This window comes from Hirundo rustica, chromosome 3 (assembly GCF_015227805.2).
Source record: "Hirundo rustica isolate bHirRus1 chromosome 3, bHirRus1.pri.v3, whole genome shotgun sequence".
NCBI classification, from domain to species: Eukaryota; Metazoa; Chordata; class Aves; order Passeriformes; family Hirundinidae; genus Hirundo; species Hirundo rustica.
This window is the reverse complement of record NC_053452.1, coordinates 22,959,950-23,245,288: the sequence shown is the minus strand read 5'-3', so window position 1 is coordinate 23,245,288 and position 285,339 is coordinate 22,959,950. Positions and strand designations below refer to the sequence as shown.

At 43.3% G+C, this 285,339-nt stretch overlaps 7 protein-coding genes across 14 annotated transcripts; 4 read left to right on the top strand and 3 right to left on the bottom strand.

Annotated features, from left to right (window-relative positions):
• Nucleotides 1-20,246: 20,246 nt before the first annotated feature.
• BATF3 (basic leucine zipper ATF-like transcription factor 3) lies at nt 20,247-24,704 on the bottom strand. Its single transcript, XM_040059646.2, has 3 exons — nt 24,591-24,704; nt 23,307-23,411; nt 20,247-20,889 (listed from the first exon to the last, which is right to left on the bottom strand). The coding sequence occupies exons 1-3, from the start codon at nt 24,702-24,704 to the stop codon at nt 20,704-20,706; spliced, it is 405 nt and encodes a 134-aa protein (XP_039915580.1). The 3' UTR covers nt 20,247-20,703.
• Nucleotides 24,705-28,114: 3,410 nt separating this feature from the next.
• Nucleotides 28,115-37,813, bottom strand: NSL1 (NSL1 component of MIS12 kinetochore complex). The gene is made up of 7 exons (XM_040057439.1): nt 37,760-37,813; nt 37,508-37,672; nt 37,221-37,305; nt 35,433-35,563; nt 32,943-32,997; nt 30,208-30,275; nt 28,115-29,617 (listed from the first exon to the last, which is right to left on the bottom strand). The coding sequence occupies exons 1-7, from the start codon at nt 37,811-37,813 to the stop codon at nt 29,339-29,341; spliced, it is 837 nt and encodes a 278-aa protein (XP_039913373.1). The 3' UTR covers nt 28,115-29,338.
• TATDN3 (TatD DNase domain containing 3) lies at nt 37,795-42,486 on the top strand. Of its 2 annotated transcripts, none has more exons than XM_040058707.1 (10): nt 37,795-37,865; nt 37,942-37,974; nt 38,064-38,137; nt 38,312-38,396; nt 39,064-39,126; nt 40,169-40,278; nt 40,682-40,737; nt 40,951-41,063; nt 41,770-41,850; nt 42,124-42,486. In XM_040058707.1, exons 1-10 carry the CDS (start codon nt 37,812-37,814, stop codon nt 42,265-42,267), a joined length of 813 nt encoding a protein of 270 aa, XP_039914641.1. In that variant the 5' UTR covers nt 37,795-37,811; the 3' UTR covers nt 42,268-42,486. The 2 variants fall into 2 exon arrangements, with proteins under 2 accessions (XP_039914641.1, XP_039914642.1); XM_040058708.2 differs by having other exon boundaries at nt 37,799-37,865; nt 41,773-41,850.
• A 16,390-nt stretch (nt 42,487-58,876) lies between these two features.
• On the top strand, nt 58,877-74,960 carry FLVCR1 (FLVCR choline and heme transporter 1). Its single transcript, XM_040060449.2, has 10 exons — nt 58,877-59,527; nt 62,545-62,689; nt 63,199-63,339; nt 63,626-63,693; nt 63,937-64,040; nt 65,194-65,304; nt 66,337-66,442; nt 66,685-66,796; nt 67,295-67,362; nt 68,734-74,960. The coding sequence occupies exons 1-10, from the start codon at nt 58,877-58,879 to the stop codon at nt 68,794-68,796; spliced, it is 1,569 nt and encodes a 522-aa protein (XP_039916383.1). The 3' UTR covers nt 68,797-74,960.
• Nucleotides 74,961-84,299: 9,339 nt separating this feature from the next.
• On the top strand, nt 84,300-118,291 carry VASH2 (vasohibin 2). Its single transcript, XM_040058287.1, has 7 exons — nt 84,300-84,602; nt 89,798-89,886; nt 92,164-92,220; nt 100,477-100,551; nt 108,889-109,270; nt 111,243-111,358; nt 115,876-118,291. The coding sequence occupies exons 1-7, from the start codon at nt 84,300-84,302 to the stop codon at nt 115,943-115,945; spliced, it is 1,092 nt and encodes a 363-aa protein (XP_039914221.1). The 3' UTR covers nt 115,946-118,291.
• Nucleotides 118,292-119,382: 1,091 nt separating this feature from the next.
• On the bottom strand, nt 119,383-137,806 carry ANGEL2 (angel homolog 2). Of its 4 annotated transcripts, none has more exons than XM_040058282.2 (9): nt 137,565-137,806; nt 132,673-133,109; nt 130,297-130,550; nt 129,001-129,070; nt 126,877-127,298; nt 125,772-125,898; nt 125,040-125,100; nt 122,994-123,157; nt 119,383-119,898 (listed from the first exon to the last, which is right to left on the bottom strand). In XM_040058282.2, the coding sequence occupies exons 1-9, from the start codon at nt 137,576-137,578 to the stop codon at nt 119,744-119,746; spliced, it is 1,704 nt and encodes a 567-aa protein (XP_039914216.1). In that variant the 5' UTR covers nt 137,579-137,806; the 3' UTR covers nt 119,383-119,743. The 4 variants fall into 4 exon arrangements, with proteins under 4 accessions (XP_039914216.1, XP_039914219.1, XP_039914218.1 ...); XM_040058285.2 differs by lacking the exon at nt 137,565-137,806 and adding an exon at nt 135,590-136,034; XM_040058284.2 differs by lacking the exon at nt 137,565-137,806 and adding an exon at nt 134,835-134,939.
• Nucleotides 137,807-138,015: 209 nt separating this feature from the next.
• RPS6KC1 (ribosomal protein S6 kinase C1) lies at nt 138,016-224,338 on the top strand. 4 transcript variants are annotated; one of them, XM_040059399.1, is made up of 17 exons: nt 138,067-138,125; nt 142,657-142,692; nt 143,566-143,679; nt 147,060-147,180; nt 154,996-155,111; nt 157,134-157,227; nt 160,863-160,922; nt 161,772-162,134; nt 176,108-176,226; nt 183,674-183,766; nt 194,674-194,721; nt 196,294-196,426; nt 204,416-205,987; nt 206,259-206,348; nt 217,680-217,762; nt 218,481-218,576; nt 221,704-224,338. In XM_040059399.1, the coding sequence occupies exons 3-17, from the start codon at nt 143,641-143,643 to the stop codon at nt 221,812-221,814; spliced, it is 3,138 nt and encodes a 1,045-aa protein (XP_039915333.1). In that variant the 5' UTR covers nt 138,067-138,125; nt 142,657-142,692; nt 143,566-143,640; the 3' UTR covers nt 221,815-224,338. The 4 variants fall into 4 exon arrangements, with proteins under 4 accessions (XP_039915330.1, XP_039915333.1, XP_039915335.1 ...); XM_040059396.2 differs by lacking the exon at nt 143,566-143,679 and having other exon boundaries at nt 138,016-138,125; XM_040059401.1 differs by lacking the exons at nt 138,067-138,125; nt 142,657-142,692; nt 143,566-143,679 and adding an exon at nt 143,986-144,004.
• The last annotated feature ends 61,001 nt before the right edge of the window (nt 224,339-285,339 follow it).

Here is a 285,339-nt window from a genome sequence, read left to right as displayed (position 1 = left end):
AAGATATAGGTCATCTTCCCTCACTTCTTCCTCTTACGCATCTCCAGTACACTTGTTTGCATGCTTGCTGAGGGCTGAATTAGCTGGAGTTATTGCATTTTATCACATGTTCCTCTTTTAGGAATAATTAACACGCAAAGAGAAACTTACACAATGGTATAAGTCATTGTTGAGCTTGTCTCAGTCTTCATTGTAATAACACTGCTTAGAAACCACACATAAATTTGTTGCTTTCTTATGTCACCAAACAGCAGACAAGTACGAAGTAATGGGTCATTCTTTGAAGTGCTAAAATCCTGTCCAGAAAAAAAAAACCAGACATGGCACAAAGATGTTACCCTGGTTTTTCTGAATTTCTTTATTAGCCTTTTGATTTTCATAAATGGAGTCAGATCTTTTAGTTACTGTAGAATATCAGAGCAGTTTTCTACCTTTCCCACAGAAGTAATATAAACAAATCCTTTGTTTTTCATTCTCTGTCTTTTGTTTGCATATTTCTAACCTGAAAACAATTGTAACTGACAATTGGTCTGGCCACTGAGACTGAGGGGTAGAAACCCCAAAAAGCCAATCTTCTGCTAGACCCACAAATGTATAAAAAGTAAGAAATAAACAAAGGGGCTCGCTTCTCTCCGCTCTCTCAGCTGGGAGCTGAGATCGGAAGAACCTCTGCGAAAATCTCTTGTCTGCCTGTGATTGCTTTGTGTGTCTCGGTGACACAAAGAGTTGCTTCAATTCCCAATTTATGAGTGACAAACAAGGATTCGATCACAAGGTAGTTTTCCCATTTAAATGGACAGGAAGCCCAGCCCATGAGGCTTGTTGGGAGATCTATAGTATTCCACACATTCTCATTCAGTAGAACGTTTCATAACTGAGAGTGAAAACTGTGTTGTTTTTAAATAGGAAAAAAAGTCTCATAAAAAAGTAATTAGCAAAGGAGTCTGTTTCAAATTTCTGGCACTAAAACTCTATTGCTATTGTTTTACAATACCAGTTTTAGTTTTCAGTTAACTCTAGCTGCCACATCACTGTTCCCACTGGACCTGGGTGAACAAACCCTTGTAATGCAAGGCCTCCCATTGAGCTCAAGCTCTGCTTCTTCAGCCTTGGAAAAGACAGAAAACTTCCTATTACCTCATCTCTCATCAACCTGTTAAGAAACAAACCAAAGCAAAGTTTGTCCTTCAGCCTTTCAAAAAAGTTCTGATCGATCTGGGCTTTAATTGGAGCATCTGTGGTTCAGTTCATCTCGCAGAAGAAGGTGGCATTTTCTTTCTAGTGTGTATCTGAATCTTTCTCTTGACTGTAAGTTTTTAGGTGGTTACACAGAGCTAGAGAGCCCAAATCATAGATTTTGATCAGTAAACAGTTGGTTCATAGAACCAAGGAACGGTTTGGATTGGAAGGGACCTTAAAGATCTAGTTCCAATCCCCATGCCTTGGGCAGGGACACTTCCCACTACACCAGGTTGCTCAGAGCCCCACCCAGCCTGACCTTGGACACTTCCAGGGATGGGAAGTGTTCCACCCACAGCTTCTCTGGGCAGCCTCACATTATCTCCAGCATCTCACCACCCTCACTGTAAAGAACATCTTCCTAATAGCTGATCTGATGCTATCTTCTTTCACGGAATCATAGAGTCCTCAAGGTTGGACGAGAGCTTCCGGATCATCCGGTCCGCCCAGCACCACCACCGTAACCTCAAAACCACATCAGCCAGTGCCAGATCCACACACCTCACGAACACCTCCAGGGATGGTCACTCCATCACCTCCCTGGGCAACATATTCCAATGCCTGACCACCCTAACAGCAAAGGTTTTTTCTAATATTTAACCTGAATCTCCCTGTTTTTAAGACCATTCCCCCTTGCTCTCTCAGTGTAGGCACAGCAGCAGAGACCCAGCCCCACCTCGCTACAGCCTCCTTTACTGAACAGAGCACTCGAGTTTAAAGCCATTCCAGCTGGTCCTATCACTGCCTGCTCCAGTACAATGCCCCTCTCCAGCTGCCTTGTAGCCCCCCTTTAGGTGCTAGAGTGTGAGAGCCAGAGCCTTCTCCTCTCCAGGCAGAACAAACCCAGCCCTTTCAGCCTGTCTGCATAGCAGAGGATCCCAGACTTTCAGGCACAATTTGCCCTTAGTGCAGCCATGTTGCAGATCATCTTCTTCTTCATGTGCTTTAGCACAGCTTCCAGGAGGATCTGCTCCATGATCTAGTCGTGCACAGAGGTTGGGCAGACTGGCCTGTAGCTCCCTGGATCTTCCTTTTTTTAAACTGGGGTTATGTTTCCCCTTTTCCAGCCAGTGGGAACTTGATTGGACTGCTACAACTTCTCGAGCATGATGGATAGTGCTTAACCACTTCCTTCAGGGTGTGCAGATGCATCTCACCAGCTCCCTTGGACTTGTGCACCTTCAGGTTCCTTAGATGGTCTTGAACCAGAATTTCTCCTAGAGCAGGCGGTTCCTCATCCTCCCAGTCCCTGAAAATCTGGATTTTTTTTCCCTAAAAAGCTCAGAGGTAGACATTTCTTCATAAAGAGAAGCAAGAGGATTCTCTTTGACTCTACTGTTGTGAATTTCCATTTACCTAATACAGCAAAACAGAGGACATTATTTTACCAGAATAAAGAAAACCAAGACAAATGATGGCAAACATCCCCTGCAGAGACATGCCAGAAATACTTATTAGATTGAATGATTCAAGAAACTGAAATTTGGCTCTGGAGTTTATATCCTACAATCCTGAGCTGGTAAAGATGGGAAATTGTGCCAAAAAGCTCTAAGACTATTTAAGGCAGAGGAAAATATATTAATCTGTTTTTTAAATAGGAACAGACATAAACAGCAACATAATCTACAGACAGAAATATAAGAGAAAAGTATTAAAGGAGAAAAATTACTTCAGGCCTCCCTCAGAAATTAACATTCCCAGAATATGACTGTGAGATACTTCCCTGAAATACCCTCACTTCTGATAAATCATGGATCAAAATACGCAGTCTGTGGAAGATAGGTTCTTGCATCTTGTGGGCCTGACATTTCTAAGTCTGAAGATATTTTAGCCTGCTAGCAGTGCTAACTGTTTCCCAAGGGAAAAGTTTTCGAGAAAGCCTCTTCTCAAAACAATCTTGGCAAAACAACTATCCTTTCCCAAAACAATCTTTCTCCAGGTGGTGTTTTGCTGTTTCTCTAGTTTCACCCATGGGATTAGAGAGGTGTCGTTCCTATTCACCAATCATGTTGGGTCTGTATGGGAACACCTTATAAAAGGTGATAAGAATTAGACAATAAAGCCTTCTATACTCTTTGCCTTTTGAAACATTTGGAGTCTTTCATCTTTCTTTTGTGTCCGACAGCGACACATCTCCTTTGACTTTTTTAAGGAAAGCAGTCAGCATCCGCAGGAATTAAGAGAGGGAAAGGAAGTATTAGGGACTGTGGACAATTAGAGGGAGAGAACATAATGTGGGATCACCTCTTTTCACAGGCAACATGAGTGATGAAAGTTCTGCCCCTAGTAAGACGGATTTCATAAAGGACACCGATGCCTGATTCCAAGAGCTACAACGAAAGGCAAAAATCAGTTGTTGCAATCTAGTCTTCTACTGATCCTCCAACAGGTGCCTTGGTTCTTGTACGTAATTTGGTCACCCAAACCCAGAAACGCCTAGTTCATGCAAAGACCTTTTAACTCACATGCATGCCTAGCACTTCAAGCTGGGAACGTGCAATGAGCAGCACAACACTGAGTCACAAAGCTGTGGGCTGTTTCATTTCTAGTAAAGATAATGAGAAATAAGATAGACCCCAAACGTAGGGTTTCTGTCACAGTCTCCTTCTATGAAATGTGGTATTTCCAGCATGTGTTTCTCAATCAAATCCTTGGCAGATCATCTCGTGTGAACAGCTCAAGGACGGTAACCAGATACTTGCTGGTTGCTTAGTAGGCAACCCCAAGCAGAAGCGAAACAAGCTTTCAAATGCACTTTACCCGCAGCAGCCCCATTCCTCCTCCCCCACTGACTAAAGGCAGGGCACATTAACACTTAATATCCAAACATAAGTAGCCTTTCCATTTCCTCTCCCATCCTCCAAACAACAAGCACAATTCTTCGAAATTTTACGTGTTTTTCTTCTCAGATGAACTCAGCACTGTGTCAGCAAATGATAAGTACAAGCCCTGGTGCCAAAATGATGCAGCTATTATGCATGACTTGGGCAGGACCTTTACATATTTCTGGCACTAAAATATGAGTCTGTTTTGCATCATCTGGATGTGATTCTAGTGTTTTGGCTAATTTGAAACAGCATCGCATGCAGTACGCTCTGAGGAGTTTGGCTCTTTAATGGTAAGCCAACATTAAGCAGATACTCAGTCTACCCACACCAAGGCTGCTGGAATTTCTATTGGAATGAGGATTATTCTCTTGTAACAGTGCTGGGTTTGGCTGTTTGCAGCAGGCGGGGCAGAATTATCAGAAGCAGATCATTAAAGCTCAACACATTCCCAAAAGTCAGACTGAATTGGCTGGGCTGGAAAGTGGTTTATACATCTTCTATTTTTAGTCAATAATAAAAACTTGGTTACTTTGGCCCAAATCCCACAGCAGGTTTCCTCACAGCAGCTCAGGGATGTGCACACCTCCCTACTTGGCAGGGAGACACGCTGCCCATATGCTGGGGTGGGCCAGGGCTTGGCCCAACCTTTCCCTCGCTAGGAAGAAGTATTTGGATCATAGAATCATGGAGTAGCTTGGTCTGGAGGGGACCTTAAGGACCACCTCATTCCAAGCTCCTGCCACGGACAGGGACATCTCCCACTAGACCAGGTTGCTCTGAGCCCCATCCAACCTGACCTTGAACACTTTCAGGGTTGGGTCATCCACAACTTCTCTGGGCAACCTGTTCCAGTGTCTCAGCACCCTCACAACGAAGAACTTCCTCGTAACAGCTAATCTAAGCATATTTTCTTTTCATTTGAAGCCATTCCCCCTTGTTTCAGTTTGAACCCATTCCCCCTTGTCCTGCCACAGCCTGCTCTTGTAAAAAGTCCCTCTCCATCGTTCTTGTAGTTTCCCTTCAGGTACCAGAAAGCTGCAATTAGGTTACTCAAAGCTTTTTTTTTTTTTTTCCGGGCTGAACAATTCTATCAGCTTTTCCTCGTAAGAGAGGTGCCCCAACTCTCTAATCCACGTGGTGACCTCCGCTGGACTCGCCCCAGCAGGTCCGTGTCCTCGCAGAGCTGGACAGCGCTGCAGGAGGGGTGCAGCTGGGGCACGCTGAGGGGCAGAATCCCTTCCCTCGCCCGGCTGCCCGCGCTGCTTTGGGTGCTGCCGGGATCGGCGTCGAGTTCTTCACACCGCGGCGCCGAACGAAACTCCCTCCGTGCACCGAAAGCTTTTCGCTTTCTGCTGCCGCGGGGCCGCGCGGGCGCGCCGCCGCCAGGGGACACTGAGAGCACGGCTGGGGACACTGAGAGCACGGCTGGGGACACTGAGAGCACGGCTGGGGACACTGAGATCACGGCTGGGGACACTGAGAGCACGGCTGGGGACAGTGCGGGCACGGCTGGGGACACTGAGAGCACGGCTGGGGACACTGAGAGCACGGCTGGGGACACTGAGGGCACGGCTGGGGACACTGCGGGCACTGATGGGGACACTGCGGGCACGGCTGGGGACACTGAGAGCACGGCTGGGGACACTGAGAGCACGGCTGGGGACACTGCGGGCACTGCTGGGACACTGAGAGCACGGCTGGGGGCACTGAGGGCACGGCTGGGGACACTGAGAGCACGGCTGGGGACACTGCGGGCACGGCTGGGGACACTGAGAGCACGGCTGGGGACACTGAGGGCACGGCTGGGGACACTGAGAGCACGGCTGGGGACACTGAGAGCACGGCTGGGGACACTGCGGGCACGGCTGGGGACACTGAGAGCACGGCTGGGGACACTGAGAGCACGGCTGGGGGCACTGAGAGCACGGCTGGGGGCACTGCGGGCACTGCTGGGGACACTGAGGGCACGGCTGGGACACTGAGATCACGGCTGGGGACACTGACGGCACGGCTGGGGACACTGAGAGCACGGCTGGGGGCACTGAGGGCACGGCTGGGGGCACTGCGGGCACGGCTGGGGACACTGCGGGCACTGCTGGGACACTGAGGGCACGGCTGGGGACACTGCGGGCACTGCTGGGACACTGAGGGCACGGCTGGGGACACTGAGGGCACGGCTGGGACACTGACGGCACGGCTGGGGACACTGAGAGCACGGCTGGGGACACTGACGGCACGGCTGGGGACACTGCGGGCACTGCTGGGGACATTGCGGGCGCTGCCACCATCACCGCGGCGGAGCACGGGGCCCCGAGCGGCCCGGCCCGGCCCCGCAGGGCCCCGCAGCCCGGGGGAAGCGGCCGCAGCCCCTCCATCGGCCCGAGCGGGCAGCGGGCGGAGGAGGCGCTGCTGCCGGCCCGCTCGCCCCCTGCCCCGGGACACCGCAGCCCGGCGGCTCGGCCGTGCCCGCCAGCGGCTCCGGCCGGGTGTCGGCAGGCTGCTGTGCGGACCGTGCCCGCGGAACACCCGCAGGAGCGCACGGACACGGGCGGCACGTCCCGGAGTGGGACTTCCAGGCGTGTCATACCTGCGCCGCGCTTTGGCACGCACGGGGACTTCCCCTGGTCTCAGCGAGCCCGGATCCAGTAAATGAAAATTCTGAGCCCGCTGGTTATCTGGATGGGGAGTCCCTGGCGGCAATTTATAGGCTGTGCGTTGTGACTAACGATCACCGGGTCACTGGGATTTTCTGAAGGCTTCCAGGTATTGCCCGGCAAGCTGCCTAACGAGAGTGGAACATGAGGATGACAGCGGTGACAGGCAGCAAAAAACTCTATGTCCATGGAGCCTATTCCACTGCATGGATAAGACACCAAAACGACTTGTGAGATAGCGAGCATCTCCAATGATAGCTGCGCAGCCAGTGCTGCGGGCACACACTGAACAGGAGCTGTGGACCAGAATCACAGAACAACTGCTCATCCTGAGCCAACACCTTTCACCTGTGTTCTCAGAGCACACACAGAAGCACCAGCTCAAATCCCCCGAGTGGGATGGCTTCAGAGCAAACACCGACTTTAGCAGCACAAAGGATTGCTACACATCGATCTTGCCACAGCCACAAAACTGAAAACGCTGCACAGTCGTGCAGTTTCTGCTCCAGCACTGTTCCAATGCAGCCCCGAATAAGAAAAAAAGCTTTATTATTAGCTCTGGTGCTCAGCAAGGCTAAGTATCCCATCCTGTCAATTCATCTGCATTGCTTTCCAGACACGAGTTTTTCATTTATTGCACACTGCACTGTGCCGCACACGCTAGAACTTGGGTTTATAGGTGCACTTGGAGAGCAAGCATGCACAGTGATTCTATAAGCAGCTCAAAAGAGAGTGTGTGTAACAAATCACATCATCTCTTCCTAGTCACTTTTGTACAAAGATTGAGAGGCAGCTCAAGGAATAGTTTGATCACTATTAAACAATAATCTGGTCTGCTGATTCCACTATAGAGCTGGAAACTTCTGGCAAGAAGGAAGCAACAAACATCTCCAAGGTCATTCTGACAGGAGTGGCCTCCCGTGACTTAAGCCACATTGTCTTTGAAATTATGACAAAAGGAATATGTAACTGCTTTTTAAAAGCAAGCATGTAGACTCACTAACACAATGGTTAAACAGAAAAACATTATCCCAGATCATTCGCTCTCATTTGGAAGCAGAATATAGTTCATATCAAGTGCAATTTCTCTTTTTAACAGCTTTATCCTAATGCTTTTAGTATTTTACTTGTACAGCTACTTGCACAATCTGTTCCCAGCATTTCATTCACTGCTTCTCAGTCAATGCTTGGAGTTCCCTTAGAGAGACACATAAATCCTGGTCTGCACTGATCACACCTACTCAACAAGAATAACACACACTCAGCTGCTAAAGCACTGTCCCTCAAGGCAGTGAGCTTGGTGTAAACTCTGGAAGGATTCCGTAGGCATTGCTTTCCATGTGATTGTTTCAGATCCTTACACAACATTATAAAGGACAAGTCCTAAAGGAATTTATACTAGGCAAGTGGTTTTATTTTGTACGTGAGTATCCCTGAAAAAAAAAAAAATTCAGAGAGAACTCAAATATGGGATATGTAGGGGAAAAACCACATGATTCTGTAAAAACACTTAGCATTCAGAGTGCCTTTTTGGGGAGCTATACGTCACCTGAGAAAATTGTTAATGTTTTGCAGCTCCAAAGGGAATAGTGTGGAACATATTCCTGCACGACGTAGCCTCATGTCTCACCTGGGAGCCCTGACTCATTGCTTGGGTACACTGCTCTGTACATCAGATGCTGTGTAAGACATGATTTTTCCACTGTGCATTATGCAACTTCTTCTGTAATAAAAACTGTGTGAGGAAACTACAAGGAGCTCTCAGTTCCAAATGAGCTTATTCCATTTTATTGGTGCTGGCAAACCTTCCTGCAGAGTGGCATATGGATGGACTGCCTATCCTGCCTGATTCATGGGATTCAAATGCACTGTGCACACTGTGATCACACTACTGCAAAGGCTCTGTAGGGTTTTGAAATGCCACGAACAATTATGAAGGGTAATGTCTTACTGAGTGTTGCAATTGTACTGCTATAGCAAGTGTTAATATAGAGGTGAAAAGGGTTTATCACTTAATGCCTTCTCTTGAAGGCACAATTTTCTTTGAAAACAAAGCTCTGTGTGGCATCCAGAGGTTCACAAAATATCCAAGAAGACAGACCATAAAAAAAATATCTCCATATATGAAATAAAGAAGTCATCATTCTAATCTGTAATGGAAAGGGAAATGGAAATGAAATGGAAATGAAGCAGGAAAACTTCCAAGCCTCCACTTGCTTATTCCCAAAGAAAAGTGGAGAAGGAAAGGGATTTTTTCAGGTCATTACATCTGAATCAAAAAAGCTCCAGAGGGACATAGACCATGAAGGGCACAGCTCTGAGAAACTAGCTAGTTCAGCCTGGAGGAGACTGAGGGGAGAGCTCATTGTAGTCTTCAACATCCTCATGAGAAGAAGTGAAGGGGCAGGCACCAATCTCTTCACTCCCCGGACCAGTAACAGGACTCAGGAAAACATGTCAAGGGAGGTTTTAGGTTGGCTATCAGGACAAGGTTCTTCATCCAGAGGGTGGCTGGGGGCTGGAACAGGCTCCTCAGGAAAGCAAGTTACAGCACCAGCCTGATAGAGTTCAAGAAACTTTTGCACAATGCTCTCAGGCACATGGTGTGATTTTTGGTGTGTCCTGTGCAGGGCCAGGAGCTGGACTCGATGATCCTGATGGTTCCCTTCCAGCTCAGGGTATTCTGTGATCTGTGTCAAAGTGGTCAGTTCAGGAGATCAGTGACAGCACCACGACCGTCCGTCAGCATCCAAGAGTTCAGCTATTACTAAAGCACGTTAACAAGCCAGCTGAGATATTTATGCAGCTCTCAAATGACAGATGATCTGTCCAGTTTGTGTATACAAATGCTGGATGCCAAATGAGGGTGAAGGGGTTCATAACACAATGTGTTCAGGAGCAAGCACGACCTCCAAATTCAAGGCATTCCCCAGCCTTTACTTCTGTCCCTCTGCCATAGCAATCTCCCCTCTTTCAGCTGTGCCATGCCTGTTGTCTGCCAAGTCATTCCAAACAGGATCAGGCAACTGTTGCTCGAAAAAGGCTCTTTTTTCACACGAGATTTCTTTTCAGCCATCTACAGTTCAATGACCAAATTTATTACACGGCCTATAAACATTGTGCTGCCAACAGAGGGAGAGCAGCAATATGGAAGAAGGGTGGGAGAGAGAGGTTAAAACCCGCTTTAGCTGGTGTTGCCACCTAGAAAACCGCACGTGCACCTACCCTCTCATGCAAAGGATTGAAATTCTAGCCTAGGTAGTTTTCAGAGACAACCAAAGTTCATTATTTCCTCTGGATGGCTGAAGTCTCTTCCCCTTCTCTTTCTCTCTCCCCACTCTGAGTAGGAGCAGAGCATCTTGATTGAAACCCTGGCAGAAGGGCATTCCCTGATGACAAATACCACTGACCTGAGGGGTGGAGAGGAGCAGGTTTCACCCTGGTGTTTCTCACAAGATTAAAACCAAAACTTCTGACTCTTTGACTGCAGCAGTAATAAACCACAAGTGAGCGTACTGTGATGTTTTACCTTAAAGCCTCAGTGGCCTTTCAAGGGAACCAAGACATTTGAGTGAGAACTGAAGTGGGTTAAGCAGAGGTTTGTCCCTTTGTGTCAGTTCTGGTAATCAATGGGCAGAGGAGCATCAGGAGTGACATCCATGCAGTCAGAACTGTGGCTGCTGCGTTTACCAGAAGCTATTTCTCAGTGCTCTTACTCAGCTGGAATGTACCCACATAAACAGCCCTGCTGAAATCAGTTTGTAAAAGAGCTGTCGTCCACAACCATTTTAAAACTCCCTTGTGCTGCCAAGATGGCATAAAGGTGGGGTGTAGGGAAGAAAAAGCGGGAGTGATGTTTCATTTTATTAGTTAAGTTGGTAGGATCACAGTTTTGAGAACAGCAAGGCAAATCATCCAAGCACTTAACAACAAACGCAGCTGTTTGCAATTTCCCCAAAGATTTTGAGAAAATCTAAACTGCAATGTGCAGCTTCCTAGCCTGAATATGGATCTGTGCATGCAAAACTCTTCAGCCCTCACTGGGAGTATCAGCACACAATTAAATTAAAATATTTAAATTTGCTAACTGCAGTGCTGTAACAGTAATGCAAATCTTCTTTTGCAATCTAAGAAAGTCCACTCTCGTGCCAAATATACATGAATTAAACTTGCCTCATACAATTCCCTGAGTGGACTGAAGGTCAAAAAGAACTCTGCTCCGTTAAACTCCAGAGAATAACCTCAGAGAACTAACCCTGGGTTGCTAATTGAATGACATCAGAAAGCAGCCATCAGCCAGGTTCTGCCAATTTCCTAGACGCTGGAGAGCTTTGTCAAGAGTTGCATTAAATGATCTGTCATCAACTGAATATGAATCTCTCAGTATTTTATTACTCAGACCTAAACAGGGCCTTCTGGAGGGCATGAATTATTGGCAATGGGAGGCAGTAATTACAAAGTGAGGTACAGAGTAGAAAACATGACGAGCCGGTTTAATCGGTGTCTGGGGACCGTTTAATATTGTGCTGGCAAACATTGCATGCAATAAAACCATTTGAGAGAGAAGAGATATAATGCAGGAATCCAGTCTCTAAACAACAAAAAGGAACCCCAAAGCAGAAAATTACTTTTTTTGTTGTTGTTTTGTTTCTCACATTAAGGCATAACCTTCCAGGCTCTGCTCCTATAACAGAGCAGTAGGTTCTGCCAATACCTTATGGATGTGCTGAGTTTCTTGAATGTGCTGCAGGACTGGACACATTTCTTAGCACGTGCTAATTTCTATAAATGAGATGCCACATTCCATGGCCTGCCTTTTGGGCACCACGTGGCTGATGAGAGTCCTGCTGAACCCAGGGGTGAAGGGGACCCGAGCAAAAGCAGAGGAAATTTGCACTATCTGTGCGTAACGTGAGCGTGATTCTGTCGTAGCTAAGCAAATATTTCAGTACAGAGAAAACAAAACCCCAATGCATTGTTACAATTGAAATATCACAACCTGAGCCAAGCATGAACAGACACTGTGTATCCTTAAGGGATGGCAAGGAAAAGTAAATCCAAGCACACTCATACAGGGGATCGGCTGTCACAGGCAGGACATATGGCTGATAAAGAGATAAGAGGCTTTGGAAAGCATCACCGAATTATTAGGAAGCCTCAGTCCGTGAAACACAGACCCAACCTGTCCAGGTTACGCAATACAGCCTGATGTTCCCACAGCCCTCATTATTGCGCGAGAAAGCATGAGTAAAAGCAGAGGAGTTTTGTCCAGGTGTATCAGGGCATGGAAAGACCAGGAAAGTACTGGAGCATTTCCCTGAATTGCTGCTCAGTGCAACAACTCCCCTGCCTTGAAGAACTTGCATTACTAGGTAAAGATGGTGCTGGGAAGAGATATATCTAACCTGATAAATGACAAACAGAAATGCACCGTGCAAAGCACGATGGACCTCAATGAAGAACAATTGTTTATTACACAGGAGTCGAAAATGCATAGCATAAAAGAAAAAGAAAAAAAAAAAAAAAAAAAAAAGCCAGTACTGTTAGGGAAATTGTAATGTTCCTGAGCACAAATTGACTTGGGATAGAATCTTGCTTTCTCGCTCACTGCTATTTTTAATTTGCACTCAGTAACTGGATCACTGCTCTTGAAATGTTACTGTTTTATATAAAACACCATTTAGGTATAAAACAAGCAGCAGATGTGCAATGAGATTTTTATTAAGAAATACTGTTTATTAATAATTAACAAATATTAATTAATGCAACAGTTTCATATCCTTGTGTTATCATTTGTGATAGTATATTCCTCCAATTTTTGAGAGCAAACCAGGAAAAAGACAGCTAAGGGTCTCTGCATCTGATGTCAGACATTGAGATAAAAGTGACATTGAAAACACATCATCTGGTTTTTCTTTTGAATGTATACACCTGGTACTTAAAAAGCAAAATGATTTTATTTTCCTAAACATTATAAAATGCATAACTTGGTGTTAAAGTAATTATCTACAAATGTACGTTGTTTTGTGAATTTGTAGTTTTGTGAATTTTTCTGTTGTACGGAAAAAGAGCCCCAAACAAAATAATGATGGAAAACGAGTTAGTGAAAACTGTGGGAATAGTTTTTCGTGTGAATTAAGTAGAATATTTGGAGCTTTGCAAAATATCAATCAAAATTATATAAAAAACTGCTAATCTAATAATTTAGGGTGAAAACGTTTTGATTACACAGCCTCTTAACACGACGGTAAAAATACAGGTTCGTTCGCACGCGAGTGTCGTTCAGCATTTCTCACAAAAAGCCTGACTGCTTATGTAACTTTATACTGCAGCCCTCAGTCACCCATATTCCCATTTATGCCCCTCTACTTGAATTGTGTCCGCAGGAAGATCCTGTCCTTGCTGCAAGCTGCAGTGCGTGGGCTGACTTCACTGGCTCTTTGATCTGAAACTCCAGGCGGAAGGAGGGTGGAAGCACCAGCAGGACAAAGGTTCACACACAGGAAGGCTCCCTCAACATTTTATTCCCCTGGAAAACAGGACAATGCCTAAGTTGTGGTCAGTAATTTCCTCACCTGTATGATTAAAGACACTTGTTCAAATTTGATTGCTCTTGGCGATTAATCAAGTCCTTAAGCAGAGCTGATGAGAACCTTAGCCCTGGAACGGCATGAGTAAGGGTGTTTAACCTCAGTGCACTGACAGAATAGGTCCTGAGTCCATACTGGAACTTAGCAAACAAATGGGATGACCAGAATTTACAAGGGAAATTTCTAGCTTATGTACTATTGTCATTTACTGTAAGAAATGAAAGAAAAAAAAAAAAATTCATCTCTAGAGATTATTTACCTTGCAACCCAATAGTGACTTGGAAATTACTGTACCTTAAAACAGCTCTGATAAGCAAAAAAGAAACTCAAATAGCTAAAAGGGAACTAAAAGAGCTCTTGCTTAGTATCAAATCCTGTTTTAAAACTTTCTGCTCTTAAAGACATCCTGTTTATCTATTTAATCAATGAACTGGATGTAAGACAAACAAAAATGGCCTGCAATCTTCTGTGAAATGTGTATTTGCAAAGTTGGAGTAACTCAGCTTTTAAAGTAAACAGCTAAACAGCTTGGGAAATTCCCCAAATTCCTGGTAGGTTTTGTTTCTGTTTCTCTGTGAACACTGATTTAATTTTTCTTTGTTTTCTGGGAACATATGATGGTTCAATGGTAGGCATTTAAAAAAGAAAACTCCCTTTCTTTTCTGCTCTTCCCTTACATGGATCTAATCAAAGAATTCAATTTGGTAAGAGACTCTGCTTCTGACAAAACCTTATATCTGACCTCCTGTCAAAATGAGTTTCGGGATAATTAAATATTGGGGAATTGCTTTGTTTGTTTTAAGATCTGCTTTCTTTTAAAGTTCAATTGCAATCCTTCTCCAAAGAGAATAAGGACATTGGGACATGGGGAAATATTTTGGATCACCAGCACACTCAATTTGTCCCACATGAAGTACTTGACCTCCATCCCAAAATGAAGAAGGTTGCACGCACACCCCAACCCACAAAATTGCTCATAGGCACAATTTCTGCTGGAAGGCTTTCTGATGTCTGTTTTCTGACAGGTAGAAACTTCTTCACCTATATAGCTCACAAACAAGCACGAGTTATACCTCTTTATTCTCCCACTAACACTACTACATCTCTATTTCAGCTCTTTCCCTTATGTGGTCTTTACCCTGATGTTATTACACAGACAATGATCCTACCGCTTTCCAGACTTTGCCTCTGAAGTCCCCCCCCCAAATTTTTTTAATAAATTTCTTTATTCCCCTAACCTTCCCAGTAACCCTTCTATGTACCTATACTAGTTTTGGTTCACCTTTCTTTATCATGGTTGAGCAGAAATGTGTGCAGTATTTCAGATGAGGTTTGGCCAGACTCTCACGTAATTGTGTTGACATTTCTCTCTTTAAGAACACCAATAAAGAAATAACCCCATCACTACGCATCTGAGTGCCTGTTTTTCTTTCTTTTTGCTCCATGGCATGGGTGCCTCAGCATCAGTTGCTAATATGCTTTTGCTTGTTCGTTCCACTGGTGTTTCCAGCTCAGGAGTCTCCGCCTTGTGACAGAAATCCTTGTGAGTTTTTCAAGTTTGTGACTGTACACTTTGCATGGTGGCAGGATGCTAGTTAATCTCTTCTAGGTTCCCTTGTTCCCAAAAGGTGGGAGCAGATGATTTTTCAGGATTCCTTCCAACATGGGCTGTCCCGTGACTCTATGAGTCTATGAATAATGGCATTTTTATTCCCTTCTGCAAGGTCATGCAGTCTCTTTTGCAGGATATTTCAGTCTCCCTCTGTAGTAATGGTCCCTTTGTATCCAAAGTCTTTACCAAAGATACTAAAAAAGAGAAGTCTTTGATCAGTCCTTGAGAACCTCCACTTATAAACAATTTCTTAGCCTAATAGCTCACTTTTCAAAAATAACTTTTGTCATTTTCCTTCAGCTAATTCTACTTTTTCAATAGCTAGTCCTATTTTTCAATTCTTGCACAACTTCTCCAGCTGAAGCAACATTGCATCAAATATTTAAGCACAGTCTTATTGCTTATTCTTTATTGTCAATTATTTACCTAAGACAGATAATAAATTAGTACTCTCAAGATTTAGTTTGTAATGAGAAGGCAAATTTTAATAATCTGTTTATCCCAAGAGAGACTACTTACAACCCTAGCTTGGAATTTCAGGAGCTTTGATATTTTAATAATTTAGAGTAATGAAAAGATGACAACAAGCTCATTATGTGACAATTAAAGGAGAAGGTTCTTCCACCTGTACCGTGTTCCGAGGGGAATGGGCTGGGCAGACTTAATTGGACTGCAGCCAGATGGGCATAGCAAGCTCTACCAGCAGTCTGTAGAACTTTCTAAACACATACAATAAAAGCTCTCCTACTGCAAATTTAAAGCAAACACACCTTTTACAGATGTCATTTCCTCTTTGGCTCCATGATGAAGCTGCTTCAGGATGAGATGAGCTGTGACACTGAACAATGGTAGGCATTTGGTACTGACTCCACAAACGAATGTTTTCGTTCTGCACCAAGACCTTTGTGGTTTAGCTTTTCCACTTCTAAAGAGAACAGGAATGATTCCTTTACAGCAGACCAAGCTCCTAATTAGCAGGAAACAGGTTATTTGCAAAGGCTATGCCAGCTATTTTCACAATACATTTCATGTCATGATTTCAAAATTCTGCAGTGAGAAAAGATTTCTACTCTGCCATTACAGTTTTTTTCCATAGGAGCTGTGTAGGAAAAAACCACCTGAATGAATGCCAGACAATGGAGCAGGCAACCCCAGGGATGATTGTTACTGCGGTTTCTTTATTAAGAATTACCCACTTCCAGTGAGCTTGGAGCTATTCTTGAGTTAAATATTACCCAAGTGAATAAGCAAAGTACTGCGTGTCCTCTGAGGCAGCTGTCGGACTGTTACTGCTTCCAGTGAAATCAATGTAAATCCCACATTTCTGCAAAGAATGAATCCAAATTCTTTCACTCCCTTATGGATGTGTGCCCACACCACATGCTGGATGTACATGTAAGATGTTTCTCCAGTGACCACTTGACGGTAACCCAGGGTTTACAAACAGAAAATTCCTATCCTACTATAAAGAGAATAACATTTAGTCTTTGTGACAGTAAATAAACTCCCCACTTCTCCTGCTAATCAGACATGCTTCCTTCCTGTAACAGGAGTTATATCACTGCACTGATGGGAAGAAAAGGGATTTTTTTAATGGTTGCTTTATCTCTCACTTTCATTGAGACAGAAATTCTAGACTGATTCACAGATGGAAACCCCAAAAGCCATGCAGCAAAGCATTCATCTATGGACAGGAAAAAGTATGGGTTTGATAGGCTACAGAAAAGGTTATGCCACCTTTAAGTACTTTTTAAAAGACTGCACAGACGCTTTCCTTAGTACTCAAGTGACAAAACAAGGCACACATTAAAGCCTTTAATCATATACAGGGTATACCAGTGAAGTGCAATTTCTATATGGCCCTGCAGATGAGCCTTGACCCTCTAATACTGATTCCATTAAGTGATGTTGTCATCAAGCTATGTAGAAACAAAAGGAAACAGGAAGAAGAAGGGGAAAAAAAAAAAAAAAAAAAAAAAAAAAAGTGGCATTTGAAATAATGAGAATACAAAGGCTGGTGCAAGCACCAAATGCAGATGAGATAAAAAGGCATTGCAGAAGGAGCACGAAATTACAGTAACTGGTACCAGGGCAAAGAAGGGAAAGTCTATAGAACAGGTTGGTTTAATTTTGTTTTTTTAAAAGATGTACTTTCAGTGAGACTGGATGAGTACATGAAGGCACTTATAAATGTTCACAGGCATGAATGTAAAATACCAGTGGGAAGGAGCAAAACCTTCTAATAAGCTCTCTTGAGGTAAAATTAAATGAGCTGTTCTGGGAAGCTTGACTTTGCCTTTCTGTTGAATTTTTTTTAGCTTTGGAGGCTAAAATTAACTTTTTAAAATGCAATCATTTTCAATCTGGCCCAACTAAACCCCAAAGAAATTAACAGATAAACAGCTGAATTGGACCCAGTCTGTTCCCAGAATAAGTACTTTTGTCTGTAAGTTTGCAGTAAGCACTTTGCTTCTTCATTAGACTCATAGAAAATGCAAAAAAAGAAATCCACCGTAACTGAATCTAGACAAACTGTAACCTTCACTGTGAACCTAAGGGACAAAATCCAGCTTTGTTAGCAACCCTCATCTACATGACACATCCGCAAAAAAAAACTGCCATTCACAGTGCGCCTCACATGAACCATGATCTGAATAGAGAGAAGATCTTCCCTATTTACCTGCATCTGAAAATCATGTGGATGTAATACAGACCACACTTTTGTGGGGAACGAGTCAAACCAACTGGAAGCTTTTTGAACCTACAGTACATCAAGTGGGATTTTAGCCATATATAGATGTGAAACCTTTTTTTTTTTGATGGTGTAACACTGATGCAAAAGGAGAGGTTTGGATCTGAAAAAGATTTTTTTCTGTTGCTTCCTTAACAAATGGGCTTTTTCCTTTCTGTTCTTCTTTCTGGTTCCCTATTCATGTAAAAATTATCCCAGGCTCCAGAACATACTTTCTGTTTTGAAGGTTCCTGTAAATCAATATCCTTACGAACAGCTCCTGCAAAAAGCGCAATCGCTGCAAGTGTAGGGACACATAAGCCTGTGCTTTAGCAGCTCATGGTCCTTGTTGGCTCATGATTCAGCTATGATATTAATTCTATTAATATATCAAAATGTTGGACTTAAGTGACTTGGGATACTAATTTGCTCTCTTCTTTTACTTGAGGCTCCCAGCTGCCTTTGTCACACAATATACTCATTGGTGAGGTGTCTTAGTAATCTATCACATAGAGGCATGATGCAAAAGGCCCTTTGGAAATATTCCTGGGAAAAAAAAGTGATGCAAGAGATGGAGGAAGAAGCAACCCATGCCCTACTCTTACTAATAGATATGATGCACAGGAAGAGCTGGAGCTATACCCTGAGGTGGTGGGGAAAAAAGTGGGGACAGTGAGGGCTCCCACAGGGCTCCCAGCCCTTCCAAGGAACAGCAACATGTTCTTGGACTTAGGTTGTTTTCTCCACCACACAACACTGCTGAGAATTCTGCAGTCTTCCCCTGTACATTCTGCATAGACATGATATGATTAATAAAGCAACGAACTCCAGTGCAGAAACCATGGATTAAAACTTTTACTGCAGACCAAGAACAGTGCTTACGGATGGGGAACGTACCACAGAACCCGCATAGGACACCAAGTGATAAGCTGGAGTCAGTTTCTAGACAGATGTTTAGAAGAATAAATATGTGAGGAGGAGGATTTTACAGAGAACTAGATTTCTACTTCTAGCAGAGAGCATCTGTGGAACAAAAAAAATGTCTAGAAGGATTCTGCTGGGTTGGACTGTCTTGGACTAGTTGATCTTTCCTTCCATATTTGAGAGTCCACAGGGCTTCATATGTGAGACCATCTCGGTACAGTCCTGACCCCAATTAGATACTTTCCAGTCAGCTGCACATCCCTAGTTAAGGGATACGAAACCTTTCCTCTGTCCCTTCACCCTAAATTATGATGGACTTTCCCCGAGCGAATGTTGTTCATTTCCACCATGTTACTCCTTCTCCATTACATCTCTACTCTGCCCAAACTACACAGTGGCCTCTGGTGCCTGAGGGAATGTGGGTGTGGGGAGGAATATTCGCAAGATAGCTTCCTTTCTTAAGGGTGACACACAGCATTGTTCAAGGACATTACCCAAAATGTGTATCTTGAACTGTACCGAGACTTCTGTTTTCCTAGGCAGGGACTGCAGCAGAGTCTCCTTGCTGGATGACTCAGTTCTTACGGGACCGTAAGGAACTTTGAAGACAGCATTTAGGCTGCAGATGCACATCCTGGAAATTCTCTTGGGAACAACCTAACAAGTAATTTGAAGAAGCCGACAGCTCATCCAGAGTTTCTAGCCTAAGAGAATGGTACAAGAGGGCCCTTTAGAAGGTAGAGTTGACTACATGGTTTCCCAAGTTCTGCCTTGGCAGTGACCAGCAATGCACTACTAAAGAAACTAAAAAGAAAAAAAGGTTAAAAAAAAAATTAAAAACTCAGACATTTCAGATCACATTCTGCTGATAAATATTATGATCCTGGTGAGGGGAGAAACGAATCCCATGAGTTTAACTAAAAAAAAATTCAAATGCTGAAGTGAGAGAGTTGGCAATGGGGAAGAGATTTTTACTATCCAAAGGTGCTCTTTCACTGGGAAATACTGTGAGAAAAAGACTCTTTGCTGGATCCCAAGCTACAGCAACCACATTTCTAGAGGCTGACACTACTAGGAATCTTTAGAGAAAGTAAACACAATTTTCTGTGTATTTCTCAGTAACATTGCAATCATACTTCCTTTCTGTAACTAAAAAGAAAAAGTTAACAGAAGGTTTTTCTTTCAAACAATTATGAAACGCCTTCAGTGTGGACATAGAACAAAATGTTTAGCAAAACTCAATCCACAGACATAATCTTCCAGAGGCAATAAGCAAGATGAAAAAGGATGAAGTTACTTGTTCATTTCCAGTGGGTGCATTAGAAGAGTAAATTTTAAAATCTGCTTTTTAAAACAATGTTTAAAACCATCTAACTCTGTTTGCTTTTCTGCCACACAGAGCAGACAATCATCATCAGAAACTGGCCAAGCTGTATTTTAGGATATAAAACACTCCAAGGACTAATGCCAGCGGGGCTGATGATTTGGAATATTAAAGACTAAGAAAACTCTTTTGTTACACACACTTCAGAAGAGGGACCAATGATGAGGTGCTAAGTAAATAATAGAACAACTAACAGGAGGATTAGCATTGGACTTTGGCACTGACCAGCAAATGAAAAGCAGAGATGCTATAAAGACATCGATTATTGAAGAAGGTAGAGAACATTGTAAAGATGAGACATTGCTTTTATTAACCAAACCTGTTCAGAGACATAAAACCCAGCAGCCACATCATGACATACACAGGCGACAAGTGACAAAGGGTTACTGGCACTGGACGTGTGGGAGAAAGGCATCCCAGTCTGAGGTCGGTACTTTTCCCTGTCTACATTCCATCGCTCCATAGTGGGCTGCACGGCACTTCGACATTTCTAAAGGCAAAACCATGGCTTGAAGAGTCTACCAAGTTAGAAGCTGCTTTTCAAATTGTCTTTTTTTTTTTTTTCCCATATTGGTGTTTTCCTGAGATTCAGTTGGCTGTAACATTTCGACGTGGAGGAGAGCTGCATGGTCGTGTCCAGCCCTCTTCGATGTAAGAACTGCACACGAAGTAGGCAGTTCTTCAAACCTCCTGTTAGTGGCACTTTCACACATCACATTTAGAGGTGATTGAGGAGAGCACTCATCTTGGTAGGCAGCTGGCAAGTGCATCAGGCCTTGGTATGGTCACAAAGTTCATGGTGCAGTGCAAGAGAGGACAGATCTTTTCATGATCCTTCAACACTTCACTCAAGTGTTTCATTTCATCTGTTAGCTTTCCAATTTCTCTTTTCAGGGAGGTATTTTCCTGCTCAAGAGACTCATATTCCTGGAAGGAGGGGAAAGTAAAAAAAAAAAAAATCAAAACCAACAAACTCACAGTCAAAACATTCCTTTCAGTGCTTCCACCTTGAGTACATTCACACTACTGTAGAAAAATAGTGTGGTTCCTTACTACAACTTACAAAGTGCTGAGGAAAGATAGAAACAGCCTGGGAGCTGGAACAGGGCAAGTGCTTTACGACCTGTGCCCCGACCACGCTGCGATTCCTTTCATGGCCCTGAAGACCAGGAGGTGCCACTGGCCCTCAGGAGTCCCCCAGGAGCCCAGGGCTGCAGGCATGGATGGCTGTGTCCCCATGGTGGCCTCTTCCAGCCTGGGCTGCCTCTGCTGGGAAGGGCCAAAACAGAATCTGCACTGCGAGATCGGAGAAAATGAAAGCACTGACTGCCGAGGGGTGCTGGGAAAACACAGAGCCTGGCACTGCTGGTGAGAGAAGGGCAGCCCCTGCCCCAGAGCAGTGCAAGGAAAAGCCATTTATCCAGGCTAGCACAATGTGTCCAGTGCTCTCCTCCAGGCCTCCCAGAGCTTGTAGCCTCCTGGGCAGAGGCCCAGGAACTCAGGAGGAGGGAAGCATCATGCCAGCTTGATGCCAGACTCATTTTTTCACCAGGAGAACAGACCACTGCCTTGGTTATCCTTGACCCAGCTGTTTTTGAGCTAAGGCTTCTCTGGCAATAAATAAGTTACTGTTAACTGCAGGGGAGTTTTGAGTTGCTCTGCAGCATACATGTGATGGATGCAAGACTCTTGCATCACATTTTTGGATAACTGTGTGTCTCAAGTGTCCCTGCTTCTAAGCCTTCTCATCCCAAAGAGAAGAGAGCTAGAAGGTTCAGAGCCAGCCCACCGAAAACCTCGCAGCTGGCCCAAGGCTCAACATCCACCTACTCAATCTCACCTCCCTGGGAAAGCTTCAGAGCAAACTTCAAAGCCTACACGTGCCTTAAAAGGCAGCAGGGAGAGCCTCTCATGCAATGTTCTTCTGGGCAGCCTGGCACTGCCTCTGCTGCCCTTTGCTGCAGAACTTTGGGCTCCTTGCCCACCCTCACACCCTTCCACCACCTCTCACAGAGTAAAACAGGCACAGTCCTCCTAACACAGTATTGGAGCCAAATTCCAGCCAAGTTGTTCGATCCCAACTGTCATTCTTCTCATCTCTTGTTGCCCCAAACCCCATGGTCCTGGGCTTTGGAATAAGTGTTGCAGTCCCATTGCTCTGTCCCATTTTCAGGGGTGACACTGTCACATTGTTCTTACTAAGAACAAAATGTCTATTCAACCAGATCTGCCTACACCTGGCAAAACCTGTGTGCCTCAGAATGAAGATTCCCAGCACCAGGAAGATCCTCAAGTTCAGGAAGAACATCAGATAGGTTGCAGGATGGCACAGAGCCCAAAAAGGATTCCAAAGCCAGGGGTTACCCCTTTTCAGAAGTACCCTGCACCTGGCTTTCTCAGGCGCTGACTCAGAGGAGACCTGGGAAAAACCAAGCCCAAAACTCCCCACATTGTCCCACTTAGTCTCTGCTAACTGCCGGCAGATCCTTCCACAGCGAGAAAGAAAAAAGCCTGTGATGAACCTTCAGAGCTGAACAACTGACTCAGCCACAATGGCAGTGTGCTGCAAAACTGACAATTACCCCAAAAGCTGACTCCTGGCTACAAGAGCGCTGTTGTGTGAGGTAACATCCAAAAACAGAGAAAAGGGATCCCTGTCCTCCAGTGTTTGCACGGGGGACACAAGAAAACCACACCACATTATGATATTAAGAGCTTCTGGAAGAATAATTTGTTTTAAACACCCACTGTTACTCTTCAAAGCATACAAGTATAACAGCTAGCCAAGCCAAGCTCTCACGCTTGCAGGTTCCCAAGTTCCTAAGAAGCTTTTTCAACTGGGTATGTCTGGGGACCCCGTCACTGACACCACAGTTTAGAACTGATTTAAGCCAGCATTGCTACTGCATGGTCCCCTCCTCCTCCATCACCTCCTACCTCAGAGAAGACAGCAAGAACTCATCCACTGCCCTAGCAAATGTGGCAAGCTTTACACTAATACAGAAGAAAATGGTTCTGGTTTAGCCCAAAGGAGCCCTGTGATCCCATTCTTTGGGTGGTCACAGGAAGAGCAAAAGAGGGAGGATGATGCAAGCGCTGGACCATGTCTCTCTCTTCCTAGCAGTGGCACTGAAGGCAGAGCTGCACTGTCCAACAGCAGCATCAGCGTCTGTGAGTTCCCAACCAAGCATCCCACAGCACACCTTTCTGTGCCTCACACCCACAGCTCTCTGAGCAGGAATAGTGTGAGGACAGGCCCACACCTGCTTAAGGATTCCTCTTTATTGTAGAGTCCCGCGCTTGATACCCAAGCCATGCCTGCAAAGCACCAAGTACCCATTCACCTCATGAAGTTTATCTGCTTTCTGAGTTTGCTTCTTCCGGCTCCTCTGTGCAGCAACTCGATTTTTTTCTCTCCTCCTTACTTTTCTGTCGTCTTCTTCGTGACTCTGGAAGACATCAGCCAGAAACACTTTGTTAGTTCGCAAGGCGCACGCAGAAGATGCCCGAAGTCGGGTGCGTAACTTTCTGAGAACGAACGCTTCCAATTTCACGGCGCTGATCCTCGGTCTCGCAGAAACCGCATGGTCCCTGCAAAGCGCAGCGCATCCCTCTGCCCCACGCACAGGCGGTCCCGACGCGCAGGGCTGGAAGCCGGCCGGCTGCCCGGGGGATGCCGCAGATGGGGGAAGCTGGCCACCCGGGCGGGGACCGGCGCTCCCGCTCTGCCCGCCGGGCAGCACTTTACACCTGCCTCCCTCCAGCGCGGCCGTGGGGCGGAGGTACCGGCAGGAAATCCCTGCTCCCTTCCCGGCCGCCCGCGGCTGGGGAAAAGCCGCTGCCCTCGCCGTGCCCCGGCAGCTCTCCGCACACCGCCGGCGGTTCGCCCGCTCTCCCACCTGGGAAGAGCCGGCACGGCGGCCGCTCCCCGGGAAAAGAAGGGCCGATGCCCGGGGCAGGGGCACCCCCGAGGCGGCGCTGCCCGGCGTGACTCGGCCCCATGCGCCCGCCCGCCCGCCCGGTCCCTACCTGCTGGCCGCCCTCGGCCGCCGCGCCCCGGGGCAGCGCGCTGGCCCCCGCCGCCGGGACTGCGCACGACATCCCGGAGCCGCCGAGCCGCCCGCAGGGCTGCCCCGGCCCGCGGGGGCTGCCGCTGCAAGGGAGCCGAGGGAAGGGCAGTGCGAGGGCAGGGCGGGCCGGGGCGGGCCGGGCAGGGGACGCGCCGCCCCGAGCCGGGCCGAGCCCTGCCGGGCCGGGCCGGGGGTGCCGCCGCCAGGTGCCGGGGCGGCCCGGGGCGGAGCCGCCGCCCACATGGCCGTCACATGGCGCCCGCCGGCCGCGGGAGCCCGGGACCCCCCGGCCGCGTCCCGCACTGCCCGCCCCCCGGGACCGCCGGCTCTCGTCAGCCGCCGGGAGCCCGGGGAAAGTCCGGGTCACGGCGCTGCCGGGCAGGAGCTGCCCGAAAATCCCCCCGGAGAGCCCCGGCCCCGGGGGCCGGCCGGGTTCGACGCCCCGCCGGGAGGCCCGGCTCGCTGTTTCGCCTGCAGAAATAACCTCCCCGCGGTTTCTCTCCTCTCCAGGCTGCCCCCGGGAGCCGGCCGTGCCCCCGTGCGTCTCCCGCCGCTCACCTCCGGCAGCTCCCGCCAGCCGTGCTCCTGGGACATGGGCTCTCTGGAGCGGTGGCAGCTCCGCATGGGGGACAGGCAGCTCAGCCCGGGGTCATGGGTGTGAGGACACAGCATCCGTGCTGGGATGAAGTGATTTTCACTTTCGCTACTCGCCCTGTTCCTTTAAATAATAAGGAAATGCGACAGACTTCTTGTAAAGGCAAAGCCAGACAAAGACTGATGGAAGTACAGTTGCTGCAGACAAAAATCTTTCTGTTCCACTGTTCTGTTGAGAGTATTTTAACAGACTGAACACTCTTTCTATTACCTCTCGGAACCTTACCTTCCTTGCATTTTAATTGCACAGTTACCTTGGCCTTATGCTCTGCAATGGGGTGTTAGCACTGACGGCTGCTTCAACATCCTTGCTCTACTGCAAAAGGATTTGGAACTCTTGTACCTTCCCGGCTGGGCTCAACTCACAGAGGTGAACACATGACCTTGCAAAGAGGGTTCGTGCCCCCAAACTGCAGCGCAGTCAGTCATAAAGCCCCAGGTATCTCTATAAATCAGATACTTCCCTATTTTTCTGGTTTACCCAGCAACTTGAGTCATCCAGCTAAGATGAAATTTAAGAATTGGCAAACTGACTAAACATAGACTATCCTTCCAGGAAGATCTGGCTAATAGTTCATGCTAAAGGTGAGGGAACCATGTTCCCTGGGAGTCCAAGAGCCAAACAGAAGTCTGTGCTCTGCCACAGGTTTCCTGGAAGGCTTTGGGACTGACTAGAAGACTTGAACGTGACTCCCTTGGTGTTTTCCCAGCTGTTCCACCTCAAAGCAACTTGTCTCCACCCTCCAGGCTATCCATACATTTATTTGATTTTGCACTTTTCAAAGAGCTTCTCCAGCCCTGGAGGACAGAGTCCCTGTGAGTCTTCCCATCCTAACAGCCAACATGGGAAGGTAGCTGGTGACCGTAACTGGGAAGCATACTCTTGCCAATACACTCTCACATAACCTGCATCCCCACACTGTGCTGGGTCTCCCAAGCATCTCACAGGGCATTCCCTGGTTTCTTCAAAAGCAGTCTTGCTTCTTTCTCCCTTTGTCATCTCATGTGCCAAGAGCACGATGTTCACCAAGGGCTGCTCATGGAGGCAGCAGAAGGTGTGGGCTCAGTGCCACTCTCTAGCTGACGGGATCCAAACCAGCATCTCCTGGAAAACAGCCCTGGGCACCAGGCAGAGAGTTATTAGAAGGTGAATTGCTCTCAACTGCTCCTTTGAAACAGCCTAATCTTGCAATAACTACACCTCATGCAGTTAAAGGAAAACAGTACACAAGGGCACAAGCAAAGTCTTTTTTGGGACAGTTGCTTAAAAAGAGAGCACTGGGTTCTTGCTGCCTTTGTAGCTTGAGCTCAGTTGAAATAAACAGGACTAGAAGGCAGTATTTTCACAAGCCCAGGGAACAGGTATGTTCCCTTGCAACAGATGCTATGAACCACATGGATAAAACACTTCAACAGCCCTCTGGAGTGTTCTGTGGGAAAGAAAGTCCTCTTCCACAGAGGGACTTTGAACTCCATGCTCCAGGAGCAATGCTGCTGCAAATGGCACCTGCACAAGCTACATCAAATCATGAGCAGCCCACCAAGAATGTATTAGTCCTGAATAAATATCCACTTCACTGAGTCATTCCCATCAGCTGCAGAATAAGGTTTCCAGGATAACACAAGCATGGGACAAGCCGGGGGACAGTCCCCTTGAGCCTGAATAGTCTGTTCTTGTTCAGAACAAATGACAAAGGAAATGACAAGTCAAAATTTGCTTGTGGGAACAAGTTTCTACTTAGTATTAAAGCTATCTCTGGTACATCTGTAGAAATGCCTACACAGTAATTCCAGGTAGTGCAGCAATAAAGGCAGAGCGTTTCTGTGCAGGAGAGAAAAAACAGCCCAGAAAGCAGCCTAGTCAGCTGAGCTTACATTTTATAATGGCAGTTTATCAGTGATTTTTGTCTGCACTGAAGCAGCCTACACACATGCAGACTCTGATCACAGCTTAGCACAGCATGGCTCTTCTGGAGAATGGCATGTATCAGAACTGGCTCTCAAGGCGTCCAGGCTTCCAAACAGATATCAGGGTCCATGTGAAGATTTCTGGAAAAGGAGCTTCACCTTTACAGTTTGTAATCCCCTTTGCTCAGAAAGTACACACAACAAAAGCATGTGCGTATGCTGCTCCAATTCGCAAGTTTTTCTTGGCCGGGGATGGCCCAGCCTCACGAGCAAAAAGCACAAGGCAGACAGGACACACTAACAAACAGTGAGATGTTCTTACAAAATTCAAAGGCTATATAAAGAAAAACTACCAGACATTTCTTGATGCAATACCAATTCGCCCCAAGTTAAAAATAAGAAGCTTGGCTGTTGTGACATTTCAGTAGAAGCCTGATTAGACATGTCTTGCACAACACTGCCAATTCCTATGAAAAGTTAACCGAAGGACAAAAGGCCACTGGAAAGGGGGAAAACAAAGTGATTTATATATTTCTGCCAATGGGAAGAACAGCTGGTTGCAGGTATCACTGGCTGTAGAATTTTTAAATAACCGTTTGAAAAACTGAAAATGCTGAACATTCCAGCGTTGAGTTTAGCTCATCATAGAACTTGCATTTAAAAGGAGGTTCTCTTTCGAGTGCTGCTTGGCAGAAAGTAGTCACCAGATTTTTAAATTCCTAGTTTATATGCTGCACTTGGAGTCCTGATGGCTTTATCTTTTTCCTTACATGATCCATTTGGCCAGCATTTCCAGATGCATTTTTCTTCTTCCAGCCAGTTGCTGTTGCAACACAGGCTATGGACCAAAGACCGACTGCTCTATCTCAGGGCATCCATTCCCACTCACTTGAAATCCTGTGCAGGCCAACTATCCCTCAGTCTCTAAGTAGAAACATGCACTGTAGTGTGAGTCTATTAATTTATTTATTAAGTCTTAAACCACAGTGCTTTCCCTTTTTATTTCTTATGGCATTTGTCCTACCCCAGCCATTTCTGATGGAACTTCTTCAAAGAGATACCTGTCCCTAGCTATTTTCTGTACTTGCCTATCATATGCAGAGAAGAGCATAGAATCTTCCTATTAACACAGGAAATGGCCAAATACTGTAATAGTTGCCATGCAAAAATCTTGCAGGGATCACCTTAGCCTAGCAACACCCAGGATCTGTATGAAGAAAACCGTAGCGGGGATTTTCAACGCCGCGCAGAGCACGGGCACTCAAAATAGCAAGTGGCTGTGTGAGAAGGCGTCTGAGCCACGTTCCACAGCTCTGCAGCTCCAGTCCCTCTCACATCCTGTCCTCTCTTACACGAGCAGCTTTGTAGCCCCGAGATTAATAACACCTGTGAGTTCAAAGGCAGTAAATGGAACTACTTCAGTTACTCAAGCCAGAATTTAACACAGATGTCCTCTGAAGTATGCTCACTGCTCAGCCACCATCCATTCCAGGATTAGAACTGACAACATTATCTGACGCTTTGATCTTCCTTAATCGATTTAATTTACTTCATATAAAAACGCACATTTGTATATACAAGGACAGGAAAAATATTTACATATGATTACAAGTCATATACAAAGTCTCCATACAGATGCTCACTTTTACAAAATAAATGATGCTAAAACCAGTACTCTTGAGAATTCTCAGTCCCTAAGACATTAGGCTGGACCTGTCTTCTTAGCACCAAACTTGTAATTAATAAAGCTTCTACCCCCCCCCTTCCATTTACTGCATAATAAATATGTTACATAGTGGACAGGAGTACTTACTGCAGGCACATGCAACCATAAACTAGAAAAAGTTATAAATGGTTAAGGCACAATGCTCAATTTAGTACTAATTTGCAATCTTCTAGGCACTAATGAGTAAAGAAAACAAAAGTAAGCTTGCTTAAGTGAATACCATTTACTGGTAACCTGTACTGATCTTTAGTCAAACAACACAAATGCAAACACAACCCAAGTCAAGATCCTCCCATGGGTAGATATATTGTTCAGGAAAACCCCAGGCTGCATAACTGGATTATACGAAATGCAATATTGGACCCTAAGATGTTGACAGTTGAATTCCTGTTCAGAAGAGCACACTGCAAGTAAATACACAGAATTGTTGAAATTTTTTAATAAACATGACCATAAATAAGCCTAGATGACCTACACTCAGGAAAGGCAGACTAGCAGGGACTAATGTCACATGTGTGCATGGACTTCCATCAAATCAAATTGCATCAGATCTGGTGATTTCAATATGCTGCAGTGTCAGTTAATTCATTAAAATATAAGCCACCTGCCTCGCTAACTAATGAAGGTGCATTAGGAGAACTAGACATTCTCCAGCCTCTTCAGAGGCATGCTGAATGTAAATGAGCAGTTAGTGGTTTCCAAGAAGACTGTCCACATACATAAAGCATGCACATGAACTCCGAGAAGCACAAGGACCCAAGCTAAAAACTGCAATATAAGAGCAAAAAATTAGTTAAATGGCAAATACACTTGCTAGATATTGGATGCTACTGGTACGTGCAGGCTTTCGTATACCATCAGCACGTCAGCAAAAGTAGACATATTTAAAAGGTCAAAGACTAATTAAAGAAGCTCCCATGTAATAGCACTGAGAGGAGATGAGCTCTAAGAAAAAAAATGGAACACATGGAACAAAAGTACAACTGAGATTCCAATGTGAAAACACAAAAGGAGAAATTCACGCGCTGAGAGTGATCTTCCTCCGCCGCAGTGGGTAGCGCCTTCTCTCGGGGGAACCTGCAGCTTTTCTTCTTTTCAGCAAAACATAAGGATTTTTACTGGAGACAGTTCCTGTTGGTGTGACTTCTCCTGATGATACTAAATTTTGGACATTGCTTTCCTCCTTCGCTTTGCAGCCGGAAAAGACTTCTTGCCGCAGCTTGCAGAGTTCCAAGGTTGGTTGCAAAGATAATACTTGGGAAAAACCTTCTGCTTTTTCTATGAGTGCTGGAATAGACTGCAAAAACAAACCCAAGATTCTCAAGTTACATGGGAAAAGCAATGGTCATAAGGCATGCTATATGCTAATGAGATTCTGACAGCACAAAAGCTTCAGTGTCTGCAGAGATGATGCTCAGGATGGCAGGTGAGGGCTGCGAATGCAGAGCTACCACCCCAACAGTGAGGTGTCTGCACCCAGAAACCATGCAAAGGGTATGTCAAGTTCAAGTGTTCCCTCATGACATCTCTAAGCTCAGGAAGTATCACAGGAACAACACCACAGCTGATGCCTAAGCAGGAACTGAAGTAACAAATGTCATGCTCCAGATGAAGTCGTATAGGTCTTCAAAAGATGTTCTGTTTTTCAGACGCTGCAGGCTCCAAAACCTCAGTAAAAGTACTTCCCACAGCTACAGGGTAATCTCCCTTACTACCACGGGAGTGGGAATGCTCTACAAACACGAGGCTTTACTTGCTTCTTAAGTGCACACAGAGGCTTTTTTCTACCAAACTCTAAGGAAGATAAGTTAGAGCTCCTGTTTTGTGACATATAACCAGAACAAGAAGATAAAAACATATTTCTCTTGGAGCACACAGAGGTCTCACCTGCATTGCTTCGCTGATCTGTTTGGATGCCACTTCTGCTGCCTGCTTCAGATCCGCGATGTAAGCATCTACAGATAAACACAGCCCAAGTCAACTTCTGAAACATAACTCTTTCCCCCATTACTCACCATCAGAAAACGGACAGAAAACCAGTAAAATCCCTGCATAAAACCTAAACCTGCAGTACATCCCTTTCACTGTAACACTGAGGATGACACCTAGCATGGTTTATCTCACCAGTATTATTCTTTATCACTCAAATTGCACTAGCGGTCTCCTATAGAAAGCCCCAAAGTTCTTACCTGGAAAACATATAGACAGTATATGAAAAAAGACAACACTTGTAAAGAAATAATTACACAAAAAGATTTGTATTCAAATCTTTTAAGCTCATATTACATTTGATAAAGACCACAGAGAACACAGAGAATAAACACCACTGCGAAGAACATGATGTGAAGAAAACCCATTTTAAGGAGGGCAAATAAATCATCCTGTGCCTCCGACAAGTAGGCTTTTACAATAAAGGCTACTTTTTTTTTTTTTTTCCTGGCTTAACTTACCGGGCATTAACACCAAAAAGAACAAAAGCATAAATAACATGAACTGCATTAATTCTTCTCCGCTAATAAGGAAAGAAAAAACCTTCAGATTTCAGGAATACTGAAGCAGGCAGCAGGTGCAGAACACCATGGGCACTACAGCATATATTCGACTGTAGTAGCAATATGGTAAGATCATCAATACTTTAATCTTGTATTCAAGAGTTAAACTCTAGGCTATTAGGAAACTGTTTTGCATGTCCTCCATCCACAAAACTGAAAATGAACAGACTAGCATGCTTCTGGGAAGTAAGGAGCCTCACCTTCACTATTATTACTTTTCTGTAGGGTTTCACCAGTGCCTGCAGTAGGATACGGTGTCAGGTGGTGCACACCCCCCTAAACCCTGTCAGGGTTAAACACAACATTCTGTTTTCTGAAGTTTCTTAAGAAACTTCATTCTCTCATTTCTGAAGTCAATCTTATTAGTGCTGCTGAAGGTATTTTAAAGTCAGTCACTGCATTCTAGCTCAGGGTTACAGTGATTCCCTGCTGAAACATGGTAACCACCAAGAGATGGTGCTTGTTGAACTGTCCATGTGTCCAGCGTGCTGGTCAGAGCTGGTTCAGGAACACATGATCCCTACGTGAACACGGACACTAAAATGCACCATCATTCAGTTTGGAAGAATAAGTCCAGAAGCAACTTCTTTAAACCCATCACAGAGCCTTGTGGAAGGGCATTCTCTAAAAGCAGGATATGTCTGTAACAAAGCATTCTTACAAAAGAGTATTGGGATGAGGAGGCTGGTAAGGACAGAGTTAAATAAAAGTAAAAATAATTATTTTGATTATTACACAGAAAGACTGACACAGAGTTAAATGAAATTTGCCTGCAAGAGTTCGGCTTGACATAGATGGGATTATATTCCTCAGTGCTCAAGGCTTTCCAAAACATAGGGAAATGAAACAAGGAAATGAAAGGTATTGAGTAATCTAAACATTTTTGGTTTCTGGCCACTGTACTTGCTAAACTGGGATACATAAACTTCCTGAAGACTACATAGTACCAAAATTCTGCACAAACTCCTGGGTATCTTTGCTACAACTTTGCTGTTACCAAACCCAAACCCACAATATCATAGTGCAAGCTGCTACTAACTTGCAAGTAGTTGGCTGACATCAGAAACGCCTGGCTTTGGACACCAGAAACCAAAAGGAACTCAGATATCAAGTGACCTGTACTGCTCCTACTGGCTGCTCTGCTGCACAGCCTGGCACTGCTGGAAGCCATGTCTCCCATCTACAAAGAGGAAATGATGTTTAGAATGAAGTCAGATCAGCAGGGTGAGAACTGGAAGATTCAGCTCAGCTCCTTAAACTCTGAGCCACCACAGCTTGTTACACCAGCTTTACATCATGTGCAGTAATTCATAGTGAGGCTTCTCACTTCTCAAATTAGAGCTGCACTCCTGTGTTCTGTCATTTTTCAATACTTAACAACAGGCTACACAAAACTTCCCATTTATTAAGGCCAGCCTCAAGAGAGCACATCCCAATCACTCACTGCAAAATCCACCACTTGGTTCCAAGGAGTCTGTACAAGATATCTTTCCAAAGCATGCAGAAAACTTACAACATTGTTTGCAGCTCTGTTCCTTCATTAGCCCTCACAGATGAAATCTGTGTCCTACCTAGCAAGTTAGGAGAGTCAACGCTGCCACCAACGAGTCCTACACACCAGCTTTCCATTCCCTGAAGGAACTGACTGCTTAGGAAAAGAGGCTGAAGCATTTCTAGTGCTTGTGTATAAGGAACACAAGAACAGACGAAGCACAATGTCAGTGATCCATCCAGTTCTCCAGGTGGCCTCCAGCAGTGATGAAGGAAAGAAGCAAGGAAGCCTTCTGGGGATAGCTGTGTGACAGTCTCTCCCCAATACACAGAGAGGCCATGGCCAGCTCTTCAAGTACAGCGCCTAACTGCAGGCAGCACTCAGAACAAGAGAAATGGACACGATAAAACTCAGGGACCGATACATTCACTCGTGACAAACTTCTAGCTTGTTAGTTAATTTATAAACAGCTAATTTTAAACAAGCTTAATGAAAGAAAACTTCTTAAACATTTGCAGTTAGCCAGTAAGTGAGGTGGTGTTTCCTCAGTACAGCTGCCCTCCCCACAAAATCTTTACCTTGAGAAGGCTGAGGTTTTATCTCTGCTGGTTTTACCACAGGTTGGTAGAGCTTCTGCATATTAAAAAAAAAAAAAGAAAAAGAACAACAAAACTATGAATTACTCCCTTGGTTTAACAGATATCTAATACACACATAGCAGTCAGAACAATGGAGATGGTGGTGGAATTATTTAGATCAGGAATGCATCAGAGGTGCAGTTTATAGGTACTTAGTTACTGAAAGTAGTATTCTGGTTAACACAGTTACTGTAAACAGATCTCCAGAATCTGCTTTAGTTTGCAGAATTCTAATTAGTAAAGCATGAGAACTGACATCCAGTTGGGTGGCAATGCTTCTTCCAAAAGAAGCATTGCCACCTGCTGCACGACTGAGGAAAAAGAGCTGTTCCAGCTTCTCAGGAGCTTCACAGAACCAGCGTGCTTTGACAGAGCCACAAACTTCAACAAAGGGTACATTAAGACAAAAAGCTAAGAAAAAGAAAAGTACTTAAACAACTACACCCTAGCTCTGCAATTATTTATATAGAACTAAGAACACTGCTTCACACACAGTGAGTCCTGTGACCTCACACCAGTTAACTGAGACATGAAGTAAACTAATAAGTGAATACAACCCACAGTTAGTTATATTAAAGGTGGAATTAGAAGCAGCTAACAGGGAAGAATGAAACAAAGCAAGGCCAAAGGAACAGAAGTTAGACCATCTGCAAGTTAGTGTTCTCCACTTCAGGAGCTGTCCCTCAACCTTCTTCAAGCTAAAGGAACTAGGGGAAAGCTAACTATTCCTTGCTGTAGTTTTGCCAGAGAAATTTTTTTCACAGTTCACACAACTTCTTAGCAAGTTTGCAGTAACAGCTCCAAGCAGAAGAACAAACATGGTTTGCATTAGCCTCAAACTCCACAGAAGATATTGACTAAAAACCCACAGGATGATCTCTTGCTTTGGCAATTACAGGGAGGTCGCCACAATAAATTTATCTGGTTCTCTCCAGATAAATCACATCTTCATGAATGCTCTTTAAGCCTCAGAAAATGTCACATAATTAGCTATGGTCATGAAAGAACACAAGAAATCCTCAACCAAAACCAAAGAAACCACTGCTACCTTTGCAGAAATAGCTGAGAGATGAAAAAAAAGGGATAAACATTTACAGAGATAAACTAAGCTTTCCATATTTCTTACATGTATTTCTACATATTCTTACAGGGATAAACTAAACTTTTGCGGACAATTTTAATTAAAATAATCATCTAGTTGCAGGGGTGTAAACTTTGAAGAGATCAGCAAGAGAAAAAAAGTAGCATGAGAGGCATTCCAAATAACTAATCCACTGTGGGACTCAGGTAGCAGAAAGATTTAAAGGTCTTGCTAAGTCTTGGTGTTATGCAATAGTATATTTTACTTTAGCTGATTTTGTTTTACAGACTTGATATACTGACAAAACAGAGAGATCACAAAAGGCAATGCATGTTAGGAAATACCTCGTGTGTAAGACAAAAGTGTACCCATTCACTTTTCCTCACCATAAAACATCTCTGCCTGGCTAACCCAGAGAATTACCATTTGTCAATTTCAGTCCTCAGAAATGCTGTGCAGGCTCCTACACAGCTTTCTAAAAAAAAAAAAAATCCCTGTCTTCTTTAGTATAGAATAGCTGAAGTTGGAAAGGATCTCTAAACACCCTCCTGAAAGTTGGGCCAATTAGGGTGGGTTGCTCAGAGCCTGATCCAGTCAGCTTTTGAGTATCTCCATGAATCTCTCCAAGGATGAAGACTCCAGAGTTTCACTGGGCAACTTGTGCCAGTGTTTGTCTCTGCCTCAGCCTCTCGTTTTTTGCCAAAGGAATCCTGATTAATCAGGAGGGTAAGCAAAAGGGAGGCCTAACATAACTTCAGGGAAGAAATCCAGCAGCTGAGGACACAACTGGGCTGTTTAATGCCAGGAATTACTTCACACTGTGTGTCAAAAATCCCACAGAATTTACTGTGCTGATTCATTAATCCACACTGCCTTTTTTCCCATGCTTTACTGAAAGTCATTATTCGATGTGGCTCCTAGCTCCAAAAAAGTGCTTAGGAAGCCACTGACATTTTGTTAAATCCTACATTGCACGCGATACTATCTATCTATCTGTACGCAGTGTAACATTTAGTGCCCCAGGCAGACCTTGGGCAAGGGCTTCAGGAACTCCGAAGGAAAACAGGTGCCTACCAGTTTGTAAATCCTGAGTCACCAGGCTGAAGCAATCTGCTCCAGTTTGTGCCACAGACCCAATTCAGACACAGTCACAACACTTTGTAGCGACCCTTAATAGTCACTTAGTAAACTAAGTCCAACCCTTAGTTACTGCAGAAGCAGTTAATCAAAAAATGCAATTTCATTTTATGATCAAGAATCAAAAGCAACCACAGGAAGGAGCTTAAAGGTCAACACTGGATGATTGATTTCTTAATGCAAAAATTTTCTGAAAGTCTTAGGTCACTCACCAACATCTCTTGCTCTGCTTTCATGGTTTGGATCGCATGCACCAGGATCTTTTTAGGCCACTGTTTACGCCTAGTTGCTGTCTCTACTATTAATTCATCAAATTGATCCTCCAGAATTTTAATATTGGAATCTGAAAGTGACAAACACACATAGTTACTGTGGAATTCTCAGACCTTTTTTTTTTTGAGACAACCTTATCAAGAAAAGGAAGCTCTAGATTTCAAATTAGAAAAAATCATGCATGATTATCAACATGGAGATAAATTTATGTTTTGAATCTCCTTGCTAAGGCAGTATAGAGATCGGAGCATAATGTGATGTTGGCCAGTTATTTTGAAATAAATGATTGGGGGGGAGGGAGGCAGAGAACCATCTGGGAAAAAAAATAAAAAATGTATTTCCCTATCAACTCTGAATCTGTGAAGAAAGTCTTATGAAGGTCTTATTTTAAGGAGAAAAATGGTTTATCTGATTTACAAGCATTAAACAAACTCCAACTGTAAAAACAGTAATTGGAAGCCTAACTGATTTTATATCACACAGTGCACAGATAAGCAGCTTAACATTTAAATTCACTGTTCCCACTAATATGTGGAGTATAACTTGCAAGCCATGCAATGTTTTCAATCCAGTGGTAAAGAATGGAATTTGAGCACCCTCTCTGGGCAGAATCAAGTGATTGCAAAACTCAGAAAGGAAAAGTCAAGGTTTTAAGAGTTTGTGCGTTTGTTTTGGTTGTTTGTTTTACGATCACCATGAAACCATTTAAATATAGACAGGAAAAGACTTAAGCCACTGGTCAACATAAACATGGAAGGCACAAAATACCAGATATCTTGGTGACTCAAACTAGATTGGAGATAGGCACATGAATAAATCCATATCAAATAAAAAGCACAATATAGTCCTTACACCTGCTTCATGCCAGCTGTGGGCAGATGACAGTGTCTCAGTTTTGCATTTTGCATCGTGAGATCAATGCATTTTTGACCTTGTAGCCAAAGTAGCTGGAGTTTTATCGTTCTAGAGCTACAACTGCAGGCACTTCACAGAATCAGAGAACAGTCTGGGCTGGAAGGGGCCTTTAAAGGTGATCTAGCCCAAGCCCCTTGCAATGAGCAGGTACATCTTCAACTAGATCACATTGCTCACAGCCCACGCTTGCTTCAGAGCTTCCTGACAAAAAGCAATTCAATGTTTTCGGTTCAACAGAGCTCAATGTATCTGTATTTTCAGCTCTGTCTAACTGCAAAAAGCATCAAGCTGCACGCAAAGAGCACCTAATACCAACGCAGATGAGTGAATGAACTGCACTGAAATTCTCTTTGGACACCAGACTACCAAGAATCTCCACTACTGTTATTCAGAAGGCAGTAATTATGCAACAGAAACAACACATTTACATAGCAATAATTTTCAACACTTAATCTGTATATTAAACGGCAGCAACAGGCTGTCTCCTGGGGTTTTTTGATAGATCTTGGTCACGGCCCACAACACTTAGGCTGGAAGGGCCCTCCAGAGCCTCCTGCTCACAGCAGGGTCAACGCCCATTTCACAACAGGTTGCCCAGAACACTTGTCCAGATGGTTTTTGGAAACCTCCAGCGCTGGAGACAAGCTCTGGGCAGCCTTTTCCAACGCCCCGTTACCCTAAGAATGAGTTTTTACTTCCATACATCAAGTCGGAACCTACCCTTTCAACCGGCCCCCTTTTACCTCAGGACAAAACCAAACCAAACCAAACCAAACCCACCCAGCAGGAAGCGAATGGAAACCGCCGCCTACCGCCCTGCAGCCGGGAGTCATCCGAGGCCTCCTCCCAGGGCTGCCCGTTAATGGTGACGTTCTCCCGCACCGCTGTCTCGAAGTTCTGCAAGGCACGGGACAGGCTGAGCATCCATCCATGGATCCATCCCTCCCTCCCGCAGGAAGAGCCCGTCCCGCCTCACCGCCCTGCCCGGGGGCCACTGCCCGGGCAAGCCGCGCCCTCAGCCCGGGTGCCGAGCGCTGCCAGCCCAGCCGGCGCCCGCCGGGCCCCGTGCCGGCACAGGACGTTCCCGCTCCCCGCTCACCCAGAGCGCGTCTGCCTCGGCGGCGGCCCCGCCGGGCTGTCCCTGCGCCAGGGCCCGCACGAAGGGCGCGCACAGCTCCAGCACCGCGCTCAGCCCGCGCCGCGAGCAGCAGCGCACCCGCGGGTCCCGCGGCGCCGCGCTCGCCTCCCCCGGCCCCGTGCCCGGCTGCGGCTCCGGCTCCGGCTCCGGCTCCGGCCCCGGCCCCGGCCCCGGCGCCGCCGCCATTTCCCGCCTGGGACGCGGGGAAAATGCCGGCCCGGAAGCGGAACCCGCGGCAGCCCGGCGCCTTCCCGTCGGGCGCGGCATGGCGGGGCCGGTGGACTGTCACTGCCACCTGGCCGCGCCCTGCTTCCAGCAGGTGAGGCGCGGCGGGCAGCGGGGAGCCCCGGGTCCCGGCGCGGCCCCGGCGCTGAGGCGGTGCGTGTCTCTTGCAGGACGTGGCGGCCGTGGTGCGGGCGGCGGAGCAGGTGAGGCGGGGCCGGCCTGAGGGGACGCTCTCCCCGCCGCCCCGCGGCCCCGCCGGTCTCAGCGGGCCGCGGGTCTCTGTGTGCCGCAGGCGGCCGTGTCGGCGTTGGTGGTGGTGTCGGAGCGGGCGGGCGAGTTCCGGAACGTCGTGGAGCTGTCTGAGAGGTGCGAGGCCGGCGGGGATCCCGGCGCCCACCCGTGTCCCGGATTGACGGGGGGTGCGCTACCCTCCTCGGCCGGGCCGCCCCTTCTTGCCTTTACGGGCTCTCCGTGGGCGCTTGGCGTTAAACTTAGGTTCGCTGTGGTCTTTCACACTCTCGCTGTCTGTTCCGTGCCTAGATTCCCAGGGTTTGTCTTGCCGTGCCTGGGAGTTCACCCCGTTCAAGAGGTGTCTCCAGAGGAGCAGCGCAGTGTTACTTTGAAGGTAAAACACGGCCTCTAAAACACTGCCGGGACTTTTCAGGACAGACGACAGGATGCTCCGGTCTGCCTGATTGACCTTCGAGCCTGGCCAGTGGTTTTTCTGCGCTCTGTAATGCAGGAGACCCAGCGGACCAAATCCCGGGCTCTCTCAGCACATCCATTTGTCCCTGTTAGTCCTTAACGCAGAATTGTTCACTGGAGTCATCTGGCCGTATTACTGCAGTGAAATGGTTTCAAAATCCCCAGTGTGCTTTGCTTACAGCAAACACCGTGTGCAGATGTTCCTTTGTTAACACGGGAACTGAAAGGCAACAGTTTGTGACTTTATCCTAATAATCTCAGGGAGCTGTCTGCAGCTATTTAATGTTACCAAACTGTTTATGGGCTTTGTTTTAATTATCTCTGCTACTGTGAAGAGTTAGCTTAGGAGTATTTAGGATAAGGCTTATATATAGAGAGATATGGAATGTAATGTGTAATGAAATGGTTAAGTAAAGAAGATAAGTCATTCAGGCTTCTAAAATCTGACTTAACAGCTCACAGTAATGGCAAGTTCTAAAGCACTGAATTTGAGAACAGTGAAGGAAATGCCAGTTTAATCATAATGCTGGGTTCATAACCCTTTCCTCTTGTAAAGGTAGTGAGAGTTGTATCTTTTATTCTTGCAGGATCTGGATGCTGCGCTGCCTCTTATAGAACTTTACAAAGACAAATTGGTGGGGATTGGAGAAGTAAGTGGAATTCCATAATTTGTCTAAATCTCTCCAGCAGCAGCTGTTGCTGGAATTACAAAAACTGAGTCAATGCTTGTTTTTCTGTGTGTGATAAGAATTGCTATCAGCCTGAACAAGCACTAAGTCTGATTGGTAGTTCTCTTAATGTGCTTTTCTTTATAGATTTGCTTGATTCCTTCTTTTCCTTCGTTATCGCTAGAAAATAGATAGAATTTATGCTGCTGGAGTCATTGGAAGATTACATACTTAATGCTCCCTTGTGTTATACCCAAAGGCAGTTCCTTCCTGCCTTCTTCTCTGACAAAGTTAGGCTAAGCTGTGATTTCAATATACCACGCTGACTTGTACAGTTCTGGTTTTTAATCCTTCATCTGTCTGTATCCATCTGCTGTCTCCTGTCTTACATTTGTTTATAAATTAATTGAGGCTTTAGCATGGAGTCTGCCTCTCTTTGTGTGTTACTACCTGAGAGTTTTACATCTGGTTCTGCACTCGCTACAGAAAAAGCAGGTTTTGGCAGAGCTTTGTAGCTAAATTTGCCATGTTGTACTTTATATGAAGGACTTCTCTTTGTCTAACTGTGAATGGGACTGCTTTGGCAAACTTTAAGTTTTGCCTGAACATGTTTAGATAAAAAAAGGATAGAATTAATGGGTAATTTTTGCTAGCGATTGGACTAAAGCTATGGGTTCAGGTCAGAAATTTTATTTATACTGGAGATCTATATTTGAGACTTAATCTGACGTAATATTCAATAGAATATAAACCCCCAGAAAACCAGATACAGACTAAAATGTTAAATACCCTTGTTAGTAGCCGTCTGCCCACAAATGTTTTCATAGTTGAAAAGCTTATGGTTAAGAATGCATTCTTTTTTTTGAGTTAAGCTGCAGCTGAGCTCGTTTTAATTGCAGTGTCTGGTGTATGTATTTTAAAATGCTTTGCAGTTTTGAAGCGTGTTATTTCTTTGTATTTCTGATGATGGTTTTCTTAAGTGTTGGGTCTGTAAAACTTTTTCCTTTCTCTTCTTGTACTGTAGGTTGGACTAGATTTCACTCCCAGATTTGCCAGCACCGATGAACAGAAGGAAGGACAAAGACAGGTTTTGATCAAGCAGATTGAGCTGGCAAGAAGACTGGATTTGCCGCTGTAGGTTTTGTTTATACCAGAAGGAGAACTTGCCAGGTCTCAGTAAACATGTCTAAATTCTTGCCAGGATTTATGGTTATTAAGTGCCCACAGAACTTTTTTTAGCTGGATTAAACTGGCATAAGTGTCCTGTCAGTGTCCAGTTTGATATTTAATTATAGAAATTTGTTTATATTTGCACTTCTGTACAGACATCTTATGTGCCCTGTCCAAATCTATTGTTCCTATATCTTCACTGTGGCTGAAAGGATTTGACTATGCATCCTTGGGGGTTTTTCTTAATAAAAGCTGCAATACAGATTAATTTTTTTTTTCATCCCAAGATACTGTTAGTTTATTTGTGTTCACAAAATAAAGGTATTTGGCTAAATCTCCTAATGCTGGGCCTCTCCTTGCTGTGCAGAAATGTTCATTCCCGCTCAGCTGGAAGACCAACCATTAATCTCCTAAAGGAACAAGGTATGCTTTTACTGCATTTCCCCTGCCATGGCTTTTGCCAGCTGGTTTCTCCAGTTGTGCTATGTCCTCACATCAGTTTGTGTGTGTTTAACTCAGGAGCAATAGTGCAGAGTTTCTGTGCTAATTCTGTATGGGATCAAGGTCCCATTGGAAGCTGACATGGCAGCCCTGCTGTAACCCTGCTGATGATGTGATTTGCTTTGTTTCTCCAAGGTGCTGCCAAGGTGTTGCTCCACGCTTTTGATGGGAAGCCGTCTGTAGCCATGGAAGGGGTAAAAGCTGGATACTACTTCTCCATTCCTCCTTCCATTGTAAGGAGTGAACAGGTAAGGTTTTGTCCTGGTTCTGACTGGGGTCTGCTCCTTCTCCGTGCATTGCACATTTTAAGTTTGGCTGAATTTCTGCCTGGGGCTTTTGCCTTCGCTGGACTTCGGAGGGGGAGTTCTGGCTAAAACAGCTCAGCTATTCCTGAGAAACAAGGGGGATTTTTCTCTTTTTATTGTGGTTTCCGGTGATCTTTCTTCAGAAGATTCTGTTTTACAGTAGGGATGTGACACGTAGAGAAGGAGTAGTTTTTGTGATAGGACTGCTTTCTGTGAGAGAGGAAAAAGGTTTGATTTAAGTGGAGGCAGCATGAGGGGATGAAGTTAGGTATTTAGGAAGAAGGAAAGCAAACTGGGTTGAGAAGTAAAGCAGAGAGGAGGAAAATATGCACAGAAAACAGCAAATTAGAATTGCACTGGCAATTCTGTAACTGCAATATAACTGCATGATTTAATAAATAACAATGAATTCAGTGTTGACATAATAGTACTTCAGATATTTAGCAAACAGGAGAACTCTAATTTGAATGGACTTCTTGAGCAGCTCCCAGTATTCTTGCTTCCATTCAGAAATCATTGATAAAATGTAAACAGTGGCACCAAAGTCTTTTGATCTTGCCCTTAAATGTAGGGAATATCCTCCCTTCATGTTTTTTCACCGCAGGTTTAAGTGCATAAAGCATTTAATGGCTGTCTTATTTTCTTCAAGAAGCAGAAGCTTGTGAAACAGCTCCCTCTGGAAAATCTGTGCTTGGAAACTGATTCTCCTGCTCTGGGGCCTGAAAAGCAGGTAAATGGTGGGAGGGAGAGACTTCTGTGTAATTGTACCCAAACCCACGCCTTGTGGAGGTCAGCTACTGGCGCAGGATAGTGGAGTAGTCTCAAACACAGTTACGAGAGAGGAGAGGGGCTACCAGGGGAATGTAATCCAAGAGGAATGGATGCACGTCATTTTTCTGCCACACGTGCCACAATGTGACTGAAGTTGTGTCAGAAAGTACTGAATCTGAAACACCTGTGATCTCTAGGGGTCTGTAATTTGGTTGGTTTGTTTGTTTTTCAGGTGAGAAATGAACCCAAAAATATTTACATTGCTGCTGAATACATTGCCAAAATTAAAGGAATTCCAGTTGGAGACGTTATAGAAGTGACTACAAAGAATGCACTAAAAGTGTTCCCCAAACTTCAGCACTTTCTTCGGATATAGATTTAGAGACTGAAATACATGATGTTGCAGAAAGTATTACTTGTGTAATTAATAAAACCAACGTACATCTTGTGTTAAAGTGGAGTTTTAGGGTTGGAAGTTCAAGAAGCAAGGAGTGCTATATAGTTGGATAGGATGAAAATAGGGAATTTCTCAAAGGCCTTTGGTGTGCACTATAATAATCTCTTGAATGTGATAAAGACACATTGTTCCTTTGCATCTCTCATGTCCCTGAACAAATAATTTGTAAAGAGGAGCACCATAAATTTGTCAGTTTCATTTCTCAGACTGCTTGCCAGCTGCTCCTAGTCTGGGAGATGGCTACTGCACAGTGCTTGATGGGGGCCCGCTTCACTCCTTATTTCTGCTGACTGAGAGTCACCAGTTGTGGACCCAGTCATGATAAGAAAGCTTCTGTTACAACTGGCAGACTGCATTTCCCTTTCTGAGCCATTAAGAGAACCCAGCTGGATGGACATTCTCCGTATTCTGTGCTGACTGGACTCTGAATACTGCAGAAGCAACATTTCAAAATAGAGCTGGAAGGAAAGAATTACAGCTCTTCTACTCCTCTTCTTTTCCCATGTCTAAAATTGCTAAGATCTTGGCTACTTTGAGAAGGATTTTCTTGGATTTTTAAAATACTTTATTTTTTTAGTTGTGTTCAAAGAAAAAAGCCTGGGTTTGGTCTTAGTTCAAGGACTCACTCTTCTGACTGCTCAGGAGATAGAGGATGTGAAAGGGAGACAAGCTCAATTTTGTGATATCTTGGATATCTTGGAGGTGGTCTCTGTGGATTCAGCTATGTTGTCCGGTGTCCTAAAACTGAATCTGGTCCTCCCTCACAGCAGCACCTGTGTGGATGTGGGCCTGTGAAATACTGATCAAAACTTTGTTGATTATAAACCAGCAATTGAATGAGGTGGGTTTTACATGGCACCCAACTGCTCTGAGGACCACTAAGTGGAGGTTTTCTCTCACTATGGGGAGTTTTACCAGGTCAGTGAAGAAAATACACAAGTGTTAACTTAGTTCATGACCACCTCAGGAGGCAAGGGGCCAAGGCTTGCAATATAAGTGATGCCCCATCCTGAAATTTTGTTTTCCTCCACGTTGTCTTCCTCAGTGTCTTAAAACCACATTGTGAGGAGCGGTTTTTGCTGTCTTTATCAGAACAGTTCTGTTCTGCCTTTTGACTAGAGGTAGCTTATTAAGTTTAAACACGTGTTCCTAAACAGTTTTCAGCCTGCAGCAAACAACCAAACTGGCATAATTTGTCTATTACAACATGTATTTAGAGCAGCAAACCCCTGGATCTTTGCTAAGTGTTTGATCCAGAGGAGTTAGAGCCATTCCTTATCCTGGATCTACAGGCACCATTTGCACTAAATGGGGTGAAGGACGGAGTTTGCCTCCAGATGGTGCTGGGGAACAGGTGTACAATAGTCAGAATACCAGTGTGACTCACTGAATGAGCAGTTCTCCTGTCACTGGAGATGCTAAACGTGATAGATGCTAAGCACTTACGTGTGCTTCCTGCTGCTTGTGTGTTGGGAAATCTCCCAGTATTGCTTGGAAATGCAATTATGTGAGGACATGCTCCAGGTAAGAAGTCAGGCAACATCCAAATGTTTGCAAAGTTTTCACCTAATTATTTTTCCCCATGGAATCTCTAGCTGGATGAAAACACTGGTTTTGCAAAAAGGGGGAATATTAAGTAGTCTCAAAATCCCTGTCTCTGCAGGGAGCTGGCATTGCTCAGGTTCAGCCTTAGCCTTGCAGTCGGATGATTCCTGAGTGTTTGAATCCCTTTTGCTGTGGCAGGAGCCCTCGACACACTCCCATCCTGCAGCTCCTGCGTGGGCAGGGCGCTGCTGAGGGTGGGCAGCCCCCCGGGGGCCGTGGGGCTCTGGGACAGCCTGTGCCCCTGGGCCCCGCAGCAGCAGGCCTGCAGCTGCTTTTGGTGGTGCAGGAGTGTGCCTGAGGCTGGTGAAGGAGGCACGGAGCTGCTTCCCCCTGGGCCAGGGAGAGCTGGTGTTGAAGCAGCCATGGGCAGGGCGAGCCTGGCGGGGGGCCCGTGGCAAAACAAACCGGCTTTGTCCTCTCCTTAGACCTGCGGCGCCGCAGCTAAGTCATGGAGTGGGTGAGCTGGAGTTCCAGAAAAGGAAAATGCAGCGTCACTGCTGCGCTGCCTTGGCATCCCTGACACATGGCAGAGGGCAGAAGCAGCACCCTTTTCCCAGTGCTGCTGGCTTGGCTGTGCGAGTTGTGCCCCAGTCCCTGCAGTCAGTGCTGGGGGTGGGCAGCAGGCACTGGGAATAAAGTTGCTCTGCACAGGAAACTCTTTAAGGTGCTCACTCAGGACTGGTGGTGGAGGTAGTGCTGCGCAGTGAGGAGGAAGTGTGGTTTCTGAGCTGGAAAACATCGCTGATCCTCAGCAGTCATTCTGTAATTTTACCTCAAAAGGGAAATTCAACAGAAAGCTTGGGTTTCTGCCTGCATTCCCAGGGTTACACCTGGCCTGGAGAGGCTGGCTTTGGGGGAGCTGCGTGGCTGCACACTGTGAAGCTGCACACTGTGAAGCCCTCCATCTCCCCAAAGCCCTCCATCCCCACAAAGGTTGGCCTTAGCAACGTTGGTGTGTGAGCTGAGCCCTGTTGCAAGCCTCTCAGGGTGTCTGGGTAAACCATGCCTTCCCCTAGGTAACACAGGAGACTGAAGTGGCCAAGGATGTATCAGAGGAAGGACACTGCAAATTTACTTTTTGGGAAAGTTAGCGGCGACCCAAGTTTTCTTTTCAGCCATGCCATCAATTTTGGCGGTCACACACAGCCCAGGTGGCCTTCATCTCAGAGAGAGGAATGGCACAGGGTGTCTGCAGCAGTGTGGAAAGTGGTAGGTCTCAATCTCCATCATACCTTCAGCCATCAGCTTTCCTTGCTACAAACAATGCAGATGCTACAAACAGCAGATCTGGTTGCACTTTGCAGGACTCCCCATGCCATTTTACTTTGCAGGATGTACATGGAGTGATAAAAGAAAAAACAAAAAACCAAAAAACAAACAAAAAATCCACAAAAACCAAACCAACCAAACAAACAAAACAAACAAAAACACACAACAAACAAACAAACAAAACAAAACAAACCACCAAGAAAATGCTCTATCTGTGCTCACTGAATTAGTCTCTGGAGGGCTGCAGCTGAACCACCCTGCCAGGGCCTTTCTTCTGAGATTTGTTTTTAGCTATGGATTCTGAATCTCCTGAACTCTGGGGCAAAGTGCTCAGAGTTTTTCCAGAATTTGACATGGGGAAAAGTGAGGAGATGGTGATGAGGCCAAGTGGATGAAATGCTGCTTCTTCCTGCTGTTTATCATGATAAGAGTTTAGACAAATTGACTAAAGACTTTTGCTGGAGGTGCTTCCAACAGACTCCTATGCAATGCATAGATAGGCTTTTAAGAAGCAAAAGCAAATAAATCAATGCCTGGAAATGCAATTTTCATCACTTATGAAGTTCTGCTTTTGTTTGTTTTTTCATTAATGCAGGCTGGGGTTCGATCCTCTGTTCCCATTACAGAGCAGGAAAGTGGATTTGGGAGTCACTGGCTTTGCATAAAGCTTTATTGTTCTCCACTTTGCTTTCTATATGCAGTACAAAAACACTGCTGAGATCAAAGAAAGGATATGAATTGCCATAGTACCCAGTTGTCTCAACATTTTCCTCCTCAGCAGGTGGTTATCCATTTGTTCATTTTCCCTGCTGGGGCTGGCTTTTCTATCGGTATGAATCTCTTGGGGCATGGGCATATAAACCCCGAGTGCCCTGGGTGGTGGCCCCACCATGCCGTGAGTGCCAAGTGCCTCCTTCAGGAGCTGGTGGATTTTTATGCCCCTTTGAGCTACCATGAATGACAAAACAACGAGGAACCACAGTGAGGATCCTGGTCCTGATGAGGCCCGGGGCAGGAGCTGATACCCATCTCCCCAAAAGCTTGGTGCTGTGCTCAGAGAGATGCTGTTCGGTGCCAGCACAGGAGATCAGTGCCACTGCCCTGCTCAGGTCTGCTGATGAGAACGGGGGGGTGGTTCCCCCGAGGAGGCAGAAGTGATGAGGCACTGGAGTGCCTCTGAGGCATGGCACGGAGGACAAGGAGCCTGCAGGAGCATCTCTGATGTCCTACCAAAGTGGCAGAATCAAAAGATATGCGGATTTTTGTCTGCAGCGTCTGGGTGAGGTGATGCGCCTCGTACCCTGCCTCCAAGGGCAGGCGAGGCGGCTGTGCGGGGTCCGTGGGCAGGGACCCGGAGGAGCCCAGCCCGCCGCGGCCGAGCCCCGGCTGCGCCGAGGCTGAGCGAACCTTCAGGGCCAGTACAGCTACCAGCGCCAGCACCGCCGCCTGAATGACCACGAAGCAGCAGCAACACGTGGGGAAGCAGGGCCGCATGCCCGTTTTGGAGGTGCAGGGGGTGACACGGAAAGGTGACAGTGTGGGCAGTGTGACTGAGCCCTGCTGCCCGGGCAGCAGCAGGCAGACGGGCTGGGCGAGCGCACGGACTGTGCCCGGGCTGGCTGTCAAAGGGAGAGCTGGTCGTGCTCACACCCCGCTCAGCCCCTCCCGACAGAGGCGGTCGTGCTGAGGAGCAGCAGAGCCCTCCCCGAGGCCGCTGTCCCCTCCATCTGCTGCCAGGTCCCGGGGGCTGCCCGCGCTCCCTGCACCAGCCGCCCCGGCTGCCAGGGAATGGCGGCTGACGCGTCCCTGCCTCCTCGGCCCCCCGGATATCCTGACTCCATCGCTGTGGGGGGGTTCATCCCACCGGGAGCAGAGCAGAGCAGATGGGCAGCGCAGCGCCGCGGTCCAGGTGAGGCGCCCACATGTATTCGGTGTTTCTGCGACGGCGTGGACACTGGGTTTCACTTGTTCAGTGCTCCCACGTGGACTTTGCATCCGCTCTTTTGGCCGTGCCAGGGCTGTGTGCTTTGTCACCCGAGAGTGCAAACACGTGCTGGGTTCCTTGTTGGTGCCCAATCACACCCTAAAGTACATGATGCAACATTGACAGAAGTTGTCTCACAAGCAGCGCAGCCAATAACGCTTTTTTGCCCCAAGGATTTATAATCTCCTCACCACAGCAATCCCACTCTCCTACCCATGTCCTCTGACGCTCCCATTACAGCCCAGCAGTCCCAGTGCTGCATTTCCAGCTCCCAGGGTGTGTCCCTGATCTCTGTCACGGTACCACCAGCTCCTCCATGTAACTTCTGGGCTCTGCCTGTCGCAGTACCTTGGCTTTCTTCTGTGTCCCTGTGACCTCCCTGTAATTCCCCATCTCTCTTCCGTGGTGCCTCCCCAAGCCTGTTGGATTGTCCTTTAGGTGAGATTAGACTGGGTAATCATGTTTGGACAGCTGCTGGCATCGGACACAGCAGCTGGGTGTGTGACTCCTCTTGGTGGCCTTGAGAGGGAATGGAGACAGTGCCATCTACCTGTGCACAAACTCCCACAAACCTTCTAGGGGCTTTGTACCTCTGAGACATTTGTCTTTTTGCCAAATATTGCTGACCATTGTCAAAACCTCTGAGTTGTGGATGTAGACTAAGGATCAGCATGACCATGTTAAGTGAAATCCATAGAAATGTGTGTACGTGGGATGCTGCAACTCCTGGGTGGAATTAGACCTGTTGCTTAGAGCCTCTTAAGTGTGCTCAGCCTGTGAGCACGGGTGAGGCTGTGAAGTGGGCCTGGGGTTATCTGGCAGGAAGGTCTGTCTTTGTGAAGTGCACTGCCTGGAGTGGGCAGCTTTGAAGTGCTGATTGGCACTGGCTTTATTGCTATAAACATATAGAGAGAGCATTTTTGTGCTCAGATCATTTCTGGACACACAACAAAGGGAGAGGAAGCACTGTAGGAACAAGTTAAATGGAGCACTATATGGGGAGTTCCAATCACAACATCACCAGATAACTTCCCGTTTCTCTAGGGGTCATTATTCCTGCCTGGAAAAGTCAGGGTGGAAACTCAGCTCTGTACTACACAGAACCTCTGTGCTGAGTCGAAGCAATGGCATGTGCAGTGGGCTGATGTGGTGTATAATGTGCACAAGCAGATGTCAGCACTGTCCAAAATTATCCCTCCTGTGCTCCTGCTGAGTGCAGCACATCCACTGATAACCAACGTGTGTGACATTTATCCAAAGATGGCATTTCTCAGCCACCACAGGTAGGCTGCTGTTGCTGTTCCAAGAATTCTTTCACTTTCTTTCACCCGGTGTGCAAGAGGCCAATCCACACACAGAGTCGAGGTATTTGATTTATTTACAGTTATGTGCAGAAAGCAAATCCAAAACACAGCCCTGTACCAGCCACTTTGAGGAAAGTTAACGCAACCCCAGCCCAAACCAGCACAATAGCCCAAAGTGATGAAGGGCTTGGCTGAAAAGGCCAAGGCTGATTTGTGGGATTGGTCTGGAAGGGTGGCTCAACAAGACCTGTTCCCTGGCACTGGCAACTGCCTTTCCTCTGGAAAGGACACCACTCGGGACCAGGCTGCCAGAGACCTACTAAAAGGTTTCTCGGAGGTCTCTCAGCACTTAAAAGATGAGGCTCAGTTCAGCCAAATGATGAAGAATGAGGCCTTTCTTTGCTCACTAGCAGAGTTACCTGGACTAACATCCCTCCAACCCCCTTTGAATCTATCTTTTACTTTGGTTCTCAAAGGGCTGAGTAATTAGGTTATTTAGAAGCTGTCAGCAGCACAGGAGACTGGTAGCCTCTGTCCTGGAGTCATTTTCATGGTCTGCTTTTCAAGTTGTACAGTAATACAGTTTCATATTGTGGCTTTGTTTGCCATGGCTCAGCTGGTTTATTACAGGCCATGGAATCTGTCCTGCTCTTCAAGAAGCACAAAGGTAAAGCTGGTGGCCATTGGTGAGTTAATCTGCTCTGATTCCTGCAGAATCAGAGGGTGCTGGATTTGGCTATGTGGAAACTGTCTGAAGCTAACTCATCGTAACCTCTCACTGCTTACATTCCTCTACATGGAAAGATATCAGAGGAGATGAGATTAAACCCCAAAATTTCATTTTCTTGGCTAAACATCCGTGCAGGATTAAAATGAAAATTGCCAAATCCCACAAGGGGAGTATGCTGATAGATGTCTGAAATGCTGGCTTCCTGCAATGAAGGCATTGTAGGGAAGCTACTGAAGCTACTTTAATCCGTGCCAGGAGTATTTTTGCAGCTGTTATCACATATTCTTGATTTTTACTATTCATATGTGACTATATTTCAAGGTTTGTTGTCTTTTGAAGGGTGCTCTGTTTCTCCGTTGATAAAAGCTTCTGCCACTCTCCTGAGAAAATGAAGCTAGCAAAGACATTAGATCCCCCCATTTTGGAGTTCATCATATTTCATGAAGTTTTAGCTGAATTTTTTTGTGTGGATTGGGCTGGACTTCACTCTGTGGATTGTGTCCATGCCTCAGCAATGTGAGGAGCAGCAGAGAGTCCTCTGTGCAGAAGCTGGCACAGCAAAACAACTGGGCTCCCCTGTAGGAGTCTGAAACTTTGTCACAGAGTGTCTCCTTGGTACGTGGGACTTTAACTAGGCTCAACACCTGTTTCCTGCATCACAGCTCCACAGGCATCCCCTACAGAACTCCAGCGATTGTTTTGAAGTTTATCTAAGTGTTCAGTGGTTTAAGAGGAAAAGATAACCATACTTGAGAGCACTTACATCTAGGAGCATGGTGTCTTTGCCAAAAGCGAACTAGAAAACTGTTCCTTTCCAGCTGTGCCTCTGAGGAGGATGTGGGAGACTTCCTAAGCCTTTTCCTCAAGATTCTCCCAAAGGAGACCTCTTTTTATGGTTCTTAATCTCAGAGGCTCTGGGGTGCTAGTTAGTACAGATCTAGTAACATAAGGAATCCCAAAGTACACCTGAAAATTAGTGAAACAAAGACCAAGGAAAGCACTGTAACTTTGGGGGTGAAGGAGTGGTGAAGGTGGTGGAGCAGAACAGCCACTGCCACAACATTACCCAGTACAGTGGGATTTTCTTGAATTATGGAAGAAAGTATGATTTTGTGAGGTATTTTTTTCTCCCTGTGGACTATTTTAAGCAGATAGGTATATGCCAAATTTTACTCATCTAATGGGGAAGAATACATCCTTTCCACCCATTAAAAACCAGCATCTTAAAATAAAACATGAAAGAAGAAAATAGGACAGAAAAAAAGCGCCATGGACCTGGAAGAGAGGCAGCTGAGCAATTGCAGCAAAGACTTTTCCTGTATTTGCAAGTCCCATCGTGGACCAGGAAGGTGTTAACTGAAAAATGTGCCCATTGCCAGTTCTTTGGGGGCTGGTAAGTTAATTTTGTGGTCCTTGCCTACCTACCAGTGGGCTGAGGGAATCTCAGCAGCCATTTCACCATATGGAGGGCAGGATTAGCAAATCCAAGCTCTGCATTTTTCAGTGGCTGTAGTACTGCTTAAAATCTTGGAGGGCTCTCATCCTGCTCTAAGAAAATTTGATACTCAGGGTTTGGGTTGCTCAGTTCTGCAGCCTGATCCCAGCTCCCTGGCTTTCATATGTACACTGTGGTTGTTCAGGACATGCTGCTCCATAACTTTGCTGGGACCTAGTCTGTCATCCTAGAAAAGGTACATGCTGGTTATTATTTTTCTTTTCCTCTTGCCATTACAAGGCTTGATCAGGTTAGTCCTTGCAGAGCTCCTGGAAATCATTTCAGCAGGGTTATTACTGGATTGCACGAGCCTTGGCCTTTTGTTCTATCTTCCAACTATCATTTTCTAGTATCTGAATCAATGTAGAAGGAAAAGTAATACTAGCAGGGATGAGGAATTGCCTGTGACTGCCTCAAAACATATCAATGCCTATGTTTCCCTCTGGAGTGATAAAGAGACATTGGGATTTTTTTTTTTTTTTAATTTTTTAAAAATTATTATTATTTTTTAATTTTTTTTTTTACTTTGGGAAAAAAAAGAGGAAGAGAAGTCACCTAGCAGTTTGAAGCTAAGCCTCCTATAGGCCACTGTTTTGAAACAAAACTGCCCATTTTGAAACTAGAGGCACATTTATTTTTCAGTACTCCCCAGATAAAAACAAACATTTCCACATTTCTTAAAGGAAAGCTCAGTATGACATTCTCAGTGAAACGGTTTGGTGTTTGTAAATAAATGAAAATTTCCCAAACATCTAGGTATCTTCAGTTCCTCAAAAAAGGCACCCTCTCCCAAGCCAACCCCTTGTCAGGGAGCAGTGGGAGCTCCACCTTCTCCACTGTGCATCCCAGCATCACCCAGCTCTGCTCTTGCCCCAGGCTCTGGCTGCTCTATCACCTCCCTCTGGTCTGAGGAGGGGGAACAAGGCCTTTTGCTTCCAGCACTGACATTTATCCTGGCAGTAGCTGAGCTGACAGGAGAGTCACCAAGACTGCCAAATCTGCCTAGGTAAAGAGAGGCAATCTGAGCTCTCCCCATCCCTTCCCTTAGGCTGGGAGGAGGGATGCAGGGATGTTTCTGAGCACGGTACTCTGAAGCTGCCAGCCAGCTCACGGCTGTGATGGTCTTTCAGCAGCATGTGAAACTGCCCTGTGTCTTTCAGCAGCTCTGTGAGTCTGCCTGCTGGCATCCAGTATCACCTTTGTCGTGTGCATAGCTCCCGAGGTTGTTGTACAGCCAGCAGAGAGGAGAGAGCACTCAAAGCACGGTTATTCCCAGGACCCAAGTTATTTCCACTTCATTCCGCTCCTAAGGTTTCTAAAAGCGATGAACTCTTGGTACTGTCTGAGGTCATAAGGGACACAAATACCCTGTTCACCCTGTGTTTGCAGTTCATTGGAAATGTAGGATTATCTCCAAAGGCTTAAACAGTCTGAATGCCATTCTGGCAGAGCTGGGATGTATTTTGCACGTTGCTGTGTGGATTGCTGTAGTGAGACTTCATCTCATGGGCCATTCTCTCATGTTTCTTTTCCCTGGCTGCACTGGTGCAGATAAAAATAAATGGCCTCAAGTTGCACCAGGGGAGGTTTAGATTGGATATTAAGAGAAACTTCTTCACTGAAAGGATTTTTGAGTGTTGGAACAGGCAGCTCAGAGAAGTGCTGGAGTCACTGTTGCTGGAGGTGGGACATGGTTTAGTAATGGACTTGGCAGTGCTGGGTTAACAGCTGGACTTGATGATATTAAAGGTCATTTCCAAAATAAATTTTGTCATCCTACATTTAAGAGCCACAGGGTACTCACAAGATAGAGAAATTAGCTGTTGGGCTGATATCATATATCTGCTGCTCCAGTGAAATGCACTGATGAATGTATTCGTGGGCACCAAATACAGGTGTGTTACACCAATTCAGGCATGTCACGTGCTGGGTGACTGCTGGAGGTGCCGAGTGCCCTCCACTCCCTGCGGTGCCACCAGGAGCTGGGCGTGGTGCTGAGCTGGTCAGCGTGCAGGCTGGAGGTGGGAGCAGAAGGCCAGGCTCTCCCCTGCTCTCTAAACATCTGGATGAAGCAGATGTTGTCACTCACATGCAAAAAGATCTGCACCCTCCAGAGATGTCCTGGCGTAGGAGTTGTCCACTGTCCAGTGATTGATATGGGCACTGAGTTTTTCTTCCCTGACAATAAAAGAGATGGAATTTTCTGTGAAAGATTCTGAGTTTGCAGCTAATCTGAAATAGTTTATATCTAGTAGCTGCGAAGCAAAAGACTACTGTTCAAAATAGTTTTTGGAGAACACTTGGAGTGTTTTCCCAACACAGGAGCTCCAGTAAGGAGAGTCCCTGTTGTCTGTCTGACTTCCTGTTAAAATTATGAACATTCCTGGAATGTCAATGCATTTTCCATAATGTACTCTCACAGCCAGGGTCTTGGGCAGGAATCTTTTATTGTTACTCAGTCTAAACAAAAAGAAAAAAATCCTGCTGATTTTTAGTTAAGTTGAGGTCAGCCAGCATCTTCCCCATTGAATACATGTAGACCATTAAAGGTTCTCCTTCTTCCTGCTGATAACTTCTTCAGAGAAAAATTGGGAACTTCAAGCTGTTACTAAATATTTGGTTTTCCTCAATAGTAAAAGTAGCAACATTTCTCAAGCTTGGGTGAGCAATCTGTCTCTAAAACAAATTTTCATACCAGGCTCTTAGTGACTCCAAAAATCACACATCCCTTCTATTTAATTTTCAAAGGATCTGCGTGCACAGACCAGGCAGATAAAGTGTAATCAAGCAGTGAAAGAGAGTTACACTGTGGTGTTTTTTTCAAGGGGATAGTGTTTTTTGTTGTACCTCTGAGACGTCCTAGAAGTGAAGATTTTATTGTTGTTGCTCTCAAAGGTGGTTTTGCCAGCGGGTTGCTCACCATTCCTATGTAGATGGGCAGGGAGCAAGAGCTCTCCGTGGACATTCTGCATCTACAGAAGGCTGCCTCTGACTTAGCCACTTGTGGTCTAAGAGAAAACCCTTGCGGAACAATTCCTCTCACATTTCTGAATTATTACCAGCTGAATTGCTGAGTAGAGTGTGTTAGCGGAATCCTGCCATATCTCCCAGGTGTGCTGTCTGGGATGGGATGAACTGCAGCCCAGCAGTTCCTCGGGCTGTGGGGCAATGCACACAGATGCACCTGCCTGCATCTGCACAGCTTCTCCAGTCCCTCCTGTTCCACAGCCCTCTGATGGTCCAGGCTGATGTCACTAAATCTTTCCAACAAAAGAGCTTTTGGTTATCTTTTAGTAAGGAAATGAACCCAAGACATCAGGATTGCCTGACAGCAATTGCTGTGCTGGTGTATCAGTGGAGTTACATCATCTGTGATGTAACACTGACAATGCCTCCAAGCCTTTCCCCAAATTTAATAACCTTCCAGTGAGTGAGTGCTGATAAAAAATGAGAATGTTCATCTAAGAAAACCTTTCTACAGATCATGGTGGTTGAGGGTTTTGTTTGTTTGTTTGTTTTGGGGTTTTGTTTTGGTGGGCATGTGCACTTTTCTTACTGTGTATAAAGGATTCAGATGGAAGTTACATTTTTGGTAGTATATGAAGAGCCTGTTAATCTTGTAGAATAAGAACCCAATACATTTTGCCAACTATATTTGTTGACATGATTATTTTTTTGCGTTAAAATTTTATTTTGTGTCTGTAATTTTTCCTCTGCTTGCTTTGGTAGGAAACTCAGGGGTAGAATTCCATTACATATATGAATTTGATAGCTAGCTACAAAAAGAAAAGCAGATGGCAGGCAAGCAGAAGCACCAGATGTACATTTCTGCATCTTTTGTATGGATTGAGACACCCAGGAATACAAATTTCTATTGTTTACAGAAGTTATATTTTAAAATTCAGCATTTTTCTCTGATACTCAAGGGTGCGCTTATATAACCCTGTCAGTACATCAACACATTGAACGCAGGTCATTGGCAAACATGCCTACTGTGGGCAATCATATTCCCAGATTGGGCTGGCCAGGCAAGCTCCTGGAGCTACAAACAAATGTCAGGCAAGTACCTTGAGTTGCAAATGCTTTTTCTTCAGCTGAGGGTTCTGGCTTTATCTTGTGGGGAGACTGGGCAAATGTAGCTGGGATAAGGACTACACAGGAGGAAGAGGATGTTTACGTTTTCCCTTGCATTCTCTCTGAGCTTTCCACCAAGATATTTAGGCACGTGACTCTCCAACTACTTTATTTCAAGTCCAGCTTATTGAGGTTTGTTTAATATCCAGTTAAAATAGTTCATTTCTAGCTCAGTTGGAACTTCAGATCTTTTGTTCTGAAATCCCTTTCTTGAGCTGCTGTGGTTTTCTTTTTTAGACAACTCATCTGGAGACAAGAACCTGGTGCACTCCTGTCATGTAGGTTTTCTCTGCATGGAGAGGTCAGATTTTGCATTGAAAATCATAACCAAGAGATAAATGCATTATAAAATAAAGTGTGGGGTTTTGTTGTTGTTGTTTGTTTGTTTGCTTGTTTGTTTCCTTGCAGACTGAGATACATGGTCTGAAACATTAAAACCAGAAGATTTGGAAGTCTTAACAGTGTGTCTGATGTACATAAAATTTCTAGGGTTGTTTTAGAATTGCTGGAGTTTTGGCAAGATTCTATGCTCTCCATTTCAGACCCCTAACCTTGGCCTCATGTTTTCCAAAGATGGATTGACTTGTGGGGCTTTTATGGGGGCTTAGATATCATTTTGAGGTTTGGAAGGAGGACATGACTAGGAATTGATACGACTGAGATAACACGGCTAGGGGTGTCCAGAAGCTGGTAACACCCTGAAAACAACACTCTACAGCTGAGTTTCCTGTATTTTGTGAAATGTTCTGGACTGAAACAAGAAGGCTCCTTCTGAGCCATTTTTTGTACAAAGATGCAGTACCTGCAAGATGGATTTTTATTTTCAAAATCATTGTGAAGATACACTCTTCTTTCAATGGCACATATGCTAAAGAAGGAACAACACTACTGCAAGTAAGGGTTCAGAATTTCTAATTGCTTTCTAACTTTCTCCAGCCTGAAAATTTAAGTGTTAGGTCCCTGCCTGACTTCTGGAATTTGGATACAAGAAAATAATTCTTGTGGAGTAAATTAGTATCACTTAACTCCCCAGTGATTGACTGATACATAAGAGATATTTCGGCCTTTTTATAGCATTCAGGAAAATAACTTTGTTAATGCTTGGGTATACATGAGAATTTTCTGGCCCTATCACCAATGTGAGTATTCAGGAGAACCTAAATTTTCAGTTAGAGGGTAAATTTAAAACAGATAGCAGCAATTTTAAGCTAAACTGTGCTGTAAACCTTGACATCAGTGTTCTGGTTTTAGCTTTATAAATTGTCCATGAAATGTAGAAATCCAGGGTGTAAAATCACATTTTAAGTGAACTGCAACAGCGGATGTTTCTCTTGCTGGGCAACTTTGTCCTTGGCCCTGCTTTTCGAACAAATGGCTAAAAACCAGAAGTAATGCTTGTGAAGCCTATGAAATAAAGCAGGAGATAAAGCTTTGCCTTCATGTTGTCCCTTTGGTTTGCCTTTTCTTTTTTAGGAAGGTACTTCTGGAGATAAACGTCCCTGGGATGCAAATGCATTGGGTGTACCTCAACAAAATCAAACCGCTTTGATTTCACCGGGACCAGTGCAGTGTAGCAAAGATGGGTTTGCCTCTGTGTTGACCTGTTGTAAATAAAATTGCTTCTTTCTGGAAAAAGTCTCCTTCTGGGAGTTAGCCTGCATCCACGTCCCCTTTCCACTGCCGTCCTGTTGTCGGCAGTTCCCTGGTGTCTGGTTACCACTGGCGTGCAGGGAGCTCATGACAGGGAGAGTGCTGAGCCACTGGGTGGATAGGGAACACAAAGGATGCTCTGTGGGCACGGCAGCGGTGAAACACAAGATGTGCCAGCCGTTCTTAGCACAGGATGAGTTTGCTCCTCCTGCTGTAAGCAGGCAAGGGTGCAACAGTAGGGAAAGGAAGAATGGGAGAACAAAGCCTATTTTCCTCTGGTTTTAAGGAGAAAATGCTATCTTCGGATGGGCTTTTGAGATCATCCAAAATTCGAGGGGAAAAAACATCAAATGAAGTCAGCTGTAGATCAGTGTTTGCACCTTATTCCAAAAGAACAAGAATAATTTAGGATGCTAACACTACATCTATTCCATCCAGCCAAAGTGCCACAGCCCTTTCCCTGACCCCAAGGACAACCTATAGCCTGTGCCAAAGATCATGAAGGGCCACTGCTGCAAGTATTAACAGTCTCAGCTGTGTTTTCAGCATGCAATGTGTAACATGGATATTCCTAAATTGAAAGCCAGCTGTTCAGTTACTTTGATAATGTTTGTTTCAGTTCCCGCTATACTTCCGCTTGAGGTCCAGTTTCTTAAAAAAGCTCCATTCCTACAGTACTTAGAGCAAGTCAGGCAGGGGAACTGGGAGAAATTTACCAAGAACCTGATATTACAGAGGAAAAATAAAAATAAATGAGAGAGGCAAGAAGGGCCTGAACCCGACACAGGTAACTTTATTTTTAAAGATCAGATTTTTGGCACACACCTCTTACCTGCAAATTCAGGACTACTTGCAGTGGTCTCTAAAATTCCATGGTGCCTGCAATCATCACTACCTTTGCTCAGCTAAGTGCTCAGGGAAAGCAAACATAGCCAAATTAACAGGTGGAAGGACGTGTCCAGATTATTATCCATACTCTAAATGAGATCAGGAACTGTGGCTTACATAGGTCAACTGGTCTTGAGTAAAATACCAACTCCTAATTAGTGAGGGTACTTAAGACTGGTGGCTAAGCGTATCCACAGCCCAGACAGATCTGATTAGGCTCTGACATGCCCAAGAACAATGCACAGTGTGTTACTTGCTGAACACATTCCAACCAATTTCCCACAGAAACCAGTAAAATACTATTAACATCATTAACAAACTTAAATATTTGTGTGTTTTCTTATTAAGCTTTGGAGAACAGTCTGTCTCTTTATCAGGGGGCACTGCCTGCAGCAGCAGAATTACAAATTGTGACAGGGGCCGCCAGTCAGGAGCAGTCCCGTGCAGACACCGGGCAGGGTTTGGGGGAATATTGCTGACTGGAGGGATATCTACCTGCCTCTGCACACGAGCCAGACGGACAGTTTTCTGGAGTATGTGTCAAATCAAATTTCAGAGGTTGAGTGGAAACAAGGAATGTTTTGCCTGCGGCTCTGGAGGCAATGAAGGGCTGGGGTGGATGCACACATCCTGGTAATGCACTATACCGGCCACCCTCTGCTGTAAATCGGGCCTCTGTCTCTGCCCATCCGCCTCTTATCACTTCAGTACACTTCTCTGCATCACCACCGCAAAGAGACAAATCATATTATGGCAGGGGAAGGACCTGGATTTTCCCAGAATGTGCTGGAAGTGGTGTGGTCTATGTGTCCCTGGCATATACACTGCAGCAGCCGAGGTGCCCTGCCCTGTGCCCAGGAAGAAAAGTGAGGGAAGAGCCACAAAGCACCGGTCTGTGCCCACCCAGCCTTGCCACACCAGCTGCCAAAACGGTTACAGGAAGGAGGTGATGCCGCTCCTTCCTTGGAGATGTTGTGGGGATTATTTACAGGGTTACCAGCGCCCCGTCGTTCTCATGCAGCCACCAAAAGTCACACAGCCTTTGTAAGGTCAGTTTAAAAGACTTAAAGAAGTGTGAGTCTCTTATGTGTGCGTGTGCACGTGTACCACTCAGATGTCGGGACGCGGGGACTGAAGAGGAGCAGGACAGGAGCAGGAGTGCAGTGACTGTGCGGACAAGGAACCCCGAGAAAGACGGACAAAGAAAACGGGAGCAGAGCTGGGAACAAAACGACCATCTCTGTCCCTGCGTACACCCACACGCACACACTCCCGACACTTCCCAGCAGCCCGGGCTACAGTTCCGGCTTACCGGAGCCGCCTCCCGCTCCGCCCGCCGGGCGCGGCAGCCGGGCCCGGCCCCGGGGCGGGGCGGTGGCGAGCGGAGCCGCGGCCAGGTGACCTTGGCGGGCAGAGCCGCGCCGCTCCCGCCGCCGCCGCCGGGGGAGCTGGGTGGGGAGACGGCCGAGATGGTGGAGGACGGCGGCGAGGAGGAGGCGGAGGGGGAGAGCGGGGCGATGCCGGCGGCCGCGGCCCCGCCGCAGCGCTGCAATGGCTTCCTGCCCGGCAAGGAGGCGGCGGGCGGCGGCCGGGCGGCCCCGGAGGGCGGCGGGGAGCAGCCGGCCCCGGAGGCCGAGGCGATGCTGGCGGCGGGCGGCGGGCGGCCGGAGGCGCGGATGGAGACGCGGCTGTCGCGGCGGCGGCTGGCGGTGCTGGCCGTTTTCAGCTGCTACTCGCTGGTGAACGCCTTCCAGTGGATCCAGTACAGCATCCTCAGCAACGTCTTCGCCGGCTTCTACGGCGTCACCTTCCCGCAGATCGACTGGCTGTCCATGGTGTACATGGTGGCCTACGTGCCGCTGATCCTGCCGGCCACCTGGCTGCTGGATGCCCGCGGGCTGCGCCTCACGGCGCTGCTGGGCGCGGGGCTCAACGCGCTGGGCGCCTGGCTCAAGTGCGGCAGCCTGGCCCCACAGCGCTACCCGCTCACCCTGGCCGCTCAGGCCGTCTGCGCCGTGGCCCAGGTCTTCATCCTGGGGCTGCCCTCCCGCATCGCCTCCGTCTGGTTCGGCCCCACCGAGGTCTCCACCGCCTGCGCCGTGGCCGTGCTGGGCAACCAGGTAGGGCCGCAGGGGAGCGAGGGGGGGCTTCGGAGAAGTGGGCTTCCTTGGAGTTCGGCATCGAGTTAAAAACAGGGCGCTTCCGTGGGAAAAGGCTTTTCTCCAGGATGCGGTGTCGGGAGGGTGGAGGTGAGGAAGCGGGGCCGGGCGCAAGGCGATGCTGCGACCCGCGCTGCCCGGCTGTGCCGGAGCCGGGCCATGTGGCGGCTCACACGCTTCCGTCAGCTGCCGGCAGTACAGCAGTCGAGACCCTTTTCAGAGGAGGTCCTGCTCCGCTTCCTCTTTCTCTTGCATTTTGGCACTTGGGTTCGTTTGACTCAATCCCCCGCCGGCTGGAGGGGTGTTGAACTACGTGAACTTTCATGAGGAGCCCCGGCGACGACATACAGCGGTCTCTGCTTTTTAAACTATGGCCTCTAATCGCCAGGTGCCAGTAGTCAATACCCTGGTGACTCGTGAAGTTTTGTGTAACACTGTGATAGTTCCAACATCACTGTTGGGAGCTGATAACTGAGTCACAGATTTCCTCAAGCTCCCTGATCCTGGCCAGTTTCAGAGAGCTGGAACAGGTGCATCTGAAAGCACAGGTGCAGGTATGATACTTTTTCCTCCTATGGCCTTATTCTCACCTCCTGACACTGTCCCAGCTTGCTTTTTTTTTTTTTTTTTTTTTTTTTTTTTTTTTTTTTTTCCCCCTTCTGTGGCAAAAAATTGCTAAGATTCAAATCAGCATCACTGGTGCAGGCTGAGGTCATAGATAGAGTTTGGTTAAGATAATGGAGGATTTGTTTTTTATCATGTGAGTCTAATGATTTTATGTCTGTGCACTTTGGATTGTGACAACAATGACATTACATATTTACAGTTAGGGTGGTAACCTAGCTGACTCCTCATGAGCTGACACCTGGCTGTTCACAGTTTTTCCAAAACTTTTTTTTTTTTTAATCAAAGTTTTCCAGTGGACAGGACAACTGTGACTTTTGGACTGAAGATTTCAGAAATTGTTGGTTGTTTCAGCAGCGTTACTGTAACTGGTATCAGGTTAAAGGTTTCTTTGGCAGCTAAATTTCCCCTCTTCCTGGCATGCACCGGTCCCCCCAGTAGCAAGGAGTTACCGGGTTTTCGGTTCTGCAGTAGAGTGTCAAGAGTCCAGCTCGGAGCCTGAAACTGCTGCTTCACTGGGATGCTGAGATGTGGGGTTGAAGTGGTGCAGGACAGGAGTGGGAGAGCAGGGATTGTGTGGATGGGAACCACGAGAAAGATGGAGAAGGGGAACAGGATCAGGATGTGAGCAAAATAAGCCATGGTTATTTCTGGAGTGTATTCCCCTCCAGAAGCTAGGACTGATTTCAATGTGCCTACTCAAGTTCTTGCTGGTACTCTGTCAAGCGAACAACAGAATTTCTCTATTTTCAGGTTTTGCTTCCTTAAAAAAACCCTAAAAACTCTCAAAAGCCAGATTGAAAGAGTAGCGAGATGAGGAGTTAGGCCCTTGGAAGTTAGAAGTAATGCCGTCTGCGTATCCCATTGCAGTTCCCTCCTGCATACGCATCCCCGTTGGGTCTCACTGTACTGGATTATTGCACAAGGTGAACTATGTAACAGAACAGGTTGCTATAACCCACTCAGCTGTTGGTCATCCGGTTGCTTATCAGATACTGTGTGTAACTTCAGAGCTACAGCAAACACGGCCCTGACTGAAGGCAGGGGAGGAACAGAGCAGTTATCAGAAATTAGATCTCATCTCTTTGAGATGCTGGTCGTTTGCAACTGGAGCCCAAATCACTGGGCATGCAGCGATGGACCTGTCAAGGGTTGTTAGGAGTGCCACATCTCCACAAGTATTTAGCATCTTAGATGAGGCTCACCAAGCTCATTGGAACACTTTGTTCTGGCCTTAACCTCTCTAGATGTGAACGATGGATAATGGAAACTCGACTTTGTTGGAACACTGTGTGTATTGTACTGGCACCTATTGGGGAGGAAGAAATATATCAAAGTAAGGAAGTAACTGTGTGCTCAGTTCATGTTTGTAGAGTTCATATACTGGAGCATGAGGACAAAAGGAGACAAATTCTTCCTGTGATCACTGGATACTGTGTCAATCTGATGCCCTGAGGGAATAAAAGGTAGCAAAACCCTCATCAGGTTGTGCACAAAGGGTGCTTTGTAAGCACAGTGGCACACTTCTAATGTGCATGCTTTCTGAGTGTTGGACTTGCTACTCTAACAGTCTTTGATGCTCCTTTAAAATTTGATTTTTACCTAAAATAAATGTTCCAACACTTTAATATGCCACTTAGTTTTGAGGGAGCAGAAGGGAGAATTTGGAGAATACTCCAGGACTTGTTCCTTCATGTTTTAAAATGCTTTATATACACACCCAAAGTTTCAGTCCCTGTTTTATGTCTCTTTAATATGAAATTAGTTGTTATGTTGGAATTTACTCCACATACAAACCCACTGCTACTTAATTTTGTGATTTTTTATATTTATTTCCTTAGCAATAATTGTTGGGTTTGGTCTTAATAAGGATATTCCTTTTCTCTTGCTTTGCTCTGCGCTGTCTGTTCTGCAGTAAACCTTGCAGTCAGGCTTTGCTACTGTGATAGCAGGAGGGAGCGTGACATCAAATGAGGAACATTTCTACAAGAGTAGCTGGAATCTTGTGTCATCTCTAGCCCTTCAGTTGCAGGATGACTGATACAAATTTATGTTCATGCATGGTACTTTTGCATTTCTGTGAAAGATTCTTGTATAAGTACTGTGTGTAGTGTAAATATACACACTAAGTGTGGTATTTTAGTTCAATTGAGAAATGGAAAGGTTAAAACCTGAGTTATGAAGACCTGCTTGTAAAACAACATCAAGAGCAAGTGGCTCAGAATGTGATACTAAAGTTTCATTAATGCTTATTATGATAACAATTCTGAATTCTGCCTGGTAAGACTTTTCACTTCTGTTAATTTTTGTGTTCAGGGGGAAATGATTTTTGCTTTTGTTTTCTTGCTTTACAGCTTGGTACTGCGATTGGCTTTTTGTTGCCACCTGTTTTGGTCCCAAATACACCGAATGACATTGATCTTATGGCACATAACATTGGCATCATGTTCTACGGCACAGCGATAGTGTCCACGCTTTTGTTCTTCTTAACAGGCGTTGGTAAGTGTTTGAATTACTGGAATTTACATGCTGGCCATAGCGAGTGTTTACAACGTGCCACTTAAAGCAGCTGACTGCTCAAAGCGGTTGAGGTTACAATTTTCCCAGTTTGTGTTCACTTACCTGTTGCGCCAGCGTTAAGCAACAACCATTTTTCCCGATGTTGTGCTTCACGTGGGGTGATTTCTTTCAGAATATTTAGCTCTCTTAGTTTCTTTGCTGCAAGGACTTATGGTACAAAGTGAATTCACTCTGTTCATGTTACAATTTATAGACAAAGGTCTTGACATATTGCAGATGAAGTCTGTCTTTGGCCATATTTTGGTAGCAATCGGATGTGACTTACTTCTTCCTTGAGAAAATCTAGAAGGTTTTTTTCATGGAGTTGTTAAAACTACAAGTCAATCTTATGAAATTCATCAAGCTGAAACACTTAAAAAAAAAAATAAATAAAAGCACATTAATTTGGTAGAGATAATCAAAAATTGTTCCTTCTTCTTTTTCCTCAGTGTTTGAAGAAAAGCCCAAATACCCTCCCAGTCACTCTCAAGCAGTCCTGCAAACTAAACCTCCTGAGGATTACTCCTACAAGCAGTCCATTATTAACTTGTTCAAAAATATCCCATTTATACTTTTGCTAATCAGTTATGGTAAGTGGTGCTATCTGCTTGTAATCAGTCAGAAGGGTTCAAATGCGGGCCAGAAGCACACAGAATTTTAATTGGGGTTTTTTATTGGGGGAGGGAGTGCCAAACTTTTATTTATTCATGTGCCAGTGCTGGGAAATCTGTAAGGATGCAAAATACCGCTTGTAGATACAGTGAAGAGATTTTACCTGGTACATAGAAGGTTTTGTGTCAGAAGATGAATTCTTAAGGGTAACAAATCTTCGTGGCTGCACCCGGAATGACTGAAGCTTTTTTCTTGGTACTGCAGGTATTATGACTGGGGCATTTTATTCTGTCTCCACATTATTAAACCAGATGATAGTAACTCATTATGAGGTAAGTTTCTTGGATCTTATCTTTCTCTTTTTCACTGTACATTTGCAGAGGTGATATTTATTTTTTAGGTGCCATGTGTGCTCAGACCTTTGGTTTCTTTTATACCTCTGTACAGTTTCTTGTACCAAACAGCTGTGGGAGTCATAGGAATGTTTGTTTGCACTTATGACTGCCAAGAGGTCTGAACTTGACTCTGAGTGGAAGCAAGTTATTAATGAGCACCATATAAATATTTGTTGAAAGGGAGAAGAAGTGAACGCTGGGAGAATTGGCTTGACACTGGTGGTGGCAGGAATGGTGGGTTCGATTATTTGTGGTTTGTGGCTGGATTACACTAAAACATACAAGTAAGTGTGGGTAGGCATGTGTGGGGCTAGGGGTAGGAGAGTGGTGCAATTGCATTAGGAAAATACTCCAACCTGAGGGCTGAAATGAACTGCTGATGAAATGCAGTTTGTCCCTGATCTTTTAGTGGCCTTGATGGAGACGAGTTTCTGAGGCTACAGCAAAAGCTTGAGACTCTTACTTCCTATTGGCCAAAAGAAATTAAAATGAGGGAGAAGAATGCAAAGATAGAAGGGATTTGTCATCTACTCCTGTCTCTTCAGGAGTATAAGGCTTACAAGGAAAGCACTGTAGGTCCTGCATACAGTGGCCAGCTGGCCCAGTGGGCCTCTTCTCCTAGGAAAGCATAAAGTCTCAAAGCCTACCCTGCATCATTTTGTAATGTCCAGTCATGGATTCTCAATTTTTTTTATGCTACTCCTGATCCTATTAGTAAGGATCCTATTGTAACATTTGTTTTAATTCAGGAGATGACCATGGAGGGAAGCTCTGTTCTGGGGTAGGAGCTCCTGGGTCCATTGTCCATGGTGTGGTGCCCCCAGGTGCGAGCACTGCCCTGGAGCACTGTTTGTGATGGATTAGTTCTCCCCTGTGACTCAGTACATTATGTGCCTCTACAAGCCTCATGGACGTTAATGCTGTAGACTGGCTTTATTTCTGCATGTGTTTTGGCTTATAATTGGCCTTAAGAATTTGGAAGACACCCCTTCTTCCAGATTCAAAATAAATAGAACGCTATAATGAGATTTGTTTGATTTGCCTCTTGGTAGGCTGACTTCTATGGCAAAGAGTGTTGGACTCAGCTGCTCCTGTGCTGATGTATTGTGTGATGGGCAGCCCTGCAGAATGGCCAAGAGGTACAACACAGCAGAGGACTAAAATAGTCTTAAGGCAGTAATATGTGCTGTGACTGTCCATTCTTTGAGAATCTGAGTAAGTGTCCTTAGCCTTGAGTGAAGCAGCCAGATGACTAAGGCAATGAAGAGTTCAGGAGGGGATATGTGCTCACTGCATGCTAAGTTTGAAGCAGAAATACATGAAGCAAATTTTATAGCTTTAGACTGACTTATGTAATGTTCATGTTATCCTTCCATGCTTCAGCAATGTCCTATGGCCTTCTATTAACAATGTTAATTTGTTGTTGTTGGGTTGCAGGCAAACTACTTTGATTGTTTACATTCTCTCTTTCATTGGGATGCTGGTATTTACCTTCACCCTGGACCTCGGATACCTTATGGTGGTGTTTGTGACTGGAGGAGTGCTTGGGTGAGCAGTTAAAGAGCACTACAAGACTTACTGCAGTTCTGCTCTGAAACATATTTAAATGTTTTACCTAGATAATTCTACTGTGTATTCTGTCACCATGATCTCAGCCTATGCCTTTAGCTCACAGTACAGAGAGGGTTTCACCTTCTGTTATATCAGAATAAATCTAAAGTAACTCACCTTTCAGTAAATTTCATTTACCATTTTTATGGACCTAAGAGAGGTCTCTATGTGGTCAATTTGTTTGGTTCGAATTCAAAAAACTGTCTGCAGTGCAGTTGAAGCTTTCTCTTGACCAGTGTGTAGGTGATTAGAGTTTAACTGAGCAGATCTAGGAAGACTGGCTTCTCTGCATTTTCCTTAATCCATACTTTGATAGCCCAAGCACCATGCTGGTTGATTTGTTCGCTGTGCTCACAGATAGCTGATCTAAAAGCCTCAAGCGGTTCTCAGGGAATGTTGCTGTTTTCTGATGCAGAAGTCAAGATAAAACCAGAAATGTCTGGAGAGTTTCAGTTTAAAAACCAATCAACCAAGCTCAGCTGCATTAGGCCCCTTCTCTTCCCATCATTCATCGGTCCCCTCAGCTTCTTCCATAGCAGCTTCCAGCAGATGTTCACTGCCTGTTCATGGTCTCCTTGTGTCCTCCAGCATGGATATTTGGGCTGATCAAGTGATGATGTTCGTGTTTGCTTTCCATTTGAAAGTAATTGGCTTCAAGTATGGAGTGCCTTGTGGACTCGTTAGAAAAGGTTGTTTCGTATGTTTGGTGGTTATGCGGAACAGGACAAACATGCTTTAACAGCTTTGGCCTCAAGAGAAAGATGTGTGGCTAAAATTCTTGGATGATATTGAGGGAATGAAACAGTCAAGCTGTTATTTGGAATTACTGAGTTATGCTGAGTCATGAACACATGACTCAGTTCAGAACACCCCCTAGTTCATAATACCATGTGTGTACACATAGGTTTTCTTAGCTGTTGTAATAGACAAAGGCCACACCTGTCATGCTCTTACTCTCCCCTTCAACAGGTTCTTCATGACTGGCTATCTTCCACTTGGGTTTGAATTTGCTGTGGAAATTACATATCCAGAGTCTGAAGGCACTTCCTCAGGTCTCCTCAATGCATCAGCACAGGTTACAGCATTTTATTTCTTCAAGTGAAGTAATGTTCAGGAATGCCACTATGCTGGAGTCTAGGAAGGCTTTCTTAGACTTAGCTAAGTCTGTTCTGTTGTTATTGTCCTTTTTTTTTTTAATTTTATTTTTTTAAATTTTATTTTTTATTTGATTTCTGTAAGATGTGACTTGGAACTTTTAAAGGTAAAATGATGACTCTCTTCTGTGTGATCCTGATGAAGTTACTTGTTTGTTTATAGATATTTGGAATTGTCTTTACACTTGTTCAAGGAAAGCTCACAATGGACTACAGTCCTCGTGCGGGAAACATCTTTCTTTGTGCTTGGATTTTTGTGGGCATTATTTTAACAGGTAATTACAAGTGCAAGTAATGGTTTCCCTTTAGTGTAAAAACACAGATGCTTTTAGGATGATGTTGCTAATATATGGACAGCCATCTGACCCCCATTTCTTGAGACATGTCTTGAATTTGAGACAGATGTCCATCTCAAGAGTGGGGTGAGAAATGGAAACAAATGCACAAATGGAGGCAGTTTGTAGTTTTCCAAATGCAGGAAATCGCTGATGCACTCTGGAACAGTGCCAGTGTTTACAAATGTTGTCTCACAAATGTGCTGAAAGTGCTGAAACTATGAAGCTTTTCTTTAAGTTCTTGTGGTTTACAAGACTTTATTGTCATTTTCTGCTTTGTGTGCTTTGTGAGGAGCAAGTTCAAATTGCAAAGAGCGAATACGAGTATTTTAAAAACGTGCTGAAAGCAGCTTCTGCAAGCTTGCACCACGCAAACATTTCCCTTGGAGTGCATGTCACTGCAAAAGTGTGAACAAGTTTTCCTTTTTCCTTCTTCAGCCTTAATAAAATCAGATTTGCGAAGACACAATGTGAATTCAGGGATTATGAACTTGGACATTAAAGCTGTAAGTCGTGACTCTTTTACCATGATTGTATTACCTCCTTGAATGCTTGACTTCTACTGGCATAACAATATCAGCTGCAAAAGAGTAACTGACAAAATCTTACAACTGATTCCATGCTGCTTCTGAACAACAGAGCCACATGGGATGCTGCCCTCACATATCTGTTTTTCTCCTTAACTCCCATAAAAAAACCTGAAAAAACTGCTCTCAGATTTATTTTTAAATTTTTTAATTTTTTGATTATTTGAATTTTAAGTAGCTAATAATATTACTTTGTTGCTTGAATCTTACTTTTTCAATAATAGCAGGGTAGCACTGTAAATTGTGAAGTCTTTTTGCTCACTGGGTTATGAGGCCATCCTGTAGACTATGTATTTTATTTAAAATACTTGCAGTACCTTCCAATGAAGTCAGTGTCTGATAAGCAGAAGCCGTGCTGGAGTTTCTGTGCGGTGCTGCATAAAGAGCTGGGTTTGTTCTTCTGCTGACACTCTCAATTTAAATGAAGAGTGAGCATAGCATTTTCTGATGATCATAAGGTTCCATGTTCCAGCAGCTTTTCCAAACTACTACAGTTACTGGTAGAAATAAAGCTCTCAGTGGAAATTTTTTTCAGTGCTGTGGGTTTTTGATTGTTTGGATCAAAGTATGAGACAGCTTTTTGGAGTCAGACATTGCAAGATCCTCTGCCATGCTTCTTTTTGTGTAGGTGTCTTGCATGTTCAGCAGCGCTTCATCACCTGTGACCAACTGCACACTGTTAGTTCAGAAATTTCCGAGCTGGTGCTCTCTGAGCTAACTTGAACCTGAAACCTGTGCAGCTGTGTGTGTGCTCCGCGTGGCATCCTGTGGGTTTCCCAGGCGAGGCTGGGGCTCTCTCTGGGGGCATGTCTCATCTGCTTCCCATTATCACCTCGTTAATTAGCCTAGATCGACACACAGCTTCGTTCATATTAGCCAGGGTGTAAGAAAAGCTGCAGTCCTTTCCCCGATGTTGCCATGCGTGATTGAGACCTGCCTGTGTTAATAATGTTCAATATCCCTTTGATACTGAACCTTGATCAAGATTCTACTGTGGGTTAAATGTAACAGAGAAAAAAATGGGAAGTTAATCTTCATGTGACAAATATTTATATGCAGTAAATATGTACTTTGGAGTTGTACTAAGAAACTAAATTCTATGTTTGGTCTTTTTATTTCAAGAAGAAGGGAAAATAGGGTTTTTGTATAATTGCTTAATTGGGCTGATGAACGACATATACTGCTGGAGTCTAATCTAATAATTACCCAAGAATACTTAGTTTGAGAATAATTCTGTTGAATAACAGCTTAATTCCTGTTGTGTTTTTATTTTTTTATCTCCCTCTTCAGGTACCAGTTGACAGTCCTGTAGAACCTGAAAGCACTATGTTAAAGATTCAGTCAGCTTTATGAAGCCGAAGGAAGGTGACTTAGGAACGCACAAGTTTGGTTAGATACAGAACAATGTGAGCTAGTGTAATCACTGGATTTGTGTGTACGAGTAGTAAAATGTGTTTGTTGATAGTGGTGGTAGTTGTGTGTTGGAAGCTATGAAGATTCTCAGTGCATTTTGCCCAAGATGCAAACAATTCACCTTTGTATGGAGTATTTATTTCAACATTTTCAAGTTTTGCAGTTTCATTAGTAAAGAACGGTGTGAACACTCTCCACAGTAGGGAGACGTGCATTCAGGATGCATACTTGAAAAAAATCAGGAATCTTGAAGTACAGTTGTCATGAGCAGAAATTTCTAATCTTCTTTTCTTGTTCAGTCTTGCTGGTGCATTTGAAAAGTCAAAGAGGAGGGAGATGCACAGCAGGAGGATGTTCATGAGTTCATTTTTTATTTTAAATGTATCTGTGTTTGAATATAAGCCAATGATTCCTTCTGGGAAAGTGATAGCACAATACTGAAAACAAGAGATGACGTGTGTGTTTCATACTGGCATCTGACATTTATTTTGCCTTGAAACTTCTTTATAGGTATCAGAAGGCAGACAAGAGAGAACGCTGTTCTTGCTATAGCTTCATTGTAGCATTTCTGGGGAGATTTAAAAAGTTTCTCGCTAGATAAATTGGAGAAAAACAGTTCTCTTGTTAAATGGTGCAGTAAAAAGGAGGACAAAGGCCTTTGATATCTCTGTTGTGAAATATTTATAAGCAATGGAACACTAACACACAAGTTTCCTCCATGGAATATTTTGAGTGCTTTCTCATTTAAAGAGAAAGGAGTATGTGTTTACAAAGAGCCAGTGCCTTTACTTTGTAAAGAAGATCCCTGCCTCATCTTGAGTTTAATCAGTGCTGCTGAAGAAATTCCATTTTATGTGTTAAACCTCTGAATATTTGTGGAGTGTCAGAAAATGTGTTCTGTCTTTTTATGAATTGTATCACTTGTCACATATGAAATTCCTGTGCTTATGTAACTTAAATCATGTCTTTTGCAGTTTGTTAAAAGCTGTAAGGATGACTGAAAGGAAAATAGTGATATTTTCTCTTTCTTTGATCAAATACTTTCTTTTATACCATCTTAGCTGCAAAATGAGCAGACTTCATTCGCAGTAATTTTTTGTTACTTCATTTATCTGTATTTGGGATGGAGGTTTCTCACTGTAGTGCTTTTGAAAATTTTCTCCTTTACCTTATGCTCCATCTACACTCTCACAAATCTGACCGCACTACAGTAATACTATTGCTGGGAAGGTCAAACCTGGGTTAGTGGACTTTTTGGAAACATTTAATTTTTAGCTCAGCAAAGTGAGCGTGCAAGTTCAGTGCCATCAATGACGCTGTGTCTTTGAGTTCCCACAGATGCAATGCCATTCAGAAGGTGGAAACCTACTTGAAGTTTTCCCCAGATTGTTACAGCTGGGGAGGGGCATTATTGAACTCTGTGCTAGTTAATCTTCCTCACAGTGGCTGTCATGGGGCTGTGTTTTGGATTTGTGCTGAACATAGGGCTGATAATACAGAGATGTTTTCATCGTTGCTGAGCAGGGCTTACACAGAGCCAAGGCTTTCCTGCTTTCCTCATGTCAGAAAAGGTGAGGAAGTTGCGAATGCGTGGGAGATTGGGAGGAGACACAGCCAGGACAGGTGACCTTGACTGACCATAAGGGATATTCCAGACCATGTGGCATCATGCTCAGTGTATACAGGGGTGGGGGGAAGAAGGAAGGGAGGGATGTTTGGAGTGATGATGATTTCTTCCCAGGCAGCCATTGCATTTGATGGGGATGGCTGAGCACCTGCCCACCCATGGGAATCAGTGAATTAATTCCTTGTTTTTCTTTGCCTGTGTGTGTGGCTTCTGCTTTCCCTAATAGGTTGTCTTTATCTCAACCCATGAGTTTTCCAGCTTTTACCCTTGTGATTCTGTCCTCAATCACATTGATGGGGAAGGGAGCGTGTAAGTGGCTGCCTGGGGCTTGGTGGATGGCTTGGGTAAACAACAACAAACTCCAAGAGAGTCTCCAAGTACAATAAATATAATTAAAAGCTTTTTTTCCCCCTTATTTCACTGTAGACTCAGGAAAATCCTTTTGTATAAAAAGGGCCCTGAGAACTTATCTTTCTAAGCTTAAATCTGTCTTGGTTTGGAGAGACTGGTGTCTGCCAGGGAAAAGCCAGAGCCTTCCTTGGAATGGAGAATGTAAACCCCCTTCCTCCGAATTATTATAATTTTGAAATTAAGGGGCTTTCAGGCAAAGATATGGGGATAGGAATAACAGTTCTTTACTAGGAATATTAAAAATACAATTGTAGTAGTACAAAAAAACCAACCAAACAAGAAAACACTGACAGAGTCAGAATACAACCTGACATCCTGTTGGTCAGGGTGTTGGTAGCAGTCCAGTTAAGTTCTCCTGGAGTGACAGATATGGCTCTGTTTGAGAAGAGATGATCCTGTAGAAGGGTGTAATTTTCCTCTGAAGATCTAATGGTGGTAAGATGAGTTCAGTCTTCCTCTGAGAATCCAGTGGAAACAGGCTGTCCTGGTGTTCTCAGGTTTTATCTAGGTAGGAATGCTTGTCTTCTCTCACTGGGTGGAGCATCTCACTATGGAATGATCTAATTTTATCAGTCATGCAGTGAGCCTTAATGGCCCATTAACAGATGATATCCCCCGAGGGAGGATGGGCTCTGGAAGAGATAAGGAACATTGCTCCACCTGGTTTTAACAGCAGGCCCATTAACAGAAGTCACCTGCCCACTCCCCCCCGGAGTTATGAGGAATGGGTCATACAAGAGATAGAGAAAACATCTCCCCAACCAATTTCAACAGATGGAAATAGAATACACATTTTTGGTTACATATTGCATTGCAACCCAAGACAGCTTAGGCTCTAAAGGTGATGATCTTGATTTAAACACTTAGTATGATAAATGCTTTGGACAGGCGTGTCGCTAGAGGACATGAAAATAAACAATACTCACACTTGAGTTGTCAGGGCAAAAAGAAGGGAAGTTTATTTACATGACCTCGCTTAGATAGATTCTGGACAATGACCAGGGATTGGAGAACATGGTTGCCAGCTCTCCACTCCTCCTGGCCAGACTAGAAATCCATCAATTGTCCCTCATCAGAGAGGAATGCGAAAACAACCACTTAGTTTATGTTACAAGTGTGAGAAACTCCACTACAAAAATGTAAACAATCAGAAGGCTAAGACTCAAAACGACACAGAGGAAGACCTATCAGAATAAACTAAGCACACTTGGAACACTTGCCTTGCCAAAGAGGGTTCACGTCTCTTTGCCAGGTCCAGTGCTAGGGAGAAAATGGCCAGGAATATCCTGGCTGCTCCTGGAGAGGTGAGCTCTAGAAGAGTCCATGGCTGAAGTAGCTGGATATAGGAAAAGTAACTCTTGGCTATACAAATGGCAGGCAAGGATATAGGACTGAAAGTAGAGAGGCTTTTGTTATGTCAGTCATTTATATGGAAGCTGCCCCATCAAGGGATGTACATGTTTTCAATACTAGTGAAAAAAGTGAAAGTTTCTGCCTTGTGACATATGTGGGTGGTTTTCCCCTTTGGAAAAAAAATAATAAAATGTACCTATATATATATATATATATATATATATATATGTTTTTCAGCAGGATATCGATACAGAAAATATTTATGTTCATGGCCCGTGGTTGCTTTGACTTCTGGTGTTGCAAAATCTTAACAAGATAATATTTTTGTAGTTTGGGGAATTGTTTTCAATTGTCCAGCCGAAAGTCTTTGTCAGTGTCCAGGGTGTTTGCTGACCTGTTCAGCACACACTATTCAAAATCAAAGATTTAGTCTTTTTCTTTCTTTCTTAAAATTTACTTTTTCAATTCTTTTCTTCACTGCTAGTTTCCAGTTTCTTTAGTTAAGTTCAGCTGATTATTGAAAAAGTATTATAGTTCTGGCTCCTTGTGTTTTTTATCTTCTGCCAAATTTCTTGGCTACCTTCTGAAAAGGTTGAGACAAGATTTTGGCTTGTTGGAAACCCTGCTGGGTCCCTGAAAAGAAAATGTTCCTAATAATGAAGGCTTAATTACATCCTGGATTTAATATTCCCCTTCTAAAAGGAGCTTGAGATTTGGAAACATGTGAGCTATTTTCAGGCAATGATTTAAGCGAAAGGCTCAGCAGCAGAATAATGAGCAAATAAAGAGCTAATCAGTATTTTTTATGCAATAGCTTTATCATTTACCAAGAAACTTGGGTTCTAGCTCATGGCAGAAATAAATTTGGAGTAGTTGAGGCTTTGTGGTTTTTGCTTTTAACTTTTGGGTTTTAGCAGATTGCATCCATTCAGTCAAACATAGAATCATAGAATGTTAAGAGGTTGGAAGGGACCTTAAAAATCATCTGGTCCCAACCCACCTGCCATGGGCATGGGTATCTCCCACTAGACCAGGTTGCTCAAAGCTCTATCCAGCCTGGCCTTGAACATTTACGGAGATGGGGTGTCCACAGCCTGCCTGGGCAACGTGTTCCGTTGTGTTACCACCCTCACAGTGAAAAATTTATTCCTGATATCTAAATTAAATTTCCTCTCTTTCAGTTTGTGCCCATTCCCTCTTGTCCTATCACTATAATTCCTGACAAAGAGTCCCTTCCACTTCCCTGTAGTCCGTCTTCAGATATTGGAAGTTTGCTATGAGTCCTCCATGCAACCTTCTTAGCCTGGAAATCCCACATGCATCTGGAATTGGAAATAGGGTTTCTGACTCTTAGCCTTGAGATCTTGGCTCAGCCCCCCAGCAAGAGTAGAGTTGGGGGCTAAAAATCCTAACTGTTTAAAAAGATAATTGTATCATGAATGGAATTGCACATCAACCAGGAGAGGATGGTGTAAGAAACCAAGTGAGGAGAGGCATCCCAATCCCACGCATCAGCTTTTGCTTTTCAATTTGCCTTTTTTTATTATTTTTTCAAGTGTTTCAGGGGAGCTCTAGAGCATGCAAGATAACACACAGTGGGGAGCAACGGGACTGCCCCCAAGTTCCCAGGAGCCCAGCAGGTTGTACAATTGATAACTTTCAGCTACAAAATTCAGAGATTAGCCTTAACATTAGTTCTTATCTTTGTGTTTCTTCCCAGCCACATTAAACTTTTGGTAATTTCAGTGGAAGAGACTCAGAGAATATTGACACATTTTTATTCAGGATTCCTACCTCAGCCTTACACCCATCATTTCTATTGGCTGGGTGTGAGAATACCAGACCTGTAGGACATAGTCTGGAACTGCTGGTAGGTAAGTCCCTCAGAACAAGTATTTGTAGATGGGTGCTTGTCTTTAGTAACATCTCTTTCTGTTGCTAAAGGCCCATGTTTTACAAGGATGAAAGAACAAGGGAAGAACTAGCAAGAATATGTATGAATAATTTCAGATTAATTGGACTTTTCTAACTTCAGCCTCTTGATCATTTCTTTTATTCAAGGCAATCTGTTGTTTCAGAGACAATCAGTGGAATGAGTATTTAGAGCTGCCAGCCCCGGTTTCCTAATGAAAAAAATGTTTTTTTTGAGAACAATTTGAACTACCTTGTGCATCTGCAACCAAGTGAAATTGGGTTGAGCTGTAAACATTTATTGCTTTCCATTTTGTGAACTCACTAGTTTTCCTGTGTGAATGGGAGTGTGTGACCTTTACAGTTGTTGTCTTTCAGTACATGTATGTACCTCCTTCTCAAGTGTTACAGGCTGTTAATGTTTCATGGAGAACAAGCTGTCATTGTACACAATAATACCTGATTGCCCCAGCCCCACCATTTGGTCTGAAATCTGTGAAGACGGAAGAAGTGATGTTAATGCAGGAACTAGAATGAATTAAGCAAAAAAATTTCCTAAGAGAAATGTATTTCTATGTCAGACTTATGTTATTTACTGCTCATGTCTTTGTTCTACTCATGAAGATAACAAATATGTTTTGCTGTAATATTTTGTTTTTGTTAGTGTCCAATTCTTTATTTCAAGAGAAAATTAAAAGTTCTTAATAAATATTCCCTGATTGCAATGCTGTATGTATGTGTATATATGGATGGCATCATTCCTTACCATTATATGTTACTAATAAAGTGTATAATGCCTAAATTGATTGAAGCCAAGAGTAACAATTTTGACAGCTGCTAATACAGCTGCTAATCTAAAAGTGATTATTTTTTATTCCTTAGAACCTGTCTTTTAATGTAGGAAAATGTGTAAGTGTATGACTTACTGTGTCATTAATAAACATACATGTACATGCAGAGTGTATGTATGCAGGGTATAGAAATTTATTCTACACAAGAGTATTGGCAACCAGAGGAATTTTCCTGGGGCATGGAATTAAAGTACTAGCATTGGTAGTCGAGTTGTACTGCTCCAGCACAGAAATTTCTCCTTTGCTTTGGAAAAGGTCTGTGCAGAAAAGAAAGGGCAAGTTAACCCCTAAAGCAGAGCGATCCAAAGGCAGATTGATGGTGGTGCAGATATTATTTTAATAATGCACTTGGTTGCAGACAAATTATCTGGGGACACAGGGTAGGATAACTTCTGAGACAGGAAAAAAATAAGACATTACATTCAATTATGGCTAAAATCACAGCTGTCTTCAGTGGGAGCACAGCAGAATCCTTGTGAACACTGTGCAAGGTTTCTGTCACCTACCCTCAGGCATTTAGCCCAGGTGTGAGCCAGGCAAATTTGAGAAACCTGCTTCAAAGTACGTAGAGTTGTGGTAAGAACATGTTTTAGTTTTTTTAATCTCACTTCTCCACAAAGCTGGGATTCTCTCTCAGCTATTTTGGTATAGGAGCACGTGCTGCAGAGCACAGCAAACACAAGCCTTGTGTCTCAAAGCAACGCTAATATGCAGTTCAGCACTGGGTTGAGCTTTCAGGTGGGTTCTTCATTTTACAGCCAGGACCACAAGGTCATGTTCCTCTTGTGGTACCTCTATGAAAGCTGCAGGCAATATTCTCACTTAGCCCTGTAATTTAAACATTCCCACAGCTAGGAAGGAACAATCCCAGAAAATTATTATTGCCTTAAAGTTTCTTTGGCATAAGAGTTTTGGGGTTGATAGGTTTTTTTCTTTTTTTCTGGTTATATTCTCAGTCCATCAAAAAAAACCACTAGAAACCTCATCAGGTAAATGGGAGATGTGAAACCATCCCGACTATGATAAGTCAGGTATTTCTTTAGCTGGGAGGAGGCCCTGTGGTCCAAAACTAACAAGTATTGCTCCTTCCAGAAAGTGATGTGGTTTGTGTATGGATAAAATAGGCAGATGCCTAACAGTCCAGCTGCTTCCTGGGCTGGAAAGGTTTCTTGGAAGCCTGCTGGATTTCCTTCTGTCTGTGCGTCACAATGAACTAACCCTATCTGACCATGTTCTAAATCAATATTTACAGCTCTACTAAACAACAACTTTTCAGAAAACAAAACAATAATATCCTGAACTTTGTAGAAAGGACTTCAGCAGGTATGTCACAAAGGCTAAGTATTGGCCATGGTTAGGCATAATTACTGATATGTGAGTAACTATATATTTGTGAGTAATGAGCTAATATCTACTTAATATCAGGGATCAAAATTCAGCCTCTAGGATGCTAATTTCCAGTGCTTCCTCAGTAAAGTGGTTCTGCTTGTAACAGGGTTTAGACTATTAAAAATGCAGTAAATAATGTCTAAAGGGCATTGTCAGTATAGTGGCCCTGTGTTACAAATTTCCAGAAACAGACACAAGATTCTACAAAAGCTATAAACTCCATGAAGATGGAAAAATCCCAGGGAAGTACTGAAGGCTTCAGAAGTTTTTCTAGCCTGCATTAGGCTGAACCATGAGGGTTTCCACTTTCTTTTCTCAGAATGGGGCAGTCCTAAGGTTTTTCAGATGCTGATCACTAGTTTGGTTAAGGTAATAGAGGGACTGCAGAGTCAGTTATTTTAGAGATCAAATTGTCCAGCTTGCTGCCAAGAGAAAAAGAAGTAAAAATACGACAGCACAGTTTCCAAGGCTGTGCATGGCTTTTTCTCCATTAAATATTGGAAGGCAACTTGATTTTCTCAGAATAATTCATCAGCTGGTTCTGAACAACCCTGCAGGCATTAGACAGAATGTAGATCCTGTGTGGAATGAAGAGGCACTGTCCCACAGGGGTAAGAATGACTCACCCGGGGATCATTAACTGGCTCCAGGGGACTTGAATTTGTGTTATCTTCTGTTCCCAAAGAACAACTGAATTTTCTTTGGGTCCTAATGCTAAAAGCCTGAAATTCACTTAGAGGCTAATGCCTAAAGCCTAGAAATACCATAATTTCTCATCTTGTCACTGCCCCACTGAAGCTTCAAAAGGGTAGAGAAGCCCTCAAAGGCTCGGAAGCTTGATGAAGTTATCCAAACCAGACGGTCACCAGGGGAGATACAAAAGTCCCCCAGCTTTTGGGGAACAGAATGCCCAAGGTCAGTTTGATTGTTCTCTGACCTACTCCATCTGCTCAGACGATGAGAATCTCAGGAGGATTGAAATGTCTGTGTGCACCGAGAGCATTAGGGAGTCTCCTCGAAGTCTGCAGCTTGCATGATTACGCAGCATTCCTGGGTTTGATTCCAAAGCCAGATGGTGCTCTGTAGGCTACAGTTTGCTCTGAAAATTACTATCATTCATGTCATGGCAAATAATGAAGATGACTGAAAAAAAGTAATTTTGCTCCAGATTACTGTATTTTCTTTAAGAGCTTTATTTTTCAAATGACCATGGCATTTGAATTTTACTGTCACCTTCAGGTGCTTCTGCAGCATTTTGATTACTCTTCCATCATTCTCTGGAAAGGGTGACTCTTAATCTGCAGAGCACTGTCTCCTAGGGACGCTTGAAGTGATGCTTCAGATCAAAAATTGATGAAATCATCAGTATCATGATGACACCTTGTAGCGCCATGGCATTGAGAACAGTAAATCACACATTTCTCTTTGCAGGTTTCACACAGCATCTCAGTTCAAAGGTTTTTGGTGTTTGGGCTTGTGACACCTTCTGTTGCTAGGCTTAATAATTTTTCCAGTCCCCTTTTCTTTCTCCCTGGAAAGAAAATGCGCTTGAGGAATTTTAATACATAAGGACATTTGGTCAGTGTTTCCTAACCAGCATCATACTATTCCTAGAGGGCACAGGTTATCCCATAGCAGAACTAGACTACTTTATTTATTTCTTATCAGCAGCAACGACTGTGCTTCTAACCTCAATCTGGCGGGGGTTTATTGCAGTACATTCCTCTCTCCATGCAGGCAGGGATGACTCAGGTGCTCACTTGGCAGTGGAATTAAGTCCTGACTCTCACCTTTGGTGCCACCACTGGCAGCTCCCTTGTGACAAGGCCTGTGAGTGCTGACGGTTGCTGAAAAGAAATCTCATTTCTAGGCAGCAGATTTTTACAGCCACTGCCTTTCTGTACTGCCTGTATTTATTTTTATTATGCAGTTCCACTGGGCGGGTGGTGGTGGGGGGGAAGTGATTGTGCTGGGTAGTTTACCCTCTGACTAAAATTTAAAGAAATAATTATTATTAAAAAAAAATAATGCCAATATTTATGGAAGGTTGCATTAGCGTTTTCTTGTTTTTGTAAGCAGAGCTTGCTGCAGAGAACAAATCATGTGATACAGTGTCAAGTAAGACCTTCACAGCAAACTGTATGGATGTAATTACTTTCCTGAGCTACTGCAATGTTTGAGACTGAAACTTTGGAACAAGACAGGACTAAGGCAGGCTAATTGGGATGCTGATGTTGTACCAGTTAGGAACAACAGTTTCTCCTGTATCTGATGCCATCAGATTTAGACCAGAGTGAGGTGACTCTGCAAACCGGTTTTGGGGAAGGTCTGATTTATAGGCTTTTCATGACACCTTTTTTGTTTGTTTGTTTTGTTTGTTTGTTTGTTTGTTTTAAATGCTTTTAAAAACATTTTTTAATGCAAGGAAATCTTGCCTGTTGGACTAGTCTGAGAACAACTGGAGTCCATCTAGTCCCATCTGAAATAAACACCATAATGATTTGTTGCAGTAGAATTATTGCAGGAGTTCCAGGACTTGCTCAGGCGGAAATCAGAACATGCTGCTGAAGTTCTTCATTGGTGCAGCTGAAGCAGCTGATGGCTGTTTTTTTCTGCTAGACCATTGCAAAATAAACAGTGCATTAAGAGTTCTCAGAAAGGGCTACCTTGGGGGAGCTCCAAGGAAGCATACCCTCAAGCATTTATTTTGTAACTTACTTTTTTTAAAAAAAGTTTGTATTACATATTTATTTTCCCAGTGATCACAGGGAAGATTTATGAATACAGAAAGTTGTTTTTATTGGTTATGCAAACCGTTCCTGCAAAACGGCAATGTCCATATTGCCATGGTTACATCCTTATCACAGTTTGACCTTTAATTTCATTACTAAAAAATCCCATTCCAGCATAAAGTTCAATTTAGGAAAAAAGCCACAAACAAACAAACAAACAAACAAACAAATTTTATATTCCTTTCAAAGGATCAAATGAGGTCACTGTGATCTTTTCAGGACATGGGCCAATATTTGCATTGCAATAACGCAATTTACTTACAGCAAGCAAACTTTCTTGACCTGTGTTTTTCTGCCGCCCTCTGCAAAGCTGAAGCACCTCTGTAGAATTAACCATTTTGGACTGCCGCTGCTCTGCTAGCTCCCAAATGCAGGAAAAGCCATTAAGATCACTTGGCCTGACTTTAGCAGAGCAGTGCCCAAGTTGATGTCAGGAAAATCCACAAAGGCCGGAGGTTTACGGCCAAAAAGGGGAGACAGAGGAGTCCTGGAACTTTATATCCATAAAGGGAGAGAGTTCACTGAGTCACACACCCGTGAACTTTTTTCTCTCGAGGTTTTGGAGGGCGCAGCCTCCTTTTGTCCTAAACTCTCGGTCGCACCTTGCCCTCTTCCTTTCCCCATTGGCTGAGGTACTAGGAAGTAGCCTTCCCTAAATGCCTACCACATATTCCCCCCTTGAACCTACTGTTTTACCCCAAAGTTCAGAAATTCAGGCTTGTGCAGACCCACCCCCCCCTCTTGTTACAGGAGCCGAGCTGTCTGGGCTCTGTAAGGAACCTGCTGACCAGAGTTAGTAGAGGCATTAAACCCCATTTCAAATATGATAGCACCCACACCTTCACCCATCAAATTGTTTGTAAAGACATCAGCTTTCCTCTCACTGGGAATGTGCTCAGGCTTTTGCACGAAGTGCTGCCAGCTGGAGGTACTGGGCACATTTCCTGCTCCACCAGTAACTCATACTGGTACAGGGACCTCCAGTGAGTGCAGAGCACTTCGTGTCCACTTTTGCTGACCTGGGAAACAACCAAGGTCCAGATCTGTCCTGTTACCATCTGACGGAAAGAAAAAGTAGCTTTTGCTTCTCAGCACTGCCTTGGATGGCAGCAGATCTGAACACCCCCTTCTTGCACAAAAGAAAACTTCTTAGGGAGGTCAGAACAAAACGTGTCTCCTGCCCCTGCTGGCTGAGCTGATGGAGCAGCTCCTCTCTGCCTCCCTGCATCAAAACAAATGAATGCACCAGGGCCAGCTTTGTGGCATGGCTATGGCTCTGAGAAGGGTGCTTTGTGGGCTGGGACCCAGGGAATTGCCACATGGCCTGGCTTGGAGGCGTCCAAGGTTGCAGAGCCAGGTCTGGCCAGGGGCAAGGGCAGGGGCAAGGGCAGCCTGCTGACCAGCCCATCTTTTGCTGCAGTGCTGCTGCTGGTCTTGTTTTACTTCTGGGTTTGTTGCCCCCCTTGTGGCCCTGGTAGAACAGAGTGACATTCCGGTTCACAGTGAGAAGTATTTTCATATAACAAGGTTTGTTGATAGCAGAGTCTGGACATGGCCTTACAAAGGTCCTACAAAAGGCCAGAGCTGTGCTGGCAAAAGATTTGCAGATCAGAAAACCATCAAGCTTCAAAGCAGCAAAGCAGGAGCATGAGACCTCGCAGGCCATGAGACAGCAAATGCCATGAGCCGTCCGTTCCCCAGCCTGGCTGCAGCTCCCTCTCCTGAGGCCAGGTCAGGCTGGAGCTGCTGCCCAGGAGAGCCTTCTCCTGCTGGCTCCTTGCACAAGAAGGGCTGTTTGGAAACAATGGGTAATAGAGGAAGCGTTTTCCCAGACAAACCCAAACAAATACATGAATGAACTTCCTCTGCTCAATATAACAGGGCAGTGAGGGTTTGCTCTGCGGCAGGGCTGAATTCATTGCTGTCTGCAAGAGGATGCTTTCAGAGGAAGAGGACAGTGGGACTCCTTGTGGGGGCGTGGGGGTGGCACTTTGGAGAAGAAGTCTGCTTGGAAAAAGTGCCGATGCTGATATCACCTTGCTGCCATGGTGCAAATTAAGAGCTATTAATTTCCTGCACTTGGTTGTGTAATTGCACTGCAGGGCCTTTTGAATGCTGCATTTAAATGAGTCTGCAATTGGAAATAATGAAGGTTAAAACCCTCTTACATGATGATTGTATGATCAAATTAGTTCCTTTGACCCAGAAAGCAATGAGCTCTGCATTAGGAGTAAGACTGTAGATTTGAGATGTTGGTCAGAGCTGGCTTTAGAAAGGTACATCCATACAAAGTGACTGAATTTCAAAGTCAAACAGGTCTGGCACACTGGGACAGAGCCTGGGCAGGAAGGTGGCATGAGAGGAAGACCTGCAAACAGAGCAGGGAGCAAGACAGCTCTGATGAGAGTCATGGTATCAAAATTAGGTGACCCCACGAGATGAAAGCATTGGATACTGGGGGCATGATGCATATCTCATCCTGCTTTTACTCATCTTGAATGCCTGTTCATAACCAATACCAGGGAGGGCTTTGGCTAATCCCAAGCAGCATTTTTCTATTTTTACGCTTAATTTGCAGCTGGCGAGAGGGTTATTAAGACTTTCCCTTAGTTGTAGGGACTTAGGGGCTCTTATTTCCTTAGGCTGTTGTTTCAAAGCTGCCTTTAGCTCCAGGACCTCAGCTAACTTCTGCCCTGCCTGTCCAGCCCACAGCTGGCCTTGGACACACTGGCTGACCTCTGGGAGTTCAACTCTTCTGCCTGAGCTTCAGGGAGGAGCTGGTTAGAATCTTCCTTCTTTCAGTCCTGATTGGAAGTGGTCTGAATGCTGCAGATTGCTATGAACAGAGCTGTGGTGTCCAAACCTTGCCATGCCCCGTACCTGTCCGGCCAGGGAGAGTCCTTCCCTCTGGCATGGAGCATGCCCTGACACGGTGGATGCAGGAGGCTTTGAACTGCAAAGCAGATGTAGCATCACTGTAATTTTTGCCCTTCCAGGGTGGCTAAGAAGTGGGTGAGTGTAGGAAAACACAGTCTGAAGGTTCCTGGCTGCTCTGGGCAGTGAAGCCACACTGAGCAAGGCTGTGACAGCCTCAACAGGGTTGCCTGTTCCAATGGGGAAGAAAGCTCTGGGATATATGTTACAGCCTGTGTACCAGCATCCTTGAGGATGGCATTCTGCTGTGTAACCCTAGCACTCCCGGCTCTGTCACATGCAGTATGCCCCTCAGCTGCTCACACATGATGCCACAACCTGCACAGTCCCATTAGTTCTAAAATCCAGGTCTGAATGTTTTTCAGGCTTTCCCCTGGCTCTGCTCCAGTGAACTCAAAGACTTCCTTGGCCTTCCTTTCCTTTTATTGTCTTGTCTGAGCCTCCCTTGGCTCCTTGAAAGCCCTGTGCTCTGTGTCTACAGCCATCTGCAGCCTCTCTGTGTCTGTGTTTCACCATCTCCCATGGGGAACTCTTCTTGGTGCTCTCACAACTTGCTGATGTTCAGCATCATCTGCACTCCAGAAGGAGAGACTATGCTTCCCCTGGGATCCAGCTCCTGCTTCCAAGCCCAGCAGGGTGTGAGGATGTGTGTGTCTGTATCGTCTCTGTCCAGAATGGATGCACATTTCCCCTCCAGCTGCAGTGTTTGCTTTATGATTGGGGAAATGCAGGACATAGCAGAGAGGGTGAAGACTTCACGGCAATTCTAAGTCCACTCTGACCTTTACCCCTTTCCCCTGGATTGTGTTGTCATTTACACAGAGTCCCAACATTCAGCTCGGGGTGGGGGGTTTCCTACGCCGAAGTCTCTTGGGCTGAAAGCTGACGCTGGGCAAGCCGTGTAAGCTGAAGCCCTTGGTTTGCTTTAGCTGACGGAACAGCTTTCCGCTGTCCACCCTCCTATTAACCCCGGTGATGAGATTCTGGCATGCCATGTGGCCAGGGGACAGCAGGGAGGATTACCGGCAGGACTCACAGAGACATCGGCTCCTGCGGAGAGTGATTAGCAACTCAGCATACACTCCTGGCTCCTGAGAGCCTTCGGGAAGCTGATTAGGGCGCCGCAGACATTTATTCCTGTCTGGGAGCAGGGGAGAGAGATCAGAGTGGCAGCAGTATCTGAGCGCAAGGGCAGGGGACGGGAGCAACCTTTTTCAGACTATTTGTATCTGATGGGGGGTCACTCAGAGCTCTAGGAGATGCACTACACTGACACTGCTGTGCTTGATACGAGGAGCCGAAAATTCCCGTCCGAGCGTGGCCATAGCTATCAGGGCACAGTGGGCGCTGGAGAGGGCAGCACGGCCAGCAGTTCTCTGCCGGGGCCCGGGCGCTGCTCTGCCCTCCCCTCACAGCGCCTGGGGCCTCTCTCGCAGCGCTTTGCCTTCAGGCCGGGATCTCAGTGCCACCGCCGTAACGCTCAGTGCATTAACAGGGGATCTTCCAGCTCTGTTGGGAAGAACGGAACCGCCCGGCTCCCTCCGATGAGGAGTTTCATCCTCCGGCGTCCCTCACGCAGCAGCGGGGACCGGGACGCGCGGCTGGGCTCGGGCTGGGCTGGGTTTGGCTTGAGGGGATCGCCTGGGCTCGGAGGGGCCGGGCTGGGGCTCGGCTCGGCTCGGCTCGGCTCGGCTCGGCTCGGTTCCGTTCGGCTCGGCTCGGTTCGGCTCGGCTCGGCTCGGCTGCGGGCGAAAGCACTCGGACTGCGCGGCCCGGTGGTGGTGTCTGTAGCCGTCCGGCAGGGGGCGCCTCCCGGCGGCGTCCCGGCCGGTGGCGGCCCGCCCCGCCCCGCTGGCCCCGCCCCTCTTTGTTGCGGCGGCCAATGGGGGCGCGCCGCGGGCGGGCGGGCGGCCGGTCGCGCGGTAACGCGCGGCATGGCGCGCGGCGCGGGGCGCGCCCCCAGCGCGGCCGCGGCCGGTACCGGGGTCGGGACGGGGCGCTCGGAGCGAGCGTGCCGCCGCCGCCGCGGCTAGCGAGGGACCGCCCCCGCCAGCCTCCTCCGCACGCCCGCCGCAGGCACACACACGCGGATAGACATAAAGGGCGGCCGGGCGGCGGCGAGGCCGAGGGGCGCATCCCGGCGGCGGTCCCGGGCTCGGGCATGGCCGCGGGGCCATGACGGGCACGGCGGGCGGCGGCGGCGGCCGCGGGAGCAGCCGGCGGGCGGCGGCCGGCAAGGAGGGGGGCCGGTCGCGGAGCGCTCAGCCGCGGGCGGCGGGCGGCGGCGGGAGCGGCGGGGGCTCGGAGGAGGAGGAGCAGGAGCAGCAGCGGGACGGCGGCTCGCTCTTCCTGGTGAACAAGAGCGGCTTCCCCATGGACGGGCAGACCTGGGAGCGGATGTGGGGGCACGTGGAGCGGGTGCACCCCGACGGCGGTGCCGTGGCGGCGGCCATCCGGAGCGCCACCCGCCTGGCTCGGGTAAGGCGGGGCCCCCGTGTGTCCCCGGGGTGCGGTGGCAGCGGGTGACGCGGAGCCCGGGGTGCGGTGGCAGCGGGTGACGCGGAGCCCGGGGTGCGGTGGCAGCGGGTGACACGGAGCCTGGGGTCGGTCGGCTGCCGCGTTCGGTGCGCCTCGAGCGGCCGGGGAGGCTCCCGGGCCGGGTGGGAGGGTGTGACGCCGCGGTCCGGAGGATGCCCACGGGGCGGCGGGGAGAAGGATGGGGCATCTGCTGTCCCCGGGACGGGGGCTGCAGTCGGTGTCCTGGGGAACAAGCAGGAAGAAAATGACTCCTTTTAGCTTTGGGAGAAAAAAAGCAGAAAGCAAGCGTTAAAAGAAATCTTCAGGGACTGAGTGAAGCACTTTGTGCAATTTAAAGCTGTTTTTTCTTTTCCTTTTGGAATACAGGCATTTCCTTAAACACAACGTTGCTCCTCAAATGTAACAAGGGTTTTAAAACTCAGACATTTCATTTCCAGCATATGGAAAGATTCCAAATGCTTTTGTCTGGTACGTTCCTCAGTACAAGCCCCAAACAACTCTGCCTCACCCAAGTCTTTTTCCTCTGGCCGGCAAATAAAATGTTGGTGTCTGCTGTTGTTCCAAGGCTTCTCGACACTGTGCTGCATTACTGATCACAATGTCTTTAACACGCTCTGCTTTGGCAGACTCTGAGCTTGATTCACTCCTCGCATCAAGCAGCATTAATGTGAGCTGACCGCTGAAGTCTGGGTTGATTCACAGCCCTCTGAGTGCTGGGGTGAGATGGCTGGGCTGCGGTTGTCATGGTCCAAGCTGTCAGTGATACTGACATGAACCATGTGCCTGTTCTTTTCTTGGAGTAGAAAGGGAATTGAAAAGCTTATTGCGTAGGGTTGTATTGAGAAGGTGCTTGTCAAATAAGCTGTGGGCTGAAAAGGCCTCTCATCTCCCTTCTGCAATGTTTAGTCCGGTGCAGGTACAAAAGGGACGATCTCTCTCTGCTCTGCTCTCCTTGTGCTGGAACCAGCCTTTGGTTGGATGGGGGAGCATATCCAACTAAAGAATAAACAGATTATGATGAGTTTGTGGTTCCTTGGTGTGGTTCATTTTGTACTTGCACAAGCACTTGAGGTGGAAATGAAGGGGCAGGGAGAGGGCAGAACTTCTTGTTTCAGTGGCCTGACCAGCTTATGCCAGTCTGGATGGCCTGCAAGCCCATTTGGTGTTAAGAGATGGCAAAGCACACGCTAGACTTGACTTTCATCCTTTATTTCCCAGCTCCACAGCATGTAACTTTTACTGGTGACACTCGTGGTGACTGACAGAGCATCTGGTGAGAGACATGCCAGTGGCTCCAGTGTGCTGGCCTGCACACTGTATTCCTGTGGGAGTGTCCCAGAGGGCATTGCCAGGGGCTTCTTCCTCAGTGCCACAGCTCTGGGCTGACTTTCTGTAGCGTGTGCATAAGCTGGGCAGAATAAAAAATGTTTTGAAATCAAACCATTTGATGGTGATGATCAGTGCCCAGTGCTTTAGGAGTTGTACTCCTCCAGCACTGCCTGGAAGCAAAATCCCTGTTACAGTGATTAATTTCTTCAGGGGCAGGAGGACCTGCTGCCCTCTGTGACTTAGTAGCTCTTGCTGGCTTAGTGTGGGATCTCTGGGGTCAGAGAGTAGTTTGAGGACTACCTGGTCCTTATTAGTTAGGGCCAACACAGCTCAGGTGAGCAAATGAAGGTTAGGAGCAGCTTTTTTTTTTTTTTTTTTTTTTTTTTTTTTGGCCACAAAGTGGTAGTGGATTACCAAAGTTGTAATGGTAATTTCTGTGCTGGAGTAGTAATGTGAGTGGAGACTTGTTCCTTAAATGGTGGTACAAATTTTCTTAATTGGCTTGTGCTGGTGGGTATGTGTCACCCTGCAAAAGACCAGGTATTGCTGTTTGGGGGTGATGAGTGGAACTTGTGCCTGTGAGAAGATGATTTTTAATCTGCTTGCATTGATAGTTGGTTCAGGCTGAATGAATGGCGTGTGCAACTGCTCCATTTCTGCATCTGATCTGTCCTTAATCCCTAGTGATGGGAGAGAGTTTTCATCCCCTCTCCAAGAAGCTCCACTTGATTGCTCTAATCATCTCGGCATTAATCTCAGCAATCATACACGCAGGGTGGTAAGTAGCTTCTGGCTGTGTCGGTGAGGTTGTCCTTACTGGAACAACTGCAAACTGCAGAGGTGCAGGGCTGCGTCTCTCTCGGGAGGCAGAGTCCTTACAAAAAGCTGGCTTGTCTGCAAGGGCGGCTTTGGAACCTGTGGGGTCCTCACCTCTCACTGTTGGCTTGAGCTCTGGGAAGAGTGCAGGCTCACAGTTTGGAAGAGCTGTGCAGTCCTTTACCTGTACTGTGATCTTGGAGGTACTTGGAGATGGTAATAAATCAAACCTCTCAGCAGCTTTGAGGACTCTTGCCTGCCAGCCTCATCCGTGCTGAGTAACAGTGTGCTTGCAGGGGGAGCGAGTAGAAAGTGACTTTTTGGTCAGTAAGGGAGACAGTGGAATTGGGTAAGATGAGTTTCACACAGGATGTCTGTGGTGAGCTGAGACCACAGCATTTCCAGCCATGGGATGAGTCTCCAGCTCTGCCACGTGGTCATGCACTGCAGTGACTCCACTGTCTGGAACTGCTGTTCCTTGGAAAGACTGATATGAGGTCAAGGCTTTTCATCTGACTTGTCTCTGGATTTCACTTGCTTTACAAATTCATTGTCTGCAGTGCTGTGTCTGCATTTCCTCTTGCCATCCATTACCTCTTGCTACAAACCCTTGCCTGCTTCTTGCTGCTGTGGATGCTTACCTGGGTGCTGCGTCCTCAATCACAGCAAAGCTGTGCTTTCCTTCACTTGTATCATGCAGCCCTGGCTTCTGCTCCATGCTGGGTGGGTGCCCAGGATCAGTCCCCCTGCAGCTGGGGCAGGAATCGAGGAGGGAGGAATGTCTGGAAGGAGTGGGAGTGGTGTGTGGCTCCCCACTGCCTGGCCTGGCTGGCAGCATGGTGTGTGTACTCCCTGCCCTGCCCTGAGAGCAGTGCTGCCCTGTGTGGGCTCAGGCTTATGGACACTCCTCCCCTCTTGCCTGAGATCTGCAGGGGCTTGGGCCTCCTGGCTCAGCAGGCCTGCTGAGGTAACTGGAATATGTTCTAGCCAGTGGGAAAACCCTGGTTCTCCTTCCTAGGCGGTGCTCTGGTATCTGACACGATCATCCTCCTTGGATAATGTGATCACCTACCTTGGAGATGGGGAGCACCTCACTTGGAGGTCTGAACCTGTCCCCTCTGGTGAGGGTGTCCACTGTGGGTTTCAGGAAGGGCTGTGTCTGTTCACACTGGTGCTATCCCTATGGGCTGCTCTCCTGGGTCCCACAGCAGGGTGAGAGCTGGGAAAAGGATGAAATCCCCAGCTCTGCAGCAGCCAGGTCCCTCGCTGGCTGGGGCTCCCATTGCCTCAGTGTGTTGTGTAAGTGCAATGCACACACCCAGAGCTTCTGTATCTTTGAAGCAAAGGAATGAGTATATTGGAGCAGAAATGGCTACCTTGGGAAGGTGTGACAGCCCTGCCATAATTCCCTTTGCCAGCTCCTTGCTGCTTCTGGAACTTGAGCCTTATCTGGTGTGTTGAGTCCATGTCTGCCTTAGTGCTGCAAGGGACAGGTGAATAATTCATCCAGCCCAAAGGGGCTGCGTGAGAAAGGAACCTGTGGAACCAAAAAAATGCCTCTAATGAAGAGCTTAGGCATGAAAATCATGATTAAGAAGTGCTAATGAGCGTTGCTCATAACTCCCCCTGGAGAAAGAGGAGAAAGCCCATGTGTGCGGGCGTGCCGGCGCCCGCGTAGCGCTGGGATGGCGGGGGCGAGCTGGAAGCCTTGCCATCTGCTTGCCACTTACAGTATGTCTCTGTGTGCCAATAGTGTAGGAGTCTCTGGTTTGGTGTGTTTTCCCCCCTTCTCCAAGGTGTACTTACTGCTTGGCTGTAGTAACTCGCTGTGTGTAGTAAAGGCTGGGTTTTGTCGCCTTGGGAGTACCGGTGCTCATTTTCTGAAAGTAAACACACAATCTTAACGGAGGTGGGAACTGGAGAGGAAAGTCTGTGGAGCAGAGATGGCTCCATACCACCTGAACTTGCTGTTCTTATCAGTAATTGCTGACTTGAAGTCATTCAGGATAGTGATATGTCACTTTATGAGCTTTAAACTATGGTTATGACAATGTGGGCCCACAGATGCTTTTCTTTGCACCTTGTCACAGCTGCCCAAATTGCTGGTTCCTGATATTGAATCTGCATTAATAGTCAAATAAACCGCTTCATCCACTGTGAGAATTATGCTACTTTCTTTTTAGCCATACTGCCCACTTTAATATCTGTTGACCCCATATTTTGCAGTCTCACCCCTGAAATAAGTGGGGTGAGGGACAAGGCTGTGCCTCTTTCCTGCATGGTTGCAGGCTCAGGAGCCAAATAGCTGTGGGGATTAAACATGGATTGAGGGCCTGCCTTCTTAAAATGCTTAGGCACAAGCAGATGTCTTATGAGATTTTGGAAAAATCCCATTATGTCGCCAGTCTATATCTTTAAGTGTCTTAATGTCATTAAATATTTGGGTCCCAGGTGGTCTTCTAGGTACTGTGCTAGATACTTGGGAGGGAGACTCCCAAGCAAGCGTGCTGCAGCCACATGGCAGATGGGAAATTATGCAGCCCAGGATCCGTGTCTCCTTTTATCTTTCTCTTGTGGTAAAGGAGGCCAAAAATTAGACTTGAAATGGCTTCCTGGAGGAGGGAGAACAGCAGAGTCAGCCCTGGGACTCTGCTCATCCAAACTGCCCTGTGCTGGCGGGAGCTGGGAAGCACAGGCTTTCTGTGCTGGAGTGCCTGCCTGCGTAGGGTGGTGCTTGAGGGATGCTGGCGGCTCTGATGGTCAGCCTGCCATGGCCTCTCTGTGCAGGGACGGGGCTGGCTCTGCTGCTGGGCCAGTCCCTGTGGTCAGCAGGGTGCCTTTGCCTGATGCTTGAGTTCACGTGGGGTTTCAGCCATCTGTGCTGCCGCGGTGTGTTGCTCTAAGCACATGCCTCTGCTCGAGTAAATCACTGATCTGCTCTGCGGGGAGCCGTGGCTGTCTAATCTCTTTATCTTTTTTCTTGTGTCCAGCCCTCAGTGCCGCCAGTGCCAAACTACAAGCTCTCCATGTCAATCCCAGAATGGCTCCAGGCAATACAGACCTACATGAAGATGCTGCAGTATCCTTCTCGAGAGCGTGGTCTCCGGAAAGAAGGCTGACTTGTGCCTGATGTGAATTAACAGAGCTTTACCCAAGCTTTACCTGGTTGCAAGGGCTTGGGATCATTTGGGGGTAAAAGGATGCCTCCAGTGATTTGTGATAGCACCAGCACCACTGAGCTTGTCATAGCAATCCTCTGGGAGATGTAATTAACTTTAAATTATACTGAAAAATTTAACTGAAGTGTCATTGGTAGGAACAGAAGTGCTTATTTTGAAGCTGATTTATGAGGATATGATCGGACCATGATGCCTGGAGAAATAATACGGCATCTCATCATAAAGAGACTAAGGGAGCGCCAGTGTTGTGGCAAACCCTTCCTCCCTCTGCCTTGGCAGCCCCCGTGGGTTCCCTGAGCCTGCAGGGAGTGCTTGTCTCTGGGGTGGGGGGCACAAGCAGCTGTCCTGACCCCTGTGACACAGGAACTGACCAAAGGAATGTTCCTTCCAGCTGTCCCACCTTGCCTGGGGGATTCATCAGGGATCTACACGTCTGTCTGGCCTCTCTGCCGCTGCCCTACGCCCAATTCCTGACTTCCCATTGCCAGCAGATAATTTCAGAGAGCGCTGCTGGCCCAGATGGTGCTCTTCGGTTTCCCTTTTTCCCTAAACTCTGCCTTTTGTGTATGTGTGTGTGGGGAGGCTGTGGGGGTGAGGAATGAGTGTAAAGTCCTGGTAAGGATTAAGGAAGGATCTGGCTGGCAGCTGGAAGAACATCCAGAAATAGCAGGCGCGGTTAGCTTGGTGGGGAGTCGTGGTTGGGATCAAGGCGGCGGCTGGCCTGGAGCTGCCGCAGCTGCCGTGGGGAGGGAGGGAGGGAGGGAGGCTGGGGGCTGCCTGCTCTGCAGGGGCATGGTGTACTCTCTTCTTTGTGGCAGCCACTTGGCCAGGGGGACAGGCTTGTTGCTCGCTGGGATTGTGCCAGAGAGGATACCATGTCATACAGAGCTCCGAAAATTACATTGTCCCCCGCCTCACCCCGTAGTGGTTTTGAAATACTGCGTTCTGCTGCGTAGCAGGAGCTGGGCAGGGTTTGGATCTTTGTTCAGAAAAGCTTCAGAGTGGGCTGGGGAGCAGTGTCTGAGCTTCCTTTGAGGGCTGAAGAAGGATGTAGGCTTTGTGCAGAGCACCCTGAAAGGGCCTCAGGAGTTCGGTTTTGAAGGCAGGAGGGAAGTAAAGCCTTGTTTGTGGAGCACTCTGAACTCTAGTGGAAGCCGGTTCAGAGCATCCTGGTGAGAGCTGGAGTTTTAATTTAGGCTGTAGTTGTACATCTGGCAGCTGTGCTATTTATGCCTTGCAAGCAACTCTTTGCTTCCATGGGGTCACCTGCTTGTTCCCTGGTATCTGCCTTGGTATCACCAGTTTTACTGGCATGAACATTCTGATGGAAACAGAATTTGAGTGCTAGGTTAGGAAGGAGATTCAACTGGAAAACCACCCTTGCAAAAGTAAGGGCAGTGTGATTTTTTTTTAAATTTTTTTTTTACAAAACTTTATTGGGTTTTTTGTTTTGGTTTTGTTTTTACTGAACAGATTGTTCTCCTGGTCTGATTTATTGCATTGCTGCTTGAACAGTAATGCTCAAGGAGCAGGGAAGAGGCTGCCTTTGGCGATGCTTCCGCCTGTGCTTCTAGGCAAGTGGTGCTGAGACTTGGTTGACTGTCTGCTGGCATCATTTGTGATGAACTTTTCTACCATTAGTGTTAGCTAATGACCTTGACTTGCACCTAGCTGGTTGTTTTCATTTCAAGAGCACCGTATTTTTTTAGAGAATGGTTTATGTTTTCTAAGTGTGAATGGATGCACCTGCAGCGGTTTTGGTTGACAGGTCATAGGTGAGCCATGTGGCTGATGGAGTTAACAGACTTCTAAAGGAAATAAGGTTTTTTCAGACCATGGGTTACGTTGATTGGTTTTGGGTAGGCTATGAAGGCTTTCTCTTGCTCAAATGGGAGACTTTTTTCCAATCTTGGAGCCTAGTAGTGAATGGGCCCTAGTGTCATTTTAAATGGTCAACCTTAATACCTGACTCTGCACCTAGTGCTCTTAGTTGGTCATGTAAAAAGACAAGTGAAAAATACTGCTTTATTTCACATGCCAAGTGTTTCATATTTGAGAGTCTTGTACTGCTTGTTTTGTGTTTCAACAGGAACTCAGAACTGAAATTTCACCTTTTGAGCAGTGTTATTTTATTGCTTGACTGTTCAAGTTACTTTCCTTTAACAGACAAAATACAGATACAATCACACAGGAACACAGTTCTTCGAGATCAGAAAAACCAGACCTCTGAGTGGGTAAGTGTCACTGGAACTGGTCTAGTGCCCTTGTCCCTGATCCCTGGCATTTAAACACTGCAGCACCATGGCATGGGAGGGCTGTCTCCTCTGTGCCACAGCTCCTCTGGCAGGGCCACAGCTGCCTCTGTTGCTGCCTTTGCAAGGAGTGTCCCAGCTTGCTGCCGGGTGGCAAATGGACCGTCGAGACCAAGGAGTGGAAGGGCTGTTCTTGCTCAGAGCTGCGTGGGAGCTGCTTGGCTGCAGGCCAAAGCTGCATGCACAGGGGTGGGAAAACACTCTGCTTATTGGTGTTGTGCTGGGAGGGCTGGGCTGTTTTTCTGAAAACTAAATAAGTCCTGATATTCTGGTTGTGCTGAAATGCCCTTTGCGGGTGGTAGGAAAGGACTAGCTGCGCAAAATGCAGCAGGAGTTTTGACATCCTGGGTGCAGTAGCTTTCCCTGGAGGCTCACAATAGACTGTTTAAGATGTGTTTGTGCTTCTGCCTTGCTGCTCATCTTGCTGTTCCATCCATGTGGTGGACCTGGGCTGGTTGGTGATGAGTTGTGCAGTGCAAGTATGAACATGTGCCCAGGGAGCCTGACAGCAGAGAACCAGGGTATCTTGCAGGTTTGGCTCTTCAACAGAACCTAATAAATTAGCAGATTAGGGCAGGAAGGGTGTTGACAACATTTATGCTTTTATTTTAGGGTGAAATTTAGATAAGCAGAATATAATTACTCCCATAGACTGGTCTGTCTCTAGCTCTTCCCAGCTCTCTGTCATTAAGCTAATGGTCCCTCACTCTAAAATTCCAGTTCCCATCTCAGCTTTGAGCTTCAGGTTTTCATCTTGCTGACAGCAATCTTTCTCACCTCCTTTATCTAATGTTCACTGCTCTTGTGGAACTAGTTTAAAACAAATCTTGTGCCTTGAGTGATAGATGGGTGTACAGAAGCTTAAACCAATTTTCAAGCTGCTCGCTCATTTTTAAATTTGTCCCATTACTTTTTTCAAAAGATGAAAATGAATTTTGCTCAGCACTTACCACTTAAAAGGTCATTGTCTTCCTGGGCTGGATGAAAGCCTGGCTTATGAGGATGGTGCTCTTTCCTGGAAGGGAGCAGATCCAGTGCTCACAGCTGGAGATGTGCCTGTGGCTTTGAATCATCTCCCAAGTGGAGCCCTTTCCTCTGTTCATCTGCCTTAGTGTTTGCTTGGGGGCAAGTGTCTGACTCCTCTCCTTTTTGCTGCTTGAAACTTCTTGGAATGGGGTGGCAGAACTTCTGTGCAGTTAAGGATGGTGCCCCTGGAAATGGTCCAACCCCTCAGGGGCTGCCGGCTTTCCAGGCACAGTTGCCTGAACGTGGTGTGTGCTGGGCTTAAACGGTGTAAAGTCCTGAGACCTGTGCTGCTTTGCTCCTGGGTTGGGTGGATGGGAGTGCTGGGAGGAGTGGAGCTGTCAGGAGCACGTGTTCCTGCCCAGATCCTGTTGAACTGCTGTAGGGCTCTAACACTTGCTTGGTCTTGGTTTCTCCAGTTTTGAGAAGGAGAACGCGTACAAGGCTGTCTGACGTTCCTGTCGTTTTTATGAAACCAAAATTTCAGTTGTTTTTATGAAACTTACAGTTTCTGGTTTAGATTGCAGATCTTTTAAAATTTACCTGGCCAAGTCAGGAGGGTGGGACCAGACACTATTTTCAGTGGTGCCCAATGACAGGACGAGGAGCAATGGGCAGAAACTTGAAGCTCCATCTAAGTCTGAGGAAAAAAAAAAAATTCTTTAAGGCTGACAGAGCACTGGAACAGGCTGCCCATAGAGGTTATGGAGTCTCCTGCTGTGGAGATATTCAAAACCTACCTGTGCAACCTGCTCCAAAGGAACCTGCTTTAGCAGGAGGGCTGTGCAGATGGTCTCCAGAGGTCCCTTCCAACCCCAGCTCTGGTGATTCTGTGTGAACAATGTGTTGATTGCCCTGTAATGTTGAGGTGTGCACGAAAGCTTCCCTTTCCTTCATCTGGTGTGTAGGCCAGTTTTCATCAAAGCTGAAAAATCACCTACACCTCCAAGTTTTTCTTTTTCCTGGGAGGTGTGTTCTACTTAGCAAGAAATCTGGTCCCAGCATGGCAACAACAGGTGTATTGTGCCAAGGTGACAGGAGCTGTTCTGAGAAATTTCTGTGGTGTGAAAGGCCTCACTTGCTGCAGCACAGCATTTGCAAGTTGGTTGGGCAAGATGCTGAAAGCCTCCAATTGCCAGTGGCTCTTGAAAAATGAGGCTGTTTCCAGAGCTTTATTGACACTAAATATATTGCTGATTTTATAATGTGAGGGCTCAAAGCTAATGAAAGTATTGCACGATCTTTGGCAGCCTCTCTTCAAGACAGCAGTGGCTGGACACAAAGAGGCTGAGTACTAGATGCAATTTGAATATTCATAAATTCATGTGAAAGTGTCCTAAAGCAGCTGGGGCATATTAATGAGTTTTTCTATTATGGAGGGAGGGCTAGATGTTGTAGAGATTTACTGCCAGCATCAGTGTGATGTATGAGAAAATAAAAATGCGTGTCTCGGTGTAGGAAGAAGAGCATAAATTATCTATAGGAACTCGTATGGTCTTGCTGTAACTCAGTATTTACAATCTCTTTAAGAAAAAGTCACTCCTATTATCAACTTAACTTTTAGAGTGCCAGACACCACGTGGATTTGTCTAGACTACAGATAGCACTTTGGGAAACGCTAGCTTTCTGTTGGCGTAGCTGTGCGAGTCGGGGCGGCAGAGCTGCGAATACGTAAACTTTGTGTGCTGTTCTTGTTGTGCTGGCAAACCGTGTCTGAAAATGTGCCTGGGTCTCGCCTCTCCTGAGCGGGCTGTATATGCACAAAATCCAAATTTATGGGTGTAGCTGCATCCACTGCAGGAGTGCTTTGCTGATGCAGGCACCCTGGGACAGTGCCCTTCACGGGCTGCGTGATGTACCTTTTTGTACTAAATAGGTAAAGGGCACCCTGTGAGGCTCTGCTCTGCTGATCCATGTGTGTACGCGTGTGATATGAATGTTTCAGACACCAGTAGGACTGGTTTTCCTTTTCCCATGCAGGATTATGCTGGCTAAACCTATATTAGACTTTTGTTGGTACGACCAGTCTGATAAAAAAATGGTACTTTTGACTGACAGAGCCGTTCTTTTTAAAACTTCCAGGCTTAGATCATGTGAGGGCTTTAGGAAAAAAGCTTATGTCTGGATATCTAATAATATCTGTAACTATGAATTCAATGTCAACAAGCTGTCACTGCTGGGTTTACAAGGAGAGATAAGCCCTCTGGAACTTCTGTTCTAGGATGCAGACGTGAGGCACAATGAGAAACAAATCTCTTTGTCCTCCACAGAGGACCTGGGGAGGTGCAGTGTTGTCCTGTTCCCTCCAGTTAAGTGCCAGCTGAAAAGAGGGATCTACAACTGAAGCAGAAACTGATGTTTGGGTAGGTTCTGTGGTGTTTGGGAAATGAGAGCCCAGAAGCTGCTGTGTGAGGAGGGAGAGACATTCAGCGGCTGCAGATAAAATGCGTAATCGATTGCAGGAAAGGAGCGCGATAGGAGCTGTCACATGGCAACGATGCGACCAAATAACAGGGAAGGGCAGAGGGGGAATAATACTGTTTCCACACACCATGTTATTAAGGAACACTGATGGGGCTGTAAAGAAAAATGGGCTCATACCATTTCCAGACAATAGACTGCAGAAGGCATTTGAGCATCTGCTTCTCTCTCGCACAAAGGGGGAATGCTACGGATACGGTGTGGTGGAAGTGCTTTTGCTGCTGAAACGCTGCTTTTGAGAAGATTCACAAGATCCCTATCTGCTCTGCTGTTTTATCTCCTTTTGCTCCTGCTGGTGCCTTTCACTTCTCTCTTGGCTTCATTATCATGAATGAAACTGTCAGGAGCCGTAGAAAAACTTGAGAGAGGGAAATTTTATGGACCTCATGCAAAATTCATGGGTCTGTGCAAGGAAAATTTTGTGGAAAAAAGTGCTGGAGGATCTCAATAATAAATTGATTCAGTCTTGTAGGAGTCTTTCTGGTGAAACGGGGAGCCTCTCCTGAGCATGGTCACCCCTGAAGGGGCTCCAGCGTGGTCGGTGCCAGCTGGTGAGAGCCTCCTGAAAACACTGAAAGAAATTTCAATCAATTAACAAGGAAATATCACTATCTGCCAAGGACTAGGTCCTGAGGGAGGAACAAGCGGCCTGCTCCTGTTGGCTACGTTTGTTAGAGGCAGAAGTGTTCTCTGTGGTCTGGAACAGAGATCTGCTTGGCAGAAGTCAGACAGTGGTGTAAATGCACAAAGAGGGGAGCTGCAAGGTGCTTGTCTTTGACTGTAGCAGTCTGCCCTGAGTTCCTGGAAGAGATGGGCTCTCCCCAGTGCTCACTGGAGTGTGGGCAGAGGTGGACTGTGGGCTAATTCCCAGCTAAGACTATAAAGAATAGCTATATATGTGAACTCTTCTCAGGTAACTGTCAAGATTTAAAGAAAATCCCAGAAGCAAACCCTGCTAAGGTAGGGAACTGAAATGCTTGATGCTGTTTTTAAATTATTTTCCACCTTCCTTAAATCTCCTTTCACGAGTTTAACTGCAGGCTTTCTGGTCACTATTAATGCCTGATACAGTGTGATAAGAATTTAGGATGAGGGAAAAGTGGGAAAGGACAAATCAAAGAGCACCTGTAATGAGCTGTTTTCAAACGAGCTGAATGCTGTCATTTGCCATAGATCCCTTAGAGAACTGACAAGCAGCCTTCAGTATATTTGTGTTGGGGAGGGTGAGTGCTGGGGAAGGCAAAGATAACAGCCTTTAAAATGAATAAGGGAAAAGATAAGTCTAGGAACTTTATCTGCAGTTCAAGGGAAGGGAAAAGCAACATTAATATTGTTGGGCACGGTTTGTTTCTGAGAATTTCCTTCTGTGAGTGTGTTAAGAACTTTTGTCAACAAGGGAGAAGACGTGGGTGTAATAACTCCTCGTTTTAGTGCGGCTTTTGGTAAGGCCACATCTTATCTCTGCAGATAAGGCAGGAACCTTGAGTCTAAATAAAACTATCTAATGTAAGGACCCGACTTGGTGAAAAGCAGCACGTAGAAAGTGGCACTTTACCAACTTTGCCTAGCAGAGATTGTCAGCTGAGGTGTGCAGTGTCTGTCCCAGCTCAGTTTTTTCTTTAATGGTGGGGTAAGAGTAGTTGTTTGCTGATGGATGATTTGCAGTCCAGGCTGGACAAGGTGACAAGGCTTTGAAAAGTGAAACTGGGATATTCAGAGCGGTCTCTTGGGCTGGAACGAACAGGAGATAATTTAGTGAGGGCAAATGCATAGGAGGGTTTGGGAATAGCCAGCTGTGGAGACCAAAAGGCTAGTTTTGCAAAGAAGAAGCTGAGCTTAAGAAAATAAAAGAAACCAAACAAAATTCACCCAAAAAGCCCAACCAAAAAATTCCCCGCATCTAACAAACAAAACTTCCCGACCAACCCACAAAGAAACCCCACTGAAAACACCAACCAAAAACCCTACAAAAAGCCATCAGAACCCAATTCAGTGTAGGCCAGCAGGGAAAAGCCAACAGCACGCTGGCTTGGTTGCAAATATGCACTGAAAGATGGATTCAGAAGGAAATTGATCTGTTTGTACTGTTGTGGCCTTAGCCAAAGGATTGTAAGAAGTGAGTTGGTTGAAGGGATTGCAAAACTGAAAGAAACAAACATTGTCCTAAAATCATAACCTAAGGGGGAAGCTTTCAGGAGGAGTGAGGGAAGAATTAAATAAAAATTGGTGTCTGCTTGCTCATTTTTACAGAGGAGAGGGTCGATTACAGTCTTTTGCATATACAAATGTCTGTAGCAAGAGGAGAGATGGTGAATCTCCACTGTGGAGAGCAGAAATAGCTCCTGATTTAATTTGCAAAAAGGGAAGGATTTAGTTTAAACATTAGGGGACCTTCTTAGATGCAAGGTTAAGTACAGGATAGATTAGCTGGTGGGTTCCCAGGCTTTTGAGAAATCAGTTGAAAGCAGACTGAAAAATAATCTCTGAGGAACGGTTTAGATTTGGCTTGTGCTACCTTGGGCAGAGCAGCGGCTTGGGGATTCTCCAGAGGCTCTGCTTCCAACACAAACACCGGATTTAAGGCCATGCTTCGACTCAAGCTTGTTAAAAGTGGAAGAAAAACTCTCAGTGCCTCTTGAACTGGGTCACGCACATAAACCCTGCGGTCCTTCTGTAAATGCAGAGAAGGCCAGCTGTTGGCAGAGCGCTCCCCAGCACACATCCAGGGTGGATGTGTGTGAGGGCACAGCCTGTCCCAGGAGCGCAGGTGGGTGCTGGGTTGCTGCCAGCCGCTGCTGCCTCCTGAGCAGCGCTGCCCTCGCACAGATCCTCATCTCTGTCCTGCTCCCTTGGTACCTCGGAGCTGCCAGCTCCCGCTGCAGCTCCTGGCTCCAGGGGCAGGCTGCTGCGTGTGCCTGAGGAGGGGATGGGCCCTGCCCCTCAGACCGTGTTGGCCAGGCATAGGTCACACCAAATGGCTTGCAGAGAACTGGTTCTACAGCTCGACATTTTTCCTTGTGATGCACATTCACAACCAGCTGTCCTTTTTTTTTTTTTTTGGTAACTCCCGTGTAGCTAGAAGGTTGGAAATTCAGTGGATTATCTTGTTTATGGGTACCTCCCATGCCTCGTCTGCACATAACGCTTCTGAGACAGGGCTTTGCAGGGGCCGCTGCGGTGACCAGCGGGGAGCCTCTGTGGGCATGAAGGAGCCCCATTGTGTGCCCTCGCTGGGGCTGCTCTGTGCTTCCAGCAGCTCTCTGGCCTTCTGCGGCTGACTGCGGGCGTGGAGGAGGCAGGCGGACTCTAATTAGTCTTCTGTACTGCCGGCAGAGTGTGAGGGGTGGTTGTTTACAAATGAAAAGATAATTTCTGACTGGGATAAATGGGACACGAAATGGCTGTGACAGGCTGTAATAGCAGTGGAAGCTCTGTTGTCACTTGCATTCAGCACGAGGTTTAAAATGCATGGGGTGGGTGAATCTGAAAGTGGGGGAAACGGACTCTGACGGTTTCAGATGCGTATTTTCATAATCTTCTCTAATACAAATATTTTTGTCATTTAATGTTGTATTTCCTTAGAGTAGGGATCTGTTTACAAAGCTCTTCCCAGAGAAAGGATATAGATAGGGAAGACTGCAAAATAAGTTATCTTTTGGCTTAGTTTCCAGCTGCACTTTTTTTGGGGGGGGAGTGGGGGTGTTTTTTTGTATGGTATTGGATATGACTCTTCTGGCCCTTTTTATACTGCTTCTAGTATATATATATTTTTTTTTTTTTTTAACTGTCCAGGATTTCAGGATCTGTTTGTGGTAGGGGGTAGGTTACCTACTAGGTTAACAGTGCAGTGCCAGTCTGGCACAACAGCTTTCTCAGCTGACCTGAGGTTGCTTGTTGCTTGTCACAGTGTTGTCCCTGTCAAATAATTGTATTCCAGAGATAGTGTCTAGATTGTAACTAAACTCTGGGAACTTGCAAAATCCTGGGCACCTGTAGTGTCCTGCATTCCCGCAGGAAATTGTGTGGATTTTGCCACTTCTCCTGTCTACAGGAGGCGTGGAGCAGCAGCAAGAGAATAACTTAGTTTGTAGGGGTGTGAAGTGTCTGTGTCAGTAGAGCTTTCTGCAGAGCAGGCTTTGATAAAAAGGCAATAAATTCTGATCTACAGCCACAGCTATGGGATTATGGAGGCACTTGTGGCTTTTAGGGGGCCACGTAACCATCCTTTCTCTCCTGGCTTGTTTGTTTGTTTTTCCTCCAGAGGAGAGCCAGGGTTATTTTGAAAATAAACTGAACTCAGTCCTGCTCTGGGATTTCCATGATTGCCAGCTCGTGCAGTTCGGTGGGGTTTTGTGTTACAGTCTGAAGTGATGCTCAGGGAGCTGCTGTGAGAGGCAGAGAGGACTGCATTCCTCCCATCCCCTTTCACGGGCTGGAAGGCACTGGGATGCCAAATATATAGATATATTCTTTTTTCCCCTCTTCCCCCCTCCCTCCCATCATCCTCCAGAAGTTACCAGGACTCTGACAAAGTCACTGAAAGGGAGAATCAAGTTCACCAGCTCTTGCTGAGATAAGAACTGGAGGTGCCTGGCTCTTGGTGTATGAGAGGACCTTTTGATTCCTGTCAATTGCTCTAGATGGAAGGACTGAAAACTTTTGTTTCTGTTCCAGGTTAATGGAGACAGCAAAAGAAATGACCAGGGAGTCCTTGCCTATCAAATGCCTTGAAGCAGTTATCCTGGGGATGTATCCTTTCACATGCCTGTGGCTTTTTCCACTGCAGCTCTGTTTAGCACGTTGCCCCTCACGGATGGTGTTCGAGAGGGTCGCAGCCAAAGGTGAGTGCCAGCAGCTTGGAGAGCTGCCCTGGTATTCATCACCAAGTTGCTGAATTGCCTGGGCTTGTAGGTGGGAGTTGGGATGCTGTGTGCCAGCTCACAAGTGCTGTGGTCTGGCCATGCAGACTTTGCCTCCTGCCCTGGTAATCTGCATAATGGCAGGATCTGACCCAAAGCGCCCAGATAAGCACCTGTCTACACGATTTTCTTTGTCAGCATTTCTCTGTTGGTTGTTGTTGGAGCTTGGTAACACCCGAGGAGCGTGGGTTCTGTGTTTGTCTGATGTTTACGAGGCCAAGTCGTGTTAGCTTTTGTCTCTGAACCCGCAGCTGTGCTTTGTGCAGAATCGTGTGTATTACAGTTAAACATCTGAGCTTACCCTTAACATAATGCTTGCTTCCTACTCAGTCTTCAGTCATCTAGACACTGACTTGCTTCTCCACCCTCTGGTGCTGTCACTGATAACTCAACCTGCTCCATCCTAAAACACTGGAGGAGAGCGAGGCAGGGCTACAGGAACAGTTTGCCAGACACATCTTGTCAGAAATGATCAAGTTTCATTTAAAACAAATCCCAACTAAAAATAAGCCCCGAAGCCAACCATCTCCTGGGATGTCTGTGCAGCCTTTTGCTGGCTGCTGCTGCCCCCTCCCGTGGGAGAAGGAGCTGGCAGAGCTGGCAGGTAGTGCCTGTGAGAATCGATGGCTGCTGGGGGGTGGGAAGGGGATGGGCTGAGCCATGTGTGCCAGGGAGAGGCCTCGGATTGGAGTCTGAGAGGTGGCTCTGCCTGACAGGGTATGCCTGGGTATGCTGACAGGCTCTGCATGCAGCTGGAGGGATTGGGGTCCTGGGGGCTGATAGCAACGAGAGACTCAAATCCCCTTCAAAGCCCTTCCAGAAGGAGAAATTATAGAATATCCTGAGTTGGAAGGAACCCGCAAGAACCACTGACTTTCAGGCCCTGTGTTGCCCAGATGCTTCTTGAGCTCTGTCAGGCTGGTGCTGTGACCACTTCCCTGGGGAGCCTGTTCCAGTGCCCAGCCACCCTCTGGGTGAAGAACGCTTTCCTAATAACCAACCCGAACCTTCCTGACACAGCTTCAGGCCATTCCCTTGGGTCCTGTCACTGGGTACCACACAGGAGAGATCAGTGCCTGCCCCTCCTCTTCCCCTCATGAGGAAGTGGTAACTGCAATGTCTCCCCTCAGTCTCCTTCAAGCTGAACTAGCCAGGTGACCTCAGCCACTCCTTGTATGGCTTCCCCTCAAGGACCATCTTCATTGCCCTCTTTTGGATGCTCTCTAATAGATTTATTTCCTTTTTATATTGTGGATCCCAGAGCTGCCCCCAGCACTCGAGGTGAGGCTGCCCCAGTGCAGAGCAGAGGGGACAATCCCCTCCCTTGCCTGGCTGGCCATGCTGTGCCTGATGCTCCCCAGGACAGGGTTGGCCCTCCTGGCTGCCAGGGCACTGCTGATTCGTGTTCCCTCTCTGCGGTGGCGCTCTCTAATGTCTCATTCCCCAGTCTGTCCGCACAACCGGGTGTGCCCTGTCCCAGGTGCAGAATCTGCCACTTCCCTTGTTAAACTTCATAGGCTGGTGTTTGCCCAACTTTCCAATTTGTCAAGGTCTGTTTGCGGGGCCTCTCTGCCCTTGGGGGAGTCTGCAGCTCCTCCCAATTTTGTGTCATCAGCAAACTTACTAAGCATACCTTTGAGTCTTGCATCCAAGTATTTTATGAAGATGTTGCACCAGCCTTAAAAAGGATTCCTGTGGAACCCCACTGGTGAGTGGTTGCCAGCCCCATGTAGCCCCATTTGCTGTAACCCTTCGTGTCTGACCCTTGAGCCTGTTGCTCACCTGTTGTGTTATGTGTTTCTCTAGCTGCATGCTGGATATTTTGTCCAGGAGAGTACTGGGAGTAACAGTATTGAAAACTTTCCTGAAGCCCAAAGAGTTTACATTAACTGATTTCTCTTTAAGTGATGTCAGTAGATTTGTTTTGCTTACGCTTGTGTCAGAGTTGCATCCCAAACTATTTGAGGATGAAAGGAATAGGGAAAATAATCCCCAGGTGGAGTTGATGCTGCTTTGCACCATGGCTTGCAGTGCTGTATTTCTAGCAATGAGCTGATTATTCCGCGTACCACGGGAGCAAAGGGTGGTTAGTGGCCTACAGATAACCATGATAACCTAAAAGTGTTGTTGCTGGTTTTTCACTTGCCTCAAACCTGACTTGTGGGTTCAGTTTGGTGGTTTGGGTTTTTTTTTTTTTTTGAGAAGTGAAGGTAGCAAAATAGTCAAAAGCTGTATTTTATACTATTTGTTGTCATTGGAGGTTTCTTCAGAGTTAAGAGGCGCATGAATTTTTCTGTCTCTAGATGCTAATTAAAAAACCCCAAACTCAGGGCAAACTTTTTTTTTTTTTTTTTTTTAATTGGGAAGGTTTAGCCAGGGGGGAGAGTATGGAACAGGCTTGTCTTTCTAGGACTTCTGCTGCCTGTCTTGAAACTGTCTGAGAGCTGGTGGTCCAGTAACAGATGCATTTAAGTTTACAAGATTCATTCACTATAAACCCCAGGTATTTCGCTTGAGGTGTGGGTACACAAAGAGTGTAGCAGTGGTGAGTGGATGGCCCACCTGAACTTGTGTGTGTGGGAAGTGGCTGGTACGGAGCCTGTGTCCATATGGAACCTCGTAGGGCTGGGATGCATGTGCAGGAGGAGGATTTTGGGGAGGCACCTTGGCATGGCACGTGGGGAAGTTTGCTGTTTTTTATCAGCTGTGAGATTTTGATCTTCAGCATTGCCCTCTGGATGCAGACATGGTGAGGCCAGCAGCGTTCCAAGGTGAGGTGCTTTCCAGAGAAGATGTGCTTACCCTCTCCTGGGTTTCCAGCCAGTGCCTTCACACAGGCCTGAGCTGAGCAGCCCTGTGTGTGTTAACCTCTGTTTCCATCCCGTGTATCTGGAAATAAGGGACAGCTGTAATTTGTGTGCTGGCAGGCCTTGGGTGTTGCTTGGATACTGAAAAGCACAGCCCGCTGCAGCGGACCCTCGGCGTGAGCCTTCCTTCAAAGGCCAGCTGGCACAGAGCGGCTTAGCGAGATGTCACTTTAATTGAGCTGCTCGCTGGCTTGTGCAATGGCTTTTTACTGTGTGACTCCTTATAAAATGCTTCTATAATCCCTCTTGGTGCAGAATTAAGTTTTGCATAATTGCCTGTGCACTTGAAGCGTTTTTATAGGGCAGTGAGGTAAAGTACTGAGCTACCCTGTCTGCAGACACCAAGGAAGCAGCTGCTCTGAGACGATTGAAAGCTCAGACACATCTTCCAGTATTATTTTGCAGCAGTCTGCTCAGCTCTTTTTCTCTGTGTAGCTGTCTGAACTGGCTTCATATCTCTCTGCTTGCATGATCTGCTTGTCAGTGCCTAACCAGAAGCATTCCTCCTGCTGTCTTCCCCAGGGCGTTTCTCAGTTCAATTGTAAATCAGCTGAGTAATGGTGCATTCAGCCCACTCTTTCTGAGCAAAGATCCAATTGATTTGAGCTCATGAAAGGGAATAGTAAACCAAAAAGTGCCAAGGGAATTTTATCTGTGCTGCATTCACTTTATTAAAACGTGGAGAGCAAAATATCGGGGGGTGGGAAGGACGCTGCACACTGTTCCCTCCTTGGGGAGTCTTGCGGAGCGCGTCTGCATTGGCTGAGCATAAATCACTCCTGCCGTCTTCAGCATCCCTCTCCCAGTTCATGTGAGGTAACGCTTGGACCTGCACAGGGTATTAGAGCCCCTGGCCAGTAATATCGTTGAACAAGCAGGAGAAGAGCAAAAGTGTCTCAGGAGTGAGAAATTATTCAGTAGCTTCTGCGCTGTTCCTTCTGCGGATGCAATCAGCGGATGATGTTTATCACCCCTGGAGGTCTGGGTCCAGCCATCTCCTCCAGGCCAGCAGGTACATCCCTGGGCTGGGGGCGAGTATTTTCAGTGAGGGGGAGAGTTTCTTGCAGTCATTGCAGGACACTGATGTCCGTGTAGTGCTTTGCTTTGCCTCCTGCATGCTTGTCTACGGCTTTACCCACTTGCTAACTGAAATATGGGAAGGGAAGATCGTGCTGAATATCTACAGCCCCTGTGGTGGCTGTGAAGAGCTGGGAGAGAGCTTTTAATTACTTACATTGTCGTGGTCGAATCTTTAGCTAGTCACCTCTCACTGTAGCCAAGCACAAGATTTTGAGTAGATTTCTCGATCTAAGGGATGTCACCCTGGCAGTTCCTCTTTGGGAAGCTGAACCAGCTGCTTGAGCCTTTCCCACATGGACCCTGGAGCTGCCAGGGGGAACTCTGGGCCTTCTATGTAGACAAGATCCATATGTGGGCTCAGTAGCACTCTGCCTCACAGTAAGCAATCCCAAGCCCATGGGAAATGCTGTCTGACTCCAGCTGGGAACCTGAGTGTTTATTGCTGGTGGTTGGGGGCCCTCTGAGCAGTTGCTTGGAAAAACAACTCCTCTGGTTTTACTGAAGCCTTATTGATGGTTTTGAAGTGTGAGATTTATTTTCCTCCTGCTCCACATGCTGCTCTGTGCTAGCAGCTTCAGCAGTGCTGATGTAACTGAAGTTGCTTGCTTGCTCCCCAGCCTGCTGCCATCCCTCCAGCTTACTGCTGCCCAGTGGCACTTGCACATGGCCCCAGCCCGTGGGAGGGGCAGGAAAGGGGAGAGACAGACACCCTGTAGTTTTCTGTGCTCATCTTGGCCAGATTTCAGCAAAAACACCCTTGCTGGGCTCTTAAGGCGTGAAGCACTGCCCCTTCTCAGGTATAGATTCCAGCACTTGCTCTTGTTGAACTTTGTGTGGTTGGTGGTTGCCCATCTCTCTGATTTGTTGAGGTCTCTGCAGCGCCTCTCTGCCCTTGAAGGAGTCAACAGCTCTTCTCAATTTGATGCTGTCCTCAGACTTACTTATTCCTTGGAGTTCTATGTCCATGTTGTTAATGAAGATGTTGAAGAGACCTTGGCTGAGGATGGAGCCCTGCAGAACCCCTCCAGTGACTGGACTCTGGCTGATGTTACCAGTTTGCTAGGACTCTTCTGTGCCTGACCCGTGAGCTTCTTGTGCTTGAGTTTCTGCCTCTTGTCCTGTTGGTCGGCACCACTGAGAAGAGCCTGGCTCCATCATCTTGATTGTCATGAAGACCCAGGATTAGGAGGCCACTGAGCTTTGCTGCAGCTGCTTTTGCCCTCTCCTGCTCTGCACTGCTTCTCTCTCGTGACATCTAATTCACTCCCTGACTCTCCATCCTGCAGTTCCAGTCCCAGCTCAGAAGTGTGATTACAGCTGCAGCATTGCTGTGTGCTTGTCTTTTGTTTGCCACAATACAGCTCTCCTTGGGCAGAGCAGAAAGGAAAAGCTATAATAATGATGCATGGACAGAGGGGAAGGTCTGATGTGCCTTTCCAGCCCATTTGCTGTGCATTTCATCTCGGGTGGGGACTCTCATTAACAGTCCCTCAGCAGAAGCCACCTGTACCTAAAGGTTAATTTCCGCAGCGGTTGTTGCTGCGTTATTTGATGGCGGGTAATTTTTGCCCTCAAAAGATCCTTCTACTCCTACTAAGTATTTAATGAGATTAAATTGCAACTTCTCTGAGCCCTTGTGGCAGAAGTGTGTATGTGTGGCAGGTGGCCACCAAAGCTTTGTATGGACTTAACAGAAAGGCACTTGGGGAGCAGAGTGAAAACCCTTTCATAATGAGGGGGAAAAATAGTGGCGATGTTTGAAAGCTTCATAGGTGTTAATAAAAGATAGTGCTTTTTCAGTTACACAGAGTGATAAATACAATGGGCTTTTGCAAGAATCGGTCTATAGGACACAAATTATTGTAACATGGCTTTGATGTACACAGGATGCACCTTTTAAGGCCCGAAGCAAGGTGACCTTTGAAATGAGGTGAGTGTGTGCTGAGTTTTGCAGTTGACATAATGGCGCTGGGCCCCATTCTGCCCTTGCAGTGTATTTTTTATCTTTAATTATAAATCATCTACTGGTGGTGGGGTGAAGGCATTTTTCTCAGAGAAGCTAGTCCGAAGGCATCAGTGACCCAGTGAGACCACCTAAGGCAAACAGAGCTGCTTCTGTTCTGCCTAGGTGATGTTGGGGTGGGCTTTGCCAGTCCCTGCAGGGTGTCTGTGTTTGATGGCAGTGGGGCAGGAGGTGGGTGCACGTGGCCTTGGCTGGGTGACAGATGTGTGTGCTAGGGAGGTCTGTGCTCTGCTGGGCACAGTCTTCCAGACCCGTGGGCATACAGCCAGTGAAGTGCACCATGAGCTGAGCCCGCAGTGTTGTCTGTTCCTTTACCCTCTAACACATTTTCTCCAGGCTGCTAAAGCTGATGACATCTAGCACTGAATGCAGCTAAACATGTCTGACATGGAACTGAAAAGCTTCCCTGTGGCTGTTCTGAAAGTTTTGTGCCAGTGTTTTTCTTGCCTGTTTTTTCTTTTGTTTGTTTGTGAAACTCCTTGCTCTTGACCTCAGATTCTGCGCAGTTCATGAATCTCTTTATTAGTTGGTTCATGCATTTACCCAGAAGCCGAAAGTTTGAATTTGTGAAATTCAACAAACACTGGGTGAAATAGTCCCTTGAGAAAATGGTTTACAGAGAGATGAGAGCCGCTGGATGTGCTTTTCATGCCTTCCTAAAAAACAAAGAGGTGAAATGTGGGGTGCAGGCAGGGGTCAGTATCCCAGGGCATCACACTGGTGGTGAGGTGGTGGCATGTTAAGCTGGGCAGAACCAGAACTGAGCCCAAATTGTGTTTTACAGTTTTGGTACAAAGGCTTTTTTGTGCTCTCAGTTTCCCAGCAGCTGTCAGGCAGCCCTGCTATGCAGGCAGGGGAGGAGGGCTGGTCACAGTAACATCCCAGGATATCTCAGCTGTGCGGCGGCTCTTGTTTCACTGCTGTGAAATACCTCCTTTTTGGGCATGTGCTAGGGAGAGGAGGGGATGCTGGTGATTCCCAGCGCAGAATCCAGGACAGAGCAGGTTCCTGCAGCTTCAGTGGGAACTGAGCCCAGTTCTCCCTCCATCTGTCAGGATACCCCGGCACTATCCTGGCAGTGCTGCCTTTTGGGCTGGTGTATTTTGTAGTGGCAGCACCGTGACCAACTGACTCAAGGGATGGCTCCAAGGTTACAGCAGGTGCCTCTGGCTGGGGTAACCCCAGGCTGGAGCGTTTTGCTACAGCCTTTTCTGGTCATCCCTCCTCCATCCCCCAGGCGTGGGTGGGGGCCTCAGCTGCAGAGGGGAAGGGCACCTGCTGTCCCAGGGGCCAGGTGCCAGCACGTGGAGCCAGGGTGAGTTTCAGCTGTCCCGGGATTAGCAGCAGGGAGCTGCGTGCAACGTCGGTGCTGACGCAGAGCTGCTTGTGTGAGGGATTCTCTGCCCGTCCTTGCCCTGGCACGGGCCAGCAGCCTCCCGAGGAGGTGAGCTGCACGTAGCTCCCCTCTGAGATCACACACTACACTGCGTGGAGCTTGCTCCTGGCCTCTCCTGTGCCTTTGAAACGGCCACTCAGTGATTCCAGGGACAGGGTTTGCTTTTTAACAGCGTTGTTTCTGACCATGCCTCTGTGCTTATCTAATTAATTATTCATCTTGGACATTTCCTTTGGTCCCTCTTACCAATGTGTTACAATGGTAACATGCTAAAACATGAGGAGTGGCAATGTCAAGGGCCAGTTTACAGAAGAAAAGGCAGACTGTCACCTTGGAGAGGAATAAATCCAAATTTCTTGGTACTATTTGAAGACATGAGAAAATAAGGCTCAATAAACTAAGTTGTATCAAACCCTCAAGAAAAGGAGGTAAATGCTTTTCCCTTTGGAAGCGTGGGAGTTTGATGTTGATATCGAGTGGGGAGCTTCCACAGGTCTAGGGAGGGTGGTCTCTCTTTGGGTGTGCTGGCCTGGACAATGTTGTGGCTTTTACCTTTCCCGTAAGTGTGATTAAGAGTCACCCCCTTCCCCGTCTGAACCATTGCATCCTTATTTTCCAAGCAGTGAGATGGGTTCTGGCAGCACTGGCTGTACCTGGGCGCAGTGAGAACAGGTTTGTGTTTACAAGAAAGCCTTTTGCCCTGGCAGTTAAGAGCCCCAAACCTGCCGAAGATGTCTTGCAGGTGTAACTGTACCTGCCGCTTTCCCAGCACCGTTGTTGCCTTGATGCAGTGCACCCCAGCTACTTAACGAACGGGCAGCCCTCCGTGGAACGATTCCCCATCAGCTTTAAAACCCACTTCTCAGGGAACTATTTTCATCACGTGGTGCTTGGGATTTACTGCAACGGCCGCTACGGCTCGCTGGGCATGAGCAGGCGATCGGATCTGATGGACAAACCTCTCACGTACCGAACTCTGAGCGACCTCATCTTCGACTTCGAAGACTCCTATAAAAAGTACTTGCATTCAGTCAAAAAAGTCAAAATCGGATTGTACGTCCCGCACGAGCCGCACAGCTTCCAGCCCATCGAGTGGAAACAGCTGGTCCTCAATGTCTCCAAAATGGTGCGCACAGAAGTCAGAAAGGAGCTGGAGAAGTTTGCCAGGGATATGAGGATGAAGGTAGGTCCGTGCACGTGGGTGTTGGGCTCAGGAGGCAGCTGTGCCTTGTCCCATCCTACGGGGATGGGTCTTGCTCTGTGTCAGTGTGAGATCATGCAGGAATCAGGTGTGCTGGGGGCGGTGCTTGCATCTGTCTCGGTGCTGCTTCCCCAGGATTTGGTGTGCTTTCCACCCCTTACAGCTGTTTAGTTGAAGGATCTCCCCTTTAGCCTGGGAAACACTTGAACCCATACTTGTCCCTGGCTATCAGGGACCTCTTGCCCAGTTTGCTTTCCTCAGTGAGTCCAGAAGAAGGTGGTTGGGAAGAATCAGCGTGGCTGGGGCTGGAACTGCTGGGAAGTGTGGCCCGCTCGCAGGTAGGGGGGATCTGCTTTTTCCACCTGAGCTGCAGGAGGTGCCATGGGACATCTGTGTCAGTGGTTGCCTCTCCTTGCAGGACATACCAGGGGGCTGATGTCCACCACCCTCAGCTAAATCACAGAGCAGGTTATGTGGGAAGGGCGAGTAAAGCAACTCCCTGACAGACTGGTGCTTCCCTGCTGGCTGGTTGGACTGAAGAGCTCATTGGGAAACAACAGGGATTCAGGGCAGGCTGCCAGGGGCCTGGAGGGTTTGGCTGTCCTTGGGCATGAGGGGTGTCCCTGACCGTGCCTCTGAGCCTGGCATGGGCTGGAGCTGTTTGTGGTCGTGGTGGAAGCAGGTTTGGTGCCTGTCCAGCTGGCTGCCAGCAGCGAGAGCAGAGCAGGTGTGTTGCTAAGTATGGGTCTGGCTCTTGTGGAGAGGTATGTGGCATCGTGTCCAAGTTATTCTGGGTTCTCGTCCCCTTCCCTGCTAAAGAACGGCTCCTACGTAGCAGCCACGTGCCCTTTTGGCTGAGGCAGCTGCCCCCTTGCCCTGACCTTGGAGCGAGCCTTGCCAGGGGCATTGTAGCCCCTATGTTCTGCTGCTGTCTCTCCTGCCCTGCCAAGGAGTTTTGAGGGCCACCTTGTACCATTTTATCTATCGCCTTAAGCATATGGGCTTGATTACTCATGTAATTGAGTTTGGGTTTTTTCCTTCTTCTCTATTCATATGCTTTTAATACTATCCAGAGAGCAAACAGCTGAAGCAGGCGTGAGTTGAAGAATAAATCCAAATTTCTTGGTACTATTTGAAGACATGAGAAAATAAGGCTCAATAAACTAAGTTGTATCAAACCCTCAAGTAAAGGAGGTAAATGAGGAGCTGAAGAAGTCCACATGGGTGGGTGACTTACTGAGTTTTGTCCTTGCTTTTGATAGAGGGACCAGCTCTCTGTGTGTGTTGAGCTGTGACACTGGGTCTAGTCCTGGTGGGTGCCTCAGGGCCAGGACCACAGCCCTGAACCCTCGAAGGCTGAAGGCCCTGCATCTGATCTTTTCCTCTAGTTACGACAGAATTCAGAGGGCTTCCATTGTGAGTTGGCTGAGTTTGGAGGATCAGGTCTTTAAAGCAGTGCAGAAGTGTGAGTGTATTGCGGATGGCCCTCTGATGTTGGAGGGCCTGGAGGATAGGGGCAAGTTGGAGACCTACTGAAAAGCCTCACTGTCAGAGTTCAGCTGCCAGCCTGAGAGATGGTCACCTCTGTTTGCTGTGAGAAAAGCTGGAGAGGGTGATTTGGCTGCCCGAGTTTCTTTCAGCTGAGGCTCAAAGCCATTTTTCTTATCTCTTGCTGTTGCCAGCTCTGAAGAAAGCCGTGGATGAGACAGTATTCAGCTGGGAACTGAACTGGTGACACCAACTAATTTTTGCAGGGGGCCCCTGAACAGCTATCACATTATAACAGCTTTGAGTTCCTCTTAACCTGGGCAGGGTTTGAATAAGCCCCAAGGGACTGAAGGCTCTTTGTGTGCCATCCCTGCTACTGTATGAGGCCCTTTATTTTGAACTTTTATTTGCAGTGAATCATTGCCTTTACTGAAGGCCACTTCCTTCCCTCCCCCCTGTCTCACAGATTCTGAAGCCCTCAAGTGCCCATTCTCCGATGAAGGAGAGATCCCGGGGTAAGTCGCTGTCCCCTCGCCGGAGGCAAGGCAGCCCTCAGAGACGGGCCTGCAGGAGAGATAAATCGTGAGTATTCCTGCCACTGGCTCTGCTGGGGCACAAAGGGAGGGTGGTGATGTTACTTTGCTGTGCAAAACCTCCGTGCTCACTGGCTCATGCAGGAAAACGGCACCAGGTGCCTTAGTTACCGGAGAGGCTCCGGAAGCTGCGGGCACTGCCGATGTCCTGGCATTGCTGTGCTTCCTGCTGCCTGAGGACCCCTCCTTGCAGGGTCCTTGGTCCTTGTGCAGCTTACAGAGACAGTGGAAAAGTAAACTTGTCTTTCCAAAGTGACAACATCACTTGAATTGTATTCTTTGATTTTAATCAGGTTAAAAAAAACCCCAGGCCACTCTCCACGTGTGTCGTAGTTAAGAGTTGTTCTTTAGCTCTGTGGGGGAAGGATGGATGCAATACCTCTAAATGGATAAAACTGTGCTTCCAGATCCACAGGCCTTTTACATTCAGTCAAATGTGATGTGGCAGACCTGAGTTCTAGCTGTAGTGCTCCATGCCAGGAAGCTGACAACTGTGAAAGCCTATACGTAACCCAGATTAGTCAGATATTTATGATCATTGCTTTTAAATAGGCTCCCAGACTACTGTCTCAGCACTTATTTATTTTAAAGCAGCTAACAAAGACATTAGACTAACCTTCTAAAGATAACTTCAAGATACATTAGCAGATGATTTCACAGCAAGCTTTTGTTTTTACACGTTCATTCACACTCAGTCCACGATGCTGTACTTTGGGCTTCGTCACTGAGAGCTCCTTGTTTAGTGCATAGATAATTATAGTTGTAATGGGCTCAGCTGCTTCAGGCTTTTTCACCTCCTAGATTCTCTTTGAGGAACAGTTTCATTTTTGAGTTTCTGGTAGCGCTTCCGAAGTTGCTGGAGTGGATCAAGTATTTCTGGAGAGGAGTGAGTGTCACTGGGCTTGGAGACTCTCCAGTTGAGGTGGTTTTCTGAAAGAGCTAATGAGCTCTGCTCTGCAGGGACTGATCCCTCCTTGGCAGCTTTGCTTTTGCAGGACAGAAAGACAGGGAGCGTACAGGTGGCCGTGCAGTGGCTTCAGCACCTGTTACCTGCGCAGCGGTTCTGCTCTGTTGCTCTGTACCGAGAGCAAGTTATATGTAACTCTAAAATAAACCCTGGGTCACCATGATGGGAGATGCAGGACCCAGACACAGTGTGATGAGCTGTGAGCCCTGAAGGGGGAATGGCATCCCCTGCTCAGGGGTGAGCTGAATGGCACATCCCAGCGCACGCAGCGGTTGACATAAGGCGAGAAATACAACAGGAGGAATGGGGTATTCTCTTCTCCATATTGATGGATCTCTGAGAAGCTGATGGAGTGAGGGGCCTTTGTGTTACACACAGAATAGGAGTCAGGTTTGCTAGGCTTTAGGCTGGAATCCTAGCTAAAGAATGGCTGTGCTCATCAACACTGTGTTTTGTTTCTTTGTGGATCTCTTACTCATGTGCTGTAATTACAGCTTTCTTGAGCTTGCTGGGGAGAGAAGTATTTTGCTCCAGTGTGAGCTGGCAGGGGTTGAATAACACAATCATTTGAAAGGCTTCACCTGCTGATGGCAAGCTGTTATTACACCCTGGGTTTCGTCAACAGTAAAATTATATGGGCCTGCTGGGAGAAATCTCCCACTGAAGGATATGTGGAGTGGTGAACTACAGTGTCTTGGCTGGATTGTTTCTGAAGGACAAAGGCTGAAACTGTGCTGAAGGATGGAAGAGGATTTCACGGCCACAAACGTTTAAGTTCTCATCCTTGTTTATTGTTCAAGTTTATTAGGTAAATGTTAGTGGTGGCTGCCAGCAAGCCCATGACAGCCTTTTAGCCTGGAAATGCAGCTGCAAGGCAAGTGGGGCACATTGCAGGACAGGTGGCAATGCAATAGCCAGTACATGCCTGCCTGGGAGGCTGGTTTGTAGACAAACTGCAGCTTGTTAACTGAGCTATGCAGCAGTCCATGTGCTCTTAGCCCACAGCTGGTGTGATCCTACATGAATACAGAGGATATAGACAGGGTAGTCTGGTAAGTCTGAAGCTTTACTGTGTCCACTTGCCCATCCTCTGAAGTCCCAAAGCAGAAGGGTGCAGTAAATTGCAAACCTGTGCTGGAACAGGCAATGCAGTGTTTCATCCTCACCAGGAGTGCTTAGAGCTGGAGGGGTTTGGGAGAGTTGCTCTGATTTTGGAAGGGAGGGTCATGCAGTTGCCTGGAGAATCTCTGTTCCCAAATGTCAGCTCACCAGATCTATTTCTTTTCAATTTCATGTTGAGGCTTAACATGCAGGTTCTGTGAGTGGTGTGGCAACACTGGCTTTGTGTGCTTCCAGTCCAGTGTAGCTGCTGAAAGGGAAATTCTGCTATTCTGTTTTCTCAGGATGTGCAAGGGGGCAGGATAACATTAGGATGTAAAATCAGGCAGCTCCAGTGCAGACAGCTCGTGAAGACTGTGCCCAGCAACTGGACACAGCTTGCTCACCTGCTCATGGCCAGGGTGCTTTGGACAGGAGGGTGATCTGATGGGCCAGTAAAGCAGAGGCCCCTCGCCTCAGAGGGCACATTTGGTATATGGTCATTTACCAGCCAAAGAGAATGGGATCTGTGGTGCCTCTGGTTCAAGTCCTGGCTTTTCCTGAAACTTGTGGAGGACAGGCTGTTTGCAGCTAAAAGCTACAGACAGTTGTGGATGGGTGGAAATGGGCACATCACCATAGGTGTACAGTGACTCCTCGTCTCTCTTGGATAATCAGAGAAGGTACTACCATCCAGGCTTGCTTTAATTAAAACCATATTGTGACCTTAATTAAAGGGAGGGAGAAAAGGGTGTGAAGAGGATCCCTAAATTGGAGAGAGGGGGGGGGAAGGAAGGACACCGAAAATTTCATACAGTGCATCTCTTGCTGGTCTCTGACTCCTACGCAAGCTCTGAGGGATGCAGCTTGTAGCTTGTTTACTGGTTAGTCAAATCCCATCTGCTCTGAAGGAATAATGTGGAAAAATGCAAACTCTCTTACAGTGATTTCTTTGTGTGATCCCTTCCTGCAAGTGAGAGACCAGTGAAGACTCTTTCACTCCTGTGAAGTACTTAAACGGAGACAAACACGAGGCATGGTGTAGGGTAGTACTGCAGTGAGGATGGTGAGGTTACTATGAGACGTTCTTAGATAAGTGGCCAAGAACAGGTTTCAATGTGCTGCTAGGCAGAAGAGCATTAGCTGTCCATAGCAATGTCCCCAACTCTCAAATGCTGTGCAGTTTCTCAGCAGGGATCTGGTGTTAGCAGTTCTGCTCTTGAAAAAAATAAAAATTGCTTATTGAATCAAAGAATGAAAAAATATTTCAGAGGCTCTGTTGCACACGTGTATGTGTGAGCTAAACACCCCCAGATGTTGGGACTGCAGCAGTACAGCTCTTCCCTGGTGTGTGCCACAGGCAGGGCTGGGCTTCCCCTGGTTTCTAGCCTGCCTGTGGCACTGTTGCCTGCCCTGAGCTGCTCCGGTGGGAATGGGCTGGCAGCCTGCAGCAGGGAGGTAAGTGCCAGCCTGGCTGTGCAAACTCAGGGGTCACATCTGCTGCAGAGTGAGCAGAGTAAGCACACAGAGCTGGAAACCAGGGCTGAGGAGCTGAAAGCACCGGAGCCACGATCAGCCTCCCATTGTGCTACTGGGGCTTTAGCTGTGTTTCTGCAGGGAAGCAGACCTGCTATAGAGTACTGGAGAATTGTGTGCTTTAAACAATGTCTGTCTTTAGAAAAGCAAACAGACGGCTTAGTGTGAAAACAGCCAAGAGCCTGCAATAAGCTCTCAGATTAGATGCTTCCACAGACTTTAAATCAGCTGAATAGTTTTAGTTTGACAACTTTGTTGCAGGAGCTTTTCCATTGCTTGCTAAAAAGAGAGAGACTGATGGCTCAAGGTTTTCTTTGGTTCAGGCTGTTGGAATACTTAAATGGCCTAACAGCATCCATGTGTGTGTGAATGGTATCAGAATGTTGGATGGCAGGAGACTGAAGGGAATCCACCCTGTGTTTTCTGGTTGGTGGGCTGCAGCCCTTCACACAGACCCAGCCAGGAGGAAGGGGTAGGCTGGGAGAGCCAACATGCAGTGGGGCCATGTGGGGAGCTCTGCCTGTTTGCTCTCGGCTGTTTCAGCTTTATTCCAAAAGCTGGAGTCCTGCTCCAGGGCTGATGGCAGGTGTGTCTAGTCTTAGCTACTCATTTAGGCCCCCCCTCAAGTCAGGAGGAGGGGGTGCTTCAGGCTCACATCCTGGATCCCAGTGTGGTGGCACAGCTTGTCCTTCACTGGTGCGTGGCTTCAGAGGCCACACACAGACAGCTCGATCACAGTAGCTCCTGGAGCAGATTTCCCAGGACTGCGTTTGAGATGGCAGCATTAGTTCCATGGCATAGTTCCTCCGAGGCAAGCTTCTCCCCGTGTGACTGCCGTGCTCGCTCACCCGCACGGCCGTGCGGGATCGCTGGTCAGCAGCGCCCTCTTCCCTCCCTGTGCGCAGGCCGGCGGTGCGGGACAAGAAAGGAGACCTGGCTACTCTCAACGAGGTGGGCTACCAGCTCCGCATCTGACACAGCCGTGCGCGCACTCCAGAGGGCTTCCCGCTGCTGCCGCTGCACTTTACCTGCACTCCCTTGGAAGGAAAAAGGAATGGGACCGCTGAGTAACTTACATACTCTCACAATAAAGTCTGACCTAGAAAATAGGGGGTAGCTGTTTTTGGTGGCAGTATTTATTTCAATATATAGAAAAGCATCAGTGAAGAGAACCTAAAATTAGATTTGCCAGGAGATGGGATTTTATTTCTCTCCCATCATGTAGCAGGTGACTCCAGTGGTGTGAGTTTCTTCAAATATAATTTCCCTGTACAAGTGTTAATTGAACTTGGCCTTGTGCTAAGTGGTAGCGTTGGAATAACTAACTAATCGTATTCTTAGTATTAAGATGTGCTGGGGTGCAGTGCAATTAAAAGAAATCATATTCACTAATAATCTTTAATTCAGCAATAAAAGCAAGCAGTGCAGAAGTGGCATAAGTTTTTAAAGTATCAATATTACCTCACTAGACTTAATAGATATGCAAAACTGTCAGTATTATTGTTTTCTAACTAATTTGTACTGTTTCCCAGCATTACTGGGAGTATTAAAACAGCACTGGATGTTTTACTGCCACCTGTATTATTATTTTCTGCATGTTGCCGAAGATGTTAAGTAATAGTAATATGCAAGTGTATTCTTAACACTGACATCTTGTTAGGCAAGATACGAGGTTTGAGGTTTTTTTAAATGATAATAATTGATAAATAATGAATTTTTAAACTTTCATAATTTTTTTATACTTTTGTCACAAGCTTTTAGTCTTTCTGAACTACACTGCTGAAGCACAAAACATAAAGATTGCTGTTTTATAGAGACAAGTCATCTTTTTCTCATATATGTAGTACCTGGAATAATGGAAAAACTGTGGGAATTGCTGACCTGAGTCTATGTGCTTTTCTCTCCACATTTATGTGCAAATTTGAACCTTGTCTTTGAAAGGCTGAGCAGTCTCCGCTGGTGATGCCTTGACACCTTGTATCAAATCGGGCATGGCAGGCTGAAAACCTTCTGCCATGCTGTGCAAGGAGTTTTCCTACCTGTAGTAACAACTGCTTAGTCAGCCTTGAATAAGGAAGTATGGCTGAAACAGATTGAAAATCAAGCTTGTCTGCTTCTTCCCTGCTCAGCTGTTTTGTTGTAAGACTTGGCTAAGGACCTGTGATGGACAGCAGTGTTCTCAAGTGATGCGGTAAGACTCGCTGGGGTCCACCATCTGACTTAGAGAAGTTCTCTGGAAGCATTTGAGTGCTGCATTCCTAGAAATGTTTCATTAGGTGCCTGAATATAAACTGGATTATTGTACATGTCCAGCCTCTACCCTCTGTGCTGTGCTCATAGATGATGCTGCCATGGGCCTGGTGTACCTCCCCTCCTGGGCACTTACTGTTTTGGGATCTCGATGAAGATGGATGCTGTTACAGATTGACAGTAGTGCTTATTCAATCGGAATGATTTAAGCTCCTGGAACAGTTCTATCAGGCAGAAAATTAATGAATTCAGAAGGAAAGAATTGCTTGTACACAGACCTCATTGCTCAAAAAACTGAATTTCACCTGCCTAGGACAGGAAGAAAAAGCCAAGACCTTCTACAGCCAGTGAAAGGTTTTCTACTAATTAAGACTTCAGAAGCTCTAGAAAGAAAACTTTTCAGAAGTGTGACACTTCTTTATCCAAGTTTACCATATCAATAACAGGAAGGCCTTTCCCCATCCCTCTTTCTCTAAAACTTTTCCACTCCTGTGTTCACAGTAAGGGTTTTTTTTTGGTTAGGGTGTGAAGCTGAAGAGAAGGGGAAATACTCTTTTGGTAAAAGTTTTTATGTAATTTGACATCAGCTGCAGAGTTTTGGTTTCAAACTTTGTGCTGCCCAGTGTCTTGTGACCTAAACAATTTTTTAATGACTTTTCATGGGTAAAATGATGTGGAAAAATTTTTGATCAGCTGTATCCTATAGCACAATGTTATGTGATTTGCTGCAAGTTTTTTTCTATGAAACCATGATTTACTTCAGCTCAAATAATGCCTGTATATAGTTTCTACCCTTGTCCAGCACAATTTATTTTCTCTTAACTGATACTGAAGCTTTTTAATGCTGTAGGGGTGTGTTGACAAATTGCTTTTGCTTCTTGTTTGAGGTTCTGCTGAAATATTCTCTTGAAACTTGCTTATGATGGCATTTGTCTTAAGTGCGGTTCAAGTGACAGCAAAGTGGTCAAATAGTTTAGAAAAACATGCATGACTTTTTGGGCTTTTTCTCATCACTTGTATATGCACAGCATGAAACGTCAATAAAAGTATCATGGTGGTCTTTTTTTTTTATGACTTACTTGGGTTTTTTTGTCCTTTCAACAAGGGTTGTGACAACTGAACAGTATTTTTAGCTGTAACCTGGATGGACCCAGAAATCTGTTGCCTCTATCTAAGTATGCTGGCATCTATGAGATTATTCAGATGCTTGAAACCAGACAGCAGCCAGGATCAAACAGGTTGTCATCCTTAGCATCAACCTGAGCATTAACAGGTAGAAGAAAGATCTTTAGTTACAACTACCTATGACAAAAGTAGCCTCCTCCAAATTCTCAGCAATGTAAGCTGAATGTTGTGGCAGGTGGTCATATTTTGTAGTGGAACACTGAGGAACTTATTTGATTCAGTAGATTCTGTGGTTACTACCACTGTACTTCCTGCATTATTCTCCAAAAACAAAGTGATTGCAGTTGTCTGCTGTCAGGGAAAGGGAACACAGATGAAAATTCCACAACTGCTTCGGAGACAAATGTGGCTGAATGGGTGCAGGTTTTCCAGCACTACAGTGAAAGACAATTTTTTTACTTCTAAGTTTGTTCTACATCCAAGTCCATGTGTAGTTTGACCAAGTTACAAGGTTTGTTTCCAGCCCCAGGCAGTCTGGTGGTTTTTTAATTACTTTGTAAACCATATTTTACACAGGTTGTCTGTGAGTGCATAATGAGAGTAAATATAAAATCTTGCAGGATCTGGCATTTTTAATAACGAAATTCAATATGTATAAAACCTCAAGATGTCAAGGGCTAATATTTTCTTTCCTTTTATAATAGATCAATTAAGTTCCTGTGATGTGCTCATTAAGCTTAGTTTTATTTCAGATATTTTAAAAAAGATTTAGTAGTGAATGCTTCCTCGATTTAAGCCCTTAGAATTTTAAGCAGCAAATTCTTAAAGCATAAATATTTGCCTATATGCATTTCTTCCTTTGAAAGTTCCATCTTGCAGCCTCTGCCCTGAGAGCATTGAATAAATTTCTTTGCAGAAGTGTTAAGATTGAAGTGTCCACAGAGCACATATGTAGTAAAACATTATTTTCAACTCATTATAAGATGCTGCAGGCACACACAACCATTCCCCTTTGCTTGAACAAACACACAGGTCTCAGAATAGTCCTTTTTACTGTGATTTACAATTAAAATCATTTACAACATATCCATGAAAAATAATGCCATTTTGAGTCTGGCACAGATGTTTTCCATTATCAAAGAGGAAGCTAATGTAAAATCTTCTCTTTGTCTCCCTAAAAGACTTCATAAAGCAAATGAAACAGCTTTTTATTTTTTTTTTAAAAAAAGGAAAGTCCCTTTAGAAAGTCTACTTTACACAACACTAACAGATCAGCATGCAGGTAAGCTTATTTAAACCCGACCAGCAGTGCTTGAATGAACCTTTAAAAAATAATAATCATCCCATGAAGAGAGAAGGTAAAGGGAACTTTACCTACACCAAAAGTTCTTTGGAAAATTACCGTTCAATAAGCCTGAACTCTGCTAGCAATGGCAGGTGGTCAGAAGAGTTATTTTCATTGGGAAGACCATTAACAGTCCAAAGATCTTTCTCTGTTAGAAGTGCCAGCCTGCCAAGAAGTTTCAGACCTCCACAAAAAGAATCCTCTGCTCCTGTTAGAATAAACAAACCAAAAGGAAATGTTCATCAATGTGGGCTAAATATCACACGTTCATACAGACGTAGAAGGAGAGAAACAGTATGGCAGCAATAATCCAAAGTTGTTATTGTTCCATGCAAAAGCACCAATAAGACAGTTCAGATATTCTTTTACAACTCTCAGAGTAGAGTTTCATCAGTAGAGCTCAAAAGTACTCAGAAAACCTATTTTGCACAGGGGTAAATAGAAGTAAAAAGGAAAATGCATTGATTTGTTCATTGTAACTTTCCTGAAAAAGCCTCATATAATCCAGTCCATTACTTTAGACAACAGCCTTGCTAAAGAGAGCTGATACTTGTGAAGTTAAGTATCTTTTTAGAGCTACTGGTTCACATAACACTTTATTTCTGTATGCTCAAGCACACAGTTCCCCAGCAGGCAGGTCATACAGACACTTTTGCTTATAAAGATGAAGGTATTCTAGCTTTCTATTCCCTTTCTAACTGTTCATAAGAAAGGGCTCTCCATTATCTCCTGCTCTACTATTCCTGTAACTACCTAAGAAACCCACCACCACCTCCTTCCCCAGATGAAACACCACACTGCTCAAGCAAGAGTGGAACAACTCAAGCCTTCCAATTGCCACACAATTACATAGAATGGTTTGGGTTGGAAGGGATCTTAGGGACCATCTAGTTCCAACTCCCTTGCCATGAGCAAGGGATGCTTTCCACTAGACCAGGTTGCTCAGAGCTCCATCCAGTCTGACCTTGGACGCTTCCAGGGATGGGGCAGCGCTGGTCCCAATATTGATCGCTGAGGAATGCCACTTGTCTCCACCTGGACATTTAGCCACTGATGGATATCCTTTGTTTCCAGCCAATTCATGGAGGGGTACAGCCACCAAATCCATCTCTCCAGCTGTTGGGCAGGACCGTGTCAAATGCCTTGCACAAGTCCAGGTAGACGGCATCAGTTCTTCCCTTTTCCACAATTGCTGTAACCCTGCCACTAAAGGCCACTAGATTTGTCAGGCACGATTTGCCCATCATCAAAAAGCAACCAGCTTTTTCAGGTGGAGAAATTTCACTGAGTTCCTTCCAGGATGTGTAAAATTTAGATTTCCTGAGCTATGTATTCAAGTTAGATAACTACTTGGCAACCCCACCTATTGCTTTCAGAGCGCAGAGACGATGCTGGGTGACTTGAGTGCTTTCAGGACCAGCACAAACTGCAGCTGTAACTTTTGACAGAAATACTTTCTGTGTGAAAGTTCTTAGCAAACTCAGAACTTCCTGGCTGAACCTGGTACTGGCTTTCCAATAGATACTTTAAAGGACTCGTCCAGCAACTGCTGAACTTCACAGAGAGTTCAACAGCTTCACCCTTTGCCATCTGCCAGCTTTCCAGCCCTCTGGCAACCCAGCAGCTGTTTGCTGCTCTAAAGAAAAGCTTTTTTACGGCAAAGATCTCTTGGCAACTCTAGAGCACACGTCCACGGTCTTGAGACAAATTTATCATTTGGGACAGCACCTGCATATTTACAAAGGAGCAGTTTGTTGCCACAGCTTGGTCTGCATGCAGTGATTAGTGTGACTCTGAACACTCAGCAAAATTGTGCCCTGCAGGACTCAGGTAGGTACTGAACCCTGATTACAAGAAGTCCTGAATACCAAACCAAATATTTGGCTAAACATGACAGAATAAAGCATGAATATTTTAAAATAAAACCCTTCAAATAGAAAAAAAAATCAGTGAACCTAGACCACATTTTAAAATTCACTTGGAGAGACTTTGGCAACTTTAAATACAGAGACCCAAATCATTAGAAAACTGAAAGTCCAAACTACGACTTAATTTCTAAGAGCTCATGAATAAAAACCATACTAGTTTAAAGCAGTTGGAAAATTCAAGTTTGGTTCCATACTGTGCTCTGATGTGGGAACAATCTATTTGCAAAACAAGTGCAAAAAGAAAAAAGTGCTGTATCTCTGCTGGAGCAATGATGGTGCAAAAAATATATCAACAGGTGAATTAAATTTTGTGCAGGGACACACTCTGCAATCACACAGCACTCTATTAAATCACATGACATTCAGAAGTCATTTAAACACTTCCCATATCGTGTTTTTTCAGTCAAAGCTTTTGTATTTGCCATTTTACATTACGGTAGCATTTGTCAGCAACAGCATACTGTGCATGTTATTTTGTGAATTGACTCAATGAATGTTAACAAGCTAGTCTCAAGGTAAGAGAGATGAAAGTCGTGTTTTCATTCCACATACTGAAAGCAGTGTTAATTTATAAAAATCAGTTGCACTCTACAGTGAGAGCAGGAATGGAATCCAGGTTTCTTTGCTCCGAGTTCTGCATAGACATTTATGTGCTAACACTGCACTGATGTTTGTTGGTGGCATAAAACACAGAACTCCGGAGGGCATGGAAAGCAGACTGCTCAGAAGCACCCACGGAAAGAGTCCCAGAGCAGTAAAACATAGAGAAACATGATACCCATCACGAAATTCCCACAAAGGTATCGCGACTTTCTTGCACCATCTGGTGACTTTTAGCTGCAACTGCAAACCGGAGAGTGACAGCTGGGCCTGTGCCAGTGACCGTGCTCAGAGCAAAGGCCAAGAGTCTGTTACTTGGCAGAAATTACTGCAAGACAAGCTGAGAAGTAAATTGCCAGGAAACAGTTCTTTTATCAGTTTTAATGTACGTCGTTAAGTTTCTGTTCCCCATTGTGTTGATCAGATGATTGGGAGTACTGCCTTGCTGTAGGTCTGGCCTGTGTCACTGACAGCAGTATTTCTCAGGTGCTACTTCCACTGCACATTTCCTGTACCTCCAGCTTGTCTCCGTGGTGAGACAGGAGCTACAGAAATGTTCAGTCAGATGAAAAGGTTTGTCCTGTGTGGCACGACAAGTCCAGCTGTGGTGAGCTGACAAGGCCAGCCACGTTTCTCAGGTAACAGCTGACATTCAAAGCACTACCAGAACTTCTGAGGTACTTCACGTGGATGAAGTTATCACTACACTTCTCTTACAAAAGCCAACAACTATTCTTGTTTAGCATTTATGAAAACTAAAAGTTGCTTTCTTTACCTGGCTGGGCAGCAGGATCATCATTTGCTGCAGAATAGAAAATATAATCCACGGTGACAGCACTTCGGGAATGACAGGTTGTCACTTCTGGTATCCCAGTTTCAGGGAAGTAATGAGAATAGACTGAAGACAACTTAAAATGGTGCCTCAATTTCGAAGACAACCTAAAGAGACATCAAGGAAAAGAATTTTATTTTCTTGCATTACCAAGAAAGAATAAGCAATGAAGAAATATCAAATAGTTCCTGGTTACAAACAAAATGAATTATCTGGATATGCAAACTAGTGTTTCTCTCCTGCAAGCCATCCCATACCTTTTCTGTGAGAGGCCTGAAACTCTGAAGGCAAAATGCAGGCAGCATTCTCAAGTAAGAGCTGATCAGAACTGGCTTAGCTGACACTTTAATTACAGGTATCTTTCAACTCCATATTCACTCTGTAAGCATTCACATATCCTCACTCAGCAATCTCCCCCCGACACACAGACAGAAACGTCCATGAAAGCAGCTCATATGAAAGCAACAAAACACAAACTCATCTAACCAGGCCCTTAAGCATAAAGAGAAATTCAGATTTTTAGAGGCTTCTTCCTCCCCCAAGCTAGAGGTATCAAGCTTCCAAGCTAGGCTATATGCTTATGTCTTTCTTGCACTCAGGCTCCCATTTTCTGTCTCCCCATCATTTGTCTGCTCCTCTTCAGTTCAACCCATCTTGTCTCACCTGTCTTTTCAATCTTGAAAGCAAACTGCAAAACTGCACCTTTCAGCAAAAGAACTCCTGTCTCTCAGACATTTGCTTCCATCATCTCTGCAAATCATCCATCCCTCAGCTGTACCTGCCTCATCTTGCATTTTAAACCTGGGCTGCAATGAGTTCTAGTTAAAACCCAAGCAATTAAAACAATCAGCATGTTACATTGCATAATTCAGAGCAGCGACAAACATGCCAGTTGGTACAACACAGAAAAGTAGTAATTTCTAGTTTTGTTACATGACATCTTTTTTAAGATGAGGGGAAAAAACCCTGCAAGAAGCATTCAGCATGCTATGGATTTAAACCATAGCATAAAGCTTCCTGTTTGTTAATTACTTCTCTCAGAAATGCCATGACACCTTTTTCATCACCAAGAATCACCAAGAGTTCTAATATGACTATCTGCAGTGATACCAAGATCTCATTTCTTATAAGAAATGGCTGACTTGGAGCCTGACATCCCATACATACATTTAGGGCAATTTCCTTCTATGCCCTACTTTATATGCCTTTACCAGTTTGGTAAATGCAAATGTATTCTTGCTTTCAAAAAGCAGTTACATTTTCCTCCTCAGCATTCTAGCCATGGCTTCCTCCTTCTGAGTGAAAGTTGTATTACCAAATCCATAATACTCCCCATTTCTCATACTCAAAGAACTTAAATTCTCCCACAGAACTCATGACAAGGAAGATTTTATGACCTTTCCAGTTTCTTTCCCTCCTTCATCCCAGTTTCACACTGTACGATAGGATTTTACTACATCCATAAACCAGTGTACCAAAAACAATAAGAAGAGACAGAAATGCCAATACCTTAGCAGTTGGACAACACTGGTTTCTTTTTTTCCTCTCCCTCTATAAAAATATAGCTTCTGCAACTAGACTGAAGTTCACATATTTTTTGCCATGTTTCTAAAGAGGATGCTGTTCTATTTATGCCAAGAAGTGACCAAAAAAAAAAAAAAAAAAAAAAAGAGCCAGAAGCATTGTTTTGATAAGCAGACAGAAAGTACCCTCTAAACAGCACTGACACCTCAGCCCTGCATTCTGAAAAAATATCTGCAAGTTCCTTAAAGAACACACATTCCATTATTGACAGTTCTAGTCTTTTGCTATCTGATCAGCCTTTTCAGGATTAAATGAACAATGATGTTTTTGCCAGAAGGGCAAACCCAACTGGGCTGGGTGATCATCAGGTATCCACAGCTGGAATCAGATATAAATTTGGTCTAAAACCAAAACCAACCCCCAAGTAACCAGCCAAGGGCTTCCATATTTTTCCCCAACACATACTTTTCAGATGCTATTACAATCTCCTGAGTGTTGTCTGGTTTTGCTGCTTCCAATTTTTGTCCTGCAAAATAAAAAGAAATTCAATTTACATTTAAATTAGGATATAAGTGAGACCACTACTGAAGAGCTACAGAAAAGCTACAGGAAAAAAAAAAAAAGTATCTTTAAATACACTCATTTTTTTGCAGGCAAGATACAATTAACCAAGCTGGATTTGGATTAACTTCTTCTGTTCCATTAGTAACACACCCTCTAAAGACTCTCTTAATTATGTCCCATTCCCTTAAAATTGGTTTTTCTGTCAAAGAAAAAAATGGTGGATGAAAGATGTAGCCATACTCAGCAAGGAATCACTTGCTTTTCCCAACTGTTCCATGAAGTGCCAACACTATAATTCATAAACTCTGAATCTGCAGAATGCAGGTTCACACTATGTCAATGTGCTGCATTCCTTCACCTCCCTCTTCCCAGTCACAGCACAGCCGCCTTTCAGGATGCAAACACACGAGTTTAAATATTACACACCAACTCCTGAAGGAAAATTTCCACCTATAAAGATTCAAATTTGCAAAGTTTATGTGAATAAATCACTTTACACTCTAATGAGCCCAACAAGGAAGTTTTATAAGCTCAAGACTGGTTTTCCACCACTAAAACAGAACGTATGGTTTTCAGTACTAGCTAAATTATACTTTCAAAGGCTCACAAAAATTAATTAATCCAAAAACTGACCTGCATTTTCTTCCTGTTGTTGCTGTTTTATTTCATATACACAGTTTTGTGAAATACCTAATTTTTTTGGCCAAATCGGGATAGATAGGATTCTTTGTCCCCTCGGAAACTGTTCTTGTCCAGAAACCTGAGAAAGACAACACAAGCTTTTTTCAGACAGAGATCTGATTAAAAAAAAACAAAAAACAAAAAAACCCCCACCAAACAAACCTGAAATAAGTGAACATTTTTTGTAAAGTTTAAAGAAAAAGGCCCAGCCCCTTAGAATACTCTTTTCTAATGAGTCAAATCCCTGTAAAAATAACACCCTTCATGTACATCCACTCTGCTTATCCTTAGCAAGTTCTTTGCAGGTACCCAATTTTTCCAGATGGTTCTTGTGACACTGAGACACTTCCAAGGACACTTTTAGCAATGTAACAGCACTGGCTCAGCATACAGAGCTACCCAGCACAGCTTCAGGATGCTGATCTTTCTGGGAGCAAAGCAAGTCAAATGGGGCCTTGAATCAAGTCCCCACTAGCAAAGAACACCCAGCAGGGCTATTTTATTGTCATGCTTTCTCATTTTATGTAGTTCAGTCACTCCTATTACATGCCATGTGACACATCCAACAGCTGCATACAAGAGCTCACAACAAGACATCTTTTAACATGAAACAGTTGAGGATCAGCATCTAATTGCAGCTTTGCTTTTACCATTACTGTAGCCACCAAGTTTATCTACAGTAAGAGTCACCTTCCCACAGAGCACACAGTAGGTTTTTGATTAAGTGGTTATTTTATCCTGCTTAGACTGGGACACTTAAACACAGCGATAAAATCATCCAAACACAGTGATGCAATCATCCTGTGGATTCACTATATTTCAGGAATGATTGTTGGTGAGTTTTTCCTTTCAGAATGCTGGGAGAGGATTCCATATTCCCTAAGGCACAGCTAATATATATCCAAGCTTATTTAACGGCAGTAGCTTTTGCTTTGCAGCTGCAGAGGGGGCACTAAGAGAGGCACTGCAATGGAAACAATCACAGCTGCACTCAAATATTTCTCTTTAATCAGCATTAACCATTTTTTTTTGGTGAGAAGTGAGAAGCACAGCCTACCTTCCCTATAGCAAGTCCTTCATAATTTAACTTTCCTTCCTTTATAAATCTGTACAACGGAGAGCCAGGAACAGAGTTGAAGTCCCCACAGATGATAATCGGGCAGAAGGAGCCGTCCTTCTGCAGGGCAACACTGGCAATCTCTGCCAGGAGCATTGCAAGCTGGGTCAGTTTGATGTCCCCTCTCCTTGGGTTGTACAGCAGGTGTGTATTGGCAATACAGATGGCAGCATTGGCTTTACAGTGATATCTGGGCTGCAGCAGCAACACCAGCCCAACGTTGTCCCTGTCCAAGAGTGGGATATCACGGCGAAAAAATTCCACAGGGTTTGAGGAAATCAGGCTAAATTTGGAAGTTTTGAAGCAAATGGCACAGCCATCTGGTTTTCTGCCTGTCCTCATTTTATACTCGCAGTGATACCCTGCAAGAAAGGCAAATAAGAACATAAAATACTATTGTACAGAGATTTTAAAACAATAAAAATCAGAAAAACCTCATGCTGCTTTTCTCACATGGCAGTCAACCCCCAGTCTGAAGTACCAAAGTCTGTATGGACTTCACATAGACTCATGTGCACTTTTTTTTCTGCCCTAATCTGAGCTGAAGTGAGGCAGGACAGGAAGCCTGGTACAATGCCTTTTGCAACGTGTAAACATCTACATACTCTAAGATACCAGTCATGCTCTTACCTCCTCATCTGGAAAAAACCCAACAAAGAAAGCCCCCAAGGCACATAAAAGTGGCCTTGTACGCTGAAGTTTTTTCTGGATGTTACAAGAATAGGAGTAATACCAATGAAGCATTACCAATCAAAAGCCTTAATCACGCTAAGTCATTAGTCAATGTCTAAAATGATTCATGGAACAGAGGTCTCAAACATATTTACATAATTATGCAATTATCCAGTGAGCAGCAAGTGGCAAGCTTTCACCAAGGAAACAGAGACACTTATCAAATGACAGGACTGGAGTTCAAACAAGTCCATCTAGAAACAGTGATTTGCCAATTTCTTCATTTTATGTAGAGGTGATTTTTACAAGATTTAAACAAGACCATATATAAGTAAGGAAAAAAAAAAAAAATCTTGAAACAGTATCTAGTTTTTGCCGTTATGCTCTCTGCCCTGCCCAGACCATATGAATTTATGAAGTAAAGCCTTAGTAAAGTAGTGAGCTCACACCAGAGCTGGAACAGGGGATTCCCATTCCCCTCTCCCAGATTCAGGCCATGTTGCTCCTGCCACTTGTGACACTGCTAACTCAGTAAGCCAACAGAAAACTAACCCAGAAAAATAAAATTAGTCTGGATACTATTCTGCTGGACTGGTGGATTTCACTAGTGAGTACCAGAACTAGCCCAGGATAAGGGGCAGGACACACATCTGGGAGCTAGGGATGGAGAAAAGAAGAGCTAAAGCAAGCTCCAGATCTTTCTGTAGAGTAGCTACAAGCTCACTCGCCCCCACAAGCCTGGCCTCACAGTGTTGTTTCATATTTCAAGTGGATTTCAGTCAGTACTGCCATTACTCTCTTCTTTGCACTCAATTCTGGGAGCTAGACTATCTCAACTAATCAAAAAAAAATATCAGTCCAGTGCTGCTCCTTTACCATGTCCTCTTGGCATCAGACAAGAACCAGTGCTGGGATGGAAGCAGGGCTGTGGGACTGGAAGGTGGTGCAGGGCACAAAAGATCTGGATCAGTTTAAACCACCACGGAATCAGCCCTTAGCAATATATTCCTTCCACAAAATCACATGAGGGTTAGTGACAAGATTGTCTATTCAGACTGCCTGACAGCACTTGTATAAAAACCTAATGAATATACAATGACCATGGATAACATTTAGTGCTGATATTTGGAAGGTTTCAAGGCAGAAAAACCATGCCCTTGAAGAGCTACCCAACAGGAATACTGGTAAAAAAAGATTAAGGGAGTTGGAGAGAGCACTTGATGAATTTATAAAAGAGGATACACAACATGGTTGCATGTGATGGCAAAAGACTTGATTCTATAATCTGTGAGGGGTTTTTTGAGGAAACTAGTACTGCGTTCTCAAAGGGTAACAAGTTACCCTTGCAGGGGACAGACAAGGTATTTATTGGTCCTAAGAGTTTCATCATACCCAGGGATTCCAAACTTGACTTGATCTCTGTTCTATAGTGGTCTTCTTGGACTTCTTGTAAGCAGAGCACCTAAGGCAAAGGTTTACAATTAAAATATATCAGTAAGTACACCAAAATGTTACCACAGCATATCTCTGTTGTACAATGCCAGTCTGTACATTAAAAAACACAAACTCAGAAGCTCTTTGACTCCTTAATCCCACAAAAGAATTTACTCTTCCACAGAATATGCTCCATAAGATTATGAAGAAGGCCCCAATTCCTCCCACCCTTTTTGAGACAGACATTTTCAGAGGTGAGATTAAATTCAATCAAAGCAGTAACTGGCTACTACATTTTCAGCAGTTCAGGGGAAGGCTCAGGGAGAAGGGATGAAAAGGCAAATGGTGCACTACAGGGTGGAAAACAAGCTTCCATATTATAAGAACCTGAACCAAAGATCAAACTCAAAATACTCGTTTAAGAGAGTTCACAGAATCACAGAATATTTTGAGTTGGAATGGACCCACAAGAACCATTGAATCCAAATCTAGCTGTGAGCATCTCTGAGCACACTGCAGTAACACAGATTTACAACCACCACTGGGATAAAGGACTGAGTTCCCAAAGGGGAACAAGTTACCCCTGCTTGCTGGACTGCAGCAACACTTTCCACTTGCCCAGCTGACATTCACTCATTCAAGGTCTCAAGGGAGAGTCAAATCTCAAGCAACATTCTGAAATCTCGGCTTCACTTAAAGTTACAGTTCCAGCCAATGAAACAGTTAAAAATCTATGTCCTTTAGCAACAAATTTCTCCGTGGAAAGGGCACCTCCATCTACCAGGGTGTGACAGCAGCGGCTCCTGTCAGAAAGCTACCCCAGGTATTTCTTTGTAAATATATATGAATACAGGATGTAGAAATTTATTAGGAAGAAAGGAAGAGCTTAAAGGGAACTTTAATTTCCAGATTTCTGGCTACATACTAACATAACTGCATTTTTCAAATGGTACAAAGCTGTTTTTCTGTGGCTTCCCTAATACAACTATTTTTTTTCAGTACTGTTTTCTGACACAAACAGGATGGATTCTATCACTGAACTTTTGTTGGTCTGAAGAACGACTGAAGCAAAATTTTACTGACTTGACTTCCTGATTATGACTTAAAATAATTTATGTGTCCTCAAAAACAAACAATAAACTCTAGAGCCAACCAAAACCACATCAGTGTTTTTTCAGACCGCAGTACAGAGTAGCAGAATTTGCTAGTTCAGTTTATCATTAAGAAATATCCACATGCTCATTTTCTACTCACATCTGCATCCAGCTCTTTGATTTCTTGTAGGATGTTGGGAAATCTGTATGTCCAGAACAGCAATCGCTGCCTGCAGTGTTTGTACAGGTGAGAGTTGTCTTCCAACAAATTCTGTGAGAGAATATTGTAGGACATGACTGTAAAATCAAATGTTGCCTCACTTCCTGTACTGCTTTGGTCAGATCCTTTATTTTGAGCGATTTTCATTGTTTTACTCTGCTGACAGAAATATTCCCAATGTCTTTTGATGCTTCCTGTTAAAAGCACATGAAATAGAAAAAAGTTATGTTATAGACCATATGACTTCTTACTGCTCTTGGAAATCATTCTACTGACAACTATTTGTCTTTCAAATCTCTTAAATAATTCTAAAAGCTTATTCAATTAGCAGTGATTCAGATGCTCTATTTAAGATGGATTTTACATAAAAATCAGCAAGAAAAAAAGTCAAACAAACAAACCCCGACCTCAAAACAAACAGCACAAAACCATGATATGCCCTGGATTTCAGCTGTTTTGAAACTGGGGAACTGGCATGTTCTAAGGAGATTGTTGCAATCAGACTACACCCCCTGTTCCTGTAGAAGGGTTGCCAAACTGGCGAGCCAAATGTAGTCTGTTGAGAGTCTTACACTGCCCTGTGCTACTGCCTCCCCAGCAGAGATGGTGCATGCCAGGCTGGGATGCAATCCTTAGGGCAGCATATGGGCACCTTGTGGATCTCTCTATCCATGATGGATTCCTAACCCTTTGTCAATCACCTCTAGCCCAACTATGGTCTGTAAAACTCAGCCCTAAGCTGCAACAGGGTCCACTACAGGAGTCCCAACACAAATAATGAACCCAGTTTTCCTCAGTGAGTTGAGAAATTAAGAAATTAAGTATCAGAATTACCAAGAACGTCTGAAAAGGCATCCTTCACCTTTCTGCCATTTTAAATTTCATACTTACTATTAGTAGGAAAATTAATAATAACATATCTGCTCATCCTTAAGCATCCAATTACTTTTTAACAAATTTATTTCTCCACTTAAAAACTCAAAGAGATGCTTTTCACCCTTTTTATCTGACCTCATCTGAGAACAAGCCTGAGGTCCAGTGGTAACAACCAGTGGCAGACTGAAGCTACATCTGTCACCATCTGTCCTTTTTGGGTAGTAATTTTCATTGCTGTGCTTAGATTATCCAGGTCTTTGCAATGAATACAGCAAGGCTTTACCTTCTGTTTCTATGGTGGGAGGGAAGCCACGTTGCTCCTCAGCAGGTAGCTTTAATTAGCATCACCTTACAAGGGATGACAGGGAAGGGCCACAGTGCCAACCACGCTCTCAGATAAAGGTATGTCAAACGGGGTTAAGAGAGGACCCAGTAATTAAGGCACAAAGCAAAGTCCCTTTTTTGGTTCCTGAAGATAATGTTTCTAAGCCTTATGGGTATTTGTGTCCAAAAATCCCCTTGGGATGCTGACAGCATCCACTGACCTTTTTAGTCATAATAGAATTTCCAGTTTATTTTGCTATGGAAATGGTTTATGCAAGAGGGCAACAATTTTGACTGTGTCCCTCTATTTGTCTCACACTAGACAAAACTGTAAATATACACAAGACTCTGTAAAATATTTGGATACTATGTACAAGATTGTATCTGTATTAAGCTAACACAGACACTTTGAAGTTTCATGGAAGTTTGTTACTGAGCCCAGTAGACAACTCTGCACTTCTTCCCGTATTTATCTGGATAAGCACACCTGCTGCTTGCTCTGTCAGAGGTGATCTGACTCAAAACTTGCTAACGTGCCAGTGGCAGAATACAGCTGTAAGAACACAATCACACTGGAAGCAAGCACCATTAAAACCTCTGTCCATTAATTTTCAGTTTTCTAGGACACAGATGGTGACTCGACTGGTCTGGAAAGAAACCAGTTCATGTCCAGTAGGGTTTATGAGCTCAGGTAGAGCACAAGGAATGAAGCTATACAATTGCCAGCCCAGCTCAGCCCTACAGCAAGTCAGCCAAACCTTTCTGCTTTTTAGAGCTTCCAAGTTAACAGCCATGACCTGGTGACAGAGACCTGAGAGAGTGTTGTCTGAACCAAGCTCAGGACTCCCCAAGTTGAGCAATCCCTCACATAACCGACTGTGTTCTACTGCCAAGTGCACTGAACCTAGCTCTGGTAGACTGACAGCACAAAATAAAAGTTTGCAGACTAAACGGCATTATAGAACTGGACCATTTTTAAGACACGTTTTCCTGAGAGGGGTGCCAAGAAAAACAGTAACTCAAAAGGAGCAGGCCCTACTGCTCTTAACTCTCACTCATTTGGGTGTACTTAGCATTACAAATAAACATGGAAAATTAGCAAAGAGCGTCTTCTACCTTTCTTGCTGCCATGTTTTTCTTCATTCTGTGCTACAGAAAGACAAGATGCTTCCTTCTGATTAGATAAGTTTGTTTCTTGTTCAGGAGTTGAACTATCATCCTGGCCACTGAGTCTCCTCTTCTTTATCGATGGTTCTTCTCCTTCAGATTTCATACTGGGGTTGGGTAGGTGAAAGCAACAGCTTTGTGTGTAGTTATCAAGATGCCAATTAGAGTTCTGAAATTGCCTCCAAGGTCCAAAAAATGGAGGGAATCTCCAGTTTGCTGAACAATCAGCTGAAAGAGGGAGTGGAAACGAGGCCCAGGGAGGATAGTGTCCAGCCCATCTCATACAGTTGGAAACTGGGCTGCTGAAGGTGAGTATCTGGGAGCCATTCCAGTGGGTGATCCAGTCTCTGCCCAGCCTCTGCACATGGCGGGGCAGCATGGAGTATCTACCAAAAAAGCACAATTTCATTACTGGCACACAACTACATCTACCGGTAGACAGCTGTGGAGGCAAAGTCATCCTGGTCAGGACTTACAGAAGATACTCTTTCTCTACAAGTTAATGCATACAAGATGTTCAAACACTTATATACAAAGTATTTAAACATTTACCTAAATTATATACAAAATGGGACTTTACAAAGTGATCTTGCATCATCCCCCCCCCCCCCCGCCTCAGATCTACAAGAGCCATTTAGTGTCCAAACCCTATCCATCTCAGTAAGTATTTACAATTTATTTCCTGCCTTGTTCAAGTGTCAGATCTTTCAAGCGCTCAGAGGAATGACCTTTACAAAAGGTAATTTTTGCATGCTGCATTAACTTTTATGATAAGGCTATTTGTAAGGAATGAGAAGACCACTTTCCTTCAAGCAGTCAGAACTTTGTTTGGAAAGCCATTGATTTGGCTCAAATCCCAATGCCAACACAACAGGGAAATAAAGGTACTAAATCTCAAGGCATCACTAGCACCAGCTTAAGACTAAATCTGCATTCTTATTTCTTTTCTAGGAGAGCAAACCACAGCTCAGCAACTAAAGCCATGAAAAAAAAGGTGGGGCTTTTTTTCTTTCTTTTCCCTTAGAAGAAGAAAGAAATCTGTCTCTCAACAAAATCACAGGAAGGAAGGCTGTGTGACATTAATATCTCAGCTTCCTCACTGTTTAAGTAAGGTGTATTTTGAGCTTAGAAGCAAAGGATAAAGCTTGCAATGCCTGAAGTTGCACTGAAGTGAGAACCTCCCAGCTGCCATTCAGCCAAGCAAATAAGCCAAAATACAGTACACGCTGAGCTGGAAGGGACCTGCAAGGATCATTGAGTCCAACTCCTGGCCCTGCACAGGACAAGGTAAAAGTCACACCATGTTCCTGAAGGCATTGTCCAAAGGCTCCCTGAACTGTCAGGCTGCTCCTGTGACCACTGCCCCGGGGAGCCTGTTCCAGTGCCCAGCCACTCTCTGGGTGAAAAACCTTTTTCTAATATCCAGTCTAAACCTCCCCTGACAGAGCTTCGGGCCATTCCCTCGGGTCCTGCCACTGGGGACCCCAGAGAAGAGATCAGCCTGCCCCTCCTCTTCCCTTCCTGAGGAAGTTGTAGACTGCCACGAGGTCCCCCTCAGGTCTCCTCCAGGCTGAAAATGACCTCGGCTGCCCCTCACATAGGTTCACCTCAAGGCCCTTCAGCATGTTCACTGCCTTCCTTTGGATACCTTCTAATCGCTAATACACGTTTGAGCAAACCCCGCTTGTCCTGAAATAACCCTTTTCCGCCACAGCGCACCAGATGTCGTCCGGCAGACACAAAAACAAAACACTCCCCCGGACACCACAGCCCTACTACGGAGCAAAAAAGGGCATCGCTCCTTTACAAAACCCCCCCGAAACGCTTGTTTTGCAGAAAAGCACTGAGAAAGTGCTCCCTCCTAAAGCCCCGGCCCCGCAGCCCCCAGCCGCGGCAGCAGACGCCCCACGCCGCGCTGCGCTCTGTTTACCGCGGCCCCGCTCGGCCTAATGGCGGGCATTCAACAGCAGCGCCCCCAGCCCCGGTTACCTCCCGGCGGGCCCGGGCCCCGCTACCGGCCCCGGCCAGCCCCGGCGCCCCCCGAGGGGGTCAGCCCACGGCAGCGCCAGCTCCGGCCGCCGCGCTCCGGCCGTCCCGCCGCCGCCTCATACCCCGCACGGGCGGCGGCCGCGCCGCGCCCTCCCGCTCGCTCCTGGGACTTGTAGTCCAAGGGCCGGGCCCGCGGCCATGTTTAGTCCGGGCAGCCGACGCCGAGGCCCGGCCGCCATCTCGGCCCCGGGCGGGTGACGCCCCGCGCCCGCGCTCCCCCCCGCGGCCGCGCCCGCTCCGGAGCGCGGCGAAAGCGGCGCGTCGGTGGCCCGATTGCGGGCTTTTGACGCGTTTAAATGGAGGGAACGCTGTGTTCGTGCGGTAGTTTCTGCACCCGGTGGCTGGTGGGGCACTGGAAAAGGCTCCCCAGGAAAGCGGTCACAGCACCAAGCCTGGCAGAATTCAAGAGGCATTTGGACAACGCTCTCAGACCCATGGTGTGACGCTCGTGGATGTCCTGTGCTGGGCCAGGGGCTGGACTCTGATGATCCCTGTGGGTCCATTCCAACTCAGCATATTCTCTGATAGTTTCCATACGTCGTTTTCTTCCTGGGATCACCGTGTGTTCCTGCAGGGTCAAAGGGGCTGAGAAAGAACTGCCGTCTATTTCAAGGTGCCGTAGTATATTTCAAGGGCAACAGCGTCATGCTTTGTGTTTGCAGAAAAAAAACCAACAAACCCCACTCTCCCAAGCAAGTATTCCAACACTATCAGGTTTTAAAATGCAGCTGAAGGTGCTCTGCTGAGGAGAGCTGGCCTGAGAGTTGGGTGGGAGACCTGCCCTGCAGACCACGCTGACTGACCCACCGCTGCTTACCAGCTGTGGAAACAATGCTCTGCCTCTGCCGATGCTGCTCGAACAAGCACTTAGAATGCTTTCTTGAGGTCTTCTGAGGACAGGGAAAATGCTGGCCCTGTTTACTGTAAGGAAACGTAGCACAATGCATATGAAAAATTATAGTGCTGAATAGTGCAGATGCTGTGCAGGAACTGTAATCCAGTAAAACACAGTTTCTCTGCATTCCTTTTATATCTGTCATAAAAGTGACTTTAAATAACATCTGAAGTTTTCCCAGGAGTGGTAGGGAAGACTGGAATTGAAATAATGCAGTGATGAGCACGCCAGTTAGGCAACGTGTCAGATCCTCTTTGGGTTTTCCATTTCTTGGATACAAGTTACTGGTGAAAGGTAAAAACACCCATCCATTTTCTGTAAGTTTCTTCACCATATGACAATGAAACTACTAGCCCCATAACACATGTATAGTAAAGGATCTCCCAACTGCATTTTCAAGACCATCTTGTTTTGGTGGTTTGTTCTTTTCTGAATTTTTGTATCCATATCTTTTAGATGTATTTCTAGAACAGAAGACAGTAAGCCATAGCTATAGCAACAACAACTGCTGTTATTTCTAGGAGCAGAATCTACACATAACACGCAGTCATTTTCTGTACTTTGACCTGCACAGGGACACCCAAATTGATTGGTCACTTCAAAGGTTTTTATACAGTAGTAATCTCAGTAGTGATGCTGGAAAAAAAGAAATCACAGAAGCTTTGGGTTTTAATGAAAATGAAGGTGTGCTGAAAAGCATGGAAGTTGTGTAATAGACAAACAGGAGAAAAAGACTACACTATTAATATGATGCAAATTGTTTCACATCTCAGTGCTGCTAGATTTTCCTGCCTTGACCTAAAGAAGTCTTAATAAGCCAGTTAGCACTTAATTGTGGAATTTTTATTCCCATCTAGTTACTATTTTGTATTGGCTATACCATGTGAAAAGATATTCTGCAGAATAAGGTATCTCCAAATTCTGGTTTGTAAGTAGAAGCCAAATTATTTTATGAGTCATTTGAGCTTTTGAAACTCCCTAGTGAATGGAGGCTACTGACTCACTGAGGGATGCTTTGATTGATTACGCTGCACATAAGAACAGCCACGGTAGCTCAGATCAATGGTCCACTGAGCTCAGTTTCCAGCTTTCTAAACGTGGTTAGCAGCAGATGCCTAGAAATGTGCAGGGGCTGGGCAAATTTCAAATGAACACTCTCCCTGCCTCTTGCTGTTTTCAATTCCATGCATTTCCTAAGCCTGATGGGTTTGTCTCTTTAGTTACTCACTGACTCTTCCCCCAAGTACTTGAATTTGCAAACTTTTGATAACTTATAGAGCTTCCGTGAAGTTCTATGTACCAGCACAAGATGTAAAAGACATGCTCTTCCCCTCTCAGAAGATAAGCGAGAGTGATGAGCTGCTAACAACCTATGTCCTCTTTCTTCCATCTTCCTTAAGAAAATGTTCCTCAAAGGAGAGGTATTTGCTTACTATGAACTTCAGTACAAGAGACTCTCATCATTCACAAACACATGCGATAAGTATTGGTAAATACTTTGTCAAGAACCTGCCTGAGAACAGAGATATTAATAACCTGGTAAGGAAAAGATGGTGGTTGCTTTTTTTTTTGTTGTTTTTGTTTTTGTTTTTGTTTTTGTTTTTTTTTTTTTTAATCTGCAATTAAATGAATGAAAGCACAGTGATTAAAAAAAAAAAAAGAAAAGAAAAGAAACAGTTTATATAATCTGAAGTGTGAGATCTACTTTGATAGAGACGCGACTACAGACAAGAAATTGAAGGTAATCTTACAAAATCTAATCTGAAGGTAATCTAACACCGAAGTGCTCCGCAGAGCTGTGCGCGCACGAGAGCCCAACCGCAGGGACAAGTCCATGTGCAGCTTAAAGAACCTGGAGGAGACACAACACACAAAACTCGATAACCATCAAACTTGCCTTTCTGGCAGCATTCCTCTTTAAAATCCGTGAGTCGTTTCTGCGTTACAGGCCTGTGGATTTAGGGCAGCGTAGCTTAAAATAGCCCACGGCAGACGCTGGGAGCGGCGTTCCAGGGGCTCATTACGGATTTGTAGAGGCCACGGGCGCCCGTGTGAGCGAGGGGCTCGGCGGTCAGTCCCCGCCGAGCGTAAATCCCCCACGGCCGCGCCCTTGCAGAACACCTGGAACGGGGCTGCCAGGTCTGGGCCGTGACACCCCGGCCTCATCCCTGCGCCGCGGACTGTTCAGCCTCGGGGAAAGACCGCGAGCGGGGGATCCCCGCACCCGAGCATCCCGCGGCGGCCGGGCGGGGCTCCCCGGGCCGGGGCCCGGTACCGCCCGGGCGGGGCGGGGCGTTCCCGGGCGCCGCTTCCGCCTGTGCCGGGCGGGCGGCGCGGCGGGGGCAGCGGCGGGATGCTGAGCCCGCGGGAGCGCGGCGCCGACCTGGCCCGCTTCTACACCGTGACGGAGCCGCGCCGCCACCCCCGCGGCCACACCGTCTACAAGGTCACGGCGCGGGTGAGTCGGCGGCCGCCGCCCAGCCCCTCGCCCCCGCGGCTCCCCGCGCCCGGCCTGCCCCGCAGTCGGGCTGTAAAGCCGCCGCCGGGTGCCCGGCCGCGACGTGGAAGCCCCTGTCAGGGACACGGCTGGGAGGGAGGGAGGGAGGGAGGGTGGGTAGGTGGGACACGGCGGCCGCTCCCGAGCCGAGCCCCGGTCGCCTCCTGCAAACTTGTAGGCTCGCAACGTTGGCCTCAGACCATTTGCAATGCGCCTCAGACGCGCTTTGCAGTTAGCTCTCGATTTCCTTGCTGCGCGTTGCAGGGCATGCGAGAGCAGCGTAAAGACAAACGGCTCCTTCCCTTTCCCCCCCGTTCTTCCGGGCCGGATCTCGTGGATAGGTTGCAGTGGGATTGCCCGGCGTTGCTGGCGGCCCCGCAGCGAGCGGAGTGCGGGGCTGTGCCCGCCCACGCTGGCGGCGCCGAGCCGAGCTGCCCGAGCCGCGCAGGGAGGCTGAGCCCGGCCCGGGCCGGCAGAGCGCTCTGGGTCGGTCTGGCCTAGCACGAGAGAAGCAGGAAAGCTGCTGCAGATGTTGGGAGAGCTGCTGTGGTGCTGGCTTTGATGAAAGCTCCGTCTCTTCTCCTAGGGAAATTCCTTGCTTTCTTTTCTCTTCCACTTTCCCGTTAAACCAATAAAAGGGAGGCGAGTAGGTAAATATGTGGAGATAGGGTCAAGAGGAGAGGCAGTTTAGCTGACTAAGTGTGGTGGGGTATATTGAGAGCATCAGAAAGCGTCAGAGACAGAGTTTTTTTTTAAATGACCCGTAGTTACTGCACCTGTACGCATCCTACCTGTGAGAGCAAGGTCTGCTTATAAGCACCCTCCTCTTAATTCAAAGAATACAGCATTCTGTACATGTATAGAGATTGTGATGTCAGGTTGCTAGCCTACGATTAGTTTGTATGACTTGTAAAACCAAACACAATTATAGGACAAGTATGTTGAAACTGTTCTTTTTTAGTCCAATACAACTTAGTATTTGTGGAGAGGGAAAGAAGAGTTGCTTTTTCCTGCAGTGTTGCGATTTAAGAAGTGTTTCCTGAAATAGTTGCAGAGAAGAAAACTGCCATCACGTCTTTTCTGCAGTTGCCCTAGATGGCCCAAGTGTGTGTGTGTACTAAAGAGCTGTGTCAGTGAAATAAGGACTAACAGGGATGAGCCAAGACCTCTGCTGCTTGTTTGCTCTGGTGCTTTGTTCTTATTGGCTAAAGCCAGTCACTTTCTCTCTGATGTTTTGGTTTCTATAGAATTGGTCAAAATCAAGTTGTGGCTAACTAGTTGGGGATATCATTCTCTCTCCTTGACCTGTAAACTGTGGGTGCTCTGGTGCCTTTCCAAGCAAGGCAGTACAGAATCAGGTGTTACCCTTGATTTAGCACAGAGCAAGGAGCTGATCGGTCTGTGAGCTGTCCAAATTCAACTGACCTAACCAGCGATCATTAGTTCTTTACAGTGTTTTGATGGCTAAAATCCTCAAAGTGAAAAACTATATATATATATATATATTTTTTTTTTTTTTTAGCAAAGTATGCTTTGGACTCAAAAATGCAGAAATATAAATAACTTTTGTTTCAGCAGGGCTCTGACTGGTAATGTGTTGTGTATTACTCAAAGTGAGGATTTGCGAAATTGATTAAAATTATTTAAAGAGGATTCAGTGTACATATCAGGTATCCTTTCTGTTTCTTTCCTCCTATTCCTCCCTCCTGCTCCTGTGGTGTTCTGGCTCCATGGTTGATATCACAGCACTCCAGCTGTATTTGCTGAGCATCAGCTCAGCAACTTTGGTGGGCCGCCAGGAAAGAAGTGAGGTGGACCTACCCGTTGTGTTGAATATCATTCTGGCTGAGATCTAGGGTAGTCAGTACATGTTCGTGGAGATTTGTGGTTCCTTTGTGTGGTGTGTGAGTGAATCCTTTGTGAAATGAAGTTAAAGGAACTTTCTGTTTCAATGAAATGTAGATAAATAATCGTGGATAAGAAAGCACTTGTTTGGTGTGTCCTAAACATCTGGCCAGAGGCATAACTGCCCGTGGAGTCTCTTCTGAGTGCTAGGGGGGTCTATCATTACTGTAGATTTTTTTTCTTAAAGATTTTGTTTATATAGCAGAGAATATATATTTTATTTACTAGTAATCTGTAACATCATTGTAAATGCAGACAAGATAAAATTAATATTGGCTTTTTAATACCCATTTCCAAGTGCTAAGAAACAGATAGATATCAGCAAGTTGTGATATGAGGAATGTTCTTTAACAATACTTGAAAATATAGGCCACTAATAAAAGTTTAGCGAATTTGGAAAAATACGATTACTAGTGACAATTAAAATTCTAATGAGTTATGTTTGATACCTGCAGGTCAGATGAAGAATGGGATAATCTGAAATACTTTTCTTCATGTTGAGGATTCTTCTAGGACCTCTGTTTTCAGAGTCTAGTGCAGTAATTACACATTGCTTAGCTTATTGATGGGTATCCTAATGATACTTTTGAAAATAGCTTAAAGTTGCTTGATACAGATTTGCAGAAGGAACTAACTGCGTTGATCCTTGCGGAAGGATTAAAGTACGTGGAAAATTTAGGGGGTTGGGTGATCTTTGCTGAGTTTCTGGGTTGGCTATAGATTGGATGGAAGGGGCAGACCTCTTCTGAGATTGACCTTCAGAAAAGGATGTGAAGAACAAAGTAGGGCAACACATAAATTATTACATACTGACTTAAAGTTGGCATGGCTGGGAGATATAGAAGGCGGTGTAACATAAGAACAAGTGTGAAACAGGGCCTCTGGGTTTTATTCCAGATTCTTACTAACTGGCTGGGTAATTACTCATCTCTCTGGGTTTCCTTCTGCCCATCTGGTAACTTACCTAGCTGCCAAAACTGTTGCAAGGCTTTAACTAAAGGTGAACTGCAAAGCAGAGCAGTTGGTGTCTGCCCTTTGGTGTTCTCTGTGATGTGTAGCCATGCCTGTGATATTTTCTTCCCCCAGCTCTACAGACTCCTTGCATCAAGTACACCAGCTATTAGAAAAGGAGGCTAGAATTATTTCACCAATTGTACTTATAAACTGGTAGGGTATGAAAGAGGAACAGCCACCAAGGTTAACATTTGGTAAAGTTGCCAAGTGTTAGATTACTCGAGAGCGAGGAAAAGTTGAGAAAGGTTTTATCAATGTAGACTACGCTGGAAGAAGAGGACTTTGGTGTGCAAGGTGAGAGAAAGAATGTAGAGCCATGAAGGAAAATGTTTCAGGTCTTTTGCGAGATTGCTGAAGAAGAAAACACTTCTCTTTACCATCCTGTCTCCTCCAAAATGTGGGAGAGATGAGTGGCTGGGCTGTAGTAAATGGATGGTGCAAAATCTGGGAGGCTTTGGCAAGGATTCTTGCAAGATGGAAGGGAGGAAGAGAGCTAAGTTTGTGGGAAATATAAGAGGTATGCTGTTGTTACTTAGCAAGAGGAAGGTGTGGATTTGGTGGCTTCCATCTCGAAGCATCAGCTGCTCAGTGCTCGCGGTGCCGTGGGATGGTGTGTGTGTCTCTGGGGTGCAAAGTACTCCGGGCTCCCTGCGCTTCCTTGCACGCATCACCTCTTCAGGGCATCAATTATTCCGGGGTGTGTCGCTGAGGACAGTCCCAGTTGGATTAAGAATGCCCTATTTTGCTTTAGGTAACAATAGACTAATTATTTTGTTAAACAGCTTTGGCTTTTACCATGAAGGATATACTGACTTGCACAAGATAATTGCAGTTATGAATTAAAGATGTATCTATTTGTTTTGTGTGTTTGTGGGGATATGCTCTTACTGCTGTTTGTGAGACCAGTACAAAACTTGGATTGCAAAGGCTTTTGTGATCAATATTTATTTAAAGAAGAAAAAAAACCTTGACGAAATACAGGCTTCTTTATGGTGTGCAGCCAAGCCCAGTTTTCACTGCAATTTTCCGCCGGACAAAGTCATTTATAATTAATTAGGCCAAGAGTTCTTAAGGAGAAACAAATATGCAAGGATAGTCAGACGTGTCTGCACTCTGGTGATTGTAAGTAAAGTGGAAATACTGTCTTAGTAAATACAAATCCTCACATTCTCAGTGAGGTTGTGTGCAGCTTATATTAAGCCAAGTAGCCTTAGTGAGTTCCTCTTATTGGGAGTAATGTGGCCCTAATATGAATTAATAGGAAGAGACTGGAAAGATGATAGGAGATGTGCTCTACCTAGCTTTGTTTTGAGAGATGCCTCTTGTGCCATTCTGCCTAGATCTGTCTTTATGTGTGATCACAACTGACTGCTGCTGAAATCCCTCACTGTGTTGTCTTTGGGTATTAGACTTCTCTAAAACTAAACGAAAACTTTCTGAGTGCACAGGACCATGCAGCTATTTGCTTTTTCCAGTTTTTTCTCTTCAGCAATAAATCATTGTATGTTACTCTTTAATTTCCAAACTGAAAATCCGAGGACTTACCTGGTTTCATTTTTGTTTTGCTTTTCAGATTGTTTCAAGAAAAAATCCAGAGGATGTCCAGGAGGTAACTGCTTAAACTTGTGCAAATGTCCTTATGTATGACACATGCCTTTTGAAGCATCTTTGATGTAATTAGCAGTTTCTGTGTGCTTTGTCCTTGTCATTGAGCTAACAGTTTTCCTATGTTTCCATTTGTCTTTAGCTTTCATAGTTAAAAACAGTAGCTAGCTAACATGATGCATTTCATCCCTCAGTGATGAATGGTGACTTGAAACAAAGTCTTAGGGAGTAAAGTGTCTTTTGATGACAAAACTGCTTTGATAACTTTACAAGCTCTTTTCTCGGGACCGGAATTGGCAAATTGATGGTTACTTAACTCCTACTGGTAAAATTAGAGATCAGTCCACAATTCGAGTCTTAGGTCTCAGCTGTAGGTACTCTTCTCCTTTTTAACCAATACTTTACTGAAAAGCCTACACCATTACTGTCTGTTAGTGAAGAGGGAGAATGGAGGAGTCTCGGAGTCATTGAGGGAGATTAGACTGCAAGTCATATATATTAATGCCTATCTCTCTGAGGCTCCTTTAGTATTTTCCAATGATATACTTTGACAAAACTTTAAAATTGCTTATTCTTTACCTCCTCTGAGGAGTCTGTGAGTTAGGGTCTACTCTATTCTCGTGCCTCTTGAATACCTCCTGTCACAGGAGTCATTTATTGAGAGAGAAAAAATACACCATGTGTGCGTGCATTGTGGATTTTTTTTTTTTCTTTTTCATTAAGAAATCTTTTTTTCCCCACTCCTGATTTTTTTTCCTGGATTAATGACTTGACATGGTTACTATTATATGATGTGCCTGCAAAATCTTCCCTCAAAAGCACGACCTTATGGCTTTTCAGATGTGTAACACTTGCATATGTTCGGTTTCTGGCGCAGTCTTTTACTACAGTTGAGGAGAACCTGCATAGTTGATGAAAGAAGAGCTCACAACTGAATTCATTGCATCTCTGTATGGTCAAACATGAGCTACTGATTAGTGGCTTGGCAGAGGTGAGAATTGGCTGATACATCTAACACTCCTTTACTGCATCCTTCTCTGAAATCTTGAGAATCAGGCAAGCATGAGCATTTGTGCTTTTTGCAGTTTTTTTAAAAATCTCTAGGAGATTAAAATAACCTATCAGAATCAGAGATGATCATGGATCTAGTTTAGAACTGCATTACTGTAGTTTGTAGCTTGATGTTCACCTTTTCCAGGGAGACTCCTGAATGGAACCTATCCATAAGCACATTCTGCCATTACCTTAATCTTCATTTGTGAGGAAAAGCACTTTATAAGAGATGTTGATGTGTCCATTCATCAGAAAAATATATTGTAAGTGTCTTTCAGCTAGAGTATTGCATGAAGATGTCTTAAGTAGTTTTGACACAATAGCAAAACCATATCTTTTAGTTGTTGCTTTGATTTGTGGCTTTAGGTTACCCATGCAGAGTTTCACATGCTCTAGACAATAAAAGGACATAAATATGAGATGAACTTCTTGACAGTTGCCCTTTTCTACCCTGCATTTTATCATATTAATTATTCTGCATGAGATAGCATATTAGGTGTGGGATGATTCTGTTATAAGCATTATCTGAAAATAGTTGGTTATTACAAGGAATATCCTAGATGGTAGTTGCCGTAAGGGGGAATTGTAGTCAGAAACCCCCATATGTTGAGAGCTTTTCTGTTACATGGCTTCTTACAGTAAAAAAAGAACTGTGGGGAGCCTTTGAAAGAAAAAGAATATGCCCCTAACCTGCTCCCACTGAAAATAAATTTACCTCAGTTTTCCAGAATGCTCAGTGAGGAATTCAATGGGAAATGTTGTGCACACAACCACCCTGTTGCTTTAGGATCTGTCTCGTGCAACCTGCTTCCCACATCCATGTAGGACCACTTAGCTGTGCCTTCCTTCTCCTCCAGGTGTCTCTTAATGCCACTGCTGTGATGTTGATACATCTTTTACATTTGTACAGCTGCTCATAAGGCTGTGTGCTGTGACCTCAACTCCACTTGCCAGTTTTCTGTCACATCTTTTGGCTGCCCTTTGGGATACAAGTCTTTACTACAGCACGTCTCCCACTGCAGCCAGCTAGAACTCAATGTAATCCCAGCTGTTGTTGGGCAGGAAGGAAGAGAACCTTGTAAGGGCTTCCCTCTTGAAAGAATGAAAGAAGCCAATGTGAGGTTTTGTGTGGGGATAGTAGATACAGAAAGGCCAGTGGAGCTAACTTTAGATGTCCTTGCTTCTGGGGACTGATGGTGGCAATGTGGTGTGTAATGCAGTTGCATCTAGGGTAGTCCTGTGGGTTTTTTCCTTTTCATTTAGGAGAAAGGCTTATTCATTGTGGAGCAGATGAGGTGCATGAGTTAATAGAGATCTACTGGCTCTCGCCACGACAAGCACCTTATTGCATTACAAGTCTAACATATGTTTTATGATACACTTGCTGTGCTTCATTGGGCCTCAAAGTACAGTGTGTCCTTCCTCCAAATCTAATTTCTAATGAGGATGTTAGAGTGGGAACTTTGCTAACTTTGCTGGCCACATGCATGCAAAGGCATGTTTTCCATGAGCTTCTGAAAGGTTTTAGAATCACCTTGACTGCTTTTGCTATGCAAGTTACTTAGGGGTATTTATTTTTTTCCTCTTGACTATTGAGTGGTCACTTGTAGCAGTGAAAAACAATGCCTTTTTAGTGGAATGAAATTTCATGCTCTTATTTCCTGGCAGATTTTCATGTTGTCTCCAAGTACTGACAGTACAGGAAGTTAGTGTTCAAAGAATTCACCATCTTAAGCAATTTTGTGTTCTATATGCACACTGCTCAAGAAGTGCTAATCATCCACTCTCTGGCTATTGGATTAGATAAAAGCATAGCATTGAAAAATTATTACTTCTGATAGCAAAATGACTAGTTTGCCTTCTTGAGATTCCTCATTTGTGTGTTTCACTTCACTGAGTACCAGCTGTAATTGTCATGAAAATGTGTGCCAATAAGGGAGTCTGAATCAGGATTGCTGGTTCCAGTATAGCTAAATTTGTAGGTGAGTCGAGTGTTGCCACACTAAAGCTTTGAACATCCACTGTTAACAATCCTCTTACCTTATATCTTCATTGTCCTGTAGGTAGGACTTGCGTCTGCTGAAACTTAGAAGGCCTCTGATTGCAGTATTAAAGAAAAAAACAACCCACAAAGATGCTCTAAATCTAAACCTTTTGCCTAGCTCTAAATCTGGTTTGCTTGAAAAAAAATTCAACTTTTTCAATTATGATTGCTCATGAGAAGGCAGCCGGGTAAATCATTCAGAAATATGTGGAATATTTAAAGTTGTGGTTAGTTGTGTTAAGTTAATTGAGACATTTGGCTGGTGCAACTGTAGAATCAAATGCTGAATGCATGCACTCTCCTTGTCTTTTCCCTTCTGTTCTGCTTTAATCACTTTACATTAGTGTTGAGGTTTAGTGTGATGGCTTAGTGAGGCTGACCAAAAATGAGGTCAGGATATAAAAAAATCTTTGTTAATATCTTTTCATCCTGATAACAAATCCAGTAGCAGTCAAGTGTAAATTTTATTGTTTATTTCTTTCATTTGTTTGATTTTTCTACTGGGTTCTTCTCCTTTCTTGAATGGAAAGAATGGGATGGAAGAAGGATAAGGTAGGTACCTGACTGGGAGATGACTACTTTTCTGGAGAGGCTAGATCAGGAATAGCTGCTCTAATGAACCAATGACATCTTTGTATTCCTAAGATGGAGTTTTTGTCTAGATTACAAAAGGAACATAATTTTTTTTTTTTTTGGTCGTTATTACAAAAAAAAAAATTAATATTGGGGCTTGCATTTACGTCTGATCAACACTTTGCACACACAACTTAGGAGTTGGTTTTTTGTAGTCCTGGGTGCCTTATGTACCATCCCTAAAAATCCCGTGCTTGTATTGATTTCCCTTCCCTGTTTTTCTCTTTTTCTGTTGTGTCTCTTCCCCACACCTGCAGCTGCACCAGGCACAGTGTGCTGTTGGATGTTGGATACTGCAACACTCCTGTTCGGCATTTTTTCCTCTCTTGCTGTCTCCCTGTGTAGGTCTGGATCTCAGAGTGACTGAAGCTGTGCTGCCTTTGCCCTTCTTCCAGCTTTTACTTAATTTTTTTTCTATGCACTGTAGTGTTGCAGTTGCATAGAAATGCGGGTTGGGGACAGATAATGACCGCATTTTTATGCTTGTTACAGTTTGTAACTGTACTTACAACGGTAGTTCGTAGAAACAAAAAATTTTCCTGGAGTTAATGGTCTGGTGTGATTAAACCAGTGGCTTTGTGGTGTGATGTAATATGAACAATGAACTTCACTAATACTTCTCTCTGGTTTCTCTGCTTCAGATAGTCGTTTGGAAGAGATACAGTGACTTTAAGAAACTGCACAAAGATCTTTGGCAAATTCATAAAAACCTATGCAGACACACAGAGCTCTTTCCACCTTTTGCCAAAGCAATAGTGTTTGGTAAGCATAATTTCCTCCTGACCTGCTGAAATTCTTTGATAACTCAGTATCTATAAATACATCTTGTTTTGTAACTGGGTGGAAAATTTCCCTTCTGCTTTTACTACTCAACTTGTAGTTGTGCTGGTATCATAACTCGATATGTTTATTTTTGTAATATTTAAGAGTTATTTATGTCCTTGCCTCCATGTTAGACATAGTAGCTGAGATTTATTGATGTATATATTCTGTATCTCTACAACATACATTCCCTCTTTTCAGGAGCATAAAGTCTATATTAGCTTTGTGAACAGCGCTTGAACAGCAGACAAAATATTTTATATATGAACTCTGATTTTTAGTGATGAGCTGTATTAAAGTATTAAATGGTTGTTACAGAAAAAGATTTTATTGTGGAAATTTGATTGCAATTGTCAGTTTTATCTAGTTAGGCTTTTGAGATCAGTTTTACATATTTCACCAAACAATCTGCAAGAGGACTGTGACTCTATAGAAGAATGAAGTGACAAAAATGAATTAGCTCTTATAGGTCTTAACTTCATCCTGATGTGTATGTCCTCATGAATGAGCTGTAGGTGGACTTCAGTGAAGTGGTGTGACTGTGTAGAATTCCACCTACCACACTTTTTTTTTTAACCAGTGTTGTGTTTATAAAATCACCTTTTTTTAGTGTGTGTTCTTTGTGTTCAGCACAAACTGGTGCTGTTTTTGGTGTACCTATATATCACACAATATCCACTGCATTTTTAATAATTTTTCAGCAACTTTTTACTGTTTTCAGCATGTTTGGCATCTTTTTTGCATGCATCTCCTCAGAGTGTTTCTGAGACATTTCTAAAGTGTTGCTGACTGCTGCTTTTTGGTGTGCATTTACCACCTGCTTTTCAGACTTTTTCCCAGGAATTTTAAAGTTTTTTTTTTAAAGTGTCCAACAAGTGTTTGACATTTGTTTACTTGCATCTATCATGTGCATTTGGTCTGGTTTAGGATGGTTTCTAAAGTGCTTTTGGGGTTACTAAGGCATTTCCATGGCCCTTACTAATTGTTCTAGTGTATTTTGGTTTTTTAAGCACCCAGTCTGTGGTGGTTGTAGTGTTGGTTTTGTTTTGGGTTTTTTTGCATAGCTCTGAGGATCTAGCACGTTGGGTGTGTTTTTGGTAAATATCTACCGTGTACTCACTTCTTTGGTAAGGTTTTTGGTGTGAATTCTTTGCTCTTTTGGCCAGGTGTTTGGTTCCTATGGCGTTGCTGCAGCATTTTTAGGTGGGATTATTTTGCTGGATCCAGCATTTCTTAGGTGTAGCTTTTTCTTTTTCATGCATATACTGCAGGTTGTTAAGCAGTTTTTAGCATTTTTTTAGTGAGTCCAGCATGACTGATGTTTTTTTGCCAGAAACCTACTGTGTGCTTTGCGTGTGTTCCTGAGGCATTTCGAAATCTGTGGAATCGTTTTGGTGGTGCTTTTTAGTTTGTTGGGTTTGGGGACCTGTCTTTTGATAGGTTTTTTTTTAGTGCCCAACATGAGTTTGGGTTTTGTGTGTATCTACCAGAGAGAATTATTGGGAATTTTAACAGGTTTTAAGTATTCAATGTGTTTGGTGTTTTATTGGGATGAATCTGCCACCACGTAGTGTTTTTGATGTGGTTTTTGTCAGCTGTTTTGGCTTCTAAGGCATTTTTGTGGGACTTTTTAGTTTGTCAGGTGTTTTTGGGGTTACTAAGGCATTTCCATGGAGTTCAGAAGTTGGTTTGGGTTATTTTTTTCATAAGCATCCAGCCTGTGTTGTTTTTGTACAAACTTTGCATGCTGTTTAGTGACCAGCATGTTTGCTGGGTTTTGGCATGTGCTCTCTTTTTTGACAAGGTTTCCAATGTGGATTTGGACTCTTTTTAGGTATGGTTTTGGTCCCTAGGGCATGGCTGTGGTGTTATTTCTGTACAGGATGTCTTTAATGTTTGGGGTATTTTTTTTTTTTTTTAATACATACACAGTATGATTTTTCATTATGAGTTATCCAGTGGGATTTTATTGTGTATCCGGTATATTTGCTGGCCTTTTTTAGCATGAATTTACCACATGCAGTTTACAAGTGGACATTTAAATTGTTTTTAATCTTTGAACATGTTTGGGGATTTTTTTTGGCATGCGCCTGCAAGATCCTAATTTTTTTTTTTTTTTTTTCCCTGTGCTTTTTTGGCAAGGTTTTCAGTTTCTGAGGTGTTTTTGGGCAGGCTTGTCAGAGCCTAAGGCATTTTGAGGTTGTTAAAGCCTTTTAATGCTGTTTACAAATGGGTTTAGTTTGGTGGTTGGTTTGTTTTGTTTTTTCAATTTGCTTTCAGTTTGTGTTTATGGTTACTCTATGCACCTTGTACGGGGTTTAGTGTCCAGGATGTTTGGCATTTTTTTAAATGCATCTGCCATATGCTCTTGTTTCTGGTCTGGGTTTTCCATGTGTTTTTTGGTGTGGGTTTTGGTTCTTACGGTGTTGTCCCAATATATTTGGCATTACTGGAGTGGTGTTGGTGTCCAGTATGTTTTGACATCTTTTGGCATGAATTTCCAGTGTGCTTTTTCTTTTTTTTTTTTTTTCCCCCTAACCTTTTTGCATGTTTTTAAAGACACTTTTTGTTTCTTAGACATTGCTGCAGTGTTGCTTTCCATTGCCATGTGTTTCAAATATGTTTTGATGGCTTTTTAAACATACAGCACAGTTCAGCATGGATTTACCTTTTTTTTTTTTTTTCTCCTTTTGCATCCTGGTCCCACATCCCTTTTTTCCTTTTTTTCCCCCCATATTTTTAGCATTTTTAGTGCTGAGCTAGTTTGGCTTTTTTTTGGCCACACCTCTAGAGCATGCTTTAAGTGTATTTGCAGTTTCCACGTGTTGTGTCTGGTTTTTTTTTTTATTGCCATACATGTTTTTGCATGGTTTGAATGTGTTGTGCACATTTTAGCATCCAGACAGTATGTGGTGGTTTTTGGTGCATATCTGGTACTGATTTTTGCAGGTTTTCTTTGTGTGGCATTTTTTAGCAGTGTTGGCCAGTCCATCTAGAGGATATTTTCCCAGATTTTCTGTGTGTCTCAGAGTGATAGGTTTTAGCATCCGGTATGTTTCACATTTGTTGGCCTGCATCTATGAAGCTGAATCCTGATGCAGATTTTGTGGTTCTCTGCACAGAGCTGGTTGAAATTCCTGATTTAAATTGTATTTTGCATCAGCCAAATTGTACCCAAGTTTTATGTAATTTTATTTTTGCTTATTTATGAAGTTGGAAGGGGGTTAAATTTTGGTGCTGTGTCAGAGCATGGGCAATAATGGTTAAAATAAAGCTTGTAGTATTAGTTTCATTCTGAGATTATTTTAAATCTGATTTACAGAGTAGAGTTCTCACCGGACAAATTATTTACAAAGCTAATATTTGCAAAGCATAATTTAATTTCTGGTAGAAGATACGATAGGTATTCATAGGGGAGAAAAAAAAAGGAATAAAAGAAAATCAGGGCGGAAGAGAGTATAGGTGTCTAATATCTTAAATAATTTAAAATTGCTATAAATGCAAATTAACTGTTTTTTACACTAGCTGTGTGAGCAAGGGAAGAATTGAGTGAAATCCCTTCTGAAAAACATCCTTCTTCTATTGTATTTAGTGAACAAAAGTGACTGAAATGTCCATTGTGAGAGAAGAAAATCCACAGAAACATTTGATGCACTTATTTATTTAAAAGCTCTTTGAAATTAAAACTGAACGAAAACAAGCCTCACTACATTTAAATGAAACTGAGACACAGAAGAATACAAAAAAGTGGAGGTAATGTGAAAACAAGTTTTAAATGGTTGGTACATAGCTGAAAGGAACAGCCCTATCTGGCTCTCCGATTTACAAATATTTTTGTATTTATGACAGAAAATTTTACTGTGTATCCTTCCATCACAATTCTGCACGTAGTAACTGCCTTATGACTTACTTTAATTTAAAATAAAAATCCTATTTTCTTTTTTTGTACTACAGGAAAAATACAATCTTAGTAGATAACAAGGTTTTGATAAACTCGTTTTCAGTCTCATTCTGTTAGTGTTGACCTGCAAAGTCCATCTCTTTCAAGATCTTTTGTTTCCATGCTGCTTTGATGGACCATTTCTGCAGTGTTGCTTCCCTGTGGTGATGTTACAATTGTTGTAGCTTTTAGACTAGTGTCTAATTAAACTTGTGAGTAGAATTGCTGGCAACTGGTGTGTGTGGTGTTTTGGTTTTTTTTTTTTTTTCTCTTTTTTTGATACCTGTGCTTTAAGTAATGTATGGACCTATTGTTTGCAGAGGGTGTGGTTTGCAAAATGATCATTGGTGGTTCTGACAGTTGAACTTAGTTACAGTAGAACGGTTAAACCTGAGGAGCATCTCCAGTTCAGGAGATGATGTGGAGAACTGAGATGTATTTAAAAACAAATGTGTCATGCTGTGCTTCCATATTTCATGCAACTAAAGACTTGCCACAGAGTGTGTATTTTTAAGCTGTTGGAGTAGAGCTGCTTGTATCAAAGCAGAAAACTTGCTATTGATGGGAAAAAGAAACCATCTGACTTTCTCTGTACTTCGCTTCAACATTTTACACTTGTTTTATAGGAAAAACCTCAGTGAACTCGACCTTGGAAATCTAAAATGCCCTAACGTATCCAGCTGCTAGAATTATGGTACCTATATCTGGGACATGATTACTGTTCTATCCCAGCATGCATCAACATAATTTTCATCAGTACTTTCAAACTACTTCTTTTTTGTTGCTTTTGTTGGACACTTGTCAGTATTTCCCTATGTTGACCATCCATGGCATTTTACTGAAATATGGGTAAATCTGCATGTGTTGTATCTAGCAACTGCAGAAATGTACTCTAGTATAAAAAATACTACACCCCCCCAACCCACCAAAAAAGAAATAAACACCCCCCCCAGATATTGATAACTTGTTAGCAGTGAGTCAGAAAGAAGATTTTACATAATACAGCTCACATGAAGACACTGAATGAAGTAAAGTATTTATGAATTTTGTGTCATGTACAGTAGGAAGTCTTGTGAGAAACTAACTGAAACATGAACACACACTTTGCTGGGTGTTTAGTTGTTCTGGTCTGCTCCACAAAATTAATTGTGGATTCTTTTTACAGGAATTTAAATTTGTTTTTTATGTAAATAGGAAATTTTAAATGGATCATCGCTGGAGGAGTAACAGCTGTGTTATATGCTGAAGTTGTAGTTGACCCTTCTTAAAAATATCAGAAAGATGTGATCCCTATGATGAAGTTTGTGTAAGTTTGAGAATTGTAAAGACTAGCAGGAATAATGTTGACTTAGATGCAGAATGACATCGTGATAGAAATTTTGAAGAGTCAGCTGGCTGTGTAAGCATCTTGGAGCATTTCCTTGAGAAGAGTGATAATGAAAGTGTTGAGCAATACAACATTGCTTGAAAGTACGAAAAAGGGAAAAGGAGGAAGGAGTTAGTCAGGGTTGCCTGGGAATTAAACTGCCAGCAAGATGCCAGGAGGTCTGTGAGCTGAACCAGTACTGAATAATGTTCTTCCTTCCCCTAAAGCCCTCTAGTTTTAGAAGCAGTTTTCCTGATAGTGTATCATGATGCTAATGGGCTGGAAAATGTGACAGTGACTAATGTTTCAACAGCTCTGTTCAAACATGGATTTTTATTTTTTTTTAGCTCAGCTTCCTAAGAAACTAAGGCTTGTGTAATTGTGCTGTTAGAAAGTCGAACCCCTTACTGATGTGGCTAATATCAGCTAAATTTGAGAGTGAAGGTGGTTGCAAATGTAATTATACTTCAGCAAAGTCTGTGAAATGGCAGCTGAGTACGAGGAGAGCATGTGTTTTGGTGCTGCTGAGGGCCAGGCAGGCTCAGCTCATATCTCTGAGGTTTGCAGCTGTCTGGCAGTCAGTGAATGCACACTGGTCTGCCTGGCAGGGCTGGTCCTGTGTCCTATCTGGTGCCCAATGGAGGTACTGAAAAGATGTGGATAAGGAAAATGAATTTTAATTGAGAGTGGTGAATTGAAACTGGGAGAGGTTGTTGAGAGGTGAGGAAAAAATATCTTACAGATTTTTTTTCTTGCAAAAGTTTTCTGTTTCTGATATTAGGTGTTTGCCTCTTCACAATTGATTTTCTACTGCATTGTCACAGCGTTTGTGTGAATTTGTAGATTCATTCAGCTGGCCCGTGCTGCTGTGCTTTGCTGAGGGAAGTTGTTTTCTTTCCACGATGTCCAGTTCTGCATGGAATGAACTGAGAACCCTAATGCACCCCCAGTGCTGCTCTGAAGACTTAGGAAGTTTGGTGAGCAGTTTAATAGGGCCTGATTTCAATGTGACCACTCACCGTGGTAGCATTGCTTTTGCCTTCTTTCTGCTTGCTTGTTGCTCACTCTTTTGTACAGCTGCTCCTGTTTGTACAGCTGAAACGGCAGGGTGAGCAAAGCATGGAACCAGGCCAGCTGAAAATTAGCCCAATGATGTCTTTTCTTTTCTTTCATGGGAAAAATAAGCCTCAAAAGCTTTGTTTGTGATCTTATGAGTATGTGTGTGTCTTTTTAGTTTTATTTTCTTTTTTCTGATACCGCATGGGCAGGAGCTATTTACTTGAAGAATTTCTGGGAAGAATCCTGCTTTGATACTTTCTTCTGGGATTATTTTTTTGCTTGCTCCAAGTATAAATGAATTTTGCTTTTTTATTCAGTGTTTCTTTTGTCCTCTTCAAAGGCTAATGCCACAGAGCTGTCACAGGTGGTTCTTATTTTTCTGGTCATGCTGTTATAGCAGTACTGTTTCTTGAACTTGTCTTCCCAGTCCTTTTTTCCCCTCTGTATAGCTGTTGCAATATCTGTTCCATTCTCTTCCAATTATTACTGTTAACCTCTGACCCTTTTCTTTGTAAACTTGTAACTATTTCAACAACAAAGTGATGTTGATATAAAAAGCTAAAATAAGTTGCTTGCAATTGTGAAGGATGTGAATTTAAGGTAGCAATCCAAGGGTTTTCTCCTGAGAAGCAAATCTCTTCAGGTGAACTGTGGGATTGTTTTTTAGGTATGCTTTTTGTAATTGGAATGTTTTGGGTGCTGGGTAGAGAAAAAGGAAGGTTCATACGTTTTAGTAAATGAGCTGCTTCCCAGCTCTGTTTACCTCTTGAATCTGGAAGGAGATGAGACCCTGTCCGCATGGAGCTACTTCAGAAGAAAGCTTCAGTGCCTGGTAGCAGGGCTTCACCATCTCCCCTACATGTTGTCTCCTCCATAAATGGCACCTTGGAATTGAAGATCTGTTCGGGGGCTTTTAGCAATACTTTGTTTACTGCCCGCTCATATTGTGCATTGTTCTTGAGAATACGTGAAGATTGCTCAGCTCCTTACAGGATTTGGGCCATAATCAAGGCTGACACTGACTGGCATATTGTCAAATTGTGCATGTATCATTTATTGTCAGATAACACTGGACATCCGTTAGTGTCTCTTGGCTAATCAAGAGTGTTGCCTCACATATTCTTACGATGAGAGGGCGAAGGATTCTTGTCGTAGCTGCCAGCTTTCATCATCCGAGTGGATCGCAGAAGACGGGACTCTAGGGATAATTGAGAATAGGAAGTTTGAAGATTTGCTATGTTCTCCTGAAGCGTTGGAGTGACTTTCATAGACTCAGGGCACTGTCTCCAGAAGGTTGCTTTTGTCTCGTTTGTTTCCTTTCGTTGTAGTTATTGTTGCAAAATAAATGTGTAGTTATTTCTAAAACTGTCAATCTATGCGTCTGTTCCAGGGCGATTTGATGAAACTGTGATTGAAGAAAGAAGGCAATGTGCTGAAGATCTCTTGCAGTTTTCTGCCAATATCCCTGCTCTCTATAACAGCAAACAGCTGGAAGAATTTTTTAAGGTTGGTTAGTATTTGCAGAAGTATTTGCTTCTTACCGACATCACTGAAGTGTAGTGCTGATTCTGTTTTACTTTATAAACCACGGAATGACGGTGAGCTGGTCTGACATGCTTTGTGAAGGGACTGGGAGTTTTCCGTTCACTCTGGAAATGTGGTTTTAAAAAAAACCCCATGCCACACCGCTACAAGGTGGAAAGTTTTCCAGGAACTTCAGGTGAAGGGATTTGAATTTTTTTTTAAGTGAGTGATGAGCAAAACTTGTGACGATAAATTCCAGTGGGAAGTAATAAAAATATTATCACTGTTCTTATATTTTCACTGGGTGTTTATAGTTTCAAACCAAAGGAGTGAAGACTGTTTACACTGTTTCCTTATGGTCTTTTGTGGACTCAGGTCCACGGCAACCAATTTGGCATGTAATTACTGTAACATGCTGCTTGTACAGTGTTGTAAGAACCAGCTTCCATAACAAATTTTAGGACAGTACATTGATACGGACTTCTTCTTTATTACAGCTTTTTTTCAATAGTTTCTTCAAACTTCTTTATTTTCAGTAGCTAGTCTAAAATTCTGCAAACTCGTAAGCATAAATTTACATGTACCCATGATAGTAACTCTCTGAAGTTAAGGAAATGTTCATCTGGCTGAGATGGGACTTAAGCATATTAATGTGTTTAGTATATTTTAATTTTATATATATATATATATATATACACACACACATATATATATATATGCAAGAGCAAAACTTTATCAGTGCTTAAAATTCTTCACTTGTTTTCGTGATGAAGTTATTAAAGTGTTCTTTAAAATACTGAAAATATTTTTCCTTAAGCTTTGGTGTCAATAAATGAGTGGAGCGAGTTGGACTATTCTACTTTTTGGTTTATTTGCATTTGCATTTTTTCAGTTCTTTGGAAATACTTCTGTGGTTTTGGGTACTTTTTCAGACGTCTCTTTCCCTCCTTTGCTTAATAAATGTATTAGTTTTAGTCTCCCAGTGGACTTTTTCTAGCTTGGCGGGGATATGAATAAAACTAGAAAGCTGATTTTTTTTTTTTTTTTTTTTTTTTTAGGACAAGCTGTGTCTTCAAGGGGGGTTATGCAAATGCAATAATTTAGGCTCATTTGTTTGATGATGTGGTGTCACGCTTTCCTGTAAGAGAGCCTTAGGTTTGGTCTGTCACCAGCTCAGCCTGTGTGCTTTTAGCTCTGCCCGTGGGTGGTTTTGTTCCTTTTCAGATTTTTGTGCAAACAGCCGTGGAGAGAGAGAGACTTGGACAATGAATTCTTAGAAGCATCTGAAGGGAGTGTTCCCTGCATCTCTGTGTTGTAAACTCCTGAAGAATGAGCTGGCTTGTGTGAAAATGTGCTGGGCTGGCTCAAGACAGATTAGCAATGCCTGTTTGTTACACAGCCTCGAAAGAGGTGTGCTTTCTGTTAAAGTGGCATGGAAGGTGTGCACCTGACATGTGAAGCAGAAATTGAAAAAACACCAAAAATATTTAGGTGGTTTCTAGTGCTCTTGTAACTTCTCTTAGCTTTGATTCCTTTCAGGCCTGGGAAGGAATATCCTCCTTGTATCTTTTGAGTCTCAGGTGTGACTGAACTCAGGATAGTGGGTCATGGGTGGGACATTACATTAGTCTGATGGACAAACAGTTGTGTGCTTGGAAGCACTACTGAAGGGCACAGACTACACGTGACACAAGAGATCAGGGGCATTCTTGTTCTCTCCCTGTTAGACTTCGGTGTGCAGGTCAAAATTCTGAAGCTGCAGTAGGCTAAATATTTAGATACCTAGTCAGTCTGTGGCAACCTAACATGGCTTAACTGAGAGTCTTTGTTTAATTTTGAAGGCTTATATGGTTTAATTCAATTCATTGAGGTAAAGGAGCACTCACTGATTAGGAAATATCATTTTGGCTATCACTGCTATACAATGAGAATTTTCATAGTGCATAGAAATGTTTTTGTACCAAAATAAGCAGCTGAGTAATTCCTTTCCCTCTTTCTTTTCAGGGTGGAGAGGTGCATGATGGCTCTGAATTGATTGGTCCTGTTGAGCCTCTGTCTGACTCTCTGACAGACAACCTGTCTGACTGCAGCTCTGAAGGTCTGCTTTCTCTTCCCACATAACCTCATAGCATGATCTGTTTTAAAGCAGCTAGTAAATGACAAGTGACAGATTTCATCATGGAGCATTGGCCTCCAGTTTCTCTTTGCTTGTTATGGCAAAAATGCTGAGTTGGGATTGGTAAGGGAGAAATTTGGCTCAGCAGAGTTGTCTGCACTTCTGGAAGTTTTCTTCTGAAGGTATACATGCTGATTGGATACCATGTGTAGTGTAATTTTAGTGGCACTTTTAGTGGCCCTTCACTTGCACTAAATAATAGTATAGCTATAAGGAAGGGTCAGTCAGCCCAAATAAATACTGTCCTAGAGCTTCTTGCCTGCCTCTAGGCTGAGTCAGCTTAAGCATTTCTGTGTACCATGCAATCTTTTAGATATTTTTGTATTTCTGAGTTATGCTTGGTCCTTGTGATTTCTGGGAAATTCTGCCCCAGCTTTTAAGTTTTCCTTTGGAATTGCTTAGCACTCATTTATAAGTCCACATTATTATACAGACACTTATTAAGCTTATTTAGGAAGGGATCTGATCTTTTTGGCTTAGAATTTGCTTTGATAGAACAATCCCTGCATAACAAAAAATGGGTTTTCTCTTCTAACAGATTAATAGTTTTTTCTTGAGGTTGTACAACTTGTCACTGGGATCTTTCTATGTCAATGGATAAGTTTGTGCTTAGTTGTACAATATATTCTACATAGGAAGTGAGCTTTACTTTTTATTTTGTACTACCTTCTATGATGTTAATGAACTAATATCCCCACAATATTTTGTTCTCTGAAGGGAAAGGTATAGAGTTGTTGCTGTTTATAGCTATAAACATATATATTTATATATAGTTGTTTCGTTGAAGAGGACAGTTATGCTAAACAGCAATAACTAGTTTTAAAGGGTTTTAGTGATTCCTGTGAAATTTAATATTTCAGATTCTGACAATGCACTCACTTTACACTGTGCCCTATAAAATAAAGAGTGCTTCTAAAAGTGCTTAATGTGAACGTTTCTATTCATTATTCACAAGGGCCTCTTTTTTAGCAGGAGAAAACCACTTCCTTTATGTCAGATAAAATACTGAAAAGAAAAAAGTGCTGTAAAGTAGAAAAATTCTTTGATACCCTTCTGAATCAGCTGGAGGGCTTTTACCAGATACTTGGAACCTATGAGCATGGGATTTGGAGATGCTGAATGTGAATTTTGTAGAGTTATTTTTTTTATAAAATCCTATGTGTCTTCCAGCTCATATCTTCTTATGATTGAAAGCAGATTTTGGTGGAGGGGAAGCTATGGGCAGAAGGAAACATCTGTCTTTAAAACCTCTAGATGGCAGTGGCAATACTCGGCCTTGAGTCCTCTCCCTGGCTCTCCTCACAGCCTTCTGCCTGCATCTGATTTTTCCCAGTCTGATTATGGCAGTTAACTGTGGCTGGTTCACTGTGTTGCTTTCTGTGGGCACCCAAGGGCCTCCACGTGGGCACTGCTCCTTCAGGCTGTTGTACTGAGAAGCAGCAAATCCATCCCTCAGCAGGTGCTGCTGTTTGCTTTTAAGGGTGGGTTGTGTTTTCTCTCTTTTATCTGTCCTTCCCAGACAAAGTTCATTTTGCAGAAGGTGTGCACATTAATGGTGGAGGGTACAAACTGACAGTAGTAGAAATGTTTCTGTACCGAAGTAAGCAACAAATATCTTGCTTGTAAAAGGAGTTTGGCAGTTTGTGCTTTCGTAGGAATCTGCTTTTCTAGAGGCCAGGTTATCCAGGCTTTCCACCAATTTTTGGAAACTGTGTTTACTTTTCAGATACTTGGTGAAATTGCACAAGGCAGAGACAAATACAGAGATTTTTGTTCAATTTCAGCATCGTTATTCTCATCTTGTATTCCTGAGAAACAGTCACTTTGTCTTCTTCTCTGAGTACATTCAGATGTCCAACTTTCTCTTCATAAGTGTTTCTATATCAGTTACCTTACCACATTCTTTAGAGAACTTCATCAGGAAGTAATTTTTTTTTTCTCTTTTTTCCTCTCCTTTTGTTTTTCCATGTATACATTATCTTCCCAGAAATAAGCCTTGTGCACTTGAGAAGCTTCCTACCCCATAAACTGACTGGAAACCCCATGACTGTTGTTGTGTGGCGCCAGCTCCAAGCTCTAAACTTGACCTAAAGAAAAGTTTATTAGCTCAGGCTCTGCCATGCTAGCTGTATTCATACAGCTTTTGGTCCAGTTGGCTCCAAGACAAGAGCAAACATGGTTTTGTTTGGCCTGTAGGGGGGGGAACTTGAGTCTGTGTGAAATCTGCTGTGTGGATGGGCTCTAATTCATCTCATCTGGGTGGCCAGAACACTCTTCCAAAATCCCTAGCTTTTCCATTCATGCTTTCTCTCTGCACTTTTTGTCCATCCATCAGATCTGCTTCCACCACCTGGTACCTCTAAATGTTGTTTAATAAATGCTTAGTTCTCCACCCCCAAATTTGATATTGCTGCCCCTAAATTGAGCAGGTGAATGGCCCGTTATTATTATGGTAGTTAATGAATCCTCTGTCTTCCTCCAACTTTTCTTTTGAGTTTTCCTTCTTTCTTGCAGGATTGGGGGCTACACAGGCAGTTTTCTTCTCTGCATGAACACTTGGCTTTATGTCCTTTCCATGAGAAGGCCAGGAGCACTGTTCTCTGTGCACCGTGTCCCTTCTTCTCAAGTAGTCTAGGTCATAAATATCACTGTCCCTTGCTTTTCAGACAAAGAGTGGCTGGTAATTTGTTTTCCTTCATGTTTTTTTCCACTCACTCGTGTTAAAGAACCGCTGGCTTGTAGAAAAGCACTGTTTCTACAGTGCCTTCTTACTCCTCTTCCATAAACTGTAAACTCCTATAATTCCACAGCTGCAAAATGTAAAAGAAGGTTTGAGCTAGTTGCCTTTGAGTCAGCTTCTAGCTGCTGCTGCCACATGTTTTTTGAAAATGAGTCAGAACATGTTACCTGGAAATGTGGTTAAACTCTTCGCTCTGACAATAGTATAGGAGAAAGCAGACACCAGGTTTTAGCTCAGAATTTACTTTCTCTGTGCATGCAAACAGCTAAATGTCTTGACCTTGTTGCCTGTTTTATTACCTCGGTGGGTACATGTGCCAAGGTGATAAAACAAACTGCTACTTGATATCCAGGTGGCACTGCCAAATCTGTGGCTTGCTCCATATGTCTCATGCAGGGTACTATTCTGGAATGACATTTTTGAGACTGAAAGCTGGTTTTGGTTTTTTCCCTTGGTGTGTAGGTCCCAGCTTTGAAAACTTTCCTGTTTTAAGTCTCCTTAGCCATAAATTGTCAGAGCAGAGAGAGATAGGAACTATCGCTGTAGTCTTGCTGCTGTTGAAATGAGGTGGATTGGAGTGTGATGTTTTGTTTTTAAATCTTGGAAGCATTGAGAAATGGCAAACCTAATACCACTCTCCCAATTTTCATGGAATGTTAACAAATGGATATCTCTGATAACCAGTCAAAGAGCAGTTTCATATTATATACTTGTACCTGTAGGAGGGTCATGCTTTTTCATTCTGATGGCAAGGGAACTTATAATCTGTTGTACACATGGATGCCAGAAACATTTTTGTCCTTCTTCTCCTTTTCAGTTCGAAAGGATTTAAGTGGGCTTGATGATGTGACACTTACGAGCCAATCGGAATGTGGAGGTGAGGTCTAGAAGTTGTTTCCATTACATTTGTGGAAATTGAATCGTTAGAAAACCATAACTGAATGAAAGCCTTTTGTGGATGATAATCCTTATGGAATGAAATAGTATATCTGTAAAATAGCTTTGTTGCCATTTATTCCCAAATAACCATGAAAAGTTCCTGTGGTTTAGTTACTGGAGGTCAGCTTGCAGTAAGGGCATAGTGACTTATGGCAAATATAAGATAAAATGTGTTGGCTCAGATTTGTGTGATGAAAGAGGTGTTAAGTAATTTATTTTACCACGTGTTAGCAATGAAGGAAGATTATATGTGTTACTTGTGAGCTGAATGCTGCACGATACATAAGCTGACAGTAACTCTGTCTAAATTCAAACTCCTAATTTACTGTTTTGAGCATGCTTCATCTTACTGATTTTAAACGGTATGTTGGGATTTCTTGCAGCAGTAGTTTGGCTCCTGCTGGTTGGCTTTTCTAATAGCAGTCACACAGGTTTAGTTTTGTAATTTCCTGGAGCCCAATGGTGAGCTGCTTTGGAAGTTTAAGTTGGGTGTTAGATGTTGGTCTCTTCATTTCCAGAACTGAAATGAAGACCGGTTGTTCTGCAGAGTTTGTAGTTAATTTTTAAAAATATGTTTCCATAGGTACTGAAATTTTTTAGAGACAGCATTGCAATCAGGGAGTTTCTGTGGGCATTCTGAGGAAACTGCATAAGTGAAAAGAGTTAAATCTTAGAATGGGATAAAGGCTCCCATCTTTGGAGAGGGATAAGGAATGGGATAAAGAATTTTGAAGGCTCCTAAGGTACATGAGATATCTAGAGTAATGGATGTCTTTCTGGCTCTCAGGCTTCTCCAGTGACAGCGACCTGATCTCTCTGACAGTCGATGTAGATTCTCTTGCCGAGGTAGACGATGGAATGGCATCCAACCAAAGTTCTCCCAGTAGAGCTGCTGGCCTTGGTGTTACTCCTGAACCCCCAGTCCAAAGCACGCTGGCATCTGAGCAGGAGTGGAGCAAACCCGAAGGAGAAAAGGAAAGCCATGGTTTGTTTACTGGAAGCTTAAAATCCAGGCCAGGCAAACAAGATTATTTGGAGAAAGCAGGCGAGTTAATAAAACTGGCCTTGAAGAAGGAGGAGGAGGAAGATTATGAAACTGCCTTAAGCTTTTATAGAAAGGGGGTTGATCTGCTTCTGGAAGGTGTTCAAGGTATGGATATTCCCATGTTTGTCTTCTTCTTGGTTATGCGTGTTTATTTATTTCATTTCCATGGTTGACACCAGCTTACTGCGTTCCAGAGAAGTTATCTGAAATACAGAATTACATGTGCTTGGCTGTCATCTATTTGATAGCTGTGTGCACATGAGAGAGAAGCCTTAGAGAAGCCTTTTTCTCTAAGACTGAATGATAATTTAGGGTCTCATCTTCAAGTGCCCAGTATCTCCTCTGTTAAAATTGCAGCACAACCTTCAACTTGCAGGTAAGTAGCGAAGTGCTCCACTTTTGCCTCTTTCCTTTTTATTGCCTAGCCATTAATTAATTTGTGGCACTTGCAGCACTGTTGAAACATTATTTAATTTACATGGTTAAGTGAGGATTAATTATCCCCATTTTACGCATGGGGAGAGGCAGACTCAGGTTAACTTCCCAATCACAACAGGATTAGAACTGCTCTTGTCTCACAGCCTCTGGCTTCTTCCACTGAACTGCTCTCCTTTTCTAGCTAAAGGATGCATAGAAACTTACATGCTTGCATTGCTAGAGGAGAGCAGGTATTTTTTCCTTTCCAAAAGGTCTGTCAATATATATCTGCAAAAGCTGTTGTTAATAGTCTGTATGCAACTATATGCAAATTTCTGCCTCCTTGCATCTTGTCAGTAAGGGAGAAAATTTCTTCCCTTCTCTGCCGCATATAATTTGCATTTTGTCCAACAGTGGCTTAAAACGATAAAGTACAGGGGAAGATTTGTTCTTCCCTGGAGTGAATTCAGGATCTGTGTATTGTGCTTCTGTCCCACACAGATCAAATGAGTGAGATTAGAATTGTGCCTTTGTTTGACAGTGTACAGCACAGGTGCATTCTGCTGCTCCAGATATGGACTTAGACATGAATGTACCAAACACACACGAGCAAAGAAGCCTTTGCTGCGTCCCAGTGGGAAGCACAGCAGTGGTCCAGACCTTCTGAACAGTTCTAGCAATGGAAGTTAGCTGCTGAGCTGATTTAATGGGACCTGGCAAAAAATAATGGGTAGGTTACTGATGAGAACTAGAGGTGTGAGCCAAGATACGTGCACAACCTTTGCTTAAAATGTCTTACACTTTTTGGCAAAAATAAATCCACCTCTTTTCAAGTGTCAGTGATGTTAGTAGGGTTGCTGCTTTGCTGCTTGTTGTGGCTTTTTCAATAGCATCCTACCTTTCCTTGCCTATGTTGTCAAAATGTTTTTCATTCTTAGTGTTGAATATGCTGGCAGTCTTCTGTTGGAGAGCTCAGCTATTCTTTCTTTGCAAGCACACTTTTTCATAGACCTGTGGGCTGTTCAGTTCTGATCTTTTGAGGAATGTCCTATGTTGTCATAAATACTTCGGTCTGCCAGCCATGATGCAAGGCTGCCATGATGCTGTTTTGAACTGACAGTTCAAACTTCAAAACCTTTCTTTATGAAACAGTTTCAAACTGTTAGGGCACGAAAACAAGTCAGTCTTATTGCACATCAGTTTTGCTGTGGTAATTATTGTGTATGCTGGAGTTGTGGCAGTGGTTAAACTTGTTGGCTTTGAATTCATGGTATTCCTTAGGGTAATACGTTTGCTTTAAAGTTGTGAAAGATTTCTATTGCATGCAGGTGACTTGCTCATTTCATGCATAGGAACTTGTTAAACCAGAGTGGGTTGAACTTCTTACTTATATTTGCCAGAATTTCCTCCAAGGATTTTTTCTTTTTTGCTGTTGACTAGCCACTCTTCCAGCTGCCTCAGATAACTTAATCCTTTTCTCTCACCCGCTTATCCCTGCTCTTCAGGCTAGGAAGAAATTCAAGAAATCTTTGAAAATTGTGATATCCTGCCTGATTTTCTTGATGCCACTCAGTGCAGTGGGAGTTACTAATACCTTTGTAGTGATGGTACATGTGTGGTGTGTGTCAGCATTCCTGATGGATGAAGAAACATGTAACCAGCACCTTTTTCTTTGCAGTCCCTGACATTGCCTCTGTATAGCACGCAAGAGGGAGTACTGGGAACGAGTTGCGTTTTAGGTGGCATCTTATCCCTTGGGATAATTGTACACAGGATGGTTCCTAGCAGTCAGCTCTTTTTTCATTTCTCCATGTTACTCTGCATGGCTTTGAAGGAATTGTCATTCTCTTCTGGGCATTCACACTAGATTTGGGTAGACCCAGCTCACTTTGTGTCCCATTCTCCTTGAAGCTTCTGAAAGCTGGCAAAGAGACATTCTTCATGATGACAGGGCTGGTCCAAATGTCTTCCTAAAAATGTGCCATCTCATGATCTATGATGACAATAAAAAAAGCAAAAAAACCCCACCCCAAACAAAACTTTTAAATGTAGCTGCTTTGTGGAGGCATTGTGTTTAGCATTATTAATATGTGAACATTTAATGTGTATTGCAGTAAAAAACCACAAATCTTCTCTGTAATCACTTCAGTTATTTAAGCACCCCTTGTTATTTATTTCACACGGATAACAACATACTCCTTTCAAAGATAAGGATGGTGCAATTATTACGAAACGCTTCTGGTCTTCTGCCGCTGGTTCTTTGGCACCTACGCGGTGTAAATAAGGCTCTGTAACAGCTGAGAGTGGAACACAGTGTTCATCCATCCTTGCGCACCCGTGCAGTGCCCTTGTCTCTGTGCGCAGCCGCTGCACAACGCGCGGCCTCTGGACCGGGCCGCGGGTGCTTTATCCCTGGAGAACGCAGTAAATGCGGGAACGCGGACTTCGGCCACGAGGTGGCGGCAAGGAAATAGAAATTGCCGCCCGAGACCTGGAATCCAGCGCACGGAGATGCGGGAAGGAATGCCACCCATCCCCTGTGCTTCCCGCCTGGGATTCGGGACACTGCGCGTCCTCGGGTGCAGCGCCCCTGGGAGCTGCTTGGGCGCATCGGGAGGGTGAGCCTGTGTCCGGTACCAGTCCTCCTTTAGGCACAGCGCAGGATCTGCCGCTCAAGGCTGCCTCGTCAAAACCGTGCACGAGAAAGTTCAGTGCTGCAGGTTTATAGAGCTGTGCTGCTTAGGTTGAGGTAGGTGGCTTCCCTAAAGGCAGTTGAGCACACTTGAGCCTGCCATATTCCTGAGGATTTTCCAGCTCTCTGAGCTGCTGGCACAGGTGTCGAGCGAGGCAGGTGTCTTGTGTTTGAGAAATGGCCGTCTTGACTTTGTTTTCAGCTGTGTGCACGTGCTCTCACATGCACAGTGGTGTTAATTATTCCAGGCAAGGTGCATATGAGTTTTCTTTGCTAATCTCTTGCAGAGTTTACTAGTAAATCCTTTCATGTCCTATTCGTAGTCCTGCCAAGAGACCCAGTTTGTGTCCCTTGGTGAATGACTGCTGCCTGCATGCTCAGAGGTTGGTGTATACCTTGGACTCTGGGCATCTGCTCCTTATACATGTTTGGGCTACTTCTGCTCCATACACGTCTGTAATATTAACCAGTTGTCATTGGGAAGAAGAATGAAATCTTGGACTGGCAGCATTGCCCTTGGACTGCACCTTTTGTGCCTTCCTGTTCCATTTATACCAGAGCTGCCTTGCTTGCAGTGACAGGGAGTAGCTGCCATAATTTCCTTTTTCTTCTGACTGTGCACCAATTCTGCTCCTCTTGTCTTTTCTGGGCATTGCTGCATGCGGGGTTTGGAAGCTCTTGGAAGATGGGTCTGTAAGGGTTGTGTAGAATGGTTCAAAATTCTCTAGGAGCTGAAACCTAGAATTCAAGGTTTTCTGCCTTTTAAAGCACACCGAGTATGCTAACTAGTAGAAACTTTGGCTCACAATTATAGCTGTTCCTTTGTTTTGTTAGCGTGTCAGAGCACTTTGAGGTCAGTGCATTGCTTCAGGCCTAGTGATGGAAAAAAATACACTAATCAATAGCAAGCCACCAACTTCTAGCTGGAAGTTAACTCTGTTCTATGCAAAGTAGTGCATTCCCTGACTTTGGTATAGGGCATCGTTTGTGTTAGGAACAAGCAGATCACGAGGCTGAAATTATGGAGAGTTTTTTTGTAATAAAGGAGGGAGTCCTGTTTGTATAAACTACTCCTCTTTTTACAACTGCAGCCGTTCTTTAGTTATATCCATTATGGATCTGGGCAGTCTGAGGTGTGTGATAAACAGAGTTAACACTGCTGTTTATTTCTGTGTTTCAGTAACTTCAGGCATGTGAAGAAGCAAGAATGCTGCACAACATGGCTAGCCTAATTCATGTAGAAAAGTGCAGGATCTCTTCCATGTGTTTGATTTTAGAAACCAAATGTGCTCTTTGCTGGTCTGTCCATGTTGCATGTTAACATCTGAAGGGAGATGATCCATTTAGTCTGTCGGGGTTTTGAGATGTTTATTTTCACACATGTAGCAGCTGTGGCTTGGCAGAATGCATATTGATGTAGTTTAGGCAGCATGAACCTTGTTGCATGAAGTGTGTGATGCCTCTGGAGTGTCAGCAGCCACAAGCTGTTTTCCAGGTATCTCTGTTTTGTGTTAGGGGTCTACAAGTTCTGAATAAGCTGCTGGTGTCTTTGAAAGCAGGCTGTGAATGTCAGTTTTTCACTGCTCTGTGCTATTTTAATGTTTATCCAGTAAACAGAGCTGGAACAAAATTTACACAAATTACTGGAACCTTGCTAAAATGGCTTTGACTTTTAACCCAGAAATGCATATACAATGAAATGCTGGGAATACTTTGGACAACTAGATGATATTTTTGGATATACTGAAAACAAACCAACTTGTGTCTAATTACTAGGATTATGATGGGCTATGATTTGAACTTGTGATGGAGCCAGGGATGCAAACAGGAGCATGCTTGACAGAATGCCAAGAAGACAGTACTTTATGAAAAGGGAAACGGCCATGGCGTTCCACCAGCGTATTTCTGGCTTCCTTTGCTTGTTTGTTGAATGGCACTTGTGGAGACAACTTCTGTTACCACACAGTAGCTATTTTAAATTCCTTTCACTCATGAAGGCCTCTGAGTAGTGTTCTTCATTGATGTTAGCAGTTTCTGAGCCATCCAGCAGATGTGTCTGGTTGTGGCAATGTCTTTAAGGAAACAACAGACCTGTTTTCTGAGAAGGTGAATTGGGGTGTGAGCTTGATGCCTGCAGGAAAACCCTCAGAGTTTTGCTGAACTCCACAGAGTTGGTGATGAAAGGTTGATGATGGGATGACTGATGGAACTGTAATTCTCCCCGCTGTGATCTAAGGCTTCTGGGTTCCTGTGGTGTATTCACTCAACCCATTTGCTGTTGTAGTTTTATACTTCCACTAAGGCTGGAACCAGTCAAGGCAAGAACTTCCTGGCCTGGTTCCTACCAAAGGAGCTGAAAACCATTTCTCTTTCCTGCTATTGGACTGTGAGGATGCTGTTTGGCCTGAGCTTTCTGAACAATGATACGAAGTGCTCCCTCTCTCCTAATGCTTCATACAACTTTGAAATCACAGCTGCTGCTTCAGAAGAAAAAACAGGACTTGTCTGTTGATCAGCAGCTGGGTTAAGAATGGATGTTGGAAGTACTGTGGCTGGTTAAAAAAAAAGTCACATCTCACCGTGCTGCCAGTGACGCTGAAACACATGCTAGTATGGACTATGAACTGTTCACAATTGGAATGTGTTGTCTTCCAAGCCCATTGCAGACCATACAGAGCTCCAGAGCAGATTAGTGCTGTAGGATCCTTCACTGTGCAGTAGATGCTGGATGCGCTAGATGTGTGTGTGAGTGATGTCATTCCCTATGTGAAAGTGCTGGGTTTAGACTCCTCGCTGCGACAAAGCGGTAAAATACAGCGTGTGCCAGTAGAGTATGGTTAATGTATATAGTTAATGCCAGAAACTGGTTAGTGTATAAATACAGCCAGATTCAGCTATGTGAAGAAACACTCAAAGCAAAGTTCCATTCAATGTAAGACTTCTCTGCACCAGAGGGCTGATAAAGGTCTGAGGTTTAGAACCTTGCAGTTCATATGAAAGTGAATTGTAGCCATACCTGCAAGCCAGTGTGTGAGGTGTGGTGCGGAGATGACTCTGAATGTGGTTACTTAGCATGTGGCTGTTAAAGAATTAATAAGTATGTAGCTAGGTGAGCCTTAGAAATCTCATTTTTTTTCCCTCTTGGGACACAGCTAGCTCCATTGACTTGGTGGTGCTCTGACCTTTCCAAGATTTGAGTCTTTCCTCATAGCAGTTCCTTGCCAGGTTGTTGCATGTGCCTGCCCTCTTTGACAGACATCTCTTCCAGCCTGCACTGCCTTTTGTCTCAGCTGTTGTTAGCCGCAACACTTAGCTGCAAAGTGCAGGAATCTTCTTTTGACTGTAGCTGTGTGGGGTTTCTACTTCCCTTCAGAAGGCCCAGTAGGGCTGCCACACTTGTTGCAGCATGCAGGGTAGACAGGGCAGACTGATGTAGGTTACAGTGCCGCTGCTGTCCGCAGGTGAGAAATTTGAAGTCTCTGGCTGCAGAATTAAATGCCTTAGGCGCTGTAGGTGAATTGAGGCAAATTGCTAGCTGGGATAGAAAAACTGCATAGATAGGTTTAAGGGCATGAAGCTGCACGATAATCAGTGCTCTGATTCTCTCCCAAACAGTTCTTGCATATACAGCTTCTCTTTTCACATCCTCCTTTTCTCTTTTCCTGTCCTCTTTCCCTCTCAACATTTCCGGTATCTTAAAATAGCCTCCTTAGCTTCAGAGCTCTGTAGAAGGACTAGTATAGGTTTGATCTCTACAAGGCCTGCTGCTGCCTCTTCTGTTTAGAGATTTTTGTGATTGCTGAGGGAAAAATACTATTTCGCATAGTAGTGTATAAAAGTACGTATGAATTGCATTTAATACATAAATATTAGTAGAATTGTATTTAATACATAAATATGAGTAGTATTAGACTGTCAGGATTTATGAATATCATAATTGGGTTTTTTAGTCTGCCTTCTTCTTTTCTTCCCCCCTGCGGTACTTTGCTGCAAACTGTTCTTATTTGAAGGGGTAGGGGTCTGTGTGCCTGGGTTCACTCTGCTCTGAAGCAAGCAATGATTGTGCATGCTAATTCTAATTTGAACTTGTCCTTTTAGTCAAGAAGGAGGAGTGCAGAGAACTTGGAAATTTCCTCTCTCCCATGGTGGTGGTCTGTATAACTTCTTTGCTCTGACTCAGTGCTCTTTCCCTGTTCCCATGGTGCTTGTGTTGGAGGACGTGCTGCTGCTCTCACCATTTTGTTCCCTCCTCTGTGCTAGAATGTCATTGTTTGTCCTTCTGTCTTGAAACACTTAGAGGGTTTATTGCCTTCTGAAGTAGTTCAACAGAAGAATGTTCAAGAATATTTGTCATATTAAGTCTTATTTTGGTGAAATACCTTACAGTCAAGACTTACAAGTATTAGCAGTTGGATGGGAAGTTAAGACTTTCCTTCCTGAAATGCTGGGTGCTGTGACCATTCATTTCATTTTTTTCCAGGTAGTTGCACATGCATATGAAAAGCTACCATCACCTTGTGTATTTAACACAAGAGTTTCTCTAGAAGCAGATGTTTGTTGGTTAACCTTTCTGGCAAGTTCCATTTCTTATCTTCAGTTATTGACTCCTGTTTTACTGGTCAGTCAAACACATTTCACTCCCACCATTCTTCTGTGTAAGCTTAGCTTTGGCAAATATGCCAACATTTTTTTTTTTTTCCCCTTAGAGAGATGTTTACCTAGACATTTACACAACAGGTGTGTAGCCATAGGTTTTCTACAGAACTGGTAACTTCATAGGAAATGTAGATCTCTAAGGACCTCAGGCAACCTGCAGTGAAGATGATGTGTGTAACATATGGACGTAATAGTTACCAGCACACTGGAAAGCTGGAAGAAGAATTTGTAGGTCTTCACTCACTGTTACAAATTTGTAACTTTAGTGTGAAAGGTTTAACTTTTAAGTGGCTTTTCTTCTTGGCTGATAGAATGCAGTACAGTCCCAAATCTTCAGAAAAGCAAGAAAGAATGGTTCTGATATAGGTGTTGCATCTTCATAAATTTCAGCTCTCTCAGAATGTTAAGGAAAAAAAAAAAAAAAGATCGAGTTGTTTTATCATGATGGGCTTAACTTTTGTCTTGTTTTTTAGTATTTACAGTTTTTTTTCAGCTGCAGAATTTGATCAGCGCCTCAAAGGAACTCGCCGTTAATATAATGTAAAGCATACTAGAGCTGATGAGGTAGTGGTCTTATTTCACAATTCCAAACCCCCACCTGCTGCTAAAATCTATAGCTCTTTCCTTAATGCTGCAGTATCTGTCTACCCCAGCACCTGCCACATTTCACTTAAGTAATTGTTTGAAAATTAAAGGTTACCCACCCTCCTGTGAAAGTTGGTGGAGACTCGTTCCAAAATCAGCAGCTTTTCCCCTTCCTGAAATAAATTTTGGGGTTATAAAACAGTCTCCAAAGTCATCACAAACCTGTGCTGGATTATGAGTCGCATTGTCACTTACGGTGTGCCTGAGCTTTTGTTTGGCTAATATGGACAAAGGAGTCTGCTTCACATGATGTAAGAAGTGTTTGCCCTAAGAAGAACAGAGGTCCTCTTGAACCAATTAGGCAAAAATAACAGCTGGGCTACCCACTAATAAGGAAGGTGCTGCTAAACCTCTTTTCATTGTGAGAAGAAATAAATCTTTTAAGGCTTACTCCCTTGCATTTTTATAGAGAGCAATTCTTTGAAAAATTCAGCAATCCAGCTGGGTGATATGTGCAGGAAGACTGTGAAGAAGATAAAAAAACTTTTAAAAATAAAAAATGGTATTATAGCTGTTAGATTTGGCAATTATAAATGTTTCATTGAAGATTTCAGTATTTAGAGAAAGTTTTACCGTTTAAATTGTTAAGAACGTGGAGTTTAGGGCTGGCACAACAGGCAGTCTCGCACAAGTTCCTTGTAGCTTGTTCTGCAAGAGGATATTCCTTCCTGGAACAAATCTCTTCTGATATCTTCTTTAAAGGAAGGCAGCCCACATATATTTTTAGTAAGTCTGAGAGAAAAGCAGGAAGAGGAGGTCACAGAGGATTGGGACAGGTAATACTAAGTTTATGGCCTTACTTTTTCTGTGAAAATATCCCTGTCCTGGCCAAGCACCTACTCGGGTAGGGAGTGCACCTGTGTTGCCCTGGCAGATTAACTCTTGCGGAGGAAAACCTCTTACCGCCCTAAGGGTAAGAGGGGTTTGGAACTGGTCGGGCACAAAGAAAGGAAGAGATATCTGGAGTTCCTGGATGGGTGCTACATATCATGACTTACTGATTTTTTTTTATTATTATTTCTTTTTTTTTTTTGTATGTGTTAGTAGCAAGTGGCAGCTAGAGCTATCTTTATCATCCAGAGATAAACAGATCTTCACCATGACTACATCCTGGATCCTTGGAGGAGAATAGTTACACACCAGAGCAAGTTTGACAACGCCTTTGTGCATCTTAGATGTGTTCTCTTTGTAGTGTCCCAGATTATTTGAGGAAGAAGGACGGATTCAGAGTCTTTACTGATCAATGTTTTTTTATTTGTCTAAGTTTATTGAATATGGCCCCCTTTCAATAGCTTTTTGCTGTTACTACCTAAACATAAGTAATTTTCTTGTATGATAGAATTACAGAAGATTTGATGTGTGAATAAGCAGTTAACTGAGCTGAACACTTGAGCATGAGGTTAGCTGATCTCTCAAAGGTGTGTCCTCTTCTGAGGAACCACCAAGTGTGAGTGAAGACTCTGAGCAGAAGACGGGAAAAAATTCTGCTAGTTTTCCAGATGCCACTGCTGTGCATTGTGGAAGTGCTGCTTCTTTTTGTTTTTCATGCAAATCAGTGCGCTGTGGGCAAACAATCAGACAAGTCACAGAAGAACTCAATGGCACAATTATTCCGATATTTGTGGTTTTCCTCTATCAAACCCTCAAAATCGTTTGAATGTTGTTAGGAATATCCATCTTGTAAATACATTGTAGCTGAGCTGTCTTTAGAAAAACAAATTAAAGAACAAATTTTAAATCATTGGCTGCTGTCCTAATGTTCTGGCTTACTGTTACTTTGGTCAGCGGGTGGCCTGGTCAGCCTTTCCAAAGCCAATTTTCATTTTAAGATATTTTTATTTCTTTTGAAATAGGCAAAGCCTTTGGAAAATGAGGGATCAGCCTGCTTGTGCTTGTGTGTGTGGATGAAGGCTTGTATGTGCAACAAAGTAGCTCTAGAGTTTTTATATTCTGTTTGCAGTAATAGTAAACAGAGCATCTAAAATAACCACTTGCACATTGCAACAAACACATCATCATTTGCTTAAAAAGAGTTATAATTACAGTTGACGAAGCATGGACACCATAAAAAATGCATTAGTTTGGCTTGACACATTAATTACCTGTTTTTGCAGATGTTTTTATATATTGTTGTGTGAACAGTTTACAAAATAATTACAGGAAAGTCATATGGAAAATAAACTAAGTGGGTGGTTTCTCGCCTTAATATTTTCATTCATGTGAATCTGTGTGAGGCACAGCTGCTCCCTAACAAACGCAGAGGGAGAAGGAGAGACGGGGAATCTTGAGGGGTTTTTATTCTAAGGTCTCTATGATCAGCCTTGCTGCACTTTTATATCTTGCTTTAGCAGTGTAGTTTTTAAAAGTGTAAAATGACATTGCTGATTTAATCCCAGTGATCAGGAGGGGGGAGAAGCTTTGATCCTGATCAGATGCAACATAAATCTTCTAGTATCTGGGAAAATGAATGAAAAATCAATATTATTTTAAGCAGGATGATCTTTTATGAACAGTTGTAAAGATTCATCAAAGGCTTTGACACAGTTTAAACATTTCCTGTTTGCTGCCATTTAAAGAAAAATGCCTTTCAAGTTTAAATTGTAATTAGTGAGATATCTCTTTAGATTATTGTGGGCTAACCACAGAGTGGAAGTAGGAGCTCAATATGCTCACACAATATTTAAATCAAAAGTTCTTAACTGAGAATAAATGATTATTCCTAATTTATTATAAAATAAAATTGATGCCTTTGAAAATACACATTTGGAATAACTGAACGCAATATTTCATGGCAAAATGTAACATTGCATTTAAGAAAAATCCATGAAGTCTGAATCACAGCTTTGACATCTGTCAGATACAAGGATTTGCTCTAGTTTAGGATTTGTTCTCTGTTTTAGTGATTTATTTGGTTTTAAGTGAACAGTTCTATGACCTCGAATTTGGCATAAATGCTAAAATTATTTTTAGCTTAATGGGGTCTTTATTGTTACTCTCTGTGTTTGAGGCTTTTTAAGTAGCATTTATTTGTTTATTAAATTTATATCCTATATTTATTTACAGATTTTTGTGAGATATTGGCTGTTTAAATCGGAATTTGTATTGCAATGCTGTTTCTTTTTACATTTTCTTGGTTAAACTAGTGAAAAAATAAAAAGCCCAAATCCTATTTCCATAAACCTAATTCTCAATCATCCACCTGTTAAAGTATTCAGAGACTGAACTGTTAATGATCTTATCCACAAATATGGGGCAAAAACTTGAATACATGTTATTTTGTGAATCCACACCCTTTTTTATGGCTGAAGATTTTAATGAGGAACAGTTTGCAAAGGTTATTTAACAAATTACTTGGGAAGGAAAAGTAGAAGGAAAACTGAAATGAATGTCTCGTGAAAGTAGGGAGAACGAAGACAGCTCTAAGGGGACATCCTAGGTGATTTTTGTTAATTACTGTAAAATTACTGAAGCACTGGAAAAAAGCAAGAAACATCCAAACGAAATACAGGTAACTAACAATTAAGCAGTAAGCTTGACTTTTATGATAGCCTCAGCCACTAACCTAGCAGTTTTCTAGCAGCCTGCTTGGAGGAGATGCTGGCTGAAGAGTTTGCTGTTGCTGTGCAGATGCCTTGTTTTCCCTGAGCGGCTGCCGCTTGATGTGTCTGAGAGAACGTGGGCGCTCACCTGTGCGTTGGCACGAGGAAGTTTCACGGTGCTTTAACACTTCGTGCGCAGATGAAAGCAAGAGTTAGCAAGCAAGGTGTTTTAGGAAATTGCAACACACACTTATAAGAAAAAAATACTGTGTATCTGTTCTCCATTAATAATGCCAACTTCAACTTCAAAGAGTTGAGCAATGTTATTTTTTTTTAATCCTAGATGGCAGTCTTATCCAGGGAACTTTTTACCAAGATTCCCCATGGTCTTTAGAATGAGAGAAATTAATGAGATATTGATAAATATCCATAATATTGTATGCTGAAGGTGCACTGGATTTCTGTCTGTCTCAAGCTAAATGTAGACAAAGGCTTTTGCAGAGCAGTCTTGCTTCTATATCCAAGGAGGGGGCAATCGCTTTTCCCTCTTGCTCTGAGGTGGGCAGTAAAATTTACAAGAGATCAGAACTTGGAGTAGACCCAAAGTCTCTTCTGCTTACTTTTGATGGAGTCTGGGTATGATGGTTCTGTGTGAGTAGTCTCTAGTCATGGTATGAAACGAATGGGAATTTCTGTTTTAAAACAATCCACCTTGACCCCTACCTTTAATTCTGCCCTTGAAAATCTCCCAGCATCTTACGCATTGCCACAATTGCCCCCTGAAAACCTCCCACAGTAATTTCTGAATGCAAACATTCACACAGTAAGTTCTCTGTCAGAAATTCCATAATAAGCTTGCCCTTTTTTATGAGACTTGTTCGTGATAACCCGCAGTAATGCTTTTTTTTTTTTTTTTTTTCTTATCAGTTACAAAGTTTCTGGTTGAACTCCTTCAAGGTTACATTCGGGATCCTTTCATGGCCGGGTGATCAGTGTCTTACCAGTTCAAGTCTTCGTTAATGTTATCTGCTGTTGGTTGGGCTTTGTGTATTTGTGTGTTTAATTTATTGCCTCTCCTGTTCCTTGCCTTGTCTTTCATGTGCAGTAGCTGTTGGACAGATACCCTTGCAGTTCCTTGCCCTGTCTGAGCATTGGTTTGAGAGGTGCTGGCTGGCACCTGGCAGTGCAGAGCGTGTCACAGCCAAGTCTTTGTTTCTGCAAGCCTTGGATGGCCTCAGTTAGGGCTAGGAGAGACTATCAGGGCCAGATCAAGTCTTTGCTGTCCTTCAGTCTTCTTCTGGGACAGTTGTCTCTGTCTTTTTTTTAGCATAATAATCTCATTTCTCTATTATTGCAGTTGTGTCTCACAGTCTTGTATGTGCTTGGCATTTGACTGGTTGGGTGTTGCCATCACAGGTTGAGTCTGTCACAGCAATATATCGCTCAGGATGTGCATGCCTAAACCAAACTGAAAGCTTCAGGGTGAATTCAGAATTTGTGTGGTATCATATGGCTCTCACCAAGAGTTTGGGTAGATAAGAAGTCATACAATGGTCGTTTAGCCATCTGGAAAGTGAAGTAGTTGGTGCAAGTGCTTATTGCTTTCTTTCCATGTTACCCCAAGACAAGAGGCTGGAAATGCCTAGCATTGAAAAGGTGTGAGCAGGAGTTCTTAGCGTCTCTTCTCAGTTGCCTTCTTGATTTTAATAGCATTTCTAGACTTCATGTATAATTAGGAGTGTCCATACGGGAAACCTGAGGGAAAAATAAGTTTGTTGTTTTGTTGTAAACATCTTATTCTGTCTTTCCTAATTGATTTTGCTTTTTGGAATACAGGGTTTGGATCAGCGGTTTGTTTCAGTTCTTAATTATGTTACCATAGGAACATATACAAAATCATGGAAATATTAGGAAAGGCTTTTTATTTACCTTAGTCTATAGCAAGGCTTGCTTTGTTATTTTTGTAGAACTCTGAGATCACAGTACAGGATTTTTAGAAGATGCATATCTTTAAGTTCGATTATGAATAACCCAAAGGAAATCAAAAATGTAGAATCAAAGTAGTGTGCTTTGATTACTTAGTACCTCCCTCTTTATAGAAAACATAACTTTTTTTTTCCTCCATTGAGGTGAATCAAGCCCAACTCGTCGAGAAGCAGTGAAAAGGAAGACTGCAGAATACCTTATGCGTGCTGAAAAAATTTCCAGTCTCTACCATAAAACCTCTGAAGATGCGTCTGTTTCTATGGTAGGCTTTAAGTAATATTTTTCTGAATTAAATTTTTTCAGAATTTGGTATAATTATGTAGCAAAGCATATTCAAGCTTAAGGTTCGAAAGCTGTCTGGAATTTCTCTTTTGGGAGGCCCGAGGAGTATTTTGATGTTGTGTTTCTGTTAAGTTGCCATTCTTTCTGATTCTTCATAATGTTACAAGGAGTGCTTGGTTTAATACAGGACTGCTTTTCACATGCTTTCCTACTGCTCGTGGGAACCACAAAAAACCCCATACTGGAATGTAATATTTCATTTGACTTTTCCATGAGGATGTTAGTCTGTCCTGTAGGGAGTGAGATACCTTTTGGTTTCTTTAGCCTAGCACATAGTGATGTATCACTATGAGTCAAGCACAAGGTAGAGGGGATCAGATTAATTTTCCACAGAACAGGTTCTTAATAGAGCAAAGGTTCTTCCTAATCCTTTCAGATGTCTCTCTTGGTTATGCTTGTGAGATCAGCTCCTTCTTGATCATTGAGAAGTTTCTGTGTTAATTTTTACTTTCTTGAGCAGAATGCTCTTATCTGTGCTTGTACAAAAGACAAACAAAGCTTGCTCTAAGGTACCCTCAATAAATATCTAACTCGCCCTTCCTTAAACAGTTCCTTTGGGATTTGTCTATTTCTACTTTAGACTTCTACTGCAGTCATGTTAAACTGTGTTATTGTCAATGAATGCCCTATTGCAGTAAGTATAAAAGCTACAAAGTTCCGGACTCTCTGATATCAAGGGATAACAAAAGGGGTAGAAGATTATTGCTTCTTACTTTGCACAGATCTAAAAATGCTTTAAGGAGACAACTGCTGCAAAAATTGGAAGCCTTCTAAAAGGTTCCTATCTAATAAGTAATTTTAAAAAGCAAAGACACTGATTTTTTAAGGGTAGATTTTTTCATGTTGAGAGCCCACAAGTACAATTTTGAGGATGTTCCAAATGGGATATATTTTGTGAGGCTTGGAGTCTTGCTGTTGCTATGAACTGTACTTTGAACAATTTAATATTTTGGACAGATACGAACTCCTACTAGGTATTCTTTCTTTGGGTCAAACACCCCTGAAAATGGGGAAGAAGCTATATTGAATTGAATCCTCAGTGTGTTTGGAAACCGAAGAACAAGAGAAAAAAATCCACGAACAACCTATTTTCGCCTTTTTATAAGTTTAGAAACTAACTGTGGTTGGGAAGGAGGAAGAAATAGGTTGCATTTTTCTGTGTGAACTTGAGAGGTAAAGTATTTCCTCTTTTATGCTGTACTGAATAAGACATGCCTTCTTTTCAGATCCAAGGAAAAGCAGATTTAATTGGGATAAGACAAGAAAAAAAAAGCAGATAGAATAAAAAACCGTTTTCCTTCTGTGCTGAAACTCAAAATTGACAAATTATGGCAAATCTTTTTTTGTGCAGTGTTGCACCTGGCTGATTGTCCTGTTTACAAAAAAAAGGCCATGCAGCCACGATTTAGCCTTCTTTTTTTTCTAGGTTTGTACATGTATTTTAATGTCCTTTATTTGCTGATCTTCATAATGCATAAATTTTACATTTATCCTAGAACTTTGGAATTTGCTGATACTGAGGGCAGATGGTGTTTATGGGTCATGATGGTTGTGGTGAGGAAGAGCTTATCTCTTGTTCATAGCTGAAAGTTATCTGGGAGAAGGACTTAACTCCCAAAGTTATTGTGAGGGTGGTGGTAGGGACCACAAAGAATTGGCATGCTCTGTGCTTTTGCTTAATGTATTAAGGAAAAGGAGGAATGTGACTGTCCCTGCACGTTGGTTGCTAAGCAGACCTGAACTCTTGCACCTTAGTTACTGCTTATTATTTTTACTGCCCAAGATAGTTTGTATTGGAGTTTGCATGAATTATTCCATCCCATATGGACAGTGATAAGTGCGTTAAAAGAGCCTGCATCTATATATAGTGTGATGCTTGGCAGATACCAGTGGCAACTTGCAGGAACTTTGTGTCCTTCTCCAAAAGACATTAAGTCCCTGATGGGCAAGGTTAGATGTTAGGACTGGCAGAGTGCAGTTTTGTTACAGAAAGAATGGTTCAGTGAAGGGGGGTGGGCAGGGTTCATGGGCAGGGGGGGTGCTGGAACCTTGCACCTTGGAGGGAGAGGTCTGGCTAGTAAGTGGGTGTGGGCATTTAGGGCAAAGTGCTCTCTCTTGTTCATGACCTGGTGTCACCGGGCAGAGCAGCTTTGTCACCCCTGTCTGCTGTAGGTGGCTTTGGGTTTCCTATTGTACCCTTAAAAGGAGCAGTCATGGACATCAGCATCAGAACTCGGCTGACCTGTCCTTCTTACACATGGAATTTTATTTCCTTCTCCTCCACCAGGCCAGAGAACTGTCCAGCAAGGGAAGGGGTAAGCTCAGAAGTGCAGGTTCAGTTACTGTCCTGCACTTCTCAGCCTGTCCTGTCTCCCAAAGGCTTGGGATGCCAGCCGTGTGCTGAGCCACCTGCAGCAGTCTCAGAAGACTGTGCCCATTCAGTGTGCCCCAAGCTTCCCCTTGGCCATCTGAACAGCACGTGAAGGTAAAGCACAGAGGCTGGCTTTTCTCTGGGGGCCCGGGCAGGTGGAACTCAGACATTCTTTCATGGCTGGGGATGCCAGGCCCTTGCCTCTTCCAGGACCAGATTTCCCTGAAGCGGCAAAAGTCTGGTATTTGAGAGCTGAGAAGCAAAATTGTCATTGATGTCATGGAAACCAAATAAAGAACAACTACTTTGTTACTTTTCAGCAGTAGCTCTCAAGGATAGCATCCCCAGCAACCACCCTGTTGCTTGCAAGTGCAAGCTGTGAAGAGGGGAACACGAGAAGGTGGTGTTTGGAGAATCCTTGGCATTGTTAAAGAAAGGGTTTAGGTGAAGGGCTTAAAAGAAACACAAGGAACTGACGCAAGTGTGACCTTGGGCTGGGAACTCATCTGAGTGTCTTGTAAACATTGAGAAAAACCTTGCTGTGACCCATAAGAGTAGGAGATGTGGAGACAGCTTCTGGAGCTTTAAACAGGTGTGTGGACCTTCTGGAAAAACAAACTGCAGCAAATGCTGTCCTTTTCTTCCTCTTTTGGTGTAGCACAGCACCCTCAAGGACCGTCTCTGGGACAAGTGCTGCAGAGCGCTGTGTAAGAGCAGCGCTGGCTGATTTTGCAGATTCTCAAGCTGCGTTTTCTCCTCTGCCCCTTTTTAAGTAGCATCTCTGGGGAGCCATCTCCAAGCTGGAGTGGGAGCTGCAGCAACAGCCTCTGAATCCCACTGGATTGACCATTAGAAAACTGCAGTCTTGCATAGCTGTCAGCTGCAAAGCCCAGCACAGCTGCTTGGACAGGCTGTGGGGCCATTTTAACTTTGGTAGATTTTATAAAGCATATTTTTTTCCCTCTTTAAAATTAGTTCTGATCCTACTTACTACACCTAACTATGTATTCAGAGCTGTTTCTTTTTGCACCGATATGAAAATGGTTGTCTTTTAAATTGTCAATTATTTTTGATTTTCAAAGCAATTTAGTAACAAGAGGTACATACAAGCCTGATGCCCAAACAGAAGAAGCAGTCTTTGTGGTTTCCATAAGATATCTTCCTAAAATTCTCATTAAACGTGCATGAAAATTATATGAAGTATAAAGAAAATGCACTGCTGTAGTTCTGTGAGATATAAATATAGCATAAAAGAAGAGATTCAGTCTCAACTTCCAGGATCCCATCCAAGGTGTGTCCCAGCTTCAGGAAAGGTGCATTCCCCAACTGGTGCTCACTGAGGGCCTTCTGAAGCACTCTGTAGTTCTGTCTGGTTCAGATGCAGGCAGAAATCCAACCTGATTTTCTCCTGGTGGAGAGAGAGGAAGGAGCCAGGATGTTTGCCAGACCAGGAGAGCTGGAAGCACTGTCACACCCATGGGGCAGATACCAGTGTATCTGCATCAAAACAAGGCGTCTTCTTGCTGCAAGTGAAGATCTGGCTATGCTGCAGGTAGACAGTTACTGAAATCATCAGACTCAGACCTCTGAATGGCAAGGGGAAATTGCAGTTTGATGTGCAGATCTGCACTGATGTTCATGAAAGTTCTCTTTTCTTATCCCGGGGATCTGTGGTGACTGATGTCAGAGGTGGCAGCATTGGCAGTTAAATTAGCAGAGCTTTCTGGGTGAAAGAATGAAGAGAGGAAAATAAAGATCAAATATTTAATTAGAGGGAAATCCAGGGAAAATAGCAGTTGTGCTGGGGAAGCTTTGAGAGTCCAGTGTGAGGGGCATCACTGGCTTGAGCACGTGGACTGCTTTGAGCAACCAAGGAAGGGGCAGCACTCTACCATTCCTCATGTTTCACTGCATCCCAGGAAGTAAAGAGGTGCAAGAAACCCCCACCACAGATGCTGGGGTGCCCCCAGCCTGAGATGCACACGTGGTATGGTTTTTGGAGTTTCCCTGTGCAAGGCCAGGAGCTGGATCTTTGTGGGTCCCTTCCAGCTCAGGATATCCTATGATTTCCCATCAAATGGTGTTTGTGTCCCTGGGCTAGGGATAGTGCTCTTGCCTTAAGTGAGGTTAATATGAAATGCCCTTTCTCTTACCTGGCTGGTACTCCTGCGTCTCTGTCTGCTCTTCCACCTGCTGGCAGTGATGCCAAAGCTGAGGCAAGAGCTATTGCCACATTCCTTGTGTAGCTTGCAAAACCAGAGTTTTCCAAAGGCAAGAAGTGGCCACAGGCTGCTGGGTCTTTGCAGGAGCATCACAGTCAGCATCAGCCTTTTCTACTTGAAATTTACACGTGGTAAAAGGCGATGGTGGGAGGGGAACTGGCGATGCCTATCCTAACTCTGGATAAATCCAGCTGTGCAGCCCGGAGTGTAGTCTGGAAATAGAGATGGCCTGACCACAACAGAGAAGATCCTGGGATACCTGAGCAGCATGCTGAGCAGTTGGACAGGCTGCCGAAGGCCTTCTGCAGGCTGAGGTAGCCTGACACTTTGTTCAGAATATTTGTTTCATTTCTAAAGGCAAATGAAGCTTTTGATTTTTTTTTTGTTATCCTCCTTCCTGTATTTTTTTTTTTTTTTTGTTCCTCTGTTTTTTGATGAGAGGGAGGGTTTTTAGTTATTTTTCTTATTGTTGCCTAGATGCTGAGCTTGGATTTTTACTCTATTCAGAGGAGCAGGCTGTTTCATAGAGTGCTTAATTGCTGTAGTTTTGGGAATTGTTCTGGGAATTTAGAGTTTGCTTCCAGCCTGTTTCACAGCAGAATGTGATGCCTCCCCATCATTGGGCTCTTCTATTAGACTTTGAAACAGTGAAACCAAAGTACTGTAAAGAGCAAAACTGATAAAAATGGAGAGCCTGCTGGGAGCTGTGGATGTGATTGTAAATCCCTTTAAAGTAAGAAATGACTGTAGAGCACACACATAAAAACTGGTGTGTATACACAGTATTACCAACTGTGCCACCACTGGCCACATTTTAGAGAAGGACCTAAAATATATATACTGGGGTTTTTTGGCTCTTTGGACAGGATGGGTGCAGGAATCTGATTGTATAGCATTATTAGACAACTATTAACTTCTGTAGAGATGTATGAACTTAATTCATGGTTGAAATGTTATTCATAGGAGATCATTTTAAAAGCATGATTATTGAGGAATGATTATAAAATGTAATAGCAAGGAGATAGAAGTGAAAATCTTCTATAGTAGTCTAGAGGATTAGGAAATGTTCTCTTCCTTTAAATGTATTCCTTAGAATGCTTTTGAAATCTTGTCATGAATAAACTGTGTTAGCACAACTCTTTGTTTCAAAGGAAGTATTTCATTATTGCAGAAAAATTGCTCACTTTCAAAATACTTTCAACAGCTTGCTGGAACCAAAATTAGGTTTGGAGAAAAAAGTTCATGTAGTGTTTTCTTTTTTTTTAGTCTTCTTCCTGTTAAAGCCTTTAGTTTTAGATTGTCGAATCTGGGTTGTTTTCTCTTAACTCTGTTGGTATTTCTGCTTGGCAGGGTTTGTGTGACAAAACAATTAGCAGATCCAGGCAAAAAAAAAATGAAGATAACTAATAAACTCCTAAACACTGAGCCTAGAAGAGCTCACTTTTCTCCAAGCTTTTTGAACGTGTATTTATGGCCTTTTCTTTCGGATTTTGTGTGCAATCAGTACTTAAATAAGTACTGATTTGCAGGAAGGAATTTGGAAGGAGAGAATGTTGTTGAGTGAATGGGTCCAGTTTTGGGGAAGGCTTTGAGGAGTTGTGTTGGATAGTACAGTAAGGATGCCTGAAGGGGGGAAAAATAGGGGGGCAGGAAATTGCTCTGCCTAGTTCAGGATTTTGGAGTTTCTCATCACAAGGGAAAAAATTCTGATTTTTCCTGATAGGCATTTCATCCACAGCAAATATGCTTACCAACCATTTTCCCTTGTGACACAGCTGTTACATATTGCTTCAGAATGCTGACCTTCCTCTTCCCTTGCACCTTTGTGTGATAGAAATCTACTTGGGGAGGCCAGGTTATGCTTAAAAGGAGTTTGGCATTCAGCAGCGCTGCAAATGAAGTTACCTTATTTGTGAGGAAGAGATACAGGTCTTTGGCTCTACTAGAAGCTACACGTTGAATTTTTGGAGGGAGATCTAATGAATTCTCTCAGTTGGCAGCTAGAAACTGCTGAAAATATTTGTTCACATGCCAGAGGTGTATGGGATGCTTAAAAGGTTGATCTTTGTCCCAAAAGACTTCCAGCTGAAACGTTGTTCCCCCCTGTGACATGGCAAGCTTTGAGTTTGCTCTGAGAAACTAAAAAACATAGTATGGACAAACATCTATGTATATTAGCATATTAACTACTTGAATGGTTAGCACCTGCCAATTTTCTTGCTGTAGTGTTAATTTCTAGATTAATGATACGTAGCTAGCTAATTTTTTCTAAGGTAGCTTTAGGAATAGTTTCTGTTGTGCACCTTATTATTAAGAGGATTTCATAAAGCCCACCAGAGAGCAAGAGAACCCTGTTTATAATTCTGCATTTTATGTTCTTCAGGCTTAAAAAGCCTCTAATTTGCTTTCTCCTCCTCAGTGATCTCTGAATTATTTTGTACCCAGAATACCTGTAAGGCTTTGATTGATTATTATCATGTGGTAAGAACTAAGTAATCAATTGCTGGGTTCCATTAAGCATGGAAAATATAAAAATTCATTGCTTTTTTCTTTTTTAAATTTTTATTTTCAGTGTTATCTTGACTTTTATTTACTTGCAAGTTGTTGTTTTTTTTTTCCCCCCACTAAGGACAAACAGAAAACTTCTCCTTTCATCTTCAGTCTCTCTGATTTATGATAAATTTAGTTTCCTTCGGCCTGGCATTTGCTTCAGCAGGCAGTCTTCCTTCAAGTACCACCCTGATTGATGTGTAATCTTTGATATCTTCCATTAGCCTCCAGGATCACTAAGTTCAAGGCCCTCTTGGAACCTAAGGAGCCCTGCCGAGGAACTGAAGACCTTCAGAGTCCTTGGGGTGATTGACAAGGTAATTCTTCAGTGTCTCTTCAAGAATTCAGTCATAAATCGACTGCATGCTGACATTTTGTCTTTGAAGCTGTGGATCTTAAGGATATGAAACAAAAGGGGAAAATGACTCAAATGCATCTGCACTTTAAAATAACAGAAGTAGAAGAAAAAAAGGCTTTTATCTAAGCAATTCATGTAAGGTCATGCAAAATGTATTTGAGCTGAAGAATAAGGTACATGTTTGGTAGCATTCAATAGGGTGAGGCCTGTTTTTCAAAAATAAAATCATGGTTGCTGTTCTGGGGTAAGGACAAGTTGATGTGTTTTCAGTTGAACAATCTGGTGGATACTGGAAATATAGAAGGGTAGAAATTCTTACTTTTGAACTCTTACTTGAAATGGGAACTGGGGACACACACGACTGTTCTCCTTCCCCGAGAATTCAGAATTGAAATCCCTTGCCAAGACAGAGATTCAGTGAAGCCAAGCTTATTTTTGAGTCATGCAAATAATGTCTTCCAAAATCCCAGGATAATTCCTGTCTGTAAACAGTAAAGGACCATACGGAATTTTTTTTTTTTGCAAGCCTAATTAAGAGACCAGAAGAATTGTTGTGTTGTTTTGATAATGCTGATTAGTTACCACCTTACCAAATACTTTTAAGATGATGCATTATTCAGCAGTGTGACAGTGGCTAATGCAGACTGTAACGGCTCGTTTCCTTTTTGCTATGCCAAATCCCTTGTGCCTTTTGATAGTTCCTTATGTAGTCCCTGGTCTGTGCACGAGCTACTGATGCACGGTCAATTTATGCATTTGTAACGTGCATCAAAAACCTGTGGCTCATCCCTTGAGGTCTGTATTTCTTGGTTTCTTTTTCTTGTTGGACTGAACCTAGCTGTTGGGACTGGTTTTTGTTTTTCTTTGTTTCGTTGTAATTGTGTGCATAAGTTGATAACTTCTCCTTAGAGGGCTGTATATATTAAGTAAGGTTGTTTTTATAGCACACAAGGTTTTCTAAGCTCTGACTTCATATAGTCTTCTTTCCTCAGTTGTAAGTACAGAATTTAGCCTGTATTCCACTCTTTATACATGTCAGAGAGATATGTTGGAAGGACCACCTATCTGTAGCACGTGTTAGTAGGTGCTAACTAAATTAGTAGCCACTAAATGGATGCAATGTGCATGGATTTTGTGAATTATTCTGACAGAGTGAGCCCGCAGAAATGTTGGAAGTGGATCAAGAAAGACTTTCTCAGTATCTCCATTCTTGTGTACTGCTGATGGACAGCTACTGGAAAAGATGCTTGATGAGAATGAAGCTTTTGCAGTCCTTGGTGGTACCAGGACTCCTTAGCTCTCTGTGAGCAGTTTCAGTAAGCGTCCCAAGTGTGAGATGAATGTGTCCAGATCTTTGAAGCACAGCTGGGGAAAATCAGGGTTCTAATGATTACAGAGCCCCAAGATTCTCAGAGCTGGAGATGCATACAAGGAGTAGCAGGCCTGTGCATACAGCTGGAATATGCTCCTGTGTAAACAGTATCCTAGGGCTCAGAGTTCATGTTTAATTATTGTGTAGCAAAGGGAGCTGGGTTCTTTCAGGTGTCTTTGTACTCTGCGTTCCTACTTCCAGATTCTCTCGTCACAGTCTTAGCCTTGTTCTGAGTATGCTGCTTTTTAGCATATATGTCTAGGTGTTCGTAAACTTGTGAGGGAAACGAAAACCTGCTCTAAGCCCAGAGAATATTTTATTTGGTTTTATAACGCGTACACAAAATGCAAACCACCTCCCTTCCTTCCTCACCATCGCTGTCATTTCCCTCCTACTCTGCTTCCATGTGCCCTAAAGCTCACAGCATGGAGAAATCCAATCAATGTGTAAGTATCCTTGCTGTAGCCGAGTAGATGACATGGCCTGCTTGTTCCTGAAAACGGATTTTGATTTTCAGGGCCAGCATTGAAGATACTTTTGGGCACAAGGCTGTAACTGATTCAGCACCACGCAGAGTTTTGCCTGAAAATAATCTTCCATTCTAATCCTAAGATAGCTGCTTTGGTTTCAGCAGAAAATGGGTGTGTGGGTTACAGTAATGAGCCACTGGCGTTGTAGCTGCTGGCTTGACTGACCCTGTGCAAGACTGGCTTAAACACACTGACTTAAAAACGGTGTTGGTTAGTTCGCAGACTTGTTCTCCCACTGCTGAAGCCCAGAGTGGTGTCTGCCTGCTACCGTGCTGCCTCGAGAAAACCAGCTGTTAACCTTCCCTCATTCAAATGCTGAAAGGTTCAGTGCTTTCCCTTAGAGTAATGTCACTCTTTGTTCTTCTTTTGAAGCCTCTTCAAGTGTTTTGAATTGGCTTCATTTTCACGGACAAAATGCTTGTTGCTACCTGAAACTCGGGGTTTTTCAAACTATTTTAGATTAGGCAGCATGATTTCATATTTAATTTTAGCCTGGTTTATTCCGAACATGCAATCTTTCTTTTCCCTGTCTGCTCTTTCACCTTCCTTGTCACCTCAATAATTTTTGTTGCCTTGACTCTTTTCTGCTAAATCTGAGAGAGATAGAGATCTTAGCATTACTGAGTTACTACTAATTTAAGTTACTGAACTCCTTGAATTATTGTGAAAATTCAAGGAAGAATGCCCGTATCTGTCTTGCCTCCCATCCTTCTGCTTTTACTCTCATGCAAAGGCTGTAGTATAAATCTGACTATTCTAGTAGACCAAAGGGGACTTACCTTTTGCTTGAGGAAGGTGTTGTTGTGTTTGGTTTTTTTTTTTTTTTTTCTATTTTTTGAGTTCTGCTGCTCTGTTTGCTCACTTCATGGTGTCAAAAGTTAACGAGGTGGTGTTTGCAGGTATTTTATATGTTTAATATGTGAAGAGCTTGCCTGTAAGTAGGGTTCTGAAAAAAGAAGTGTAATCTAATAGTCAAGGTGGCTTTTGTCCTGCAAACGTTGTGGAATGTGGGATGTTGCTGTTTGGGCAGCAAAGCTCTTATTAATGTTACCAGAGGTACTGCATTGAAAACAAATACCTAAATATTGTAGCTGTTGTTATCACCAGCTACAAATGATCAATTATTTTATCAGCTCATGTACCTTTAAGTAGAAAACTACTTTTTTTTTGGAATAGGGAAGAGTTTTGCTTTCAAAATTTGCCTAATTAAAAATCAAGGTTGCAGGTTCTGTGCTGAGTTTCTGCCCTAGGCAAATCTTTCCTTTGAAGCTACAACGGGCCCCTAAAGAAACGACTTTGTTATGGGGCTGCTGGATACCTTCACAATGCTGTTTCAAACCCAATTTCTTATTCTTTAGAACCTTCTGTTATTTAGATTCATTCAGTTTAAAGATTCATCTTGAAAGCAGAATGCATTAAGTAATAACTATGCCTCTGTAACCAATGGCTGTCTTTTATGTCTCTTCTATCCCCTCCCCTGGTCGCCCATCAAGGCACACTCTCAGTACTGGCGCTGGCTGTGTTCAGTTCTTCCCCAGCTGTCCCCGTGCATTTGAGCTTGTTGCTCGATACACTGTTTGTTAAGCTTTATTATGAAACCTAATAAAATCACATACTCTCATCAGGGCTTTGTGGTGAAATTATTTCTGAAGTTTCTGAGATGGATAACGCTTTTTAGGAAATGGAAGCAATTCTCTTTGTTGTGAATATAGGGTTTTTGGGGTTTTTTTGTCTCCCAGGGTGTCCTGAGAAGTCCTGCCTCTGGTGACTGTACATTTTGGTGAAGTGACTTTAAAAATACACAGGAGAACCAAATTAATATTACTAATTATTTATAAAGTGTGATTACTACTCATCTGCTTAATGAGAGAAAGTGCCGAAAAGCAGAAATATGTAGAATATACGTCAACTTCACGTGCATAATCTGCAGACCCGGAGTTGAATTCAAACAGGTTATGGCTCGTTCTAATGAAATTTAATCAGAGGGGTAGAAGGAATAGGCCCTTCTTATGGCAGCATGTGTGTTGTTGTGCATGAATAACAGACATAGCTAACTATGCCCTGTTAGTATTTGTTAGGAACTTAAATATTCAGCCTTTTACTGGGAGGTGAGATTAAAGACTGTTGCAGCTGTGAAGCCAAGTTGACCGTAGCAGATGTTTTCTCTCCCCTGGCTCTCAGGTGTGCTCACTCGAGCATCCTTAGATCATTTTACGGATTGGAATGAGTGGCTGTGTGTGCCTAGGAGGTGTGGGGGAAAGGGAGCTGGAATGTACCTAAAACAGGGCATAATGGAAAATAGCAGTGGCAAAGATGTTGAAAATCTGAATTTGAGTAATAATAGTAACTATTCATACAAATGAACTCTTAAGAGCTGGTTTTATGTTTTGATAACCTTTTGGCTTCTTAAGTGGCTTGCCAAGTCCTACAAAATCAAACCAACTACAGAGTTATTGTCAAAACTGATTTCTTGGCTCACTACCTTCCTTTCTCTACTGCTGTGGGATTATTCTTAAACTACTGTCAGGTTTCAAGCCCCAAGTAAAAAAGCTTGCTCAACTTTAGAACATAGTATCTCTGCCAGCTAGAAAGTGTCCTGTCCCTTCTTCCCTGCCCCCAAACACCTGCTGCTTGTTTTCCTGAAATCATTCCATTTATGCAAATCTGAACATTTCTGAGTGTTTGTTGTTGTAACACTTAGTTTCTCTCCACCTTCTTTCTTGTTTGTCTCCCTAAAATTTCTTTTGACTTGGGTGAGATTTGGTTGAGTAATGCAAATTTTGCCCTTGCCCTTGCCTTTAGAAAAAAGAAATTGTATTGTTGAACATTCTTCATGCCTGTACTCTATGTCTTCTGGCCTTCAGAAAGATATAAAATATTAATAGTTTCTTTTAAGCCAAAATTATTTAAGTTTGTCTTCCTAACTGTTACTAAGATGCTTAGTACACAATTTGTGCCAGGCAATTATTCTGGGATGCCAGTGGCATTTCATATTATAAAATGCTTTCACTAGTAAAACCTGCCAGATATATTTTCTAGGTTAATATTTTGCCATTTGTAATTTATTGGCCAGTTTTTAGTTTACTTTAAGAAGATGGACTTTCTTCTCTGTTACCAACCAAGTCAAAGTATTTAAAAATTCAAATTTGAATTTATGCTGCTTTCTTAGCATTTTCATTATTTAAAGCTGCCCCGTTTGTCTTATAAGTACACTATCATTCCAAGTCATAGAATATACAGGCTGTAAGTTCCTTAGAATAACGATTTGAAAGGAGGAATAATTGCAAACTGAAGATAATTCATATTGCACAGGTACAAGGATAAGGACAAATCACATTTTTCATACATATTAGCCAAATGTAATCTCTTTCTGTAACAACAGAGCGAGATGAGTGAGAGTCCGGGTGGTGTAATCTGAAAAGTGACAAGAATAAATCTGTGTTAAGTAGATCTTTTAATCCTGGTAGCCTTGTGACAGCCGGCACAGCTGAGGAGAGCAGGAGGGAATTGCACCCCTGCTCCTGCCCATCATCACAGCCGTGTCCTGAGTGCAGCACCAAGCTGAGCTCCAGCCCCGGCTGAGGTTTTCTTGCAGTCCCAAATACTGGTGCCAGGGATCAGGTGGATGACTTGTCTCGTTCCTTGTCATCTGTCAGTACACCATTTTCCAGCTGGTGGGGTAAACACAAGAAAAAGAATCCTAGATGATCATCTGATACATTTTCAAGTCTGTAGACTTTTGCTGGAGTATCTATCCTATGATAAGGGTACATTTGTTGAGCAGATAAGGGCCAGAGTTAATAGATGGCCCACTGGTGACAATATTTACATGTTGTATTTTCAGTGTAAAGCAGCAATTTAATAACAAAAATGGAGCTGGTTTTAAAGTAACCCCTTAGCTGTGGTTTGTCTTGAAAACCTTTCTAGCTGTCTAGTAGTGCAGTAAGAGATTTTATTCCATTGTCTTTGATCAGGCACGAGCTATTTTTCTCTTGTGTCAGTGAACTTAAAGTCACATTTTTGTAAGCAAATGTGTTGACGTGTTTGTTTTGATTAGTGTTAAAAACTGCTTTAGTAAATAAAAAGCACAGGTATGGTCTGTGCTATGTCCTGAAAGAACAGAAACTGGGAAAAAAGTCAGTATCGAGATGCTGGGCAGGGGAGAAGGGAGGGGGTGGAAAAATATCCCAGAAAAGGAAGGGGAAGTGGGGAAGCGAATGTCTGCAGCGTGACGGGATTTGTGTGTTAGTGTTACAGCCACTGGCGGGAGAGGGAGAGGGAGAGGGAGAGGGAGAGGGAGAGGAGAGGAGAGGAGAGGAGAGGAGAGGAGAGGAGAGGAGAGGAGAGGAGAGGAGAGGAGAGGAGAGGAGAGGAGAGGAGAGGAGAGGAGAGGAGAGGAGAGGAGAGCAGTGCGGCTCAGAGCAGCCCTCGCCTCTCCCAGCGCTGTCCCCCGTGACCTTGGCTGGGTGCTCGCTGGGGTGGCTGCTGGTTCACCACGCTCTTTTTTCCTGGTGACTTGCCTGTTGCCTGCCCCTGGGTCTGTGCTCCCCCTTATGCTGACTTCTGCAGTATTCCTTCAGTCTCTTATCTCAGGGCTTTGATGCATATGTTCTGAAGGTGGCCACCGTGACTTTGGGTGGCAGCAGATGGTAAACCTTCAGGCTGCCACCGGCTATACTGGTGTTAAGTTGAAAACTTAACGTTTGATGAAGAATCAGTAGTGCATATGAAAGAGCTTTTACTGCAGAAATATCTTTTAATTAAAAAAAATTAGCATGCCGAAACATTTGCTAATTTCTGTGCATTTAAAGGATCTTAAAATCAACTGTTTTCTTAAAGCTAGACTGTGGTTATTTACTCAGCAGGTTTTATTTTATTTTTCTCCAATTAATTGTACCTACTATATTGAATTGAATTTAATTTATTTTCCTCTAAGCTGCTGGATACACTGTAAATCAAATCTAAGAAGCTAATTTTTTTAAGTAGCTGCTGTCAGCATCAGAATTAACCCTTGACTTAGGAAAAGAAAAAAAGAATTCACAAGTAAGAAATCCTATTTGGTGGTTTGGAGGGGTATTGATATCTGCAGTTTACTAAGGCACTGTCATGTGGTGCTGCTCTGTTCACTTGTGTTTTGGGATGTTCCTGAGTGCTCCAGTGCTTGTACAAAATTAGGATATCTGTGCTGCTGAAGACACTTATTTGCATTAGATATTTATTTGTTTGTCAGTGTTTTCGGCTGTATTGAGGTTGTCATCAGTGCAAAAAAACAGCGAAAGAACGAGTAAGCAACACAGCCGTAAGAGCCAGCGTGATACGTGGACCTGGACTCTGCTCGTCCATTAGTGTTACAAATAGGATTTTGCCTTGTCTCCTTTTGTGTCACAGTCTAGTTGCTCAGTGCCCAGGAGTGCCCTGCTGTGCCTTCTTCTCCCTCCTCTCTGAACGTTCCAGCCAACAGCTCGTTGTTCAGAGATGTTAAATGTTACAACTTAGATGGTGGAAGAGGTTCTGTTGGCTCATGTGGGCTAGAAGCAGCCTACGATAATGCCAGCATCTCTGTGTGATCTGCTCTGAAGAATAGCAGAGTTCTGTCCTAGGGAATGCTCTGTGGAATCCTGTTTTGTCCCATCGTGCCTTTAGGGATGATGTCACTTTGCGTTTTAAAAAAAGGAATCTTGGAATTACAAAACCACTTTTGCCACAGGAGAGAGGTGTGAAGGAATGCAAAGAGGAGACTTGGTGGACTTGCTGTCTATAAGCATGAGATGAGGAGAGTAAGTTGGCACCTGGGTCAGTTGTGCCCTTCTGCAGCAGTGTTGTAATGCATCCAAGAGCTGCTGACCTTTCTCTGCACTGGGTGAGTGATAAAAAGTCAAGCAAATATACTTGTGACCCTTTCTTTCCTGGACTTATCCCTTCCTGAAATAGCTTTCTGATAGTGACTTACCCAGTCCTGTTGTCCTTTAATTATTTAAGAGAATCTGGTTAAACCACGTCTTTGTAATAATGCATGCAGTCTGCTTTCCCTTGAAACAAGTTTTTGATTTGGTGGGCCCACGTAAAGTCTGCAGTCCGCCAGGGCCAAATGGACCATCAGTACACGAATTTCTGAAGTTACTTCCAAGGCTCTTCCTGGGCTTCTTGGAGTCACTTTTGAAGTAGACAGTCTTGCCAAAAGTTGGTACAGAATCAACAAAGAAATAATTGCCCCTCAAATGAAGTGGAACTGTAAATGAGGTGTTTGCCGCTTGGGGAAAGTAGGAGGCTCAGAGGGAAGCAAAAAGAAAGGAGCTGGTTGGTTGGACTGGGTAGTCCATGTAGGTGGTTAACCTCAAAGGCACAGGGTTGTTGTTATTGCAAGCATAAAACTGGAGCTGCTGCTTTCGTGTTGATGCTGCAATATAACGGCAGATGAAGTTACCCTACAGGGACCCGCTGTCTGTTTTATTGGCGTTAGTGGTCGTGGTTCTGTGCCTCAACTTATGGGGAGAGGGCTCTGTAATCTCTTCTGTTGCACCATATGCTAATACAGTGCTGATAAGCAAGTGTGAAAAATGAAAGGGAGGAATACATTAATTGTATTTGTGCAATAAGGTATGCTATCAAAGGTAATTATTTCATGACAGTTTTAGTTATAGCAGTTGTTTTATCATGGAATAAAAGATGGCTTTAGGAGCCTTTTATTGGAAAGACAATTGTATCAAATTAGTACCAAATTAGATTTTTGTCTTTATAAAGGTGAGCAAACCCATGAGCAGTTTTTAAATTGGTGTCTTCTACTCTACAAATGAACAAACCCTGTTTGAGGGTTAAAGAAGCTATTATTCTGTCCTTTATGCTGACAGCTTCATTACTGATTGGCCTACTGTTGGTATTAAAAAAATGTTTGGCTCCTTATGATCTTTGTGCATGCAACTATAATATTAATACAGACCACGGAACTGTTCATTAAGAAATGACTTTAAATGAGGTTGATGCTTGTAAATCTGGAGAGATGCAGATGTTAAATGCTGCCATTCCTTTTCGTATACAGCCGTATGGCTAATAATTTCCAAGTGGCTAAAGCTCTTGTTAGCAAGAGTGCTGGTGTGTTAAGAATGGCCCTATAAATAACTTTAAGAACTGAAGTTGAAGGTGCTTCTTTTAAAGACTATTGTTAACTAAACATTATTGCCAAACAGATGGAAAGCATTCACCAGCCTGATGTTTTTAGGTCTAATTATATTATCGCCAGTCCTGTATGGCTCAGTTGAAGAGGTGTATCCAGAGGCCAATTTATAATCATTTAGCCAACACCTGTTTGGGAGATATTGACAGTCAAAGGGCACATTTAAAAAAAAAATCACATATGTTCTCGTATTTATTGCCTCAATGTGAACAGTGTCTAGTTGCAAACAAACTTGGGAGAAGAGGAAGGAGAGTGATTGTAAACACATGGGTGTTTCCAAACCATTTTTGTCTTCTTTTGGCACCTCTGTTAAAATGGCTTTTATTTTTCTCTTCCTCAGTTGATTTTCTTTGGTTGGTTTGTGTGGTTTTGGGTTTTGCTGTAATTTTAATTTTTACACCTTTTGGTTAAGCAAGGATAACAAAACCAGTTTTACAGTTGTTATTTATTGAGTTGGTTTCCACTGTTTCTGGAAGCCCTATGTAAGACACCCAGAAAGTTGTTTGGCAAACTCAAGAGTCTGGGAATATTTGCCTTTCCTTACTGTGCCCTTGACATGGAAACTGTGTATCATTCCTTTGTCAAAATAATCTCAGTAGCATCGACTTCTATTAATTTTCTTTTCCCCCCAAAGATACAGAAAAATTTTTAAAATTGTCTGCAACCCTAACAAAAAAGAGGAGTTCTTTGAAATGGGGAAGAGTCTGTGACTTCATTTGTTTTGGTGAAATACGGTGAGAGAGAAATGATTAGAAAAGACTTCAGTTCTCGCCGTGTTTGAGATGCGGTGGGAAGAGAAGTAGGCTTTGAATGCTGCCATCCTGAGAGAGCAGAGCACGGCTGCATTGCTGCCCCTCACAGCAGGGAGCTGAGGGAGGCTGTGTGGTGTTCTCCTTCGGCCACCTGATGAAGCCGTGTTGCTCCTGACGTGCCATGGCTCTGCAAGAATCCTTTTTGGATGCAAGCTGACGTGAGCTTCACTGCGCCTTGCTGTTCACTCGGAGTTGCTGCATCTTGTCTGTTAAACCCAGTGCTAGGTAACCCCAGTGCTGGCGTGGGAAAGGAGCCCTTCAGCAGTTTGATTTTGCAGCCTAAATGTTTTGGTGTAGCCGTGAATATTTATACTGGAAGCTTACAATGTCTGCTGTAAATAAACAATGAGGGCACACTCTTGTTCCTAGAGCTGGGCTGCGCTTGTGCTTGTGCTGCTGGTGTGGCTGTCATGCAGCTGGTGCTTTTCAAGCACATCTGTGTTCTTAGACTTTGGAAACACTTAATTCCCGAGCACAGTGACTTAAAGGCAGAGGGTTCCAGCTTTATAAAGACGCAGTTTCCTAAATGAATACACACATATATCTTTCTGTTTGTTTTGTTTTCAGCACATAAACACATGGAGCTTGCTTAGAGTGTAGTTGCTGTGTAGTGCTTCTCTCTTTGCTGTGTTTAAAAGGCTCTCAGTAGAGGTGACGCACTGCTAACAGAGATGCTCTTTGCAGCTCTAGGTGTTCTTCTCTCTGCAGCAAACCCATCCACACTTTTTCCTCTTAGAAAATCCTATTTTTTTTTTGTTGTTACCCTAATTTTAAAGAACTGTATCTTCAGTAATTTTTTTTTTTTTCACTGAAAAAAAAAAAAAAAAAAGACTGCTTGTCAAATCTGTATGCTGCAGGGGTTTAATTTTTAAATTGATTATATCACTTTCTTTGTAAGAATATTCAACATTAGATTTAAGAACTGTGTTTGTTAGCTTACTTGTGTCAATCTTAAATAAATTCTGATTACTTCTTGCTTAGGTTTTGCTTGTAATGGACACTAGAACACAGCAGACTTTTATATTGAAGGTGGGTAAAATATTTTATTATTTGTTAATAATCTTTTATTATAAGGCCTCCTAAATTACGCCACCACACAAAGATCAATTTGTATGTAATTTTTAGAGGTATCCCTGTAATATATTGTTATTATGGTAATACATATTAAGTGCCCTGGAATTCCTTTTGTCAGTGTTTGCTTGCATTCCTTTCCTTTCTGTCTAACATCCCTAGTGCTCAGATGTGCTGGTTTAGTCACCTGAGATGCCTCTGGTTATTGAGGCCAACACCTTTGCGAGCTTTGGTAAAGAATCACACATTTAATGTGCTGCTTAAAACGCCTCTAAAGCCCTGGTGGCTCAGGGCTTCTGACAAAGGTGAAAATTCTCCTTAATCCAAGCAAATTCACTGCATTTTGTGTCTGGTCTTTTTTAGCTGGCCAATATCCTGCTGGCCAATGTGGGTTCTGGATGAAATGTGCAACTGGCCTACTTCAAATTTGTTTCTTTATGTTTTACATAAATACTCTGAGATAACTGGGTTTAATGTTACTAACCCATTACGTTTATGAACAGTTACTTAGTCAGAGTAAAATTTTTTGCATTACTCTTTTATGTTTCAGAAAGTGTTCAGATCAAGACCCCAATATGCTTAGAGCATCTGTGATGCTGAGAATTAGTTTAGTTACGAGTATTGTTTCTGTGGCCACTTACTTCAGCCTCTCCTTGATATGAATTCCACTGCTAGTGGCAGGAATGATGGAAAAAAAGCTGTGTCCCAAACATGAAGCTTTAATTACTTGTTAACATTTTGTAAGATCTGGCTTACAACCCACCTTAACTTTGTACATCGGCCTTTGAAATTGTGTGCGCAGGATACAGCAAACCTGTTTGTTTCTCATAAAGGTTCATTTGTGAATATTGTATATTAGAACCTCACATTAGCTACTGGCAGATAGGGTAACATTGAATTTCCCATGTAACTGCCTATGTTTATCAATATTGTAATAGGTCACACTATTGACATAAATTTTTTTCTCTTTCTCTCTCCCCTCCCTTCCACCCTCCCACATCAATTTTTTCACTTCTGGCAACTTCATCCCTGCGCTGCCTCCCAAAAATCATTGCCTCTCAAGGAGACTAATCCTTTCCTTTCCTTTTTATTGAGGTGGTTGCTCTCTTTAGTAAACTAAAATGGAAATGAGAGGATTACCTGTGAGGCTAAGGCATTCTTTTGTCTTTAGGACTCGAATTGAATTTTTTTAATAGTGTCTTTTGGTCACACGCAAAAATAAAATTTTAGAAGAGGGTCACAGGGAAATAAGTGAGTGTCATCCTGATGACTTAGTTTGAGAGAGATTCTAATAAAAACATTGACCCATGTAATTGATTTTAATGGCAGCTTTGTGCCATCTTCTGTTCTCTGGAAACGCGCCAGATGCCATCAGCACAGCCTCGGGGGACCGAGGGGCATAGAGCAGCAGATGAGTGGTTTCTCTGAAGCCCAGAGTAACTCGGATAGATTAGTTTGGTTGATAAACACAGAGCACAGCAGGCTCCAAAGGCAACTGAGGGTACAACTGACCTTTTTGTTCTCTGTCAGGGTCTAAGGAAAAGTAGTGAGTGCAGCAGGAGCAGAACGACCATCATCCCCCGCTGCGTGCCCAACATGGTGTGTCTGCACAAGTACATCATCTCCGAGGAGTCTGTCTTCCTCGTGCTGCAGCACGCAGAAGGTTTGTCTCTCCTTTAAGCATATTGTTGCAAAGAGTCAAAGGTTTTCAGTTTTAATCGATGGTGCACTTCATTGTCAAATTAATCTCATACATCCAGTTAAAATATTTTGAGTGTGCCAGAGAGATGTCATGTAAGACACCCCACTCTGTTCCTCCGTCCCTCCCCCTTTTCGCCTCTCATTCTGCGGTGGATCTGATTCCTGCTTCAAATGGCCTCAAATCCTGGTGGGTTGCTTGAATTGTAGCAGTATTGAAAGATTCCAACTGTTTATTTTCTACAGGAGAGGGAGTGCTTTGACTGCAACAACTATCTGCATTATTTACATTTATCTCTCAGAGATAAAGTCTTCGGCTACTTTCATAAACTTTGGCAAGTAAATCTTTTTAGCATCTTTTAGTTAAAATGACAGGTATTTGCACAAGAATTTGATAGCTCTGCTGAAACCAAGAACATTTTCCTGTTGGTTAATATTGCACTGATCTGGATTTTTAAAAAAATAGCTAGTGGCATCACACAGGAGTTCAAAGCAGAACCACAGAGTTGTGCCTTCAAACTATTTATAAAATTCCTGTTAAATGTACAGGGAACAGGTGGCACAAAATAATTACATTTTGATTTTTTTGTCTAACACCTGGATTTAAATATTTCCTAAATGTAATTACCCATATTTGTTTAGAATGAGTGCAGAATATAAATTTTGGGATTGCTAATAGTTATTTTTTTTGGAAATGTTAATAACTCAGAGTGGGTGATAGGAACTAAGCTGACTGATAGAGAAGATAATTTTATTACCGGGAATATTATTTCCTTTTTTCCCCTAATAACTTAGATTTTGGCTTTTTCATGAACAAATTGTCATATGAGGCCAGTTAAAGTTAGCTTTGCAACAGGAATGAATGTTTCTGCAATGTGTGGCTTGGTTTTGCCGTGAGCACTGATGCAGGAAGAAAAACCTCACATTGCAGCAGTGCCTGATGGTGATCTTGGGAGTTTACAGTGCTGCTCTGTACAGTGCAGCACTTTTTCTTGAGGTGTGTGTATATAATAATACACAAGATAATTGGGGGATTCTCACCTAAGCTGCAATCTCCACATAAGCTGTTACATTTTGTTTGGGGAAAAAGTATTTTTAAAAACCCACAACCAAAGAAACCCCAAATGAAACAAAAAGCCCCCACCCACAACCCTTGCCAGAGACCAGCTGCCCTTAAGGCTAGCATAATTACATAATTTAAAAAAACTTCCTAATATTTCTGCAGTTTCTGAAGTCCTACTGTTTTGCTCTTCTCTTTAGGAAGAATGATTTTCCTTCAGACAGATGGAAAAGTGAGTGAAGTAGTAGCGGGATTTCATGAGAGAAGTGGTCAGATGTAAGAACAAGAAATTCTAAGGAAGGCCTAATGTGAGCAGTTGACAAAGACAATCTTCAGGAAGTGTTAATTTTATTGTGGTAACAGGGAGAAAAATAGACATATTGCATGATCAGAGCTCTTCCATTTTCATGAACCTACTGTCTGGGCTCAGCACATGCAAAGGGAGAGGAAGAGTGATATATTCAGTTGTAAAGACGGGTAGCTGGGGTACACAGTGATGGGTAAATTCCTGGAGAATGTATTCAATAAATGTGTTGCAGGTGTAGGTCCTTATCCCAAATCCTGAACTGGGCAATGGCCACTGCACCTCACCCTCCTATGAGACTGGTGCTGAAAAGTGATTCAGGAGAAAGGCTTCTAACTCTGTGTGAATAAAGAATAAATAAAAATTGGGTTAAAATTATGCTGCACTATATGCAGACTAGTCTTGCTCAACCCACTGATGACGATCTTGATCAGATCAGTCTTATGTTGTAGTACTCATTCTTTAAATTACAAGGATAATAATACCAGGAATCCCTATAGACAAACCTGTCTTAAAATCTTGTCCATCTGTCTCAGACCAGATATGACTAGAGAAGGTGCTTGTAGTTGGTGTTGGAAAAGGGCAAAAATTTCTAAGACAGTACATTTTAAATAAGTATTTTGATATTTTATTTCATGACTTATGAATGCTTTAAATATTTATACTCCAAGTAATTGTATTCCAATAAGAAAGGAGATTGTGCCAGTCAAATTTGTAAGTGGTGCTGATTTACGATGTTAGGTACGTTAGCTACACCACTGTGAGTTTGAAAGGTAAAATACTAAATTAAATGGGCAGTGCCTCGTTTTGTAGCAAATTCAGAGGTTTTAATGTTATGAATGGACAATATATGTTTGCCAAGCTGCTCACTGTTTCCTGTACATAGTAGATTTTAACTGTGTTATTAAGTGCAGCACTATTGGGCTACGTATGGAATTCTGCAAGCTTGACCACAGACTCAAGAAGACTTTGGTTGGTTGGTTGGTTGTTTCGGTAAATCATGATGGTGTTACATGCTTAGAGTCGGTGAGTGAGGTCTTGGGTCCTCTTGGAGATTTTTCTCCTGGTGACAGTGAGAGACGTCAAGGATGCATCAGAAGCACAATAGTCCATAAAGTTATCTTGTAGCTTTGTTGGAAAGCACTTGGCAAGTTCTAGTGTGGGAGAGAGCCAATCTGATGTTAATAAGGCCTCGCTTCTTCCTGGCACTATTACCTACAGAAATTTTAGAAACAGATGCTTCAAAAATAGGCTGGGGGGCTTCCATGGGACATCAAAGTTTAAGTGGCTGTTAGAAGCTGTCAAATCTCTTTAAGCATAAACAAGCTGGAGTTCCTATCAATCTGGAGAGCACTCAAGTAACTTCCTGCTGCAGAGGCTTGCTGCACGCAGCAGTTGATAGACAGCACCGAGGTAGCGCTCCGGCTTGCAAAGCTGGGGATTTGTTGTTAGGAGAGGAGACAATGCTAGCTGTAAGTATTTGACAGCCATCAGAAAATGTAGGGAAGGTGATACGCTCCTTGGGAAGTGACTTTTTCAGGAGGCTGCTTTGGAATAATAGCTTTTGCTCCAAGTGCATTGGGAAGTGGGAGCTTTGCCTAAACTAGCAAACTCTGCAGCAGAGATTCACCAGCAGCACTGGAAATACAGGACTGCAGATACAGGACTCTGGTGCTTGTAACTGCTGTCATGATAGAGATTCGGCAGGAGCTCAGCTTCCCGTTCACGTGGAGCTGCAACTCCACTGTGGCTGCCATTGGGATGCTGTGGAATATTGTTCTACCAGGGCAGTGCCTGTGTGTCTGCTTTGCTTTTGGCCTAGGAACTGTGCAAGCCTCATTTTTTGTAGCCATTGCATTAACACGGTGAAGTTTACCATTAGGTATGTCTCTGTTCAAAAGGAGGACAGTGATTCTTTGAAAACCATGAAATTGTTCCTTTTCCAGCAAGGAAGGCTATTAATTCTCATGAGGTGCATGGTTTAGGATTGGAAGTCTTGGCCATACACAAATTCTTAGTCAGTGATGTAGAGAGTTGGGCCCAGTTTTGGAGAATAATTCAAGCATATGTCTTTCAGTACTCTGTTTTTCTTCCCTATCACATTACAGTTATTTGGAAGCCTGGGTTCTTCACTTTGACTTTGTTTGGGATTTCCTAAATGCAGTGACTGCTGCATTCGTAGCTGCATTCCACTTCTGCGAGAATTGCTGTGCTTCATCCTTGGGAATAATCCTGTGGGCCAAGCTAGCAAAAGCTATTGATTCATTTTGGAATATGTCTCGTTAGTCAGCTAGTCTTTCAGGGTGTGAAGCTGAAATGGGAAGTGTCTGAGCACTGGATGAGGAAAAATCCAACTAGTCATGAATTTTTCTTGTCAGCTGGAACAAAAGCATACTTAAGAGACTAAATTTGCTGATCACTTAGGTTTCATTTTATCCTGTCATATATAGTCTCTGTACTTTTCTTTTTGGTGTTCCTACGTCAAGTGCTATTAATAAAAAAGCTGCAGAAATGTTTGAAAGAACATAAAAGATGCCTAGTCAGCTTGGTCACTTTAGGCTGAATTTCCTGTTGATTATTTTGGACACTAACTTTTTAGATTCTGCCTCTAGAAACAGAGGTATAAGCTGCAGAATGCTGGAAATGTGGTCAACTATGGCACTGGTAAGAAGTTTTTCATTGAATAACTGCAGAAGAATGTGGAACTTGATGATTTTCATGTGCTTGTAAAACCAGAAAGATTGAACTAGGCTGGCTGTAGAATCAATTGATGGTAGAAGAAAACCAACTTAATAATTAATTACGTTTATAATATAGTTCTGAAATTGTACTAAACACTAATAAACTTTAGCTTAATACTGTAGCTTTTATAGTTATTTGGTCTGTTGGACTGTTTGACAGTGACTGAAGCTTACTTGTTTGGATTGATTTCTGTAATTTTAGTTTTTATAGATTCCTGATACTATATTAGTGTGGCTTGCTAATGGGTTTTCTTGATCTTACACAACACATGGGGAGAGGAGGAAAGATTATTAGTATGTCATTCATAAAGGCATAATTACATACGCAGATACAAATATCACTTTTGTTTGACCCTGGATTGGACGTTTTCAAAAAGGAATAAAATTGTTGTTTTTCACTATAGAACACAATTATTGCATGGCATTTATTTACGTATTTCCACTTGACCAGGAGGCCAGTCTTGAAATATTTGTATGTTAACATGTTTGGACATAATTTGTTTTGTTTACTTGTGTTTAACTCTTAAGTTGAAGTTGCAGTAAGTAATCATTTCCACCGTGGTTTTTCAAATACAAGTCATTAATAACGAACAACTTCCTTTTGAAAACCTAAGGTAATAGATTTGCAAAACCGAATGAATTGTTGCAGTTCTCGCTGTTTTCACAAGTGGACAGTGGTGAATTCCTGAGCAACGTAAGAATAAAGAGATTTCTTTGTTCTTGTCTTTTTTAATATGTTTATTGAACCTCTCAAATCTGCCAGTGATTCTTCTGTGTATTTTTGAAGTACTGATCCCAACATGTCTCTTTTTCCTTCCTGAATCTTTCTTGGGTCTCCCATTTTAAGCTGCAGTAAAGCAAATAGAAGCACAAATCTAGTGGAGGCTTTATGAAATCTTGCATGAAGTGAGGCAGAGGGAGCAGAGGATAGGAGTTGTCCTGAGAGCAGCTTGACGAGTCAATAGGTGAAAAACTTAAGTTATGCACTGATAATTCTTGCATTTTTCATATTGCTGGGCAACCCAGCCCCTTTATATCTTAGTGTGGGGGTACAAAACATTTGGGTCAGTGAGAGCTGTTCTGTCACATGTAAAAGCACACCTGGTGTCCAGTAATGACACAGGGAAAAAAAGATGTGACAAAAGATCACATGAAGAAGGTTTTGAGCTTTCTGCCTCGCTGGGTCAAAGCTCAAGGCAGGCCTCTGTGAGGAAGACCTTTCCTTACAACTTCCTTCAGAGGAAGCACCGATGGTGCTCGTACACGCATTAAAACCGTGCCTGGAGGCTGAGGTGGTGCTGTGCCAGGCACTTCCCAAAGCTCCAAAAATCTTATGTGAGTCTTCATGGATCATGGTCTATGAACACGCTTTGACACCTGAGATTTGTGTTTTCATAAGAAGCTTGTGAAGCACAAGTAATAAACACTAGTAATATGTAGATGAAAATATTTAGCTTGTGCTAATCAATCTTAATGCAGGTGGGATGAGGAGACTATATATTTTTTTTTATTAAATCACATTTTGTTAAATGCAGTAAGGATGTGGTTCTCAAATTAGATTTTATTGTTTGGTATGAAATAGACCTGGATAATTCCATGCCTAGTTAATAAACTGGGAAAAGTTATTTTAGTATAGTACTTGAAGTAATTTCATTTTAAAGGAAATTAATTGTTATGGATAAAAGCGTGAAAAAGAGAATAACCTCTTTCATACATATGTAAAAATTATGTATGTTCTCATTCTCTTTTCCTTTTTTTATCTCCCTGCCATTTTAGAGCAAAAATATGAATAAATGTAGAAGCATATAGTTAGAAAAGAATTACTGGTGATTATGGGATGGACAACTTTTGTTTTCACCAAACCAGCTGAAGCCCAGTGATCCTGAAGTGCTGCGCAGGCTGCAGGGCTCAGAGGGCAGGGTGCCTTTGCCCTGCTGCGCTGCTGGGAGCCGTGTTGTGTTTAAAGCAAGTGGCCTCCCCTGAAGAGCCTGCACGGGCTCCCTGCTTCTCACAGGGGTGAAATCCTGCTCGTGAGGCAGCTCTGGCAGGGCCAGGGCCCTCGGTGGCACCAACACAGGGCCTGGGGTCACTTGTGGCCAGGCAGGCTCCGAGTGCGTCCCTGCCCTGCCTCGCTGGGCTGAGGGGCTGCTGCTCTGCTGGGAGGGACTCAGGGGCTGTGCCTTGCTGCTGTGGCAGGGCACCCTTTGGGGTGCATATTTTGAATGCGCATCTGGGTAAGAATTTAAAGTGCTTATTCCATACAGTGGTCAGTATAGCAGTTCTTGTTCCTTTCTCTGTGAGCATTGCTTCCCTTTGCTCCTGCTGGTTTACCTGGTATCCTTTCTCATCACATTCTAGAAGGTGGCAAGGGTCATCCTGACCTGGTGCTCACTCTCTTTGTACTTATGGCAGAAACCAGGTGGATTAACAGACCTAAATTTTCATTTTTACCGTTGGACTCAAGCTGTTAGTATTCCCTCTTAGCGTTTTTAATATACTGACTTTCACCACAACCAGTGAGATATTTTTTTCCCCTTGAAAAACAAGTCTTGTCTTAGCCGGGGGATGGAGGGCAGGAAAACTTCACATTATATTATTCAAATTAATTTTTTAAAGTGTCAAGGTTTTTCTGTCTTTGATAAGTTTTATTTGAAATACCTGGGAGTATAGAAAATCTGTTCCTAGGCAATGATAAATAGTTTCTTCTTTTATTGTACTTTTTAAAGGAATTTTGCCCGATAAAGGGAGTGTTAAAAAAACCCCAAACTAATAAAGAATGTATTTTGGAAAAATATAAAACTCTCTTTTATCCAAATAAGTAAAAAACCCCAAAACAACAAAAACCCCACCAACTTTGGAGATGCCCAGTGGGATGGATGCTTATTTTTTCTTTTACAAAGATTTTATTCAAACTCCTGCATTTTCCAGAGTTTCTGTACAGGCTTTTAAGCTGAAATGTCTTGACATTGCATTTCTCCCTAAGTTATCAAAGGAGACTTTCTAGCTTTAAGCCAAATTCTTTGGCACATATAAGAGGTACAGTAAACTCCTGATTTATTTTGCTAAAGTTATGTTTTGAAATCTGTGAACTTTTTTTTTAATATGTGCAGCATTTGGAAACATGAAAAGTCCTAGTTTGTATTTTTTTAAATGTAACTTATTTTTGGAGATACAGTTTTCTTAGATGCTGTGAAGGAGCTGTTTGCCTGTGTAACTTAAAGTATTGATAAATTCTTGTGTGGTGCAGCAAAGCAGAAACAGCTTTTTTTGAATTCTAAAGTTAATGCAAGAAATATACCAGTATTTAACTAAAACTCCAACTTCTTCAAAGACATACACAGACCCTTAAAATAAATATCCTGCTAATATGGTAATTTCCTTTACTGAACTTGTTTAGTTTTCAGTTCATTTCCACTAATGTTGCTGATGAGTTTAGAGCTGTGATACAGAATTACTCAGTGTAGGCAGAAGTGGTGATGGGCACTAAACAATTTAATCTTCTCTAGTTTTTGCTTCTTTTGAGGCAGCAGGTAGAGAGTAGTGACCACTGTGCAACTTGAGACACACTCTGAAATGAGACTTTACTGAAGTTTAAAAACAAAAAAGCAGCAGCTTAATCTCAGATGCAGCTCTTTAAATATTTATGTAATAACACAAATCTATGTGAAAGGCAAGTTGTGGTCCCAGTAATTATTTCGTGCTGAGGTAGCAGATCCAAATAACTCTGTGGACATAAGGGTAGAATGTATAGTAACAGTGAGGATATTTTCCTGTTTCATTAAAAAAATGTCTATTTTGAGTGAAATTAAGAGATCTCCTCCCTTTTTTCTCTTTTTTTTTTTTTTTCAGGGGGGAAACTGTGGTCTTACGTCAGTAAGTTTCTAAACAGAAGTCCTGAAGAGAGCTTTGAAATTCCTGAATCCAGAACATCCAGTTCAACTAAAATTTACCTGGAGCAACCAACACCTAAAGAAACTGGTAGCAGCACTGATTCCAGAGAAAGCTATGGGGAGAGCACGCTGAAGGTGGTCCCACTGAGGAGCAGCCTGACACCAAGCTCTCAGGATGACAGCAGCATCCAGGAAGATGGTCAGGAGAGTTCCAAGTGGATGGACTCGCCATCCAGCTCAGAAGAAGAGTGCACCACTAGTTATTTAACGTTGTGCAATGAGTACGGGCAGGAAAAAATTGACTCTGGCTCCCTAAATGAGGAGCCAGTGGCTAAAGCAGAGAGTGGAGGGCTGCATACCAAAGAGAGGAGTTCCTTGCAGAAGCGCAGTGTTGTTGGCAGTGACAGCTTCACCTCCCAGATTGCACCTCAGGAACGAAAGCTGTTCATCGACGATGCTGAGTCGGAAATAGCCAGCCCTACTAGGATATTGGACTCGTTAACTAGATCCAAGAACAGCCCCATGGAGCTCTTCAGGATAGACAGCAAAGATAGCACTAGTGAGCTCCTGGGGCTTGAGTTTGGAGAAAAATTACATAACCTGAAATCAGAGCCTTTAAAGCCATTGTTTTCCGTCCCAGATCATGACAGAAGTTTGGATGCCCTGGAGAGCAAAATGGGTCTGAAAGCTCATGACACCGTGAGCAGGGGTTCAAATGACTCTGTGCCAGTTATCTCCTTTAAGGATGCTGCTGTTGATGATGTGAATAGCATTGATGAAGGAAGGCCTGATCTCCTAATAAACTTACCTGGCATGTCTGATGAAGCAGAGGAGCCAGCCGTGTCAAGGCCAGCAAAGTTTACAAAATCTGATAGGGACATGTCAGAAGTTAAGTTGTTAGAAACACCTGATGTCTTGCAATTAAATAATTCTGCAGATCCATGCAAAGCATTTGATCAAGAGCCAAATCATGTGGCACCAGAAGTGGGCGATCCTGCCCACAAGGAAGCAAATGAGCAAAGCAGTGTCACTCAGGGAGCCCTTGGGTCCCTCTTTACCTCTGACCAGGAGGTGGGTGCTTCAGAAGGTGGGCCTCTGTTGCAAGAGCTTGGGGCCTGCTCTTCAAACATGATGATCAAAGAGGAAAGTTCCTATGTTTCCAACCCGCTCTCCTGTGCTCACGAGGTTAGCTTGGACACAGGTGTGCCAAGGAAGGAAGGAGTGCCGCTGTTTTCCAGTCAAGCGGATGACAGCAGGAAAGAGGCGGCAGACTCTTCTATGTCACCAGCAGCTGAAAGTAAAAAGACTGCACCAGAGGAGGAAGACAAAATAGCAGGAGCAGGGCAGAAGGAAATACATCAAATTTTTCAGGACCTCGATGAAAGATTGGCGCTAACCTCCAGGTTCAATATCCCAGAGGATTGCATTCAAAGATGGGCAGCTGAAATGGTGGTAGCCCTTGATGCTTTACATAGAGAAGGAATTGTGTGCCGCGATTTGAACCCAAACAACATCTTATTGAATGATAGAGGTCAGGAACTTTTGCAAATGCATTTCTTTTTATTCGCTGTTGCTTCCAATTAACTGAGTAGGCGTTTTATCTTGTAATTAGTATCTTCATTTCCTGTCTAGAGCTTCATTATCAGTGCAGCAAATTCACCCCCAGTAATAGCTTCTAGTACTTAATGATGCCATTATTCTTAATGATACTGTTTTTAGCTACAAAAGGAGTAATTACAGTTCACTTCTGCAGAAAATGGAAGGGAAAAATGTTTTGATTTCTCCTGTCGTTTTGTTTTTAGGACACATTCAGCTAACGTATTTTAGCAGGTGGAGGGAGGTTGAAGATTCCTGTGACAACGATGCCATAGAGAGAATGTACTGTGCCCCAGGTTAGAGCAATCACCTACAATGTTTCACTTGGAAAGTAGATTAGCAGCTTTCATTTTCTCATATAGTCTCTGTAGCATACAGCTTGAGATCATGCAATATCTGAGTTTTCTTTGCTTCTTTTCCTTAATGTCTTAAAAAGCTACAGGGCTCATAACTGCTTTATTGTTGAACTGTGGTGGTGTTTGTTATGTCATTTCCATAACGTGTAATTGTACTGAATGTCTTGTTTAAGCAAGTTAGGAATGTTCTGTTTTCTTCCAGTTATTTCCTGTGTGTGAGTACCTCTTGGTAAATGAAAAGAGCAAATGAAACTGAAAAGGTGGCACTAAGACCCTTAAAAATACAAAAATTTATACATGCAAAGGACATGGGTGGTGGAGGGAGAACCACGGAGGTTTGAAAAATACAACCCTAACAGGCTCAGAGATGCCTCTGACATTTTTGATGAGCTATAGTGGGCTTTGAAATAGTTTAGAGAGCTCTTTCCTTAGAACCTCTTTCATCAATCATGAGGGTGATAAAATCAATATCTCTTGGGTTTTTATAGCAAGGATGGCACTTGAAACTGAGCCTTCCCTCTTTTCCTTTATTAGATTTATTTTCTGCTAATATAGTGGTCTGTGATTTTTGGCAGTGACAGCCAAAAATCAGGTGTTTCACGTACAGCTTCATATTTTAAAAAATTCATAGTTCATTTATAAAAACAACGTTTAGAGTTGAAATTGCTACGTTTTTATTCCGACTTTGAAATGCCAGCATAACTTTCTGCTGAGTGCATGGTCTGGCCAGGCTTTGCAACTTGGCATGCAGGTAGTCCTCAAGCTCAGAGTCTGCAAATGTGCTTAGAAAAATTTAGGATAAGAGTTACCAGCCCTGGAAGTCCTGAATTTAGTTTGGCATCAGGTGTTCTGTGTTTTTGTTCTGCAAGTGCAATGCAGCAAGGAACTGTCTCTGTGAATAAAGGTGGTAAGGTCTCAACAAACTTTGAATGTCAACTTCTTGAGATAAATTAAAAAAAAAAAAATCTTTTCTACTCAAGTCAAAAGGGTATGTATTACAGAAAATAATTCTTTTCACCTATCAAAGTTAATCTAACACCTTCGTTCTACCCTCATGCCACTTTCATTCAAGAACAAGATAATTGGGGAATCCCAGCAATTACTGTGTTTGTTAAATAGATGGTTGTCCTGCTTGCCAACATGTGTGACAACCTGTTAGAGAGAGGTGTTTTCCTGCCTCCCTAAGCCAGCCTCGAACAAAGCGCTCCCCAGTTGAGTTCTAGCAAAGATGGAAGTGCAGCCTTTTCCCACCCTGTCATCATTAATGAGCTGTGAAAGTCAAAGCTTAATTTTTCTGTACTTTAATGAGGATCCAAAGAGAGACTTTTTTTGCCCCCTAAGCCCCAACCAGTCAACTCCTGCAGTAATTAAGTGTTTAGGGAGCAGTTGAAATAATATTTAGAAGTCCCCGAATGCAAGAATAAAGTTTTCCACACCGTCATTATTTCCACCTCGCAGCACAGGTGTGGTACCCATCCGGGCTTTTTTTGCTGAAGTTGCCCTCTCCTCTCTGCCCTCTCTGCCCTACCCCAGGCTGCATTTGCTTTGTGAGTCTGAAACTGGTGAGCTGCAAGGTGAGGATTTGCAAATGCAAATATTAGATATATTCAAGGTGGATGAGTTGGTACTGCTCCATGATCCTTGCTTTCATATTTCTTGATCTTAATGTTATCTCTGTGAAGCATGCTTGTACTTCAGTGTAGCTGTTACATGTTAATTTTTAGTAGGAGGGCAATACTTAGCAGCACAAAATTTGGAGTCAAGGGCCATTCTGTGGTGAGGAATGATTCAGTACTGGTGTGTAGCTGAGTCTACAGCAGCCTTCTTAGGGCTACTGCAGCTGGTAAATGTTGCTTTAGAACTTTTGACCAGTGTTAAAAAAATATTCACGTTAATAAACTTTCTCTAGGTTCCAGTATTACAGGGAAAAATAAAAAGCTTCATTTGGATGACAAATTTCTTTTTCATTTTGAGGGGTGTACCATGTCCTTGGAACCCCTTTATCATGAAAGCATTGCTCCTCAAGCTGCTTCTTGGAATAATGATTTTGAAATTATATTTGTGCTTCAGTTCAGTGCAGTGTTGTTGGCAGTGAAAGTGGCAGTGACATTAGGAAGAAGTTTTGAGGTTATAATATTATTTTTAAGTTTCTTTTTAATATAAGTTTTTCTCAATTTTTTTTTTTTTTTTTTTTTTTTTTTTTTTTTTCCTCCTGCTGAGGGAAATGCTGTAGTTTTGTAAAGGTGAGCAATTATCTTCACAAAATTTTATCAGGTCTTAGGATTTCTTACCTTACTAAAACATGGTGGCTAAAATAAGTGACTCAAAGTGAGTTTTTATCTCGTTTTGAATTTTCCTGATGCTTTCAGGATTATATGCTGGGTTGCCCTGCCTATGGGTTGTCAGCCTTCCTTCTCCTTTTTTCTCCTGGTTGAAGGATGCAGTGGAACTTGGCTGGTAAAAATGTTGCGTTTAGCTTGCTGTTTGTTTTTAATAGAGTTCGAGATAGAATAGATTTGTATATGATAATTTGTGTGCTACCTGATTTCAACAATTTAGTGCACTCTTTCAGTGTATGTAAGTAATGGAACGTGTCTGTCAATAAACATAGTTTTTTAGGGTCTGCTATCAGAGACCGAGAACAGATAATGAGTTCAGGGCTGCAATTGTTTTTCTGCATTGATTTTTGAGGAGTAAATTTTGGAGGCAGAAGAAGGGGAGGATGAATGTGAAATTTAAACACATTGCAGGATAGCTTCAGCTTAGAATAGGTAGGAAATCGTATTGCAGAGTTATATTAAAATTTTAAACGTATTTAAAACAGTTGTGTCTTTTCAGTTGTTGAGGTTTCAGATGTTGCTTTTCTACAGTGTAAGTTATAAAGCGATTGGCAGTAAATTGCATGAAGATGTATTTAAATACTAAGTTTTCTTTGTTGAAGAAAAACATGAAGTCTAAATTCTACAATTTATGTATTGAAAACTAATTGCTGGATGGGCTAGGATGTATTAGTGTGGAAGCTTTTCGGAGCCAAGGGAGGATAGAGGTTCACCTATGTGGAACTTGCTTGTGGGATCTAGGATTTTGTGTTTTAAGGCTTTCTGTACACCACAGCGTAACCTTGCATTAAGGTAAAGCAAGGCAGTGTCGCTACAGCGACAGTGATCAGATCCCTGCCCTGGTGAAGCGCAGGGACTTGTTCAGCTCCTGTTGTCCTATGAGAAGTGGAGATGCAATTTGACTGCCTGTGTCAAACAGACATTATGCAGTGCGTATATAAAATAAGAGAACAACTGCAACAATGATAAATGCGGGAGTGTCAAAAAGACGAGGGAAGGGAATAGCTTAAAAAGCTGCATCCCGCTCCCTGCGAGCAGTTTGATCAGTTTAGTATGAAATAGCAATTGGCATTTTGCATCGCGCGTAAGTTACGAGCGCTCCTACATCTGTGCAGGAGTGGCGCTTCCCCGCTGCCGACGGGAGGTGGCATTGTACCATTAATGGATGCTGCTGTCGCACTGGCTGCCCCTAATTTGCTTTACTTCTCCTAAGAGCTGGAGACGGAAGATGCGGCTCGTTTGTGATGATTTGCACATCAGGAATTGTGCTCTTGTGGTGTGTTACGGTGCCGTTGAATCTGTTGGTATGGCTGGGGTAACTCTTTGCTGCTGGGTAGTTCTGCTCAGTTTAGAAAAACCAAAAGTTCCTGAACCAACTCTGGCACCAACAAAGCTGTCTGCAGATGCTTACAAGTAGTGCCTGTGCTATACTTTGATTAATGGCCAGACTAAATCCTTGCTGTTAACCTACGATAAGTCAAATGTTGTTTCTTTAGTTCACAAGGGAAACGTTGGATTATAAATCATACCATATAAACTCAACACCAAGTAAAACTGTGGGGGGTTTGGCCAGGAATGACTCTTTGCTTTTAAAGAAGAAATTAAGCACTTGTAACTGAGAATTTCTCTTGTGTTTATATGGCTAAGGTGACTGTTGTGAGGTTTATGTGTTTTGTTTCCTTTAACTTTCCTCCTCTTTATAGTAATTTTATTTTCTGAACATTTTAAAGTGTGCTGAGCAGCTGATGTCTGAATACAAAGTTATTAGCAGATCAGATGAGAATGATTCACTTCTGTTTAAACAGCCCTTTGCTCTCCATGCCCCCTGAGAACTCTTATCACATATTTGTCCAAAAAATCCCCACAAAAACTAACAAAAAAATCCCTTGCTTTATCCACCTGTCTGGTGGCTGATAGTATCAGCAATGTATCTCTTTATCTCTTGGTTAATGTGCCTTGGTATTCTGAAGGGGGGAAAATTCCAGTAACAGATTCAATTTACATGGACAGAAACTTGAGCAAATGCCAGCCTGGCAGGGGGGCCATTATTCTGCTCTATAAATAAGTTTAAAAAAGAAACACACACACACACACACAAACCTGTGGATCACCATGTTTTCGTCTAATTGAGAGAAAAGCAAGATAGATGAATTTTGAAATGCAAATTATCACCTTCTGTTATTTTAAGTATTGGCTTCGCCTGCATTGTGGTCTTACATGTGAAGAGTTGTTAACTTTTAAATACAGTAATAATTGTATTCCATTCTTGACAGTTAAAATTCTAAAAATTAAATTGGTAACTTTAAAAAAAAAAAACAAACCCTTTTCAGTATGCTTAATACATGTGAGAAAGAATTGTCTACAGCCATTGCCTAGTCAAGGGTGAAACAGTTGAGGATTTTCTCATGAAGAGAAATCTTTAAGGTGCTTTTTCAGTCTAACCTGTGAGGTGTCATGTTGTAGAAGCAGCTTGCTGGTCTGACATCTTGTGTAAATATGATGTGTGAATGCGATGTTTTATTTACACTCCCTGAGTTCTTGTTCCAGCAGCAGGGATGCTTTCTGTTGCATCCCTGTAGTGTTTTTGGAGGATGAGCTTTCAGAACTGGGTTGCCTTTAGAGTATTTTTTTTTCTTGTTTAAGCAAGTTTTCACCAGACTGTGTTTACTAAAAACTGGAGATTTGCTGCTTGAGATCCTAAAGCCAAAGGGAGCTTAGCTTCATAGAAAATGTAAGTAGGAAACTGGCCATCAGTAATGCATCGTATTATTCTGATGCTTTCATAAGCTGTGTGCTATAATCAAGCCTTATTTACACAAACTAGCATTCACAGAAGCCTACACATAAATATATGGTAAATTTGGTTTTATGTAACCTGCTGTTACTTGTGCACAGTGCAAAACCTAAGCAAAAAGAAGGCTTTGTGTGTAAAGGATTTTGTTCCAAAAAAAAAAAAAAAAAAAATACAAAAATGTTTCAATGTGCAACCTGATTTTTGTACTCCCAAATGAAGATGTCACTTTTTCTCTTAAACAATTGAAAATACAGATGCAGAGTGCAGCTGGTCACCTAAAATATATGGCATGAAAATAAAAATTGCTAGTTGATATTATTGGCCTGCATGCTATAATTTTTATTTACTGAATAAGGAAAAAGATTATTATTTGCCTCTGTTTACCAAATAGACATTTGATGCAGGAAAACCTGCATATTATTTGTGTGTTTTTCAGTAGGAGTTTGCAGGCACTCATTAAATCTGCTATTCTGTATTATAATAATTTAATTTGAGTAGATTGTTTAAGAAGCAAAATAACTGTGGTAGATTAAAGTGCCATTGACCCTGAGAGGTGTCGAGGGGTGGGCTGGTCACGTGGTTATAGTGTAAGACGGGACTTCCTGCTTTTTATCTCTGACTCTGTCCTAGATTTTTGTGTGACATTAATGTCTCAGGATTATCCTGAAAAGAAAAGAAAAAATCTGGAAGGTGAAAGAGCTTTGGGCATCAAAATCAGAGGGATGGGCTAGCTTGATTTGAAAAGCCCTGGCAATAGGAAACAGGATCAAACTTTAACATGAAAAATACATGGCTGGTGTGAATAAGGTCTGGAGGTGCAATAAAAGTGCTTATTCCTGTGAGGCTGGGAGTAACAGTTTTCCAACAACCCTTTGGAGTGGAACAGCTCTCTAAAGACCCCAGAGTGTCCCACAGAAAACTATGACAACTGACTGCTCCCAGAATAGCAAAATGTCATGAGCTTGGAGTTGGTAATTGAAAGCATAGGTTTGGGGAGAGCATCAGGTACTTTCTGGAAAAAATCTGATCTCAGGCTTGTTGTAAGTACACTGTGTGTTTCAGGTGAAGTACATGGTCTTGTGGTTTTTCTGTAACTAGAATAAGCGATAATATGTACCCAAGCTTTTGATTTGTAAAAATCTGATGTTTTAGTCTGGCCGTCATAAAAGCCAGTTGTTAACTCCAGAAGAAATTGTACTTTACCTGTGTTTATTTATGTCTATTATTATTATTGGTGGTAGTATTATTGCAGATGGGACTAAACCTTGAAAATAGTATTCAAGATGCTTTGTGAAAGTAAATGGAGCTAGCTGTGAGATTAATTAATGTTTGCTTTGTTTTGATAACAGAACTGTAATAAAACTTTGTCTCTTTTGTCTCATGATTATTTTAGAGGAAGTTTTGATTCCATCTTGGGCTGCTAGAAGAAAAAGAGAACATAGTTTCCTTTTTTTTTTGTTTCTTTTTTTTTCAAAGAGGAATATAGATGCTCCTATGTTTTTGAATAACTTTTAAATGAAACTTCCTATTTGCATACTCCATTTGATCTTAGCAAATGTTCATTGGACTTGCCTCACTACTTTATTGTTTAAAGACCATGATAAACTCCTATACTTAAAGATAGATGGTTCAATACTGTGCTTTATAAATTGCTGAAGCATTTTAGGCAAAGCATTATTGCCGGATTGCTTGTGGGATGTTTTATTTAGTGACTGTATCTTATGGTATCTTGGCTGACTGAGTCTGATGAGAGTGAATTAGGTTGGAGTTACTTTATTTGATTCTCTGCAAATGTTTCTTTACATATATAGATATCAAAATAGGATAAAACAGTAATCTTTTAAAATTAAGTGAGTGTAAGGTAAACAGAATTTCCAGTGCCTCTAATGGTTTTTCATGCAATGTTTATCTTAATGGCCACAGAAGGGGAAAACATTGTGTTTCTTTTTAGGATGTTGAACAAGTCCAGTTTCTCATGAACAGTTTCAGACACCTGATGGCTGTTCAGATGGGTGTCCTTTTCTTTTCAGTGCAGAAATGATACTTGAGAGTATGCTGTTTCTGCTTGGAGTATGGGTTAAGGGAAAGGGCTTCTTTGAAATTCTTATCAATTTGCCGTTCTTGATTCCAAGAAGCCATCTCACTGCAAAGCCTTTCCTGACTCCTAGGTGTCTGAAGAAGCACTACATCCACCTAGAACCAGTTTTCCTGTGAGCTGGCTGGAGATGCTTTTTTTTTTTTTTTTGTATTACAGTTTGTCCTACAAAATTTTTGATTAAGGTTTTATTCTTGGTGATTCACAAGCCATCTGGCCTGAGTTGCACAGTGAATGTTTAAGGCTGCCTGTAAGCCTGGCTTCTTCCATGTTAACTACTGACTTTGCCTGCTGGTCATGAGGCATTATTGTCAGCCCTGGAGGAGGCTGTTTTTGGAAGAAAATGTGGCAGGTGTAGTAGTAAAAGCTTTTGAAATCCATCAGCAAGAAGGGTTATGTATTTCAAGTTAAGGTGCTGTGTAAAGAATGAGTAAGTAAGCCTTGGTTTGCCATCGATAGCTTTATTGAGAATTTGAGAGGAGAAGTTCTGCTTTTTCTTCTGAACTGGCATCTCTGTTTAAAATACAGGGTGTTGTCAGCTAAGTCTCCCTTATCAGGAAGTAAGGTATTGCTGTGTATAATGCAAATATTGAGATAAGTATGGAAACCATAAAGAACTGGCCTTTCAGTTGAGACCAGCTGCTCTGGAAGGAGGACAGTGTAGGGTAGTGAAGGTGTTTACCTGCACCATCTGTCTCTGTCTAAACCTGATAGCCGTTTACGAATCTCCTTCCCTTCAGTTATCCCAGTGGCTGCTGTTGGAATTGCTTTGTGCTGGAATTTAGCATTGACTTGTGCTACTTGGTGCTGGGTGTCATGGCCATGCTTTGGGAAGGGGGAAAGAGGAAAGCTCTCTCTTTAATGAAATTGCAGTAAAGTTGGAAGAGCTATTGACTTTTTTCACCCTACCTTATTATTTTGCTGATTTTCTGTTTGAGGGTGATATGAATGTTTTTTTCTGCAAATGTTGTTCTGCCAATCCTAGACGCACCAACACCGTGTACATGTGTACACGTGTTTATTTCTGTACAAATCCGGGTTAGGTCCTTGATTTCAAGGTTCATGAAGGAAAGATTTGGCATAAATATCCCCATGTTATTCACTTAAGCTTAAGTGTCACTACCATTTATTGTCTAAATTACTTTGCTGATGGATTGAGATGAAAATGTTTTCTTAGTGAAGGCAGATATTGTAGTTCAGATTTATTGCAATATCGAAGCTTTAAAAAAAGCTTGTGCCCTATGTAGTATATTACATTAGCTAGCTACTCTGTGTCCCTCAAAAGCACTTCATAATCTACAGTTTCTAAATTTTCCCATGATGTTTAGTCAAAATAAAATGCAGTAATATTGATGTGGTATCCTGGACTTATTATGATCAGTATTGCATCAGAAGTCATGTGACCTGCTCAAAGTAAGGAAATGTAAACAACACATGTTTATTTGCAGTATACACAGTGATTTTTTTTTTTTTTTTTTTTTTTTAATGAAAACATTTATTTTAACCTGAAATAGGGAAAATTTGGAACCAGGGAAAGCAGCCAGAAGGCAGACATTGCATAAAAGGCAAAAAGTTGAGCTGAAATTTAGTTTTTGTAAAAAATGGGACTCAGGTGTTGCCCTTAGCTGAGTTTTCCATTTTCTGCTCTGTGTTGGTTCAGATGATTTGTCATGCAGCTTCTCCTTGTGCATGAGGACCCAGGCAGAGCCCTTCAGCCCTGGGAGAAACCTGTGTTACTTGCCTGTTCTTAATTTATTCCACTCATGTCATTTTGGTTGTGGCCAAAAGTGGATGGAAGAGTTCAGTGCTGCTCTTGTCAGAGAACTACAGTGACATTTGTTTTGGCTTGGCATATATTGAAAGTGTTCTTCCCATTGGAAAGATGATCTTGGATTTTGAGGAAGTGGACTCTGGTTTGCTTTTTGACTCTTATTCTATATATGTCCATCAGTGCTACTTCCTGTAATGAACCGTTCTGTGAGAGAAGGCAGTGGTTCTTTAGAAAATTGCATCAGAATCTCTGCCAACATAAAGGGAAATAACACCAGAATTGAGCAATTTTTTTTTTTTTTTGGTAGAATTTCTTTTCCCTGTGCTCTGAATGATGCATTTTTTTTCACATTTAGGTAATTTTTTTTTCTGTTGGGCTGTAACCCGTGAGGCCCATTCCCACTCAACGCCTTTGGGAAAAATAGATTAATTCCTTCTGTGGCGTTATTCTAAAATTTAGGGTGTGTCAATATGGGTTAGTTAATGGAACTGAGAATATAGTAGTCAGTCATATTAATTCTTGGCTTTGCTGTCCTTATTCTGTAATAAGTGTGTAATTTAATTTAATAATAAAATATTTACTTGTTGGGAAGAAAGCTCCCTTGAACTGAAAAGGCATTTCCATTTAGTAGGTTTCACTGAGAAATGCTCTGAAAACCTTTTGCCAGCTGGTTTGTGTGGAAGGACCCAACTTTGGGGATTTTTTTTCTTTTTTTAAAGGATAGTTACCTAGAAGGTTTGACTTTCTGAAGGGCTTTAAAATTAAATTGCAAGAACAAATTTTGGGGTTTTTTTACAAATTCTCTCAATTTACTGTAATTTCAGCTTCATCCGGGTGCTCGCATGGGATCTTAAAACATTTAAAAAATGCATGTAATTATTTTGACACAGTTCCTCATGTGGTTGCTGTTACGTCTCTGCAGAAGTTTCTTGGTGCTGATAGGAGTATTAATCTGTGAGGAGTGGAATAAATTCTGATGTGTGGCACCCTTACAGGGACGTTATCGGTCATTCCAAGGCCATTAAGTGTATTAAGCTTTTCAGTGTGAGGGATGTGCTACCTCAAGAAACAGTGTCTGAGCAATGCTTCCTTGTTGCTCTTGCAACAGCAGCCTGAGCTTAGTTCTGTGAGGTGCTGAGCCTCTTCCAGCTTGTGTGGCAGCTGCATCCCTGACGGGCAGCACATCCCTGAGCTCAGCGTGGCTCTGCTTCCTTGCCTCTGGGGAGCTCTGGGGTGACGCCTCCCTCTCCCTGACCCTGGGCTGGGGCTCATCTGGAGTTCTCCTTGGCCATGCTCATGCTAAGCTCCATTAAATGATGAGCAGGATTTTTCTGCCCATGCTGCACTGCTTTTCACGGCAACAGCTATGTGACTGTATGCTAATTGTTGTCCTCTGCTGGGGAGCTGGTGTGGCTTTTGCCACCAAAGCTATTTTAGTGCAGCTTCTGCATTTTTTTTGACAGTCAAAATGAAGATTTCGTCTTCATGGCAGTCTGGTTTTCTGCCTGTTTTTGTTTAATAATTTTTGTAGTTTAAAGCCTGAGTCAGTGAAGGCCAAGTTTTCTGCTTCCATCACGCTACTGAATATGTGTGTATGTATGGCCAGGGACAGTCACCCCCATCTCCCCTCCCTGCTGTCCCTTGTGCCTGTGCAGCAATAGCAGTGTTGGGTTGGATGCAAGGGGACACAACTTTTCATCCCAGTGTACAGTTTGGGCTGGGCTGGAGCAATACACTGCCTGTTACTGGCTGTGGTTGTGCTGTGGGAAGTAGATTTGATATCCCTTTATGAGACCATTGTGAAAAGCCTTCCATGGTATTCCCAGTAAAGGGTGTGGGTTAGCCTTGAGACAAGTCCTGCCCTCTCAGACAAAACTGAGACATGCAGTAGGCTACTGCACCCTCCCTTGTGCTGCTTTTCTGCATGTTTTAAGCCCCTGCTCTTCTGGCCAGGGTAAATTCTCTAAATACACTTTGTTTTACTGTGTGTCATTGTCCAGTATAGAAAAATCATAACTTTAAAGCCTACAAGTCTTGAAAATGCCTGTGTATGCATGGAAAAGACAAATTATGCATGAAATGTGTAGTGCTGCTGTGCTTGGACAATGCAATCTGTAGGTGGCTAAAGGGCTAACTAAATTGCAGGCATAATGAAAGCTCTCTGGTATTTAGTATATGTTCTGTCAGCATTAAACAGTCACCTTGTAAATATATGTTAATTTTGAAGGTGTAACTGACCTTTTTAATATTAATTGAAATGTCTCATGTTTAGAGGTTGGTGCTATCCTAGAAGAGACAGAAGCCTGTGACTGGTGGAGCCTGGGTGCCATTCTTTTTGAACTCCTCACTGGGAAGGTAGGGCTGGGAGCAAGTGACTCGATAAAAGTGACTTCTTGGCCAGTAGTTTCTCACCAGTGGTGTGCCCAGGTGTGATTCCCTTGATTGTCTTTCTCAGATGAGCTTTGCCAGGCTGAGCATTCTCAATTTGCTTAGTCTCCATGGGACCAGAGAAACAAAACATGCTCAGCCTTCAGCGGAACAACTTAATAGAGCTGCACCAAACTAAGGACTAAAAAAAATAATCAGAATTAGGCTGCCCTCATAGCTATAGTGAAGTCCAAGTTCTCTGACATTCTATCTGTACATGTACAAAGCTTCTGCCCTAATACTTCCAGTATTATTTCCTGAGACTGTGTAGAAACCATATGTTGCTGTTACACATTAATTCAGTATTTTGAGATAAAGAGTGTTTGGCCAAATCAAACTGGTGATTGGTTGACAGCTCTGCATGAAGAAAGTAAAGCCCACCAAATTCCCAGGCTCTTCAAATTTGACCAATAGAAGAGAAGCTTTAAGATGTAAATGTTCTAAAGCTGTACCTCAGAGAGCTCATCAGCACCTGTAGACATTCCTCCCAGAACCAGTACTTCATACTAGGAAGCACTAAATTTTGGCTTTGTGTGTGTTAAATTTGCATGGATATTAGGAGATAATCCAACACTGCAATTTTGAAATTAATAAATGTGGCTTCCTGCTTTGATTTATTTTTTTCCTTTTTCCTTTTCTCCTCCAGTCTCTGGTTGAGTGCCATCCATCAGGAATAAACACTCACACTTCTTTGAGTATACCAGACCATGTATCGAAGGAGGCCAGATCACTGATTCAGCAGGTAGGTGAGGGAAGAAATTGTTTTCTCTCTGTGAATGTGTGGATGGGACAAATACTTGCCCACCTGACTTGTTCTGGTGAAGTAAATGTAAAACCAGAAAGCTGCTGATAGGAACGTGGATGGCTCTTTTGTCAGCACTGATGAGTTTTGCCCAGTTGTCTCGTTGCATTTGCAAATTTTGACTTCTGCTGCTGGCTGGGTCTGTAGAAAACTGGAGTGCTTTGCCATTTCTTCAAAGAACAAGTTTGGCAAATGCTTTGGAAACACCTGCTGGTGATGCTTGAACGTTTTAGGAATTCTGCCCTAAATGTTCGTGGAAACATTTGTAATGAACTGAAGTAAAAAATGCTGGTGCCAATTCAGCAAGATAGCTCAAAGTACTATGAAACCTGTAGCACACTGATTAGAAGTTATGACCTCACTGTGGTTGAAAGTCTGTAGCTCTCCTCCAGGAAACCTTCTGGATGCCATTTGTTAAGGAAAGTACTTTAAATGGTGAATCCAATGACTTTTGTAGTCAGAAGATAAGTGGTAGTTTGGACAAAAGGCAAAATTGTAAAATATAGACAAGCTTCCAGCCTGATTTTAAATTAAATTTTAATTTAATAATTTTAATAAATTTTTAAATTAATGGGAATAGTACTGTTTGAAGGTTTTGCTTTACTCTTAGCTTTAGGTAGTCCTAACTGAACTTAGAGTACAGGGTCGTGAAATTCAGTCAGTGCAATCTTCCTTCTAATTTTCACGTAACTGTGGAAGTGGTGCCTAGATCTGACCTGTTCCACTTGAGAAGAATAAGCGATACATGTGAATTGTGCTGTTCAGCTTTGAACAGGATCTTGCTAGTGGATGCATAAATAATGGCAGGACTTAGATGTAGTTTTGAACAGAGCAGAGTGGATGAAGTGTTTCTTGAAGAAAACAAAGGAAACAGATTTTGAAAATTCAGTGAGTGAAAAGACCCAGTGACAGATTGATTTCTGTGCTGTTACTGTGAAATGGTTAGTGAAAATGGAACTGTATGTTTGGACACCACCTATTTTGACTAAGTGACGTGAAGCCTCTGACGGTGAAAGTACATATCAGTGTATTTCTGGCAAAGGTAGAAAGGGAAATGACTGAAGAAAATTCCCATTTTTATATAATCTGCACTTATGTAGTTGGATGGTAGCAAATTTTTACCCTCACCCGCAGATGCTATAAGAGACAGATAGCTGAGAGAAAGCAAAATCACATTTAATGAAGGGAATTCTTCCCATTAAGACCGAAAGACAAATAAAGTCGTCCAGTCCATGTGTCCCTGCCAGTGCAGGAATGGTTTTTGCTGTAGACAAAATGTATTGCCTGTTTTCAGATATGCCAAAGAAAGTCTCTTTTGCCACTGATGGGTTTAAGTGGCAAACATATTTCTGCCACTCACAGCTGTGTTACAAGGCCATGTCTATTCAGAGAGCAGTCTCCCAGTGCCAGTTAGGTCAAGCTGTCTAGTGTAGGGTGGTGACTTATCTGGTGGAGGTTTGGCTATATGAAGCAGTAAATCACATTTTTGTTGTGTGACTATCCAAGGAAGCTGCCATTCATTGTTGAGGAAGCCTTGTCAGGAAAAGGAAGAGAGCTCTCTTGGCATGGATAGCAATTTGTCATTGCGACTTTCCTTCCCCCCACTGCCAAGGGTAAACAGGTCAAAACATCACAGAGTAACTCTCCGGGATCAGTGTTCAGCTATACAGAAAATTGTGTCAGGCGTTGTCTCCTGCTGTGGCTTCCAGTCCAGGTGACTTAGTTGTAAACATCATCTTCATTTAGCCAGCATCAAAAAACCAGATCTGTTTATTTTTGCTGAAAGATAAAGTTGTTTTTTGATGATGGTTTGGTATTTTGCACTCACATTTTCTTTCAGGAACCCTCAAGTTCTGCTACCAACAAAATATGCAGTGTGATTTTTCAATAGGTGTCTGTTTCAGTTAACATTTGTTTTCTGAGATTAAAGTTATTCTGGAAGGACAAACTCCAGAAGATAAGCGACCATGCGTGATTTCCCTCTGTTGGTGCTGCCTGTATTTCCAGGGAAGCCAGAGACACCCTGGCTGCATCTGTGGCTTGTGGGAGATACCAGAGCAGCACCATTCACTGTCAGCAAGCTACTTTTATTGTGTGACACTATGGGTGCAAATAGCAGAGCCATCTGAAAATGTGTAAATTCCTATGTTTATGGATGTAGGCTCACTTAGATGTTGACTGCATCAAGATGCAAATACACATTTTTCCAAGTGACAACTGGGAGAAGTTATCCTATTAGCTGTTGCTGAAAAAGCAAGCATGAGATCATGCCTTTGTACTGGCTGTAATTGAATAGAGTATAAACAGTTCTTGAAAACTGCAAAATATGTTTGTGTGTCTTTATTAGTCTCTTTGGAGTTTACCTTTGCATTCCCTTTTATATGGATTGGTATCTTTAAACAGATGTAAATATTGTGATTTCCTTTTCACATGAATGCAGCATGTGATGTACAACTAAAAAGCAGACGAGGTGCTGAATTTTAGGAAATTTCCATGAAGCCATTAGGCTGTTTTGTTTCTTTTACTAGGGTTTTGATTTTTCAGTTTTAGGCCATTTGTAGGACTCTTTAAAACTTTTAATTTTTTTTTTTTTAGGAAATGGAGAGCTGGCTATGTTATCCTGATACTTTTTAGGACCAACTCAAAATTTATGAAACGGAAAGTTACAGACCACTGTCCCTGATGTAGCCATTACACAGTGGTATGAGCAAAGGTTAACATGAAGCAAATGCAGCGTCCAGAGTTCTACTGATGCAGGCTCTGGCTGCTGCTGTCTCCTTTTAAAATGAGGTTACACTTAAAATGAAGTCCCAGTGTGCAGTGCTTTAGGGAATTGCATGCTGTGATCAGTAGTCTCTGAAGACTGTAAGACTGAGACTCAAGGAAAGGAGAGTCTTCTTCCATTTACTCGATTTTAGGAATTTCAAGTATGCTTTTGCACTCTTGAAAGTAATTCATAGAGCAGGAAAACGGTAGGATGTCCCTTACCTTAGACCTTTCTGGAACTTTTAAGCGGTTGTTTTTGTTCTTACTCACTGAATCATGTGTATTTTTCTTTTATGTCAAGCTTTTGCAGTTCAATCCTGCGGAGCGTCTTGGTGCTGGTGTTGCTGGTGTTGAAGACATCAAATCTCATCCATTTTTTGCCCTTATAGAATGGGCAGATCTGCAGAGATGAGAGACACGTGCCCTCTGGACAAACTCAGGTCAACTGGACAAGTTTCTCTGGCACAGGAGCACCCTGACTCGCTTCCTTTGGATGTCTCAAACCACTTGGATATAATGGCTGAGTGACACTGGAGCAAGGGAGCCAAAAGTGAACACTTTTAACAGGAATCACTGGTTGTACAGGGTGCTGGCTTATTTTTACCACAGCTGGTTGCTATGTGTGTCTGAGTCCTTTCATCAAAGGAAGGTTTGTGAGGCAACTCCTGGGCAGCGTGTTTGGCACTGCCAGCTTGCCAGATAAGCAGGGGCAGGAATGTCCTCCTGGTGCTTTGTCTGGTGATGGAAAAGTCTATAGACTGTGCCAGTTGAAAGTATTTTTTTATTGTGTCAATGGACCATTTCCCTATGCTAAGTGCAGCTCTTGTGGGGTAGGGAAGGAAAAAGCAAATAATTTATTAATGGCATATGCTAAAGAAAATACTAAATAAAATACTAAAATGCTTTATGCAAAAGTTGACACATTAAAAATAATATATCCATTAAAAATTAAGAAAGCTGTTGCATAATACTGTGGAATGTGTCTTGAAAATAGCATATCATTTCCCATTCTGGAAAGAGCATATAAAAGGCAAATAATGCTGTCAAATATTGTACTTTGTTGGCTGGCAATGTCTGTTTAAAACTCTTGACTCTGTTGTATTTGATGAGCTACGTGTTAAAGTCACTACAGAAAGAGAAATCTTCTTTTCCTCAGCTGGATAAACACTGCTTTAGCACTCTAATAAGGAGCAAGAACACATAACACTAAATAAATATATAGATAAAAAAGGAAAAACTCTTCTCTCATCGCTGCAGCTACTGCTTTATCACTTAATGAACTTTACTTCCTCTAAGTGTCCTATTTTTAGCTGCTACTTCAGGAAAAAAACCTTTCTGCTCGTGTTCTTGTGCTTAAGGAAGCTTCTGAACTCCCCTGTTTGTTTGTTAATAGTCTTAATAAATCAAAGAAAGCCTTCACCCACTCGGCTGCTTGAACAGGAAGAAGCCTGGGATTTGCTCATGCCAAATGACTAAGTGACATCTCTGAGCAAACCCTAGTGGGTAAGACTTGGGCAAGAGCCAATTAGCTGACCTGTTTGTTTGCTAGAAACGTCTGGAGAATGGGAGTAGAATATAAGACATGCAGAATATTTTGCTGAGTGCTGCCAAGCAGCCATGCCTGTATGGGTTCCTGATGTACAAACGCTGTACACTGCAATGTACAGATTATGGATCCGTGGGTTTTTTCCTATATATTACCTTTGCTTCCACTCTTTTCCCCCCCCCTTTTCTTCTTCTGCCCAGCTTTATCCGGAGAACAAAGGGCAAATTCCTTTGGGAAAGTGAGGTGACAGCAACAATTATTGAATTTACAACTCAAAAAAAGAGTATCCTTCCATTTGTACTTTAGCAGTCTATTTTATGGGCACTCCCAAAAGTGCATCTGTACAGTCTCCATCTGTTAGACAGCAGGTTGATCTATTCAAATAAAGTGGAAAAGGAAAATGCTTCACTTAAACAACGGAAATCTGGAAACTTTTTTTTTTTTTCCTTTTAAAATTATTCCACTCCCCTCTTTTTTTTTTTTTTTTTTTTTTTTTCTTCCCTTTCTTGTGATCACCACGCCAGCAGAGGGGCTGTCACAACACTGCAGGCTGTAACCAGGTCACTAGTATCACTGCCTACCCAGTGCCGTCCAAGATTACATCACTCGGAGAAGCTGCGTTTCAACCCGCCACCCTCTGGCTTCATAACAGGAACTCCCTCAGGTGAGCCACAGGAACAACTTCCTGTGCCGAGCGGGTCGGAAATCTCTAATGCAGAGACCAAGCTGGTCCCGAGCTTCCTTCCAGCACTGCCCTGGCTGTGACTTTGGAGAGGGCTCATTGCTCAAGGGAAGCCTCCCTCCCCTCGACCACCTGACTCCCTCCCCGGGGCTCTCTAGCCCAGCCACCAGATACTGCCACTGCCTGTGTTGATCTGTCCCATTGCATTTACCTGGTGATTACTGTGCAAAAAAGTATTTTCCATGTTACTTTGAAATGCTGTTGTGTTCAGGCTGTGCTCGAGTGCTGACTGTAAGCAAAGGCAGGATAAGATAGCACGGGAGCACAAGCTGGTTTCTGTGAGCAGCAGAAGGAAAACCCTGTTCCAGCAGAAACCAGATGATCAGTCACTCTCACTACAAAGCATTTGGTTTAGTGAATGACACCAAAGTATTTTTTTTCAAGTATGTTCATAGTAAGGAAATCTAGATCTTGGAGAGTAGAAGGAATGGCAGCATGACTTGCCATAAGTGAGCCTTTGAGATGCTACAAGTATTTGTAACATGACCATTGACTCGGATAATTGTTTTGTCAAGGGAAGCATGGTCTGGAGTTAATTGCACAAAACCAATCCTGCTTCTATCTTAGTTTTTTTTTTCCTTGAACATGTATTATGTTGTATTGGTGTTTACATTTATTCCGTTAATAAACAAAACCTTTCAAACCTAATTCAGACCTTGCCTTTTTGAACTTCTTGTGTAGCTCTTGAAGACTGACCTCACCTGATCAGTGATTTTTGTCCTTCGCTTTAATGTGTTGAAATGCCCTAGATACCTTCTTTTTGGTGCCTTTTACAAAGCTCTGTGATGCACATCTCCATTTGGATGATTGTTCATTCCCGCTTCCTTCTGTTACACCTAATAGCTAACAGCAAAACAAATCAGTGCCTTTTTGTTCCCCGCAGGAATTAGCGTGAGTCTATGTAAAACACAGTAAAATAAACCTATAGGTTTTCCCATTCCCCAGTGGGTGTTCAGGTATGGCGGATTACACACTTGGGGCATCTCAAAGTGGTAATTCATCGCACCCTGTTGAACCACCCTGTAATATTCTTTGTGTCCTACTAAGAAAAACTGGGATACAGAATGTATGAGGGCTTGCCCTGGGTAGAATTGCTATGAGGTGAGCCTGGGCCCCTGCCCAGACCTACAGGAGAAGCTGCTTCTCATGAAATAATGAGGGGCATAACTTTGAATGGCTGTATTCACAGCTTCTGTTCTTGCAGCACAGCTCCCGTGTCTCCTGTGAAAATCACCTCACAGACAGCAGTCGCTGTCACGCTGACTCTCGGCACACCTTTGGGATGCTGAGTCGGCAGGGTTACCCGTGCCGGAACATGCACCCGGCTCCTCTCTCCAGTGCTAACCTGTTCCTTGGTGTGTCCCTGCAGCGAAGGGCACTGGGATGAAGAAGGATGGGGAGGTCAGCCCTCTCCAAACAAAGCACTCAGCATAACAAGGTACAGAGAACTGCAAAGTAAACCAGTGGGATTTTTTTTTTTTTTTTTGATCGTGGTGTCATTTTGTGTTTTCTCAAGGACACTGAGTAGGAAGCTGGAGAAACAGAAACTTTCACTGTGGTGAGATTTATGATCAGGATTTTAGCAATAAGATGAGAAAGTACAGTTGTTCGTTTCTTTGGGTTTGTGAGGGCTGTGCTGTGAGCTGAGCGCTGTGGCTCCTGCCTGCTGCCTGGTCCCATGTTCCATGTGAGGAGTCATTTCCTGGACCCCGGCACGTGCCATCCTGTGGCTGGGCACCCCAATGTCCTCCTGCAGTCAGCAGCACCTCTGGCAGCCGGCTCTCAGCTCTGAGCATCTGCTGAGCCACCGGTGGCTTCCGAGTCAGAGCCTCACGGCTTTTTGCAGGGCCCAAGAAGTTCGGTGTGCAGGATTTATTTGCCTGCAGCAGCGCCCTGTTGAATGTTGCCCCTTCTCTTCCCTCAGTGCCTCATTCCCTGAGGACTGCTGCGCTTGCTGCATGGTGTCCTGGGGCGTTTATGGGAGATGCTGCTGGAGAGACCCCTTGTGTGTCCAGGGCCTGTTGTTTCCCTCAGCCATGCTTGGGCCCAGCAGCCTCCCGCGGGCTCTGCTCTGGTGGTTCGTGGCACCACGTACATTAATGGTGGTTGGTTGGCGTGTGCCCACCAACGAAGGGTACGTTGGGGCATAATGAGGACCAGATCTGGGGCTTTGGCCGCCATGGTGCCTGAGGACCTTCCATGTGGTTGTGCCTCCAGGGCTGGGCCACCTGTGGGTGTCACACTGTGGGGATGAGGCTGTGGCAGGGTCGCCAGGCTGTGGTGTAGCTCCTGCTTAGGGGAAGGGGTCTGGGGGCGAGGGATGATGAGGGACTGGGCCAGGCACCAGCAGGGCTTCTGGCAGCCCCCAGGACAGGGTGCCTCGCGTGGCTCCAGCTGCCTTTTGGGAAGGGCTGGCAGAGCCAACTCCCAGAGGGGGAATGGGACTTGCTTTAAAGGTGCCGAGCAGCTGCTGCTGGCAGCAGGGGTTGAGACTGGCAGCGCAGGGCTGGCTGCTGCGCCGCGGGGCCGGTGGAGGGCTGGTTGCAGCCTGAGCCATCTGCGCGAGCAGAGATGGGGAGCCCTGGCCCAAAGGTTGTGGTGTCCTCAAGAAAATCCCAACTTGTGAGTGGCAAAGCCGTGGAAGTGATCCCACCGCCTGCTGGTGCTGTGCAGTGAGATCTCCTGCACCCCTGCTGCAGGGCAGAGGAGGCTAATCAGGGTACAGCAGAGAGGATGCTCCAGACTCCTGGCAGTGGGTGACAGCTTGATGTGCTGCCCCAACAGGACCTCACTGTCTCTTGGCAGATCAGAAGCTCTCCTTCTCCAAAGGCCGCTCTGTCTCCATCTTCTTGGCCCAGGGATCTCGCAGAAGGGATTAGTGCTGCTGCCAGAGGACTGCAGTGGCTCTGTGATGCATGGGAGGGCTGGGGACATGTGCAGCTCTGGGCAGCGGGAAATTGGTGTTGTTTTGGGTAGGCTGTTGGATGGTCAGCTTGATGCTTTGCTGTTGAGGTCTTAAGGGTGGCAAGTTTGAGAAAAGTCCTTTGGGGGATAATAAGTTAGACTAGGCTGTTGCCAAGTGGTGGAGTTGGATAAAGATGGAGCAGACAAGGAACAAGCAGTTGTTGGGGTCAGAGGTCTTCCTTAGCAGATGCTTGCTAACCTCTTTTTGCTTTGCCTTGGAGAAGAGATGTTTTGCCTTGATACAACCTCACTTGTGCCAGTTTCTCCCATCCCCTTCTGTTAGCTGAGCCATTTATTTCCAGGGTGTTTTCTAGGTTTGCTGCATCTGTGTCCTGTGTTACATCCTTCAGCCTTGGTCACAGGTTTTCTTGCCCTTTCTGTGCCCTTGATTGTGAAATGCTGCCCCAAAATGCTGGGACACAGGAGCAGATTATTAAATGCAGCTGTTATCCCCATATACTGGTGAAGCAAAGAGAGAGGATTACTCCCACAATATGAAAATACAGGGATTGTAAAAGCGTTAGGAAATTGGTTCCCCCAGCAGTGTGTGATTAACAAGTTTTATAGCACCTTGTGCAGTGGTGGGATAGCGAGGAAGGAGCCTCCATGAGAGGGACTGGTGGTGTGCCATGATTTAGAGCACGGCTCTGGCCAGCTTATGCTCTGTGGTCTGACATTTGCCAGCTCATAATCTTCCTTTACAAACCAGGCATGGAGAAGAGCTACTTCAACAGCATGGTTCGTGAGCCAAGTGGCACATACCCTTTCTCCAGATTTTAAAATTTGCTACTCTGCTGCCTTGGTCTTCATCCTTTCCAGCCTCATGTCTTCTTTGGCCTCCAAGAACTCTCCTGTGACCAGCCTCTGCCAGGCCCAGCAAACACTATAGGGTGAGGTGAGGGGGGAGTTCCCCTGAGAAGGACCCTGGCTGCTTTGGCTCCTTGCAGGCCCCTCGACAGGTGCTCTGGGATACTGCAGAGTCCTGAGTTAATCACCTTTCCAGGGTAAAGCGACTGCACAGCGTGAAGTCCCAGCCCCATTAACGTCACTGGGAGTTTTCCCACTGACTTTTCTGGGGTCAGGAGCTTACCCTTCAATTACAGAGAGAAGCCAATTTCATGGAAACAGGTATAGAAAGCTTGTTTGCTTTCCTACTTTAAGCACATCCATGTAGTTTCAGTCCTGGTGTTAGTGAAATAAGCATGCGGGGTTTTTGTTTGGTTTTTTTTTTTTTTGTGGTTTGGTTTTTTAAAATGTTGTTTTGCTGTATTTGCTATTCTGGTTAATCTGGCTGTTCAGTTACTCTCCCAGGCTGGGGTGAGGTCTGTTAGTCTTCCCTCAGCCTTTGCTGTGCCTCTGATTTATTGTGGAGGCTTCCCTATAAAACGGGGAAGGCATTTTGCAGGGTGGCAGAGACAGGAAGAGTTAGCGAGAGCCTGCCCTGTGTTTTAAGGCTGAGAAGTCTTTGATGAGCAGGGTTGCACATGCCCCGTTAGGGTGATTGGAGCGCAGAGGGCTGAGAAAAGCAGGCATCTGGTTTCCTCATTATTTCTTTTCATAAATAATCCCTTGTCCTTGCACCCTGGACTCTGACAGCGTTTAGAATATGCCGGGTGGGTTTTTTTTCTTCTCCTCTCCGAAACTTACTCATTTGGAGAGCAATGAAACAATAGGTTTTTGTCTAAATCTTTACCAGTGAAATTGTCAGGAGAGATTTCCGCCCCCTTCTCCCGTCTATCTTCCTTTTGTCTCCTTCAGTTGTCGGGGTCAGGATTCGCCGCCAAACGGAGCCCGCAGTTGCTTTTCCAGGCCCCAGATGCCAATATGTGGCAGCATCTGGCTGGTTGGCAGGCGCCGGGCAGTGGTGCTGGCTGTGCTGCCAGGCGGCGGTGGCGGCGCTCGGTGGGCGCCCTGCTTCTTTGAGGATGTGGTCCCAACCAAGAGCAGGGATAATAATTAAATCTGCTAAAGGAGGTGAATTATCGGCTTGGGCGGCTACAGTTGGAAGCTGCGCCGGCTCCCGGCCCTGGGTTTTTTTTGTCCTCGTCGGCAGCATCCCGTGTAACCTCACCTTCTTGTGCTGTGAGCGTTTCAGGTGCCTTAAGGCATGGAGCTCCTTGAAAGAGAAATACAAATCAGTAAAAATGTAGAGATAAAACCCTCTCCTTTGAGGCCATGTGTTTGGCATGGGAAACACACGATAACAGCTTGCTTTAGAAAGGTGACATTTCCACTGAAGGCTGAATAATAAAAAATGCATTAGACTTTTGTAATGAAGACAGCTTCTGGGACCGGGGAATCTACTGCTTCCTTGAAATATATGCGTGGGAGCCCTCCCTGGCCCTAATGGGTGTCACATGTGGCTCTGGCTACATTAATGTTGCAAGCTCTATTAAAAGGGATTGTCAGTAGCCTTTCACGTGCAGTGAATCAAAGCTGTCTTTCCCTAACTTTGCTTTAGCTAAGGCTTGTGTGTGTAGACTGACTTGCCCAGGGTTAAGTCACTTTTAATATTAAGATGGGTAGAAAAGACTCTCAATACTCTTTTTTTTTTTTTTTTTTTTTTTTTCCCCTCTCCCTTTTAATTCAGAGCTTGCTGGTGAAGGACTCTGGAGAGATGGGGAAGGAGGAGACAGCCAGGCAGCTTAAAGAGGCCTCTGAGGGTCATGTTGAGTCTGTGCTATTATGTTCCAGAGAGGAGAATAGCTTTATTGACAGACAGCTGTTTGACTCCTGCAGCCATACAGTATTTGCTGCAGAGCTGCATAAATACCGAGCCCGTGTTGACAAATTCCTCGTCAGTGCAAGATAGTTAAACCTGCTTGTTTAATCATTTGTGTGCTCTTACCTCTGCTGCTCTGAAAAGAATAAGCTGCTGTTTTGCAATACAATGCATGAGAAACCTCTAAATGCTCAGAGCTGTTTCACGTGAGGTTTTCAGGGTGTTTTTTTATTTTGACCCTCTTGGAAACACAGTCCTCTATTTTTTGTTATGTCAGTAAGATTTTTCTCTTTTTTTCCTCTCTCTCTCTCTCTTTTTTTTTTTTTTTTTTTTTGTTGTCTCTCAAGAAAGTGTATAACTTTCAGTTTTCAAATAAAAAATCTGGCAAGCTGTCTTTACAATGGAGGTAGCGTCTCTCTTGGCAGACCTTAGGTCCTGTCTGCGATGTGACACCAGCACTGTCACAGCCCCTTTAGAAGTCCCACACCTTGGTTTGCAGCACGTGTGCAAAGGCACGTGAGGATTTGTGTTTTGGTTTGGCTTTTCTGGCACAGGGATATGGAACCTCTGCTACTAGTCACCTCCTGTCTGTAGCTCAGGGGTGGCTTTTTGACCTCCCACCCATTTCACAATAATATCCACCTTCATACCAGCAATACTATCTTGTCACACTGTTGGCTTCATCTCTGGAAATGTAGTATCTAAAATTAAAGATTTGTTTCCGTTTTGGAAATTTTTTTTTGACCTTTGCCACTTGAACAGGTAAAGAGGTGTAAATCAGGGCTCCTGACACACAGTCATTGGGAAAAAAGAGAGATGTCTTTTGAGATTTTCTTTGGACCCTCTCTGCAGTGTGGCATCTCTTTAGTCCTTTCAAAATGTTTCTGGTGCTTGAGTGATTTTTTAATCAAAAGGTGTATTATTGAGTGGTGACCAAAAGAGAAGGCCTCACTGAAATGGGAACCTGTTGTTCAGTTGTACAAAAAGTGTAAAACTGTCAAGTTGGTTTATGGAGAGACGGGTCACTGTATGTTTATGTGGCAGTGAAGGAGATGTGCATTTCTTTCAGGATCACAAATAAAGCTGAGCATGCTTGAAGCGATTGGCACAGGCAAGCTGTCTGTCCTATGGCTGTAACTACTTATGGACCTGAATCTGGTGGTACTGCTGGGTTTTGAGACTTTTTATCAGTTTCCTGGCAAGTGCAGGCAAAGCCAGCATTGTCTGATGTTTTCATTTTTTTAAGTGCTGGTGTTGGTGCAGGACACTGAGATTTACACTCGTGTCGTGATGCTTGTGCCCTGTGGAAGGACACTTTACCTGGCCAGCTGTGTCTGATGAGGCTGAAGAGAACAGCATGCAAAGAAATCGGGTTTCCACTGATTTCAGAGGGTACAGGTAGGTTTTTTTCATTGTTTTAACTAAAAAAAACTCAGCATAAAATACAGTCTTAGGAATATGGCACAGCTTTTTTTATTGGTTAGACCAGGCACCCTCACTCGAAGCCTTAGGAGCCTGGCCAGCTCCTACATTACTTCCAAGGGAATACCTCCTCCTCTCTCCACAAATGTGTTTCCTGAAGGGGTTCCATTTACAACCAAGTTATTCATTGAATATTTTTATCATTCGCATGACAGCAGTTTTGACTTTCATTTATTTTTTAGTCTTTTTCTAGATGGGCTTGGTTCTGAATTGTCTCCTAGCCACCAAAAGGGTGGTTTGCTGCAGAAATGTTGGCTTTCATTCCATTTTAGTGAACTGGATTAGGAGCTTTGGAAGAATTAGAAGCACTTTTGACTTAGAGCACAAGTCAACCTTCAGCTAGAGGCCTTTTTAAACAAAAGCTTTCTTTCTGTCCTTCATCTTTCATCATTTTGAGAGACTAACTGCAGAGCTCTGACACAGTCAGTTCAGTTCAGAGTCCAGCTTCAGAGCTGGGTCACTACAGCTTCCAGAAGATGACTGAAAGCAGATCAGATTTCTTCAGGTTTCCATCTTTTAACCTGTTTATAGTATGACTGTTGTTCCCACTGTTTTTTTTGAGCAGGACTTTTGGCTGAAGGCTAGCTTTTTTGTTTATTATGCAAAACCCAAAGCACCAAGAATTCCTGCCAGTAGTGGGGCTGGTATAGTCCCCATTCCAACTGAGAACTGGACCAGCTGGAGAAGGACACCAACCCAAAAGTCTGATGGATAAGGGAAACAAATCCTGTTCTCTGTTCAGTGAGGTAGCACTATTTTGTCTTTATTCTGCGGTCTCATACAACCCATGTGGAAGCCTGAAGGAGGGAATATTCTCAGCTCCAGAGGACTGGCAGTTCAAATGGCCTCACATCAGATGGCCTGAACATATGGGGCTGAAGCCACAGCGTTTGGTACCACTGATCCTGCTGGGACTTCAGTCTCTCTCTGGGTGCCTGATATTTCCCAGATGCTCCCCAGCCCGGTGCCATGGTCACCCTAATAAGAAAGGTGTAGATAATTTATATCCACCACAGTTTTCTCGCTTGTTTTCCTTGCTCCTGAATGATGAGCACCCCCTGTGCTGCTGTCCAGGTGTTGCTGCCATGGGAGTCCCAGAGGACGATGTGCAGCACACCCTGAGCACTGGGCAGCTCTGCTGCAGGAAGTCAAAGGTTTTCTAGCATGCAATACAACAGGAATTTTCTGAAGTCATCATGGAGAGAGCCCTTTCCTTGGATGTGTCCGGCTCATCTGCTACAAAGCAAGCCACTCTATGCACAATGCTTATTTATTCCAGCCCTTAATCAGAGCTGGATCAAACCCCTCAAAGGAAAACATGAAGGTCTTACAATGGTTTTTGCAGGAATTAAAGTTGTAACTCCTCCTCTGAAGTCTTGATTCAACAGCATTATTGTCACAATAGTGAAAGAATAGCCATTATCAATCGAACCAAAACCAGGTAAAAACCACTGAAGGAATTTGGTTTGGATTGGTCAAATTTCAGTGCGAACACAGAGGGTCAACTTGTGACACTTGGCTCCCGTATTCTGCTCGTAAGCATCTCAGTGTATTTGCTTTGCTCACCCTGTCTTTTTCCTCCTCTGTTCCCCTGTCCATATATCAGTGTCAGGGAGTTCAGACATCACAAGGGCCGGTGGTTTTTTTTATTATTTTTGTAACACCTAATGTGGAATTTTGCATGAGCAACACTCCTTCCTGTCGGCACTTGGAAACTCTTTTGTGTTACGTCCGTCCTTTCTCTGAAGTAATCGCTCAACTATTTCTAGCAATAAAATATTCCTCTGTAGTGCCATCCGACAGGTTAGAAAGATTAGTGCAAGGTCTGAAGGCCTTTTCCAGGTAAACTCAACAAAACTTCCATGGCCTTTAATGCTGTCCTTTTTTATTTTACTGCAGGTGTTGCCTGTGGACATGGAGTAGGAAAAGGGCTCCCAGATACTTCCCAAAAGACACAAGCTATGTACTCTACAGAGAGGCTGCACACTGTCTGAGTGACATGCTAAGAGTCAAGAACAGGAGTCTGTGCATACCTATAGCCTTCTTTTCTGTGGTTGCTTTTTTTTTTTTTTTTTAAATTAACTTTAAAACACTACACCAAATATTTGTCTAAAATTTGTTAGGCTACTGGGAATGGCATCTGCCTCTTCTGTTGGCTGAAAAGGCAATGGGGTTTTTATCTCCCTACAGCTGGGGAAGTGAGGAGAGAAGCCATTCTCAATAAGGTAGTTTGAAAATCTTGGTGCCTAAAAGATGCATTTGAGGGAGGGAAGGTTTTCCTAAGATATTTAAACGTTCACCTGACTAACAGTGGGAGAATTCACTTCCTTTGCTCTTCGCTCAGGGTTTGATGGTAGCTGAAATAGAGTTGAAATTCCTGACAATTATTAAGAAATCCTTTAAGAATGGAGAAGTGACAGAATTGACGGTCATACTGTTTTCCATGTCACCAGTTGCACCAGCTGGAAGGGCGCATGCAAGCTGAACTCATTTGCAGTGGTTGCTTTGACCTGACTTTGGGAAGCATGGAGTAGTTCTGTCAGCACTTGTTTGTGGAAAAAAACAACTCCTCTGGCTTTCACAGAGGAATCAGCTCCTCCACGAGTTACAGTGCTAGGGGTGAAACAACTGCTTGTCCTTTGGCTTTTCTTCAGTCTTTCTTCAGCTGGACCATCTGGGGAGGCTTCCTCCTATGCTCCAAAGTCTCTGCTTCCTGGGAAGGAGCCATGTGTGTGCAGCTGTCCCTGGCGTGGCTGCCTGACTGCCCCACTTGCTGCCTTGCTCCACACTGCTGTCTCCTGTGGCTTTGGCACTAAAAAAAAGTTAACTTCAGACTGAGAGTATTTTTGTGCAGCACCTTTTTTTTAAAATTTTTTTTTTTGTTGTTTGTTTGACAGCCATGACAGCCTCTCCTCATTATTATGGAAAATATAGGGTTGGTGGTAATTACTATCTGAGTATGAATGGGAGCAGAAGTGGGCATAGACTGCACTGGCCTTTCTTTGACAAGGTATAACTTTCTTCTGAATTTCTGTGTTAATTAATGCTTATTTAAAAACCACTTTAATTGGCAGTAAACATCTCAACTTTTTGTACTCATTAAAATGCACCCATTGATGTGTGATGGATTTTTTAAAGCTTAATTAACTTTCTTCCTGTATATATAACCTATAATAATGACAAATACTGGAAACTGCCTCCTTTTTCCCTCCTCCCCTCCCCAGTTTTTTGCCTTTCCCCCCGATATTTCTATCACTTGAAGGAAGGCTATAAAAATGTATCCTGACTTGGCCAGGATGGTGGGGGATCCCTGTGCACAGTAACTCTTCCCCTCTCAGAGATCCCACAAAGGCTGAGACGGGCCAGGAGCCACAGGCTGCTGCCCTCTGTGCCCATGGCCTGTCCTGTGCCTGCTCTTGCAGCCCGAGATGCCCACCATGCCCTCACTCTTCTCCCTTGGGGGCAGAAAGTGGATCCTTCTCCCACCTTCACTGTGGGTCGTTCATCACCATTTTTTAAAAATAAAATTGCTGTGGAAACTTTTTCTCAGGTAAGCTTACAGACATTTTCTTCACTGAAAAAACCCAGAATCTTTCAGTGCAAATTGATTTTTCTAGTTTTTTTTTTTTTGTTTTTGTTTTTTTTTTTTAATAGATTGAGACAGGTTTGTCTGTATGCACATGAGTGAATGCCGAGTCAAAAGAACCAAAGGGCCTCTATATAGTGCTTTCCTCTTCCTGCAATTTTCAGTCCGTATCTAAGCCACTGAGCAGGATTTAGTGCAAAACATTCTAGAGCAATGAAGAGAACAATGATTTCAACTTCTAATTTTTAAGTGTCTCAGCATTTAGACTATGAGATTAGGCTCCTGAATCACGTTTGAACAGAAGATGTTGGTACTGCTTGTGACTGTGATCCTTTGTATACAAGTGAAATTACTAACAAGCAGAGCATATTACAGTAATTCATGAAAATATGCAAATTGCTTGGTTCAGCTATTACACACAGATCATTTCCCAGTCTTTCGTTGCAATTTATGAAATATTCTTGTTTAAGGTGGGTAAATCAGAAGTTTTAAAGTGGGCAGTCTGGTTTGTGAAGGTACTTCTAATGAGTAAATTTTAAATGCATGAAACAATGATTTAATTTCCACAAGTGCCTAATTTCCAAAAACTCTTCTAATATCTTTATCCAAATGTAAACCTGTTTAAAATACCTTGTGAAATGCTCTTCATTCTCCTTTGCTCTGTGGGCTTTCTCTAACCCAGCTGATAACTGTGCTGCTGCCCAGCTCCTTTCTCTTTACCTGCCTCAAAGAGTGATTAGGGTGATTGCTGAAACTCCTCACTGTAATAATAAATACACCAAGATAATCCCTCCTGCTTTGTAGCTGTTGTGTGGCCAAGCTAGCACTGATATTTACTGGCAATTACATCTTGTCTGCTTCACAGGAATCTTCCACTCCGTGGTGACCAACATAAATCTTTACAGACACAGCTTATCATTCACCCAAATTAAGAGCACACTTAAAACCATGGAGCTTGCTGAGTTTCTCCTGCTGGGTTGTTTTCCTGTACAGCTTGAGAATAGGACAGAAAAGATTTGCATTGACTGGGAACTGGATTTCTCTCACTTGCTCAAGGTAACTTAATTAGGGTGACAATATTTAGTTATTAGTTTAAAATATACCTTCATCTGAAAAAATGTAGATGGCATGCGGTATTCTGAGCATTAATCCTAACTTTCTTCCTGGGCTGATTTCAAGGCTATCATTAAAAATAAATGCTGCTGCCTGTTAATTTGACTATGTCAATAAATAAAAATGTCCATAACACGTGTATGCAGCTAATTAGGATTTTATAGCTGTGTTGTTTTGGTTGATAGCTGTGCTGTTGGCTTGCTGGGTCTTTATGTTTCGGTGATGTACACCTCATTGATGCATAACATGTAACACCTGTTGATGCAGTAAATGTTTAGTCCTGGCAATTGGCCCTCACATTATTTCTGGTACGAGAGCTCTGTGGAGCATACTCAGGTCTCATAATTAGGCTACCTCGGTTTAGAAGAGCTTTTCCTAAAGGAAACCTGAAACCTTCTGTAATCCTGGTGCAGCTCCCTAAAGTTTGTGAAAAAGGAGAGCATGATTCTCTGTTGCAGAGGGACAAGTTCATAACTGTGAGCTGGTTTGGTCCTTGCCTGTGAGGCAGGGTCACTCCTGTTACAGGATACTGAAGGCTCCAGGCACAGCTGCTCTTTCTCCCCCTGCATGTCCCAGCAAACAAGCAGCACCAGTGGTGCTGCAGCATCCCCAGCTTTAGGCGTCATATAGAAACAGGCTTTCTGAAATAAAATCGCTACTCACTGCCCTGAGTGCCTTCTCTTGGCTCTTTTTCAGCATTAAGCCTGCCTAGGAATCGCATCTCTATAATAAAGAACCGTGACATAACTTTCTTGTAGGTGGAGTTCCCTGCAAAGTCCAATTAGTTTCAGACTTTTCTTTGAAATGTAAGATTATACCTGTCTTCCTTTTGTTTACTTGAACAGCTTGAACTAGATCTGCTTGAACAGTTGTTAAAATTTATTGGGGTTTAAATATTTATTTATTGTTTTTAAAATCCCATTAATATCTTGGTTTTAAGGGGATTTTGTGCCTGTGGATTGCACAAGCCCATTTGACGCTGCGCTTAACTAATAATGCTGTCTTTGCCTGGAGCACTGCCCCCCATGCTCAGCTCCACAGCAATTCCTGAGTGGTAGGAGGTTCACCCTGTGCTAATGAAGGGGGCAGAAGCACCTCCCAGCACAGCTAAGGACAACAGGGGCTCCAGAGCAGTTGCAGCCACACACCTCAGAGTTTTGGCTTTGTGAAAGTTCTGCATGAACGAACAGGTTACTTTTCTTCCTACACGGGAACATTAGAAATATATTCTATTAATTCCATTATTATATATTTTAAAACTATTAATCATAGCTTTAAAATAACTGGTAATTAACAGGACAACAGTGTTACTCATCAGAAAGAAAAAAGCAGGTGAGCAACCCAGCTTGGTATCAAATTCAATAAAGGAGCACAGTAAATAATTCCAGCAGTTTATTATCTCTGCCTCAATCTTGTAGCTCTGCAACATTTTGAAACTTCATTTTTGAGAAAAAAGCATTGTTGCTAAATGAAAATAAAGCTGTTGCAGGAGACTCTGCCATCATATTCAGCGCAGGAAGAAAATTGAACTGTTGGAAGAGGTCCAGATGAGGGCCATGAAAGTTTTCACAGGGCTGGAACACCTCTGCTGTGCAGACAGGCTGAGAGAGTTGGGGTTCAGCCCTGAGAAGAGAAGGCTCTGGGGAGACTTTATAGCACCTTCCAGTACCTAAAGGGGATACAAGAGAACTGGGGACAAACTTTTTAGAAAGACAGGTAGTGGTAGGTTGAGGGGTAGAGGTTTTACACTAAAAGAGCTTCAAATTAGATAGAAGGATGATTTTTTTACAAGAGTGGTGAAACACTGCAACAGGTTGCCTGGGGAGGTGGTGGGTGTCCCATCCCTGGAAACATTCAAGATCCCATTGGATGGGGCTCTGAGCAACCTGGTCTGGCTGAAGATGTCCCTGCTTATTGCAGGGCTGTTGGATCAGATGACTTTCAAAGGCCCCTTCTGACCCAATCATTCTACAGTTCTGTGATATGTCTATTGGACACAACGGCAGAAATGTGTGAGAAGCAATGACTAAAGCACACACGTGGGAGAAAGACTTGAATAATTGATTTCAATGAAAGGTGGGTGTATTCGGTTTTTTCTCCTTTGCTTTTTGGCAAATGTGCTCCTGTTAAGGAAAGACAATGCCTTTGACTGCAAAACAGCTTAAAGGAAAAAATGGGGATCATGAAGTAGTGGAAAGTGTACTCCTGGACAAACTTATCCCTGATCTGTGCTTCCTGTGGGTCGACCAGCACCTGTCATAGGAATTTCCCATTGGACAAGGGGGCACTTTCTTGGTAAGATTCTTCACCTGACAGAACCAACTCTCTTCTTAAAATGAGGTGTCTTCTCATCTCCATATTTATCTGAACGTCTTATATAGAGTCTGTGATATACTTGTCACCAAGACATTGATGACTCAAATTCATCAGGTATAGTTGTGTTGTGTTGACTGCCATGATAGTATCACAATCCCAATTAGCACCTGATATGCCAGCAACCAACCCAAACCAAGTACTTGGGTTTATAGTTCAAAATAGAAACCCTATAGCCCCCACTTTGCAAACTGACTTGGTGAGAAGAATTGCTGGATTGAATGGGTCAGGATTGTTCAGAAACCCATCTTGGCAATCTTGAGGCCACGAATGTCACTAGTTTTGAAATATTTTGCCAAAACAAATTGGTAAAAGTTTTGAGTTGTGAAAAGTGGAAGACAGTGGTTAAATAATCTCCTGAAAAAATCTCTCTATCCCAGGCTAGGAAGACAAAAGCAGAAAACTAGAGCAATGAAATTTAAAAGCAAAACAGCTTGGATTTTTTTTACCACGAAACTCGTAATAATTTGTAAAATAAAATTTCACTTTATAGAAATAAAAATTTTCTTTAAAAAATTTTGTTTAATAGGCCATTTTGGTTTGATTATTGTTTTTATCTTTCAATAGCAAGTTATTTACTGTTTACTTTTCTCCCCATTGTGTGGCCCCAGGCCTTACTAAATATGTTCTATTCAAACCCTGCTCTGAAGACAGAAATATTAATTTCCACATGGGCTTTTCTATAGAACTCATCACTATGGTAACTGAATGTTTCATAAACATTAATGAACTTATTTTCACTGCACTGCAGTGAGGCATTGGGTGGTAGTATTATCCCCATTTCATGATGAAGAACTGAGGCAGAAAGAGATTAAGTACAAAAGTATTCACTAATTTTAAGTTCCTTATCTGAGATGCATGGTCTGATTTTTCAGAGGACTTAGTTTGTTGTCTGTTCAAAGCACAGCTCCCATCGCCTTCGGTTGCAGCTGTGAGTTCAAATTTCTTTGTGCTTTCTGTACTCGGATAGAGACTGCTTTAATCTTGAACATACATGGCCTTTTTAATTTCTTTTCTTCAACATAATCAGAAGGAATTGAAACTTACTAGGTCCTGGCCACGTATTTTTTCTACATATTAACTGAAATGACAATGTTTTACATAATTTTATCCAAACACCAATTCACAGCTTAAGTGTCACTACTAAAATAATTTATAAGAGAGTAACTTAACTTCTCAAAGATTAGAAAAGCATCTGCTCTGGTAGAGTTCAATTTTTATTTTCATGAAAGAGAGCAAAACTCCTGGGAGGCCCTTTCTGAGGATAACCCGGGGACTACTGATGTAGCTACAAACAGTTAAATTGGAATAATGGATTTTTATGCAGAGTCACTGTTTTAAAAAAATGAATCCTACCCTCTCTGAAAGCCAAGATATTAAACAAAATAAATGTATTAGTTATATTGTTATATGTGACTTTTCCAGCAGGTGAATCAAATATCTTCTTTCAAACACACCTGGACTTTGCTGAAGTTTAAATTTACTCCGATTGACCCACTAACATATCCCAGCATAGGAGGGAAGCCATTAAAATTGTTTTCTGTCTTCTGTCTTTCGGGAGGAGTGCTTTATAGTGCCATGGAATATCTTGGAATATATGAAAGAGCCAGCCCTTAATTTGCATCAGAATATGAAGTAGGATTTATGGAGCCCCTCAAAATTTTGCAGTCTCCTCTTCCATTCTTTTCTTTTGACCTACAAGTTGCAAAAGTTTATAAAATCAAAGTCTACTTTCAGGTCTCTCCTGAGATATTGAATCCTGGAGCAAATTTTTGTAGATGTTTTTCTGAAGCCTTGATTCAGAAAGCAAGCACCCGACACCCTCTTAACTACAGAGGTACAAACAGGCTTCTGCAATATCATGTTGTTGAATTTTCCTTCCAGTGCCGAATGAAAGAGAGCTTGCCCTTTTCCTCAAATCTCTCCCTGATTGAGAGATGAGTGAGCTGGTAGCTACAATATCCAACGGCTTCACCAAGTTGAGAATGTGATGTCTGTGTAATAATGCTCAATTTTGCACACTTCAAATCCATTAGTAGCAATTACCTTACCTGAGGTGTTTTGAGTTAGTTTTAGTACAGCATTCTTGCAGTTGGTAGATAATGAACATAATAATGTATACAGCATTTTCAAGTCTCTGTTTTTAGCTACAATAATGCCATTAGGATTCTATTTAGCAAATGTGTGCTTCAAGCCAAAAGTTAAGACTTTTTTTGTTCATGTTTTCCCTGCCATGATTTCGATTGCATCTCATGTCCTATTCTGTGCAGTGCTGGCTTGCCTGAAAGAGCAGGAAAGTGTTTTATCCATTGCTCCTGTGCAAAGGCAGTGAGGCCTGGCATGCTGAGAACAAAACAAGGACGGAGCAGGGCAGGGCATTGCCTGAGCCCTGGTGCAGCCTTCCGGGCACCCCCGGGCAAGCTGTGTGCCTGCACTCTGCTGTGTCCTGTTTGCCCAAGGGATGAGGATGCTGACGCCCTCTCAGCACAGCACAGCAGCCGTCCTGCTCACCCCAGGAGAGGCTGTGACACTGCTGAAGCTGCTGCTGGACTCCATGGAGGTAAAGATGCAGGTGGGCTGCTTGGTGCTGAGAGAGGCAGATGTTGCAGCACATTTCATGAAGAGATGCCAACTCAGACATCTGTGTTGGGGATCCTTGGGCACTGCAGATGTGGCTCTCCTTTCCCTCGGAGCTTTTTTTCATCTCCAGAAAAAGAATGTATACTCCATATGAGGAGTTACAACTGAGAAGGACTTAGTTTGGGGTGATAATAAGGAGTGGATGGTAAAGCAAGGGTGACTGCAATGAATGTTGTCCCATGCCTGCTTGTTTCCAGAAGTCAGGGATGTCAGAGAGCTCTGATGTCAGTGAGATAACCCTGCCCTTGCTCTGGGTTGAGGACTACCCCTGTACTCCGCTCTTGCAAGATCCCTCTTTATCTCTTGTCCTTGTAGTGAGATAATTATGAAAGCTTTTGATTGGGAGAACCAGTACTCCACCAGGTCTCCCTTTTCTCTGCCCACTGAAGGGAAAAATAAGAAACCTGGTTTTGGGCTATCATTTGAACCCAGTGATACTGCTAAGGTAACACAGGTTTCTAAGAAATAAGATTTCTTTGATTGTATCTTTCCAAAGAATTCCTTACTAAAGAATGAGAAAGGGATGAGGAGATATAATTGATGCCTCCTTTGTAGATGTCATTGGTAAGGTCTCTGGCATAGATAATATCAGCACCTTAAAAATAGTTTCAAAACGTTTTAATGCTCCTTTCTATTAAATTGACTGAACTCAAGAAGCAAGGAGTATTCAGGCAGCCACACAAAGTATTTTGGGAAAGTAACTTGTATTTTTTGCTGATGTGTTTAGAAATGGACAGAGTAGGAGTTGAGAGAGCTTTCTCTGTCTCTCTCTGGAACACGTGAATCTGTCTTCTTTCCAGTTCTTTTGCTCATACTTAGTTGATCTTTTGAAGAAGCAAACTGGTTCTTCTGGCACTGAATTGATGCTTCTCACCTTTTAGCTCCTCTGGCACACCGACCACGTGCTCATCCCGTGCCACCTCCAGACCTGTGAGCACATGTTCCCTACACGGGTATCCAGTACTTGATGAAGAGTGGTGGAGAGCTGTCCTAGTAATGCTCAGCAGGGAAAACTAAGCTGAATTTTAGCACCCCAGGGACAAGGACAAAATGATGGAAAAGCACTCGTCTGCATGGTACAACAAAGTGCTGCTGGCTGTGGGGTAGGCGGGTTGAAGGGGAGGAGAGCTTGTGCCCCCTCCTCTGTTGCTGCCCCTTCTCCTTGCCTGTACCACCTCCTGCCCCCTTCAGCTGCGAGAGTGACTGTCACCTCCATCCGTCTGCTGCCCCGGATGTCTGCTTGCCTGACAGCAGAGCCCAAAAGCTGACCCCATCTGCAGCCTGCGCACTGAAGGGGAGCTGGGGGAGGCAGATATCACCTCTCAGTCACAGCGTGCCCAGGCTGCTCCGGGGGCAGCGCAGCAAAGCGCTGGCCCTGATCTTCTTGCATTGCCATCACCTACCCTGAAATTAGTAACAGTACGCCCAAGGTTAGTGGCAAATTCAGATACCCAAGCTACACGGGGAGGGTGAATAAAGGACAGTGGTTGTGTACCGTTTAAACGGCTGCCTTAGACAATGCGTGACCTCTGAATTAAAAGACCAGGATTAGCAAAGAGCTTTTTTGCATTATTGGGCCCATTTACAAAAAGCTTTAGCCCTAATTGTATGGTACCACAGAGCTTTAACTTGAGCACATATTGGTTTTGTAACTTGATCCCCATATAAATCATAGTTGGTGAGAGCAGAACAATTAGTGCCTTAATCTACTGGAACTACACAGTATCTTTAAATCTGAATTTTCCTGATCGTTATGGGTATTACAAGAGTCAATTAATTTATATTTCACACAAAACGTAATTAAATCCCTCGATAACCTGACTGTGAAATGAGGGGGCGGAGGGGTGAGGAGAAGGGTGGGAAAATCCTTTTCTTATGGAGCTGCCATCAGAGACCATGGTGTGCTATCGACAGAGGCAAACTGCCTCCTCTTCAGTGCAGAAGTTTTGAGGTGAGGGGTGTTTGTATCTCGATTTTGTATGGAGCTGCCCTGTGGTCACAAGAAACATCTGCTGCCACGCACTTCCAGCCCAGCCTGCAAGAAAAGTGATCCATGGTTGCTAACCCATATAAGTGCTCAGGAAAGGGGAAGGCCTTGATGTTCCAAAGAGCCCAATGCCTGTAGTTGGTCACCTAAGGGAATCCACTTATGACTCTATTACCCAGTAAATTAGCAGAGTGGTTCAGTCAGGTACATTTATCATGAAGAGAACTGAAGATAATTAATACACTGCATTGAATGCAAATTGCACCCACAGCACTTATCTCATTTTCAATTAGCACAAATGTTACAGCACTGCAGGCTTGTTATGGTTTTACCATGGGCTGGGTAATTAATTTCTGTGAGCTACATATCAGACACCTGATAATGCCGTTTATTAATAAATGTCACCCCAGGTATCTGTTAGGAGAGGTAAATAAATTAAATGTTCAGTTGTCTGCCCTGTGCAAATCTATTCTTACACCTCATTGCATCTTTTCACTTGTTTGTTTATCAAGGAGAATGACTGCTGAGATTACAATGGCAAACAAAGGAATATGAGGAACAATAATCCGCACCCCAAAGCAATGTTTCTTTCACCACTGCTGATGGCAGGAGCCATGTCACTGTCTCTTTCCTGCCTGGGGACACGGCTGTGGGTCACTGAGGTGACCTCCCTTCAGGGCTGCCCAGGACCCATGAGAGCAGAAAAGCTGAAGTGCCCTGCAAATCCTCAGTTTCAAGGAATTTTCCAACCACTATTGGCATATATTTCTGTCTGCAACTCTCAGAGTGTTTAACTCGCCCCGGCTCTGGAGCCAACACCCGCACAGCTGCCTGTGGAGGAATTGTGCTCATCAGCTCCTGAGCAGATTCAGGTTTGTGTTTTTCCCTTTCCTTCCAAAACTTCAGAAAAGGAGGGTGGGGTTGAGTGAACCTGTTGACTTGTCCCCACCCCAGTGGGGTAATGGTCTCTGGTGGAGATGAGGGCCCCTCCAGCTGCCCCAGGGCCAGGGGTGGCAGGGTATGGACTATGGCAAGGATTTTTGTAGGTCTCATGTCAGGAAAAAAATAGTAAGATTATAGGGAGAATGAAGCAGCTAAGTGCTCTTTGATCTGTTCCAGGTTTTAGCAGAAGAGTGGAGAAGGAGGCAGTGGGATTCTGACAGCACAATGGTGGATAAAACCAGGTAAGTCTCTTATGCAGGGATGTGGGAATATTGTGACATGCCATCTCCCCCAGAACCTGAGCTGTATTCTGCTGAGTGGGTAGATCATCTGGCAAACTTTCCAGCCAACTCTTGTTCTCCAAAGTTTTGACATAGGTCTCTTCACCTTTGAGAGGAAAGATTATTTGGTTGGTTCCCCCCACCTGCCCCCCCGCCCCCCCCATTTGATTTTGCAAATTGGGCAAGCCACACTACCTAATGTGACCTTTGGTGATCCTTCTCCTCAAGAAGACCACAAGCAGGTAGCTGCAGTGACTTTAAGCAAGCCTTACATAATATGTCTTAGATCATGTTAGCCTAGTTAAATTGAAACAACCTCCATTGTGCGAGTGCAATTTAGTTGATAGAAGTTTTATGGTAGTGATTTCTCACTTACAAGTAGATTTGTACTGTATAAATACTCTATTCTGGTGTACATTAGGAACTGTACCAGTTTGAATACACTGGCAAAATAAATATGTCTAACTGACCATTACATTGGTAGAGATCTCAGCATGGAACAAGTGAACAAGTGCCAATCTTTCTCAAAGGTAAAGAGTATTTACAGCAAAAAAAGTTGGTGCAATAAAACGCTCAGTTTCCCAGATATCAACATGTTTAGGAAGAACCATATTATGAGTGACTTGTAAGTTAGCTGTGGAGAAGAACAAGAGGCTATTGCCACAATAATTTAATCAGCGTGAATTTCAGAGAAAAGTGCTTTAAAGCAAAGTGCTTCCTTCCCTTATACAGGTCTTCATTATATTTACAAATTTTTGTACTGGAAATAATTTCCATGTGCTTCCTGGTAGCATAACTGCCATCTTATCATTGTCTGCTGTGATTTTTTCAGATTTCAGGACTCAGAGATGGCTCAGTATTTGAAAATGGGATTTAAAATACTGCTTTTAAAATACTGCAGCACTTGAAAAATCAATTTTAAAAAGCCTTATTTGGGTTAGAATTAGGGAAGAACACATGATTTTATAGGCCAAATAACCTGCCAACATCCTTAAAACCCATGTGTAATATGCCGAGAAGAATGTATAAACTCTCAGTTTAAACAATTATAATATCCATCCTAAGGAACTGGCAAGGTATAAAATGAATGCAAACTCCTTATTTGAACTGGAACAGTATTTCCAATATAAGTAGAAATGGTGAATGCACTGTGAGTGAGACAGCTCTGGTTTCTTTCCAGTCAGATCCGAGCTAAATCCCAGACTTGACATGTCCAAGAGGGACTCCTGAGTGTGTGCCCTGCACACTGGTTCCCCCTGAGTGGCCACCTTTCCCTGTGAGGGTTAGTACAGCTGGTGCCTGGGTCATGCCAAGCCAGCTGTACCGTGCCCACCAAGCTGTGGCTTGGCTGGTGGGACTGGTGATACCTGCAGAGAGAGTCTCTCGTGGGCAACAGGCATTGTGGAAAAAGTTATTCTGGAGGAATCACTCAGCACAGCAAGGAGACTTTTACAGGAAGAGAAGCCTATGAAAGTGTTGTTGGTGGCTGAGGTCAGTAGTACTGGTGGGGAATGAGCTCATGTGTGTCATGCTTGTAGCAGCCAGCTCCCTGCACCGTACAGTGAGCCTTGTAACCATTCATCAGTTGCTCACTGGTTCCCTCTCTCACCTTCCTGCCAAGGGAGAAGTGGATGTAATGGAGCATCTTGTTTCTGTGTTTCTGATGTTATTATATATGCAAGTCAAATATGCCATGCAATGGAGGGGAAGTTTGGTGAGGGTTTACATTCCCTGAAGGTGTTCAATCTACAAGCTGAGGGCTCTGGACAGATGTGTGTGATTCTTTCTGCAGAGAGCTCATAGGGCTGGTGGAGCGAATCTGTCAAATGTTTCCTTTGCTGCAGCTTCATGCAGTGCTAGATGTGATGAGGATGATAAGAATGAACACCATGAACTCAATTAGGAATTCCACAGGAAGCTGGTGCCAGGCCCAATGCCAGGTTTGATATGCCTTTGTCACTGAAGAGATGCATTGCAACAGTAAATGAAATTTTCTAAGCATGAATGCTGTGTGTTTGCGTATTTCGAATGACTACAGTCCAGCGGAGAAGTGACATAGCCATGAATAACAGAGACAAGGTCATCACCTGCCAGGGTGGCACAGAGCCTCCTAACCAATGGAAAAGAAGTGTTTCTTACAAGGTTGCCATGGGAAAAGTAGCAAATCCAAGAACACACCCAGATTATGAAGCCAGCACATCATTTGGGGAAATACACCATCCATCCAAGCATAGTGCACTCAAGTGACAAGCTCTTAGAGAAGCTTTCCTGTCTCCCATCTGTCTTACCTCTGTCTTGTTCAGATTCAACCAGCTGATTTTCTTTCACCGCCATGCTTGTGGTAGCAGTGTGTGTATACACAGGGAAATTTAGGTAGAGCTGTATTTCACCTGCCCATTTCTGGCAATTCAGTCCATACTGTATCACTCAGCAGCTTTGTGTAGAAACAGGGAGGCACCACAAAGAATACAGATCAGGAGTGCACAGGAGAGAGGAGTGTAGTGCTGGAGATAACACTTCTTCACAAGTCAGGAGATATGTACCAGCAGGAGTGATTCAAAATAATTTTAGTACATTACCCTGGACTGCTGCCACACATCAGGTGAGACAGCAATATCTCATGGTTAATGCTGAAGTCAAGGAGGATGAGGATGGATGCCTGCCCTCTCTCCACTGACAGGAGAGTGTCATCCATCAATGACACTTAAACAGCTCCAGTTGCATGTCCTGGCTTCAATCCAGACTGACAGATCTAAAAGATTCACCTTTAGCAGGTTTAGTTCAAACTGCCCTTTGGCTGGAAACCATAGGAAATTTCCTGGTAATTGGGAACCCTCTTGGGTATTGGTTAGGAAGAACTGTTGTCCACAGGGTAGATTTTTCTCAAGGCTAGGCGACAGTCAATTCCCAGCGTTTTGGTAATTCCCCAGTTGGTGTTCCCCATCTTCTCTCTCTCAAGACTTGGACCTTCTGGGTTGGGATGTGGAACGGTCTTGGCCAGATGGCAGCGTGAGGAAGCCAGACAACATTGCTGGGTTAAATCCAGGACAAGAATGAGTTCTGAGGTGTAGCTGCTGCCCCCCAGAAGCCCTATTCTGTCAACACACAGGTAAACACTTTTCCCTCTGATCGAAGTGGGGAGAGCACTTTCCAGGATTTTAGAATGAAGGTAACTTTGGCCATATGTGAAAGAATGCCCACTGTCCACTGCACTTTGCCTAAGCTTGCAGTACACTGAGCTGTTCTGGCTCTGCTTGATTGCTGTGGAGGCAGGGTAAGCCCAGAGCTGTCGTGCCTCTGTGAGGATCAGTGCTGCAAAAGTGCCTCAAGAAGACAATTACAGAAAAGGGAAAGTCCATTAGCCGTCTCATTTGAGCTCCCTATGATTATTTGTGTCTATGTGTAAGATTTCTTTTGGCTCCTTGGTTCCTTCTGGCTGTTGGTGCTGTAATGGAGGTCCATAGGGGTGGTTACTGTGTACCATCAGGTTGGGACTAAATGCACTTGGCACTGAACAAAAATAAACACAGAGAGCCTGAATATGCAACAACTTTTTCCTTCCTACCTCATGGATAATTGTCAAAACCTTTAAGTCTTTATGTCTGAGTAGTTTTTCTGCAGCTACATGTTAATTACATGTTTATGTTCCTAAAAATGTGGATTTACATTTACCTGTGTTTCAAGATGATTAGTGGGTACCAAGCAACTGATTACACTTGCAGCCAATCCTGTGCTATTAACAGTGAAAAATGGCAGGCACTGTTGTTTCAAATCTCATTTGGTTTGGCAAGGGTATGATGGTAAAGAATAACAGCTAAATCAATTGCTTGAATATACAGGTTTTTCACCTTCAGGCATCTTTATCAGCACAGCTTTGATTAATATCTGTACACTGACTGGCATTTTCCTATTGCCATTGGAGAAAATTTAATAGGTTGTTCACTATTTTTCTCCAAGAAGTGGATTTGGTTTTTTTTTTTTTAAATTACCTAATGTTTATATTTAGAGGAAGCCTGTCAATGTTGGTGATCCTCATATTTGACCCAGAATCTGAAGAATTATTTGAAAAGGTCTGTGAGCTATTTAGATTTCTCAATTACAATACTATGTTTATTTTTATTTAACAAACAAAAATTTCAGCAAAGTATTGTTTGCCCCATTACAAACAGGTCAGAGCTCACAATAAGCACACATGTAATGAAGGTAAACTAATATTAGCCAGCAGAGGAGGGGGTCAAATGTTTAATCTGAAACTGATTTCTTGGTTAAAACATGCAGTTTTTCTGTCAAACAAAGAGAGTAATGAATTTTTGCTGCTTGTGGGGAATTGTTTCAATTTGGGAAAAAAAGTAAAAAAAATGGCCAAAAACCTGTTTCATTTCAGCATTTCTAAACATTCCAATATGTTCTACAATGAAATACTTTGATTTCACAACTACAAATGTTATTTAATTTTCAAAATTACTTCCAGTTTATTTTAAAAAAAGTAAAATGAAAGAGATTAAATATAAAATAAATTATTTTGAGTGAATAATTTTTTTTTTGCTGGAATGGTATAATTTGCTATTTTTTTTTTTTAAACAAAGGAAAAGTTCTGTTAACTGATTTTGGGTCAAAGTGACTAATGATTACGTATTATCTTTTGATTTGGCTTTGATTAGATTTGGCTGCTTATAGCCCCTTGAACAAAACTTGAAGGAAGAAATGTCAATTTCAAGTTTCCCAGTTCCCAGAAATAGATGAAATGTTCTGACTATTGGAACCAGGTAGGGGAGTCAATGGAATGGTGGGGACTTCATTTTCTCTGGGCTCAGGAGCTTTGGAGTTTAAGTTGGCTACTATGAAACTCAGTGGAAAAATACGTGGGCAGGATCTGTTCTGTTGTAACCAATCCTGAGAATCAAAAAGTCTGCAGACTGATGTACTTTCCTGGGCTTGTTGCTAATGAATTTCTGATATAAGAAAATTACTTTGACCCTGTACTGTGTGCACCTCTTTCTCATTGCAACGCTTTTAAGGTCCTTGCTCAGTGCTGTAGATATCACACTTCACCACCCAAGGAGTTTTTTTGGTAATTCTTGCTCTAACAAGGAAGCAAAGGTTGTTGTGAGTGAAGACAAGGGTGGGGGCGGGGAGGTTTTCAATCACCAAGTGATCTGGGAATAAAGAAAGGTTACCTGTTTGTTTGTCAACAGGATGAAGTAAATAAGAGTTAAAAAAATCGGAGACACCAGTCAAAGGCAATCAAATATGTATTTAATTAAAGCAAACATAAAAATTAAAGTTACATGTTGAATCAATAAACGGCACTTTTTTCTACATGCATTTTGAACAAGACAGATCAGAATCTTGCATGATGAAGACATAATGTGTCATAATAATTAGGAACACAGACAAAAGAACAGCTAATCAACATGCAAATTTATGCAGTTCTGGCGATTCAGATGAGGCAGATTTCTACCTCTTTTTTTGCTTGATTCATCTTCATTGCTAATCATCTGAAGGCTGCCAAATGTTCACTGACACTAATGTATTATAGGTCAAGAGAGGCAGGTCTTCACCTATTACCCCCACAAACAATATGCTTTCCTTCCCTGTTTCCTCTTCAGGATTTTCAGCAATTACTGCCAGATGCAATCAGACTCCTTGAATAGGAGCAACTGGGGCTTGTTTGTGGCTTGGATTCATTAGAATCAGGAGGATGAAGAAAGGAATAAATTACTTAATTGCACAAAAAAGTTGCAGCCAAAGTGATGGTGAGAGAAGCTGATTGTGTAGTTGCGTATTAGGCCACTCTTGGAATGGAGGATCTTAGAATAGCTGGTAGTTTGGCCTTCCTGATTCAGACAGATTTGGGTGTCCTCCAAAACAGATGGCTCCACACACCATCTATTCTTCTCTTTGTCAGGTTTTACCATTTATTTGATCTTGTTCATCTATGATGCTAGTTGTATTAGATGTAACACAAATATGCATTCAGATCATATCCATTTAGTCTTGCATCCCAACTTTTATTCTTTTAGCCTTGTTTGATGAGATGATCAAGTTGAACAAAGACCTTGTTGTCCTGTTCCCGCACAACTTCCATACATAAAACACCAAAACCCGTGACTAAAGCCTTGCACAGACAAATAATCCTCCTGTGTCACAGGTTTTAAAGGTTTATTTCTCCCTGTTTTACCAAACAGCTCCCAGCTCTGACAAATGATAACGAGACACAACAAATAGTTAATTTTTATTTGATCCGACAGAAGAAAACATTTGCATATGCCCAAGCAAAACTGCCCCCCTCCCATCCTTATGCTGAGACCCCTGTTCAGATATTCTCTTCAGGTTCCAGGCCATGTGTTATGCTTGTGGGTGGTCTTAAGATCTTAAAGAAAAGATTTTCTCTGTGAAGTCATGCAGCACTGTATGTAATTAAGAGGCTTTTTTTCCTTTTTCTTCCCCCCCCGCCCCCAGCCCCCTGTATGTTTCTTGATTTCATTGTTGTTGCGAATGATCAATGCTTTGTGGAAGAGTTTTCTTTCAGGTAATGGTTAACATTAACTTTGTAAAAATGAGGTGTGTGGTTAGGGATTCACTTCCCAGTGTCCTGCTGAGCACGGTGCTGTGCCGCGGTACTGCTCACTCGCAGGGTCTGGAGTGGGGTCGCATATCCTCCTGATGGCTGGGTCTGAAGTGTGTGCTGCTCTCTGCGCATTTCTAGGGCAGCCTTGGCAGCTGCTATTGGTCTTTCATCTGGGGAAGTTGTGTATCCCTTGTTTGCCGGATAATTGTGGGGATCTGTGGTCAGAGGGGGGCAGGTCTTTATGCAATACGACAGGGTCCTGGATTACAATGAATCTTCAGGGTCTATAGTCATTTGTCTTTTGGCCCAACATCTGCTGCCACCTGACAGATGCCCCAGAATGATACTTTACTCTGCAATCATGTTTACGTCTTGAGTGTACGGCACAGGATTTTGGGTACCTTTGAAGCCAAAATTAGAGGTTGTGAAAGTCTTCAACATTTTTCAAAGGAAAATGAAACGCCCATGGCAATGTCAGTGTGTTGTGATACTGGAGCTCAAGCTCACATTTTCCAAGGAGACAAACTGGAGACTCACCTTTTGCCAAGGCTGGCATCTAACAACTGCTTGTGTTGCCCCTGGGGGCGCAGCTACTCCAAAAATCCTACGTCCTGTAGGCTTTTTAGAGGTCATGTGTTGTTACAGGTTCATGAAGATGGGATACCCTTCAGATGGCAACTTTTGGGACTGAAGCTGATGAAGTTTTTAGGCCAGAACCTCTGTTGCACAGCTGCCAGTGTCCATCTTGTCCTCCTTGTCCGCCCCTCAGCCTTCTCCACAGTGCCTATGGCCCACTGTGGCTTTGGTCCCAAGCTTTCCCCACTCCTACCTCCATGCAAGAGGGGAAGGAGAATCATGCCCCTGGGGAAAAGTGGGGCCCAAATGATTGTGCCCCTTGTCCTGGGCAGGGCAAAACCTGTGCCAGGATCATTTCCTCTTCCTGTCAGTGAAGACAGAGGGCTAGCTATAGTGGAAAAGCAAAAGTAATGCTCTGTTCCATGTGCTGCTTTCATTCCCATGATCAAATGTGGTTTTTATTTGGGGTGTTTCATAGGGCACCGGTGAACACATTTTATTGCAAGCCTTAAGGCTTAATTTTACTGCTGTGTCACTAGGGGGAGATTTTTGAAGACACAAATGCATTTAAGTGCTTACTCTCTTTTGAAAGTCAACAGGAGTTACACATATAAATGGCCTTTGTGTGTGAGGGAAATACTGTGAAACAGGTAGAGCCCACATATCTGTTGCAAGTGATAAAGAAAGCCAATGGGTGAGGCTACACTATTTTTTTTTGGTGTTGTTTTTTTTTTTTTTTTTTTTAAATATTTCCTTCACACCCTTCATTTCTCACAGGCTAGGGATTGGTTTGTTACAAAGCATTGAGATACTTCATCTCCTCAGTCGAAATCCTCTTCGATAGTTTTGTGATAAGAAGACTGAGAAAATCCACACAAGGAACTTGTCTTTGTACAGATGATACCTGGCTCCTTTTCTGTCTAAAGTTATAGAGATTCAAGAGCTGATGATGTCTTACAAAGGCTCCCTCTATCCGAGGGTCCCCTCAGAAAGGCGGGGGGAGATTTCCTTTGACAGGTTTTAAAGTCTGTGTAATCTCTTGCAGAATGGCCTCTGCTTTCACAGCTCCTCATGTTGCACCATGTCCTGATTTCTACACTTGTATTTGTCAATGAAACATTGCCTGAGCTTGGCTGAACAGTGCTCAGTCTGAGTGAGGGCTGCTCACTTTGGGTATTTGTCATTTTTTATTCTGTTGTGAAACTATCCCAATGCACAGAGTATTACCGATAGCATCTGAGTGACTAAATTGTTCTGAATGGAAATATGAGGGAAGGTGAAGGATGTAAATTAATGCTCTTGTGTGCCTGGAAGGCAAGAAGCACTGGCAAAACTTCGGGCAAATAAAAGGCTATTTGTGCCAACATTGGTGGAAAGGGTATGGACACAGTAGGAAGCAAATGGCCTCTGCGATGTGCATGTTGTAAATGGTGCTTTAACTAGGTCTAAACACCTATGCTGGGCATCTGAATTTGCTGTTAGCAATACTCTTTAAATGCTACTCTTTCTTATCAGAGGCACAGGCTTAGAAAATGGATCTTTGTGTGGAATGAGCGTGTCTATAGGCAGACCACCATCCTTCGTATGTGTGCAAAATGGAGGTTAAAAAGGTTGCTGTCCTGTTGTGTCAGGAGTGGCAGATGTCACCTGGCTGGTCTCTGAAGGCTCTTGAGGAACTTCTGCCGATTGGTGAACTCATTCGTTCTGACAGTCTATTACCTCCTTTGTTTTGACATATTTTCACTCTCCTCTTAATGTTTCCTGTTTTCATGAATCTTGCCCTTCTGTTTCATTTTCCTGTGTGTGTTTTTTTTCTCCCAGATGTTGTATAGCTGGCTATTTCAGTAACTCTTTGTGTACTACAGAACTGAAAAAAAAAAAAAAGGCAAGTGGAAAAACCCCACATTGGAATGATAGCACATTTTCCGTGCGCTTGTCACACGCTGGCTGAAACATGTTCAACAGATACGTTAAACATCTATCTAAAATACTGCAATGCAAAGGGCTTAATTATTGTATCCATTCAGGGTATGAGTTGGCATCTGCTATTCTGAAAAGCAAAAGGCTCTTTTAAAATAGCAATGATTTGCTGGCAATGATGGATTTAATATTTGTTCAGTGCTTGAACTTGTTTAGGCACAGGTTTGCTCGATATAGGTAGTTTAGGACTATAGACTTCTCTGGAAAAACAAGAGGTACTTATTAAATGGCCAAAATACACAGGCGTAGGGCATGATATTTGAAGTTGCCCACAGCAGCTCTTATTCTAACTTCTGAAAGTCACATTATCTATTAAGGTGGCTAATTATGTATTTCTACACTTGAAAATATCAGCCTGCCTCGTAAAGCTCAGCCATGCCAACTCTTTCCTTACCAAAGTAGTTATATCTATATCCAAGTAGGCTTATCAGGGTCAGGTTCTCTTCCTGTATGGCATAGTTTATATGTGTCCCGGTGCTAGTATGTAGTGACTGTGCCTGAAGCTGAACTGGGATGAGCTGCTTAGTTTTACATTCCTGTAATTCTCGTATTTGACAGACCGTTGCTGAAAACCTTGCAAAGGTAAGTACTTACGAGCCTGGGTCCTAAGCTCCAGAGGTTTTGCCAAATTACTTCTGAGATTTAATTGCCATGAATATGTGTCAAGTCAAATTTCACATTGGAAAGGCATAACTGATGTAAAAACGAGGTTATTTGGAACTGACAGCAGCTATCTTTGTCATAGTTCTGTCAGCCTTCCCCTCAGTTCTGCAAGTGAACGCTTTCTGAGTAAATGTCCTTGAAGCACGTTTCTTCCCCCACTTCACTCACTTTACAGGTGGATGTCACTTGCTGAAGCACTTCTGTACTTGTACTCCAAGTACACTTGGGAAGATTTTCTCCAAATCCCAGCTGTTGGAGTAACACTTTAACTAGTACATACATGGAAAATGTGGTGAATACCCTATTGTTCTTTAAAAGACCCAGGGTGTGAAAGATGTGCTGTCTTTGAACAAGCTGAACAAGGTTGAGTCCATTGCTACTGGAGGATGTTGTAAGGCTTGTCATGTTCTTATTGCCAACTAGATTCTCTGCGTGCAATGTATCCAAAGTTCGACCCATGGCCCTGCTACTTCCCAGTGCATCTGCTCCTGGTTAGAGAAACCATGTCTGGCCTAACCTCTCTGCCACTTCAGTAGCTTGGTAATGGCCTCAAATGAATATGGGCATAAATGACCCCTGAGAAAAATCTTGCCACAGGAAAAGGTCCCAGAATTTCTTCTTAATCTTCTTCTCTGGTCACTACTTGGGCTGTCCAGGATGCAGAGGGTCAGAGGAATTCAGTCTAAAAATGCAATTAAATTCTTCACAACAGAAACTTTCCCTTCACATGCATTGTTGGACGATGGTAGCATTCAGTCCTTTGCCCATGGAGCTGGGAGCTGAATTCAAGAGAAGAGCCCCCAAGCTGTGCGACACTGGTAACTTGTGGCATGCAAGGCAATTCAGAGTGGCTTGCAGTGTGCCAAGCGCAGAGGAACACTTGGGAAAAAGGATTTCAAAGTTCTTGATTTAAACCATGTCACACACAGTTTTGGAGAATAATGACAATCTCCCAAAATCTCTTGATAATTTTTTGTGTTTTGAAAATGCAACCTGACACAGTCAAGTGATTGGGGTTCTATCAAAGAGTCACCAGATCCCTTTGCTAGATGGGCCTGTTGGATGAGTTAGGAAGTCCAGAAGTTTGGACCCTTGATGGCAGCAAAGTCTTCTTCTCTTTAAATGTATGTATAACATGTTTTCTATGCCCTCTTAAAAGACAATGGTACCTGGGATTTCTTTCAAATCCAGATGGAAAGCTTTTGTTAAAAGGAGTGGTAATGAGGCTTAGTAAGATTTGCTTTTTTGTTAAGAAAAGATCATCTGGCGCTTGCTTTTGGAGCTGGTTGCCCATGAAGGTTTCTAATTCAGGGTCTTAATTTTTGTAAAGAGTGAATTACAAGAAGTCAGAAGAATGATGCGAAGAGCATTTAATAATGCACATTCACAAAGAAGTGGTGTAACTACATTAATTAGGCAAGTCTTGCGTAAAGATGCAATGTAATTATATATTTGAGACAGTTAATTAGGGAGCTACTTGGAAATTTCAGTGAATATTAAGGTAATTATACATAAATACTATAACCATTAAGACTGCACCCATAATGAAAGCAATAACTAATTACATAAATAACAGCATACTTATGTTTTTACATTACCAATACCTAACAATACTTCCTCTCTTTCCTTGCTCTCTTTGCCATGCAAATGACAAAACTTCATTTTTTGATTCAGATTTTCTTGTAAATTGTTGAGGAAACAGTGAACTTTCCTCTTGTCCTTTTTCTCTAGAAAAGACTGGACAACAGGAATTATGCACACCTAGCAGGAAGACAGTCAAAACTATTGCACAATTCTGCAGGTTACATGCTGAACTTTCAGTGACTTCTCTTGGGTTTCATACTAGTTCAGGTCTGAGAAGTTTAATAAAGAAATTGTATAGCTGTAAGGATAATGTTTTAGACTGTTCAGGTAGCTTTGATCAGATCAGTACTGAGGGTTAGGTGAATGGCTGCCACAGAAACGATGCCCTGCATTTCATAGTGTTGGGCCTGTAGGCAAACTCCAGATCTTTACTAAAACTTTTCCTACCATTTAGTTCTGTCAGAGCTTGGAGTATCTGTCTGCTGTCACCTTCATGTTCACCTAAATCTACTGGCTTCCAGTGACAAGCGTGTCAACACTTACTATTTTGTGCGCATTGCTGTTGTTTTTTCAAGGCTGTGACTACCTCAACAAGGCTGTAACTCAGGCTCTTTAAACCCTTAAGAACTACTGTGCTGAGCGCTTTGTATGAGGGGCAGCCTTATCGCCTCAGTTGAAGATCAGAATTGTTGCTTCTTAGCATACTTACTGAGTCAATGATAGTTTCTGACAACTCTTACCTAAGGATCTAAAAGTCTCAGAATGAGTCTGTTTATGTGTGTACTATCATGATGGAGACTTTACAGGTGGGGAAACTGAGGAACAAAGCACTCAGATTACTTACTCAATGTCATGAAGGACATCCAGAGTCCCACTGTAAGTCTCTCTGCCCTGTTTTAATCAAAGTCATCCTCTCTCCTGACCAAAGGATGTGCTTGGTACATGGTTTCGGGTCTAGTGATGGGACTCTTTCCTCTCTTTGTTGATCTTGCCTGGGTAATTAAATTGACCTGGTGAGACAGTGGAGCTCACAAAGGAATGTAATTTTCAGGCAGTTTTCCATATTATTATGCTTCCATTAATATCATGAGTAGCAGACAGAAAAGGCCCATAGCAGCATGGGCCCAGCGCATATTTGTAATTTTGAAGTTACTGTCCTGCAGAACACAAGTTCATATTGAGAGAGGGGCTGGCACCTGAGATTTGCTGAGGCAAAGTTAAAGGTGATTTAGGACAACACAGTAAATTTTGCTATACTCTTGTTGCACATTCCAGGGCAAGTATCTGTATGCCACTAAATGGGGCTTTCTTAGCTCAGCAACAGTGACCAATGATACTTCCTTCCATAAACTTCAAAACATATCAAAGGCTAGTGGGGCATTTCAACTTATTTTGATTCCAGATAATTAGTGTCATAATTTTGAGATGGCAAATCTTTTCAATCTCTATAAATGATCTTATTGTTGTGGGTTTACATAAAGGCTCATGTTGCAAGGCCAGTTGCTTCTTATATCTTTTTTTGCATGAAGTAATGTCACTAAGTTTTTGAGTTCTTTTTTTCTAGCAGAGTGAGATTAGGGGTAGCTGACCTTTTTTTTTGGCATTATAATAAATGGACACTGAACTTTGTGTAGATCTGTTGGAAGAAAGATGAATTAAGGAATGCTATAGCAGTAGATACCTACCAAAGATAAATTATGCTACATTGCTATGATAGATTTCCCTGAGTTTGTGATCAAGGGAAAAAAGTAGCTCTAGTTCATCAAGGTTTTTCTAAAATATTTAATGCAGTGGTATATGGAAGAAAACATTTTGGGCTGGAGAAGATATGGCACAATAAATGTAAAGAAATGGCAAAGGAAAGATTGCTGAAAACTAGGCTAAAAGAACTGCCAAGGGACAAGAACAGTAACTAGCAAAGTTTATTAATGATCAGTCTTTTGACCTATCTGAACATTTTTATTTGTAGTCACAGCAGAAAATCTGTGCAAATACAAAGCCTATAAAGAGACAGAGAGCTGAGAGGCCTTGACAGTTCAGAGAAGGACTGACCCTGACAACAGGAGAAATGGAAAACGGATAAAATGAAGTACTAATAAACCACAAGGTCATGCAGATGTTTCTTTGCTCTGAGCAGGAGGCTCATCAGCTGGAAGTAAGAGAGAAGTGTTTTGCTGAATCTCCCAATGACTGACAAATGCTCGGGCTCTGCAACAGCAGGGAAGGGAAGTATTCCCTGAGATGTTCTCCTGGATGTTGCATCAGGGGAAGCATATCCAGGAAACATGTGGGATTCCTGACTACTTTTGTACAAGGCACTGGGGACATCCAAAAAAAGACAGACTCCAGAAGAAAGGAAATTAAATTAGAAAGGAAATGGGGATAATAGACTGTGTCTTTAGTTTAACAAAAGTAAAAACTGAGTAGAGGTATATTTCTCCCTATAAATATATTATCAGGGTAAGTGGTGAGAGAGAACTGGTTAAATGAAGGGTGTATTGAATGCCATAGGAACAATTGATAAGGGCCAACTGAATGAATGTTTTTTGGAAAAGGGATGAAGGTTTTAATAATGTGAAGTTTTGGAGCAGCTTTCTAATAGGAGTCACAGGGGCAAGAAAACTACCTGGTTTCAAGAAAAAACTTGAGAAATTTATCAATGAGATTGTGATGTTGTGATATCAATGAGATACGATGTGTCAGACGTAGCAGGGGATGACCTGGGAGGACTCTTCCAGTTCTATTTCCTATGTAAAACTATTCAACGGAGCCCCTGGTCTCCAGAGTATTTTTTTTCTGTGAAAAGACTTCAATAGCAAGCTAGAGAAAATGGCCTTTCCTTTGGATTCTTTGTTTGCCCTTATCTATACAGGAGACATAGATCTGATCAAAGTGCCAATGAATCTTGTGGTAGATTGGATGCAGATCTCTATTATCTGTGTGACAATACCTTTTAGAGGTCCTGCTCATTACTGGGGCCCAGCTACTTTCCATGACCTGACTTTTATGATCCCAGTTCATCTCTTAGCTAAATTCATCTGAAGCTGTTTCCTTGATAGCCCCTTCAATATTTTACAGGTTTCTCACAGTTCTTGTGTTCTTGTAACCTTCTGAGGTCCTTCAAAGCAAGCCAAACAATCTTCTGCCTTTCACAGTGCCATCAGCTAGCCCAAACCATGAGTAGATCCCTAATTCTCTGAGATAAGATCAATAGCCCATCACCCTCTGCTATCCTAAAAAGATCTGGCAACTGAAGTCTAGGTGTAGCAACTGAAAGAACTGTTAATAATGGATGATGACTGACAAAACTCTAAGGTGTGAAAGGAGATTTACCAGGAGCAGGGTGTTCATGCATAGTGCTCATTGATTGACAGCCCCAACAGGTTAGAGGTTACCCATGGAATACAGTCTTGATGGCCTAGGATGAAATGTTCCCCCGACCCTTCTGTAAGCTGGTGATACAAAGCACTGGCTAACATATCATTAACTTGCGACACCATGATGATGGGATTAAGACCCAGAGGGCTTTATCTCTACCTTATTAATGGCAATTAAAAGCTGCGTGACAGTTTTAAAACTTGTTGATGTGAAGAAAGTTAGTGCCCGTCTTGTAGTGGCACAGTAAATAATTGTCTGGTTGCTTGGCTTTTCGCAATCTGCCCGTGCAGCTGTATATTTTCGTTATTTTGCTGCAAATACAGCTTTTTGATTTATCAACAAAAGAGCAGGTAAGGCTCTATGTAAATAATGATGAAGGGCATGTCCAGGTTGGATTTTTTCCCATTTGGATTGCTGAGAATGAAAGAAACAGAGGACTTTCAAAACTAATGACAGTATCTGTTAGACCTATTTTTCAAAGGCTAATTACCCCCCAAAAATGTTGACCCCAATTTTAGTTACTGCAAACTTCACCTGCATAATCCATAGGACAGGTATTAAAATCTCTCCCAACCCTTCTTTATATGGAAAGGGATATTTATTCCTTCTTGGGTGTTTACCATTGTCAGAGCTCTACTGATTTGTGGCAAGAAGTTTCTTGCCTTTTGGCCTTCTGAATTCAAAGAAATATGACTACTTCCAGAGCGATATTGTGAGTGTGGTGAACAAGAAATAGCTCTCTTGTGTGCTGCTTCTGCTAAAACCTCAATCTAAATTGAAAGAAAGGATCAAACCCAAATATGTGCCCTAACTGGAAAATCATGTTTCCCTCAGATATTTGGTGACTGATCTTGTGCTCCTACATATCCTGATTAACTTCTCTGGTTGTGTCATCTCACTTTTCAGACTGTGTTTCTGAACCATCTTCCTCACTTCTATTTTTCTGTGCAGATGTGCATTAGGTGCTTTTTAATGAGAATGGGTTGTTGTGGTTTTGGGGGGATCTTGTATGCTGTGAATCTTTCTTGACCTTTTAGGAAGCAGGTTTTTGCTTTCAAGAATTAATCTCATCTCTGTGGAGTAAGAGAGTGGAGAAAAAAGTCATTAGTGCAGCTCCCAGAGAGACTTCTCCCCACTTGTTCCCCAGCAAGCAAGAGGCAAAGACACCAGGCCTGCCTTTCTCTGTATTTTTACTGCATTTTTTCCAGGGTTATAAAGGCAGGGGGCCCTTTATGCCTTTGGTGTTGCTCTTGATTGCTTTCAGACTAGAGAAAAGTTGTTGCCACTGCTGTAATTTCAGAGGTGTTGGTGGCTGTGGCAGCCTGCAGTGGCCTGTGTCCGGCTGAGCCACTCCAGCTGTGCTGAACTGGCTTCAGGACTCCTGCTGGGTCCTGCCTTCTCCCAGCTCTCCAGAAGCTGTGGGACCCAGAGATGTTGCCTGTCATTTTAGCCTCTTGCCCCTCCAAGGCAGAGATTGCCTTACACTTGTAGTTTATACAGCCTCAAGCACAATGTCAGCATTACACATTAATTAATAATAGTGGCTTATATTGCTAATCACTTAATTATAAATTATGTCTGCTGGTTATGCCTGCCATCACATATTACTTTGTAGTTACATAGATATACGCATCGTGTATCTGGGCTTTTGTAAATCAGCTTGTAGTTGTTCAATGATACAAAGGCTATGCCAGCACATAAATCCGATGTAAACTGCTAATCATTTTTAAATGAAGACAAAGCAATCTGAGTTTTAAATCCATAATGCAAGAGAATTACAGTTCATGTGCCTGAAATTTAGGAAGAGAACTTGCTTTGCAGACGTTTCAATTGTAAGCAAAATTCTGACGTTATGCGCATTACATGGTATTTTACTGAAATCAACTCAGTGGCAGATTTGCATAAATGAATGTATTGTATTTTTTATAACTGTGAAAGCTTTAATTACCTAAACTCTAATTAGGCTTGCATTTTTTAGAAAACACAAGATATTAGCTTATTTTGTAGTTGGCTCAACTTTAACGTTTTCCCACATTTGTAACTCATACGTAATAAAATTCTACAAAATAACAGGGAAAACAAAGAGATGAAGGCATCCCTGGAATTTCTGGAGCTGATTGGTCGTTTCTCCTCTTGGTGCATTTAAGCCTCAATGCAGTGAAATATTCTTGAATGCTGTCCTGGAGCCAAAATCACACCTGATATTTTGTTGCAGACAGGTTTGGTAGTGTTGCATCAAGGAAGAATCCAAACAAGTATATTTTGATAACTTCTAGGAATAAAGTTGTTGTGTCAAAGGGAGTTATTGATGATATAATTTCATAACGGAATTTGGTGTTCTTGGAATTCTTGCAGAGTTCTACAATATTGTATTTTTTTGTAGAGTAAGATGACAATACTCTCTGGGTACTCGTCCTGCTGGGATTGCAACAAAGATTTAGGAACACAACGCAGATTTTAAAAAGTTTATCTTAATAGGACTTTCCTGTGGCACTGAGTGAGACACCGTGGTGCCTATCAAAAAGTGGGAAAAATTAACCAGATAAATACAACTACCATTAATTGTTATTACCCTTTTTGCCTAACTTATGAAAGAAGTGCTAACATATCTTGTGTTAATTCTGCTGCATTTTCTCCTTTGCTTCCATATGAACACACCTCTTTTCTCTCTGTTGGATTTTCCAGATTTTGCCCTTTCCTGTGTCATAAAGTTTTGTCAGTTTCCTGTGTGTTTGTCACTGTGTGGGTAGGCTGCTGTAACGTTCTCTAACAAAGCCACTTTTGCAGGCAATTGAGAAGGCTGTGCTGGATCCGAGCATCCAGCCCAGCATCCACTGAGGACGTGCTGCTGGGAGCGTGCAGCACCTCTGTTCTCTCCTGCTGCCAAGGCAGGTCTACATGCTGTTGACATGCTCATTGTGTTGTGTAGCCTTCCAGATGCTCAGGAATGCTGCTTTTCTGAGTCAGAGGGAGGTGAAGATGCCTCACCTCTTGAAGGACTGTGTTGTATAAATTCTCCTGTTTTATTCTAGGTGCTGCTTGCAGCACCTGTCAGGTAGAACCAAACAGCACTCCAGCCCTACCATTGCCAGAACAGGAAAAAAAGACTATTAATATCTCACCCATTATTACTACTGAGGGTTTCAGCTCTGCTTTGCCAGGAGGAATGAAAAAGAGAAAAGCAGCATCATATTTATTTCTGTAATTTCTCCTTCTGTACTCTTTTTAATCCTTTAACATATTTCAGCAGAAAGATTTGAGGAGTTCTACAAATGAAATATTTAGATGAAAAGAGATATAGACATTTAGCATCTACAGGTTACATTTCCTGTTTTCATCTCAAACCTCAAGGCTCCCTTTTTGGAATGCCAACTGTACCTTTCATTTAACTAATTCTAGTGCTCTGGGAGACATTCTTCTCTGCAGCACTGGTGGGGATATATCACAGTTTGTGGTATGTTAGTTAGCACCCTTTGTGCTAACTAACACCAACTGGAGTGATGGGGAACACATTATTAAAAGTGCCTTTCTTCTTTCCTTACACATCATAATGTTGTCCTAAACATTTTATTTTGAAGGCATGCAGATACCTGTGATTGTAAGGTATCATTCCAGCTTCTGTGCCAGAGCAGACCTGTGAGTGGATTCAGAGAGGTCAGCCCTGCTTAGAACAATCTTCAGAAGCCCTCTAAATCCAGAAACCTCTGTGTCCCATTCCCAGCCACCTGCACCATATCTCTGGATATTCTGTAGGCTGTGTGTGTGTTTGTGTGGGCAGCTACTAGCTGGCTGAAGCTCCTGACATGCTCCCCTGTAGAACCACGTGCCCCTGCTTGAGCTCTGATAATTCAGCTGGTGCAGATAAAACTATTGGGAAAGATGATCTTGGGTAGCAGGTAGTGCACAAGTATATCCATATCCTGGTCTTTCATGTGGGCTGTGGTCTTCTAGACTTGTCCTAAAGGTTGAACCTACTGTGAATGAAATCTCAGACCCACAAGAGGAGTTGTACCTGATTGTTATGAACCTGGCCAGAATTAGTTCTTCTCTTCTACCATGGCAAAAGTATCAGCAAACTCAAATAAAGGATGGTGTGTACCTTTTAGGTTCTTAGTCCCCCTTAGCAAATGAGTCTTTTTTCATCGTATTTTCCTGGATTAGGATACTAAACAACATAGATAAAGGTGGGGAGAGAGAATCAGGCATTATGGTATGTTATTTGACATTGATACTGCATGTTATTGTTTCCAGACAGTAACATTTTCAGACAGACAGAAGGAAAGGGGTAGACCTTTCACTTCAGAGTAGATGAAATGTGTATGTTTTGAGGAAGAAGCAATATTGACAATTTGTGTTTAAGTGGAATTTTTTTCTTAAAACCAGAAATGAATGTCAAATGGCACACTCAGCTTGAAATCTGTATAAACAAGTGAATTGCAACAGGTTCAGTTCCTAGACCTGCTTCTTAGGCCTCCTGGTAACTTTTGGGTATTATGGCTTCCAACTCTTCTTGTCCTTAAGTAGTTTTATTTTCTTTGTTGTGTGAAAAGCACCAAAGAAAACTTAGTTATATCATGAGAAAGCACTGAGTGGACTAGCATCTAGTCCATCAAAGAGCTGGCATGTTAAAGAAGATTGTACTAAAGAAGATTGTCCCACCCTTATTAGCAGAATTTTGTTTGCACCTGTATATACAAGAAAAATGAATAAGCTACAAGAAGAAAATCTTGATCCCATATTTAAGTCTCAGCTAAGTCTCTGGGACATTTAGGTTGATGTATTTTATCCCTCCAGAACATTTTCATTTTCTGCACTAGTTCTGGCAACTCTTTTGGCCCCACTGCGCAGATTCAGCGCTGGGTGCCAGGGTAGCAAGTGTCACAACACCTTTCTTACAGTGTCACTGGCAGCCTGAAGGTAGGTGTGCAGGGTTGCTATAACATCTAGATGAGTTCTGGAGCTGGCCAGGCAGAGACCATTGCAAGGTGCTGCCCTCCAGGCACAGACTCTAAACTGGCACTGTCACCCTGTACCCGAGCTTAGCTCTGTGTTTGAGTTCTCTCTCAAGAACCAACACGGTAACAGCAGTAATCTGTCTGGCACTTTACTGGTTTGTACATTCATCCAAAACATCGGAGTTCACTTTCCTTTTCTCCTGCCTTAATTCCTTCGTCTCTTCTCTGGTATAATTAGATCCTACACATCAAGCTGGACTTAGGCAGGATGAGAGGAGAAGACACTTCATTCCTCTTCTTCAAACAATTCCTGTTGTAAAATTCAGAATTAATGGGGATAGAAAAGGGATGTGAGGATAGCCTGACTCTGTAACACTAGTCAGCGCAAGAACTTAGGAGAAGAAGGTTGTGTGTCAAAGACTGTGAAACATGTAATAGGAATCCAGCGCTGGCGTTACTGCAAGATGTGCCTTCCCTCCTGTAGCCCTGCTGTATAGGAAATGGAGAGGTCTATGGAGATGGTTTTGTATGGAAGGCCCTTCCAGCAGATGTTCCAAAAGTACCTATAACACCAGGCTTCTTCTGAGGTAGATGGAAGTGTGTGGATGCTTGCTGGGGCGAGTGTACTTGATTCCCATTGAGTGACTGGGCCTTTTCAAGACAGCATTTTCTAGCCATGCATAGAAACAAAGTTGTGCAAACTGGGCAAAATTGATGCAATTGATTAATGTGCCAAAAGACTTCTGGGTGTTCTGAGGCTTATATCTTTGCCCTGCAGGTGGGTTATAGCTTTCCAAGCACTGTTGTGCGTTTGGTCCAGAAGCACTGAGTTTTCTACCAGTAAACTGCTCAGTGTCCTTATCTCCCCAAGGAGTTCCATTATTTTGCCCCATTATCAGATAAATTGTTAACATAAGAAGGACAAAGGAAAGTTTAACAGTATCCCTGTCAGACTGCAAGCTGCTAGGAAAATATAATTACAGCTTGATGTGGGATGTTTTGACAGGCAGAGAGGAAAAAGGCAACATTTCAAAATTGTAGGTAATTTGTGAGGAGAGGAATTTGTGATTTTTTTCCAAACTTGGTTCTGAATGATCCTGAGAAGCCAATAGGAACTACTGATTGCCAGGCTTTCTGAGACCAGACCCTAGGAGCTGCACCTGAGTCCCCTAAAAATGGAAGATTCTGAGATCAGTGTGAGAAAAGATTTTGGCAGAGTCCCCTATGTCACACAGTGGGCTCGTGCCGAAGCCAGGGCCCAGCATCCTTTCTCCAAGTTCTCGTAACAATAAGAACAACCTCCTCAGCAATTGCCTTACAAAAGGTTTGAACATCAGGTTACCCAGAGACATGAGCAGATAGTAGAGCAGTGATGTACAAATGAAAGTCCTACACTTTGACCTCCAACCACATGAAGCCCCATTACAATAAATATCCAACAACACATCCCTTTCCACACCACATGGATGCTGCCTTAGGTACAAAGGTACTAAAATGACTGTTCCATGTAATAAAACATGGTGGGAGAAATTATGAAGTATAAAGTGAGGTTATTGCCTTCACTGCTAATTAAAGTTTACTGTATCTTCTTGCAGCTTTGTTTAATGGGCTCCTACATATCATGGGGTGCTTCTTTAAAGAAATAAAAGAAAGCTCTTTTTAAGGTCACTCACTTGACCTCAATTCATTGTGTTGTGAATGCGGTATTGTAGTAGCACATATTGTGTGGGGTACAACACCATGTGCTGCTCCAAGACTCCTGTGGTAGCTAAGCACAAAGGGCTGCGTTAACGATGATGTGTCAGCCTTAGCTTTGAATTTCCTTGCTTGAGTGCTAGTTTTCATTACTGACACATAATACATGGTATTAACCATTTCAGCACTGAACTGTGCAGAGGGACACACCACCGTTTGTGCTTGGAAATGGCCATTTCTGAAGTGCCAATGATCTGAGGTACAATTATTATTTTATTACTTAATGGCACCAATTAGGGCAAGCATTGTCAACTAGCACACAATGATCTCAGCACCACAGTGTGATATAACTATTACAATGAGTATCATAGCCTGATACTTATGTCATATTGGGAATAAAAAGCTTCAGGCTCTTTTTTTTTTTTTTTTTTTTTCTGATTTGGCAAAAAAATCTGTATTCTGAGGATTTCACTTTGGTTCTTTGTGCCTTCATTTCCTTGTCAGATAAATTCTGTAAAGCTCTTTGAATATTGCTCATACTTTATGTAACGTTTCCTACCACAAAAAAATTTTTAGTAGCAACTCATACAGCTCTGCTCTTTGATGGCTAAATCCTTGCTTATTTTCTCTTTTCCCTTCAGTCCTTTTCCCAGTCTGCTAGCTGAGTCTAGATCTGTGTTTACATCATACATCTCAAGCTGCAGCTGCTGTGGACTCTCTTGTTTGGTGGAACTCTGTTACTTTGGTATCTTGGCTCTTTATCTGGCTCGGGTTGCTTCCTCCTCAATACATGTTCCACTCATGAGGCGGGTGATCCAAAGCCCATTGAAGTAAATGGAAAAATTGCTGTTGATTAAATTATTTCACATCTGCACTCCCTGGCTCTACCAGCTTCTTCTATTGTCCACACATCCTGATTCACAAATGTTTTAAATGACAGCTTTAGGAACATGAAAGCCTTTGGGGCAATGGCCTAAAGAGACAGCAGAGGGTAAAATTTGTGAGCATTATAATGCTAGAGCTGTAGTGCTTCCATTAGTCAGTGCTGAGCACCAACTGAAAAGCCTGCTTCAGTCAGGCAAGGAAGGCTTGCATTCCACACACACAGGAAAAAAAGCAGCCCCCATCTCAGAATGTAGCTCAATCAGGAGGATTATTTCTTTCCAAGTGCAAACTGAGCATCATCTATATTTGTCCTCCAACCTTGGAAATCACTGTGGGAGAAGCTGGGAACACGTGGAGGGAGGACACCAGTTCCTGTACCTGACCTGCTATCAGGTTCACAGATTCGTAACAACAGGGTGCCCACACCCTTCATTTAGGTGCTGCCCCCAGTTACTTCTTTAAAGTGACTCCTTGTGGGGACCCTTAATAGAACAGGTATAATTTATACTGGAATTTCAGTGGACTTCTCAAAATGGTTGAAATGGAAGCGAGACATATCAGTAGACCTCATTTTCAAATGATAGTAGTGGAAATTCAAGTACTTTTTCTAAATGAAGGGGCTGTTTACCAACATAATATTTGGAAGCAGTCAGGATGCCATGTACAAATATGGCAACATTTGGTAAAGGTCACATGCACTTTACTGCTCAACAACTCAAATATAATTTCCAAGGTTTTCTCTCTCTTATTTTTTTTTTTTTCCCTATTTCTCTCCTTTGCCCCTGTGCCCACTGTCTCTCAAGCTGGAGTGTTATTCCAGGCACGAAGATCATGAGGTAATTACGTACAGCCAGGCCCAGATGTGGGGGTAGAAATTCAGCACTATGATCTCACCTGTCCTTAGGAGAAAGTTTATAAACCTTTGGAAGCTGTTTAAAAGCATTTACAAGTCTTTTGATGTTCACTGTCTTGTGTTAAGGCATGGATTCAGCTTTACCAATGGAACAGATGCTGGCTTGTATGCCTGAATTATATAACTTTGTACCAAACCTTTCTGTTCATTACTAAAAGAAAAGCAACATCATTAGAGTTATAAATATAGTTACCAAGGAAACCAGTTTGTCATAATTGGTTACCCTTGCCTTATTCTTTATCCCAGTCTCTTTCTGTTCTCTGTCCCATGGCACCTGACTGTTTTTCCCCCCAGTTAAAAGATATAGTAACCTGCTATCAGACTGGCTAACTTGTTGATCTGCATCTTAATAGAGATGGATATACCTTGCCTGCAAAATTTAAATCAGGTTTTCTTTCTTTTTCCACTTTAGTTTTTGGGGTTCTCAGGGGAATCTGTCAGTTTCTTGTGCCCAAGCTATTGAGAAGTGACTTGGATGTCTCTTATTTCCAAATTCATATGCTGCCACTGAAAACACAATCAAGGAAAAGAGGAAGCAATTCTTGGCTAACAGTTGGAATTAGCTCCCCAGAAATGTTTAAAATAATCAAGGAAAAGAAGATGCAATATCCTGTGGTAGAGGAAGGAAAGGACTTAGCTTTCCTGCCTTTTGCCAGGACCTTGAGGCATTTCTTTTCTGCAGCGATTGTCTGGGGTGATTTTGTTGGGCATCTTTGGTCCTGATTTCCTACCCATGCCTAGCCATGCCGTTGATGAGATCAGTGACATTATTTGCACAAACGGAATGAAACACTTTGTTCTGTGAAGGCTGATGGGAGTGCTCCCTTTCCTTGAATTCTCCTGCATTGTCATTTTATTAAGATAGGTGAAAGCTTTAGCTTTAACTGAATGTCACATCAATTTTATTATGTCTGTAGGCGTCTTTGTTTTTAAAATTCATGACAAGTTCCTTGCAATACATTTTTACTGCATTACAGCCACCTGTTCTACCTTGGTGGGTGGCTGTAAATCTGGGACTGTCCTTTCATGTGCGTGTACATGAATGATTGTTTCTTTACGCAGCGTATTAGGAGCTTCCAAAATATATTCATAGCCTGGACCATTCTGGGGGAGACATGTGCATGTTTTATGGATCCGCTTTCCTTTTCTGCTACCACAAAAGGATCACCTGGGGTCCCAATGAAAAATTTGTCCTTTCCGTGGGCCACCATATGCATTTTGTCCATTCCTAGCCACAGTCAGTTCACTTTTTCTGTATGTTGCCATTGAAACATCTTGCTCTTAGATCAGCTTCAAATAAATAATTTAGATTGGTGCGATTCCTGTCATGCCTTTACATTTTATTGTCAATATCTGGCTTACCCAAAAAATGTCCACTATATATACTCTGTCTTAGGAAAACATCCAAGCACTCCCTTAATGTGCATTTGGTGTTTCTGGGGTTGGATTCAGCAAAAGCCCTTAGCTTCCATGGAGCTGCAGACAGATTGGGACAGGACTCCGCTTCTTCCTGAAGGAAAGCCCACTTCACACTGTTCTTCAGGGGTGCAATTGGCTGATGGGGTTGAGGTGTTGAATGCGAACTCAGGATGACCAACCTTCTGTCCCTCTTGTCTAGGTCAGGCTTGGACCAACCATCTCACATCCACGTGCCTCAGTTTCCTGATTTTCAAGTGGAGATATTGATATTTGCTCTCCCCTTTTTTTCTTCCTGACAGCTTAATTGCTACTATTCATGTTGGTGTTACACCTGAAAATTCTTGTAAAACTCCTTGTTTCAATACTGTGGCTTTTTGACTCTGTTCAAGTGCCAGAGGCCTAAAATATAAGTGCATTTATTTAATGGGATGAATAAATACATTATTAGAACCCTGGGCTGATTTCAGGTAGAGGCTTATGGGCTTGTTTTGTTCATGGCCAATGGAAGCTCCTGGGGGCAGAGTCTTCTCCCTCTGTATATTTGTTTTTAAGGGCTGTAAAATAATATCATTATGCAGAGGCTGTCCAGTTCCTTGTACAATATTGTGACCCAAATTCGTGGGCCACATAGAAGGCTCGTGATGATAGAAAGCAGTCTCAAGAGTCAATGCTGCAGGCTAGTCTTTTATTAATCTCCTGCAAAATGAAATCCCACAGCAGCAAATCACCCAGATGACACATTTAGTGCTTGTCTTCCCTAGTTCACATAAGGGGAAGAGCTCTGCATCCCCATTTCTGAGAGAACGAGGTGCAGCATGCGCTGTGTCTAAGGAAGAGGTTGGGTTTGCCAAGAGCACCAGATGAGACATTGATGAAATCCTGGGAGCGCCTGTGTACTTCTGGTGGTGTGGATTGTAAATCACAGTAAGGGATGTCGATGCTTTAATTATGTGTATGTGATGGTCTATGTGTTTGTGCTTGTGGTTTTTTTATAAGTACGGTAAATGGAGAAGAGAATCTGGCCTGGCTCTGAAGCTGCTGCTGCTACTGGCGAGGCAGGAGAACATTTTGGCAAAGCAGTATATTTATTTTTTTTAAACCTCCCTCCACAGCCCCTCCTGCTGTACTATATTTTTCTTTTTTTTTTTTTTTTTTCAGGGTTTTTTGTGTTCCTTATCTGAGGTGCTGCTGGGACTGGTCGTGTGCTGCAGCTTAGTGAGCTCTTTCCCATTTATCTGGTGTGGTTCCCAACCTATGATTTAACCGTGGTGTGTGCAACAGAAAGAGAAAAACAATTTTTGATCTGCTAAAATGTACCTTAAGAGTAAACACACACACATTGATGAAGGTATCAGCTGGGTTCTGCCCACAGTTATGTCAAACAAAGTATGCTAGGAAGTGCCAACTTTCCTTTTGTGCTGTGACACCGAGCGCTGCCAAAAGATATTAAAAAGCTTGCGTGAACTAGGTGATGGCAGCTGTAACTATCTAAGTTATTGCCTGGCAGCTGTAATGCTTCTTCAGTGCTGCTGGCTGCTTTTTATATTTGGTTCCCCATTTGTTTGTCCTTATTCTAGCAACCGATACCACCAAAGCAGGCAATCAGTGTGTTACAGCACATGGCCACTTGCTACTGCAAAATAGGCAGCTTAGTAGTGGCAATTGAGAGACTCTCATGCAGCAGCTGATATAAGTCATATTTCTTTTGGAAGAGAACCAACCTAGCTTTTTTTTTTTTTTTTGGTTATGTGTCAGTGTGAATCCAAGGAACCTTAGATGAGCTGATGGCAAAAGGCAAACACACACACATGCACGTACACACAGACATTCACATGCACACACACACACACAAAAATGCAGCTTTCCGTGTTCTTTCTGCGTTGGCTCTAAATGTGCTAGAACAATATAGCCAGCTCCCAGCCCCTGCCAATCCTACATCTGCTCTCTAAAACCTCCAGCAAATAAGAATTACTGTGGGGTTGTTTAACCAACGCTTACAATATACACACTTTTCATTTTTCCGTTGCTTCTATCTGTACCCTGGTGGCAAAGGTTTGAGAGATAATGGAGAATGATACCCTCTGGGTGCTTGCTTTTTCAGTGCTGTGAGGTGGGCAGTAGCCACCCAGATCTCTCTGCTGGCATGATTTGGGGCAATATAAAATGTTTTTCATTGTTGTGAGGTTTTGGGAAATTGTCTGTACGGTGGGGAGTGGGTTTCTGATGCTTTTAGTGTTTTTTTTTTTTTTTTTTTTTTTTTTTCCTGAGGGGAGGGCTTTATATTGTGCGCTCTTCTTTTGGGTTTCCTCTTTTCAGTCATCTCTTAAATAATTCCTACCATCCATGGATGCAATATTTCTGGGAGACATGTTATTCCTTTTATCCTTTCTCAGACTAGTTTTGAAAGTCCTGCAACATGATAATATTTTCACAGCATGATCAACCTCAGAGCAATTTCTTCAGCATGGAAAATAAACTGAAGTAGTAGTTGCATCTTGTAGAGGATAGGGCAGAAGATCTCTGTGGAGCTTTTAAATTTTTCTTCCTTTTCTGTTTAGGCTCAGCTGTTACAGAGACCTGAGACAATTGCATGTTGTCTCACAGTAATAAGACACCATAATAATTCTTTCCACCAAAGAGTCCCAAAGCATTCATGAGTGTTTAATTACCTATTCCATTTCACAGATGAGGATGCTGAAATGCAGAGCAGTTAAGTGATGTGACAAAGGACACCTAGGTATTTGATAATGTAACTTGAAAAAGAAACATCATGTTATTAATCCATTTTGAATCACAGAGACTAGACTGTGCTTACCATGATCGTGATTAAAGAAATCTGAATGGCTTCAGAGCCTTGCTGCCAAATTAATTGCTTAACTGTTGTTTTTTACCCTCTTAGTATGCTGTGAGTTTGAAAATCCCCAGTTACCTCTAAATCTATTTTGTCTGTGTATTTTGCAAGACAAATCATCACTATTACTTCAAAATGCTGGAGAGATGTGCAGAAAGTGCTGTAAATGGTAGGGTGTTGGTAGGACTAGAGGGAGACTCACATCTGGCATTACAGATTATATCAATCCTATAGTGAGTACTCTGGTGCTCGGAAAGACCTGTGTTGACCCTCTAAATTTTCTGTTAATTTCTCTCTGTAAGGAGAGATCTCTGGAAAAAACATAATTCCTACCTTCTGTTGCAGAAGTCGTACCTGCCTGCAGCAGTGAAGCTTGCCAAAGAAGAAGGGGTTTATTTTGAGAATTCAGATGAGTTCTGCTAGTTCAAAGTTCTCTTGGATTAGGTGGAAACCTGCGAATGCACTACAATCTCACGTGGAAAGTCTGGCACAGCTTGAGGAGAGAAAACACCTGTGGGGTCTGTGAAGCAGCCCTAAGTAGCTTAGCCGCATGCCTTTCATCTTCCAGAGAGTTTTCTCTGCTGAAATAAGCTGACCTGTTCTCTAATTGCCCGAGCACTTGCTTTTTTTCTATTCCTTTTGTGGATAGAAAGCAACGCTCATAAGTCAGATGTGTGCGTGGGCAACAGCTCCCACAAAGCACCAGTGGGATGAGCCTGTGTCTTGCAGACTGCAGAGAACGTTACCCTTTATATCCCACACATATCAGAGAGGCTGGGAACACCCACCTATGGGTTCTCAAACCAATCCTGGCAGTGGGAGATGTTCTTTACCTCTTGGTGTTCTTGACTGCCTGAGGAAAAGACTTTCTTCCCATTCAGTTCCTTTACTCCACTCTGTGAGACTCCACCTGGAGCACTGAGCCCAGCTCTGGGGCTCTCAGCATGGATCTGTTGGAGCAAGTCCGGAGGAGGCAACCAAGCTGAGCACCTCTACAAGCACGGACAGAAAGAATTTGGTTGGTTCAGCCTGGGGAAGAGAAGGTTTTGGGGTGACCTAACTGTGGCCTTCTAGCACCTGGATGGAGCCTATATGAGAGATGGAGAAGGACTTTTTACAGGAGCCTGTAGTGACAGGATATAGGGGAAATGGATTCAAACTGAAAGGTGGTAGGTTTAGATTAGATAGCTGGAGGAAGTTCTTTGCTGTGAGGGTGGTGAGGAACTGGAACAGGTTTCCCAGAGCCTGTAAGTGTTCAAGGCCAGGCTGGTTGGGGCTCCTGAGCAACCTGGCGTGTGGAAGGTGTCCCTGCCCATGGCAGGAGGGTTGGAATGAGGTGGTCTGTGAGGTGCCTTCCAAGACAGACCATTCTATGACTCTGTGATTCCCACTCTCAACTTAGAGATCTGAGGTTCCTGCCATTTATTGAGTTGCTCACCCACAATTGCTGGTCTGTTCATTGAATCTTGTCTGAGTTGCTTTAAGAGTAGTATCCTATCATCTAAATTAATTACCTAAGAGAGGGTGTTGGTAGGGAACTATTACCTTGTTTAGGTTTTGTTTCTTTGTCTTCTTTTCAACATTTTTGCTTTCTCTGTGATTATAGAACAATCCAAATCAACTATCAACTATTTGCCGTTGTTAAATGCAAAATAGGTTACTTAGAGCCTCTTGTATCTCTGTTTCTTTTTCTCAAATAATACTACTAAATCAAGTATAAAAATGCTTCCTTCTGACACATTCACACCATTGTCAACCTCAATGCATTCAGACTTTTTGTTGTTGTTGTTTTGTTTTATTTTTTCTGGTGGGTGATTTGGGTCATCCCTTTCCTCAAGAAATGCATGTGTGTGTGTGTATGTGTGTAATGGAAATGCTGACAGACCCTTAACTATAACAGCACGAAAGGCGCCACTAAAATAACAGTGGAACAGATGCTGTCACCACTGCCCCTGGTGGGGAAAGAAGATGAAACAGAAGGGCATTAGAGTTGGTGGATGGCAAATTAATCCTATTGTACTAGCAGCTGCAACCACCAAGATGCTCGCATTCATGCTTAGACACTTCCAGTACACCAAGCTCTAGTAGGGGTGGTTGGAAAGGATGAGGCAATGAAAGGTCACTGGAGCTGTTTATATCTGAACAAGAACAACAGTAATAATCATAAAAAATGTTGGTGTATGTTCTCCACTGTGACTAGGCTCTTTTTACTGTGGCAACCCAATCTATCAATCTGGTATTTTGAGACTCAGTATTTCTCGAACGCTGAAGTATAATGCCAATGTAATTTTTGTTTTCTTTTTTCCCCTGCACCCAAGCTTCCATATGCTCAAACTCTGATTTTAGATCTTTTTTTTTTTAATGCTTATATTAGCAGGGAAAAAAAAAAAAATCACTGTTATTTTTAAGCAGTGAGTAAGAAAGTTATAATTTTCATTCCTAAGACAATCTGGTTGATTTTGTGGGGGTGTTGTGGAAATTGAAACTCAGAAAGACCTGTGACCTTAAATGCTTGTATTAAAAAATAAATTTTATTTCCAATGAAGTGGATGGTGTAAATCAGAATTTTAGGGGCTCAATTTATCTCTACATGATTTTTTTTTTATTTTTATTTTTTTTTTTTGGGTGAAAACTTCTTGAAAGGAGCTGTGCAGACAATAGCTTGTGTAAGCCAAAGCTGGCATCAAGCAATTCTTAATGTCTGAATGAAAGTGCTTTTTCCCCCCCACCCCTTCACAGTACATGTTGCCAAGAAAACAAGGAGTAGTTGCTTTAAGCATTTACAAATGGTAATGCACCAACAGCTGGTCTCAATCCAACTGAGCTATTGTAGGGGTATTAAAAAGACAGGCCAGAGTTTGAGATCTACTGCCAACATCCCTTGCAGAGTTAGGGAACATTTTACTTGGAAAAAAAGGTCTTCTCTTCCTGCAGAGATCCACGGCTGTATTCTCCTGCAGAGCCTGAGCCCTGCCTGGCAGAGTAGGCAAAAATACATCGGTAGGCCAAATGCTTCATTGACATGAAAGTGTAGAATCTAATAGGTCTCCAGCTAGATTATTTATCTTAGTCTAATATTATAGTCTTCATCTGTGTTTTTCACATTTTGTTTGTTAGAGGAATAGTTCTTTCATGTGGCTGTATTTTTATAAATTTTCTTGCTTTCTTGGAAAAATTTTTCAGCTAAGTGGATATAATACCAGTATTAAGGAAATAAAGTTAACTATTCCAAATTGAAGGATTGTTCTGAAGGTGGTTTAATCTGAAAGATTTTTTTGCTTTCTGCAAAAAGCACTCAGAATCTTTAATTCATCCAGCAGGAATTGTAAAATATTATTTTATTTCTAGGTTTGTAGGTAACTAGAATACTTTTTTTGAATATAATTAGAGCTGAACTATGTTTACAGAGAGAGAGAGAGAGCAATAAAAATTATTATTTTTCATGCAAAAGGCCTCTGCTATTAGCAGTACTTTTTATATAGGCTACCTTTTCTGAATAGAAATGCAATGTTTGGCTTTTTCCTGAAAGATAAATGTACCCATTTGTTGATGTGGCACACTTGAGCTGGACATTTTTGTGAAATAAAAGGGGACAAATTAATTGTAAAACTAAACACCTTTCCCCCCCAATGAAAACAGACAAACAAATCATCACATGGGCAAATATGAAAAATACATGTTTTTCTTTCTTTCTAGAGATATTTGCATTTCAGAGATGTTCACAGAGTGTGGCACAATACCCACTTGTTTAGGTTTGTGTGTGTGTGTGTATTTATTTATTTTTTTACGATCATATGGCTTAGTTCTGTTCTCCAGATCTTGTCCGAGAGCTGCTATTCAAAATAAAAATGTTTGCATCCATTTCCTCATTAATCATTGTAATACAACCTGCTGCAGCTAAATGACAAAACAGATGCAACGATGAAAATTAAAAGTGATGGATACTTATCTTTGGCTATAAAAGCTGCTAACAATTTAGAGAACTAGAGTGCCTTTTGGAGCTAGAATGTGGCAAATGAGAGAACAATAATAGGGCTAAAGAGTTTACTGTTTGTAAACCAGATAACTGTGAGGAGGCTGCATTGCTGTCTAGCACCTGTTTTATGTGGTTTGTCTTTTCTATTGAGTAAGATCAAGTGAGGTATTATTTTAAAGTCTGATATGTATAGCATTGTTGGAACTGGATGTAACCTAACCCCAACAAAACTGCTGGCAACATGACCTTGCTTTTGTATGGTGTTTTGAACTTGAAAATAGGCCTCTTTCTTTTTCTCTGCCACGCAGACTGGCTTGGCTTGTGAGCTTTTCCCTGCAAATTGGGGTCCTTTTCCCTAATGAGAGCAGACCTCTCTGGATATGAAATATGCTTTTGAAATGTCACACTCTAAATCTGAATTCCTTACTTTTATTTTGCAAAAATGCAAAATATTTTTTTCAATGCATCTTGTGGGGGTACTCACCCTGAAGGGTGTAAAAATACAAGGGTCAGAGTTTTACAGTTAAAATATTAATGGCAGCTCCCTTGGAAACTCCATTCTCGTATGAAGTAAGAAGTATTCTCTCGTCCATCTCTATCTGCTGTCCTGCTGTAGCCGGGCCTCTTATAAGTTGTTCTGTGCTTTCCTGTGCCTGTGATTTGGCTGTACACTTCCAAAATGCTCTGAAATTGCAATCAAAACCTTCAGGTGTATTCAATTATTGTCTTGCATGAATATTTTTAAATGCACAAGGAAGTTTGTTCATGCGGAAGGAAGATGTACAAGTACTTCACATTCACCCGTATTTGAGAGAGTTTGAAAGAGGGTCTCTGGGATCACAGAATATTCTGGGTTGGATGGGACATACTTGGATCTTCAAATTCCAACTCCTGGCCCTGCGCAGGTTGTCCCCAGTGGTCACACCATGGGTCTGAGAGCATTGTCCAAACACCTCTTGATCTCTGTCAGGCTGCTGCTGTGACCACTGCCCTGGGGAGCCTGTTCCACTGTCCAACCACCCTCTGGGTGAGCCCAGGAAGGAAGAGCCTTTTCCTGATATCCTGATATCCATCCTAAACCTCTCCTGACACAACTTCAGGGCATTCCCTCAGGTGCTGTCACTGGGCACCACCAAGAAGGGATCAGTGTCTATCCCTCCTCCTCCCCTCATGAGGAAGTTGTAACTGCAATGAGGTCTCTCCTCAGTCTTCTCCAGGCTGAACAAGCTAAGTGTGGCTTCCCCTCTAGATCCTTCACCGTGCTCACTGCCCTTTGGGTGGTCTCTAATACCTTTACATCCATCTTACCTTGCGGCACTCAAAGCCACACACAGGACTTGAGGTGGGGCTGTGCTTTTATTCTCTTATGAGACACTGTGCTGACAGGGGATGAAAAGCAGCATGACAATACAAGTTCTGTTCATTGCTCAGATGCAACTTCTCTCAATATATTACTTTTATCCATGCGAACTCAAGTTTCTCTTGAAAATGTAAATGGAACAAAGATTGTGATTTCTCCATTTTCTTCCACTGATTTATTTGTTTACTGCTTTTAATGATTTCCTTCTTTGGAAATAGAAGTGCTGCCTTGCAACACAGGCAAACTAAAATGAGGAAGGGAGAAGCAGCTTAGGGCATTTTTAACAGGCCTGGAAACCATTTTCTCCAGATTGTTAGTTGGAATCTACCCTGGGGAATCTAAGGTGGTGAGTATCTACTTGTCAGTAAGGGAGAAGTGATATCAGACGCTGAGCAGGAAAGAAGGGAGTGATGTGCATGGGAAATTATTAATAAGAAGTGGCGAAAGATAACAGAAGCAGAAAGCGTCTTCTTTTACTTCCTCATCTGTCACTAGGCATCTTATACTGTTTTGATTCCTTTCAGATCAGTTCTGAAGTTGCCTATTTCTCCATGCATCACCTGTGTTCTGCTTGAAACATGGTGATGGTCTTACTCCTGGCTGCAGAACCAGAAAATCCTGCCTGGAAGCAGTGAAGAGAACATCCCTCTGGATGTGCAGCATTAGTACCTGTGAATGAAGAGTGAAACAGGCCCTCGTTTGACTTTGACTTCTGTGGATATCCCACTGCCATGGCAAGCTGCAGTAAGAGAGGTCACAATACCAGATTTCTTCCCATTCCCATTGTGACAAGTCATGCCTGCAGCCCTGTGTCAGCAAGCACCTGTGGTGCTATAGGCTGGGGTACGCTCAAGCTTGGCTCCAGCACCTCTCTGGGAAAAGGGTGCCTGCTCTTATCCTTAGCAGCACTGCCTTCACTTAGATGTAGTCAGAGAGAAAACCCCAATGCTCAGTGAAGCCTGCCCAGTGTTAGCTGATAGTGGGTAGAAATGTCCCTGCTGGAAGCTGCTACACCCAGATCCTGCCCCATGAACTGAAAGCTAATTGCTTTGCATGGTTTTCCCATGCATAACAGAAGGAGCATCTAAGTCATGTCGTGGTGTCCTTAAATCTTGATGTATTTATCACAGTTGAGCCTGCTTTGTGCACTAAACCATGGCTCACTTGCCATCAACAAGTCCTGATTTGAGCTGGTTTCTTCATTCACACTGCTGAACTACAAACCTGCTAATTCAGGTACGATGGTGTGAAGTATTACTATGGGTTGATTATTTATCTTATTTCTTAAAGTAAGTCCAAACTAAATGCATCTTATTGGCACTCCCAGGAAACATCCTGTTTACAGCATCTTGCTGTCCTTTATCTTGTCCCATAATTACTGATTACCTAGTACAAGCAATGACACTTGCTTGAAAAAAATCCAGAGTTGTGTTTTCTTAGATTCAGCAGCAAATTGGAGCTGAGTGTCCTGACTTTTAGAGCTTTTGTGCCCACACAGGATATATTTTTAAGGACAGAGAACATTTCTGTTATGTGAGTACATGTTCAGAATAAGAGACATCCCAGATTTACTGGTTAGCTTTAAAGAAGAGCCATAACATAAAGCGAAAACAGCATCACCTTCTGAAAATTTAGAGGCCTTCCAAAGATTTACCCTTCAAGATATCAGCAATCAGGACTTTAGAAACTTTCTAAACTTCTGACTGTATTGTATTTGATAGTCCTTCATGGATTCATTTCTCCATTAATTTTTCTCATCCCATTTAGGACCCATTTATACTTTTGGTTTTCACAACACCCCGTGACAGAAAATACTGGAATTTGTGTTGCATGAAGAATGATTAGAAAAAATAAAAATCTATCTGATAATTTCATTGAGTGCCCCCAACTCTTTGTGTTAACATAATCATTCCCTGCTCACCTTACTACCATTCGTATTTTCGTAAATTTTATCGCATCTCTCTTGTGTTGTATTTTTTTTCCATTCTGATGAACTACAGTCTCATTCCTCACTGCAAAAAAGCTCTCCTGTGTCTATGGTCAGCTATTCCACCCTTCTTCATAACATTTCTATGCATTCTGTGTCCTGAGATAGAGACTAGAAGTATTCAAGATGCAGGTGCATTGTGGATTTATGCAGCAAGATGGATTCTTTTTTTCATTCAGTTTTTCTCTCATTTTCTCTCCTAGCAATTCCTAAAAGCCCCTCTGGGCATTTCTGACAGCAGCTGAGCACTGAGTTGGCCTTTTATAATTATTCAAAGTGACTCCAAGATCTCTCTCCTGAGCAGTGCTGATCACTGTGTACCTATAGCTAGTGTTCTATTTCGCCATGTGTTAGCTGCCATTCGCCACCACGGAGTTTCATCTGAGCTCACGTCGTCCTTCAGCAGCTCTTCACAATTAGCCTCAGCTCTGAGCAACGCTTTGTCACCTCACTTGTACTGCTTCCCCAGGTTGCTTATGAACGTAGGGAAGAACAGGCTTGAACCCTTTTTCCATTGGGAAAACTAATTGTACAATTTCATTTCTGCCATTAATTTCTTTTTCTGGGAGTGGTTGGCTTCACTGCAAGTGGAGATGGTCATGCTGTTTTGACCCGGTACTGTATTAGTCCATCGCTCATTGAATAATTCAAAAAATTTGTGAAGCATTATTCCTTTTTACAGAAACTGTTGGATCTTTCCGCAAAACCTCAAATTTATTTGTGTTTACTAATTTTATTCATTGTATTGGTTTCTAGAAATTTATCTGGTGCAGAGGTCAGGTTTCCTAATCTCTTATTTTCTTAATCTTCTATGGATCCCTTAGGAAATGCACCAATAGTTTCACATTTTTTGCCTATTCTTTCTTCAGATGCTAAGGCAGAATTTAGCTCTTGGTTACAGGCCTCCATCAGTAACTTAGTAACATATTTGTTTTGGAGCTCTTGAATATGTATTTTCTAATCCAAGTGACTGCTTAATATTTGTTTATTGATTTATTCTAAGGACTCTTCAACTCATATGTTATTTCCAGTTTAATTTTTTTTTTTTTCACTTTCTTTCATAATTTTACATGAGCTTGACATGAGCTACTGGGGGCCCTCTGAAAGCCTGGAGAACAGGAGGGGTTGTCCCCAATAAATTGGGAATGTTCTGGGCTTTTTCTGGACATCTGTGCTTTTAAGGGTAGTGATTACTGCAAATACACCATCACTAGCGACAGCCTTTCCGTATTTCTGGGGGGATTTTGTAACCTCCCATTCTGCTTGTGCTCTTCAGGAGAAATTACCTGTATCACAAAGTGCAGTTTTGTCTGTTTTCTAAACACTTCAGCTGGGGCTAGAACACAATCTCTTACTTTTTGATAATTTTTCATCATAGATATTGCTTTTAATTTTAATGCCTGTGTCTTTTTCCGACACTGCTGGAGAAATCAGTGTATTTTTTCATCAAACATTTCTCCAAGTGATGAGTATATCCTGTTTTGGGGGTTAATTCTGTTCCTTCCCTAGGCTGTCTTTACAGAATTATTAACTATCTCTCTGTGGTTTGGAATAGAGCTCATTTAAATAAACAAGAGATCTGCATGTGTTATGTGTTTTAGATTTGTTTACATTGCATTGGTGTGAGATGGATCCCTCTCCAAATGTGCAAGGCGATTTTTACACCCCACTGGCATTCCGCTCTTGGACTGTATCTTTGCAACTGTAACATTACATGATGAAAAGTAAATTTTTGAAACAAACTCCCCATTAGTTTCAACTTGGCTTCTACAGTTATTTTCACTCCTAAGCAAATTCTACTAGGATTTAAATCAGCTGTACACAATTTCCAGCATCATCATCCTGATCTTCCTGCTTCATTTAGGGATCTTAATGAAAATGCAGTTGGCTGCTCCTCGTGCATGTAGACAGGACCTAATCATCCTGAAGACACATCTTTTGGCAGAGCAACTGATCTAAGTAAATCAGGATGTCTCTGATGTTGGTGAACTGATGATCCATGTTTTTACATTGATCAAATATCTGCTTATAACTGTACTTTACATCAAGCAATGTCACTTTGTAACATACCCTTAAAAAGTGATGAATTTTGCCAAATAATTTTATGTTGTTAAGAATTTCTAAAAATTCCCCCTGCATTTGGCTTATTTTGATTACAAGTTCAGACATCCTGTACTGAGCATATCAGGTACATTATCACATTTTTTGGGCTGGTCTCTCACTAGATAAAAATGGATGGTGAAAATCTTGCATATTTTTTAAAAAAAATATTCTTTGTGTTTTTTTTTTTCCGTTTTATTCTGCAAATATTTGATCTTAAATTAAGCTTGCACAGCTTGCAATATCATAGCCCATGCATTAACTCCTTGTTAATACCCCATGGTTAAAGACCAAGAGAATATTGCATGATATCAAACCTCATTTAGTTTTTCTGTTGTGCAATCATGCCGATGTAAATAAGTGAAATATTTCTGTTTCTTAGCATTTCTTCACTAAATGTTTCTTATGTTTCTCAGCACCAAAAGGAATGTTTTGACTGTCAAATGAGCAATTTTTCATGCAACTTTTTTGCACTCCCAAATGATGGAAAGGAAATTATTCCAGCTGGGGTCCAGTGCTACGTAAAGAACGTATACCTCAGGCAGGTAAGAAAATAACTTCTCTGCCTACAAGATCAATCTTGAACTTGTTTGGGCTTCCCCAAAGCTTCTTCAGAGCCAGTAAACCGGTCCTCTTTTGACTTGAAATTGTTCTTCCTTATCTTGGTAATTTCCACATTCTTCTCCTCTGACAAGTGCTCAAGAATCAAATCTGACTTTGGCCTGAAGGATTCCCTGCCAGTAACTCTGAGACTTATTTAAAAGTAGGCAAGTCTGTCTGTCCTCATACAGACATAGGAATGAGGAGGCATTGAAATTAAGTGATTTACAAGGAAAAATTCTGGTGATAATATTGATATTCATAGTTTCCTGGCTTTCAGTCCTGTAATTGGATCTGTAAGCAATTCTTCCTCTGTCCTGTAGTTGTGCTATCCTGACTAAAAAAGAGGCCAAACCCTGAGCCTGAATATCAACATCCCCAGAAGTCAGGAAGCAGCCTGTAGATTCTCTCTTAAATACCTTCAGTGTGAAGTAAAATATGTACAGAATTCTGAGTGGTAGTTTGAGTTTTTATTATCTCTACTAATTTTTATTTATACTATTTTTTGATCTACATCTGAACTGTTTGATGTTTGTGAGTCTGGAGAGGAGCTGGAAGAAGTGGATGGTAGGCTGGTCACCAACAAGTGACTGACTGTTGTGATGAGAAACATTCTGATGATAACTCTTCAGCTGGGCAGCCTTGGAGGAAAAAGAGATGAAATCATTTTGGCTAAAATGGATGTCTGTAGCTTCATTAAATCTGTCACAAAGAAACAAACCCTTCCTTGATAGTTTTTACAAAGACAGGAACAGCCCGAATGCCAAGAGAAAGCTCAGACCAGACCAACGCTTCAGTGGCATTTCAGTGCAAAATTGCTGATTTCCTCCTTGTGCTGCAAGAATCAAGAGCAACACAAGGTCTCAGGCTTAGAATATTTTTAAAATATATTTTTCCCCTATTACAGTCAGCTTAAACTCAAACATGAGGCAAATGCTGGATTTGAAAGTGCAGCTTTCAGAGAGGAGTGAATCTGGCATCCACAGAGTGCATTGTGCTGCCAGTCCTTCTTGGTGTAGCAACTCGTGCGCTTCCTCCTGCCTTACGAGCTGGGGCTCTCTGTGCCATGATGTCGCTGTGGTGACAATGATATCACCAGTTGCCTGCACCATCCCATCCTTTTTTGATTTGGAATTATAAGAAACAGCAGATTGGGGAAAAACAAGTAAATGTCAATGCTCTGGACTTAAAATAAATCTTTTCTTCTGAGGATCTCATTGCACTTTTTATACCTCTGCCAATATTCCTGGGAACTACAGAATTAGATGTTCTCATCTCACAAGTATGAGGCACCACAAGTTGAGAGGCTTGTCTGGGAGAATACCTGAAAAGTTTTGACTCCAAGGACAGATTCATCCATACTGTATGCTAGCCAAATAGCTGTTCTTGTCCAGAAATTCTCTGAGCTGGGGCCTGAAGAGTCCAAATTATGAATCCAGTAAAATAACTTTTACTGTTGCAGGACAGCTTTTAAGGGAAGCAGCTGCCTTTGATCAATGTGAGACAATTAGGAGTTTAGGACTTTTGAAAATCAGGATATCTGCTAGTATATAAAATCCTGTGCTCAAATACAGATTACACTGGCTTGGGATATCCAACTCAGCTGTGGAACAACACTTGTGTGCTCTAAGTGATAAATGCTCAAACAGGGAGCTAGAAAAATACATCTACTACATATCCTTTGCTGTTGTCTTTCTGAACCTGGACATCTCATTTGTCTCTCTGGTTCCTCATGGATTCAACCCTTCTATCATGCTATTTCTTTCCTCTGTTATTTGAAGGTTTTGTTCTTCCCTAAGCCACTGGTTACCCACAGTTACACATGATCTACCTGTTGGGCTTTAGGTTTCTGTTTTCCTTCTTCTCTGAAAATTCCTCTCCCTCCCTCTTTCTCCATGTGCAGTTTCCTTGTCTGGTTCTCCCTTTGCTTTTGTATCTTTCCACCTCTTTTTTTGTGCTTCATACCTCTTCAGTCCTCCCTGCCTTCACCCTGGATATGTCCTGTGCTTTCAACCAGTCTCCTGAGGAAGGCTGTGCCATGGTGATGGCACATTCCTTACAGAACCTCACAGTTACTCAGGTGTCTGGCGAAGTCTCCTCAAGTGCGCTGGGAAAGCTGATGAAGTTAGTGAAGCAGCAGGAGATCTCTTTGAGCAGAAAGTTGGAAGTCAACTGATGAATGTCTGTAGTCAAGTGGTAACAGAGACCTGCAAGCTCTGTGTCTTGTGAGAACACCCACTGAACCCCAGCTAAACCATTTGGATTCTCATACTTTCAGTGTGCAGCAGCCCAGAAAGTGGGTTAGGCAGAGTATTTTGCAAAATGCTCTGACTAAATGAACGCGTATAATTAGCAAATAAAGTTTTCCACCAACTTGCCAATAATCCATTTCCCTGCAGTGGTTTCTGAGGTCACCTGCAAAAGTAGATCATTTCACCCGAACCTGCTCCTGACAAGCTTGTTTTCTCTGATCAATATTTTGGTCTTTTCTCTGGTCCCTGGTCACTGTCCTTTCTCAGTACAGCCTGTTGGCTTGGATTGTATTTGCAGGGCTGCATATAAACACCTGAGCTAATTAGCTTAGATAATGAAAGCAGTTTTTACAGATCACTGTGTTGCATTTCCAGGGCTAACAAATTCTCTCTCTCTCTCTTTTTTGTTCTTTTACAGGTGTGTTAACCTGAGAAAATCTTTCTTGTACCTGTGCTTGGTCATTGAGAATTATCTTGAGTATTTCTCCTCACAGAATTACTGTGCCCCATCCTTGTCTCTATACCCATCTCTGAAGCTTCTTTCAGGCTATTCTAATAGCTGGCTTCATATTTCTCTTCCTTCAAAACTCCTCTGAGAATTCACTTCAAAGGATCTTATAAATGACAGCTTCAATGACAGGTAAAGTAATTAACCTACTAATAAAAGTAATTAATAAAAAAACCCCAAACCATGTTTTCTATTCTGAAAATCGGCCATAATCAGACTAAGCATTTGCTGATTTTCTTCCTGTATTTCTATGTTGTCCATTCTTGTCTCATCTAATCTACATCATGGCTGAGTCCATGCTTGCTCCTGTGTATTTTTTGTGTATTATTAATGCGCAGGGGAGTCCTGATAATACAGCATGTACGTGTGATTTGGTAAATATATGCATGTGAATGTTGCCTTCCAGCTGAAGCAGATCCAGAGAGAGACATGGGAGGCAGATCTTCTGCTCCCGCAGCTAGCGTGTATATGCAAAGCACCAGACTGAAGGAGCATCTATATTACTGCTTGCTCAAAGCAGCAGAGACTCTGTCATACATAATACAGAGACATCATTACTAATATAAAACACTACTGGGGAGAAGGGACACATGGGCGGGCCAAGATGGCAGATGGCTTTTAGTGGCATGCTGCTTTCAGTTCTTCTACCTTTGTAATTTGTGCAATTTAAAGCTTTTGGTTACTGTTTTTAGTCTGCTGTCCATTGGCCCTTGTGGGAGTTTTTGTTGTTGTGTGAGAATGCAGTGTATTTTTAGTGAGGGCCACAGCCAATCATAGGTGCTGTGTTCTCCTGGTGACTGGTGTTACAAAGGCAGCCTAGTCAAGAATAGCTTTTATGATCAGCTGGTTTGCTGAAGAATTGATGAAAATAGCAGTGGTCCCAGCCATAGAAGCTCTGTTCTGTTGTACTGCAGGGTTTTGTGGTTGCTCTGTAAGGGACTAGTACTGAGGTGGAAAGCTCTTTGGCAGCTAAAGAGGGACGGTGAGCATAAAATATACCTCCAAAAGAGGCAGTTTGTAAGTGGGGAGGGGGATGTATGAGAGCATCTTCCCTCATATGCATAGTGATGGAAAAATTCTTAGAGGGGGCAGGAACATGAAGGAGCCAAGGGGTCCTTCCTGTGCTCTAGGAATGGTGTTTAGGAAATTTGGGGTTCCGGGGTTCCTCCTGGCCCTATTCTGTGTCTTGGCCCAACAGTAGAAGCACAGAAGCACTTTTAAGGAAGATACTGCAGTAGGGAGAAGCAGGAAATGGTGGAAATTTTGTGAGGCACCCTCTCTTCTGCTCTAATTTCTAGTCTGAAGA

Excerpts from the sequence above, each read along its gene's own strand:
- ANGEL2 (XM_040058282.2), bottom strand. Across the intron at positions 130,551-132,672 it reads AAAACATGGCAGCAAGAAAG|GAAGCATCAAAAGACATTGG; the intron begins GTAGAAGACGCT and ends TGCTTTTAACAG. Across the intron at positions 123,158-125,039 it reads ATTGTAATAGCATCTGAAAA|GTTGTCTTCGAAATTGAGGC; the intron begins GTATGTGTTGGG and ends ATGTCTCTTTAG.
- TATDN3 (XM_040058707.1), top strand. The coding sequence starts at position 37,812 with ATGGCGGGGCCGGTGGACTGTCACTGCCACCTGGCCGCGCCCTGCTTC. Across the intron at positions 37,975-38,063 it reads TGGTGCGGGCGGCGGAGCAG|GCGGCCGTGTCGGCGTTGGT; the intron begins GTGAGGCGGGGC and ends TGTGTGCCGCAG. Across the intron at positions 40,279-40,681 it reads AGAAGACTGGATTTGCCGCT|AAATGTTCATTCCCGCTCAG; the intron begins GTAGGTTTTGTT and ends CTTGCTGTGCAG.
- NSL1 (XM_040057439.1), bottom strand. The coding sequence starts at position 37,813 with ATGCCGCGCCCGACGGGAAGGCGCCGGGCTGCCGCGGGTTCCGCTTCC. Across the intron at positions 37,306-37,507 it reads CCGAGGCAGACGCGCTCTGG|AACTTCGAGACAGCGGTGCG; the intron begins GTGAGCGGGGAG and ends CGTGCCTTGCAG. Across the intron at positions 32,998-35,432 it reads AAGCAGAGCAAGAGATGTTG|AAGCTCTACCAACCTGTGGT; the intron begins GTGAGTGACCTA and ends TTTAATATGCAG.
- BATF3 (XM_040059646.2), bottom strand. The coding sequence starts at position 24,704 with ATGCTGTGTCCTCACACCCATGACCCCGGGCTGAGCTGCCTGTCCCCC. Across the intron at positions 23,412-24,590 it reads GCTGGCGGGAGCTGCCGGAG|AGTCACGAAGAAGACGACAG; the intron begins GTGAGCGGCGGG and ends GATGTCTTCCAG. Across the intron at positions 20,890-23,306 it reads AAGCAGATAAACTTCATGAG|GAATATGAGTCTCTTGAGCA; the intron begins GTGAATGGGTAC and ends CCCTCCTTCCAG.
- FLVCR1 (XM_040060449.2), top strand. The coding sequence starts at position 58,877 with ATGGTGGAGGACGGCGGCGAGGAGGAGGCGGAGGGGGAGAGCGGGGCG. Across the intron at positions 59,528-62,544 it reads TGGCCGTGCTGGGCAACCAG|CTTGGTACTGCGATTGGCTT; the intron begins GTAGGGCCGCAG and ends CTTGCTTTACAG. Across the intron at positions 63,694-63,936 it reads TGATAGTAACTCATTATGAG|GGAGAAGAAGTGAACGCTGG; the intron begins GTAAGTTTCTTG and ends ATTTGTTGAAAG.
- VASH2 (XM_040058287.1), top strand. The coding sequence starts at position 84,300 with ATGACGGGCACGGCGGGCGGCGGCGGCGGCCGCGGGAGCAGCCGGCGG. Across the intron at positions 92,221-100,476 it reads AAAACCAGACCTCTGAGTGG|GTTAATGGAGACAGCAAAAG; the intron begins GTAAGTGTCACT and ends TTTCTGTTCCAG. Across the intron at positions 111,359-115,875 it reads GCCTGCAGGAGAGATAAATC|GCCGGCGGTGCGGGACAAGA; the intron begins GTGAGTATTCCT and ends CCCTGTGCGCAG.
- RPS6KC1 (XM_040059396.2), top strand. The coding sequence starts at position 138,021 with ATGCTGAGCCCGCGGGAGCGCGGCGCCGACCTGGCCCGCTTCTACACC. Across the intron at positions 142,693-147,059 it reads ATCCAGAGGATGTCCAGGAG|ATAGTCGTTTGGAAGAGATA; the intron begins GTAACTGCTTAA and ends TCTCTGCTTCAG. Across the intron at positions 183,767-194,673 it reads TCCTTGGGGTGATTGACAAG|GTTTTGCTTGTAATGGACAC; the intron begins GTAATTCTTCAG and ends CTTCTTGCTTAG.